The sequence below is a fragment of the Antennarius striatus genome, chromosome 6 (genome assembly GCF_040054535.1).
Source record: "Antennarius striatus isolate MH-2024 chromosome 6, ASM4005453v1, whole genome shotgun sequence".
Taxonomy (NCBI): domain Eukaryota; kingdom Metazoa; phylum Chordata; class Actinopteri; order Lophiiformes; family Antennariidae; genus Antennarius; species Antennarius striatus.
The window spans coordinates 21,693,054-21,970,323 of record NC_090781.1 but is presented as its reverse complement, the minus strand read 5'-3'; the positions used below and the strand labels follow the sequence as shown (position 1 = coordinate 21,970,323).

General features: G+C 41.1%; 27 protein-coding genes and 3 long non-coding RNA genes across 55 annotated transcripts in view; 14 read left to right on the top strand and 16 right to left on the bottom strand.

The window, feature by feature from the left end:
* The first annotated feature begins 40,473 nt into the window (after nt 1-40,473).
* sphkap (SPHK1 interactor, AKAP domain containing) lies at nt 40,474-64,590 on the top strand. Of its 5 annotated transcripts, none has more exons than XM_068317717.1 (12): nt 40,474-40,765; nt 42,721-42,823; nt 44,118-44,228; nt 54,227-54,286; nt 54,638-54,778; nt 55,571-55,838; nt 56,480-59,855; nt 61,254-61,400; nt 62,427-62,510; nt 63,097-63,146; nt 63,585-63,769; nt 63,955-64,590. In XM_068317717.1, exons 1-12 carry the CDS (start codon nt 40,731-40,733, stop codon nt 64,105-64,107), a joined length of 4,713 nt encoding a protein of 1,570 aa, XP_068173818.1. In that variant the 5' UTR covers nt 40,474-40,730; the 3' UTR covers nt 64,108-64,590. The 5 variants fall into 5 exon arrangements, with proteins under 5 accessions (XP_068173818.1, XP_068173817.1, XP_068173816.1 ...); XM_068317716.1 differs by having other exon boundaries at nt 61,251-61,400; XM_068317715.1 differs by having other exon boundaries at nt 61,119-61,400.
* A 443-nt stretch (nt 64,591-65,033) lies between these two features.
* daw1 (dynein assembly factor with WDR repeat domains 1) lies at nt 65,034-71,893 on the bottom strand. Its single transcript, XM_068317720.1, has 13 exons — nt 71,840-71,893; nt 71,598-71,670; nt 70,887-71,031; nt 70,326-70,384; nt 70,110-70,232; nt 69,914-70,013; nt 69,662-69,769; nt 69,018-69,124; nt 68,764-68,866; nt 68,276-68,390; nt 68,076-68,152; nt 66,098-66,260; nt 65,034-65,915 (listed from the first exon to the last, which is right to left on the bottom strand). Exons 1-13 carry the CDS (start codon nt 71,877-71,879, stop codon nt 65,881-65,883), a joined length of 1,248 nt encoding a protein of 415 aa, XP_068173821.1. The 5' UTR covers nt 71,880-71,893; the 3' UTR covers nt 65,034-65,880.
* Nucleotides 71,894-72,167: 274 nt separating this feature from the next.
* Nucleotides 72,168-75,072, top strand: LOC137596210 (thiamine transporter 2-like). Its single transcript, XM_068316521.1, has 8 exons — nt 72,168-72,317; nt 72,475-72,654; nt 72,920-73,085; nt 73,246-73,570; nt 73,708-73,859; nt 74,217-74,409; nt 74,580-74,721; nt 74,929-75,072. The coding sequence occupies exons 1-8, from the start codon at nt 72,168-72,170 to the stop codon at nt 75,070-75,072; spliced, it is 1,452 nt and encodes a 483-aa protein (XP_068172622.1).
* Nucleotides 75,073-75,315: 243 nt separating this feature from the next.
* LOC137596292 (thiamine transporter 1-like) lies at nt 75,316-79,884 on the top strand. The gene is made up of 8 exons (XM_068316664.1): nt 75,316-76,796; nt 76,945-77,124; nt 77,386-77,551; nt 77,712-78,036; nt 78,174-78,325; nt 78,675-78,867; nt 79,037-79,178; nt 79,390-79,884. The coding sequence occupies exons 1-8, from the start codon at nt 76,647-76,649 to the stop codon at nt 79,531-79,533; spliced, it is 1,452 nt and encodes a 483-aa protein (XP_068172765.1). The 5' UTR covers nt 75,316-76,646; the 3' UTR covers nt 79,534-79,884.
* Nucleotides 79,885-80,002: 118 nt separating this feature from the next.
* slc19a3a (solute carrier family 19 member 3a) lies at nt 80,003-88,302 on the top strand. Of its 2 annotated transcripts, none has more exons than XM_068316662.1 (6): nt 80,003-80,222; nt 80,505-80,740; nt 80,819-81,374; nt 87,477-87,555; nt 87,652-87,844; nt 87,934-88,302. In XM_068316662.1, exons 1-6 carry the CDS (start codon nt 80,076-80,078, stop codon nt 88,286-88,288), a joined length of 1,566 nt encoding a protein of 521 aa, XP_068172763.1. In that variant the 5' UTR covers nt 80,003-80,075; the 3' UTR covers nt 88,289-88,302. The 2 variants fall into 2 exon arrangements, with proteins under 2 accessions (XP_068172763.1, XP_068172764.1); XM_068316663.1 differs by having other exon boundaries at nt 80,004-80,222; nt 87,477-87,528.
* On the bottom strand, nt 88,182-100,801 carry agfg1a (ArfGAP with FG repeats 1a). 8 transcript variants are annotated; one of them, XM_068316654.1, is made up of 14 exons: nt 100,462-100,801; nt 97,023-97,116; nt 95,590-95,705; nt 94,673-94,838; nt 94,438-94,591; nt 93,764-93,880; nt 92,640-92,711; nt 91,469-91,678; nt 90,699-90,870; nt 90,452-90,531; nt 90,129-90,239; nt 89,568-89,720; nt 89,390-89,484; nt 88,182-89,266 (listed from the first exon to the last, which is right to left on the bottom strand). In XM_068316654.1, exons 1-14 carry the CDS (start codon nt 100,626-100,628, stop codon nt 89,207-89,209), a joined length of 1,767 nt encoding a protein of 588 aa, XP_068172755.1. In that variant the 5' UTR covers nt 100,629-100,801; the 3' UTR covers nt 88,182-89,206. The 8 variants fall into 8 exon arrangements, with proteins under 8 accessions (XP_068172755.1, XP_068172756.1, XP_068172757.1 ...); XM_068316655.1 differs by having other exon boundaries at nt 90,129-90,236; XM_068316656.1 differs by having other exon boundaries at nt 92,679-92,711.
* Nucleotides 100,802-102,353: 1,552 nt separating this feature from the next.
* Nucleotides 102,354-104,503, bottom strand: mrpl44 (mitochondrial ribosomal protein L44). The gene is made up of 4 exons (XM_068318254.1): nt 104,193-104,503; nt 103,162-103,630; nt 102,838-103,016; nt 102,354-102,615 (listed from the first exon to the last, which is right to left on the bottom strand). Exons 1-4 carry the CDS (start codon nt 104,366-104,368, stop codon nt 102,441-102,443), a joined length of 999 nt encoding a protein of 332 aa, XP_068174355.1. The 5' UTR covers nt 104,369-104,503; the 3' UTR covers nt 102,354-102,440.
* Nucleotides 104,504-104,606: 103 nt separating this feature from the next.
* Nucleotides 104,607-106,523, top strand: dnaaf1 (dynein axonemal assembly factor 1). The gene has a single exon (XM_068318253.1). It carries the CDS (start codon nt 104,618-104,620, stop codon nt 106,325-106,327), a length of 1,710 nt encoding a protein of 569 aa, XP_068174354.1. The 5' UTR covers nt 104,607-104,617; the 3' UTR covers nt 106,328-106,523.
* Nucleotides 106,524-110,005: 3,482 nt separating this feature from the next.
* On the top strand, nt 110,006-114,813 carry LOC137597224 (transient receptor potential cation channel subfamily V member 1-like). The gene is made up of 15 exons (XM_068318252.1): nt 110,006-110,196; nt 110,637-110,791; nt 110,992-111,144; nt 111,505-111,642; nt 111,735-112,036; nt 112,199-112,375; nt 112,532-112,687; nt 112,761-112,856; nt 112,956-113,026; nt 113,105-113,270; nt 113,343-113,409; nt 113,505-113,839; nt 114,013-114,137; nt 114,346-114,452; nt 114,550-114,813. The coding sequence occupies exons 1-15, from the start codon at nt 110,033-110,035 to the stop codon at nt 114,639-114,641; spliced, it is 2,304 nt and encodes a 767-aa protein (XP_068174353.1). The 5' UTR covers nt 110,006-110,032; the 3' UTR covers nt 114,642-114,813.
* A 1,549-nt stretch (nt 114,814-116,362) lies between these two features.
* LOC137596537 (protein FAM222B-like) lies at nt 116,363-124,638 on the bottom strand. Its single transcript, XM_068317176.1, has 3 exons — nt 124,524-124,638; nt 122,435-122,562; nt 116,363-121,565 (listed from the first exon to the last, which is right to left on the bottom strand). The coding sequence occupies exons 2-3, from the start codon at nt 122,514-122,516 to the stop codon at nt 119,575-119,577; spliced, it is 2,073 nt and encodes a 690-aa protein (XP_068173277.1). The 5' UTR covers nt 122,517-122,562; nt 124,524-124,638; the 3' UTR covers nt 116,363-119,574.
* A 432-nt stretch (nt 124,639-125,070) lies between these two features.
* Nucleotides 125,071-132,147, bottom strand: LOC137596574 (flotillin-2). Of its 2 annotated transcripts, XM_068317228.1 has the most exons (11): nt 131,968-132,147; nt 131,108-131,189; nt 130,444-130,534; nt 130,023-130,146; nt 129,676-129,794; nt 128,874-128,987; nt 128,674-128,793; nt 128,357-128,571; nt 127,925-128,108; nt 127,524-127,673; nt 125,071-127,309 (listed from the first exon to the last, which is right to left on the bottom strand). In XM_068317228.1, the coding sequence occupies exons 1-11, from the start codon at nt 132,014-132,016 to the stop codon at nt 127,271-127,273; spliced, it is 1,287 nt and encodes a 428-aa protein (XP_068173329.1). In that variant the 5' UTR covers nt 132,017-132,147; the 3' UTR covers nt 125,071-127,270. The 2 variants fall into 2 exon arrangements, with proteins under 2 accessions (XP_068173329.1, XP_068173330.1); XM_068317229.1 differs by lacking the exon at nt 131,108-131,189 and having other exon boundaries at nt 131,968-132,091.
* Nucleotides 132,148-132,925: 778 nt separating this feature from the next.
* On the bottom strand, nt 132,926-139,433 carry LOC137596298 (von Willebrand factor A domain-containing protein 5A-like). Its single transcript, XM_068316671.1, has 19 exons — nt 139,296-139,433; nt 138,573-138,620; nt 138,265-138,467; nt 137,958-138,180; nt 137,695-137,861; nt 137,505-137,619; nt 137,237-137,412; nt 137,066-137,154; nt 136,334-136,478; nt 135,967-136,046; nt 135,734-135,848; nt 135,482-135,640; nt 135,282-135,385; nt 134,878-135,107; nt 134,641-134,703; nt 134,266-134,325; nt 133,922-134,106; nt 133,247-133,370; nt 132,926-133,148 (listed from the first exon to the last, which is right to left on the bottom strand). Exons 2-19 carry the CDS (start codon nt 138,610-138,612, stop codon nt 133,069-133,071), a joined length of 2,358 nt encoding a protein of 785 aa, XP_068172772.1. The 5' UTR covers nt 138,613-138,620; nt 139,296-139,433; the 3' UTR covers nt 132,926-133,068.
* Nucleotides 139,434-139,705: 272 nt separating this feature from the next.
* On the bottom strand, nt 139,706-150,082 carry LOC137596297 (von Willebrand factor A domain-containing protein 5A-like). The gene is made up of 20 exons (XM_068316670.1): nt 149,946-150,082; nt 149,323-149,370; nt 149,015-149,217; nt 148,708-148,930; nt 147,816-148,000; nt 147,626-147,740; nt 147,352-147,533; nt 147,180-147,268; nt 146,729-146,873; nt 145,916-145,995; nt 145,722-145,836; nt 145,458-145,616; nt 145,251-145,354; nt 144,718-144,926; nt 144,476-144,553; nt 144,124-144,201; nt 143,784-143,825; nt 140,433-140,578; nt 140,116-140,239; nt 139,706-139,999 (listed from the first exon to the last, which is right to left on the bottom strand). Exons 2-20 carry the CDS (start codon nt 149,360-149,362, stop codon nt 139,920-139,922), a joined length of 2,397 nt encoding a protein of 798 aa, XP_068172771.1. The 5' UTR covers nt 149,363-149,370; nt 149,946-150,082; the 3' UTR covers nt 139,706-139,919.
* A 76-nt stretch (nt 150,083-150,158) lies between these two features.
* On the bottom strand, nt 150,159-157,301 carry LOC137596299 (von Willebrand factor A domain-containing protein 5A-like). 3 transcript variants are annotated; one of them, XM_068316674.1, is made up of 19 exons: nt 156,973-157,301; nt 156,496-156,575; nt 155,995-156,197; nt 155,688-155,910; nt 155,427-155,593; nt 155,237-155,351; nt 154,963-155,144; nt 154,792-154,880; nt 154,285-154,429; nt 153,552-153,631; nt 153,358-153,472; nt 153,094-153,252; nt 152,887-152,990; nt 152,354-152,562; nt 152,114-152,188; nt 151,790-151,876; nt 151,073-151,218; nt 150,745-150,868; nt 150,159-150,629 (listed from the first exon to the last, which is right to left on the bottom strand). In XM_068316674.1, the coding sequence occupies exons 2-19, from the start codon at nt 156,539-156,541 to the stop codon at nt 150,550-150,552; spliced, it is 2,349 nt and encodes a 782-aa protein (XP_068172775.1). In that variant the 5' UTR covers nt 156,542-156,575; nt 156,973-157,301; the 3' UTR covers nt 150,159-150,549. The 3 variants fall into 3 exon arrangements, with proteins under 3 accessions (XP_068172775.1, XP_068172773.1, XP_068172774.1); XM_068316672.1 differs by having other exon boundaries at nt 151,073-151,221; nt 156,973-157,300; XM_068316673.1 differs by having other exon boundaries at nt 151,073-151,221; nt 156,496-156,563; nt 156,973-157,300.
* A 1,511-nt stretch (nt 157,302-158,812) lies between these two features.
* Nucleotides 158,813-167,823, top strand: vwa7 (von Willebrand factor A domain containing 7). Of its 2 annotated transcripts, XM_068316738.1 has the most exons (18): nt 158,813-159,114; nt 159,900-160,185; nt 160,309-160,542; nt 160,857-160,953; nt 161,995-162,129; nt 162,216-162,411; nt 162,488-162,657; nt 162,803-162,915; nt 163,012-163,128; nt 163,505-163,714; nt 163,947-164,076; nt 164,171-164,323; nt 164,450-164,542; nt 164,625-164,908; nt 164,990-165,126; nt 165,207-165,366; nt 165,472-165,978; nt 167,686-167,823. In XM_068316738.1, exons 2-18 carry the CDS (start codon nt 159,934-159,936, stop codon nt 167,704-167,706), a joined length of 3,009 nt encoding a protein of 1,002 aa, XP_068172839.1. In that variant the 5' UTR covers nt 158,813-159,114; nt 159,900-159,933; the 3' UTR covers nt 167,707-167,823. The 2 variants fall into 2 exon arrangements, with proteins under 2 accessions (XP_068172839.1, XP_068172838.1); XM_068316737.1 differs by lacking the exon at nt 167,686-167,823 and having other exon boundaries at nt 165,472-166,618.
* On the top strand, nt 167,794-172,353 carry LOC137596335 (sodium- and chloride-dependent GABA transporter 2-like). The gene is made up of 14 exons (XM_068316740.1): nt 167,794-168,003; nt 168,083-168,217; nt 168,586-168,726; nt 168,852-168,939; nt 169,025-169,157; nt 169,233-169,367; nt 169,446-169,549; nt 169,635-169,759; nt 170,608-170,720; nt 170,792-170,929; nt 171,041-171,143; nt 171,243-171,343; nt 171,464-171,634; nt 171,819-172,353. Exons 1-14 carry the CDS (start codon nt 167,844-167,846, stop codon nt 171,909-171,911), a joined length of 1,740 nt encoding a protein of 579 aa, XP_068172841.1. The 5' UTR covers nt 167,794-167,843; the 3' UTR covers nt 171,912-172,353.
* A 67-nt stretch (nt 172,354-172,420) lies between these two features.
* si:ch211-132b12.7 (uncharacterized protein LOC564531 homolog) lies at nt 172,421-178,952 on the bottom strand. Of its 2 annotated transcripts, none has more exons than XM_068316741.1 (4): nt 178,715-178,952; nt 175,987-176,169; nt 175,047-175,216; nt 172,421-174,919 (listed from the first exon to the last, which is right to left on the bottom strand). In XM_068316741.1, exons 2-4 carry the CDS (start codon nt 176,159-176,161, stop codon nt 173,984-173,986), a joined length of 1,281 nt encoding a protein of 426 aa, XP_068172842.1. In that variant the 5' UTR covers nt 176,162-176,169; nt 178,715-178,952; the 3' UTR covers nt 172,421-173,983. The 2 variants fall into 2 exon arrangements, with proteins under 2 accessions (XP_068172842.1, XP_068172843.1); XM_068316742.1 differs by having other exon boundaries at nt 178,839-178,937.
* A 711-nt stretch (nt 178,953-179,663) lies between these two features.
* Nucleotides 179,664-183,380, bottom strand: ccnp (cyclin P). Its single transcript, XM_068318158.1, has 9 exons — nt 183,266-183,380; nt 182,300-182,425; nt 182,068-182,143; nt 181,749-181,918; nt 181,510-181,608; nt 181,105-181,260; nt 180,769-180,927; nt 180,402-180,580; nt 179,664-180,189 (listed from the first exon to the last, which is right to left on the bottom strand). The coding sequence occupies exons 1-9, from the start codon at nt 183,317-183,319 to the stop codon at nt 180,021-180,023; spliced, it is 1,188 nt and encodes a 395-aa protein (XP_068174259.1). The 5' UTR covers nt 183,320-183,380; the 3' UTR covers nt 179,664-180,020.
* A 1,928-nt stretch (nt 183,381-185,308) lies between these two features.
* Nucleotides 185,309-195,774, bottom strand: akt2 (v-akt murine thymoma viral oncogene homolog 2). 2 transcript variants are annotated; one of them, XM_068316910.1, is made up of 14 exons: nt 195,280-195,774; nt 192,983-193,103; nt 192,506-192,637; nt 192,306-192,417; nt 191,065-191,218; nt 190,557-190,688; nt 190,402-190,467; nt 190,231-190,299; nt 189,836-189,958; nt 189,597-189,725; nt 188,844-189,058; nt 188,125-188,212; nt 187,947-188,049; nt 185,309-187,441 (listed from the first exon to the last, which is right to left on the bottom strand). In XM_068316910.1, the coding sequence occupies exons 2-14, from the start codon at nt 193,026-193,028 to the stop codon at nt 187,362-187,364; spliced, it is 1,449 nt and encodes a 482-aa protein (XP_068173011.1). In that variant the 5' UTR covers nt 193,029-193,103; nt 195,280-195,774; the 3' UTR covers nt 185,309-187,361. The 2 variants fall into 2 exon arrangements, with proteins under 2 accessions (XP_068173011.1, XP_068173010.1); XM_068316909.1 differs by having other exon boundaries at nt 192,983-193,132; nt 195,280-195,773.
* Nucleotides 195,775-195,978: 204 nt separating this feature from the next.
* On the bottom strand, nt 195,979-200,963 carry dhx40 (DEAH (Asp-Glu-Ala-His) box polypeptide 40). 2 transcript variants are annotated; one of them, XM_068317252.1, is made up of 17 exons: nt 200,593-200,963; nt 200,349-200,494; nt 200,143-200,262; nt 199,804-200,040; nt 199,610-199,676; nt 199,395-199,526; nt 198,863-198,962; nt 198,651-198,737; nt 198,341-198,523; nt 198,182-198,262; nt 197,943-198,100; nt 197,573-197,687; nt 197,363-197,471; nt 197,095-197,189; nt 196,917-196,986; nt 196,544-196,772; nt 195,979-196,192 (listed from the first exon to the last, which is right to left on the bottom strand). In XM_068317252.1, exons 1-17 carry the CDS (start codon nt 200,762-200,764, stop codon nt 196,071-196,073), a joined length of 2,223 nt encoding a protein of 740 aa, XP_068173353.1. In that variant the 5' UTR covers nt 200,765-200,963; the 3' UTR covers nt 195,979-196,070. The 2 variants fall into 2 exon arrangements, with proteins under 2 accessions (XP_068173353.1, XP_068173354.1); XM_068317253.1 differs by having other exon boundaries at nt 200,570-200,735.
* An 854-nt stretch (nt 200,964-201,817) lies between these two features.
* On the bottom strand, nt 201,818-202,305 carry LOC137596342 (uncharacterized). Its single transcript, XR_011035532.1, has 3 exons — nt 202,195-202,305; nt 202,050-202,113; nt 201,818-201,949 (listed from the first exon to the last, which is right to left on the bottom strand). It is a non-coding gene; the product is annotated as an uncharacterized lncRNA (long non-coding RNA).
* Nucleotides 202,306-204,251: 1,946 nt separating this feature from the next.
* On the bottom strand, nt 204,252-206,959 carry LOC137597059 (uncharacterized). The gene is made up of 8 exons (XM_068317977.1): nt 206,900-206,959; nt 206,069-206,410; nt 205,788-205,886; nt 204,998-205,180; nt 204,857-204,901; nt 204,737-204,784; nt 204,588-204,614; nt 204,252-204,503 (listed from the first exon to the last, which is right to left on the bottom strand). Exons 1-8 carry the CDS (start codon nt 206,916-206,918, stop codon nt 204,445-204,447), a joined length of 822 nt encoding a protein of 273 aa, XP_068174078.1. The 5' UTR covers nt 206,919-206,959; the 3' UTR covers nt 204,252-204,444.
* A 1,287-nt stretch (nt 206,960-208,246) lies between these two features.
* Nucleotides 208,247-212,413, top strand: LOC137596953 (P2X purinoceptor 5-like). Of its 2 annotated transcripts, XM_068317793.1 has the most exons (12): nt 208,247-208,280; nt 208,703-208,853; nt 209,229-209,300; nt 210,362-210,437; nt 210,549-210,645; nt 210,797-210,877; nt 210,975-211,116; nt 211,375-211,511; nt 211,621-211,714; nt 211,899-211,964; nt 212,069-212,151; nt 212,285-212,413. In XM_068317793.1, exons 1-12 carry the CDS (start codon nt 208,258-208,260, stop codon nt 212,337-212,339), a joined length of 1,077 nt encoding a protein of 358 aa, XP_068173894.1. In that variant the 5' UTR covers nt 208,247-208,257; the 3' UTR covers nt 212,340-212,413. The 2 variants fall into 2 exon arrangements, with proteins under 2 accessions (XP_068173894.1, XP_068173895.1); XM_068317794.1 differs by lacking the exon at nt 208,247-208,280 and having other exon boundaries at nt 208,713-209,121.
* A 3,121-nt stretch (nt 212,414-215,534) lies between these two features.
* LOC137597138 (uncharacterized) lies at nt 215,535-216,627 on the top strand. Its single transcript, XR_011035613.1, has 3 exons — nt 215,535-215,664; nt 215,850-215,954; nt 216,083-216,627. It is a non-coding gene; the product is annotated as an uncharacterized lncRNA (long non-coding RNA).
* A 2,136-nt stretch (nt 216,628-218,763) lies between these two features.
* Nucleotides 218,764-231,076, top strand: samsn1a (SAM domain, SH3 domain and nuclear localisation signals 1a). Of its 2 annotated transcripts, XM_068318299.1 has the most exons (15): nt 218,764-218,877; nt 220,132-220,299; nt 220,565-220,611; nt 221,508-221,548; nt 222,047-222,130; nt 222,395-222,489; nt 223,680-223,800; nt 224,021-224,451; nt 226,913-226,990; nt 227,108-227,236; nt 227,702-227,819; nt 227,905-228,059; nt 228,158-228,367; nt 228,674-228,821; nt 230,355-231,076. In XM_068318299.1, exons 1-15 carry the CDS (start codon nt 218,854-218,856, stop codon nt 230,507-230,509), a joined length of 2,004 nt encoding a protein of 667 aa, XP_068174400.1. In that variant the 5' UTR covers nt 218,764-218,853; the 3' UTR covers nt 230,510-231,076. The 2 variants fall into 2 exon arrangements, with proteins under 2 accessions (XP_068174400.1, XP_068174401.1); XM_068318300.1 differs by lacking the exons at nt 218,764-218,877; nt 220,132-220,299; nt 220,565-220,611; ... (3 more) ...; nt 223,680-223,800; nt 224,021-224,451 and adding an exon at nt 225,835-226,070.
* An 861-nt stretch (nt 231,077-231,937) lies between these two features.
* hspa13 (heat shock protein 70 family, member 13) lies at nt 231,938-235,960 on the top strand. The gene is made up of 5 exons (XM_068317198.1): nt 231,938-232,067; nt 232,159-232,499; nt 233,260-233,473; nt 233,570-233,737; nt 234,005-235,960. The coding sequence occupies exons 1-5, from the start codon at nt 232,043-232,045 to the stop codon at nt 234,583-234,585; spliced, it is 1,329 nt and encodes a 442-aa protein (XP_068173299.1). The 5' UTR covers nt 231,938-232,042; the 3' UTR covers nt 234,586-235,960.
* A 132-nt stretch (nt 235,961-236,092) lies between these two features.
* On the bottom strand, nt 236,093-266,023 carry gdpd5b (glycerophosphodiester phosphodiesterase domain containing 5b). 3 transcript variants are annotated; one of them, XR_011035555.1, is made up of 17 exons: nt 265,640-266,023; nt 256,341-256,514; nt 249,244-249,347; nt 247,406-247,499; nt 247,180-247,239; nt 246,657-246,755; nt 246,328-246,421; nt 245,258-245,403; nt 244,117-244,199; nt 242,756-242,906; nt 241,591-241,812; nt 241,210-241,367; nt 240,970-241,117; nt 239,687-239,769; nt 238,145-238,257; nt 237,640-237,900; nt 236,093-237,458 (listed from the first exon to the last, which is right to left on the bottom strand). XR_011035555.1 is itself a non-coding variant. In XM_068317196.1 (17 exons), exons 3-17 carry the CDS (start codon nt 256,455-256,457, stop codon nt 237,373-237,375), a joined length of 1,758 nt encoding a protein of 585 aa, XP_068173297.1. In that variant the 5' UTR covers nt 256,458-256,514; nt 262,510-262,687; nt 265,640-266,023; the 3' UTR covers nt 236,093-237,372. The 3 variants fall into 3 exon arrangements, 2 of the variants coding, with proteins under 2 accessions (XP_068173297.1, XP_068173296.1); XM_068317196.1 differs by lacking the exon at nt 237,640-237,900 and adding an exon at nt 262,510-262,687; XM_068317195.1 differs by lacking the exon at nt 237,640-237,900.
* LOC137596556 (uncharacterized) lies at nt 246,778-249,356 on the top strand. The gene is made up of 3 exons (XR_011035556.1): nt 246,778-247,037; nt 248,847-248,917; nt 249,247-249,356. It is a non-coding gene; the product is annotated as an uncharacterized lncRNA (long non-coding RNA).
* Nucleotides 266,024-270,687: 4,664 nt separating the features above from the next.
* On the top strand, nt 270,688-274,339 carry serpinh1b (serpin peptidase inhibitor, clade H (heat shock protein 47), member 1b). 2 transcript variants are annotated; one of them, XM_068317088.1, is made up of 8 exons: nt 270,688-270,803; nt 271,367-271,398; nt 271,999-272,148; nt 272,244-272,436; nt 272,567-272,837; nt 272,937-273,035; nt 273,135-273,367; nt 273,448-274,339. In XM_068317088.1, exons 3-8 carry the CDS (start codon nt 272,030-272,032, stop codon nt 273,748-273,750), a joined length of 1,218 nt encoding a protein of 405 aa, XP_068173189.1. In that variant the 5' UTR covers nt 270,688-270,803; nt 271,367-271,398; nt 271,999-272,029; the 3' UTR covers nt 273,751-274,339. The 2 variants fall into 2 exon arrangements, with proteins under 2 accessions (XP_068173189.1, XP_068173190.1); XM_068317089.1 differs by lacking the exon at nt 271,367-271,398 and having other exon boundaries at nt 270,707-270,803.
* A 604-nt stretch (nt 274,340-274,943) lies between these two features.
* gucy2f (guanylate cyclase 2F, retinal) overlaps nt 274,944-277,270 on the bottom strand; it is a 9,596-nt gene continuing 7,269 nt past the window's right edge. For both annotated transcript variants that reach the window (XM_068317086.1, XM_068317087.1), the window contains 5 exons: nt 277,263-277,270; nt 277,055-277,153; nt 276,865-276,959; nt 276,692-276,777; nt 274,944-276,052 (listed from right to left, as the gene is read on the bottom strand). The exon at nt 277,263-277,270 is cut by the window's right edge and continues 167 nt beyond it. In XM_068317086.1, coding sequence (XP_068173187.1) covers nt 275,971-276,052; nt 276,692-276,777; nt 276,865-276,959; nt 277,055-277,153; nt 277,263-277,270 — 370 coding nt within the window. In that variant the 3' untranslated portion in view covers nt 274,944-275,970. The remainder of the gene's footprint in view (nt 276,053-276,691; nt 276,778-276,864; nt 276,960-277,054; nt 277,154-277,262) is intronic.

Genomic DNA, 277,270 nt, shown 5'->3' with positions numbered 1-277,270 from the left:
TTCCAGTCTGATTAGACTTGTGCTACACCGCCCTACAGCATGTGCTGCTGATTATTTATATTCACTCTGGAGCTATGTGACAAAAGGCCATAGCCGAGGCAATTTCATTTTCTCAGCAAGGCCTCTGGGGAGTTCATTTCATTTGTTGAGAGAAAACGGCGTGATTGAGGGGGGAAAAAAAGACATATTGCAAACTTACCACCAGTTAAGAGTCAAAAATGGGCAGAGAGGAGCTGAAGATATAAAATACTCTGAATATATGGTTTCCCTTCCGTTGTGCATTCAGTCTGTCAGTTACGACTCAGTGGTTTCTTCCGATGGAGAAGATCACGTAACATCTGGCGACGGTCATGAGGGTCAGAACAAGGGCTTCACGACTTTCGCGCCACTTGTTGGATTGTTTGTGAAACAGGGTTCGGGTCGGGAAGCAGCAGAGACTGTTCTGCGAACTTTACAATGAGTTGGTCCTTTAAAATGTGCAAATAAAGGAAACTGGACATTTTTGGGAATTACATCTTTTATGTTCTGATCAGAAAGTCACATCATTCCATGTATGTCCAGTAAATCTGACCGATAACTTCAGGATGTTAACTGGTAATCCAACATAAATAGAACAGAATGGGACATGGATGCGAATGCAGGAGGGTGTAGCTCTTGCACCTCCTCCCCCCTATTAGACCACTTCCGACGGTCCGACCCACTTTAGAAGATTTAATGGACTTTGCTAAAGCCACCTTCCTCCTTAAATCAATGCAACCAACCAAACCCCAGACACTCTGGGGGTGAGAAGCTTCTACATCATTTGCCGAAGTAGGTGACATTTGAATGCTCTGCTGGTTCAGCAGGGAGCAGAGCACAATGGGCAGCCACCGGGAGCGAGTCCATGTCTTTAATTAAATTGATATGCTGCTGATCAGCCAACTGGCCAGCAACATGGGTCAAGAGCCGAGGTTGACTTACGGTTGATTTATGTGGTCTTAATCCATCACAAACAGACACAGTCAGGTCTTATCACTGTCCTAATGCGGATTTATGGCTTTTTTGCGCTAAATGATCTTTGCACTTTGCAAGATACTCTGTAGAAACAGCTGAGAAGAGGAAGAATGAAGTCTTGAAGGGCAGAAATCTGGTACAGGCTCAAGTTAGGACAGTTGGGAGTCACTTTCATCCGAAGTGTGAAATCTTTGGCTTTTATGTTTGGTCCTAATGATTTGATTGGGATTCCTGTGTCATTTTAATGTGAAGCTAAGAAAATGGCATCAGTCATCAAGAAAAGATGTTTCTTTAACCTTTAATCAGATTTAATTTTTATTTTTTTCGTCGAAGGAAGAGAAGGGCACTGAAATCAGGCTATTTTGCCTCTGTAGCTACAACAGAGATAAAAGAAATGCCTTTTTAGTTATAGGTCAGGGTTGGCTTTTCTTGTTCCCAGCGGACAGCGTTTCTCTCTCTGGGATAAAGAAAACAACAAGCACTCTTGCTGGCATGACTCACTAGGCTTTAAAAGGAGATTAAAATTCTGTTCCTCCCCTCCCTTCTCCCAGTAGGCTAGTAATGGTGCTATCTCCCTGTAGATTGGGAATATTGTCTTGAATGTCCTAAGGTGAAACCATCTATTGTTGAAGGAGGGATCTCAGGATGAATCACTAAAATGCACCCTGAGATAAAAGTGAGATTGCATCATATTCCTGAGCATTGGAGAAATCATTTTATCATTAATTCTGAGAGGGACCCATGCTGGGAAGTTAATGGGGTGATGTCACATAGACCGAAACCACTCTGGTATCTAGGGCAGGCAATACATAACACCAGTGGTCGTTTGCGTCGGTCTTCGCTTTGGGTCCAAAAGTGATGACCGGAGCTTCTAGACGGAGCCTCTTTGGAAGCTTGAAGCTTCCAAAGGTCCCCCGCGGATTTCCTATTTCACGGCCAATGTGCATGATTTTGCCGATGTCCTGAGGAACCGAGGATGGTACGTTAACATCCGACTGGCTCCTCCATCCCATCCCTTGACACAACCCAGAGACACACACTATTAATAGCTCCCACAGCTAACGGCTGTGGAATCAAAAGCATTAGATCCATGTTGAAAAAGGCATCAGAGGAAATTCAAAGCTCCCACCTTCTCATAAGTGCTGAGCCTGTGCATCTTTGAGGGTGGTGGTGGGGGTGGTGGGGGTGGTGAAGGAATAAAGCATCTATGAAGTTATTTCAAGCTCGTCTTTGTCTGCTCAGATGAAAAGTTTAATGAGAAACGACACACCAGAAATTAAGTCAAATAATTTTCTGCAGATCCACTGAGGATGTTGTGTTTTTACACGTTTTGGGTTCGTTTGCTTCTCCTCTCTGGCTTCTGCTTTTCACCGTGATGCCAGAACTGGCAGATGACGTTTGTGTACATTCATACCGCATAGCCACTAATTAAATATGTGTACAATTTACAATTTCATGTGATCGTGACTAAAATCTGAACTGAAAAGATCATATTTTTGTGTTCAATAATCTGATTTTTGTCACTTTAAGGCGAAAGATTCTAATCCACCTGGTGGAGTGAGTACCGCCAGGTTTTTGTCACCAGGACTTCCTGAATGAAAGAAAAGATAAATACTTCTAAAACATCGTGAAAATTACTTTGGGGATCTTGTTGCTACAAGCAAAATGTGTGAATTGCTCGCAGCGCTGTTTGGGAAACACAAGTACTAACCTGGAAACACAACTACTCAAAGAATGTGGTTGGAAGACCACTCAGTTTGCACATACATGACAAATACAGTGACAAAAAAAAGGAAAGAATAAAAGATGAGAGAGGACAATAGTGTCGATGACAGATACAAGAGGAAGTTGTTGAGGAAATTCTTCAAAATTCAAGATGTGGATCAATTTTCTCCCATTGAGGAGTCTCTGGAGTGACTAAGATGGATGTAACATGACAATAAAACCTCGATTTCTCCCTTAAATGTATGTTTTCTTTTCTTGACTTTCTCCTGTAATTAACCTTTCCCACCAAAACAACCTTTTTTGCCGACTTAAAGGTCGGCGCTGTTGTATCTGCTGGTCACAGCCGTGCTTGTCAGTCCCTCATCAGCAGCTCTTTCAGCACTAAACGTCTCTCTTGATTGTCATTGTTTGCGCTGCTCTTTCAACCTCGTCCAGACTCTTGTTGGACAGCTCATTATGACAAATTACAGGCCGAGGAGTTGAGAGTCTGTCGAAACATCTGAGTCGCTGTGACTCGGTGTCAGATGAAGGCGGGCTGCTTCTCAAAACGTCGTACTGTCATGAATTTGACTTTTTTGTTTTTTTAAATCCAAATTATAGTTTGAACATTGTCTGGTCTTGATCAGTTCAGATGACCAGATTTTAATAATGAGATGAGTGAAATACATCTTATCCTCCCTTGTAAAATCTGTTGGTCTCACTTCTGGGCAAGTGGTTGCAAATAACACGTGTAAATATTGATAAGTGCATATTTAATTGCTCATAGATGTATAATCAAATGTGTTCATTTTAATAAAGCAACAAATAAAGTTTTTTAAAGGGCAAACAAGAGATGAGCACGAGTTCATCTGAATAATTGTGATCCTTTTATAAACTTTATATAAACCCCAAAAGAAATATTCAATTTAAACACATTAATGATGATGTTGTTAGCTCTTATATTGACTTATTCATGTAATATAGAAAATATCTCAATGGCCTTATTGCCTGTTAAGTAACTTTTATTATGAAAAGATTTCCACCTCTATTTTCTTAGCTTTTGTCCTCTGAGATCATTTTTATCCACAAAATATTTTGTAAATGTCAGAAATCTTGAATTTGAAGTAACCATCAGCGCCAGTCCTTATTAAAGTGGCATGTCTTAAAATATAATCCAGTACTGGGAAAAACATGTATTAAATGTCCAAACTCTTCTGTCTGCATGTCAACCTGGGTGCTCCAAACGTTTTTCGACCCCTTACATACTATATGTCTTTTTTTGGTCGTCTTTTTTATTTCAATTAATGTCTCTCCAGCACTTTGTAATGGATGTAGTCTGCGTGTTGTAAAGAAACTGATCAACTCTCATCATTTCTTCATTCCAATAATTCTTTCGTGCTCAAAGCAAACAATCATCAGGAATTACACGGCCCAACTTTGACAAATAAATGAATGAACTTTAATGAGGGAAAAAGTTGGACTCCAACCATAACAAATGTCCTGAGTTCTGCCGTGCAGTTAAACAAATCAATAGATTTAATCAATGTTCCCTCTTTTAGGCTATGAGAGTTAATTATGCTTCACGGTTTAAACTGATGGGTACTTTTCAGCAGCGGACTTAGTGACCTGTGTAGTTTAGGCAAACTTTCAGAGGAAGTCGTCCGTGGATGGATGAGGTGCGCTGTGAAATCATCCTGTCCTTGAGGGAACCATCGGACCGGCGTGACCTAAACATATGTTTAGTTGTATCATTAACTGTAATTGGCTCTTAGTTTCATTTTGAGCAGCTTGTGGTGACAAACATAGTCCTGCCTCGGAGCGAAGCAGACAGATGCTCTCCATCTCTCTCTCTCCTGTACATCTGCCATTCTCTGCAGTCTGTCATCCCTTTCTCTCTGTCCCTGCTTCCATTGGTATCTCTCTCCACGTTAATTCTGGAGAAACTCATTATTCTTTGGAACCTGATGAAAACGAATGGGCCAGATTATACACTGAGCTGTAGCCAGTGAAGATAATTGAAACTGAGAGGCAAAACATTTGTCAGACGGAGGGATTTGAATACGATGAGGTCCTCTGAGTCACGATACCAGTGTCATGTTGATTCTGTAAACATATTCATCACAGATGAATGTGGTTTGAGAAACAGTAACTGACTATTTCATTACTAAACAATGATTCTACTTTTCTGTTGTAAAATTTTTCTACAATCGATTATTAATAAGTCTAGCACCAAAAACATGGTGGCTGAGGAATCAGTTGTCTTTTTCCCATACACAATGAAAAACCTTGAACTTTACCTAAATCTCAAGATTTGATTGATATCACCCATGTGGGCATTTAATGTGAAGATTAGAATTAAAGACTCTTAATCACATGTGGGGGAAATTATTTTTCCGCTTTTGTTAGTAATCATTATTACACACACGTATATATTTGGTTCAGGCCAAAATGCGCACGCACGCACACACACGAACTAACACACACACATACATCGTCACGGAGTCGTGTTATTATTGTACACTCTCCTTCAGCAGCGCTGCACGGAGTCTGCAGATCAGACGAGAAACATGACCACACTGTTCCTAGAAATAATACAACAAATTCGAGTCCCCGTTGGAAAAAGAAATTCCCTCAGGATCTCACTGACAGCGGCTAAATGCTCACACAATTGATGAGTCAGCTCCAATTCATAAATAGAGCATTCTCACATCTTCATTTCGTCTCCCTTTGTGTCACACTTTTTGGACGCACGCTGTGAAAGCTGAACGCAAATCTGAGCCATCGTCATCACAAAGGAGAATTGTGAGGTTACATTGACCCAAATACATATTTCACTCCGTGGAACATGACTACCTGGTTTAATAGCTTCATCGGGCCTCTACGATTCTCACCTGCACAGAGGAGGCTCCTGGAGAGAACGAGGACGATCGTTTCAACCCTCTTACATTTTCCTGGAATTTACGAAAAGGAAAAGTTATTCCATCCTAACGATAGAGAATCACAAACAGATATATTTCAGTCTGGACTGAAGCAGCAAACCAGCGGTATTGCGGACATTATCAACATTCTAATCGCCCATTTGCACTGCCGTCATTTTTTTCATTGTTTGTAACAAGAGCCTATCATGCTAGGGTACTTTGTATTAGTGTAATGCAATGATGCAAAATCTAATAAAAGATTGATCTAAATTTGGTTTAATGGCTCATAAAGGAAACTGATTCACAGTAATCTGATATCATGAGTGTAAATTTTATTATGATGATGACAAATCCTGAAATGAATAGAAAAACTCTTCAAAAAAGATGCTCTAATCCTCCCCAAAATCATATTTTCTTAGAACCCTTGCTAGTTCTTTTCATTTCTAGTTTATTAAGTTAGTCCTCTCTTTTGCATAACTCAGTTGTTCTCACAAAAGTAATAAAAAAAGGGGGGGGGGGGGATTCCACAGAGGTCACTTCAGACATCAATCATGATGGACAGATAGAAGAAATTGCATTATGGAGTCAAATGCATCTCATGAGTGTTTGATTTTCTATTGGGGTCACTTTTCATGCATCACCTAGCTTATATGGATGGGACTCAAATAAGAGCTGAGGAGTAAAGAAACAGAGCAAAAGGCTAGTAAAAGTAAGACGACCAAATGTGTTAGTTTGCTTTTTTTCGTGTGTTGAAGTCAGAAAAAGCATGAATTATAAACGTCCGATCAAAGATGCATGGATTTAGCATTTAACTAAATGCACTTTGTCTGCAGGAGTATGGATGCTGCACCACTGTTATTAGCAGATGACACGACAACTCAGATGTCTGTCTCAGTTTCTGTCTCTGTTGCTACTGAGCCGTTTTTTTATCTTGTGGTTCTTGGTGTCTTTTTTCCCATCTTCCATCACAATTCCCTCTTTTCAACTTAAAACCTGTCATCTGTGTCATCCCTGATAATAGTGGTTAATTACACAGTATTACCAGAGACGAGTGCATTCAGTTTACATCGACCTTGCACCATTTGTGTCCAAAGACAGGAGTTGAAGATCTGTTGTCTCTGCAGCTTTCCTGCCCTTTCCGCTCTCAGACTCGTGCATTTCTCGTGCATTTAAACGTACAGCTTTGGCATTATGCACAGCGCTGTGAGCAGACGCTAAAATGTACATTCATAATGCAGCACTGGGGTAAATATAGCCATATCTGTTTGCCATGTTCAATTGCAGTCGGGCATAATGCAAACTGACATTTACTGCTATCTGCATACAGCATGTGAGGCTGGAGCATCAATACAGATGCAATCAACCAACAACGTGCGCCGCATATAGCATCTCTGTATACAGAACGTGTGTGTGTGTGTGTGTGTGTGTGTGTGTGTGTGTGTGTGTGTGTGTGTGTGTGTGTTTGATTTAGACATTGAGAAACAACCTATTTATATTTTCAAACCAACAAATAAATTCCATAGCAACAAAGACAGTTTACTGAGTATAAGTGAGTATAAGTTGGGGTTTTTGCACTCGACATCATAAATAAAACAGTTCTGATTTGAATAGTAAATGTTTGTCTGTGAATATGTGTATGGGTGTGTGTGTGTGTGTGTTTTATCCACATTACATTAGTGTTACCCACAAATCAATAGGCCTCTGTCGTCTGCTTTAAGGCGACTGCAGTCCTGATATTGCTGATCGTGAGGTTTTCTTTTTTGACCGCATTGACCTGTGAGACTTTGTGCATCAGATAATATCCACAAACAGAGAAACTAGTTGTGTGTCTGTTTTTGTCCCTGCATGACTATAATGTGAGCATGTGTTTGGCTAGGGTTTCTGCAGAGGGATGAAGCATATGTTCTGTATACATAGATGCTCGGAGGGGGTCTTTATCAGGCTGATGATTCTGTATTGACGCTCCAGCCTCACAAGCTGCTTGCAGGTAGCAGCAAATGTCAGCTTCACACACAACGATTGTGTTGTACACCGAAAAGAATTGTGTATCTGGAGCAAGATGGCGATCATGTGGTGCATTTCAGCCTACAGCCACTTTAACCTTGAATGTCATCACAAAGACGTAACTGACTCGCTTGCAAATGACAATTACAACCAGCTTTGAAATGTTTTGGTGCAGCAGAATGTGATGTGGCTTCGGGCCGCTCACCGGCTGCAGGTGGATGAACTTCGGGATTCAGAGTCTTGGTTGTGCTAACGTGAACCTTTCTTTTGAGCACGTGGACCCAAGCAGCAAATTTCCCTATTTGACTTGCAGGAACTCTTTTAACATGTTTGTTTGATCACAGAACTGATCCATAGATTATCCAGTGGTTACACATTTGTTTGAAAATTTTCTTATCACCAGACACAAATGCTACACAGTGCACACAGCATTGACCTCAATGTTTCACTGCATTGTTCTATAAGGCAAAATTAATCACACTTGCAATGTTCAAATTTTTCTTGATCTTACATTTACATACCAAGTGTGGTAAAAGGAAAAGGATGTATTGATTGAAAAGGGATCATTTGTGATTTGCATTCATTTTGTTTTTAATCAATACTGTTCAACTCTACCAGGTACATTATTGAGTGTAGTTGAGCTTTTATGCATTAGATATATAATTTTAATTCTGTATAGAAACCAGTGTCGGATCTTGTTCATGTGATCCATTTTTACTCTTTTGTTGTTGTTGTTGTTGTTTTTTTACAAGACATGGATGTCTTTTACAAGCTTTAAATTTCACCAGCTTGTGTACCTTGGAGTTATATTTATTGACGTGTTCATCCATGGTGCGTAATAATTTAAAACATAAGTCCTTGATGGTACCGTTAATAAATTTCCTCTGTGACCTCAGTTTCCCAGTGAATTCTCAAAGATTGCCCCGCAAAGAAATTCAGCAGCAAAGTTTAAAAAAGGGCCTGCAGCATTAGGAAGATTTGTCAGCCTGGTGTGACCTTCAGCTCTTCCTTTATAGGCCTTCGAGCAGAAGTTCAGACATTTCATGGTAAATCTGTAAATCTGCTGACTTATTATGAAAGTTGGAAGTGCAAGGACTGAAAAACTTTAGAACCAGAATCGCTGTTAATCAGAAATGCGTTGTTCTTGTGTGATGAATGAAAGGATAACCTCCTGTCTCTTCCTGGCTTTTAGTCCTCTGGCCTTGATGTTGAAGGATACACGAGATTTAAGGAGTTACTCCATCATGTGCCTCGTCGTGTTAACCGGACAATTAAACCACCATCTGATCGAGACATTCTCTGCTAATTACTCTGAAAAGGTCCCTCATTAGGTAAACTGTCATTTAATTCATCTTGTTAAAAGGTTTACATGTGGTGTGTTGCGGAGGCAGTTTTTTTTTTTTTAGACAATTAAAATGTCTTTAAAGTCATGACATGTTAACCTCAAAAACAATCTGTCATTTTAATTGTTTTTAATGTCTTTTTTTTTTTTAATATGAATTCAAATAATAGAGTTCTTTAATGTCCAGTGTGAAGAATTGACTGGCTTTTAGTGATGTGTATTAAAAAAAATTAAAAGATCCTCTTTGGAGGCTGGATTTAGTTTATCCTCACTAGGCTTCTGTAGAATAAAGCAGGATCTGCTTCCTTCAGATTTAACAAGCTAAATCAAACCTAAACACTCTTAATTGCTGCATAATCAATACTAATGAAAGTATAAATATTGATGTTTGCTTTAATGAACAATTACATTTGTTTAATGTGCTATTTTTTGCATGAATAATTGAGTATGGTGCGTCAATAAAACACCACATGAATGTGGAAAATATGCCTCTTGGAATTTCTCATCGCTCAAACTGACTTCTTTGGATTGTTTTCTTTATCAAACCAAACATAAAAAAAACTCGTCGTTCACTAAATGATGAAAAACATCAAATTTCAATGAGTGGAACCAGAACCTTATAAAAAAAATTTTTGCATCAATATACTTATCAAAATTCTAGTTTTCAAATAAATTAATGGACAGAAGGGACTTGATGCTTGTTCATTGATCCTCATTAATATTTACAGTCTCTAATCAGCGAGTACTTGACTCACACCCTCTATTCCATGTTTAATCAAAGAAAAAGGTAAAAAAAAAAAGAGTTACATTTGAATAAAAATGTGCTTTTGTGTAATATATGGGATGCTTTTGTTGTTGCTCTGCAACTCCACCAAACTTCTCCTGGAGACCCCCAGATATCCAGCCGGCCCAGATGAGGGCATCCCATCAGTTTCAGGCAGGAAACACCAGGTGAATGGCGTGACGCTGCGTTCCGGTGCGACACCCGACCCCTCCGCTGCTCCGCCTTTGGAGTTCATCCTCCCACTCTCGGCCTGCTGCTCGTGGTGTATGTGTGCTTCAGTCACGCCGTGTCTGTCTGGTCCAAGTGTTTACACTAGGCATGTGATTTGTGTTCAGCGATACTGTCAGCAGCTCCTCTGTTTCCTGACACCCATGTAAGAGACTGTGACTGACTAATGGCTTTTGACAGGGCAGAAAAAATTGATCAAGTGGCAGATCAAAAGCTCAGAGCCAGAAAGGCTGGTAAGTGACAACACTGGGTGACAGTGAGTGTGCTCTATCAGATTAGAGCTCTGGTAGCGAGGCTAAGGCGATCTGAAGCACATTACCGGAGCTGCACCCCAAAATGTAATTAGGTACAGACAAGTTTGTAGTGAGTGGAGACAAACTGGCTTTAAGAGCATTAAACCCACTTCCAAAGGTAGCGGGATGTGACTCAGTCAAGCTCTGACCTCTGTTTGAAGACGGCAAATCGGATGTCAACAATATTTTCCAGGGGTCATATTTTTTTCTTTTTGAAAAATGTGAATTTTCCCACCCTTACATGTAACGCAGACCAGTATGCAATATGTCTACATCTCTATCTGCCATTGAGAATCAGCCTTAAAATCAGAGACTTTATTCCTATTGTACAAAATTATAGATTTAATCATTTGTCAGTAAAGTGACGTAAATGTGATATTTTAGCAATTTCAGCACATCTTAAAGATATTAAACCCAGCATGTCATGACTGATGAGACTGATAAGATTCTACAACTAACAAATGACCTCAGGCAAATTGCAGTTTCTGCAATTTTTGCTCTCAAACAAAGAAGCTGCATCTTTTATTCATTTTATTTATTGAGCTGTTGTTTTACTGCTGTAGCTTCTGGAGATGTTGGTTATATATTATCTCTTTTTGATATTTAATCTTATCGAAAGCAAAACACAAAATGCTGGCATTTTTGCAGTTACTGTGCTTTAGTTTGGTAGGACAAAACATTTATTGCTGGATCTTCACTGGTGACATGAACCATAGATTTTACATCAGTTTAATGGATTGACACAGGCCCCAGGACCCACTTGTTATGTAGTTGCTTTATGTACATAACATGAACCTGTAAATGTAAGGATTTAGAGGGTTTATCACAGAATCTTGGTTCTGTTCCAGCTGCCTTTTTTTTTCTAAAGCTTTAATTTCACGATCTTTATCCCCCCGTGCATTTTTCTCCTTCCTGCAGAGCCCTGCTCTTTTTACACTTTAATATACTTTTTACCCTTGCAATAATTTCCATCCGATACAGCAATTAAATGTCCTTTATTTTCTTGCTTGTATGTCATAAAGAGTGAGCTCCAAAGCCTTTTCTTTCACAAAATTACTCCTGCATGTCCTTTCAAAGTTCTTCACATGACATTTTGTCATTTGGTTCAGGCAGCTGAGGGCAAAATAGCTGCGCTTGCTGTGATTCACCCGATCTGCTTGTTTATGCAAATGAACCAGAATCACCATGTATTGAGATTGCTGACAGGCATGACTCAAAATCACAACTTTAATGTGATTAATTCTGTAGCCCTGCAGCAGCCAGTTACTGGGAGCGAGACGACTGTCAGGTTGATGTCCTCTGCTAACAGGGAGCATCGTGCTTTGGGTATCCTCACTGACCTGCTCTTGATTAAGTGATCAGAGTCTGAGAGGATCTAACGCCTAATCAAACCTCCAGTGGCACAGTTTGTCCAGCTGATAATAGCAATGGCAAACATTCACTGATGGTATTTCATCTCCCCATGGTGGGTTGTCATCTTTGATTTTTTTTTTTCCCACTTCTTGATTGTTATATTTATTTCCTCAAGGGGAAATAACAAAGGCCAGGAGCTGGATGGTAGCCGAGGCTAACAGCCAAGCATATAGATTTAGGAGGGGGTCATTTCTATCTGTGGCCACCACTTTGCTCGTTGATGTTTTTTGGGTTCAACCTTTCAAACTAGAATGAGTCAACCCCTGCGAGGCTCAGTGAGTCATACGCTTTAAAGGAAGTCATTTCCTTTTAGAATTTGGTTATGAGGACTCCAGCCATGCTTGACATTATCTCTTCGTCCCTGGTGCCAACGTGCCGAACCGGTCTTTCCTTCACTAACGTTTTGGCACGGCGGTCCGTGGGAGGAGAAAATGACAGATGAGAAGTTGCCTGAACACGAGTGAAAGAGGCGATCAATGACCATCATCATAGTTAATAAAATGTAAGGTAAAAATAGAGCTGTTTTATACAGGAGGCATAAAGCAGATGTAATAAGGTGCATTCTCTCTATGTGAAACACATTCAACTGCTAGAGAATCAAATAAGCAGTGCAGCATCAATACACTTAGAAATATTTGTAGTGTAAACTTGTAAACTCTTCTTCCTCTTTCAGCAGCACGAGCTCTACTTCTTTCTTCCTTGGGCGTGCAGGAGTCTTTAAAAATGATTCATTCATGGTCTCATATTTAGGGAAAAAAATCACCTCTATTTCATAATTAAAATCCTTAACCAAATTATACATTCTGTACATTTTCAAAGGTGTCAATGTACACAGCAGTAATACCAATCAGTGGTCTAAATATGATCTTTTTATTCCTTTTATATCCTTTTATTATGTAATGAAACTTCTTTTAAATTGTCATAAATGTGTATAAGTTTTAACTTTACTGTTTTTGTAACAACCGACCGATACTTATACAGATACTTGTACTTGTACTTGTCAGATTTCTCCTAAAATCAGTGTTAGAAGTTATGATTAATGAACAAGAAATACTTAAAAAATGATGACCCATATGTGGTTTCCAAGTATGCTTTGCTCTCTGTGCTGATGAATATAAGTGTGTACATATGGAGTGGATTTGAACAGAGAGAGTTATGGATACCTGTTGGGGATGATGAAGCAGCGTCGCCATGGAGACCAGATAAACATCATGATGCCACAATTAAGACCGGCCTCTACTAACTATAACAAGCTCTGGGCCGAGATCCCGCCCACCACACACACACACACACACACACACACACACACACACACACTGCAGTGCTTATTAAACCTCATATGTGTGGGCACATTGCCTGCTAATGAGCCACATCTTCTGTATGTAATCAATTAATCTCTTTGACAAGTGTTCAGAAATAGACGGAGCAATTCAGCGAGTTGAAAGACGGAAACCAGATCAAGGACTTGGCTGGTTCTGTTATTCGTGTGACATTCTGTTTGACTGAGACTGAGCTTTATTTATTGATTGTTTGTTTGCTCAGACACTATAAAGACCAGTCACATGTTTAGCATCACGTCTCATCCAATGTCCTATCGTTTCACGTTCAAACATCTCGGGAAATTCATCAGTTTGGTTCGCTGCATTTTGATGAAGTCACGCCGTCACCATCATCTGTCACTAACACTTTTCTCAGAAGGAGAAATCATGTTAATTTATTAGCGGGACACAGAAACTAGATTAATCATTGCATATCTTTTCTGACACGTAGGTTGGACCATCTTGAGCCTTGATATTCCCTCCTCTGCTCCCATTCCTATCCTTATTTGTCTGCTTTTCTGTCCTCAACAGACTGTGACATAAAACATTAGCACAGATTAGTTTTATCTTGGTGAGCTGTATGTCGGCACGCAGGCAATAAAAGGCAGTCAGTCATTCCGTCTGTCTTGCCTACTATCTGTCATTATCAAAACACATTCATGCAGGACACTTCTCATTTTTGCTACTCAACCAATTTAATGCATCATGATTTTATGAGATCCGGTCATCATATTCACCTCATTGAAGCTCAAGAGACTTGGAGTGTGCAGAAGTGTAACTGCAACACAAGGAGAGTGGGATCAGGTTAATTTCACTTCTTCACAAGAAGCAATCCATCGTGTTTTAGTTCTCTAGAGCTCCGAAAAGGAGGAAGGCTGTTCTAACTCAACTAACTCAGGAAAATACAGAGATATGATTCAACTAGCACAATAAATGTACTTGGAGTCTTTGTTTTACTCTTACAGAAACAAATCTCTTGTGCATTGCACGTGGTTAAGCCTGAACAAGCTACAGATGCACCACATACATACTGGAGCTTTTTTAACAGACTAAACGGCAGTGGAGAGGGAGTTTTTTAATGAGTGTGAGGGTGCAAAGCTCAGAAATGGATATGTGTGCTATGATACAAAATGTACCGTGGGTGAGGAAGGGGTGAAACAGAAGGGAGGGAGAGAGAGACAAAGGGGCAGACGGGATTAAATGGATGAGAGCTCATGCCATGCTAGGTTGCTATCCTACTGGCATTATCTCAATGCTTTTCCCACAGGGTCAAACCGCTTCGCTAATGGGAAAGGATACAATTGATCTCTACAGTATTACTGGAATGTATGGCTCTCACACACACACACACATAAATGTAGATATACTCACACAGCGTATAAAAATACACTTTGAGTCACTCTATATTCATGTATTCACACATCTGTCCGGAGACGGAGCAAAAGGAAAAAAAAATACACTGTGTTCGTCAGCTAATGTCCTCTGTGGAAATCAACACAACACGAAGGGGGATCGGTAAAACTATCAAACACCTCCCGCCTGCCAGCGGGCTTCATTTAAATGCTGTATGTACATTATTTAGGTGTGTCTGAAAATAGCCCCGAGATCTAAATAATGCAGAGGGGCTATTAACGGAGGCTAAAACAAATCCATGTTAGGAGGGGAGGGGGCGAGGAGGTGAATGAAAATTGGAAATGTTTGTGTGAGTACCTTTTTGTTTGTGTCGTACATATTATTAAAAGGTAAAAGACGTGAAAAGTTGTTTCTAACGATGCAAGAATGACTTTAAATTATTTGTTACGAGCTTGGAAAGAGAAATTTAAAACTCCTTACTAAATACATTGTAGGATACATAGATTTAGGACATAACGGCTCCTTTTCTCGCCACTGGGATAATTTTAGTCTTGCCTGATGATGCTGATGATTCCTGGCAGACATGACGGCTCAGACCTGCTGAGGCTCCTTTTTTAACAGCTGCTGTTTGCTGAGCTCAGGAAGAACCATAAAAAGGACAAACTGTTGGACCTTCTACTCCATCTGGGAATTGTCATTCTATAAAAAATAATTTAACTTGGCTCTCGGTTGAGACATTGGTACCACGCTGAGACGCCGACATTTGCTCTGTTCCGTGACGATGCATATTTGACAATGAAGCATCAGATGGTTCGCACTCAGTGCCCAGGTGTTAACACCTGTCTGTCCACGCAAACACACAGGTGAAGTTCTATACACTGAAGTTCTCACACTCAAAGGCCAAACCACACCAGTACTGTAAAGAGCTTTGGCTAGCCATGGCTCGTTTGCATTTTAAGCCACACCCAAAAAAGAGTCTAAAACGGGCTTCCTGGACTAATTCAGGAACATATACGTCAAGGACTTCATATAAAGTTGTTAATAGGAGTCTAATGGTGGACCTTTAACATATTTACCTGAAGAAAAAGATTAGTGAGGTGACTGAGGCTGAACAAAGGGGAACAACATTAATATGTACTGGATCCCTCTTTCACAGATACAGGTGAGACCAGGCTTCGCACATCGAGTATAAAGGTAACGGGTTAAATATAGAGTCTCTCATTTATCTATTATGTGTGAGAGAAAACGTGCAGCAGAAAAACACATCTTGGAGGATGAAGGTGTAGTAAGAGGAGAAGCACTTAGAGATATGTCCAATCAGTGTCTTTTGTTTTTTTGATTGCTCACCTGATTATAGAATTGTACAGAGGCTGTGTTTAAACTGCCCTGGTCTGGACCTGTTCTGCTCGAGGCTTGTGAACATCACCTGCAGTTATATTCATCATCAGGTTGTGCTATAATTAGACTAACTGCAGCACATCATGTCACACGCCACAGAAACACGTGTCCAAGTATGACTTCTGTTCTGCGCACAAATCCGACATGCAAATGGAAGAAACACAATAATTAGACTTGATCGAAGGCCAGGGGAGTTCTTTGAGTGCGATGATGGAGGAGCTCCGCCCCTAAGTCTCAATTAGATTTCTGTCACGTTCACACGCTCTGCCCTTTATCAGCAGTCGGTATAAGACGACTGAGTCATCTCCCACCTCTCCCACTGGACGCCGCAGAGACACACCTGACAGGCCACAACACACACACACACACACATAGAGACAAATGTTCTAATGACTTTTGTTGAGCGGTACTGAGGCTATGATAATTTAATAGCACAAGTAAATTTTTTTAATTTATGTTGTGGCTTTTATCTCAGACTTTCCCTCCAGTGATGGTGTCTTTCAGAAGCTGCAGGATGATTGGTTCATAGCAGGGCGACACCAGCAGCAATCTGTTGTGCCTCAGTGGAAGAGATGTAGGTTATAGCTGAAGTGGCCTTTAGAGAATGCATTCTGTTTCAGGTGTGTGAAAATAAAATCATATTTGTGATCGCGCTTGTCTACTCATGACATCTTGTTTGTGTTTGAAAATGCTGTATTAGCAGAAACCATACATTTGTGGGTTTTATGTTTTTAATAATTATTTCCACTTTGGATATACTGCAGACAAGTTTGCTCAGACATGAGTAAGCATAATTTATTTATGATATTAACCACACGACTAACTACATAAAATGTTATACATTTTCAATATTTGCTGACATGACCTATGTGTGCATATGTGATCACAGTGAAGATTATTATGCCTGCTTAACATCAGTTTGTTGGCATTATTAGTGTAAGCCTGTTATTAGCTCAAAGCAGCTTCAGGGAGCCACTTTCCTCAATTCAATTATAGCCCCTCAAGCACCAATAAAATCCTGAGCGGCTCCCGGAGGGCCACATATTTGTTCTTTGCTCATAATGTAATGAGAAATAAGATGGAATTTATTTTTTGTGATTGCTCACAGTATCTGTAAATGCTTTTTTTTTTTTTTGAAAGTTGCACATCGGATAAAGGCTAGCGTGTGGGTTTATCCATATCCTCTCATGCTGTCAGCTCTTTTCACACATAGTGGAGAAGTGACAAAATGCACACAAGGACAGAGATGTGCAAATACTGCCTACACATTCTGTCTGACAGCAGACTCAAGTCAAACATCGGTAGGTAATTCAGGCCTACTGTGAAGAGTAAGACTTCAAGGCAGAAAAGGATTTTCAAATGCTTTTTGACAAGTGAATACATGGAATATTTTGCAACACTGCACACATTGTGCATTATACTGTGTTTCTTCCTCCGTCTTTTATTTCTTTAACAAATAAGTTATTTTCAGTTGTGAAAAATTCATGCTAAATCTGTTTTCTGTTGCCTTAACTTGTGGGATGTGTAATTTCAGAAAGACGGGATCAGAAATCAAATAGACGAGTTGATTTGTTTTTTTTATTTTTAATATGAAACACCTTTGACTTGTTTGTGCGACAAATGCAACTTCTCACGAGCATGAAAATTCTCCATGATTGTTTCATGACGATGAATCCCAATCTGCGTGGTCCTTTTTGGAGCAGCTGATTAAATCCAACGCGTCAAGTACTCCTGACACCCTACAGTGAGACAGAGATGTGCGGAGATCTGGTTGCGTCTTCAATAGTGGCCATTGTTCATTGACTTGCAGCGATAATTAAACATTGACAATGCAACTAACATTGAGCCAGCAGGAACAGTAGCTAAGCAGCGTCTGTCCCGCCTCCCCGCTGAGTGAGTGGGCTGTGAACGAGACACAAGTGGGAGAGGAGATAAAGATGTAAAGGAGCACAGAGGAACAGACAAAAAGGGACCGAAGACGAGGCTCGTGTGAGTCAGAAGGATTTGTGGGTATAGTCAGAAGTTTGTCACACAGAAGCTGAAGGGATACCTTCTTTCATAGAGGATATATTGTCACTGAAGTGATGCATTCCTCATGGAAAAGCTCCGACATTCCCAGCCACACATTTGTGAGTCCAAACTGAAATTATAGAAATAAACTAGGGAACAGCCTGGTGTCTTTTCAACATCTCATCTGCACCAGTGATGGAACACACAGCGTGGAAATACAATGCAGAGGGAGTCTAACATTCTGGGTGTATTTCATCTGATGGAACTGCTATAACGGGACACGGAAATGCAGCTAAAATCAATAACATTTAAAATGTCTTTGTTCGATACAGTACTCGCTGAGGCAGACAGGGCCGGCTTGGCACGTGGAATCAAACACACACCAGGCCATCAAATATGCAGTGTGTGTATAGGGATACTTGAGGGGGAGGAAGCAGAGGAGGAGAAACTGAGATTTAAATGGAAATTCAATCGCAGTCTGGAAGGAAATAACAGTTTGAAGCATGTCGCCATTCAATTCATAACATACCGGCTGTATGGCTCACATCAGTGTCACGTACTGTACAGATAGATATGTTTGGTTTAAATAGGGCACTGAGCGATGATGTGGTGGTTATACACGGCAAAAACTCTTTATTTGTTCTTCCTGATTAAATGTCTCAGTGCAAAAGTGATGCAGCATCCTCTGGACTTCATTCAACCGCTGCTTCATTACGTGATCAAAATCCTTGTTCGACTTTTTGAGATGTTGCAAACAAAAACTAAGTAAAAAAAAAAACAATTGTCGATGACTAGAATGTAAAACTTTTGATCTGAAAATTTTCAGATTTACTTTATATTCAGGGGTGATTCTCTGGCAGATCTGGGTACAGGCGTGGACTCTGGAAAACTTCATTTCTTCAACATTTCAAGATGGGCGAGTTTTTTTTTTAAATCATCGTGCCCACATCAAGCTATAAACCATAGACGACTTATTGTTCCTCGTTGCTACAACCACCTGCTCGAAGCTGAAGTGTGTCTGGACCGTGATGATCTATGGAAAATGTCAGGAAGTCTGTCTGTGTTTACTCCTCCTGTCCTATCCTCTGGTGCCATCCTTCCTCCTCTTCATTTTCTTACCTCAAGTTTTTGTTGGAATGGCAAAGATCCTCAGGGATTATCATGATTGTTTCTTAGTGTGAAGCAGCAATAAGAATCAACTCCATCAGTGGTAAAAAGACAGTAAACCACTTTGAGGGGGAGTAGCATGCATGTTTTACAGAATAAGCAGAAACTCAGTCTCTTTTTTTGTGATGACGCACATCAGCGACGCCATGTAGGGAATTCCTCTTAATGATTTGCCTGACATCCACCCCCCCACCCCCCACCCCCCTTCTCCAATCCTGGAGCCAGTTTGTCACTTATTGACAAGAAGATGGATTTGATGCTGCCGTTGACAAAGTTGCTGAGCGAGTAGTGAGAGTACGGTTGCTACTCAAGCACCCAGGAGGTCAAAGAGATAAAAGTGTGAATCAGATGCTCTTTTTTTTTTTCCTTCAAACTGCTTTAAATGAGCAACAAACACACCTTTATATTTAATTGAGTCATTTTTTGAAGAAAAAAAAAATTGTGTGTAACAATTCATTCTTTTTTCTTCTTCCACCTTCTGTTCTTGTTTCTCAGGAGTAAAAAGGGAGAACTGCTTTGTTCTGGGAGATTTTATTCTGGAAAGACTATTTTTGGCTGTTAGTGGAGAGAGACCTGGAACCATGCCAAAGCCCAGCGAACACACAAACTGCCAGAAGGCCTGGGTGGCTCACTCTGGGATGTCTAGCTGCCATTCTGATTCTCCAGCGTCTAATGAAAATGCAGAACAAGTGATGCTCGAAAAAATTCACAGTGACCCCCTTTGGCTCCTCTCCTCCACACTCAGACCTGACTGAAGGATTGCTCGGACGTAAATCTAAGCTTTGAATTTTTCTGACAGCATGAAATTTTGAAATCATTTTTTTTGATGCTGCCAGAATTAAATTTTCTCTTAATCTATAATCACTTTTAAATGTCAATTTACTGAAAACTTCACTGCAGGCGTCCCTTGGGTCATGCCGTTCTCCAGGGGAAGTGTTATTGACAATTCCTTCTCCCCTCGGCGTGATCTGCTTGTCCTGTTGCGTGGTTGCGGTTTAACACCTGAGACTCCGTCACAGCTGTGATGTGTGGAGATGCGTGGCGTTCTTGTCAATAGTGAGGAAGATGGTTTCAGATGCTAAGTCGGCTCATTAACCTTCTTTCTCCTTGACATTTGGTTTGCTGTATGATAGACATACACCTTAGGGAATACAGCAAGTGGAATCTATAATATGTTGCATAATAGTTTTATGTTTTTATCGCTGATTATGAATTCAGGAACATGATGGATGATATGTTCGCAAGAAATAAGAGGAAATATATTTTTTTACAGTCTTGAAAAGTCAAACCTTGATCAAGCACAGGGATGTCCATAAGTGCACATGGCACTGGACACCTTCGGCCGGAGGTCAATGATCGATCAATGATCAAGGATGATCAATGATCATATCAATGAGACGTATCAATATGGGCATCCCTGCTCAGATTGTTGCCTCCGCAACCCAGTTCTGGATCAGCGGATGTATGAAGAGTCACATATACAATAAAAACACACATAATCACTGTCATATTAACATTTGATGTGCGTTAATGTTTCATGGTATCAATGGGTTTTAAGATTCCACCTCCAAGTAGCTTGAAACTGGTGCTACTCTTCAAGAAAAACACAGTGAATTAAATTAATCCCTCTCCAGTCTGGGAATAAAATAATCAGAGCCTTTCAAGTAATTTAAAATTAGGCGGGTGGAAAAATGCTCTTGAGGGCCCCAGGAATTCAGTTAGATCACTAAAGTATTTATGGGTCACAAGATCCAAAATGCAACAACAGATTGAATTTCAACAATTTATTGGATTGGTGATGGGAAGACCACCACCAGAAGGCCAGCCTGCGAGAGGAATAGCAAGCAATAAAAGTCAGGTGCTGTGTGGAAGAACAATAAATAAACGTTTGTTGCTTCAGGAAGATTACCAATGCTGCTCTACAGCCACCTTATCCTACAAGAAACCATAAAGATAAATTCAATCCATGTCCACGTCTGAAAAATAAAGATGCAGTCGCACAGCAGATGACAGTAGGAGAAGATATCGGCAGGGACACAAGACTGATAAAGGAAGAGGGATTAAGCGGTAGTTAGGCCAAAGACTGGTGGCAAACCAAGGGCAGGAAAGACGTCAAATAAATGGAAACCCAATGTTGATTCGGCACTCCATGCCGTCTGATTAGGGAGCCGGAGAGGACTCACCCTGCTGACCAGAAATGTCTTTAAAAGTTGAAAATACTTTAAATAAGCAAAAGTAAGTAAAGCAGCCAGAATTATGACTCCAGATGAATGCTAATGGCGGACAATGTCTGCTGGAGGTGTAAAAATCAGCAGCTGCTTCCAAACAAATAAACAAATCAAAGTTTTCGTCTGTGAGAAATCAAATATTGGGTTGAGCTTTTTCTACAAGAAGGCAGGGATTTGAACAAATTGGTAGTGTGACATATAGTACAACAAAATGAGAGGAGGCCCACAGGGATCAATAGAGCAGCGCTGATCAATTTTCACTCTATCAGCGCAAGAATGTCCCAATCAAAACCGTTTTTGTCTGTGTTCTTTCGACTGGAGGCACCAAGTCAAAGCTGTCGATCAGCTGCTGATTGTTTTTCTCTGATGAGGCCGAGATGTCCGTTGGGTGTAGCTGCATTATAACGCATTATAACGCATCATATCATGACTGATGGTTTTCACGAGTTGTAGTCGTCTGTGTGTTCATTTCTGGTCTCTGTGCGCGGTCAAGGCTTCAAAACATCTTGTCCTACTGAAGATTGACCATTTGACCTAAGGGTCTCTGCATCTCTCATTAAATCCTGTTCACCCCAGTCTCTGAGTTTAATTGTCTGTTATTACCTGAATCATTGTGTATTAATATAAACACAAATTTTTAGGCCTCTTTAAAATGTATTTAAAAAACTTGCCTCTGCATCCTTCTGATGGATGATGCAACAGTCACATGGAGATTGGCAGTGACTTATTATCAGTTGAAAACCTGAGCCCAATCTGGAGCGACGCACCCGGTTCTCCTTGTCCACACTCCTCATCTCTTACAAGTATGTTATTCAGAACTGTTATAATGGCACCACAGGAAACTTCTCCTCATCCAAATCCATCCAAAACCTTTAACAAAACCCGTGTGACCTCCTCCCATCTCACCCAGCTGCTCCTGTCCCAGCCATGGCGAATTTTTGACACTTTTCAGCACTTCATCATCCCGTGCTCTTGTCGGCTTTTCAAGCGAACGAAATACTCTGCCCCCTCACTGGTTAGTGGCAGATGACTCAGAGCTATTATATACCACATGCCAGGCACATAGGGAGAAGGCACAATGGATCCCCGGTATAGATGAAACCAGAAGACAAGCTGTCACCATGCTGTCTTCTCTTCGCCTTTCTGCTGGTCTCACCTTTCTTTGTTGCTAAGCTACCACTGGACGATGAGGCTGATGGCTCTGGTTCAGTGATGCCATTTTGGAGCTTTTCTATGCGGAAGTTAGTGCACATCCAATCAAGCCTCACACGCAAATGAGAGTGGTAGCCAGTCATGTGACACCCTGGTTGAGCAGGATGGGGGTCACAACATGCGAGAGACCCTTTAAGCGCCAACCAGTGGCAGAGCTGGGAGGGTCTCTGCAATCCCATAAGGAAGTTGTACATTTTGCTTGATCCATAATAAAGTCACATGAAGTTTGGGGGAAATATCAAAATACTGAAGGGTTTTAAAAAACATTTCCCCCAAAATAAAACATTCCACGTACACTTATTTCCATTTCCTTGTCTTCAGAGTGAGTTACTCCACTATAAACTTAAGTGAGATGGAAATATACATTGATAAACATGTTTATATGTATGAATTAAAATGTAAAAACACAGGTCAAAAAGTTTCTGGTGGCAGGAAACAGGCAGTTCAAATCTCGGCTTGTATTATTGTAATGAACTTTTAATGAACTGAGGCATAAACTCCATCAATGAGAATTAATCAAGTTTGCATCTAACTCCAGCCATCACCAAGAGGATGTGACCCGGCTGCGTTACAGGAACCAATTAATATGTGCACAAGATTAATTTAAGCATCAACGCTTAGTCATATGCCTTCATCATTGTGTGCTCTGACCTCATTATAATGCCCAATAACTTCATTAATGTGTGCAGCAAGCTCATTACAAATTGCCGTGGCCTCATCATAGCACTGGGACGACGGTGTTGCGTGACATTTCCATTTGATACACTAAAGTAGAGATGTTGCTGTACCTACATCTCCAACACTGTATCTTTAGGGGTGTTCAAAGCATAAGAAGCGTTCATGTGTGTGTTTTCAGAGTGGGCCTCTCCAAATTAATACGATAAATATTCTGTATTTGTATGTTCCATTTCTTTCCATTTAAAAATAAACTGTTTTTACAGTTTGTGTTGCAGGCGTGACACAAGCTTAGAAAGTATTGTTCTAACTTCTAACCCGCTCTGAGGAACGCGTGCTACATGAGGATGGCAAACGGATATGTTTAATCATTCTAAATTATTAGTGCGTATAAAAGACAACAGGCAGAATCTGTCCTCGTCGCATTACATTTCGTGCATGTTTGTATGCAGGAACACACTCACTTATGTGTGTGTGGGAGGAACAAAGACAAGCAGATGTGCTTGTAGTGGCCTACATCTGGCTATCTAATGATGTGGAGGAGAACTGCTGGACAGAGGCCGCCCCTAAGAAAAGCAACCATCTGTTCAGTCCTCGTGACAATAATTGTGTGTGTGTGTGTGTGTGTGTGTTGTATAAACTCCTGTATAGTTATTTTTCTTTGTGTATTACAGGCTTAAAGGAACCTTGACTAGAAGCACCGACGGTGAATCACGCTGAAGATGCTGTCGAAGTTGCTCTCAGCTCTGCGGATCTTCACTGAACTGTAAGAACTGCACTCTTTTAATGTCACGCCACACATCGATGCTACCGCGTGTGTGTGTATAAAACCTGCACATCAACTATCACCGCAGATATTGAGAGGTAGCTTGTGGAGAGGATGGACTACAAAGTGTCAAATATCCATATTTTTTCTCATCAAGTTTCACCCAACGAGTGTCAGCCAGGTGTGCGACAGGCATCTTCCCTTTTTACTAAAATAATTTACCAATAGATGTTTGAACAAGACCGCAACTCATCTTTTCTAAGCTGTTGAGTTTTATATCTGTAGTCCGATGCAGAATCACCTGAGTATACCTGGTTGTATTTCAGCATCATTTAATAAAATAATGAAATAGTAACAGGAATCACTTGAAGCCACACATTTTGATTTTAAACAGGGGTGAAAAGAGTCTATGATGATGTCACCTAAGCCTAGTTTCATTCACTGTTATAACCCTTTAATGTCATGTACTTTAAACAGCTAAATGTACCTCGTGAATCTAGTAAAAGTACTTTGACAGCCTTTAATGATATAAACGCATATAATTGTTGCGCCTCCCATTATTCTAGTGTTTGTAAAATCCCATCTATGCTCCTTTTTCATTTTCCTGCACAACCCTCGCTCCACAGGGATCATTAGGTTTTGTGATTAGATTTTCTGAACCCGTTAGAACATCACCATCCCATCATCAATGAAGCATTTTTCCTCCCCACCACATGGGGGCATACTTTGGCCCCCCACCACCACCACCACCACCTCTGACATCTTTTTCCAGTCTCGGGGTGATTGCAGCACTTAATAGCTGCAATATATCATCATCGCCTGAGGCGGAGCCCCACAGCGACCCAGGTTAGGGAGAAACGGGGAAATGAAAAGGCAAACACTGTGCATGCAGTGGAACTGCTGAGGCAGAGATCTGGTCATAAAGCCCTAATGGATGGCAGGATGCTGAGAGAGCACAGGTCTCCCTGAGACACCTCATCATCAGCGGCTGCATCCATGTCACAGCAGCACAGTTCGAATAAGAGGTGCCACCAGCCTGACGTCAGGCAGAAAAAACAAGATGGGACAGATTGCGAGGGGAGTGGGAGCAATTTGTTTCTTATAATAAAAGGGAAGGTGGAGGTGTTTTGTTGTTAATTTAACATTTGCAGTCGCTGGGGTTGAAATAATGTGCTGCGGGTTGTGCTGTTGCAGGTGATTTGTTTTCACTCTCTGGGTAAAAAAGTTCATTCTTCCAGGTTTTTTGTGTTATGTATGTTGGCCAGCTGTCAGAGAGGAAAAGTTAGAAGAAGACTATAATGCAGAATGTGGAGCTGCAGGAAGCAAGAGGCCTAAATAAATTTCTTAAATTAACATCAGAACTGTTTTCACCTGAATGCGTCTGCGCTCATTCAATGATTAATGCATCAGTGGATATATCCAGACATGAAATAATATACCGATCTCTCCATTACTGTGATGGATCACTGCTCACGCTGAGTCCTGCTTAATATGGGAGTAAAGTTGATTTCAGGAAAAAAAAGTTCCTGACATCACGAGCCTCCACCTCCTCTACGAACAGACATCGGTGCGAGTGAATGATGCTGTTGTGTGGCCGTGCAGATCAGGGTTGATGGGACTGATTAATGGAGATGATGACCGCGTTAACCTGGGATGGACTGAAGTAGAGCGGAAGATAATTGTGGGTCAAACAGTAAATGTGTGCAGGTGCATGAATGTGGCTCAGTTATCATTATTGGTCTGTCTATCTGCACACAAATGTTGGGAACCTGGTTTTATGTGGTCGTGTAAAAATCTGCCTTCATAACTTATGTATTAATATTATATACTGATACATTTACAGTACAGTGTATATTCTTTCAGCTGATTAGGGGCTAAATGAGACTAAACTTGCCCTGTGGACAGTAAAACTTCACCTTGCATTAGTACAGGGGGTTCAAACTCATTTTCACCGGGGGGCCAGCATAATGGCTGTTCTCAAAGGGCCAAATATAACTTATAAATACAACTAAATGTAACTCAATATAATGTAAAATAAATGTAAAATAAACGTAAATACTCCTTAATGTTGAATAATACTGAATTTAATACTTATTCAGGTTACAAATATTACAGTTGCACAGAAAAAATGTTTGTTTCTCTGTTATAACATAAATCCTTTTAATTTGTCAGGTTATGAAACCCACAGAACTCCATCAATCAAGGATCAAACTATCCAAGACAATTAAAAAAAAAAAAACATTAAACACCATTTAGGACATTAACTGTGTTCAAAATGGTTTTGTCAAAGTTAAAATGGGCTGAAGTACAGCATTGTGGGAAATGTAGTTTTGGTCAAAGCACACTTTTGACCTATGAGTATTTATTTTTAGACACTGTTACCTTATTTAGACACTCTATGCTCTCGTGGGCCACATAAAATGATGTGGTGGGCCACATTTGGCCCCCGGGCCTTTAGTTTGACACGTGGATTAGTAGATCTAGTCTTATTCACAGGCCTGTCTCGTCATTTCATATTTACTCCAAACTCACGCCTTCCCTAATTCTCTGAACACCAGCTGAGATTCCCCTGGCTGGAACAAAGGCCAGTTGTCCACGAGACATCATTAAGGTCATGGTTGACCTTTTGTATTGAAATAAGTCAACTGGACCTCTAAAAAAAAAAAAGCTTGAAAATGTTTCGCCTCTAATCGACTGTTCCGGTGGTGATCCCGTGTGAGGTGACATTCCAGCTCGTCTTACTGTAGAAGCTGTCATCGTTCCTATCATCCCACCAAAGGCGGTGTTCAAATTTCATCTCGCGAGAACACAAGACTGTCTCAAATCAAGAGCTCTTCATTCAAGAACGTTAAGCAGGTCAGTGGATCGTGCTTGTTGTACAGGTGTCTGGTGCTTTCAAGCAAAATAATCACAACACATGGGGGCTATTTCTGAAGCAGGGTAATCAGAGGGAGGATGACGCTCCTGAAGCAGGTGTGAATCAGTCTTCCTCTCTTTCACAGCCTCTGTGTTTGTCTCTTCACATGATTGAGCTCACTACTTAACACAACAATGCAAACAGACCCGGTTTTATCTACTTCCTCTACTCTCAGATACCATGTCCTTCCTCCCTCTCCAGTGTTTCCCATGTTTCAGGTTTATAATCCATCTGCCACACTGAATGAAACTGGGATCTCTTGTGAACTCTTATAGCTTGTTTAAAGCGTTAAAGCTTATCAGTTTTCTATTCCTTCACCACTAACGCTGGAGTTTAAGTAACTATTTGGAAACTGGAGCAGCAGATTAGAAATGCTGTGATGTGTTTGTCTGTAGAAGTTTTTGAAAACGCATCATTTTCAGAATCAAAATCAGAATCAGTTTATTGCCAGGTATAGTAAAGTTTACCAAACGAGGAACTTGACGTGGTGTCGGTGCATTACAAGAGAAGCATTAAGGAATAATAAGGAATAAAAAAACTATTTACAATTTACATTAAGGTGAGGTAAAGTTGAATTCAGAAAAGGTAAAGAGGGTTAAAAGAGCTGGGTTACATTTTTTTGTCAACATTTTTTGTGTTTTTCTGAACCATCAGATCTAAGAACACATGTATATATACGCATGTAAATATCCCCCACACATACACCAACACGGGCCAGAAGGCTTCAGCAGATGCTGTGTGGTTGTTCAGATCAGATGGACCGTGTTGTGTTTGTGTTGATGTAGGCAGCGTCACATGCAGAGTCAACAAAGTCTGGATGTTCAGGCTTTATTGGACTTTATATGGTGTCATACGGGGATACGTATCAGCAGCTGAACTTGAAAACATGTGATCAATTGGCTTCATAGGTACAGAAAACATTTTAACCAATAGCATCAAATACTTTTAACTAAGAACATTAATAATGACTCTGATAAAGTAAAAGTTTCCAGGTAGGATGCAGCAACACCAGAATCTCGACAACAGAAGATGCAAAAAGGCATCCAGCGATTTATAATTTATTATTTACACTTTTTATTTTCCTGGAGTGTTAAAAATATATGGGAGAATTTCAATGATGCTATTCCCAACTTGATTTTAGAATAGAAGCTTCTAGGGTGAAAGGTATCATGAGACAATTTAGCTAAACAGCTGAGGTGGCGCCGGATCAGGGCTCCAGCTGACTGAAGCAAACTGTTAGCTTCCAGCCCACAGCCTCTCCCACAGTCGTCTCTTTCTTGACCTTTATAATGATTGCTGATTAGGAGCACTCAGTCGCCTCCAGGGAGGCAAAAAGGGAAGCGTGGAGAGCAGAGGTGGGGCGGTGGGGTGGCAGGAGGGCCATCCTATCTAAACAACAGCGCGCTCGCTGCACAGCGAGTAGTTTTGTTCACAGTTTGCAGTTTTTCCACTTGGTTGAACAGACAATGCTGGGAGAAAAGCATCCATCACTCTGTTGAGGTGTTTCCTCAGCAAACCGTTCAGTCACCAGTTGTCCCACTGATTTATGATAAATAATGACCCTCAGACATGGCTGTGGCTGTGGGTGGAGGTTTGGGTCATGACACAACTTCAATGCAACTGTAGTACAGCTGAAAGTCAAACTGGCTCACATATAGAATGAACTTTTCTTTAATTAGATTAATTTGTCTTTCAACACATCTCATGTGAGAAAAATATTTATAATCTTCATAGAAAAACACAAATTTGAAATAACGACACGGATCAAAACACAGCAACTCAACCTTATCTATAATCTGCAGTGTTTTCAAGAAACCTGTCGGAATCTGGCTAATCTTAATTTAATCAGACTTTCACTGTCATCTCACATCAGTGGTTACACAATGTGTTCAGACATCTGTTTATATTAGTGTCCAAGTAGGTCACGTGTTCATAAATGCCGAGATCATTCAGACATAAAGAAAACATTGAATGAAATATGTCAGATTGCATTCAATTACCTTTGCATGTCTTTTTTAAACTGTCTTTAAGGTAAATAAAGGCTCTAATTATAGATTTTTCTGTCAACTATTTAGGATTTACTCCTCAAAAAACCTGTAGCAGAACAAAATAACATGAAGGTCAAAGTTTTATTCTTGTCCCACTTCTTTGGGGGGGGGGGGGGGGGGCTGAAGAACACTACAACCGGTATACGTGAATCCACTTGAGCAGGACGACTGAACCAAATGGAGCTGAAGGGATGGCATGGATGGGTGATGAAGCAGAAGGAAGAGGGGCAATGAGGAAGTGAGTCAGCAGCAGCACCCTTTGTAAGGACAGATGTTTACCCAAGATTAATACCCCCCCCCCGCCCTCGGAGTTTATTCATCCGCGTTATCCCCACCCTCACCAGGTAATTTCACGCCTTCTGTGCAGCCAGACAACAGCTTTCGCTGTAGCTGCGACGTCCGACCTGCCACCGGTTTGACAAATGACCCCTGCAGACCCGGGATCGTGGGATGGATTGAAAGGCCGCGCTAAATTTATCTCAAAGAGCGAGCATTGATCATACTTTTTATGCCCCTCCACTTCCAGCTATTCCTGAAATCTGTACGGCTAATGCTTCTCCTACACCAGTAATCATTCACTCATAGCCACTTGTTGGCACGTTGTTCTGCTCTGGAGGCAGCAGAGGCCCGTCGTTTGCGGCTGCCGCCGTCCACCGGGAGCGCTCATGTGATAGGTAGCGATGAATTATGAATCGGAGTTTCCACCGATGCCTGAAGGTGGAGTATTGTGTCCTCTGTTCTCAACGAGACGGATGGGTTCATGTTATCGATATGCCGGAGGTCATTTCCTCGCCTCAGAATGGTTGGTTGCAATGTTTAGGTCCATGATGCACACGTGGAAACGATGGAGCGATTGCGGTTTTAACATCCAGCCATTGTTCTTTGAGGCTGGACCGTGAAATCCCATAATAAGACTGGATTACCTTACATCTGATAGATACCTTGCGGATCAGATCCAGTTCCTGCTCTCACCTTCACACTGACTCCACCTACAAATCATTTGGGACGACGTGCGATGCTTCATTTAATCCCCCTAAACTTGGTTTATTCCACCTCTGCATCTTCTACTCTTCTGTGAAAACATCTGACGTCAGCTTGTTGGGTAGTTTAAGTTTTTACCTACAATTTATTTTCAGATTACAAAATTTTTTTGTTTTCTTGTACACTATCGTGTATGATTGAGGCCAGAATAAATATTCCTTCAAATCTTTTTTTACATGAATAACCTGATGGTGTTTTTTATGTCACACACTGTTTGACATCTTTGTGAATCTGTAAGTGAACACCGCTCTAATTTCTAACTAAATGCTAATGTCACTGGGCTAATAATAAATTGCTTTACATGCTGTTAACATGTGGTAACCGTCATGTGTTGTTAAATGGTGCGGATGACGTAAGGGTCGGTTATTTCCAGATCTCTAAAACACTTTTAGGTTAAAACAAAATAAATTTGCGTGTGAATGAAGGGTAATTAGTGACATCTGAGAGCTTCTGAGTGTCAGGATTACAGCGTCACCAGCTCTTTTGTTTCCTGTGCTGTGGGCTCGGAGATTCATTACTGCACAGTAATTATCTCTATCATTTCCTCCATGTTTAGTGGCTGACTTTTTACGGTCTCCTAATTAGACAAAAGCTGCCTTCTCTTACTATCCTTATTAAACTCTGCTGCCGACGGCACAGTTAGCCTTCCAGAGAAAACCTTAATCCGCAGTGCTGTTGTACTCCGGCCTGTAATTAGGGCACAGCCTTAACCTTCACTGTACCAGAAAAAAACATTAATAGAATTGCCCTCATCTGTTTTTTGGTCATGTTAAATGTGAATATTAAGTTTTCTCTTTTGCCTGATTGGCTTTATGGATATAAACACAAGAGACAATGTGTTTCGGCACACGTGACTCACAAGGAAGGCCAGGAAAGACCAAACAGCTTTGCACCCTCAGAGGTTGCGTCATGCTGACTGAAAGCAAGAGCCAAAAGGAGATGGAACATCCGGCCCCCAGCCCCTGCAAAATTTCCACCAAGAGTAAGGATACAAGTGCTTTCAGCTTAGAAGTCATTTTGATAGAAGAATTTAAACAATATTGATGAAAACTGGTGAAATCACACAATACAGAGATGCACTCAACCCTGGTACGCTTCCATTAAAATATATATTTAAAAAAATGGACATTAAACTTTCACACTTTGAAAGCAAAAACCTTGAGCTAAGTGGTTAACATGGAAGTTATAAAAATTATAAATCATAATAATAATAATCTGTAATTCTCAAAGTATTTTGCATCTTTCCTGGTATTCATGGAAAATCTGTCAGAAAGAATCTAGTATATAACATTAAAAATCTAGCTCAAGAAATGATCAATAAGACGACGTTAACTGGCAGATGATTGGCTGAATGGGAATCAATATACTGTATGAACCAAATGAAATGTCGATTGTACATATTTGCTTGTCTCTCTTTCAACGTTAAAAAAGCAGAAGGTCATCGCTCCATTTCTCATATCGCATCATGTTTCAAACATTCTTAATACTAGTCATTTTTTCCATGTACTTTTATTATGTATTACTGATTTCTTCACCTTTAAATAGATAACTGATTATTTTACAACCGGGCAGGTTTGTTGCTGACTTGGCTCGAGCGAGGCCACTGGCTGCGTCAGGCCCCGATCAGCCAACATCCTCCCAGCAGCGGAGCCCAATCTGTCACTATCTACTCCTACTGTAGTAGAGGGCAGCTCTGCGCTGCTATCACCACCTCTCCTGATGGCAGAGCTCATCAAACCCTCCTATAGCATTCTATGTGCCAACTCCACCACTCTGTCCATCCATCTTATGAAATGCAACGCTCTCCGCTTCCATAAACTTTCTAATCCGGGATGTCTTTTCAGCATTAAGTGTGAGATTTAAATTAGAATACAGAAAAATTAACATTAAACCGACTCAGAGAGCATCCATCGAGGCTGTTGCAGTACTGCCTTCATAGCGACTCCTTGATAATGAAAACCCACTCCTCCAATTTGGTATCTCACTGACGGTTTTCTTCAGGATCCACCTTCAGAAATCTAAAACTGAAAATGTCCAATTCCCATTTTGCAGCTTCGAATAAAATGTAGAAAACAATCCAGATTTTGTCCTTCCATGAGTATCCTCTCCTAAATTAATATTTCTTTTTTTTTTCTTGCATGCCCAGTTCTACAGTATATCTCATCAATACCTGAGATGATGAAAAAAGTCTTGTCATACAATGATAAAAAAAAAAAAAGATGGTAGAGATTATCATCATAAGGAACGAGCAAGAAAAAGAATATACAGTTTACGTATTTTATTTTTTAGGTTTACATCATCAGTCAAATGAAGAATTCACTAAAATTACAACATGACCAGTCGAGCACAGAAACTATTTCCACCAACCTTTTTATTTTGTTTTTGCTCCGTACATACAAACGAAAATGAAATCAAAACAGCCGTTTGATAATTGATGTCACAGCGAAGCTAAATGGACGACTCTGTCCGTCGTTAACCTTCTCATGTGATTATAATGACCTGGTCCCTTAATCAGACGCTTCCATTATGAGGAGAGCACAAGTGGAAAGGAGGATAGACGGAAAGGTTGAACAAAAATAAATCTGGAATAACAGAGGTGAGCGGGGGCTGTGATTACTCTGATTAACAAGGCCATTACCTCTAATTGCTTCCAAGAACTTAGTCAGTTAGTAAACAGTGTGTTTCCTGTTCACAGCTACTGTTCACTCCCCAGTTATGTTTGTGAGAAAAACTCCACTAGATATTTATAGCAGAATAGCCTTAATCCTCGCTAAAATCACATTGGCACCGATCTGGTGCTGGTTTGCTGCAGGGTCGTTTTTTATTCTGACCTGGTCCAGATAGCTGGAATGCTTCCGAGGCCTGTTTGCTATCCTGACCCGGCCTCATGATTCTGCTAAGAGGCTTAATATCCATCAGTGCTGCGCTGAGCTGCAGCCTCTTGATATAATGACTAAGAGGAGCTATGCAATATGTCCCCATCAGATGTGTCCCCCCCCCCCTGTCTCTGTTTGCGGATGCTCATGCAGCCACATAGCTGCTTGTCATCCTGCAGGAGTTGCATTACTTTGAAATGGTTGCGTTTGTCCGTTTAATTCATTTAACTTTTCAAAAAAACGTTTCAGAGGAGACACCTGCCTTTTTTTCTACTTGGAACACCTTTAAAAATGAAGAATCAACCTACTTGGTGCTGGTTAAGTGAAATACGTCTGGTGCTTTTCCTTTACTCCGCTCTGCTCCACATTCTTCACTGGAAACAAGAGTGGCTTAGCATCTAACCACTTCACCTAATGCCAGCCCAGAGGCAGGATTGTTTTTGCCATCCCATAAAGTAATACTCATGCAGAGAACTTTTCAGATGACAGGAACTTTTGTAAAGCTGTTGTTTATCTGGCCTCAAGCAGGCTTTTTTTCAGAGTACATCTTATATTGGGACATCTGTTTATCCGATCTCCCCCACACATGATGGGTGTATGGGGACCAAAATGACCTGCAGTTGAGGCATATTTGAGATTATTCAAATCTGGTAACCAAGCAAACAGCAGAGGCTATAAAGCTCAACGTAAAAACATTGATAAAAATAAGAATTTGAGAAAAGTCATTCTGCAGGAAAAACAAAGCTCACAGTAGAAGGTGGTCACCTTGCCCCAGTTTGCTCCACAGAAACGGCAGGAGAACCGATACGGGAAGCAGAATAAATGTTAGACCAGTGGGCAAAGAAAAATAGTGAAGCCATCTACGGTCAGAAAAAAATGTGCATCAGTTTAAATGTAGAACACATCGCTCTTTCCAAAGCTCAGTCCCTTATTATGAATATGTACTTATCACCCATAGTATCAGTATTTAGTATTATCTTTTAAAAATATTGTTAAAAATTATTATTAAAGCTATTTGATGTTAAAAAATAAATTCTTTAGAATAAACCCTGCATTTTGCCTTAAATTTGTAATCTGTATTTTTATACTATTACAACTACATTTTAATATAAATTAAGAAATTATCAATGAAATACCATCACATGACATAATGTGTCTGAACAGCAGAGGTTCTGCGTTGACTTGATTTTAATTTTGATATGACCTGTATACTTATTTATTGACCTTCTCTTTTTACATCACAACTACTACTTTACCATCATCATATAATTTCCTCATGTTTCTGTTTGCAGTCAGTAACCACATTAAAAAATTACCCCGGTGACACCTGGTTTGTGCTCCAGCCTTTCCTTCAGATGTCTCTCCTCCGCTGACGAGAGCCATCTGCACTTTCATCTCCACCTATGCAAGCTTCCATCTTTTATTTTGAGAGTGTGAGCAATGGATTAGTTCCCTCCTCCCTAAAAAGCCTCTAGATTAAATGTATGTAGTGTGACAGAGGGGGGGGGGGTGACAGGATGAAAGAAAAGACAGAAGAAGAGAAAAGGAGGAGAAAGAGACCAAGCAAAATAAGATGTGTTTGCAAAGAGCAAAAGCAGACTAACACGGAAGGAACACAACATCTTCTATGTTTGTGACATTGGGGAAGTTTGACATCTGTTTTTGCTATTTCATTTTCTGGGTTAGCTTTTCTTATTATTTTGTATGTTTCTCTTGGTTCCAAATACTGCTTTCCTGTTGCTATGGGACTGTTTCTAAGCAAAAGGAAGCAATAATATCATGTTAGAAACTTCCGGCCCATCGGTATTGTCCACGCTGAGCCTGTGTTCTAAACACATGGACCCTACGCAGAGCTGTGACGTCACATGTTGACCTCATTCTGATGCTATCTGCAACTGTATGGACAGATTTTAATAGCAGGTGTGAATGCATTGGAATTCAGTCTTATTAGCCACTGACAGAGGGTTTCCCTTCCCAATAATAACCTAAATAGAGGTCTTTTATATATTTAGTGTTTACAATAGGTCAAATCTTTCCTTACAGAGGTAGTAATGACACACTGTTTTCTCCAGATTGTGGGGTGGAAGTTTTTTCTGTCTTTTTCATCATGAAACATGGGGAAAGTGCTGCAATCCAAAATGTTAATTTTCCATTTTCAATGAACTGAATGAATGAATGAAGAGAGATTAATAGAATTTAGATGCTGTTGTTTTAAGAATGTATTCTTTTCTGATTAGTAATTCAGACTGAATTTGGTTTGGGTTGTTGTTACTTTCAAGAGATTATGAAGAGTTACATAAATTAAATTCAGTATTATTATTTGTCATAGGATTTCATTATTCTATCCAGGCAAAACATAGATGGCACAAACATTTATTGAAGCAAAAATGTGTGCGTGAGGTTATTTTGTCCACTTAATGCAAAATAAGAAAAAAGATCAGATGAAACTACTGGAGTGTAAAGACAAATACAACAGGCCTGCATTCAAAGACGCTGCTACCAGCGTGCTGTTATAGAGAGCAGCGAGACAAAGAGTCCTAAAAATGAGGACACACATTTTCCCCTTGAAGGCATTCGTGACATTGCATTTGGTTGTGTACACACACACACACAAACACACAAAGTTGTGCAGAGAATGACAAAGAAGAGTTCAGACCCTGACTGCTTTCTCTGCTCGGCGTACCAGATCGACAATCTAATCTGAGCGGGTCTGAAACCGCTGGATGATTAAATGATTAAAACAGCCTCTTAGTTTGAAGCATGCTGGCTGAGATACGTCTTCCAGTCCCATCCATGAATGCCATTTTTGCACTCAAAACACGCTCCGAGCTCTAAATGCTGTGTCTCAGTGGTGTCAAATAATTACCCATGAATAGCGCTGATCATTCATCACATTTAGAAGTGAAGTACTCTGTGTACGCCAGGCTGCAGACTTACAAATCTGTGCAACAGCATACGCTCATCTTCTTCCACTAAAATGAAGTCTTTGAGCAGATGCTGACCTATTTCATGCACTTAACTCCGACTCTGTCTATATTTAGAGCGTGCAGGTGATAAAGGGGATTGTGTTGATATTCTGGTTGGCTCACCTTTTTAAGGTCACTCATGCTCACCATCAAACAGAGAAAATCAGAGACGGCGTCAGTGTTTCTATCTGGCTGAAATTACTTTACTGTAAGATATTCCTTTCTGTTCACGACGTCGAAATACAAGAGTTGACAAACTAACGTTCAGATTATTCTGACATGTTGAAGACATAAAGGTACATCGTGTATTCTTTTAATATAGAACATTTTCGGTCATTATTCAAAACACAATATTTTCCTATACAGAAAGGAAAAAACTGCATGCCTTTATGGATGTGGTAAAGATAATGCGTCGTTGCTGCATAAAATGTGCACACAGACGTACCTTGTGATATTCACATGTTTTCTGCTGTTGTGGTTTAAATTATGTCTCTCACACAGAATAAAGGGAGGTGATGACTCTGGTCGGTTCCTATGAAAAGGTTTCCAGACGTTATTGTGGCTTCTGATAAGCTAAGGATTAAAAAAAAAAATTCATCCTTGCAGTCGTGCTTCTTGTTTGTGAATCTTACATCTCTAAATTATTCAAAATTCTCTCACTGATGAAAATGGGAAAGTTTTGCTTGAATAGTGTGTTGTTGTTTTTTTTTTGTGGCTAGGCCTTCATACACATCTATTACTGCGAGTTCGTTCTGTACCACACTGGCCGCTTTCACAGAAATTGGGCTTGGAGATTGTTGAATGGAACCAAATGGCATCTAGAGTGAGAGAAATAACACGGTAGCCGAGAACAGCATGTGAAAATCTATCTCCTCTGAGGAACGCCAAGAACGTTTTTTGACAGAAATGGTCCTTTCAGCAGATTGAAGACATTTTACCTCCATACAAATCCCAGAAATGTTTTTCCTCTCACTCGCTCTCGTCAGGACCCTTGATTTCCTCTGTACTCTAATGAATATCCACCGTTTCCTAACGCTGCCGACCACTTCACTGCCCCAGTGAAGTGTAGGATAATAGAGAACTCAAGGTCACGGTTGCTTTTATTCCCTGCTGATTATTTGGTGACCCCCCTAATGGAGAAATGAAGGATATCTCACCGCAACAATCAGATAGAAAGGACGCGTTGCGCTCAGTGCCTCCGATAAGGTAATAGAGATGATGGATGTCTAAAGTGGCCATTTGAAATCTGATATACAGTATATGTGACTTAGGCCGGGGCTTTTTTGCATTAATTATATTTTGCTAGTTTACAAACCTCAGCAAAATGCCACATAAATATTAAGATACCAAATACATGGTATGGGACCTCTATATTCCTTAGATGTGAGCTGATACCTTACTTTTTAATTAACATAACTTTAACAACAAAAAAATTATACAATTACATTTTATGGCTAGAACTAAAGTTCTATACATGCCCACAAGAGTAGCAGCTATTCTGTTTGAATCAAATGCCACAAAAAACACAGCAACAAAAAAAGAAAAAGCCGTTTTGCTATTGACAGTTTACAGACTGTCAAAAGATAAAAAAGATGAGTAAATGAATCAGTACAGTCGAAGCAGTTGAGCATTTCTAATCAGCGAATCCTCAAAGACCTTATCACATTTGTCATCAGTGTCGCAACAGATCCAACAAACGTTCAGTCATAAATTTGTGCTGATACACAAAACATTTTGTCATCATGCGAACAGGGGTGTCCTCGTCACTTCTTTCTCCACCAAACACGACCAGCATGTTTTTTTTGACTGGTTCTTCGCTAAATCATTAGGACCACAGTCGAGTTAAGATGAGGTTTTCTTCCTCTTAGTGTCCCCGAACAAACAAAGCTTTGCAGGATGTCTCACTCAAACTGAGGCAGAATGTCAGCACATTTAAATACAACCTGTACATTTGAATTAAAATGTTTTTGTTTTCATTGCTCTGAAGAAAGGCCTCAGCATCTTTAAGACCATCTAGTGAGCTCTTATCGGTCTTTTCTGGTCCAGACAGCTTTGATAAGTTGCCCAACACTGAAACACAAAGCGCACACAATGTCAGATATTTTCCTTAGAAGTTGGAGATCTGAAATGGAACAGAAAACACACAATAATGAATGCTAATGTTGCTCCACTAAATGTTATCGAGTCCTGTGCTTTTTTTTTTTTTGGCATGACTGCCACCGTTCCTGATTCTCTGTACCGTGACCCCAATTGGTTAATTCAGCACCCAATGGTTTGGAGAGGATCATGTCTTGTAGTTAATGTAAGCCTTCAGAAAATTACCCATAATTCATGATGTTCCCATGAAAATGGTTTCCAAGCATAGATAAAAATATAAAAAGATGCCCTATTATGACAAATCTTATTCTTCTTCTTTTCCTTTCGGCTTTTCCCTTCAGGGGTCGCCACAGCAAATCAATTGCCTCCATCTAGCCCTGTCCTTTGCATCCTCTTCTCTCACACCAACTACCTTCATGTCCTCTTTCACTACATCCATTAACCTCCTCTTTGGTCTTCCTCTAGGCCTCCTGCCTGGCAGTTCAGAACTCAGCATCCTTCTACCAATATATTCACTATCTCTCCTCTGGACATGTCCAAACCATCTCAGTCTGGCCTCTCTGACTTTATCTCCAAGACCTCTAACATGTGCTGTCCCTCTGATGTACTCAATCCTGATCCTATCCTTCCTGGTCACTCCCAAAGAGAACCTCAGCATCTTCATCTCTGCTACCTCCAGCTCTGTCTCCTGTCTTTTCTTCAGTGACACTGTCTCTAGACCAAACAACATCGCTGGTCTCACCACAGTTTTGTACACCTTTCCTTTCATTTTAGCTGAAACTCTTCTATCACACATCACACCTGACACTTTCCTCCACCCGTTCCATCCTGCCTGGACACGCTTCTTCACCTCTTTTCCACACTCTCCATTGCTCTGGCCTGTTGACACTAAGTATTTAAAATCCTCCACCTTCTTGATCTCTTCTCCCTGTAGCCTCACTCTTCCACTTGGGTCCCTCTCATTCACACACATGTACTCTGTCTTACTGCAGCTAACCTTCATTCCTCTCCTTTCCAGGACAAACCTCCACCTCTCTAGCTTCTCCTCCACCTGTTCCCTGCTCTCACTGCAGATCACAATGTCATCTGCAAACATCATAGTCCATGGAGATTCCTGTCTAACCTCGTCTGTCAGCCTGTCCATCACCATAGCGAACAAGAAGGGGCTCAGAGCTGATCCCTGATGCAGTCCCACTTCCACCTTGAACTCCTCTGTCACACCTACAGCACACCTCACCACTGTCTTACAGTCCTCACACATGTCCTGCACCGCTCTAACATACTTCTCTGCCACTCCAGACTTCCTCATACAATACCACAGTTCCTCTCTGGGCACCCTGTCATAAGCTTTCTCCAGATCTACAAAAACACAATGCAGCTCCCTCTGGCCTTCTCTGTACTTCTCTATCAACATCCTCAAAGCAAATACTGCATCTGTAGTACTCTTTTTTGGCATGAAACCATACTGCTGCTCACAAATGTTCACTACTGCCCTTAGTCTAGCTTCCATTACTCTCTCCTATAACTTCATTGTATGGCTCATCAGCTTTATTCCTCTGTAGTTGCCACAACTCTGCACATCTCCCTTGTTCTTAAAAATGGGCACCGGCACACTTCTCCTCCATTCCTCAGGCATCTCCTCACTATCTAAGATCCTGTTGAACAACCCAGTCAGAAACTCTACTGCCACCTCTCCTAGACACTTCCATACCTCTACAGGTATATCATCAGGACCGACTGCCTTTCCACTCTTCATCCTCTTCAGTGCCCTCCTCACTTCATCCTGACTAATCTTTGCTACATCCTGGTCCACAACAGTCACCTCTTCTAGTCTTTGTTCTCTCTCATTTTCCACGTTCATCAACTCTTCAAAGTACTCTTTCCATCTTCCCATCACACTACTGGCACCTGTCAATAGACTTCTGTCCCTATCCTTAATCCCCCTAACCTGCTGCACCCTAACCTGGTTGTCCAGGTTTCTACTTGACAAAAGGAGCATCATGATATAATGGAGAAGGTGTAAAACTGTGGACATAACTGGACCATAAACTACTGAAAAACTGTTTTGGGAAACAAAAAATGAGATTAGAAGTGGGTCCATTTCCTCCGAGCTTCTCTACTCAGTGGATTGCCACCGCTAGACTTAACAAAGCAGACTAAAGGGGGTTTGGGGCTTTACTTCTCAGACTTGGAGGCTTCATTCACTCTTATTATTCAGTGGGAGTCAACCATAATTTTTTTTGTTCTGACCTTATGTGGTAACAAGCTGAACACCTGCTTGAACAGAAACAATGGAAGTGGAATCACGTGGAGCTGAAAGCTGCTGTGTATCCAATCACAGCCCGAGAGCCATCGTTTCCTTCAGTCGCAAGGGGCACTTATTTTCTATTTAAAGCCTGTTTTCACTGCTCTTACTGCCTGTTTCCTTCGAATCCTGCGCATTTCCGTCCTCCATAATCAGCCATCAGTTAACATTAACACCAATTAATGACTCCGGTCTTAACATCTCACCCTGGAATCAAACTTGGGTTTTATTTACGAGCTGCGTAAATAAAACAACTGCGCAAATTTGCGCGTGAATCTGTTTTTTGCCCCAGCGTGTGCGTCAATACGCACGCACACCGTCCGTGTTCCTGCCAAGTGCGTGCGTCGTGCAGCGCGTTACGTTTGCTCCATGCGGAGCTCCTTCCTCCTGCCCTCAGCACTTGGCGGACAGACGCGCAGGGCAAGCAGTGGTGTGCGGCTGCTGCTGCTGCTGCTGCCGCTCGTACCGCGGGGCTCATCTCATCAGTCCTCCAGCTGCAGTGAAGCGAGCAGGGATTCCTTCGGTGCTCGGTGGGGGGGGGGATGTGCTTCTGGACCGGACAGTGTCCCGGGGAACATTACGCGTCGACGCGCTCCGCTGTATCTCATCTTGTCCCCTTGTCCGCACAGAGGAAATAATCAGACTGCTTTGACATTGGATAATTTTTGACAGAATGGCAGGCGCAAAGTGCCTTCAGAAGACGACAAGGTAATGGACTACTTTTTTTATCCAAAAAGATGAGAAACAAACAAATTAAAGGTCGATTACATTAACCAATATTAGCAGATAAATGATATTTATGAATAAACATGTGTTTCATAGTGATTTGGTTAATCTGGGGTGGAATTTCATTATGTTCTGTTTTCTTTATATCTCATCTGTACTACCTTTTAAAATACACTATTATAAATGATAAAATGGTCAGTTGACGTTTATTGGGTTCATTGTATTGAATCCAGGCGTGATGTTTGTTTTTGTTCTTTATTTATTTTAACATTTATTTATATAATGCAAAGTGTGTCCGTTTGTGTTTGGCCTTGGAAGAGTGCACCAATGATGCAGGCAGTAGTGGGATGCGGTAAAGCCTTTTGCACAGCTGACCGCCAGTGACGCGCAGTAAACAAGGTGTTGCAGTTTGCCTGGAGAGAAAACTGTGTGTGTGTGTGTGTGTGTGTGTGTGTGTGTGTGTGTGTGTGTGTGTGTGTGTGTGTGTGTGTGTGTGTGTGTGTGTGTGTGTGTGTGTGTGTGTGTGTGTGTGTGTGTGTGTGTGTGTTGAGGAGGTGGGGTTGAAATTCACGTTTCAGACAGAAATGCTGGTTTTTCAACATGACTCAGAAATTATGGGGTCTAACCACATCAGGTTGATGACTGCTGGGTTCCTGGACCCCCAGGGGCTCCAGCTGCCAATCATCACTGTATCGTGATGGAAAGAGGGCAATAGGATTAGAAAGGAGGTTCCTGCATGAAAAGTGAAACCTGCTGCCCTTCTAAAACATTTCAGTGAAATGACCCAACATAGCCATGAACATTAACACAACACACACACACACACACGCACACACGCACACACACACACACACACACACACACACACACACTGAAGTTTGTTTCACTGCAGGCATTTAGTTTCTGCATGAAATTCATGCATAAAAAAATGAACAGAGTAAAATTCACTGCAGAGTGTGTGCGTGTGCGTGTGTGTGTGTGTGTGTGTGTGTGTGTATTGGCTTTTTGATGAGTGCCAACAGCACATTGAAAGCACATCATACCCAGTGCTTTTTTTTTTAATCTCATGGTGTCCAGCCCTTCACCGTGAACTCTTTCTTCATGTGACACAATTATTTACATCCAGAATGTTCATTAACTGCAGATAAATGGAGTGGTGTCATCCCTCAGGGCTTTTTTTTTTTTTTTTTGTAATTGAAATGCTTTCAGTTTGCATTCGAAATATGTGGATTACTGGGAAAACCAGATTCTCTTATTTAAATATGCATTTCCATCCCCTTTATTTTCCAAATTGATCCTCATTAAAAACCATCCTCAGATAAGCTTTGACTTGGCTTATCTCATTGAAAGCATTCACTGAGGATAATGATGCCTTCCTGGGATTTGGAGTTTTCTGTGCTGCATTCAGGCTCACCACAGTCTGACTGACATCGCCATTGGATTTTATCTTGCACCCGATGAAGGTCACATGTGTTCTTGTATCCCAACTCTGAACGTCTCTCACCATCACTATCTAAATGTGTGTGTTGCATTTCCTCATGTAGAAACAGGTTACAGGGTTTTTTTTAAGCTCACTGATAACTTGATACCCAAAAAGAAGCGTTTTACTTATTTCTCATCATGGGATTTAAAAAAGAAGTCCCCTCAGTTGTCCATAAACCTTGCAAAGTAGCTACTTGACCTCATCCTGCTCGAGTATGAATGGTGCAAGTGAAGGATTTAAATATTCATCTCTGACTGTTAAATGATTCTCCTGTCTGACAAGAGCTGTCTCCTTTAAGGAAAAGAGCCCAAGTTGTTCTGACAAGACAAGGACCGCTCCAGTCGGATTGTCCTTTCTGATTCTCATGATTTATTCCAATGCAGAGGTGTGGAGGAAGTTGACAAGAACTTGCTCCGCTAAAGTTGACTCTGTGCCCCTTTTTTTTTCCTTGCAGTAACTTTCAGTCGTCTGCCATGTTTGAAAGCTCCGAATCTGTTGAGGTGGAGAGAGGCAGCGCCGAGAGCACCGTGGCCTCGTCCATCAGCGCCTGCAAGAAGGTAAAAAAAAAGGGGGGGTGGGGGGGATGCATCTTTTGTGTTTTTGTTTGAATGTCTGTTTCTGGCTGCGCCTCCCCATCTGGTATTTTCCTCAGATGCTGTTTGTGCACCTGTCCATCACTCCTGTCTCCTCCGTTATCAGTTTGTGTGCATTCCCAGCAATGCAAGACAATTTCATTTCCTCCTAGAAGTTCCTGTGACCCCTCGGGGCTGTGTAATAAAAGCAGCAGCCGGGCCCTCGGGTCAGCCCAGTAGATTCATCATCTCCCAGTGAAAGAGGGAGACAGGGGTGGGGTGGGGGGGTTCTGATTAGAGTGCTGAGGTGGAGGCTAGATTGAATTTCCTTTTCAAAATGTGTGTAGGACTTTTTTTGTGTGTGTGTCCTTCAGCTCTATGTGGACATGCAGGTGTACTTGCTGGTGTGTGTTTCCTAATTGCCCTGCTGTTAGCGATCTTAACTGACTACCACTTGAATGTTCAGGATTATCATGAGGGGCGGGGGGTCGTATAACTGGACTTGGAGCCTCGCTGATCTGCAGCAACAGAATTTGATTTGCTGAGTCTACGTCACAATTACCTGGCTAGCGGCCCGCACAGATGGCCTGTTCCTGGGGGGCGTGAGCATAAGGGCCGATTATATGTCACTAAAAACACACAGTGAGGATGAACTTGTATAATATCTGACATATACAGTCAGAAAATAATTACATAAGGGTCATTTTGTTCTGAGTTTGTGATTTAAATGTTTTCCGCTGTGATTCACAAACGAATGGAAACGCAGTGTTGATCCGAACCTCTGTGCTGTGATGAACACCGAGACGATCTTTAAGTGCAGCAGCTTTGTTAACTAAAAGCCACTTTAATTACATTGTGTGGCTTTTAAATCCTCAGGGTCAATATTTACCACAAATGAAATATCGGTCAGTGGGACAAAGACTCCGGTGTGTCATTGAAAAAAGACAAGTCTATGACTGTAACTTTCACCTTAAAGCGTCATTAAAGTGTACCCCCCCAGGGATGGTACAGTAACTGCTGTGTGTATACTGAGCGGCGTCTGCTTAGCTGAGAGGTTATTGATCGTGTGCCACACACACTTATCCTAAAGGTCACAGAGGAAGTCCAATTGATTCCTACAACTATAGGGGAAAGCCTGATAGATGGAAGCTGTATGTGTGTGTGTGTGTGTGTGTGTGTGTGTGTGTGTGTGTGTGTGTGTGTGTGTGGAGTCGTGTGCTCCAGGTGTATCCTGGTAAGATTTCACGTCACCTGAGAAGAGTTTATCCGTGTGCTGCAGGTGCTGGGCGGCAACAGCGTGTTAGACTCGTTGGACTACTGGCTGAGGAACGAGAAAGCCCTGTGCAGACTGGGCCTGCTGGACGACGACACGGAGGGAAACTGCGCCCTGGTGAGTTGCGTGCGAAGGATGATAAATGTGTGTGTTCACTTTTGGCAAGGAAGATAGATGAAATCATGGTTAATGTGTTTTAATAGCCGCAGGAGACAGCTAGGTGATGGTGGAAGTCATGTTGGATGACATCTAAAATAATACGCCCCCTTCAACGTGTTTCGTTTGAGTGGCTCATTGACATGCGGATGGTGCAGACGGTGTCTTCTCGTCAGGTTGTTGGTGCTCCGTTGCTCCTGTTCAGTAGACTGTTATTGTCTTTATAGCTGGATGTGTCGCCTCCTGTGTGTCGTGAACGGAGGTGCAGTTTTTGACTGCTACAAATATGTACTTGATAGTAGTGCAACTGTCAGATATTCTCCTTTACCTAGAGTTCTAACAGCCGCTTCTTTCTGTCATTTTTGTAGGAGTGAGACAACAGAAAACAGTTTCTTCGATAACCTTTGCTTAAAAAAAGATGTGTTCAAATTTGTCGTTGAATATTGAGTACTATAAAAGGAGAGACTTCCACATTTTTATCTTTGACATAACATAAAAACCCAAAAGGAAAGAGAAACCAGAGCTCTGTGTGAAGTTATTCTGTGACGGGAATGATCCAGTCACAGCTGAGCTAAATGGAAATCAACTGCTCCCCAATGAACGTCAGGAATGATGGGGCTCGTTTGAATTTCCCAGTCGGAAGTCGTGACATCCTCTTTCAGGATTTCATACATCTACAATCTCAAATGAACAAAAACTGACAAATGCTGCAAAATGACTTTTACAAAAGTTACAAATGCTGAATAAAAGCATCATATTTCTCCTCCGAGCATACATTTTCTATGTTAACCATGGAGTTTCTGTGTGTGCGTTTTGAGGGAGGATTTCGCCCGTAGCTAGGTGGGAGTTTCTATCTTAAAATCTAAGCAAAGGACATCGTCAGCATTTTCATTCTGCTGTGAAATTGTTAAATGGTGTGTTTAGTCTGAGTAAGCAATTCATTAAAGTAGGGTGTTTTGAAGAGTGAATGCATCTGTTGTATTGATTTTATCACACCCTCTGACTGCAAATGAAAAGCTTTCATCAAGTGATCATCTCATCAGGTTCCTTCTGTGAGGCTCAGATGTAAATGCAAGCATTGTGTTAGTACTAAACGACTTTGTTTATTGCTTTGCATCCTGCCAGATAAAGCTCAGGCTTTCAATGACTTGTTATAAATTATCCCCTTTAGACTTTGGGTTTGCGTTGTTTATTCAGCTTTTCATACACTGATGCACAGTACACAGTAATAGCAAGGCTCAAATGTGAGAAATCCAGTACTTTCTTGGACGAGGATCATCAAACCCTGTTTAACATGTGCTAATAAGTCCACAAAAAAGGAGAATAGAGGTTGAGACTTCTGATTTTTATCTTGGAATCGGAAACCTGCACTTAAAAATCTTCATTTAAGTTAATGCCACTGATTTAAGTTTGGCTGAACACGGGAAAAACTACACTGCTGTGCGTGCTTGCTTGTTTTGTATGTCTTAAGCAGTTTTTAATGAACCAATTGCTGGCTCTCTTCGTCTTCTGTCTGGTGCATGCTGGGATAAATTTAGTAGAAATGGAAAGCTTTAATCCACAGCAAATTTATGATTGTTATTTGAGCTTGCACCAAGAGGCACAATGTTTCACGTCCTCTGATGAAATTTTATGGCTTCAACTATTGAACTGAAACGAAACCATTAAATGATGTATGTAGTTATCACCATGATGGCGTTTGCAGCCTTTTTGAAAGTTCGTTTACACAATTCTATAACCTTGCAGCAACTTTCTGCTAATTTACAGGTTTTTAGATGCATGCACTTCAAAAATGAAAATAAGGATGATAGTCCTCAACATGTAACTTATCTACATTTCTCCTAAGCCTTTCCTGAGACACGGAGTTGGTCAATTTGGAAAGAGAGAAAGCAAAAAAAGAGAGAGAAAGCCTTTTAGCTGTAGAGGACAAACACGTAATCCTTTCTGTCACCCAATAGTGATCTGTCGCCTTTGATCACTCGTTGGTTTGCAAGTTGAGTTCCATTTAGGATTTTCATTTTTCAGTGGCTCAAAGGCATTCTTTGGTTGGAAGGGACAGCTGACAAAAAGATTTTTCAAGTGCATCAATGCAGTTTTACTACATTGGGGAACTTCTGTAAACTGCTGAACCAAAATAACGCATTGTGAGCCACATAAGGCTCGATGATTTGATATCGTATGTGGTTCTCATTGACGGAAGAACCAGGAAATGTTAATGACATCTGAAATGTAGTAAAAACTATATTTAAATCCATACCCTGTAATAATAATATGCACAAGTTTCACCTTTCCAGGTGTAATTTTTTCACTTCTAGCTGCAAAATATCTTTTTATGCACTGCCTTGTTGCAATGAGTTCTTTTTTTTTTTTTTAATCGCCTCCAATACATCACGGATCGAAATCTCTTTTTTTAGTGAATCAGATTTAGTTGTGCATGTGGTGAAGATCTAGATGTTCCTGATGAATAACCATGCATACCAAAAAGGGTAATGAAACACCTTCCTCCATCATTGACTATAAAGAAATGCAGTTAACACAATATGTTTTGGCATTTTTCCCTGCTAAAATATTCCCAGCAGAGCAGCGCTTGATCAGTCATTACCACGGTAACGGGGTAGCAGTAATTTAGCAAAGAGCACCATTGTCACACACTCATGTCACACTCCGTGAATGTGAGAAGCCATGTGCTGAATTGAATGTTCCTGAAACCCCCAGATACCAGCTGTTGTATGTCAGCCGAGAGCCTTCATCAGTTTTATATAAGATTCTTCCTGACCCGTTTATTCTGTATATTTATTGTGGGGAAAAAAACAACAGGTGTTTATGAATGTTTAAAACCATCCCAATCATCATTACTGCTCATTTTATTTCTGAGGTAGATCCTCAGATCATCCTCGCCCTCCGTGTGTCTTCAGTTGCTGTTTGTGAGGAGTTGAAAACATCCCGCTTCTGGTCTCCTCATCAAACTCTGGAACTCTCACACAGACTTCATCTTTCTTTTTTTTAGCAAAATGCAACCGCAAAGCAGCTTCGTCTTCATCTGTTTTGTTTAACGAGACGCTGCCTCTGGTTTCCTCTACTTTGTGTTTGTTTTGTTGAGAATCAGAGGGAACTTTAATGCGACTGCAAACAGATGTTGCTCATCCTCCAGCAGCATCGCCGTCGGACCTCGATGTGACGGATCGCTCCTGACTCTCAGTTCTCCACTGGGCTTCTTCTCTGTGGTTTACGCCCAGCTAATCTATCAAACGGGAGCTTCGATAGATGAAAACATGTGAGGCATAAATTCACCTGTCCCAGTCTGAAGTGAACCAGGAGAGTAAAAAGTGAGAGAAGAGGTTTAGTGGAACACACAAAACATTAAGTTTGTGTGTGTGCAAAACCTGCAGGTTTGGGTGAAAATTTAAGAGCATTCGGTGATTTTTATTGGAAGCTGAACATCAAGCGAATTTTGTTAATTCTGCAAAGAAAGCAGTTTGAGTTTACAGAAATAGTAGCCAAAAACTGAGCCAGAAGAAAAATAAAATCTTTCCTGATTACCCACCTCTGGATGCACGGCGGAGCCGCTTTGATGACTCAGTGGTGTTTTAATGCATGGGGTGTCATGTTGCTGTGATAGTCACGCTGAATTTCATCAAACCCTTGAGGGACTTGACAGGAAGAGCATTTTTGATGTGGAAAATGGCACACTGCTGTTTTTTTTTTTTCTTCCCAATGCAAATAGTTCATTCTCAGTGCATTTGATTTACACCTATTCATTGGATGTTGTGTTTAATAAATGAGAATGCAGAAAGCATAATGATCGAGTTGAGAAAAACAAGACAGAAATCGAGAACTTCAATATCGAATGAAAATCAAAAGGTCTGACATTCCATCTGTCAAGAAGGAAACCTCTGCCTTATAAGAACGTCTGCCAAATTATTCAAATGCAGAAAAAGACTGCCTGTTCCTCTGGCTTCCATCTGTCTTCCTGCTTCAGTGTCCGTTCTGGTGGAGAAGAGTGATCCATTCATCACTGAATTCAAACACTTCACACCGGGGTTGTGTGTAGTGTCCTGGCCTCTCTCCTCCCGGGGCGAGGAGAGAGGGAGAGCAGAATAAATATGCCGTCAGTCGGGGAAGGACCGCTGACTTACAGCAGGATCAGAGCAGGAAGACAAAGCTTTTTACTCCTAAAACCTCTCTTTTTCTATTTAGACTGTCCGTCTGAGGATCATCCATCCTGTCTGATGATGGGAAACTACAGTCTGTGGTCAAGGATCAGCAACTAAAAATGACACCTAAAACATTAGGAGCCCTCATACAGTATGTATGGAGCTGGTTCCACTATTTCTGTGTTCAACAGTCAACATCTGGGATTTGAAGCAAGAGATATAAAAAAATCAAGTCTGTTTATTGCTGGGAATGTGAGATGGAGGGAAAATGTTTCGCAGATTTCAGTCATCATTTGCTAACTTTATTGTTCATTGATCTTAACAAAGAGGTTTTATTTCATACAAAACATGTTCTGGTTTTAATTTTCAGAAGAACACATTGAAATTTCCAGACCACAGACGCTGCTCAGCACCAGCTTCCACATTCGTAATCTGACCTCCGACATTTTTCTTTTGGATTCGTTTGAATGTTTTGTTCTCTTTTATGAACTTGTTAAAACATTTCTCATATTTGGGGATAAATTTATGAAACCTCTGGGAAATGTACACACGGTGATATTAAACAGGCTTTTCCCCCTCAGCATACCTATATTTTTCATGTGTCAAAAACCAGGACGGCATCAGGTTCTTGATGTTCTGCTTAGCTTGGGGTGCAAAGCTGTGTCTGTTTGATATTCACCACTGACAGTACAGCATATATCGTGTTTCGTTCGGCAGTGGAGATGTACCGCCGCTGATAAAGTATTCAAGGATGGTGCGCCCTACAATCTCCCTCTTGTCACGTCGAAACATCCAGCTTGATAAAAAAGAAGCAGCTCAGTCGGAGGCAGAAGTGTGGGAAAACTCCAATGCATAGCAGGTGGAATTTCATTTCCGCTTCAAGAAGAGTTGAGTTTTTTTGAATGATCATTCAAGCAGCAAGAGGCAGCCACTGAGCATCGATGCTATTTTACTCCCAAACTTCATTTGAACTAAATTAAACTTGAATTTGATGATAATTAAAGTTCCCAGCTACTGAGATGAGTCAGAATGCCTACAATTGAGGCTGTTTATTTTCATTACCTCGGAGTCAAATTAAACCACGTTTGTCCCCGCTTTAGGGAAATTACAAACGCAGTGCCGGTAGACTTTCACTCAGGCTTTGGGTAACGCCGACTGACCTAAAAATGTGTTTGTCTAATTCTTTCAAGGACTAGATATGCAGCATAAAAACATTCCACTGTGTTTTAAAGTCATGGAAAAGAGCAAAAGAGAGTTGAAGAAGAAGAAAAAAAACGTGTGACAGAAGGACTGAGAGCAGCAGATGTGTGTGGGAGGACCAGAGTAGTGAGCAGAGGAGGACGAATGAAGCTTTGATGGACAACAGAGACCGAAACACTTTGTTGTATTGGCCGTATTTGTGCTCATTAAATTGTACGGAATGCGGCAAAGTGTCTTTCATAAACTCTCTGGTATGTCCAAGTCCAAACTGGGTTCCACGTTAAAAATATCAGAACAATAAATGAATAAACCCAATAAATTGGGTTTGTGGATTAACCTCCATTAGAATAAAGTTCCCTGCTGTGAAATGATTCAATACCTGACACTTATTATGGTTTGTTCACTAGCACTCTACCTTCTTTCTAAGTTCCTGCTCTTTTTATCCAGTTTCGTTGCACTTGTGAGTTGGTATCGAACAATCCCCGGAGTTCTTGTCAATCTGTCCCACATCACTGTGTCACTGCTTCCGGAGGTGTCGTGTTCCGGATCCAACCTGCAAATTCAATCTCTAACATTTTCCTGAAGGTGAAAGTCAAACTCGCTCTTTCCCACTGCTGCCCCTGAGGCTGCCTCAAGGTTACCATCTTGTGAGGGGTTTTATTGTCCAGGTCAGTCCAAGAGGGGCCATCATCCACTCCAAGTCGTTCTGAATTCAGCAACGGTCGGATGAACTGAGAGCACAACTGCAGCTTTATGACGACTTGTGCACCTTTCGGATTTTCGTGCAGGAAGTGGGGTGGTCACTGTAGCTGCCAGTCTGGTGAACGCTCACCATGTTCGAACCAGACGCTTCCAGCGTGGCATATAGTGATCACAGATCCATCACTTTTAAAAAAAAGTGATTCTCAATATATGCTCTGTGTCTGCCAAATGTGTTGAATGTCACCTGACAAGTTTGCCACAACATCTTTGAAGCAAGATGTGTTACTGTCAGAATCAGTCGTCAGTTTTAACACACAAACACAAAAATAGAGAATTGTAGATCGACATCACTCCTGACAACTCTCTCTGAATATTCCTTAACTTGACACTTCATCAGTTCTTCACACGCTCCGATTTGAACTCATGTTGACTTTTTTTTTTTTTAAATGGATAGATTCGGAGTGACACTGGGCGCCACTTCCTAGATTTGTAAGAACTTCCTCTCAGATGCCGTCATTTGATGGGTTGAAGTTATTTTATCCTTTCCCAAGGTCAAAATCATGACTGACTCGCGTCACTCTTCCTGAAACTGAGTGCAATTTGCAGTCAAGGTGTTGGCAGGAAGAGAAAATGCAGTAAATGTGAACATTTACCACAAAGTACAAGTGAACACCACACAGGTGTTCCTGAACAGGGCACAAAAACCTTTTCTATAAAGCTAAAGACAATACCATAATAAATTAGAACCTCTCAGGCTGCATGTGTGGAGTCTGTGGACAATGTATGTTCATGCTTAATAAAAGTGGAAAAAGTCTATTTTTGCTAATAGTACAGTACTACTTAAAGGGCAAATAAGGTGGTTGGTATGTACCTGAATCTCCATGTATTAACTGTAAAAGACATAATTATGTGTTAGTGATCTACAGGATGAATGAAACTAAATGAAAGTCAGCATTTTTTTTAATTACTTGAGTCGAGAAGTGGACAAAACACGCTATTATTTCTGGCCTTAGTAAATGGTGCAGTGATGTGTGAATCTCATTGACATTTATCATTTACTCCGACACTAAAGGTTCTCATCACACTGACATTAAAAAGACGTGAACCTCAAGCAAGCAAATGAGCAAACACTCTTTTCTCCTTGGTCGGGCAGACTGCTTTTATTTTGGAAAGGTAACAAAAGGAGAGTTTTGTTTTTGTTTTTTACATTCACAAAAATGCTAAAGGTCACAGACTGATTCCATTAGGTGTAGCGGAGAGAGAAAGAGAGTCCACTCACTTGGTTTGAGAAAGGAAAATATTTTCCAATGTTCTGTCGATGTCAGCTGTCATTGACTTCACTTTTTTTTTTGTACTCAACTGACCCCATTTTTATCCGGCAATTTTCATCACATTAGACTTAATAGTTTGGAAAATATTATGTTTGACTGGAGGATACCGAATTAGAGGTGAGGGGAGAAATGGGCCCATTCTGAATGCTCTTAATGGAGCTGAGGGACATTTCAGCTCATCTGACCAGACTGGGCAGACAGTTTTGTTGTTCTCTTGTGTTGTTCCTTCTAATTGTTTGTTACTCGTAGCAGAATTTATGCTTCATTCTCAAAACCAGATTAAATCAGCGTTTTGACCTAGTTATTGCAGCTGTTTTTGCTTCACTTTATCGTCTATACCCTGATATGGCTTTCTAAGAATAAATCTTGTTAAATACGGCACAGATAAATTAAAGAAACATTAAAAAAAAGGTGCCATCTCAAAGCACTAAGGTTTTTTGGATGCCTGGCAGAATGAGTCACGCACCTCAGGTAGTTCAACGGAAGCTATTTCAAACCGTGATGTGTGCCAAGAAGTGATTATTTGAAACTACATGGGGTTTTTTTTGGGGGGGGGGGGGGGGTTTGCAGGAATAGAAGTAAAGGTAGGAAATAGCAGCAGGCAGAGCGGAGTTTGAGATTCAGAGAACCTGCGAGATGCCACCTGTATGTGTTTTGCATTGAAAAGCTCCTGACAGCCTCAGAGATGCTGATTGTGACGGGATGTGACAAGAAATGACATTTGGAAGTTTGACATGTATAAAAGTGTGTGCGCTCCTGATTCTGATGCTGCCTTCTTCCTCTGGGACCATACAGTCTACACAGTACACACACACACACACACACACACACACACACACACACACACACACACACACACACACACACACACACACACACACACATTGTTGAAGTGCTTTATCCATTTAGCCACACAAGACTAAGTTGGCCGTGCCAACTCGGATCAGAGGCTGTGTGCTGTAGAATCAAACAACAGCCGGCAGTCGGTCCCAGACTCCCAGCAGTGACATGAGGACTCCATCACACGCCATTAAACCTGCAACCAGAGATGGAGGCAAGTGAGACAGGAAGACCAAGAGCCAGAGAGAGACGGAGGCGCAGGGAAAGATAGGAGACGGAGGAAGAGAAGAACGGAAAGGAGGGGAAGTCGTTACTGATTTGTGCCTCCTGCTAGAAGCCCGGGAGAGACTTCTAATTGTGCTTTCAGTGAGAGATATGGTGTTACAGTGGGTACCCACAGACAACGGCTTAGTTTAACTAAAGGTTTGTTGTTTTGCGTAAATGAAAAATACGCAGTGACCTAAAATGAAATGTATCTCCAGGCTTATACTTAATTAGCTGAAATTTCAATTTTAAAAATGTATATCGGCATCATTTAATGTCAAGAACAAAAACTGCTCGCTATCATCTGTGACCTGAGGGAATTGCAATACTTGGAACAATTCACAGATCCAGTTATTATATCAAATTAAATGTTTTGAGGCATTTTTGCCAGCGAACGGCACTACATGTCTGCTATCTAAACAACTTATTAACTAGTAGTAACTTATTAATCAGTTCCTAAAGAAGCTGTACCTATGTAGTAATATGTGACTGTACATTATAATTTGTTACACAGGTCTAGTAGAGCCTGAACGCAGTTCATCTTTTCAGTGTGGCGCTCCCCTCCTCCAGGTACCGGGTGACTGCCAGCCCGGGGCCGACGGTGATTCCAGCTGGAATGTCAGCGCTGAAAATAAACTCACGGAAATCATCTGTTGCAGTGTCAGGATTGTTAAACTCGCCAGTTTTAGTCTGGCAGGAGATATAACGTGGTGAAATCTTCATCAGAGCAGATCCTCCAGTCGTTCACGAGAAGTATTTTCAGCGTATAACGCCGTTTGGTTTGAGATGCAGCTTTGAAATTGAACCGAATTTGACCCGTGATGCCCATTCTTTGCCATCCTTGGCCTAAATGCTCAGTGTCTCCTTTCGATATGAAAGCGCCGAATGCATCCTCTTGGTTTTTTTTTTTTTCCTTCAGGCTCAACTTTCAAGATGCTCACATTTTGTTTTCCCAACCGTTTCTGCTTTTGCAGCGTTTGGTTCTAAATCTGAAGTTCTAATCCTGAGAATTTCTTTTCAGTGTTTACAGAGTTTATTCAAGTTGAACTTGGAATTTTCGGACATCTTCGTTTATTTAATCCACTCACAATGATGGCTTCCTCTGTGTGTCAGGATCCACTTTGAAATTTTATTTCTTGTTACCACTCATGTATTTAAAAAAATATATGAGGTGAGATGTGAAAAATTGTGTTTTGTGGAATGGAACAACTCTTTCGCCAGTCAGATGCCGTCTTTTCAGGACCTACTAAAACTTATTGCATGGTGAGTCACTTAGAGGAAAGTGATCCACCTGATTTTTAGGGTTTGTGACAAATGAATGATGGTGGGAAAAGCATTGCAGGAACTTTACCATTACAGCACTCTTCTGCCAGCTGGGACACTTTTCCTTCTGCTCTTACTTAACTTTGGTCATATTATCATCCTGGTTATTCTTATATTGTCTTTTTTTTTTCCCTCTCTCACTCAGATGTGTTTTGTAAATTTGGACCCCCAGAAAACCGACTGTCGTGACGACAAAAGCATCAAGGTGAGCAGAAGTCATGCTCCACAAACGTTGCTTCTTGTATGACCCCCTTTTTTCTTTCTCGCCCTCTTTTTATCTGCCAGGAACTCTGCTTATTGTCTTCACACATAAATTTGGGCTCAGTTGCCATGGATTCAAAATCATTACCCAAAATTAGACGTCTGTTTTGTTTGAATAATTTCAGTCGTTTGCAGCTGGTGGTTGCAGCAAAGGGGGAGCAGTAATCATTCCACATGGCTCAATAAGTCTTATGGGAAGGAGTTCATTATTATGTGTCAGAGTTGGAACAACAGAGAGAGCGTGTTCTGTTTTGAAAATCTTTTCCTTTGTCTGTGCTCGGCGTGTATCCTGCAGAAATTGGCGTCCGTGTCTCCAGACCTGCCAAAGCTTGTTGAATTACTGACTGTCCACCAGCCGAAAGAAAATGAGATCCTATTGCTCGGTGGCCTGGATGCTTCCGACACTTGCCAAACACACCCACACTCCCCTTCTCAGGTGAGCTTGCAGGGGTGTCTTCAAAGTATTTTCGGCCTTTGAATAAACTAGCTTGTACTACGAGAGTGCAAGCTGTTCTCTCATAGCACAAGTCTGTGCAATTGGTTTTGAATCTTTTGTCCTGGGAACAAAAGTGAACTCGTTTTTATCTTGTAAGTCTGCGGTGTTCACTCCAATGGAAATATTTCTTCATCTTCCAGGGCATAGAATTACATTTTTAAGCAGAAATCCAACATATTTGCATGTGATTCAAACACAAACGGGTACAGGACCATGCATGAGTTCACATGAAAAAAAACAATACTTCAAAATCTGCTCAAACTTAAACCAGCTCTTGACAATACACACACACAGACTGAACCAAACAAGCCCTTCTGTAATGTGTTGGTATTTTTAAGTATGTAGTTCCCTTTACATCTAATGATCATAGATTTTTGAATCAAATATGTCATCGTTTTAAACCACAGTTGTAATCAATATTGCCTGAAGAGTCTGCTCAGACGATAAAGCTTGCATTAAAAGGTCCAGTGGTTTAATATATTAATATATTGAATAAAAGCATCTGAGCTACTTGAACTCACTGGGCCAGAGGTTTTAAGATGTTAATATTCTATCTTACAATCTATGACTCCATGTATGTTGTCCAATGTTTGTTTGTGTGTGATTTTTTTTTGCTATTGTGTAAGCCCAGTATTTGTGTGTGAAAGGCATGCAGAACTGTATACAGGCATGATTTGTGTTAAGGTGTCTCTGTGTGTGCATGCATAATAGGTATGTACATGTTCCATTCAGGGTGGGCAGCAGCACAGAAGCACAGGAGTATGCCTGGTTCCGTGTTCAAGGCAAAAACGCTTCACCCAACCAAGCAGCATCATCTTCGATATCAACAAGTTCCTCATTGGGCTGCAGTGGGGGAAGGAGCGGCAGCTTCACCAGGGACGAGCGTCTGGGCAGCGGGTCGACGATGACACCAATCGGTCCATTTCTTCCATTGAAGAGGATTTCCTGACGGCCTCAGAACACCTTGGTGATGACAGCGAAGATGATGGCCTCAGGACTGGTGAGTTAATTATCTCAATGATGGAGGTTGGTTTTGGCTGCGGTGTGTGTTATTTGGCAAGAGAGCTCATATCTTGCTAGAGTTGGATAAGATGTTGATTTGATGTGGATCCAAAAGGGTTTCTCAGTATTTATTACCATATCAAGTCTAATGCGATTTTCTCCTGAATGGTCGTGCTTAGACAAATAAACACATTCTATAACTATTTTGTATTGTGATATAAATATTCATTTTCAAAAATCTTGCTGCAACAAAATTCACTTTACATTGTTAAATGAGTATATGGGGTTTAAGAGAAAAAAAACCCAATTACAGCATATTGCGTAGAATTTAACATTAATATTTAATCCTTGGCATATAACAACTCTATGAAAAGTTGCAATTAAAAGTGTCTAATGACTGAGAAGTATGCACTTACAGTATTTTTATTGTGTTACTACGGTTATGCATTTAATTTTATAGATGGAATTAATTCTCTGGATTTTTGTCCTTGAGGAAATTAGGACAAACCAGCTTTAATATTCAATGAAGGGTAAAACATTGTATTCCGTTGCTCCTTAGAAACTGAATACTTTGAAAACTGATGATGTACTTTTACTAATTGTGTATATTTGTCATTCCTTATCTTTGTTCGTTCACAGAAGTAGAGAGTGGTGTCGTGGCAGGAGGCTTGGTAGAAACATCGCAGAAACACCATTTTAGACTTTCATGTCAGAGGGGACAGCTGGCCCATCATCAGAAAAGGGATGAGGCTGAGGTGAAAAAGGACGAGCATCAGCAGGCGAACCTCCACAGTAAGGAATCAGCTGGTCATTACGCCACCAATCTGGCTGAATCGGTTCTGCAAGATGCCTTCATACGTCTCTCTCAGGATGAGAGCTCCTTCGTCTCTGAGGCAGCTGTCAGCGTGTCCCTCTCCAGCTGCCCTTCCAACTCCACTAGACTCCCAAGGACCAGAGAGCCTTCCCAACAGCGCACCTGCTCTTTTGAACTTCCCAAGATTGTTATAGTCCAAAGTCCAGACAGTTCTGATGGGGCTGTAGAATGGCCCGAGACTCAGGTTTCTCATGTCCCTGACCATGATATCAATGCTAATACCAGAGAGATGCCAGAAGATGGGACGCAGGCCCATGTTCCTCAAAACAATGGAGTACACCCAGCCAAACATGTAGAGGTGGCATTGGCTTGTGCTGCCAATGTCATTGGTACCATTACTGCTCCACAGCTAACAGAACAGATCGCCATGGAGTCGGCGTCAGAAGAAGAAACAGAGGAGGAGATGCGAGACTCAGAGGAGAGGGGCGACTACTCTTTCTCCTCGGCCATGTGCGGTATGGCCCAGGTAGCCGGTGCTGTAGCAGCTGTGGAGCTAACAGAGGAGTCAGGGGAGTGCTGTGATTCTGACATAGATTCTTCAGAAGTCTACACAGCATCCCGTGGTTTGATGTCTGCTGCTGAGGCGTCAGCAGCTTTTACGTTGCACTGCAGCGTAGCAGAGGGTACCAGCGTGGAAGCGTTTTGTGCTAACATCGCCGAGGTCCTGCACCAGAAAGCAGCAGAGGTGCTGACTCAGCCACAAGGCTACAAGAGCGTAGCCCAACTGCTAGAGGCCACGCATAACAAGATTGTCGATGGTATCACTTGCTCGAAAAAATCTTACATGGATGAGAGAGAGGTGGACGACTTGATAAATGAGGTGGCAGACAGCTTGTTCAAGCATGCTTTAGTAAAAGCCAAAAAGAAAAAAGAACTGGAGGGCACAGGAAAAGAGGCACCTAATCTGCAGGACTTCCTGCAAGACAGTGTCAACAATTTACTGTTTGATATCCTTTGCTTGACACAGAAGAAAATCAGTCACATCTCTGAATGTGATCAGGAGTCATTTGAAACACAAGAGGGTGACATTTGTGCTACAGAGCCTGCTACAACCAATGAGCGCAGGAATCAATCAAGTCAATTACACTACTTAGTCGGCCATAGCCAGTCCACAAAAAATGAGAACAACGGCAGCATGCCGTACTGCACAGATAAGGTTCCTCTAGTTCCAGGGCTAAAGGAGAGACCTGAGGAAAATGATGTCATTGCACCCTCCTATATAGCACACAGTAAAGAGCAACAGCAGCTCTCATCTTGTAGACAAACTCAGTCTAAATTCATCTCGTCTACCAAGGATTTCTCTGAGCAGCAACAGATCACCGGTGCCATGAAAGATCACTGGAATGAAAACCCAGTTCATAGCACTGAGAAGAGGGGGCGACTAGTGACAGGCGGCGACAGCAGACAGGCTTCCCTCACACCCCAATCCTCACTCAACTCTTGCAGTTCACTACTCTATTGGAGAATGGACTCAGAGTCCAGGACACCTATTACATGTTATGCTGATGATCTGGCTGCCACAGTGGTGTCTATGGCGACAGAGCTAGCAGCCATCTGTCTGGAAAACTCAACCGGGAAACAACCCTGGTTCTGTGCCCTCAAAGGAATGTCCAATGAAGGGCCAGAAACCTACTTGATCCCAGCTTGCCGATCAGTTCTTAGGAGAAAAGAGGGGCAGAACAGCAATTCTGCCTCCAAGAAACATCGGGCACCGCGTCTCAGTGAGATCAAGAGGAAAACAGAGGAGCAGCCAGAGCTGATGGAGAGGCTGGTGAACCGGGTAGTGGATGAATCAGTCAACCTCGATGAACCGCAGGACCCGTTTGCTCTCTTTGCGTCTGAAGTCACTGCCCGCATCATGAACTGTCCCGAGCTTAATGTGGTGGATACTTCCAAAACAGGCCAGACGCGCAGCAGCAGGTTGCAGTGTGAGAGGTGGAGTCGTGGGAAGGCATCTAGTTACGAGAGCATTCCGGAGGAAGATGCGGATCCGTCGGGCACTCCCAACACCCTGGGTCCTGGAAGTCGTTTAGGGCAGAACTTGAGCCGTGGTAGCTCCATCTCAAAACAGTCGAGCTGTGAGAGCATCACAGATGAGTTCTCCCGGTTCATGGTGAACCAGATGGAGACTGAGGGCAGAGGCTTTGACCTGCTGTTGGACTACTATGCAGGAAAAAATGCCAGCAGCATTCTGGCTGCAGCTATGCAACAGGCTGCAACTAAGAAAAATGGTCATCTTAATGTCAGGACTTCATCCTGCCTGTCTAAACAGTCCAGCACAGAGAGCATCACAGAGGAGTTCTATAGGTTTATGCTTCGGGACATGGATAAGGAAAACAAAGAGTATGGCATTGCCAAGACTAAAGAGTGGAGCAACAGCCTCTTCCCTCCTTCTCCCAGAACACCCTTCTGTATACGACAGTCGTCTGTCCCAGACCGTCGCTCCTCGGACTCGCGATTAACCGTTAACTCACCCATTAAAGCCAACTCGTTTGATGGATTTGCTCGCGGCGTGCATGGAGACGTGCTGAATATCTTCCCCACCAACTCAGTGTCAGCGACGGGACTGTGTAAGTCTGACTCCTGCCTCTATCAAAGGGGTAAGACGGATCAGATTACTGATATGCTAATTCATGAAACCTGGTCAAGTTCCATTGAGTCCTTGATGAGAAAGAATAAGATCATCGCTGATCCAGAGGACAGTATTGATCTGGAGGCCGCCGGAGACTCCCAGCCTCATGTGCAACAGTTTGCTAATCGCTTGGCTGCTGACATCGTAGATATTGGCAAATCTGCACTGGGAGGCCAACAAGATCTAGTTGGGGGTCCATCTTGGCCACTCCCTCAGCCACGTATGCCTGTCGGTGAACGAAGAAGGGGGTTCAAACAATCTCACTTGAGTTGTGGTCGAACAAGGTCCAGCCAGGAGCAAACTGGCGCTGGAGTAGGATCCAGGACAAGCGATAGCAGCACACCTTGCGTGAGCGGCCCCAGAGATGTGCCGCTAATCCACATTGAGGGAGATCAGAAGGACGATGAGGCCACTTCAAACCCCGACAGGAAAGGAGGAGGACCTCAGGAGATACCGTCACACATGTCAACTTCCAAGCGTACAGAAAGAGCTGTAGCCAACTGCAGCAGGTATTTCATTGCTCACAGTCCTTTCTGCACAGACCCTTTCCTTTAGCCCGAATGGTGCTTGTAATCAAGCAGCAAAATAATGAGGATGTAGCTGTAAAAGGTAGGGAATCGTCCATCTGACGAGACTGAGAGTTGACAAATAAAGAAGGAAATGATTATTTTAAAGTAAAATTATAAAAGTTGTCAAAAAAGATAAGGACATGATGTTCAGGCCCTGTCCAAGCGTACAAAGTTATTTTTAGAGTTTGATCAGAGAGTGGCAGACACACTGAGGATCCGTTTGCTGGGAAAACTAATCTGTTTTAGCAGTGTGTGAGGCTTGACAAACCTTTGATGGGGCCGTGACTCATTGTCTGGGTGATGTACCGTGTGTGCAGAAAGCTTTTAGTGGCTTAATTTTTTTTTACCTACCATGGGGCTGTTTTACTCACCTTGAATAAATTTCGCTAAAAATAAAACCCAAAGACCATTATAGAATTTATATGGCAGAAAGTTAGCCCAAGACTGTTTCATTTAAAAAAGCTTTATAGCATGAGTGGTCATTTATTTCTTTTTTTTTTCCCCAATTGAGATTGTCATTCTAGAAAGACAAGGGCTATAATTTCAAGTGTCTGATTGGCCTTTCAGAGCAGACAGAAATGAACTCTCCAAGACATTTTAGTGACTCATCTGTGCGTAATGAAGACTGGGGCAGTTTGCAGCGCATCTCATTGTCAAACCAAACGAATGCTATGGAAATACAGAAGTGGAAAGGGCTGCTGGTGTGCAACAGTTATAGAGGGATGGGAAAATATAGTTACCAGATGTTGGGGGATCAGGTGCAACACGCTTGGCTTTTGTTGAACAATATAGATCTTTTTAACGAAGACTTAATAATGAATGAAAGGAAGAAAGCTGAATGCACAGGCCACAACTGAGCCCACAAGACAACACATGTAATCCAGGAACAAGTGAAGTGTATCTGCTCGTCCCCGGTTGAAGAGTGAAACTCAATTGCTTGCCTAGTCACTAAATCCTGATTTCCCTCTGGAATTGTGGAGGATGGCAGCTCTCAGTCATCTGGTTGTGACTTAATTTAATCAGGCTCCTTTGGGAATTGAGTTTGCTGATGCATTAAAAGCATTGAAACGAATTAGCTTTATTTCTATGCGGTGCGTATTTATTGCAAGACGCAAAAGCTTGATGTTTGTGTGATATTATTGTAGCTGTGTAGTTTTTAGAGCATGAACTGTCCTGATTCTTTGTGTTCTCAACAAAACCCAGTGTATCCATGAATGGCATATACGGATTGTGGAGACAATACCCAGAAAGCAAGACAAACCACACACTGCAGCAGACATTGTGCGCAAGTAGCCGATGGTCTTTCCCACCATCTTGCAATTTGCTCTCCCCCAGCAGTGAGAGGGACAGGCCAGCTTCGGCGGTGGCTGCAGTAGTGAAGAGGGACAAGCGTTCTATGAGTGCTAGCAGTGAAGAGAGCATGGGGAGCTGGTCCCATATAACCCCCGAGGAGGAGACCAGTAGTTTTATCCAGCTGAGTGAGGGGTCAGTAACCGTTGCTCCTTGATACTGCTCCAAACACTGCTACTCCCACCCTCACCCCACTCCCATTGGCCCATTGCTAACACTTGTTCTCTCCTGTGCCGATGCTAATTTACTTCCTGCTGCTGCAATATCCATGTTTGCTGAGGCAGTATATGAAAGAACTCGCTCCAAGATGCCCTCTCCATGCATTGCATACATGGTTAGGGCTTGCAACCCATGCACTACATGAAAGATTGTAGTTGTACAGCAATGTGACCTCATCAGAAACCTTTAGTTTGGAGCATTTGTTACACCATTGCCAGCTTCATCAGATATGCATTCATTTTAGCCGCACCACACCATCTCTACCACAGAACCTGGAGCTCCTGCTCCCTGCTTAAATAAGCCTGCAGTGGAATATAGCCTTCAGATTTGTCTTAAGAATGAGTTTTACTGTGATTACAGACCAAATTGTTTTGCAATCACTGAAGTAAGCATGACAAAACTGCACACTTAGAAATATTTTGAAAGACACTGGCACATGTGGATTAAATACGAAAAGGGAAGCTTAAAGCCTAAATAGGATCAGAGTGGAAATGACTTAAATTACTAATATTTTTTTTATTTGCTTAATTAACTGCAAGAGAGTTTGTCTGTGCCACCGTAACACTTGCTGTTCTTTGCAATCCCTCCATCTACTTGCTTAACGCCACCTCATTTTACAATCCATGTCGTGATACAAGGCCAAGTCCGCCACCCAGCCTGTCCACACTATACCTGCCTCAACTACCTTCAGATCTCCTCATCTTCATACTCAGACAGGCTTGCTGCTGGACCAAAAAAAAAAAAAAATTATTACTCGCTCCCTCACCTTGAGTGTCCGACTCTGCTGCAGCTGCTATTTATATGTTAATCACCAGCTAATGAGCAACATGACCTGCATCGCTGCGCCTGGTTATTGTACTCTTCACAAGTCAGCGATCATGTTGGACGCCTTGAGACGACATGCGGGTGACACTATCTCTTGTTTTATTTATTGGTTAACAGGAATGGGACCAGCAGTGCATCCAGCCTAGGCCTGGCAGACCTAGATGCATTTTATGATGTGCCTACTCAGAGCACAATAATTAGGTAACTGTCAATGTCTCAGGCCGGTTCTGAAATATTTCTCATGTTTAAATCTTGACACTCATAATGACCTTTTTTTTTTTTTTATTCACATGGCAGAAAAGTCTGCAGATGATCTGTTACTTTTTTTTTTCTCATTTTCTCACCCAGTTAGCCGTCAGGTGATAAGTGTCTGTGACTGGCTGCCGGTCGCATGCGCATCACATCATAGCTAATCACATGTTCCATTGTCAGTCCAGCACAGACAGTTCTGCTCTTTTTTCAAAGGGATAAAAGTCTCTGCCTGCAGCACCTGTTCTATCATTACATCTCTCTCAACTGGAAACACTTAAAGCACAGGATAACTGATATCTACATTTTCGTCAAAGGAATGACAAGTAATAACAGACATTTTGGATAATATGCGTCAATTTCTTGATGTAAATTATGCATAATCATCAGGCACATAATACACTAGTATTTTTTTTTATTATTGCCTAGAGACACAAGCTGGCTCTGGCATAAATTTTCTCATCTAAAACCTGGCAAAATATGATTGAGTAAATTTAACAAACCTGTGTTTTTGAAACTTTTATTCCCCTCTTCACAGCGAGGAGACAGAAAAAAGCCATCTGGCAGGAACCAAGGAGAATGTCTTTGGTAAGTGTAGTAATTTATTCCCGTGTCATCTGAATGTTATCAGCTTCTTAATAATTTACCTCCTCTGTCAGCTGTAGCGTGTCTTTGCTCACCAAGAGCTCTTGAGTGACTGGAGGTACAGCCTGTGCCGGGTCTGGATGATTAATCCCTCAAATGGAGGTGCTCGAATAGAATTCTGTTCACTGAAATAAGGACAGTCATAAATACTTGAAAAGGGCCGTATAGTTCCAGGACCACATCCACACAAAGTCGATTTTTAATGAGTTGCACACTAATAGAAATGATCCCAAAGCAGAACTCAGCACAGGGTAGTTTTATTTTGCAGAAGTGTTGACTAAAACGAATGTCTAGTTGGATTAGGCTAACATAGTTAACCTTTAAGGTGTACTGAAGTGTTGCCTTCTTCCTAAGTGACTTCAGTCACCCTTGATTTTTCAGAGAGCATTTCAGTGAGGACGTCAGGTGGCAGCAGCAACCTCAGGGTGTTACTGGTGGTGAACTGCGACCTCGAGCCGGAGTGTGTGAACTCTGAGCTGAGGGTGGTCCTCCAGTGGATTGCTGCTTCCGAACTGGGCCTTCCTGCCCTCTACTTCAGGAAATCCAAGCAGAAGAGGATCGCAAAGGTAGGCACAGATTTTAAAAAAATAAAAATCCAAAAGCAAGGTGGACTTTTCAAAATGCATGAAGACTCAATCCTATAGCAAGCATTCTATGGTTGTAAAAAAGTATTTAGCATTTATTATACTGGGAATTTTCTTGGAAAACTACCTACAAATTTCATGGATTCATTGCTTGTGTCTTCCTTCAGTTCCAGAGGGTGGTCCACATGATGTCCCAGAAGGCATGGAGGATTGGGGATTTGTTCAGCGCCGTGGTTCAGTTCTGCAAGCTACATGAGGAGGAAGAGGAGGAGGGCCGGTCGCCGTCCAGTCTGTTTGATTGGCTGTTGGAGACGCTGTGAGGCGGAATGGTTTCCTTCATACCACAAACAGACACTCACACCTTCACTCGCACTCCCGTTTGCCCCATCCTGTTTCGTCGAACCAGATGTCTCCGGTTGGAAGCTGAAAGCACAAACATGATCAGTATACTTGAGATATGGAGTCATCGGTCTGTCCATGGATGTCTTGTTTGTTTTATTTTCCATTCGCAGCCCTCCCTTTAACAACAGCATGTTTTCCTTTTCAGATAAAACTTCTACGGAAATGCACACGAACACAGAATCAACTTTAGGCGTGTGGGTTGGACGTTCCTGATGGGAATGAACTAGCCTTCAAGAGATTAAGTCAGCAGGTTTTAACTGCTCCAGATATACCGCACATGGTTAATGTAAGGAAATGTAAACCCACTTTCTTACAAAAGCTACTTAAAAGTGCACATTTGCTTTAAGTGAGTGAAATGCCCGTTTCTTTGTTGTGTTTTCTTTGTTTTTTAGCCAACACACCACCTTCGTTGTGACCTTGACATTCAGTTCTAAGTGTTTTATCTTGTTAATGTTACTTGAGAACTGATTATCTGGGGTGGCAGTGGTGTTTATACTGTAGATTTGGAACTGCTGCACCTTGGAGTAGTGAACTGCTCTCTTTAGCTTTTACTATATCAGGAAGACAGATTCTGGTTTGTCATGTTGAATTTGTATGTGAATTTAGTCTGTTTATTTAGTGGTATTTAGTGTTACATGAGCATCAGGGGGGGAAAGCAGACGTTTCAGCTGTAAAACCTGTCAGTAGAACTGAATGTATTCATCTTTTGACATCAATAAATTTCCGTGAAGTGAAATGCAGGCGGTGTTAATCATTTGTGACATTCAGCTAAAAATCAAGTAAACATGTTTAAGTAGAGCATTTTTCAAATCAGCGTTACACAGCATTGTCACAAATCTGAGAGACGGGTGGAGAGGAGTTTGGAGTTCATCTCATCTTGAAACGTTCTTCTTTGTGCTTTCAGGAAATTCTTCTTGGCAGAAGTCACAGAAAGGCAGTGGAAGTAAAAGTTCTAGGATGTCAGATTAACATAGGCGAACATTCACACTGATGTTTATGCTAACATTATTCACTACAGTTTTCATATTCCTGCATGTCGTACTGCACGGGAACAAAGATTGAGCAAATTTTGTGTCATTTGTTCTTCATGCACAGCCTCCGTCAGACCCAGTTATATTTATATTGAGATGGTATTTTAATTACATGCCTCAAATAATTGATCTGACAGTTCAGGAAATGAGCCTAGCTGTGATCATACAGACGGTTAATAAGAGAGATCAGTCAACGCTTTATCAGGAAAGTTACAACTTTTAAGTTTGTACGTTACAATGATACATTTTTAAAAATGTTACAACAAAAATAAAGTTATGTTCTCTATAATAACACTCTAAGATAGAATTTAAGAATTTCAAAGTATTTGAGCGCCCAACAAAATGTTAAGATGAAGTCAGAGACAACTGTTACAACAGCGTAGAATTCAAACTAACTGAGATGGCAAGTTATGAGCTAAAAAAAAAAAAGAAGCTAATTCTACCATTTAGGATACTTTTAGTACAGCCAGGAAACAAGTGATGTTTGAAAGAGAACAGCAGCATGTACAGACACAAATTGCATAATCAAACAACAATGATTTACTCTGCTGAAAACCACACTTTTGTCAAAACATGACCGAAGGGTTTTCAATCGCTAATCTGCACATATGGTGGGTCATACGTGACCAGCACAGATGGGTTGCTTTCTCCGTGTATGAGTCAGGACCAGATCCGGCATGTATTATCCTTACTGCCTGCAAGAGAGCACAAGCATGAACAGGTGGCTGCACATAAGGACACAGCTCAACTCCTCCATTGAAATATGCAATTAAACATTTGTGTCTGCTACCCGGGAGCCGCTCAAGGCTACATTTTAATCAGCGTACGGTCATCAGATGGGTGTGTGTGTGTGTGTGTGTGTATGGATGCTGCATACCAGTAATGATGGTGTCGCCCTCGTAGTTGAAGACACAGGAGAAGATCTCGTCGGTGTGACCCCCCAGAATTTGTAGGCAGGCTCCAGACTTGACGTCCCAAAGACGAGCTGTCTTGTCGGAGCTGGCGGTCAGGATCCTGCTGCCTTGGGGGCTGAAGCAGATCTACCAGGAGTGTCAAGAAAGCAATTCTTCAGAGGTGTGTGTGTGAGAAAGCGGGATGTGTGTGTGTGTGTGCGTGTGTGTGTGTGTGTGTGTGCCACATGAGTGATAGTGTGCAAGAGAAACTGCTGAATAAGTTATTATTCCAGAAGTGGATGAAATGAACGGATTAAGAGCACTTTCACCACGTCAGCTGCAGTATTCCACACAGGTTATTCAAATTTCAATGCTTGAGGAGGATAAAGGCATCAGTGAGGGTCTGTTGTGAACATCAGGGCTGAAGCTGATTGTTTGAGATTTCTCTGTTGGGGTTTTGTCTCCCTATACTAAAAGGTAAAAGAAAAGATTAAATGAAGCTTCCTCTAGATGGCCATAAGAGTAAAGTATGTTTTTATAAAACTATAAACTGAGCACCGAGGAGCAATCCTGAGCAGGAAATGGAAACAAACTAGAAAAGCTGACAGAGATAGACGACTGGAGAAAGAAGATGACAGTGGAAATTATGACCGGTGGAAAAATTGAATAAAAACAGATGCAAATGGAACGGAGATGTGAAAACATCAGGAAAAGGGTATAAATAAGACTGAAGAGCCCCAGTGCATTCAAATTCTAACCTCATTTCTTAAATGCAGGGTTCAAGTGTGAATTAATGTCCTCTTTTCATCTGTTTAGCCAAATTAAGAATTAAGAATTAACAGATTTAAACTGCTTTTCCATTTTCTGCTTGAAAACAGATGAACTCGTGTGCTAATAGAAGTGTTTTTGTAATTTTATCCATCTGGGTTTTCAGCAAATTTCACAACATCTGGATTTTGAGAAACTGTCGTGGTGACAATCAGTACGAATATAAAGCTGATAGATAATCCCATATGGGGGGGGGGGTGTAAACCTTGTGAATCCCTGACTTTTATACTGTTTATACAGCAGGGGGAAAAAAAAGTCCATTCATGTCTTTAAAATGATTCCATCACAACTCCATCATGTTCCAGATTTTAAATGGGAAAAGGCAGCGTGGTGAAAAAATTAAAGGGGGAGCCCGATGGAGGAAAAACGGAGAAGATGGTCGTGGTTAAGGAGCATGGAGGGGAAGAGGAGAGGTGTCCTGCTAGGGGGAGATTAGTGTCATAATCCTCTGGAATGATCCTTCATCCATCCTATTTATTACTGGCTGCCTGATGTGTGTCGGTAAACAGACTCCTCCACCCCTCACGCTTTTCACAAACAGACAGAAACCTCTAAAATGGGGCCAATCGTAGTTATTTAGACCAGACTGGGTGATTGATAGCGTGTAGAATGTGTTCTCTCACAGAAAAAACAGAAAAACACTGATGGTCTCGTTTGGAGCCGAGACACTGAATTAGTCTAAAATCAACTGAAGCGTCACAATAGTCATGTGTCCTACTTCAACAAAGGATGCTGTAAAGGCGAAACAGCCAGAGGCTCGGCCTCCTGTCCCCCCACTTCAGCGTCACATTTTATCCCGAATTAACTCCAAATAGAGGACCTATCACGTCTGAAGAGTTTCCCAACAGATGTGTCGCTAGGGTGAATTAAATGAACTCCTGCCTGCCACATATGACATAACGTATTTGTGTTCTCCTTGTCCGATGATGGTACCTTCAGCCAAGGAGAACAGGGAGGGGATTTTCTAATTACAGCTTCAAACAAGGAGTGTAACCGTGATTAAATCGTCCGGCGTCCTAACTCGCTCCTTTCTGTCGTCACTGAATCTGGCTGTGAAGACTGAAACACGAGCACAGACTTTGTTCCTGACATCCCTGGAGAAACACACACACACACACACACACACTAACTCACCTTGGAGATTTCTCCATCGTGGCCTTGAAGAGTCAGGAGACACTGATGTGTGTTTGCACTGAACACCTGCGCTGTACCTGACGAGTGACAAACGAATGTTGATTTTGTTGCAATCAGGCCTCAGGAAACGGAAACACGGCGTCCATGTAAATGTTCACCACTGGTGACGAAACCTTCAGGAAAGGAAATGTCGGCCTCACCGTCGGCAGACGCAGTGGCGATGAGCTGACCGCTTAAATCGAAACACACATCGAGAACCTCTTCTGTGTGTCCCACCAGGGTGGACACACACTTTCCAGTCACTGTATCCCACAACTGTGATTACACACACACACACACACACACATATCATTCTGGATGACACACAAGTGAATATAGACAGTCTCATTAAATTTGCTGGCTGTTGGCTGTCTTATGTGGCCTTATGTTCACCAACCCCCAGAGAGAAATTGCAGTGTGGAGGATAATTCCTACTCGTGAGCGTGACTCATCTCGGCATGATTAAAGAATTAGGATTTATTTTTTCTCCTCAAAATGATGGAGAATAAACCGGAGGAGGGTGGATTTGAGTGATAAGAGCCATCCGTCTCCATTAAGAAACGAGGAGTGACAAATAAGACAGAGTATGTACTGTATGTATTTGAATGGGTCAGTAAAGAACACACGCAAACACAATTCGATCGATCACCTTGCAGGTTTTGTCCATGGAGCCTGAGAGGATGAGGGAGCAATCCCAGTTAAACTGAACGCTGCTGATTTCCCCCCGGTGACCACTTAGAATATGGACACATCTGACGAAAGCAGAATAGGAAGCAGCGTGTCAGTCGTGGATTCCCGCACATGTACAGTCTACAGAGGAGGGGGTTACCTGTGGACTGAACTGTACAAGATGACTTCTACAAATCAATCCTAACGCTACAAGAACAATTGCCACCGTCTGACCTTCCTGAAGCGACATCCCATACAGCAACAGTGTGGTCGAAGGAGCCAGTGAGGAGCTGACTTCCCACCGTGTTAAAGCAAAGAGTGAGCACCTCCGCAGTGTGACCCTGAAGGAAAGCAAATGGAAGGTATTATTCTTCCTCTGATTCTCTCATCCTTTCCTCCTTTCGTCTCCATCTCCATCTATATCCCTGCACGGATGAAAATTGACAATACAATTTCACGTAAAATAATCCAAACAGGCTTCGGTTTTAAAGGTGGATCCTTAGATTGTCGAGTTTGAAACTCTGCACTCGATTGTCTCTTGCTAGCGTGATTGATTTTTAACAGTGTGAAGTACAAAAAGAAAAAGAGAGCAGCAGGGAGTGAGTTCACACTGAAACACAGCCGGCTAACCAACCAGTCACACCGCAGACCCACGTGCAGTCTGCACTCTAAGAGAGGGTTATTAGTGACACACACTGGGGGTATGAGGGGCAGGAAGGCTCTGGCCATCAGCTGGAGAAACATTACATCATTTTGGAACAGTTACACTTGGAAATTAAGTAAATTTCATTAATACATTTATAATAAATGGAACACTTTACCAGGGGAAAAAAAAGAGCAAGAGACGCACTCGGATGTAGTAAGTAAAGATATCTCACTGTCAGAGTGGCCACCTCCTCCCCGCTCTCCACACTCCACAGTTTGGCGGTGAAATCCATGCTGCCCGTGGCCACCAGCGTACTCTGGGGATTGAACGCCAGGCACACCTACACGACGTAAAAACAAACTCTTTTACACTCATTAGTGTTGCTTCTGATACGGCGCCAGAAGACATTTGGCAAATCTATTTTGTATGAAATCATCTTTACAAATTTTGAAAGCCATTTATGTCATTTAAATGCCAAACTTACTACTTCTAACACATGTCCACGAAAGGTGTGGAAACATTTGCCCGTCTCGGTGCACCAGAGTTTGCAGGTTTTATCGAAGGAGCCCGTGGCGATCTTGTCCCTGAGTTCAAGAAAGATCAAATAAAAACAAAAGTGTCAATTGAAGGATGAACAGAGTTCCCTGTGGTTATAAAAGTTTTGTGATGCTGCCCGTTACCCGTAGGGATTGTTGAAGGCTACTGCATACACCACGTTTCTGTGTCCCTCTAGCGTGTGCAGCTCTGTGCCTGAGGCTGTGTCCCAAACTCTACATGTCCTGTCGTAGCTCCCAGTTATAAACCTGCAGAGGAACAGAACACAGTGGCATTACACAACAAACACCTTTCCTTATTGTTAAAGTGTGTGAGATCTGTGCTTCACGGAAAAAACCTACCTTGACCCCGATTTGTCAAAGGCAACATTTGTCAGCGGCAGGATGTGTGCCTTTAGCTCCTGCAAAAAAAAAAAAGGCCAGACACGTTGGAAAACATAATCTCAAAGGCAAAGTAGTTTTTCAATATATTCATCTGTAACATTCTTTGTGCACTACTGTATTATTCAGATTATGTTATGTGAAAACAAGTCCAACACAGGTGGAAGGATGTTCTCTTCTTCTACAGGACGTTCTCTAACATGTTTAAAGCCAAAAATATCACAATCCTCCAGCCACCCTCTTAAAAGATATTTCTCAAGACATGAAGATATCCAGTAAATACAGTACTTGTTATTATCATGTCAATAGCCTGTTTCCTTTCTTCTAATTCTAAATCTTAACCACTACTGCACTCTAGTGCCTTCTTTGGAGTACTCTCTAGTTTCACCAGTTAAACTCCAAACATTCCACAGATTCCAAAAAAATTCAAAATGCACAAAAATAATGCAGGTAAATTATATCCATGTGACTTTTCATTCTGTTGGTTTATTCATCACGGGTCGTGAATGTCCGGAGTCTGACCTTGGAGAAGGAGAACCTGTGATGGTTCTGCTGGCCTTGTTTCTGCTGAAGCTGAACGATCAGCTTTCTGACCTGATCGACCCGGGACTCTGTGATCAGACGTTCTGATCTCCGGATCTCTTCCAGCAACTCATCTGGATTTGTTCTGCATGGCGGGAAAATGCATTTTGTAAATCTCTTATCACCGATGTTGTTTTTCATTAAACACTGTTAACCTGAAGAGAACATCTGATGCTCCCGACGCTCTGGGACAGGTCAAATCTGAACCCATCAGATCACATGACAGTTACTTATTATAGTAGTACTACCACTTCTACTATTACTATTACTGTTACTAGTACGACTAGTACAATAACATCTACTACTCTTATAGGTTTCAATGATGCTTTTTTTTCTGATCCTTTAATTTTCTAACCAGTCTAGCATGACATTGACAACATTCTATTCTTTCATAATTTTATTTTATTGTTGGTGACAAACAATAATACTATAATTAGGATGATTACGACACAACACTTAGCTAAGATGTTGTTTGCTTAACCCCATCCATCCCATTTTCTTAAAGAGGAGACTTTGACCCCGAATTGCGGGTCAAGGGTCAGCTGGGTCCTATCCCAGCTGACGGCCGAGGCGGGAATCTTGGCGCTGTGGAACACCACCCAGTGCGTCACCGTGACGCGCAGCTTAACTCCACTGAACGACAAAACTCACGTCGGAGTCAAATCCAGAAGATCGATTGATTTGGTCCTCAAACATCCTCCTTTTTCATACTCCAAGATGATCCCTGAAAAAAAAAAAAAAGAATGAACCCACAACCACTCATGACGGCGGAATAGAATAAACCGAACAGACGCTACGACGCGCTCCAGTCATGTCAGTCCGAAGCACGTTATAACGCTCCTCCTGCAGCGACATATCACTATGTATTTTTAAAAAGTCACAAACGATATTACCTGGTGGATAATATCTGAGAAGGAACCGCTTGAGTTTCATTGTCGGTACAAGTACTCGAGTGATTTCACATCAGCTGCAACAAACCGTTGCTATGGCGACGTACGCAGTCAGTACGCATGCGTGCTGTAGTACCGACGGCGCTTTAAAAACATAAGTGACGCGGTTTTACTGTTTAATATTAGACCAAAGTCTGTCGATCATAAAACAGTAGTAAAAGCACACGGACGTTTTAATAGAAGACACCATTATTTTAACCAGATTTCAGAGACTCTCAGTAAATTACGCAGCGCTGCTTGAAGCCAAAGACGATCCAGCTGAGGTTAAATCATGATCAGCTGGGCCCACATTAGATCCTCCAGCTGGGCTTACCCCACCGCGGTTCTGTCACTCTATGGATTCTTTGCAAACAGCAGAGTAGCGGAACCATTCATCACAGCCTACCTGATTGGACCGCACAAGAACATCTCTGAGGAAGTGGTATGATTCATGGCATACTATTAACTTTACAGTCTCCCTGTATTAGTTCCCCATCTTTAATTACAAGGACTTGTGTGAGACCGACTCCACCTCAACTGTGATTAACCCTTAATCTGTCAGGATTAGAAACTTGTTCTGTGGTGCTTGATTCCCACAGGTGACCAACTATGTGTTACCCATCTGGACCTACTCCTACCTGGCTTTCCTCTTCCCAGTCTTCCTCCTGACTGATCTCCTCCGACATAAACCCCTCATTATGGTGCAGGGACTCTTTCTGATCCTCGAATACATCCTGTTGTGCTTTGTGCCGGGTCTGCCTGCTATGACCGTCGTCCAGGTCCACAAAAACACTGACATGAACTTGAAAATCATTTGAATAATAGCTATTCTACTAACTTAGAAATGCAATTTGTTTGTATTGTGTGACCACATAATAATAGACCATAGGTATCTACTGTAGATCACCCAAAAGACTGGAAGCATCATATGATTTTGCTGCACTGCAATTTACTTGAAGGCAAAATTTAAGACATAGTATTATGCCGGTGCTATAAATTCAGCATACAATCTGAAATCTCTTAACTGTTTTTTCCTGTTAACAGATTAATTATGCTGTGGTGACAGCCACAGAGGTAGCATACCTGTCCTACATTTACAGTGTGATTCCACTTGAACATTTCCAAAGAGCCACTGGTTATGTGCGTGGTGCCATGCTGAGTGGATATACTTTTGGTGCCGGAATGGGACAGATCCTTATTTCCTTAGCAGGTAGGGCTTCCTAGCCTATGAATACATTATTAGTTTACAATCATTTCTTTGCATGAAGGTAAATGAATATTTCCCAGTCTGCTTAACAATATGACATATATTTATGACGGCTCTGCACTCACCTACGTTTCAAAATTTGAGAGTGAACTCTAATCAACAGGAGTGGACTACTATTTCATCAATGTTGTCACTCTGGGGGTTGTAAGCGTGGCTTTTCTCATCTCCTTCTGGTTGCCCATGCCCCAGAAGAGTCTCTTCTTCAAAGGGAAAAGGACTACACTCCCTCTAAAAGTGCAGGTCCAGGTCGGGGGTCCACTGGGACAGGAAGGGCCCAAGGAACCAGTGATGTATGAGGATGAAGCTGGCTCAGGGACGGCAAAGATGGAGAATGACAGCGCAGGATGTGCTGCTTGGTGCAGCAGGGAAAATGTGGTGACTGCCGGTCATCTGCTGTGGCAAAGCTTCAGGGAATCCTATTCCTCAAGGTATTTATTTATTCAGTATCCATCACACTTTCAATTTTGAGCAAACGTGAAATATTGTGGTTTTCATAAAACAACATAAATTTATGAAAGTTTTCATTTTGGTGTTGCTTTGTGTCTGAAATACGTCCACCTTTCAGGCGCTTAATCTACTGGTCCCTGTGGTGGGCTCTGGCCACAGCGGGCTACATGCAGGTTTTCAACTACATCCAGCTGATGTGGGACCACATAGAACCATCTGCCGTATCATCCATCTACAACGGAGGTGTAGAGGCAGCATGCTGTGTCGTGGGTAAGGCTGGTTTGGAATATTTGTGTGGATGAGGAAAAACAACTTTCAGTGATTCCTGCTTTTAGCAGCATCTAAACACAGCCGAGTCAGTTTAATATGCTGCTGTTCAGTAATTTCAATATAAATCTAGTGATATTCTATCTATCCATACCATCCAATACCATAAAATCAAAAAATTTAAAATCAAAAATAAATAAAGTTAAAACCAAGCAGACTAGTGTCGGTTTGATGTGACAGCTGATTAAAAGGAATATATATATGAATTTGAAACAATGGGGAGCATAAAGAAGAATTACTTGAGTTAAATAGAAGGCCTGGAGGTAAAAACTTGATGAATGACTGGATGATCCACGGCAGGCGCTGCTGCCGCCTTCTCCGTGGGTCACGTCAGGGTGACCTGGGCCGTGTGGGGAGAGTTGGCGTTGGGGATGTTCTCAGCCGTGGCCACGGGTGCCGTGTTTGTGATGGCGCTCACCAGCAGCATCTGGGTGTGCTATGCCTGTTACGTCTTATTCAAGTCCTGCTACATGCTTCTCATCACCATCACTGCGTAAGTTCACCGCACGCAGGGTTTTGGGGTTTTTTTTTTTCAAATTTATATTTTATGCATTCTAAGATGATGATATTTTATCAATCAGTGAATAAAACCGTGTTTTGATGGTAAATATCTGTGTGTAGTTTATTATATTCGCAGAGAATCTAAACTTTCGGTCGTTCTAGGTTCCAGATCGCCACTAACCTCTCCATGGAATGTTACGCATTAACATTCGGGATCAACACTTTCGTGGCTCTGGCGCTGCAGACCGTCATAACGTTCATAGTTGTGGATGAGGCCGTGCTGGGACTAGACATCGTGACACAGGTTTGTGCAGAACACGCAAAGAGACTTTATTTGTGAAAGCTTGCGGCGCTCCAGAAAGCCCGCAACACGTGAATAAAAGCGCAACTGTGGGGATGTGGCGCCACCTAGTGGAGATTAATCACTGGCGCATGCCCACAACTTGAACATCTTGTTTTTAATTAGACATGATTACATGAATTTCGAGATGACGTAAGGCTCTTTTTGCAGTTCCTCATCTACGGTGGCTACTATGGCGTCATCTCAGTGTTGTTTCTGGTTCGAGGGATTTACAGCGCCTGTGCGAATTACCGCAACCATGAGCGCAAGGAGCAAGAGGGCGGTGCGGAGGTGACGTTTGTTGAAAGATTCTGACCCAGTTGATCTGATTCGCTCGTTTACGACTAATAAAATAAACATGAAACCGTTTCATTTCCTGTTTGCATGAGTGTAAAAATGAGAAAAGCCGGAGTGAACCCACTTCGCAAAGAAAGGATTCGAAGCCGTAGCCTTACAGCTGTGACGCACAGCGCTACCCATTGCGCCACCGTCATCCTGCAAAAGAAATATTTTATTTTTCTGTACAACTTGTACAACATCACGTATGGGTCAGACAAAACAAGTAAAGCCACAGCTGCCTCTGATCGGACGGAAAAGTTCGAGACAAAGTCCTGCGATTTGTTTGACCCCGTTTCATGACGTGATTATCTTCACTTGACCTGGACCGTCACCAGGAGTCCGGTCCTCTTTGGTTCTTTGGTTATTGATTGATGAGAGGACTCCACGTGTTTCTCACAAACCGAAAGGAGGACTACACAAACACACACACACACACACACACACACACACACACACACACACACACACACACACCTAAACGGAGCAGAGGAACGGCAGAATGCAGGCGCTCAGGAGGTGGAGGGCGGACTGGAGGTATCCCACCACTCTGCTGTGCGTCAGCGGCTTCTTCAGCACCGTCAAACCGCTGGAACCTTTCCTCATCCCGTATCTGACCGGACCGGACAAGAACCTGACCACAGAACAGGTTTGTGACAGAACAACGGAATGAAGCGGACGGACAGAGCAGCAGACATGATCGATTTTTTTCGCAGTGTTCCAATTTGTCCTAATCATCAGTTTAATGACTTACAGACAATTAATTGGTAATACTGTAGTATGATCCTTATTGATTCAAACCTAAAGAAATCGCATTAATGTCAGCGTCCAGCTCCTTGGATACACAGTGGGTTCTGTTCTGGGCCAGCTGCTCGTGAGCTTCGACCTCATGTCCTACAGCAACATCCTGATATTCACTCTCCTTCTCATCACCGTCGCCATCTGCGCCTCCTGCCTCCTCCCGATGCCCCAGCGGAGCATGTTCTTCCACCGGAACGATGGATGGAGAGCAGCGACAGACGGAAACGAGACCCCAGCACATGGGAGCAGGGATGCGATAGGAGACACAGGTGCGTCACCTGTGCGCCGACAAGCGACGGGTAACAACCTGGAGGGAGGAGCAGACGTGGAGGAGAGCGCAGGGAATGGATTGGATGTAAAAGGGAGTAGAATCGAGCATGGGGAGTCGGTTGGTGCGGACACCTGCGGGAAAGTTCTACTGAAGCTGTGGAAGGACTTCCGTCTATATATTATGTATTTTTAAAATGTCACACATTGTCGGTACAAGTACTCGAGTGATTTCCCATCACCTTCAACAAACCGTTGCTATGGCGACATACGCAGTCAGTACGCATGCGTATATCAATGCTGACGGAGCTTTAAAAACGTAAACGACGCGTTTTTACTGCTTCATATTAGACCAAAGTCTGTTGATCGTAAACAGTTGCAAAATCACATGGAGATCATAAAAAGAAAATTAAAGGATTTCAGAGACTCTCAGTAAATTACGCAGCGCTGCTTGAAGCCAAAGACGATCCAGCTGAGGTTAAATCATGATCAGCTGGGCCCACATTAGATCCTCCAGCTGGGCTTACCCCACCGCGGTTCTGTCACTCTATGGATTCTTTGCAAACAGCAGAGTAGCGGAACCATTCATCACACCCTACCTGATTGGACCGCACAAGAACATCTCTGAGGAAGTGGTATGATTCATTCCATACTGTATCCCTGTATTATTTCCGAATCTTTAATCACAAGGACTTGTGTGAGACCGACTCCGCCTCAGCTGTAATTAACCCTTCATGAACGGTCAGATCTTACAGGACCAGAAACTTGTTTTGTTTCCCACAGGTGACCAACTACCTGTTCCCCATCTGGACCTACTCCTACCTGGCTTTCCTCTTCCCAGTCTTCCTCCTGACTGACTTCCTCCGACATAAACCCCTCATTATAATGCAGGGACTCTTTCTGATCCACGAATACATCCTGTTGTGTTTTGTGCCGGGTCTGCCTGCTATGACCGTCCTCCAGGTTCACAAAAACACTGACATGAACTTTGAATCGTTGGAATAATAGCTATTCTACTAACTTACAAGTGCAATTTTTTTTGTATTGTGTGACCACATTATCATAGATCACAGATGTCTAGATAACCCAAAAGACTGGAAGCATCATATGATTTTGCTGCACTGCAATTTACTTGAAGGCAAAATTTAAGACATAGTATTATGCCGGTGCTGTAAAGTCAACCTATTCTGAAATCTCTTTAAAGTTGCTTTTTCCTGTTAACAGATTAATTATGCTGTGGTGACAGCCACAGAGGTAGCATACCTGTCCTACATTTACAGTGTGATTCCACTTGAACATTTCCAAAGAGCCACTGGTTATGTGCGTGGTGCCATGCTGAGTGGATATACTTTTGGTGCCGGAATGGGACAGATCCTTATTTCCTTAGCAGGTAGGGCTTCCTAGCCTATGAATACATTATTAGTTTACAATCATTTCTTTGCATGAAGGTAAAGGAATATTTCCCAGTCTGCTTAACAATATGACATATATTTATGACGGCTCTGCACTCACCTACGTTTCAAAATTTGAGAGTGAACTCTAATCAACAGGAGTGGACTACTATTTCATCAATGTTGTCACTCTGGGGGTTGTAAGCATGGCTTTTCTCATCTCCTTCTGGTTGCCCATGCCCCAGAAGAGTCTCTTCTTCAAAGGGAAAAGGACTACACTCCCTCTAAAGGTGCAGGTCCAGGTCGGGGGTCCACTGGGACAGGAAGGGCCCAAGGAACCAGTGATGTATGAGGATGAAGCTGGCTCAGGGACGGCAAAGATGGAGAATGACAGCGCAGGATGTGCTGCTTGGTGCAGCAGGGAAAATGTGGTGACTGCCGGTCATCTGCTGTGGCAAAGCTTCAGGGAATCCTATTCCTCAAGGTATTTATTTATTCAGTATCCATCACACTTTCAATTCTGAGCAAACGTGAAATATTGTGGTTTTCATAAAGCACTATAAATTTATGAAAGTTTTCATTTTGGTGTTGCTTTGTGTCTGAAATACGTCCACCTTTCAGGCACTTAATCTACTGGTCCCTGTGGTGGGCTCTGGCCACAGCGGGCTACATGCAGGTTTTCAACTACATCCAGCTGATGTGGGACCACATAGAACCATCTGCCGTATCATCCATCTACAACGGAGGTGTAGAGGCAGCATGCTGTGTCGTGGGTAAGGCTGGTTTGGAATATTTGTGTGGATGAGGAAAAACAACTTTCAGTGATTCCTGCTTTTAGCAGCATCTAAACACAGCCGAGTCAGTTTAATATGCTGCTGTTCAGTAATTTCAATGTAAATCTAGTGATATTCTATCAATCCATACCATCCAATACCATAAAATCAAAAAATTTAAAATCAAAAATAAATAAAGTTAAAACCAAGCAGACTAGTGTTGGTTTGATGTGACAGCTGATTAAAATGAATATATATATATATATGAATTTGAAACAATGGGGAGCATAAAGAAGAATTACTTGCCTGGAGGTATAAACTTGATGAATGACTGGATGATCCACGGCAGGCGCTGCTGCCGCCTTCTCCGTGGGTCACGTCAGGGTGACCTGGGCCGTGTGGGGAGAGTTGGCGTTGGGGATGTTCTCAGCCGTGGCCACGGGTGCTGTGTTTGTGATGGCGCTCACCAGCAGCATCTGGGTGTGCTATGCCTGTTACGTCTTATTCAAGTCCTGCTACATGCTTCTCATCACCATCACTGCGTAAGTTCACCGCACGCAGGGTTTTGGGTTTTTTTTTTTCAAATTTATATTTTATGCATTCTAAGATGATGATATTTTATCAATCAGTGAATAAAAACGTGTTTTGATGGTAAATATCTGTGTGTAGTTTATTATATTCGCAGAGAATCTAAACTTTCGGTCGTTGTAGGTTCCAGATCGCCACTAACCTCTCCATGGAATGTTACGCATTAACATTCGGGATCAACACTTTCGTGGCTCTGGCGCTGCAGACCGTCATAACGTTCATAGTTGTGGATGAGGCCGTGCTGGGACTGGACATCGTGACACAGGTTTGTACAGAACACGCAGAGAGACTTTTTTTATTTGTGAAAGCTTGCGGCGCTCCAGAAAGCCCGCAACACGTGAATAAAAGCGCAACTGTGGGGATGTGGCGCCACCTAGTGGAGATTAATCACTGGCGCATGCCCAAAACTTGAACATCTTGTTTTTAATTAGACATGATTACATGAATTTCGAGATGACGTAAGGCTCTTTTTGCAGTTCCTCATCTACGGTGGCTACTATGGCGTCATCTCAGTGTTGTTTCTGGTTCGAGGGATTTACAGCGCCTGTGCGAATTACCGCAACCATGAGCGCAAGGAGCAAGAGGGCGGTGCGGAGGTGACGTTTGTTGAAAGATTCTGACCCAGTTGATCTGATTCGCTCGTTTACGACTAATAAAATAAACATGACACCGTTTCATTTCCTGTTTGCATGAGTGTAAAAATGAGAAAAGCCGGAGTGAACCCACTTCGCAAAGAAAGGATTCGAACCCGTAGCCTTACAGCTGTGACGCACAGCGCTACCCATTGCGCCACCATCATCCTGCAAAAAGTGTTTTATTTTTCTGTACAACTTGTACAACATCACGTATGGGTCAGACAAAAGAACAAGTAAAGCCACAGCTGCCTCTGATCGGACGGAAAAGTTCGAGACAAAGTCCTGCGATTTGTTTGACCCCGTTTCATGACGTGATTATCTTCACTTGACCTGGACCGTCACCAGGAGTCCGGTCCTCTTTGGTTCTTTGGTTATTGATTGATGAGAGGACTCCACGTGTTTCCCACAAACCGAAAGGAGGACTACACACACACACACACACACACACACACACACACACACACACACACACACACACACACACACACACACACACACACACCTAAAGGGAGCAGAGGAACGGCAGAATGCAGGCGCTCAGGAGGTGGAGGGCGGACTGGAGGTATCCCACCACTCTGCTGTGCGTCAGCGGCTTCTTCAGCACCGTCAAACCGCTGGAACCTTTCCTCATCCCGTATCTGACCGGACCGGACAAGAACCTGACGACAGAACAGGTTTGTGACAGAACAACGGAATGAAGCGGACGGACAGAACAGCAGACATGATCGATTTTCGCGCGGTGCTCCAGTTTGTCTTCATTGTCTATTTTGTGACTTATAGACAATTAATTGGTGAGAGAACCTACTCATTGTCTTACACCTAAAGTAATTGCATTAATACGTTCATTACAAAGTCCATCTTCATTACCTTAGTGGTTAAAGTCCAATTGAGATCAATAAACCTTTTTGTAGCTTTTGTAGCTATAAATTACGCGCGTCCTGATGTGACATCACCAGGTAAACAACGAGGTGTTCCCGGTGTGGACCTACTCCTACCTGTCGGTGCTGGTGCCGGTGTTCCTGCTCACCGACTGGCTGCGCTACAAACCCGTGGTGGTGTTCCAGTGCGCCTCCCTCTTCGCCACCACCGCGATGATCTGCTGGGTGGAGGGCGTCCCGGCCATGCAGGCCATGGAGTTCGTTTACGGGGTGGCGACGGCCTGCGAGGTGGCCTACTTCTCCTACATCTACAGGTCCTGCTGTTCCAAAGCTCTCAGCGAGGCTCCGGTCCAGTCAGGACCGATATGACACGACTCTGGTTGTGATTACAGTGTGGTGGATCTGAAGAGGTACCGGATGGCCACCTCTTACGCGCGCAGCGTCCAGCTCCTTGGATACACAGTGGGTTCTGTTCTGGGCCAGCTGCTCGTGAGCTTCGACCTCATGTCCTACAACAACATCCTGATATTCACTCTCGTTCTCATCACCGTCGCCATCTGCGCCTCCTGCCTCCTCCCGATGCCCCAGCGGAGCATGTTCTTCCACCGGAACGATGGATGGAGAGCAGCGACAGACGGAAACGAGACCCCAGCACATGGGAGCAGGGATGCGATAGGAGACACAGGTGCGTCACCTGTGCGCCGACAAGCGACGGGTAACAACCTGGAGGGAGGAGCAGACGTGGAGGAGAGCGCAGGGAATGGATTGGATGTAAAAGGGAGTAGAATCGAGCATGGGGAGTCGGTTGGTGCGGACACCTGCGGGAAAGTTCTACTGAAGCTGTGGAAGGACTTCCGGCGGTGCTATTCCTCCAGAGAGCTGCTGTACTGGTCGTTATGGTGGGCGCTGGCTACCTGCGGCTACAACCAAACCGTCAACTACGTGCAGGTGAGTTGTAAACGTGACAGAAACGAGGTGAAACTCTCGTGTCCACACGTGGCCAGGTAAAAACTCATTTATATCTCTTCGGTCAGGCCCGTCGTCCACACCACATCTCATATATTTGTCACAAAAACGATGGTTTTTGAAAACTCCCGTTACGCGTCTGCGTGTGGACGGATGAAACCGGGGGTTTTACACTTTCATACGTCTTGACTGCGTGACGTCATATATGTGTGTGTGATCCGTGTTTACATTTAGAAAGAGCATTTCTTGTTACTGCAATCCCCAAGTGCTTCCGCTGCTCATGGAGCATAGACAAAGGTCGGCTGTCTTCCGACACGTAAACGTTCCACGCCGACGCCAGTTCTGCGTCAGACCGGGACGTACTGCTTGCCGGTGGGAGGACTCGAAGAAGGAAGTCATCCTCCAACAGGAATGGCGTTAGAATTTCAACATGTGAGGGTCTGACCCACCGAAAAAAAATTATTTGTAGAATATCCAACCGAAAAAAAATTTTTTTGGACTGACGGACCGAAAAAAAATTTGTTTGGCAGACTGACCGAAAAAAGATTTTTTTTAAAAAGACCGACCAAAAAAAAATTTTTTTAGACCGACCATTGGTTGGTCGGTCTAAAAAAATTTTTTTGGTCTCACCGAATAAAATTACTTGAGACCAATCAAAAAAAATTTTCTTTAGAAAGACTGACGAATACAGAATTTGTAGAATAGCTGGCCAAGAAAAATTTTTAGAGCAACTGACCGAAAAAAATGTATTTTCGAAAGACTGATCGAAAAAAGAAATTTTTTAGAATTTCCATCAAAAAAAAATTAAATATTTTGGACTGACGACCGAAAAGGACCGAAAAAAAATTTGTTTGGCAGACTGACCGAAAAAAAAAAAGTTTTTGGACCGACCGACCAAAAAAATTTTTTAGACCAACTGACCGAAAAAAATTTATTTTCAAAAGACTGATCGAAAAAAGAAATTTGTAGAATTTCCAACCAAAAAAAATATATTTTGGACTGACGACCGAAAAAAAAATTTTTTGGCAGACTGACTGAAAAAAAATGTTTTTTAGAAAGACTGACAGAAAAAAAAAATTCTTGGACAAACCAAAAACAAAAAAATGTTTCAGATCAACCAACCAAAAAAACACTTTTTTAGATGAACCGACTGACCAGCTGGTTGAAAAAAAGAATTCGACCGACCACTATCAAAAATATATTTTTTTATACCACCCAACGGTAAAAAAAAATTTTTTAGACCGACCAACTGACCAAAAAAACATTTTTTTGGACCGACCGACCAAAAAACTTCTTTAGACCAACTGACCGAAAAAAAAAATTATTTTCGAAAGACCGATGGAAAAAAATAATTTGTAGAATATCCAACCGATATTTGTTTGTTTAGAAAGACTGACAGAAAAAATAAAATTCTTGGCCCGACCAGTTGACCAACCGAAAAAAAAAATTTTTTGGACTGATGACCGAAAAAAAAATTTTTTAGACCGACCAACCAACTGAGCAAAAAAAATTGTTTGGGCCCACCGAAAAAAATTTTTGGAGACCAATCAAAAAACATGTTTTTAAGAAAGACCGACGATTATAGAATTTGTAAAATAGCCTGCCAAAAAAAATTTTTTTTTGATCCGACCAATCGACCGACCGAAAATAAAAACGCTTTTGGACCAATGAACCAAATAATAATTTCTTATACCACCCAACGGAAAAAAAAAATTTTTTAGACTGACCGAACAACTAACCAAAATAACATTTTTTTGGACCGACCGACCCAAAAAAATTTTTTGACCAACTGACCGAAAAAAAAATTATTTTCGAAAGACCGATGGAAAAAAATAATTTGTAGAATATCCAACCGAAAAAACATTTTTTTGGACTGACCGACCAAAGAAAATTTTTAGACCAACTGACCAAAAAAAAATGTATTTTCGAAAAATCGATGGAAAAAAATAATTTGTAGAATATCCAACCGAAAAAAAAATTTTTTGAACTGATGGACTGAAAAAAAATTTGTTTGGCAGACTGACCGAAAAAAAATTTTTTTTAGAAAGACTGACAGAAAAAAAAAAAAATTCTTGGACGAACCGAAAACAAAAAATGTTTCAAATCAACCAACCAAAGAAACATTTTTTTAGATGAACCGACCGACCAACTGGTTGAAAAAAAAAATTCGACCGACCAATCAAAATATAATTTCTTATACCACCCAACAGAAAAAAAAAATTTTTTAGGCTGACCGACCAACTAACCAAAAAAACATTGTTTTGGACCGACCGACCAAAAAAATTTTTTAGAGCAACTGACTGAAAATTTTTTATTTTCAATAGACTGATTGAAAAAAGAAATTTGTAGAATTTCCAACCAAACAAAAAAATATTTTGGACTGACGACCGAAAAAAAATTTTTTTTGGCAGACTGACCGAAAAAATGTTTTTTAGAAAGACTGACAGAAAAAAAAAATTCTTGGACGAACCAAAAACAAAAAAATGTTTCAGATCAACCAACCAAAAAAACATTTTTTTAGATGAACCGACTGACCAGCTGGTTGAAAAAAAGAATTCGACCGACAACAATCAAAAATATAATTTTTTATACCACCCAACGGTAAAAAAAAATTTTTTAGACTGAACGACCAACTGACCAAAAAAACAGTTTTTTGGACTGAACGACCAAAGAAAATTTTTAGACCAACTGACCAAAAAAAATTTTAAGACTGACCGAATAAAAATGTATTTTCGAAAGACCGATCGAAAAAAATAATTTGTAGAATATCCAACCGAAAAAATAATACTTTGGACTGAAGGACCGAAAAAAAATTTGTTTGGCAGACTGACCGAAAAAAACATTTTTTTTAGAAAGACTGACAGAAAAAAAAAAATTCTTGGACGAACCAAAAACAAAAAATGTTTCAGATCAACCAACCAAAGAAACATTTTTTTAGATGAACCGACCGACCAACTGGTTGAAAAAGAAAATTCAACCGACCAATCAAAAAAATAATTTTTTATACCACCCAACGGTAAAAAAAAAAATTTTTTAGACTGACCGACCACCTGACCAAAAGAACATTTTTTGGACCGACCGACCAAAAACTTCTTTAGACCAACTGACCGAAAAAAAATTATTTTCGAAAGACCGATGGAAAAAAATAATTTGTAGAATATCCAACCGATATTTGTTTGTTTAGAAAGACTGACAGAAAAAAAAAATTTCTTGGCCCGACCAGTTGACCAACCGAAAAAAAAATTTTTTGGACTGATGACCGAAAAAAAAATTTTTTAGACCGACCAACCAACTGAGCAAAAAAATTTGTCTGGGCCCACCGAAAAAATTTTTTGGAGACCAATCAAAAAAAATGTTTTTAAGAAGACCGACGATTATAGAATTTGTAGAATAGCCTGCAAAAAAAATTTTTTTTTGGATCCGACCAATCGACCGACCGAAAATAAAAACGCTTTTGGACCAATGAACCAAATAATAATTTCTTATACCACCCAACAGAAAAAAATTTTTTGTTAGACTGACCGACCAACTAACCAAAAAAACATTTTTTTGGACTGACCGACCAAAGAAAATTTGTAGACCAACTGACCAAAAAAAAAAGTATTTTCGAAAGATCGATGGAAAAAAATAATTTGTAGAATATACAACCGAAAAAAAAATTTTTTGGACTGATGGACCGAAAAAAAATTTGTTTGGCAGACTGACCGAAAAAAACATTTTTTTAGAAAGACTGACAGAAAAAAAATTTTTTTTAGAAAGACTGACAGAAAAAAAAAATTTTCTTGGCCCGACCAGTTGACCAACCGAAAAAAAATGTTTTTGGACTGATGACTGAAAAAAATGTCTTTGGCTGACTGACCAAAAAAAAAAAATTTTTAAACCGACCAACCAACTGACCAAAAAAAATTTCTTTGGGCCCACCAAAAAAATTTTTTGGAGACCAATCAAAAAAAATGTTTTTAAGAAAGACCGACGATTATGGAATTTGTAGAATAGCCTGCCAAAAAAAATTTTTTTTTGACCCGACCAATCGACCGACCGAAATTAAAAACGTTTTTGGACCAATGAACCAAAAACACAATTTTTTAGATTGACCGATCAACCGACCAAAAAAAATTTTAAGACTGACTGACCGAAAAAAAAAAGTATTTTCGAAAGACCGATTGAAAAAAAAAATTTGTAGAATTTCCAACCGGAAAAAAAAAATTTGTAGACTGAAGGCCGAAAAAAATTTTTTTGGCAGACTGACCGAAAACAATTTTTTTTTAGAAAGACAGAAAAAAAAATTTTTTTGGCCCGACCAATCGTCCAACCGAAAACAAAAAATGTTGCAGATCAACAAACCGAAAAACAATTGTTTTAGATTGAACCGACTGACCAACTAGTTAAAAAAAAAAATTCGACCCACCTATCAAAAAATAATTTTTTATACCAACTGACCAAAAAAAAAATTTTTGGACAGACCAACCGAAAAAAATTTTTAGACCCACTTACTGAAAAACAAATTTTTTAGGTCAACTGACCGAAAAAGATTTTTTTAAAAAGACCAACAGAAAAAAAAAAATCTGTTGGATTGACCGACAGACCGACCAAAAAAAATTTTTTTAGACTGAGCAACCAACTGACCAAAAAAAAATTTTTTGGTCTCAACGAAAAAAATTACTTGAGACCAATCAAAAAAAAATTTCTTTAGAAAGACTGACGAATACAGAATTTGTAGAATAGCCGGCCAAAAAAAATTTTTTAGAGCAACTGACCGAAAAAAAATGTATTTTCAAAAGACTGATCAAAAAAAAAATTGTAGAATTTCCAACCGAAAAAAAAATAATTTTTGGACTGACGACCAAAAAAAATGTTTTTGGCAGACTGACCGAAAAAAAAAATTTTTTTAGAAAGACAGAAAAAATGTTTTTTGGCCCGACCAGTCGACCGACCGAAAAAAATTTTTAGACCCTCTGGCTCTGACGGAAAAACAAATTTTTTAGGCCATCTGACCGAAAAAAGATTTTTTTGGTCTCACCGAAAAAAAATATTTGAGACCTATGAAATAAAAATTTTTTTGGAAAGAATGACGATTATAGAATTTGTAGAATAGCCGGCAAAATAAAATGTTTTTTTGACCCGACCATTCAACCGACCGAAAATAAAAACGTTTTTGGACCAAAGAACCAAAAAAACAATTTTTTAGACTGACCGACCAACTGACCAAAAAAATTTTTTTGGACCGACCGACCAAAAAAATTTTTTAGACTGACCAAAAAAAAACTTTTTAGACCAACTGACAGAAAATAATTTTTTTAGAAAACCAACCAAAATTTCTTTTATAGAATATAAAACCGAAAAAAAAAATTTTTCAGACCGACCAAACCAAAAAAAATATTTTTTTTTTACGCTGACCAGTAAAAAACTACTTTGGCCCGACCAATCGACCAACCGAAAATAAAAAAAATTTAGACCGACCAACCAAAAAAAATTTTTTTTTAGACAAACCAGTCGACCAACTGGTTGAAAAAGTAAATTTCAACTGACCGACAAAAAAATGTTTTAGGACCTACCGACCGACTGACCAAAAAAAAATTTTTTTTGGACTGACAGAAAAGAATTTTTTTTAGAAAACCGACCGAAATTTTCTTTTATAGAATATACAACTGAAAAAAATTTTTTTTTCAGACCGACCAACCAAAAAAAATTTTTTTTTACGCTGACCAGTAAAAAACTATTTTTTGCCCAACCAATCGACCGACCGAAAATAAAAAATATTTAGACCATTTTTTTTTTTAGATCAACTGACAAACCGACTGGTCAAAAAAAAAAAAATTCGACTGACCGACCGAAAAAAAATTAAAGGTTTGGGTTAGGGTTGGGTTTATGGTTAGTCAGTCAGTCATTTTCTTAACCCGCTTAATCCGCTTACGCAGGTCGCGGGGGAGCCAGTGCCTATCCCGTCAGTCTCAGGGCGTGAGGTGGGGGACAGCCCCGGCCACGACGCCAGTGTACCGCAGGTTTATGGTTAGGTTTGATCAAATATATGATGAAAAATGTTTTTATGTACAATGTGACCACCGATGCCATGTCAACCTGCAGGTGTTGTGGGAGCACGTGCAGCCATCTCAGAATTTCACCATCTACAACGGAGGTGTGGAGGCAGTGTCCAACCTGTTGGGTCTGCAGCACCATTTAAACGCTTCCACTGCAACATATAGAATATTAGTCCCAATGTCTTTGTGGTAAACTGATCCTAAATGAATGTGTCACTCAGGCGCAGCTACGGCCTACGGCATCGGCTTCACCGAGGTCCGGTGGGAGCAGTGGGGTGAGCTGGCTCTGGGTGGCTTCTCCGGACTTGGATCGGCCGCACTCTTCCTCATGACTTTTGTCGGGAACATCTGGGTGTGCTACACCGGTTACGTCATTTTTAAGTCCCTGTACATGCTGCTAATTACAATAGCCATGTAAGAAGGTTGTGTTTACCCATGATTCAGACCTCATTTTATTGCAGGTAAAATAGGAAACATTCAAATGAACAAAACACTCGTTTCAGGTACCAGATCGCAGCTGACCTGACAATGGAAAGATATGCACTGGTGTTTGGAGCGAATAACTTTGGGGCCTTGGCCCTGCAGACGGTCCTGACCTCCGTCGTGGTCGACAGCAGAGGGTTGGGTCTGGGCATCATCCCTCAGGTGAGCAGCAGGATTGTGGAAAAAAAAAAGCAGTCAAGGTTCATGGAAATGTTTCAACATCCACTTATCGCTTCATTCTGTTCATTTTTTTTTTCATTTCAGTTCATCGTGTATGCCAGCTACTTCTCAGTCATCGCCATTGTTTTTTTGCTCAGGGGAATATTCACTGTTTGGAAATTACGAAGAAGCGGCGACTCCTACCAGCTGACATGATCACTTGTGCTTTTAGTTCACTTCTTGCCCCCCAAAAGCAAAAAGAAAAAAGCTTCAAATTACAGACTGCAACAACATGAATATAGTTTTATACAAAACCAATATATAAGATTTTCATAGATACATATGAATGGTTTGGCCATTTCCATTTTAGTTAAAGTTCCTTTTAATATATATATATTGTATATATGTACACATTAACTTAAAATTCTCTAATAGCAATGCGAGTGGTTTTCAGCTCATCCGACATTTCTTTAAAGACATAATTCAGAGGCAATGCCTGGGTCTCTCATCAGGCAGAAGAAACAAGCCCCTGCCCGTCCCTGAGGCAGCGGCAACTCCTTTTCTCATCGACAACTTGACAGAATTGTGTATTTTTGTTTTTCTTTTCGTGAGAACAGCTTTGCCTAAAAAGGATCCTGCATAAATAAACATTTTGGTTCACAAATACAGCAAGTGGCAGTACCCATTAGCTTTCCCAAGCAACAGTTCCGTCTTGATAAATCTTGCGTGTTAAGATACAAATACTGATATGAACAAAGGGCTAACGTCCTAACAGAAAAATCATATGTACAGAATTGCAGCATATAATGAATGGGACACCACGTATGCAATAACTTAGTTATCAACCAGTCTGATTCTACATTGTGGTTCAGTAGCGGCCGTTTCACAGGTTAAGTACAGAAGAGGGGATCGGCCTCTCCCTTTATTTATTTTTTTACACGCCATCACTTAGTTCTGCAGACGTAGACGGCAGCGTTGCGACTCGTCCGTGTGGTTTTCTCCATCTGTGACAAACTGCGATATAAAATATCCTTACAAACGTGTTCTTTTAAAGCTACTCTTGAAACATAAACAGTGCAATAGGTGCAAGCGCGCCGGTTGTTGACCCTGTAGTGGAGCTGATTGGATGGATCGCTATAAGAAGGGATTCGTCGAGGAGCCCCCTGCTGAGTATTGTGCAGATGGACCGGCACCCTGGATGGAAAAGAAGATATAAAAACACAATTTAGTGAATCACAACAGATTCCTCTTGTTAAATAAACCAACCGTATTTATCTTTAACTGAACTATTTGTGTCTGATGAAGCCTCTTACTGACCAGGAAAGGGTTGCTGGAGACCATCGGTCCAGCCATCGCCTGTCCGAAAGGAGTCACAACAGGCTTGGCTTGGACAAAGTTTGGATATCCCCCACCTGAGAGAAAAACAAATCAAGGTCTTCATCACTTCATCACAGCTGCACATTCACGGTCAAAAAACCGAGGCGAATATACACACCGTTTGGCTGCTGAGGATACGCAGGAGGCTGCGGGAAGGGAGTCTGGCCAGGAAAGGGTTGCTGGAAGGTTCCACTGAAGCTGGTGGGGATGTTGTACGCTGAAGCGTTCCCAAATCCAGCCGGCATACTCATTGAGCCAGTGCCAAAGGACACTAACACAGCAGGACAGCAGCTGGATTAAGACACCTATCCAAGGCATTTCTACATGACAATATTACCAGCTACTCCTTTTTTTAATTTTCAAATTGTAACAAGTTTAGAGCACAAATATGGCTGTGGAGTTAAATAAAATCTGTTTTTCATAAGTTCAAATGAACTTGTTGACAAAAGTTACTTGAGTTCACTGGACTTAGCTGCTATAGAGCCATAAAACAATTATGGCTATTATATTACATAACTTATCATTGTCTTCTTAGGAATATTGAAATTAATTAAATCTGTAATCATTTCTAATTGCAGCCGTTAAGCTGGCAAGATCGTGTCACACGAAAAGAGCGTTCATCAAGCCCATCCAGCGTAGCAGACGCATCAAACTGTAACCAGTTTTCAGGCAAACACACCTGCTATAGCAGCCATATTTGCTGCTCTACCGTTGCTCTGGAAGGGGTTGGTGGGAGGGGCTGCCGGTGGGGCGACTCCAGGAGCGACAAACGGGTTCGTCGACTGAGCTGCTGAGAGAGACGGAAAGGTGTCAGGTCAGCAAACACGAGTCGCAGAGGAACGTTTTCAAACCATACTGGAAATAGAACAAACAGATCCGACAGGATTTCATCCGTAGTGTTAGTTGGAAGTTGTTTGACAGGATGTTTTTTTGTTGTTGTTGGTGTGTATTTCTAATTGCACTGAAAGTGTTCAAACAAGAGTCACTTGGGGTTTCACTCACCTCCAAACCCCTGTGGCATACAAGGCAGGGCGTGTTGTGCTTGTGCTGTTGACACCCCAGTCTCTGTGCCAAACATTCTCCTGGACATGAAACAGAAACAGCAGAAACAACCCAGAGGATCAGAGAACAAATCAACCCGGGCGACAGTACAGATCGCCGCCGTTGCTTTGGATCAATGCACCAATCAACTGCCGACTTTCGGAACAACCCGCTGAAGCAGGCGTGTGTGTGTGTGTGTGGGTCTCACCCCTGTGAGGTGCTGGTGGTGTTGTAAACACTGGTGGCGGGGGCCGAGGAGCTGAAGACTGTGTCGAGCTCAGCCAGAGCGGCGTAGCGATCCCCCCCGGCTCCCTGCCTCTGATGCACACCACCCACTGATGCTGGTGGTGCAGCTGGGGCTGAGCTCACAACACCACCTCCTGCAACACAAGTACGTTACAGCAGGGCGGCGCTCAGTCCACCTTAATTCCATTCATCCAGGGGGGAAAAAAAATCATGTTCAAAGACACAAACAAAAGGTCCGGCGATAGCTGCCATGTTCAACCTATGAAAAATGATGTGTGGATGGGGGTAAATGTTCAGTCATTAGGAAATTAGCATTTTCTAGCACCAAATACTGTTTGTAACACCCAGACAGTAATCTAGTGCCAACACAGCACGATTCAGATGCTGGAATGCCAGAATTCAGGTCATGTAACATAAAATCCAGTATGCAAAACCATTCTTTGAGGTCAGGAGGTATTCTCATCACGTGCATTTTTATACAGGATGGTTCAGGAGCATTGGGGTCAAGGAGCTAATATGGATAACAAAATAAGGGAATGTGAAATACATCCAAGCCTCACCTAAGCCAAAAGTCTGGCACAGAATTATGAGTTTGGTGGTGAAGGTAAATCAGTCCTGTTTTAAGAGATTAAATCTGTTCCCGAATAGGAAGAGAACTCAAACTTAAATTTTGGTAGATCCTTTTTTTTTTGTCTACTTCTAAAATTCTATGGCTAGGCAGGAAAAGTTTACCTTGCTCTGTTTTGGCAGAGCTAAACACGTTATCCAGGTCAGCCAGGGCTGCGTATCTATCAGCAGGGACGCTAGTATTCTGTGCAGCGTCTTTGCCAGCTGCTGTGGAGTTACTCTGCGAGGAGGAACTGAAGGATCCAAAGTCAGCACTACACGATTTGGGGAAGTTGTCAAAATTTGCAAAATTTGCTATTCCCCCTGACGTGCTACCTGCATGAAAGAGAGAGATTAAAAAGTCATGAGGGGGGGGCCTCGACTTTTTTTTTTGGTTTTAAGTGACAACATTAACAGCTTGGAGAGGAAATAAATGCTGCACGGAGGATAAAGCCAGGGTGGAATCAGGCTGGGTATAGAACACTAGCATACAGGAGAGAGCATGACCTCTGACACACCACACTGCTCCTCCACCAGCCTAAGGCAAGAAGAAATGCATAAACTTTGCAATTATCTGTGTTTATTTGAGACACATGTACCAAACAGACCTGTCTTGTGTGTCTACGTGACACAAAAGAGTGTGTAACATGTGATCGGCATCATACTGGGGATTAAAGGAGTTAAAACCAACACAAAATGTATTAAGAGTGACATGGGAATCAATAATTAATTGAAGCTATTTTCAATCTGCCAATCACCCAACTCCAGCAAGATCATCACTACAGAAAATATTTGTTATTCATCACATATTTGAATAACAAGCAGAACAAAGACTTTGGATAAAAGATGAGATTGTCTTAAAGCTATTGACAAGAAGTTTGTATGTGCATGTAGTGTTTGCATAATTTAGGTGTTGGATAGGAATAAAAGCTGCAGAGGGTTCGAGGTTGGGTTAAAGGAACTGAGCCCAAGTCACAAACTCATCTTCTGACAGAACTCTCAGGCACCACGCTCTTGTCCTCCTGATCATTTTCTAAAATGAAAGGCTGTGCTCATCATATCGCTGTTACATTTCCTTCCATTTGATTTATTCTTTTTAGTGGTTAATGATAATGGCAGCAACAATCAAAGCATGTTATCCTAATTGTGACCAGTACGACCACAGAAGGAAAAAGAGCTACATGCTGTAATCACACTATCACACACAGGGAGCGCAAAAGGATCAGAGCGATTAAACGTTAGAGATGACAGGACGGGTTGAAAGCTGTTATGAGGACAAACCCAAAGACAGACTTACTGTGCGCACACCGGAGAGGCAGAGCAGTCGCAAACTCACCCATACTGCGGCTGGATGAGAGAACAGTAAATGCTGGCAGCCAAAAATCAAAAAGGGAGCAAAGAAAAGGTGAAGAAACAAAAGAAAATATTAAACTACGCAAAATGCAAAAAAACAAAACAAAACATGAGGTCAAAGCAAATTAACTGCTGCTGAAGCAAAGCATCAAATACTCATCAGATGGAATGAACAGTTTAAATCAGTGTATTTGAGATGATCGTTCAGCAAAGATGGAAAAGAGGAGAGCTTCATTCAGCAATAGGACGACACTGAAATCACTGAGCAGCTCCACGTGATGAGTCAATGACACACACCCCCAGCAGAGAGCGCTGTAGCACCACATGTTCCTGTGGTAATTAGAAAAAATCTTTTCTGTCCCAATTTATGATGAACTTCAGGTGGAAACAACTGAGCCATATAATAGGAGTCTTTCCTCATTTTTTTTCAAACTTCCTTCTACAGTAATTTTTGCTTTTTCGGATATCCAAAGTAGTCTGTCGTCCCTGACTTTACTTAGTGGATGGAGATCAGTGATATCCACCTCTCATATCCCTGCTCAGTGCGTCCGAGGCACTGTTACACCGACGGACAGGCAGCTGAGGAATTGAGGAGATTCTCCTCTTTTAAAGGAAAAAACACAAATCAAGGTTTATGCCAAGGCATAGCATAAAACTGGTAATCGCTGCAACCACGGTAACAATAATATGTCGAGTCACCCCAGTATCAAATATTTAACAGACCAACCTTTATCCTTATCATGACCTGCCCAGTGCTCTGGAACCTTTACTCATTTACGGTTAATTTTAAACCAAGTAAGCGTGCGCTACTCTGATGTATAAAAGTAATTTTTTATAAAAAGCAAGTTTATTATCCATTTTTCAATGGCTAACCTGTAAGAAATTCAGTTATCTTGAAAGAATGACATTCTAGAAGCAACACATGGAGCCAATGATTGTTGTGAGTTTGCACTGACATGTACAAGAACTGAGTGTTTGGCCTGCGGCACATACCAAAAGTATTCAACCTCAGATGTGTTAATGTGAATGAGATGTGGACTTTGTCCAATGGATGGGGGATTGCTCTACCTGTATTTGGGGGAGGGAATGGGACTTGCGGTGCGGGGAAACCACCTGCCGACCCAGACGTGCCACCGAAAGCATCGAAATTTGCAAAGTCAGCATTTGTGTTGGAATTCTGTGCCGCTGGAGACGGTTGTCAGGATGGGATTCAGACATGCAGATGAGCGAGCAAAAAAAAAAAAAAAAAAAAAAAGCAACACAGAAACACAAACAATGAGAAAAATAAAGCATGGATCAGATAAAAAAAACATTTACACTTTACATCATAAAAGGTATGAATAGCAACAAAACAATACAATGGATTATGTAGTAAATAAAAACAGTATGGCAAAATATGAAATAATATGGAGGCTTCATCTGTGCTCATGTTTGCTGGGTGGATGTGTGGAAATCAGTCTCTGCATTACGGGCGTGTCTTGTTGGCTCTTTTGAGGCGGAAATTATTCTCCACAGGAAGCAAACACCAATATTCCTATGCTAAAGACATTAGTAACCATGGAGACATGTCTGTCTATTGTACATAATATGTGGTAATGTGTTGCAGTCATGGAGGGACACGGCCGCTGATATTTTTTCCTGTCCTGTCACAGTTAAAAAGCATTAACGTAAATTAAAAACACGACGGCTCCATTTTCTCGTGCCTGAGATTTATCACCCATCATCTTTTGTCCAGTTCTTACTTGTGTGGCTGTTGAAATGTGCAAAGTTGGCAAAACTGGAGCTGGCGCCTGCATTCACGTTGGGCGGGGCGGCGAAGATGTCTCCACCCAAGTCGCCGAGGAGGTCGAATCTCTTGTCGTGGAACGGCTGCTGCCCGCGGCTCGCCACTGGGGACTGGTGGAGGAAAGAGACGGTTTAGAGTAACTGTAGGCAGCTTCACAAACGACTCATTAGTATGCACTAGGCTAGGCTCACCTGATTAGGCGGGGTGTTCTTGTTAAAGTGTAAGGAGGGGGCTGACTCCCCCAGCAGGGATTTGAGCGGTCTGACCTCAGGTGTGCTGCTGGTGCTGCTGTTTGAAGAGCCGGAGATGGAAGCGTGGACGGATGCCACTACCTTGGCCTGCTCAGGAGGAATGTACCTAGCAAACAGGCATCAGATGCATTACAACCAGTCACTGCTATTTACAGTAAACGTGAGGACATGATGTTAAACAGGGAGCAAAGCTGAGTCATAGCTCACACACACACACACACACACACACACACACACACACACACACACACATTCTTAACTCGACTGTTGTGCATATTTGTGAGATACAGGAGAGGACTGAGTGAGTGGGAGTGTATGTCTGAAGTAAAACTTGCGTGTAGAGACGTGTGTCGTTCCTAGCTCTCATTCATTCAAATGCTAATGTTGCTACCTAGACTCTACTGCCCAAAATATTAAGACTAACAATCTATCATCACTGATGTGTTCATGGAAATAAACCACAAACCTGCACACACCAACAGTATTCACGTATATTTACTTTTGCCAAGCATTCAATAATTACAACAAGAAATTGCTTCGGTCTGTCACAATTACATCTTTAATACGTCCTCGCACACAACAGTAAAATGAAATGAAACAAACTACGCTAACCCTTACAAACAGAACCTCTGATCATCCTGGAACAACTAGGTCTTGAATGTAAAGCAGCTTGTCTGTCGTGACCTACATTCTGTGCATTTACAGAGGCTATCTGGTGGCTCGCTCCAGGCCGACTGCTACGAGCCGCCTGTGAGACATTCCAAGCCAAAAGAGGGGAAAGAAGTCAAAAACAAACATGTTGACTCAGTGAACACGGTCGCAGGATTGTTCACTTTTTTTTTTTTAAACTGAATTACCATCTCTTCTTCTCGTATTTATCTTGGAGGAACTCCTTGACTTTCTGTGGTTCTCTGAAGTCTGGTATCGAGGAAGTTCTGTCATCGTAGAGGCCGAGCCAAATCCGCTTACATGCCTGAAAAACAGCGTAAGAAAACTATGCATTGTCTATGGAACCTTTCTGTGACCCAGACACCTTCATAGCTCATCATTAAATTGTATTGGATTTAGATTTATCCATTGCAGTCATTTAGTTTACATTTACAGTACTATATGTTCTAATCAGTGGAATCTGGTGAAACTGCATCTGGTGAAAATATCAAGTGCACCATGTTTAATCAGTGTTTTTTCTTTCATATCATGTGCTCTTTGTAGAAATGCAAACATTAACTGGAGGGCAGCCATTTTTATACGGCAACCTTGACGACGACATACTTCATGGCCACCCTTGACTCTTCTCTACATCTGCCCTTCCTGATGCTTTTCATCAGCTTTAAATGAGCTCTGCTCCCCACGAGGTTCTTTTCTCCGTCATACTGTTGACCAGAAATAGTTCTTCAAGCTTGATCCAATTTGCTTCGTCAGCGATGAACTAATATTTGCAACCCCTAAAGATGTTTCCTAAAAACTTCTACTCATTCATTCATTGTCATTATTTCTATGCCTTTTATTTAATTCCAGTTGAAAGTGTGAGATCATAGTATACCTATGATCGAACAAATTTTTAGTATACATATAAATGTTCTTTCATGAATGAAATATTTGTGTACAAGAAAAAGGAACTCACTGAATCTTAAACACAAAACACATCCCTCTAATATAATTATCTCATTAAACTGTAATGACTCACAGGTTAGCAAACAGTTCCTGCTTCCATATCAGGCAGACACACACTGATGTAATGATCTGTCTGGAAAGTGGTCACACATAATTCAAAGACCTGCCAACGTCTCAACCAGCTAACTGAGGAAATTTCTGGTTTTCTTTCAGCTTTCTCCGCCAAACTGTTGCTAATTGTTTCTCTGCCATCATATTTGGGAGGAAGCTGAGGATGATTTGATTAGTTTATTGGTAAAATTGGTATCCGATGACTGTCAGGACAAGATTGATGAGAGCTGAGCAGCTTTATGAAGCAGTGGAATGACTGAGCAGAATAAACCAAAGCTGCTAATGCAGTCAGAAAAGCTGCATTTGGGATAATCATTACATTTTAACACACAACACTGATCAAGGGAGTATATTTTAAAACGTAACTTTTCATGTGTGTATGTCGCATTTTTGCACCATATATTCAGGCTAAATATATTCACAATATCGAAAGTTTTAAAAACAAAAGCTGAATTAGCCCAAATATCACGAACATGTTCTCTATATGAAATACCATTATACCCCAGTCGAGTGACAGTAGGCCTCAAACTTGATGGGGAAACATGCAGAAGATCTCCATGCCTACCTCGTTGCCGTGTTTCTGTAGAAACTCGATTTCCTGTTGCGTGAAGGTTGTCATGGAGATGGATTTGACTCTGTGCGGTGGGTTCAGTCCTCGTCTGTAGGTCGATAAACAGAAACAGAGATTGAAACAATTAATATAAAAGGTGGTAACCTCAACTGCACAGACTCCAGGTGCAGAACTTGGGGGTGGGGGTGAGCAGCAAGTAGAGCGTGAGAAAGGAAATGTGTAAAGCACTTTCCAAACTGCAACTGACTGATTTGAAGTCATCAGCGCTGTACAGAAATTGAGCGATCTTGCTTAATATAGAAACATCCATTAAGAGGTTTTAATAACTGGCCCGAAGTAGCCTCGCTAATTTGGAGAAGGTCACAGCTCACGCCCAAATTAATGCCTGCTTACAGTAATAGTTGAAAAGATCCATCATTTAGTTTTTATATTAAGCTCCAGGCCGGCTTCCCACGCAGTAGTTCTCTCTGGAGTTGAATTACCTTCACCTTCCTTCCTACCATAATGAAGTTTCATGCTGATAATCATGGACTGATAGCAAGCTAATATGAGTCTATATATTGATCGAGCAGTCACCCTAACCTTAAACCTTCTCAACACCCCCATAAACCCTTCCTCAACACCCTTGGCCTGTCCTAAAACATCCCAAGATGCTGTGGCAGGACCCCGGTTTGGGAACTCTGAAATGAGATCCAGTGTGTCACAATTACAAACACAATGCTGTACTCATAGAGGAATCAGATCCGACAAGCAATGTAACACTAGACCAGACTGTTGAATTATTTCACGCTTTAAGAGTCATCTCCACCCATTCTATATATCCCCCCCTAATCAGATGAAACCAATGACAACCATTACAAACAGATATATTTAGAACAATTAGAACTAATACCACAATACCACAGCCCCAACAGGAAAGACATTAATGCAACCAATACAGTAAATTAAAAATTGACTGGATCCAGAGTGGCAATTAAAAGCTGCTGTATGACAAATAAAAACTGAAAAAACATGGTCACATTCTCTCCAGTGTTAGAATTTAATATCTGTTTGAAGAAACTGCCGTCTTTGGGGTCTGAGGTTATTGAGGGCATTAGGATTAATTACAGAACCCAAAAATAATGTAACAAGAAAACTTCTATCGTCAGTGTTTAAGGATAATCAGTACGCTAAAAATTTGATTCCAACCCTAGTTAAACTGACTTAAACCTCCATCAAATCAGTGAAAAGTAAACTCAAAAAACTAAAAAACAAACTCATCAGAGTCAAAGGTATTTTTAGGAAAACACAAGTTGGGAGTGTGTTTGTTACGCTTTCATTGTCTGTTCCAGCACCCTGAGGTAGAAGATGGATCAGTTGCTTGTTTCATGAGGATGAAACTAGGTTAGACGGAGAGTGTTCCATAAAGCTGAAGGCCTAAATACGAGGGCAGCATCTCTGCCCCACACATCCGTTAAGGAACATTGGGTATTGTGTTTCTAAAAGGTTATGCATTTTTAAAATCATTTGGGTTTCATCACCAATTCATCTCTTTTAACACCAGGTCTAATGGGTGGGCAAGGGTATGAAAAAATACCTTCACATATTGCATAGTAAAATAATTATGACCTAGTCATCAGAGCAGGAAAACTGGGAAAACTCAGCTCGTTTGCATACTGTAAACGCTACAGGGTGAGAAAACCTGGCAAGGTCACTTCTCAGAAGAGCAAAGAGGCAATGCTCCATGTCCCACTTTGCAGTGTCGACATTAAACTTGTCTTTTATACTTCCTCTTACAATTTTGTAAAGTACCTTTAATCACCTGAATGTCAGCTCTAAATTTCCCTGACTCACCATCAAATCCATCTACGGTGCATTAGATCTATGAATTAACACTGATTAATACTACATAGGTCATTTGGTGTCTGTGACACCTCCTTACTTCAGTCACGCTCCACTCTGTTGCAGTCCTGCTTACTCAGGAACAATTTTCAGGAACGCGGAGGCTAAGTGGGGTTATTTCCTGCCACGAGCAAATCTGCAGGACTGAGTGGTGTATGTTCCTCCTGAGAATGCCTCCACCTTCGTACGGAATGTGTTTACGTTACGGATTCCAACTCCACCCACTGAGCAACCCCAACTATGGGGGGAGAGAGAAGCTTTTCATGTGGTATGTACTTGTGCCCCCTAAACAATTACTGTAAATACTATCAATCACCAAACTGGAGATGAAGAAAGAAAAGGACAAACAACTCCATAAATTAAAAACACATCGCTGTATAAGTCACAACTATGTCTATCAGACAAATGTGGACTTTAAGACTATATACTGAACCTGTAAGTAAATGTAAAATTTAGGCAGGGCAGGGGTTGTTTTTAGTATGGACAGGTTATAGTGGGTCTTCTTTGAGGAAAATAAAATTAGCAGTAAGACAGGAGATATCTAATCTCCAGATTAATCCCTACATTAATCACAATGCCAACATCTTGGAAATTAAAGATAGAGAGTCACAATGACCTTTGACACTTCCTCTGGCACGTTTTTGCATATACTGCTGATGTAGCAGCAACAAGGAGCCACAACACTTCCTGAGCCTACAGTCACACCACACTTCCCATATACATCAGACGAACATCAACCTTTACAAACACACTGGTAGTTACTGACACTAAGATTCGACATAACGTGCCTCATTGCTGACATGGAAGACATTGTGATCCTGAGCTATTAAAGGGATGTCATTAACTGACATATATTTACTACCACAGGGTGAGCAGATGGGAGATTCACTGTAATCTCTGCAGGAATTTGATTCACTTTTCTCATTCCTGAAGTAAAATGCTATGATGTTCAGTGAGGAGATGAGCATAATTTGGACAGATTAATTAAGGTCACAAACCCTGCAAGTTTTAAGGAACAAAATGTCTGAAATTATACCAAAGAAAGGGGGAAAAAAAAGTTGACTAATAAAAGTAAAAACCTATTGAAGGGGATTTACTGATTGACAAAAAAAACTTTCCATTTCCACTGCAACATCACTGAACAAATGTACAAATGGAATATTTCAGTCTATGGGTTAGTGCTGACAGCCCTTGCCTGCAGCAACTAGTCGTAGCCGCTAGCTAACCGGCTAAAGGACCTTGCTCACAAGTGTCAGATGAAGCCTTCACGGCTAGCATCGGGAGCTAAAGTCTGCTAGCTTCTCCGCTCCGTTAGCTAGCATTGCGGAACACGGACACCCCCATGAAGCTAACGCCACCCCGCCCAACACAACCGAACGAGACAAAGTCAGACCCGATTAACTCTCACTGGAACAACTGCGCCCCCATTAAACATTAGCTAGCGTCCATTCAACAAACTGGCTTAGGTGGCCGAACGACGCTGAAGCGTTATGAAGTGTTGCATAGTGTGCGTCATATCTACCCTAATGTCACCAAGTCACTTCAAACTTACAAGATCCCGGAGCATGAGGTGCACACGAAGGAGCCCACGGTCATGTTGGCATAGGTAGGGCCGCGCTGGTCGCAGTCAAAGCACTTTCTGTTGAGAGGTAAACTCGTCATTTCTCTCAGCATCTTCAGGTGTTTCTCCTCTTGCTTTCGCTTTGCACTCGCCGCCATGGTGAGGGATATCCAGCAGGAATAAAACAGGGCAGAATGGAGGGTCAGCTACCACTAAAACAAAAGGTTGTGCTTTTTTACGACTACCGACCAGACACAGGGAGTGGGTAGGTGGGTCTGTTGTCAGTGGGGCCTCGCTTCTCATCGAACAAGGGGTTTGAGCGTTGCGCTGGCTTTACTGCCAGCACAAGATGGTTCACGCCACACATTTCCGCCTTCGTTTAAATACCGTTATGTAGCCGCATATTAGGGTCAAGGTAAAATATAAGCGTCGTGATTCAAATATATTTACACTTAATTACTCACGACGGGGTTGTTGTACCAATTATAGCAAATATGTAATTGCTACTATGTTTGGTTATAATTAATTTCCTGTTTAGATGATATTTGTGTACTATGGCTATTGTATGCTTGAGATGCAGTTTTAACCAGCTGTGACGGTGAAATACGCGTGTTTCCACACTTTTAAGTTAATCTACTTCGTTAGTCTGTCGTTGTCCATTCATAGAGAACGGATAATTTGGACTGAAAGTGCAAGAAGAGAAATATGTGTGGAATTTCCTGTGTGGTCCAGCGGGTTCCTCGGATTAGTGGAGGACGTGTACTATCTTGTCTCATGTACAACATCTTCTGGGTTGACCTCATGTCAACGCGTGAGATATGGGCGAGTTGCACACATCAGCGCCACCGGGCGGATTCTCATTGTCACTGCAACACAACACAGTGGGCAGTACAAAAAAATAAAACTGATCCCGGTGGTCATGTTTTAATTCGATTTAAAAAAAAGTCTCCACCGAAATAAGGAAAGTCTACCGAAAGAAGCTGAACATTTTTATTTACACAATAATTCTCATCTTTTTTTTTTTGGAAAATCGATAAATTCTCAACACAAACCATGATGGCAGATCACAAAAAAAACAAAACTAAACCATGATGTTTAGATGCGTGGTTGATACTAAACTGCAGTCTTTAAATTCCAAAAATATATAGGCTGAAACATTAGTAAAGAAATGAATGTATTGATGGCTAATTCTGGAAAATAAAGTCTGCTTGATTTGCAATCCATCTTCCAACATACAAGTTTGAAATTAAGACAGCCCCAAAAACATAAGTCAAGACAACCTCCCACATTAAAGATCTGCTCCTTTCATGTGAACGTTCTGAAATGTGGGTGTAATTTTTGGATAACATACTTTTTAGTGCTGAGTAGAGATAGAAGGGTCAAGTTTTACCTTATGCGAATAAGCATCTCATAATATGACAATAATGTTTTCACAAAGTGAAAACTGTAGATGTTCAGAGGATGTTACTCAACATTTGCATTTCAATTAAAAATATTTTAGAAATATTTATTTTAAAATTTAAAGATTTTTCTTCATAACTCAAGTGCCAGCCCATTGTACTGTAACCATCATACATCTTAGAATGTTTTAAACTACTGTATCTAAATTATATGATCACAATCATTTTTTTCATTTGACCATTAACAATATTACGGAACTTATGACAAACACAGATGAACAAAATTCTTGATGTAGTACACACTGACTTTATTGCAGGTGAACAACAAAGTTAACTCAAACTAAACAGAAATTATATTATTTACAAGGGCAAAGATATTGGTTTGTGCCAAGGCCAACACAGTCTATTATTTTTCGTTGAAACTCTTCACTGAAGAACAAGTTTCACAAAATACACATTTTTTAAAAATTTGGACAGTAAGGCTTACTTTTTGGTTGCTTTTATTGAAAAACTGACATTCAACCACCCAACAGAAAAATATCCCAAAACTGGAGTGGGGTTTTAAATTCATTAATTGTTGCTGAGGGACTGAATTAATGGCTGCTGATGCTGCTGTGGCGGAGAGAAGTCAAAAGGTCTGCGGTTCTCCGTGTAGTCGTATATTTTCCGGAGGGCCACACGAGCCGCTTCTTCCTCGGCTGCTACAAGTGTTTCTCCTGGACCCTGAGCCAGAAGCTTCTTTTCACTGAAACAACATAGAAGTAAACAGAAAGTGAAGTGACTATTAATTATTGACAATCCGACATTTATTTGAATTTGTTAAGACAGACAGCCCTGTGATTAGCTGTCATCATAGCCAGCTAGCATAAGCTCCAGAAGACCCGTGACCAGCAAGGCAAAAAAAGAAAACGGATGGATGTTTCATAGCAAATCACTATTTGGTTAAGAATGCCAACAAAACACATACCTGTATAAGCCAACAAAGTATAGTGGCAAGACGGTGCTGGCTCCAGCAGACCTGATCAGACGAGGCTCTGGTAAAGCCATGTTCCTCTTTGTCAGCTCCTCCACTAGTAGTCCCATAGGGTTGACGACGCTCCACATATCAAACAAGTCCTTACCAATCAGTTGTGCAATCAGGAAATCCTATAGAAAGGGGACAAGATGGAGGGCAAGGAGATGAATGGAATGTTCATAATTCTGTAGAAACACAATAAATCCAGTCTAGAAAGGTACAAATGGTAAGAACTAAATATTGAGCACTCATGATACCCTGCAGCAACTCTCTTACCCTCAGGAAAAATCGCGTTCGCCCTGCGCCACTACTGTCTCGCAGAGCTCCGATCACTGCCATTAATGTAGAATAAAGCACTTCATCAGGAACAGGGTAGTCTGCATTCAGAGTTAAGTCTTCCATGCCGAGATTTCTTGCCACATGGGCAAAGAGTGATTTACTGGTGAGATGCCCAACAATACTTTCCACGCCGTCACTTGGGAGGTTCGGGAAGCTGGCCCTACACCAGTCACTCAGGAAGTTTTTGGTGAAAATTTCTCCCTTTTCACTCAACTGAATATTATCTTCCAGAGCCAGAGCTGTGGTCTCTGTGCCTTCATCTAACTCAAGCCTCCTCTTCTGCTCTGCCTGCAGGTAACAGGGATTAACGAAGGCTGTTTTCAGTTGACACAGGGAGATGTTCTCTTGGATGCGGTTGCTGAAAGCCTGAACCTCAGCGTGGTAATCCCAGTTAGGTTGTTGAGAGCTGAAAAGAAAGAGTCGTTACTAACAATTCAAGAAACTCTTGACTTCATCCATCATGACTTCAAACACAGTTCTTACCTACAAGTGAAAAAAAACTTGACTTAAATTCTGATCAGCGCTGCTGGGATTTTGCAATAAATTTATCTCTTTCAATTGATATGTCAGCAGAGCATGCAAATCTTACATACCATACACAAGAGAGCATACTTCTCGTGCCATGAGGAATACATTCGTGTTCAAATTTATCATCATCATCATCGATGACATTGACATATTAACAGTAGAGGCTGATTTCCTGTCTCCGGTGTAACTTTTAGCCACTAAATCCACTGGGATTCACGGTAAGAACTGAAACAGCTACACAAAAACACGTTTGCACTAACCGTGCGTAGAATTTATGGATGCTATTTTCTATAACAGACCCATTGGATAACCTCAACTCGAACACACACACACACACACACACACATACACAGACACACACACTGACTCCCACGGTAAAGGCATTAATGGCCTTGAGGCGCTCTCCGTGGGGCTGGTGTGTTAGCTAGCATTAGCCTCACCGTGGGGTCGGTGGAGGGGGTCCTTCCAGCTTTAACTTCCTTTCCATGACGGCCATGTACGCTCTCATCCATCGCTTTTTCCCTCTAACCTGCGACACGGATACATTTCTGCAAAGTCGCTGGCAATGAACTCCTAATGATGCCGCTCCGCGGCTTAAGATGAACCCGGACGCCATGTCTTTCACGGACACCGGAGTGCAACAGCTAAAGATGCTCGTGCAGAAACTAGGAACTAGGAACCATTTGCAACTAGACTAATCAAACGTTGCCAGGGAAACAAATACACAAACTGGCTGGTTTCAGCAAACAAAGCCAACTGCTGATCGGAAATCTATGCGTTTTTCGCAAACGACAATAGAATATATTAAAAATAATTTTATGTAATATCTATTTATCCAGTTTGTTGATTTGAATTTTTTGTTGCTATGTCGACTGCCGAAGTCCAAGAAAAGGTTGGTGACAAAGTCTTTCCAGCTACTGAAACGGAGTGTGAGGATAAAAACAATATCAAGAAAGTGCAAAGTGTACTTCAAGAGAAAAAGGAAAATCATTCAGGACCACGAATGACAAAGAGATTTCTGAAGGACCACTGCAAGGTGAACAAACTTTACATAACACCTTGCTTGAATGACACGTTGTATTTGCATTTCAAAGGCTTCGCTATCATTGAGAACCTAGAGGAATACACGGGACTAAAGTGTCTGTGGCTGGAAAGCAATGGTCTTCAACGAATTGAGAACCTGGATGCCCAGACTGAGCTGCGCTGCTTGTTCCTGCAGCAGAACCTCATCAACAAGATGGAAAACCTTGAGCCTCTGCAAAAACTTTGCACCCTGAATGTTTCCAATAACTACATTAACACCATAGAGTGCATCTCCTGCCTTCCAATCCTGAGCACCTTTCAGATTGCTCATAATAAACTGGAGTCTGTAGGAGACGTAGAGCATTTGAGTCAATGTCCAGCAATCAGTGTGCTGGACCTATCTTACAATCTCTTATGTGACCCTGAGGTCCTCCAAATACTTGAGGCCATGCCGGAGTTGCGGGTGCTAAATCTAATGGGAAATGAGGTAGTGAAAAAAATCCCAAACTACAGGAAGACAATGATTGTACGCCTTAAACAGCTCACCTTCCTTGATGAACGCCCTGTGTTTCCCAAAGAGAGGGCATGTGCAGAGGCATGGGCAGTGGGGGGGCTGGAAGCAGAGCGTAAAGAGAGGGAGCAATGGGAAACGCGAGAAAGGAGGAAAATTCAAGACAGCATAGTGGCATTTACAAAGAAAGCCCAGGAGAAACGAAGACTGCGAGAACTACAGGAAAGAGGTGGGCATTTTTCAGAGTTTACAGAATTAAATGTTTGCATCATATTTACATCTTTAAACATTATCATCTGTTCCATCTTAGGGGTGACTGAGGATTCCACCCGGCCAAACAGTCCTTGTGTGGAAAATGACATTCAAATTGAGATTCCATCACAAGGAGAGAAGTCCAGCCTGGATACTCATGAGGATATCTTTAAGAGTGCATCAACAGATGATAACTCATCAGAGGAGGAAACACATATTGCAGGACAGACATTAGAGACAGAAGATGAAGGAGATTGTGAACAAATTTTGTTCATGAGGACAGAGGAGAATGATCAGGCAGAATTCAGCCATCAGGTTAAAGAGAAGAAGCCGTCTCTGGTAAGAGCAGCTCCAGTCGAAGAAGATGAATTTGCACCAGCACATGGACCGGGACCGCTGGTTACAGAGTTAGAGGATGGAGAGCAGCTGGAAACTATTCACCTGCACATGGATGACCTGCCTGATCTAGAGGAGGTGGACACAGAAGACTTCACAGCAGTGTTTTCTACTCAGCATGTATTCAAACCAAAAATAGAAGTCATTTCAGGAAGCCCTGACAGTGGTGAGCCCACTAAGAATCCAAGTGAGGGAAACCTTAGCTTTGATCAAGATAAACATCTATTTTTAATGAGTGGCTGTGACCAATCACCTAAGGTCTGTGACAAGTCCTCACTGGTGTATCCAGAAGATGGAGATGCCCTTGAACCACTTCTTTTTGAACCTGTGGGAAAGTATAAAACAATGCGAACCTCCCCCGCATCAACCAACCTGATAGAGGAGCTGGAATGAGTTTTGAGTGTGCAAAAAAATTAAATGTCATAATTCTAAACAACAGCATTAAATCAATGGTAAATTTAGCTCCTCAGCTCATTAAATCAATAATAAATCATTTAGCTCTTTGGACAATAAGTCACTGTCACAGGTATTTTTATCAAACAAGGTAAAAGGAATATTTTTGATTACTTTTCTTTCATGTGTTTTCTTAGTGTACACTGTTAAGGCCAGAGCCGTTTTTGTATGCTTCTTTTCCTCGGTCCTGACTGCAGAAGCAAAGGGAGGAACAGGAAGTAAGTAGCCAGCTCTGTGTATCTAAACGCACCTGAGCGACCCCCAGATGAGCAGCTACCAGCGTCAGGTTGGAGGCTCAGTCTCCAGACCATGTTGATCCTCCTTGTTTTTGAGATTTTCCTTGTTTCATATTTTCTAAGTTTTCATTAAAAATTGTTCATTTGTCTAATTTACATGAGTGTATCACCATTTCTTGTTACGGCCACATTTTTTTTAATTGTCGTTTTTAAGGTTAATCCAAAGGGTCGTCATTTTCAAACCACATTTAGTCGAACCAAATGTAGTTACACGATTTACCCTTATTACCGTTGCAGGGTATTGATACAGGGAGACAATCAGTCAATTTACTTTTCATCACGTACTGATCACCTGGTCTGTTCTAGATGATGTCAACAGTCAAGCTAGGAGTTCAACAGTCTTTTTTTTTTTTAACCAGTCTCATGTGATGTTCTAGGTTTTCCAGAAGTTTGCTGGTTTTGTGCATGGACACACCTGTGGAGAGAGTGTCCTGTCTGGTATGGGGTCTCCAGGTGTTACACGCACTCTAGTCAGATTCAACAGTTTCATTTTTCAAGGGGTTGGTTTGACAACATGATGAGTTAGAATGCTTTTGGTTAGCTATTCAGGGGTCTGGGCATTAATTACATTCACAATGAACTTTGAGTAGGTTTGTATAATAAATCACAATATCAGGTACATAATATCCAAAGCTGTTTAAATCAATCCACTGGACTTTAAGAAAGTTTCTTGATGATGTTTCACCTCTCATCCAAGAGGCGTCTTCAGTTCTGATGGTGGCTGGTCTTGTCCCAGCTTATTAACCCTGTGGGGTGCAGTCAGTGCTATTCATATTCCAATGTCCATAGTCATTCTTTTAGGGAGTTTCGAAAGAACATGATTGTAAATAGGCGAAAGGTGATGTCGCGGACCCCCCACCCCCACCCCTTGTTCAGAGATTATATGAATAACCATGACCTAGATAACTGAGAACCTACACAGATACCATGTACATAATAATAATATGTACACTTAACTGTTTTTTCCCCCCCCCAAACAGATAGCATCAAATATCCAGTGAAGTGTGTGTGTAAAAACAGCAATGGTCTGTTTTTAATAATGGCATGAAAGAAACTAATTCTTATGTATTTACACATGCAGGTACATCTCATGTTCAGCTTTGGTGTGTTTTCTTCCCAAATTCCTTAAAACAACTCATCTTCATGACTATTATTATTCCCTACAATAGAAAAACTTCTTTTGGAAAAGTAACATATCTGACCACTAAAGAAAGGGAGGAGCATGATCAAGGTAACAAACAGCATTTGCACCCTGGTGCCGCTCTTAACCATTTGAATCCTACGCATGTGCATAGCAGCTGATCAGCTGCTTGTTGGAGCAAAGGAGACACTGAGTTCTTTTCAAAAACTGTAGCTCAACCTTCGATAATTTACTATTACTATACATGATCGAGACATGGATGATTTGAACAAGAAAAAGAAAAAGTCATCAAAGAAAAGGGATCCAAGCAAATGTCAAGATGAAGAGAAACACTGGCATCTCGGAGAAGACAACACAGACCTGCTTCTTGTGCCTATGGATACCGATGAGTCACTGTCCAGGTGAGAAGTCCAGCTGGGTGACAAATAATGTTTGATTTGATTCTCACAAATTATGTTTGTGCCTTGTAATTACTGTATTAACCGAAGCAAAAAGGTTAAACATGTCAAGAAAGACCAGAGTGGTTCTACACTTGTTAAAATCATTTTTGCCTTTCAGACTGATGGGTATCAATTGACATGATGGTATATTTCTAATAAATAAGACCCTCGAATCATGCAGCTAGTCAGGAACGTGTCTGAGTAACTTTCATAAGAGACTTGCAATTATAGTGTTTGCAAAGTGCCATTTGCACAATGATGTCACATCAGTATGATGTAGATTTAAAGAATAAATATTCAACATAACATCTTCACACTGCATTTGTACTGTCTTTAGTAAAATAAGTTATGGGTACAGATCTGTAGTTCTTTCCAAAGCTCTGAGTTACATGAAGAAATATTTACAACATGTTATGCTCAATTTATATACGTAATATATGTTATGGATGAAGGAGGAATGGATGGGCATCTTTTCAACAAAGTAAATGGCAGGTACCACAGAAACAATAATCTGCAAGTGGATTCACAGGGGTCCTCTAAACAGGCCTGTGTCTTCTGGGAGGTTAGGAGACCGTTCCCCCCACCTTTGCCCAACCGCACCCCACACTGACTGGAGGCTAATGAGTTCTGTGAGCGCCAGCTGTCATGGTTCTCTTTTGTGCCGTGAACACGTTTACATACCATCAAACTCAAGCTGTTTGGGGCTTTGACCAAACAGGAAATAAACACAAAGTGAGGTTCTAATAATAAAACATGCAAACTATGCTATATTATTTACAGGAAATATCATATTACACATAACCACACAAAAATAAAGAAACACGCGGAAATATGACAGGATGGAGAAATCCCGCTGGACAATGAACCAGTGGTGTCTTGTGAGCACCGTTTCCTCCAAAAGAAGATGACACATCTTCACTGCCTATTCTGATGAGGTATGTTTTTGATGGCTTTTTATCTGATTTTAAAAGTCTTTCATATTTTCAAATTCAACACTGAACAAATCTCACCAGTAGAAAAATCCTGTGGTAGCAAAGATAACAAGAGCTTCAAAAAAGGCCATAAAGTCTTTCTCCTATACAAACTCATCCACTTTCTCACAAGTTGTGGAGACTACTCTCCTGATGCTAGTTAGCTGGAGGCTAAAGATATTTTTTTAAGTACACCAAATAAAAACATAGTTTAAAAAATGAAATAAATAACCCTCTTCTACCCAATCATTAATTCATTCTTGTGTACTATTCATATTTCACTCTGAAATCATACTAAAAGTGGAAGATAACTGCAGTGACATTTAAAGCTTTTTTCAGGTGAACTGAGGTAAGTAGAGCAACAGAAGCCGAGAGACTGTAAGAGGAAATATGTCTAGGTCCTCTAGAACGAACCAGTAAATACCACCTGCAAGTGTGAAAGGCTGTAAAATATGACACCATATGATTTAACAAGCATTTAACAACAAAAGAGCACCACACAGTAAAGCAATATTCAGCAGGTTAAGTATGGTTTTTTTGAATGCTATTGTTTTCTACAATAGAAAAACTGCTTTAGGGCAAATAGCAACCCGTACCTCTGGAGGAAGGGAGGAGCATAACCAAGGTAACAAACTGTATTTGAACCGTGGTGCCGCCCTTGAGCGTAACTCTACACCTGTGCATAGCAGCCGATCAGGTGCCGATGAGCTGCTTGTTGACAGAAACAAGACGCACCTTTTCTTTAAAAACTGAACCTTAATCTTCAATAATTTACTCTTCGCTTAAAAGGTCGAGATATGGACAGTTTAAACCAAAAAGCAATCGATGAACAGTCATCAGAAGAAACGGATCCAAGCAAAGACCAAGATGCAGATGAAGGAACTAATCTGCAATGGCTTCTCAGAAAAGACACCACAGAGGATCTTCCTGTACCTATGGATTCTAATGTCTTATTATCCAGGTAACAAGGCCAGTGGGACAAGAAATAACGTCTGATTTCACTTTCACGGGTTAAGTTTGTGGCACGTAATTATTAGCTGACGAAGAGAAAGAAGACATGCAAAGGCAAACCACCGTGGTTCGACTGCTGCTAAGATAAATAGTCATTTTTGCCTTTAGGACTCATGAGTGTCAGGTGATATGATGGTGAATTTAATGAAAACAAGACTTGTTTGGAGGCTAGTTTTAGTCAGAAACTCCTCAGGATGACCTTCACAAGACATTCACTTATTTATTCCAAACTGGGAAATGTTGATGCTACAACAGCATGTGAAAGAAGTCCAACCCATGTGTGTTAAGTGTCCTTGGCACAAGGACACACAAAATGAACATCGATGATGATGTGAAATATTGTTTGTTTTTTGGACATTGCCTCATTATAAATCTTGTTTTTTAATTCAGAAAACCTTCCGTCAGTCCTGAGAATCCTTACAGCGACACATACACCAGGCAGAGAATATTTGAAGCAGCGTCCCAAGGAGACGCGTCTCAGCTTATCAACCTCCTTCATTACCTACGAGTTAACAAGAAGAAACTCACAAGTCCTGAGTTCACAGGCAAGTAGGAGCACGCGGTGTTACCTGCTTCATTTACAACTGGAAATGTGCCACTGTTATCCATGACTTCTAATTTGAAAATTTTCTGTGTGTTGAGACATATCAGAACATATCCAAGGGTTCTTCAAATACAGTACTTCAACACACAACGTTTGTGTGCAATGAGATACAAACTGATGTTATGTCTACACAACTTTCAGATGAAACAAATGGGAAAACTGCCCTCCTGAAAGCTATGCTGAACCTAAAAAATGGCAAAAACGACACCGTTGAAGTCTTCCTCGACATAGCAGAGAAAACAGGAGATTTAGAAAACTTCATCAACGCATCTTATACAGACCCTTTTTATAAAGGTAGGTGAAATAAAATCCTAATCACTGTGCTTCTTCATCTGAGAGTTCAAGAATGAAGTGTGCATTGTTTTGCATAGACTGTAAAGTCATTTGAAGCAAAATTGTGATTTTGGACTGAGTGACTAAAAAAAAAATTTGATTTTTGTGATGAAAAGAGGAGATACTATGTGCAGCCCAGTTTTATGATTGACATTCACTTGAATGAACATTGTGTAAAAATGTAGACACAAACGCAAAATCCAGTTTTCCTCAAATCTCTTGGCTTTGTGGAAACATGGGAGACAATGCTTCATTCTGAGAGAAAAAAACATTGTGCAGTAAATATCCACAGTCTATTTCCTCTAACAAAACACCCCACAGGTCAGACAGCCCTACACATCGCCATTGAAAGAAGAAGCTTTGACCACGTGAAACTGCTTGTCCAGAAAGGTGCAGATGTGCAAGCTAAAGCTAATGGAAAGTTCTTCCAGCGCAGAGCAGGGCTGGGATTTTATTTTGGTGAATAAAACACACCCTCAAAATACCAAAAAGATTACTCTTTTGTATCCCAGTTATTAATAGCGACATTTACTTTTGTGTGGCAACACTAGGAGAGCTTCCTCTATCACTCGCTGCCTGCACGAACCAGCTGAATATTGTGTCCTACCTCATGGAGAACCCTTTTAGTCAAGCTGACATAACCTGGAAAGACTCACTAGGAAACACTGTCCTGCACACCTTGATGGTCATAGCAGACAATACAACTGAAAACACTGAGATGATTGCTAAGATGTACGATGAGATCCTCATTCAGCACAACAAATATGACAACAAGAAAGTCCGTTTGGAAGACATTACAAACAACCAAGGCTTGACTCCGCTGAAGATAGCGGCCAAACTAGGCAAGATTGGGGTAGGTGTGTTTTCTTTCTCAGGTCTTTGTGTGTGCATGATTAGGATGTTTAAGTTACCATTTAGATTAACAGCAGTGGGTGCAGAAATCTGTTCAATGTGTTCAAGGCATGAGAGAATTCACACCAGTTAATAATCGCTTCTCTGATCTCTTCTTCATCAGCTGTTCAAACATATACTGCACCGAGAATTTGAGGAAGAAAGGATGAGACCACTGTCCAGGAAGTTTACGGAATGGGTTTACGGCCCTGTTCACTCCTCGCTTTATGACATCAGCTCCATTGACACAGATGAAGAAAACTCCGTGTTGGAGTTAGTCGTCTTTGGGACGGAAATTTCAGTAAGCTTGAACTAATGAGTGTGTCTGGTGGTGAAAACATGAATTATGTTCTTTGATGGATGTTTATTGACTGCCTGAGATACTTTCATACAAGTTTAAGTCATGCTGTTTTGAAAATAATGACTTGTTTTAATTCTCCTGTGAACATTTCCCCAGAATCGTCCTGAGATGCTCCAAATTGAGCCTCTACGCAGTCTCCTCAAGGATAAGTGGGACAGATATGCTTCTAAATTATTCTTGTTGAACTTCTTGGGTTACCTGACATACCTGATCATCTTTACCACAGTGGCCTTCTACAGAAAAGAAGGACAGGTAAGGTTTGAGATGATCAAATGAAAATCAGAGCAAAACAATGTTTTAACAACCCTGACCTCCTGACCTGCAGCCTCCGTTTCCCTTTGAAGAGGTCCCACTGGATTACTGGCGTTGCGTTGGGGAGATCATCAGTGTCCTTGGAGCAGTGTGGTTCTTCTATAAAGCGGTGAGAATGTATACTTTAGTCCAGTATTTCAAACAAAGACTCAAATTGAATTACAAACTGAAGCCGTGTTTCTTACATGCGTGACTCTTAAATCAACAGATAGTCCTTTTCAAGAGGAACCCCCCGAACTTCAAGGCACTATACACCGAAGGATTTTGTGACTTTATATTGTAAGTTGTCACCTTACATTATTATTGTTTCATCCACAAGCACTGATTTCTTACTAGTTCACATTATTTTTGGTCCAGTTTCCTGCAGGCAATACTCCTTCTGGTCTGTGCTGTTTTGTACGTCTCTGGGAGGAAAGAATACGTTGGACTTCTTGTGATCTCACTGGCTTTGGCTTGGATTAATGTTCTTTACTACACAAGAGGTTCAAGACAACTGGGGATGTATGGAGTCATGATGCAAAGAGTAAGAATTAAGATTTTAGAATTAAAAATCTCAAAAGGGATCGTGTGATATAAGGTCTGTTTCTATTTTTAGGTTATCCTGGGTGACCTCATAAACTTTTTATGTGTCTATGGTGTCTTGCTTTTTGGATTTTCTGCTGGTAAGACACTCATGGATGCAAAAATGCAAAGATTTATCTGAAACAAAGATGATGCTTTTGAAAATTAACAATATCACCTTTCTCCTTATCCATAGCTATTGTTGCTCTCATAGAAGACCCCTCTTCATCTGCACAAAACAACTCTAATGACTCAACTGCACGCGGGAGGAGCTTTGGCGACGAACCATTTGAATGCAAAAAGCCAACTTATGATGACATCAGTTTTACAACACTGGAATTATTCAAGTTTACTATTGGAATGGGTGATCTGGAGTTCACTGACCATGTTCAATACAAGGAAGTTTTCTACATCCTGCTCATATCATACATAGTTCTCACCTACATCCTGCTGCTTAACATGCTCATCGCCCTTATGGGACACACAGTCGAAACAATCTCAAACGAAAGCGAAAACATCTGGAACCTGCAGGTAAGAAACCTCTATAGTCTGTAAACCTGCGCTCAGCAAATGGAACCCAATTTTCATATGAGAAAAATGAATACTAATCTGAGAAAATTCTCAAATATATGCAATTTTAACCGTGATGGAACGAACACTATTCCATGGAGAAAAAAAAACTGATATTTGTTGCACATCCTCAGAGGGCTTTTACAATTTTGGACATGGAGAGGACTCTGCCAAAGCGCCTGAAGAGTAAGCTGTTGGGTGGAGCATCAAATATGGTGTGTTTCAGAAGTGCCCACGATGAGAAACGAAGATGTTTCAGGTAAATCCTTGCTTGGATGTGATTTTAAAAAATACACAAAACTTTAATCTAAAAAAAAAAATTCTGCACATGTTGAATTGTTTAGAGCAAATTACTTTGGTGTAAACAATGGAAATGATTTTTTGATTTTACAAGCAATGTTGTTTGGGATGGAAAACAACAAAAATTAGATGCAAATACTTCTCATGATCTTATTTTTCAAATTCAGGGTTGAGGAAATGAACTGGAAGAAATGGAGGTCTGATCTGGGCTATATCCAGGATGAAGACCCTGGAGATAGCATGATGAAGACAAAACCCGAAGAACCGTCTGCTGGTAGAGAAACACATCACACATACACCACTCGGGTTTTGTTTTTTTGTTTTTTTAACCACAGCAAGTCACTAACCAAACGTTCCATTCAATCTTTCAGGGAGTCTCTGGAATCCACTGTGGAAGAGGATTCGTGCAAGACGTCAGGAAACACAGAGGGCGACTAATCACGTTCGGTCGCAGGTCGTCTGAGCACAAAAACGTTTTCTTGGACTTGTTTTGATCGATGGACTAGAAAATAAGATCCAGACCCTCTCCTCATTCTTCACAGGTGTTCTATGGATCCGCTAACGTTAGAGTAGCGTAGCTCTCCGGGAATGGAAACGTGCGTAAAAGTTGCGCACCTACACGTCCGCGCACGCACACACACACTTTTTTTTTATTTTTTTTTATTTCAATTTAAAAAAAAAAATCTGTGTGTGCACACACTCATACACAAGCACAAATCAGTTAATAAACACTGCGGATTTTCAAGGTCAAAAAATTTCTTCAACTACTTAATGTTTGCTACATTTATGGATAGTCACGTTAACGTTCTTAATTTCCCATAGGAGATTATAACAGTGTATAAAATTAAAAAAATTAATGATATTACTATCTAATATATATATATATATATATATATATATATATATATATATATATATATATATATATATATATTTCCGTTAAACTAGTTGGTTTGAGAGAGAAATTAATTAAACCATGTTTGAGTTAAGGTTAGTTACATGTAATGAAGTTATCAAAGAAAATTCAACGGTGTCCTGATTCCTCATTAACGCTCATGGACTGAGCGTCCACCCCGTTATTTATTCTGTATACTGTATTTATAGCTGGAGTAGAACGCAGTCTGATGACGTCACTTGAGTGCGACTCATCGTCAGAGATATTGAAGTAATCAGGGCGCAAACCCAGCGCCTTTTAAATGTGCTTTTGAATTTTAGTGAACAAATGTTAATTACACGATGTAAATAAATATTGTGTACTTAATGAATAAACTCTTAAGAACTTATAAAACAGACAAGAGATTAAAGAGGCAGGTTAGTAGGTTGTGTAGTGCTTGGTTATGAGCAAGGAGAAAACTTTAGTTCAGAAAATGTTAAGCAAATAAATGGTTAATAAATTTGTGTTGTATTACCTTTCATAATGTGAATGTCTACAGAGAAATTTAAAAAACCTGTTAATATACTAGGAAAACAGAAATAACCCTGTTTAGCATCCTTTTGGATGAAACATCCTATACAGCATGTGTCAAACGCAAGGCCCTGGGGCCAAATGTGGCCCGCCACATCATTTTATGTGGCCCGTTAGAGCATTGAAGGTCAGTGTCTAGAACTCAATAGGTCAAAACCATGCTTTGACCTGAACCAACATTTCCCACAATGCAGTAATTAAGCCCAGTTTAACTTCGACAAACATTTTTAACCAAGTTAATTTCCTAACTTGTGTTTGATGCCGTTTTTCTTTCTTCACTTGGATAGTTTCATCCGTGATGGAGAGACTTATGCAGGATTCATAAACTGACAAATTAAAAGGATTTATGTTACAACAGAAACAAAGTTTTTCTATGCAACTGTAATGTTTTCAACTTGACTAATAAATTATTTAACATTAAGGTGTAGTTACATTTATATGACATTACACAGAGTTACATTTATAAGTTACATCTGGCCCTTTGAAGACATCCATTATGCTGATGTGGCCTTTACCTCTCGTCCATGTGGCTTCTGATGAGAGGTGAAAGGTCTTCAAGAAACTGTCTTAAAATCCAGTGGATTGATTTTATCAACTTTGGATAACCATGACCTGGATGAATGGCAACCCACACAAATATTTGCACTTCAATAATGTCCACCATCATTCCATGTATATAAAAAGTCACTGATCAAACTTTTATTTTTGAAACCTTTATTTTGGTTAGGGGAATGTTTGTGCAAGACATTTTATTCCTGAAGCTTAGGCAAAACTGGAATATCACATTTTCACAAAGTAGATAAAGTAAGCCCCCCTCTACCACCGTTCACAACATGATTGGTCTTTGATCACCAGACAATCATGTTAATTCGAGTAAAAATAAATCCTGGAGGGTTGGTACATACTTGTGCACAAATAAATATTGTCATTAGAGTAAAATGACAAGGTGACAGGCCAAGTGCTGCAGTAAATTAGGTTCTTGCTGTGCATATGATTGACCGACTGCATGTTAATACTGTGAAATCAAACCACAAAACATACAACATTCTGGTTAGAGCTGCTGTATCTTGCTTGGGAAGATTTTTGGGAGTACTGTGCAGACAGGGAACACTAGATTTCTGTTTTTATGCTTGGTTCACATCTTTTCAGTATCACTTCACAAAGATTTTCTTTAACTGTCCAAATGAGGGCAGCAGCTCTTATGTCACAAGTTCCGAGTAGAAGCTCACAAAGGCTTTTTGCTGAGGGTGGTTACAAGAGAGGGACGCTTAGTCACTTTGGTCAGTGAGTCAGCAGCAAACAGTTCACACATCTCAACAGTGTCTAGGAATCGTGGCACACTTCAGGACTTCAGTCCATGACACAGTATCAGTAGTTACACTAGCTTGGTCCCCCACCAGAGATTACCTTTGTGCAAGTATCCAAGCCAAACATACATTTACGCAAGCATCCATTCACACACTTCTACATACTAAGCCCAGTGGAGGCACTTCATATGAAACTGTAGAACCTGACTATGTCGGGCCATAACGAGGCAGTAACAAAAAATAAGTTGAAGGGCATGCCTGTCAAATTGTGTTGATTTAACATTAAGAAACTGGCCTGGAAGATGTACAGTTTGTCCTCAGAGTCACCAGTCAGACTCCTGGAAAAGAACTTTGGAATATGAAGAAGACTCTCCAAATATGCTTTAAATAATTTTACCAGCGTACAAGATGTCATTATTTCTGGCCTGTGCCCGTCTTGCAAGTAGGAACACATTTTCATTGATACAGCCCATACATCACTATTCACACACAAAAAACATACTTGTGTGTTAAGATTAATATTAATAGCAGCTTTATGGGGCAGGCACATCAAAAAGGAGAGCCAGAAAATAAAACCAAAACTGCCATCAAGTACAAAGACCAAAATCAGGAAAAGCTACGTCTTGCATGTCTATTATCTCCTCATTCTTTCTCCCTTTTGACCTGTACTGTATTCAGAGAATAAATAATGCTCAGCAGTGACACGAAAGACAGCAAATTAAAGCACAACCTCAAACCTGTTTTGTCTCAGAGTGCATACAATGGAGTTTACACTGTGTGTGTCACTGTGAATCATCTATGGCACCTACTGTGGAAACACCTATGGCTTCAAGATGTAGTGGTCCAAAATAAATTAAATGATAATTAATAAGTATACCAGCTAAAACACAGTTAAAAAGAACTGCTACAGCCCTGTTCTACACATCTATTAATTCGACTAAGTACTATTCATATTTTACTCTGAAAAACATCTCGATAGGCAACATTTGAGACAGTAAGTGATTTATCAAAAAAAGGTGAGTAGCATTATTTCTTACTATAAATTTAAGGCAACATCACCTGTTCCCAGTGACTGTACATATTAATTCTGCCCAATGATCAGACAGTAAGCGCATCAACAGATTTAAAATTAACCCAAGAAAGAACTGACTTTATCTGAAAATAAGACCATATCTAAGATGCAAACCTGGCTTAAAAAGCAAAAAATGTAAAAGTCTAGGATAATCGCTATGACATTTAAGGCCTTTTCCAGGTGGATTGAGGTGAGCAGAGCAACATATACCCAGAAAATATCAATCCTTAAAAATGTCTAAGACGAAATATGTTCAGGTCCTCATGGTAGAAAGAATTCATAAATATAACCTGCATTGAATGTTTTTAGTCTTTTTCTTACTTTTTCATAGGTTGTAGAAACACAACACAGATTACGGCTAATTATCAGCAGAGCCCACCACAAGCCATCAGTTTACAGTAGTTACGTGGTGAGGAAATGTGTTTGAGGGGAAACAATCATTTTCCCAGGTTGCATTATTAGAAGTACTTGCACACTTGTATATGATCAACTTTCTATTCACACACTAACATTAAACACCATTTTGATATCAATAGGATTCCATTCTGTTTCTCATTAGCTACAGACAAATAGGGGCAAAGGAAGTTTCCTCCTTTGCAAAATGTCTTGCCTGTTTAATATTTAAAATTATTCCCTATAGTTCAAGTAAGACCATCTACAGAATTACGGGGGGGGGGGGAGTACTTCAAAAGTATTTCTGAAAATGCTACAAAGGAGGGCACTTCAGACTTTCAAGAAAACCACTTGCAACTTGAGAAAAGTACATGAATCTCAGAAATGGAGAATGTTGCCATTTTTGTTTTTACTAGTGCTGGTTTGTCTTTAACTGAAAGCAAAAAAAGTTTTTGCACATAACCTAGGCCCTTCAGGGTGCAGTTCAAAAGCCTTGTTGTATTTCTAAGAAATCATAGCTCTTACTTAAATGTGCACCTAAAACAATAAGCTGGAGCTCTCAGGGCTAAAAAAAAAAAAACCCTTTCAACAGTCTGAATAATTGCATATACATGTAACCTTCTCATTTAACTTGACACAAACTTGTAAAGGAGATAAATAATTCTGAATAAAAACATCACATGAAGACATCCTAAGTCTTGCCTTTGGGCAGTTGTAAGGCCACAGATGCTGAAAAGAGTTGAGTTGTTCCTTGTCAACTTAGGAAAAGCACTGTGACAATCAAATGGCAAGGCTATTTAAGCTAGAAATGGATGCTCTACATCACTATCTCTATGTGTATATTATATTACACACACACACACACACACACACACACACACACACACACACACACACACACACACACACAAACCCATCATCCATGCCACTTGACAATGAACAACAGTCTAAAAAACCCTTCATCTGCAACAATGGTATGACATGGCTTAAGACCTGAGGAATACTTTGAGACATCACAAACTGGTGGGTCTACAAATCAAGCTCTGAAGCAATAACATGTAATCGACTCCCTGCGAAATCTTAAAGAATAAATCACAGAAGCTAAAAGTAGCTATCGAGAAAAGCTCAAATCACACCAGAGAGAGATAAGGACACACTTTTAACGATAGCCTGGGTGATGAGGGTGGCCACCTCTGCCATTCTTGGGGTCCGGAACTTGACCCATGGCTGATCTGTGCATCTTCTCCATCACATCCACGTTTTGCTCCTGAAAACCAGACATCTGGAAACCCCCACCTAAGAAATCCGCATTCTGCATCAACTTGGCCTGGCCGGAAGGACCGTCTTTTCCTGGTCGGTACTTTGCTCCTGGGATGCGGTCTGTGGAAGCAGCTGCCTGCCCCCCCTGGAAAGCAACTGGGTGGTCCTGATGGCTGGATCCAGTGTTACCTGCTGTGGCTGGGACGCCGCCCCACGATTGCTGTATGTAGTGGCCATTAACGTAAGGCATAGAACCTACTGGGCAGTTCACTGGGGATGAGGGTCGTTTTTCTGTGGGGTGCTTCAGTGGGAAGGACTGTGCAGTGTTAGGTAGCTTGTGGGGGTAGTTGAGGTTTTGAGAGGGGTAAGCACACTCCGCTGGAGGCTCCATCCTCGGGTTCTTGCAGGGATGGGCCCCTTCAGGTGGCTGCTGCATGTGCGCCAGCTGATGCTGAGCCCAAGAACGCTGTTGCTGCTGTAGCTGCTGTAATTGTAAATGCTGCTGCTGTAACTGTTGTTGCTTCTGCTGATGTATGTGGTGCTGAAGCTGCTGCTGTTGATGTTGTCGTTGGTGCAGGAGCACCTTCTCTGGGTCCGGATGAAAGGCAGGTACACTGTTAGTATCAGCCATGTTGGGCTGTGAATGCAGAGCAGCGATGGGAGTTTGAGTTGTAGCTTTGTCTGTGGCTCCTCCCATGAGACAGCTGGGCACAGAGCTTAAAGCCATGTGGTGAGAGGACACTCTTGAGCTGGCATTGATCAGCAGATTACGGCTGATGGGGCTGGGGTTTGCAATTTGACCCTCACAAACTGAGGTGGCGCCCATGCCAGCACGCGCCTGGCACAACTGGTTGATTTGGTGCACAATTGTGCTCAGGTCGCCATGTCGATTCTGATGCAGACTGGCTGCCATGGACAGTGGGATGGTGGAGGTAGATACAGTTACATTTGGTGGGGCATCAGCGTCAGGGAGCTTCCGAGGTCCGTAAGCCCCCGGTGGATGTTGCTGGAGGCTACTAGTCATGGTAGGAGGTCCTGCATCTACAGTTTGGGACAGTGGTTGTGAACCAACGAGCCCCTGGGTGTGCTGCAGGCTGGGGTGCTGAGCTCCATCAGACATGTGACGCAGATCCTGAGTCACCCCTTGTTGTGTATGTAAAGCCTGTGGAGGAGCCGGCTGATGCTTTAGTGTCTGCAGATGAGAAAGATGCTGCTGCTGCTGCAGTGGACACGACTGGCTCTGCTGTTGCTGCAGAGCCTGGGTGTGCAGGAGAGCCTGCTGCCTCTGTATGCCTTGGGGTTGAGTCAATCTTTGCTGATGCGAAGTCTGAACCTGGGACAAAGTCTGCTGCCGCGGCAGAGAGTGCGAATGAGCCACGCTCCTTTGCTGTAACGCCTGTGGGTGAGGCTGCTGTAAAGTCATTGGATGAGTCACGGTTTGTTGTTGTTGTATTGTTTGCGGATGAACCATGGCCTGCTTCTGAGCAGCCTGGGCCACAGGCTGAGACGGGCCCTGTAGGTGAGCAGGTTGAGGAAGATTTAAAGTGCTTTGAGTGGAGTACGCCCCACTGTGAGGGTTCATGACGGCTTTGTAAATCACTCGGGATCGGCTACTGTCTGACCCTCTGAAGGGGCTTTTGATAGGTCCACGGAGGACAGCCAGCAGGCCCCTACTGGAGCTGACCTGAGAGGGGTATGGACTGTGGCGCTGGCCTGATGTTGATGTGTCTAGCCCGTTGACTGTGCGACGAATGTGCTTCCGTTGAGGTACTTTGACACTATTGGGGAAGATCTGGATGGTCAGAGGGTTGTTGGCAACTTTCTTAGCATAGGCATCCAACTCTGCTGGGGTTGGATAGCTGGCAGATCTCATCTTCTGTGTAGTTTCCCCTGAAAAGTAAAAACATATGATGACACTGAAATGTATTATACATTAACATTTACTGTACAACATTAAAGAACACTAATTAAGCTAACAATAAAGCACATGACAAAGTACTTTTCATTCCTGCACTGCTTACTCAGAGTTCTCAAGTCATTGAAGCTGGCATGGTATTTTATAGATGACAAAAATTCACTTTGGCTCCATTAGTGTTTGCATCAAATGCACAGTGCCTTTAATGGGGGCCTGGAGTGAAACGCGAACACACCAGCCATTTCCGAGTATTCATTGCATAAACCCAGGATCTGATACACTTTTAAACTGTAATTTAACCAGCCTCACAGAAGATGTTCAAACCAGAACTGTGGAGTATTGCTGCCGGAGAATGTGATGTGGGTTAGCGTGCTGGCATTCCTCTAGTTAACGAGGCATGACAGGTAACAAAAGTCTAGGCGTCTAGTGTGAAGTTTTACATACAATCCCAACAGCACTTTGAAAACAATGAAATAACATTGCAGCAAAGGTCATTTACAAGGTGGCAAGACAGACAGTAAAGTCTCGGTTTCGATTTTGCAGAAATTATACGGTTGTTTTTCTTCTTTGATATTGGATGTTTTTTCAAATACCCCGGATGTTGGATGCACAAGAAATATAACAACATTTCATAGACTCACTTCTGACTCAGGTGAAATAGCAATGAGTCCTTATTCCTCGTCAATGTTTGAGTACCACTTCTTTGTCATTTGAATCACAGACAAATTATATTTTTGAAAACCTGAAACTGTTTATAAAATTTCACACCAACACCTTATCTTATCCTTGAAGCTCAGCAATGAGGAAATGACTGACTTCAAAGTATATGGAAAAAATGTCTTACATTTCTGAAGTCCAGTGTTCATCTGCGTGCGGGAGAGAAGTCTGATGGTAGGGTCACCTGATGCTGGCAGACAGACCAGCATGTCACTGTTCCACTATTGCAGCATGGGACGGCTTCTCCTCACCATACTGAGGGGAAACAAAGCACAAGTCAGCTGCTGACAGAGACTACATTCGGTGCAAAATCTATTTTCAAATCCAGTACAAAATGCAAAATGCTGTTTATAACAAAGAAAAATTACAATTCAGTACGAACTGAGTGTGAACACCAAGCAAGTAGGCAAATGCTGAGATTAAAACAAAAATAGAATACCATTGCTTGATGTTTTAGAAGGTTGTATTTGAAAAACTAGATTCCTGAATGATCATGATAAGTTCTACTTGCCAAATACCTTCTAAAGAAAAGAATAGTTGTGCGCTTTCAACACAAAACAAATTCACAAACTAGCTTTGTCCAAAAACTGCTGCTCCATAATAATGAGTCAATGTTTAGCCTCATAACAGTAATAATGAATAGTGATGACTTATACACCACCCCTAAATTAATGAGTCTGCAAAATGACGCGAGTAAACAAACAAAATGTAATTACTGGCCAGACCTGGAGTCAGGTCAGCAAGGGCACTGCAATTGTCTGCCCTGCACTGGAAAAAAACAGACAGCATTTTCTAAATCCTTCCTCCTAAGGAAGCTATCAGCGTACAATTAGTTTCATTAACATTATATCCAACACTTTTCTCTCTGTCCCACACTAGCACACACACTATATTGATATATTATGATGTGTATCAAATGCCAAGAAAAAGTGAAAGGTGAATGACAAATAGTACAGAATTTAAAAACAATATACAATTTACTACCTTGCAAGTCAAGATTTAATCACAGCTAGACTGGGAAATATTTTTGATTAAATATAAAATGATTGCAGCAAATCAATTTACTGCAGTATTCTACAGCTTCTTCTTCTTCTTCTTTTCCTTTCGGCTTTTCCCTTCAGGGGTCGCCACAGCGAATCAATTGCCTCTATCTAACCCTGTCCTTTGCATCCTCTTCTCTTACGCTAACTACCTTCATGTCCTCCCTCACTACATCCATAAACCTCCTCTTTGGTCTTCCTCTTGCCCTCCTGCCTGGCAGTTCAAAACTCAAAAACTGCAGTATTCTACAGCTAAAACTTGCTATTTTGTGAGATCGGTGTTCTGTATGACAAAAAAAAAAAGTATCGATGACGACATATGTATGAGTTTAAGCGAACAACCTTTCAATGAAAAGTCATAATTGCAAATTTTATTGCCCATCCCTTTTATACGATCATTTTGAAACGTATTCATGAGTAAATGCACTTACAGTGTAACAATTTTCCAGACTCACCACAGATATGATTCATAGGTCATTCATTTCCAATGTTCAAATACTTCTGTTTTATGATAGTTCTGTATATTTCTAGGTATTTCCTACATTAAATACGACCCTGGGCAATTTTATGTAATCTAAATTTAAACGCATTTGGATACAATTCCTTCTATGCTAATGAAAGTCTACCTCGTCATTCCAATCCCACAGGATGACGCAGTGAAGTGAGTGATGTTAAAAAGAGGATCTTCATTAATGCAGAGTGGATAACGTGACAAAAGTCACACTTCCCGTGTGGAGCTATGGCAACGTCCTCAGCTAACGCCTAAATTAACCTTTCCGACACTTTTGACGCGTCAAATATTTTGAGAATCCCCGTAGCGTGCTACGTTAACTTTCAGACACCCCGTCTGTAGCTAGGTAACGCTAGCTATCTGTCCAGCAATCCAATCATAATGTGCTCTAGTTTAAAGAAACCTAGTAACGTTAGTAATGGTCTATTTATACAGCTGAACTATTTTAGAAAAAAAAACGCGAACTGAACTCACTAGACACCACAGAAATTTTAATGTTAACCAAAAATAGTAAATTAATTCGTTCAATAGGTTACCTCGAGTCAAGCACAATAAATAAGGAGCTTCTTTGTGCTTATTGTGACCAGGCCAGCTGGTTAGCAAACTTTCGCTCATCGATGGCCAAAAATGCCGACGCGACAAGAGTTGAAGACGACCATACTTACTCCTCATGAATCTATGAGAAAGGAAACTTCATTTTGCGGCGGTATAAGGTGGATATTATATTTAAAAACGAGATGTAACCATGCCCGGTGCCAATTCTCCGTGCTGCTGTCCGGCTACGGCAGCAACATTTATTGAGCATGCGCAATAGAAAGGACCTCGGTGTGCAGATGTTCATGACGCGCCTGTTCAGAAATATCCATTTATTAGATTTATGATTATGATATGACGAATATGATATGACGAAAGCTCTGGTCCTTTGATCATTTCATAAGCAGAATTCTGTTTAACATCACTATAAAAATATAACACTAATTAATTTAAATGAAAGCTAAAGCAAGTAATATGGATTTTTGGTGTCAGAACTTTAGTGTCCAGCTATCTCAGCGTCGGTCACAAAAACGACACCGCGATAACAGCCCGAACCAAAGTCTGGTTTTATTTCAGCTACAAGCGATAACTTTATTTATCTGCGTGTCATTCAACTCTGAACAGAGATTAAGAAACCGAGTCAGGAGTCAACTAAATCAAGAAAAGGGTTTTCCAATATTAAATGATGAAATTTTTTGTTTTATTAGAATGACAACTAGCTACGAGTGAACAGGTTATTCTGAGTACAGTTGGTTGACATGCAGCAAGAGCATACAGGATTTCATGGCTGTCTGAGATCCAGTGCACATGTTGTAAATAACATTTTGAATATAAACACAAATATGTCATATATACAGAGCAGACAACATCAGAATCTAAACAAGTCCATATGGTCACAGTATTCATCAGTATGGCAGCAAATAATGGTGCAACCAAAACAAATGACAATCAAGATGAGCAAAAAAATTAACAGTCATCTGTGAATTCTGTCACAATGCTATTATTAGTGGTTTATTCATAAAAGTACTACCAGATTAAAACAAAGCAACATCATTCCAGCTTTAGTCCAAAAAGTGCAAGCTCTACTGTAAGTCAGTTCTGGAGAATGTTTGTTAAGCCGAATAATAAAGTGTCACTGCCATCTTCTTCAAAAGCCATTGACAGTAATTTATGCATCACATCTACAGTAGCTTACTTTCATACAGGAGGTTAACATTTGGTGACCCCCAAACCACAAAGCATTGTGACCATTTGCAAAACAGAAACAGCATTTATTAAAATTAATAAAATACACACAAAAAACTCCTTCAACATTAAACTTCAGTAATTACAACAAATCAATGCAGGTAGACCCCGAGCAGAAAGTGTGTTTTTCTGAAAAGTATAAATGTTTGGTTCGCTGATACTCCTTGTCAAATATGGCTTCAAATCTACAGATGTTGGTATGAAATTGAAACGGAATATAGCTGATGCACTATCCCAAATCCTTCTGTACAACATAAAATAAAAGTCAATCTATTCTATTTGGTATCACTTTTGGTATTTCTTTGTCAGAACCTATCAACATGAAGCTTTTTCCACAATATAAACACATTTCACATAACCCCAATTCAATCATTTTACATTTTACCCATTAAATCTTTTTCCTCTTCTGATTCTTTTTTTTTTTTTCAACACCAAACACATTTTTCAAACTTAACCAAAACTACACATTTACAGTAAAGCTCACAGTATATATTTACGGACCACATTACAAGCCAATGTTTCCTGGCAAGTTCAGAAACCGCCAGTATATAAATAATAACTATAGATACCATGCCTTATATCAATAAGTTCTGGAGAATTAAAGATTTTTCAGAGGAATAGATTAATTTTCCACTATGAAAGAGGTTTGTTTTAAGATTGTAAGCACCTGTTTTATTGTAAAAAACAATCAAGACCTAAAAGAACTTAGATGTATAAAATACCTACAATAAAAAATAACAAAGTCTGAGAGTATTCCCAAACAAACAAGAACTAATTCATATTATCTAGGGAATACAGATGTGTCGAACAATAAATTAGAGTACATAAAACAAAACAAGTCCACAACCTTGGAAAACAGAGGCCTCATTTGCTGAAATGCAGAACCTCAAAGCAGGAACACCAAAGAACGGGTGTTAATGGCAGCTGTTGAATCACACGGCAATATACACTCAGGAGATTTAAAAACGCACCACTCATTTTCTTTATGGCCAATTTTGAGAGAACTTCATGTTTTATGGCTTCATCTAAATACAAACAAATGACCTTCTGTTGTTAAACTATAAAAAGGTTGGTGAGAATATGTCATCTGTTAGAATGAGCAGTTTGTGAACAAGACCAGGATTCAGGAGGATTCAGGCTTCCATCTGAAGTCACCAGGGTGGTGAAAACTCAGAATTCCATAATAATGTCCAGTATTTATGCAGCCTGGCTGTCTACAAATATAAAAGAACTAATTTTATAACTACAGTTATGAATAAACAAAGTCTTGCATTTTTAAATCCCAGGGGTGTAAATCTGACCTAGATGGCAGACAACATGTACAGTAGATTAACCAACAGTAATATATTAGCTAGTCACTTCAATGAAATTTCACAAAAATGAACCAAAATATTATTGAAATAGAATAAATAATAAATAATGTTTCCATTCAAAACTACCTAAAAAAAAAAATCATCCAATGAGCAGCAGTGCATGCAAATGTTCTGGTCCTGTATAAAGTAAGGCACCAGAGGTTTCCAAAATTCACTTGGTATGCAGTATATACGTATAAAACAACAAATTCTTCAAGTGTATTAAAGGCAGTCTATCAGAGTGCATACAACAGGTACTGGAGTTGTGGAATCATCACTTTTCAGGCTTGAGCGCCTGTCATCTTCTGCAGTAATGGCACCTAGTGAGAAAGGGATGGATTTGTAAGCTGTACTGAAAATTTGAGGCAATCGGACTTTTATGGATTGTGATGATCCATAGCATTGCTTCTTCAGTCAATTGCAAATGCGTGATATTCACAACTCTCTATATATGAATGAAAAATTGATATCTCACAAACATTCACATTATTATTATTATTTTTTTACAAACGTGCACAAAAAAAGCAAGTTTACCTTGGTCAAATCCACACCAGTGAGCGCATTGACAGAAACAGGAAGTTCCGCCAAGAGACGGTTCACTTCGCCTGTCACACGGTTGCCTTCCCCGCTGAGGATGACTATTTCATTAGTCTTGGATAATGGCGCTGCCACCTTGGAAGCAATCTACAATATGATTCAAATGTTTCAAGTAAGTAGGACACAATAACACCACACTTTATACAGTCAGTGTCATGAAATGTGAGTCATGAACATAAATTATGAAGATCCTGATGTTAAACAGTCTTTTTCCACTACTGGACATAGGTTCCAGAAACAAAAACTACTGCAGACTTTTTTAATCAGTGAATTTTGTCATACTTCCTATGAAATGACGATGTGTTAGGAAAGCTGTGGAACTTTATTGGATGTTTTACCTTGGGTAAAGCCTCCAGGACCAGGGCAGTCTTAGCTGCGTCTCCATACTTTTGGTACGCCTCAGCCTTCAGTCTCATCTTCTCAGCCTCCGCCTTGCCAACTGCTTCTAAGGAGAAAGCCTGCGCTTCTCCAACCTTCCTGATCTTCTCTGCCTCAGCTTGGGCTATCAGCACCCGTTTCACCCTAATGCAGGGAAACACACAAGTTCAGGCAGGAGATATGTTAATCATACAAAGCTCGCTAAGATTAAAAACTACCATATTTTATGCACTACAACGCACAGCTCTACGTGATGTTTTATTAGGTACAATATTTCTAAAACTTGAGTGTCCAAAAACAAGTTTAAAAACTGCGAGACAGATAATCATCCACTATTTAACTAACTAGGTCATCTCTCTTACTGAATGTATGATTAACTTATACCCACTCACTTTTGCCCCTCAGCCAGCTGCTGCATTTTGTAGGCTTCAGCCTCAGCTGGCCTCTTCACAGTGGCGATTAGGTCCTTGTCAGTCCGGTCGATCTCTTTCTCCTCAATGGTAATCTGTTTCTTCCTCTGCACCACTTGGATCTCAATCTCCTCAAGACGAATCTTTTGCTGTTCCTTAGCTGCCTGCAGCTCGTACGCTAGCTGCGCCTCAGCTTTCTGAAAGCATCAGCAGACACAGTAACATTTCTATATTGTACAAACACACACATTTTGTTCAGAACAAACTTTCAAAATCATTTCAAAACTAATGGTGCCCACCATAGTGTTGACTTCCTGGTTGAAAGAGGCTTTCTGCAACTCCAGTTCTCGTTTGGAGTTGGCCATCTTGGTGTCAGCCTGGAATTTGACGTCCATCATCTCCTTCTTACATTCTGCTTCCTTTGAGCAACAAAGCAGAAGTCAGTTGGATGCACAACAGAATTTGCTTCGGCGTCTCCCATCTGCTAGAGTTTCCGTACCCTTATCCCAGCATCCTTTTCTGCCACAGCCACGCCGATGTCTGCATCCCTCTGAACAGCAGCAGTCTGGGTCTTACCAAGGGAGCTCAGATAATCAAGTTTGTCATAAACGTCCTGCGGGTACAAACAAACACATTAGTGATGTCATAATACTAAATATGTTCTTTTTGATTTTGGAACATGTCTTTAGGTTGATTTTATTTACCTTTTAAGTGTTACTAAAGTATTTACTCATATTTGGCATTCTGTCCATCACTAGAAAATACATTCTTCTCCTTATGAGTCTTGAGTGAGACAGAACATCCTGTTTGGTCGACACACCAACACTCCCTGCATCTCTTTATCAACTCTCTCTCTCTCATATATCCATGTTGGGAGGAGTTTAGATGTGATGAAGAGCCAGACAAGAAGTCAAATGGAAAATAAGGAGGGGATCCTGACCGGCTGTGTGGCATCAGCCTCCCTTTGTGGTTTAACATGACACAACTACTAATGTAGGCTGGAACGCTGTGTGAGTCTGCTGAAAATGATTGTGGTCTTACTAATGATGGCTGCATAAAACACTCATGGACGCTGCCATCCAGGAAAACTGGTGTGGCATGAGGATCTTTCTCTGTTGATCATGGTATTGATTCAAATTATACGAATAAATCCTACCTTATAAATAAATAAAAGGTGTTTGAATAGAAAAATATTAAAACCCTGAGTTGGAATTAAAACTGTTGCAGACCTTACTCGGTTCTTGTGTCCTACAGATCACGGCTGTTGTTTTTATTTAGCATCAATTTCCTTTTCAACTCACCTTAATGGTAAAGCTCAGAATCTCGATGCCCATCCTGCCTACATCTGGAGCAGCTACCTCCCTCACCAGTTTAGCAAACTGGTCCCTGTCCTGATAGATCTGCTCTACAGTTAAAGTACCTGTCAAAGAGAGACACTGTCAATACCTCCACAGCACAGGACCACAACACATTTCAAAGAAAAACACAAAACAGAAGCTGCCTATGGATTTTTTTTTTTTCAGATTTGATCAATAATTTCAATTATTCAATAAATGTAGTATGGGTACGTGAGGTTGAAAAAAATCAATTCTGTGTTTGCATGTTGGTATAATACTGGCACAAATACAATTAAAATGAATGTTCATACCTAGAATTGAGCGAAGATGCCCCTCCAAAGTCTGCAGGACCACAGCTTTTATTTCCATGACTGATTTACCCAAAAACTGCTCACAAGCCACAGCCAGCAAGTCCAGCTCTGTCATGACTTTAATCTGAGGAACAAGAGTGAGGTCTATATATGTTCTGAGCTCTCTAAACATGTCACTAATATCGTTTTTAATATTTCAGACATAAAAATTGGCCACAGGGCCTTTACACACAAAATGATTTTTTTAATGAACAAAAGTAAAATAGTCCCAAATATTGCATCTCATCTCATAACGAGCAGTCGTGCACAAACTTTGTCCAATTAAAAGAGTACCTTAGTAACAGTACTGATAATGTATTAAGTCTTCCTGGCCCATGAAGGTGAGGGGGTTCACAGGGAACACTTTAGGATGAGGTCTTACCTGAGCCACTCCAGTGACGGTGATGGCCACCCCCTCCGCTGTCTCCACATCCTCACATCTGGGCTGTAGAGTCATGATCTCGAGGGTAATCCTACAGCGAGGAACAAAAGTACATTTATTAGGCCTTGAAGAGAAGACACTCAGGCAATAAGAGTGGACTGATACAGGAAGTTTGACTGACTCTGTTGCAGCAACTTTAACGACATAAACAACAAGCATGATAAAGAATGGATTATTACCCTACATGACATGTGACAGCTCTGTTGACAGTCACATGAAAAATATAAACTCATCTATGTGATGAAATGTTATCCAGTAAACAGCAGCAAAAAATTAACCACAGAAATGTGCTCTTGTGAAACAGCAACGCTGAGATTTATAGCGTAAATTTATGTGAGAAAAATACCTCTAAACTTGAGTGCATTAGAAATACACTGTATGTAATAGGCGACTCTGTATGACAGCCTTGTTTTCATATCCTGCAGACATGCGGAGTGACAACAACCATCCCATTCAACTCCATCCCATTTTTAAAAAAAACTCTGGTCCTAATGAACAGAAGGCTTTTAATGGCATAATCCGCTTTCACGTCGATGCTATGAGGCCATCTCCATTCATATATGAAACGCAACTTAAATGGACCATATGTATATAATGCTGTCACCTTTGGGTGTCTGAGAGGAGCCACCAGGCCCACGACCATCCTCCAACCACATAAGTCTTAGTATCAGATCCACAACAACCACCTGAGGGAAGAGGTACAGGTTTGTTAAGACACTAAATTAAAGCTGGGAGTGGAATACAATATAATAACCCTGCATATGCAAATGATTCATGAGCACAATTCCGTTAGGTACACCTTTATTGGTTATTTATTACATAATCATCTACAATCCCAGTATAAACGGGGTTGCAAATCGACAAGAATATTTAATATTCCACACATTATCCCTAAAATTAATTTTTTTTTAAAAATGAATAAAAGTAACAGTCAATTAAATAGAAGGTTCCATATGATGTAAAAATAAAGAAATACCAGAGACAAGTTGGGATTACTTTTCTGTCGCGATCAGAAGGAGTTTTAAGCTTTGTACAAATTAAATCGAATTTATCCTACTTACAAAATTGTAACCTTTCACTAAACTGACTTATTTTACTTGACTATTTTTCCAGTAATTATTTACACCAGTGCCGATCACCATTAAGCAGCGCTAACATTCCGTTTCAAGCGCTAACATTAGCGCGATGGCTCTCAGTAAGTCGTGATTAACGCACCATTACCAAATACAGGGGAGTCTCAGGCTCTCATACTGCATTTTGTTGACTTAAACACAATCATATAGAGTCTTTTTTGCGTTAGCGTGCATTTGAGTGTTACCCTGAGGCAAAAACGAGCAAGAAATGTGACTAATTAGGTAACTTGGTTCGCCAGCTAGCACCTGCCATTACTAGCTAGCAGCGGGTACCGTTAGCTCACAATATGACAGCTGAAGGGCTCCGATCGGAGAGGGGATGAGAACCTACCGGAGACGACCAGAGCTTCGTTTGGCCCCACAGTTAGGCAGTTCCCCATGTTCACACAAGACAACAAAAGAACGGGTGCACACGATGAAATCCGTCACGGAGCGACCTTATCCGCTGCTTAATTGAATTGCGATGGTGTAAGAATAGCTCGGTCTTCCAAGACAACAGCGAACGCGACGCTTACGCCCCACCTAACCACTTGGTACAGGTGGTGACGTCACGAGTCTCAACATGAGAGAGAAAAAGACACTGACTTTAGAGATATTATTTATTGAAATGGACATAAATATGACGAGGATTATAAGTAAAGAACATAACCCTAATGCAAGCTCGATTTTCCTGGTGATTGCAGAGTAATTAACCGAAACGTAGAGGTTGACCTAAATGTATAGTCATCTTATTTTGAAATTATTTACCGGATACAGCAGTATCTGCGCTATAGATGTAATGATGTCACACGACGAACTCGAGTCAGTTCCTAAATTTGACCACTAGAGGGAAGTAATACACCGTTGTCAGTACATAACTGCTCATAAATACAACGAAAATCAGACTATAAAAAATGAAGACAAAGCAACAGAAATTACTGCTTTCAGGCTTTAAAATACTTTCTCAGGTTAAGCAAAGGCTCAATTGGTGTTTTGTGGAACCTCAGGGGGAAATCACATGACACAGGACTTGCCAGCGATGCAAATATTCTTGACCAAGATAGATGTTAGTCATCTAGTGGCCACAGCTACAAACTGCACCACATTGAATTCGAAACGACAGTCTACAAGAATTTCTGCTTATTTTATGACCGATCTGATTAAAAATGTTTGTTTTAATTCACGACACTTTTTAATGTATGCAAACTATTAAAAGCAATGCATGGGTAAACATATCAGCATATCATTTGTAATACTGTCAAAACCTACGATACATGCATGGAAACATTAAAGCAATTCGTTGTCATGTTTCATGGTTTATTTAGGACGGATGGAACAACAGTGCAAGTATGGAGAGGTATACAATATTTCAAAGGTGACATAAGACGTAAATGTTGTTTGATGGCGTCAAACTGCTTTTCTTTTTCAATCTCAAAGTTGTTTACTGAACTCCTCAGGGACCCAGGGCCTCTTCCTGCACCTTGCAACCAAATAGTGCATTCCCAGCTTCAACACACTCTGTCAGACATGGCCCTGAAAAAAACACACACCAAAAAAGTCAACCATACAACTAATTTTAACCAATTTTTTTAAAAATAAAACATCAGATCAGAATGTACCATAGTTATTACCTTTCTGAGCACGGAGCCATAACATTGCTTTCATAGCCAGAAGGTCCCACTCGTCTTTTGCGTCCGTCTTGAAACCATGAAGCCAGATTAGAGCAAGAGTGGTGGCCCATACTTCCTCCGTTACCTATCAAATCAATTATTATTATTAATAATAATAATAATAATAATAATAATAATAATGTGGTACAGGAAGAAAAATCACAAATAATAAATAAAAATTCAGGGAGAATAATAACAATATACACTACATTAGTAAGACAAAAGGCACTGTAAATTGTGGACAAAGAAATTACTGGATGTGCACCTTTATGCATTACAGCAGAAAATTAAATAGATTCTTTCCAAGGCCATTCTTTCTTTCCCTTTTGCACAATATTGCTAATAATAACACAAATCAGCAATATGGTGGGCAGAAACATAACCTGTGGCAGTAAATTTATCCACAGATGTTTTTACAACTTTTCTTAAATAAGTGATCAAAATAGTGAGTTTCACTCTGGTCCTGTTTGTCTCTGTAGTCCAACCTGACATCCTGAATAAATCTACATGGTCATCCTTTGGCACTATCCTCTAATTTTCCTTCAAATGAATTTTCTGCTGGACTCCATAGGTAATACAGTGCTTTCAGTACAGCTATTATTATAAACAATGAGTTACATAAAAATATGTCCTTACTGCTGCGGGCTTTGAATTCTCAAGCTCAATACTTGTCTTTCCCAGGGCAGCAGCAAGATCTGGACTTAACAACCAGCAACCAGATGCCTTCTGGAGGGAGACCAGCTGCAGAAAAGGGTCTCTGGGGGGCGGAATGGCAACAGGAACTTCTTCGGGTTCTTGAGGAGCTTTAGGGCACAAGTAGTCTAAGAATGAACAAAGTTAAAATCATGTGTTATTATACTAAATCTCTGGTCCATATTTCATATAATCTATTCATGGATGAACCATGAACAGATTATACTTCAATTTTTCAGACTAGATGTTGTCAGAACCAAAAATGGTGTTAAAAAAAAAGCAGATACCGTCTTCACTGGACGCATTGTCTTCGTCAACCACACGCAAAACTTCAGTGTCTGATATCACTGAAAAAAAAGTAAAACCACAGAAGAATAAGTTTGGATCTCATCTCGTGTGTTTCTTAATTTCACTGTCATTTAAGCAAAGCCTTAAACCAGCGTTGGATTGTGTTTTCCTGCTCGTCATTCAGGCCTGGATGACTGGAGATCCATTTAAATTTAAAAATGTCTCCCCTCTCCTCATCTGTGATCATTTGTGCTAATCTAGTTGCTCTCCAGCTCACACCGGTTTTTATTTATCTCTTTGATTTGTTTGGTTTCTCCAGACCAGTGTGTCTTTGTAATGATTGATCACAAAGTAAAGTAGAAGTTTGTTCATACCATCCTCATAGCAGCATGCCATCATCTTAATGGGCGAGGGAGGTGAGGCTGTGTCATAACACTCTGTAAAATATAAAAAGGAGTGGGATATTAAAAGAAGGTTAACCGCTTGGATGCAGGAAATCTGGAACTAAGTTATTGTCTTGACTCATGAAGCGCGATGTCGCTTAATTGTTGGATGTGTCTGGTGTCAGGTGATTCCTTATGTCACCCGTAAATTCCTCCCCAAATACTTACGGTAAAAAGAACCGTAACAAGGAACTGGAACGTTTCTGCGCACCAGAGGTCCTTGAATTGTCTCGCCGTCCACTTTGTTGACGGCGATGAAGGCGGTGAAGGCGCTGCTCACTCCTGACTGAACACTGACCTCCACCACCTTCTCCTTAACTCCTCCATCCTCCTCTTCTTCCTCCTCCATCTCCAAGGAGCGAATCAGAGTCCGGGCAGCCAGCCTGTGGACCGTTAATCTAGAAACAAGGGAGCCAATTTTTAAAATGTGGTAAGGACAATTATTATTCTGCCACAAACTCTTAAGCTCCAAATTTAGACATATCACCATATAGAGTAAAGTCAGTTTTGTTTGGTCACTATCGGACCAACAATACATGGTAATTCTTTTTTCTGTCCAAAAAGACTTTTACCCGGTGTCTTCTGCCGGTTTGAGACTGAAGTGGAGCTGGGTTTGAGAAGGACGACCTGCCAGGCTGTACTTGACCGTCACACAACCCTCTGCTGCCTCCGGACTCTGTCAACACATGAAAGTTTTGCAAAATTCATCTTAAATTTACATAAACTTAACATTTTCTTTACGTCAGTCAGAATGTGCGGTTTGTGCTTCTACCTCTCCTGTGAGCTGGGCATAAATCAGAGACCTTTGACCCTGAAAGATGGTTGTGATTGGTGGAGAGAGGACGTTAATGGAGACACCCTGTGGCACCTCCCACCCGACAGAGATGTCCACCACGGCCGGCTGCAGAGCGAATCGAAGTGACTGCATTGCCTGATGGGAAATATACGTGATAAATGATTAAAAATGAGCCTGAATTCTGTCAAAAGCGGTTTTAAATGAATTTTTCTATGACTAACGTCTTACTTTGGGTTGCATCCTGTCAGCACCTGTGATGAACTGAGCGTGACCCCCCCCCTCTTTGGCCAACCCGTTGATGAGAGCGGTGCTGGCTCCTTCCCCAATGCCAAAAGAGAAACACCTGCGATACAGTATTCTCATTTAAAACACACAACTACAGAATGACACACATCCAGGGAATGTTGTTGGGTCTGTTTTTGTTTATTTTGAGAGGGGTTGGGGTTGGGGGGTAGTTTCACCTGTGGGAACCTGAATTCTTCTTCACCAGACTGATCACTTCTTTGGTGTTCTCCACCTCTCCGTCAGTGAAAACAAACAGCTGGGGAGGGAAAGTTTGCATTTCTTTGCAAGTCACACCGAATCACACCCAGAAATGTGCAGCCACTTTTACAAGACGTCCGCAAGCCGTTCTTTGTTTCGCAGTTGTGTTAAGAACAACAAAGGTGTGTGACTGTAAGCCTTCAATGAACTGGTCTATTCAGGGTTTCATAAAGAAAAGGGGCACCTGTGTGTGTGTGTGTGTGTGTGTGTGTGTGTGTGTGTGTGTGTGTGTGTGTGTGTGTGTGTGTGTGTGTGTGTGTGCGTGTGTGTGTACACTTGTATTACCTGTCGAGGTTGACTGGGAATGCAGGGTTGGTTGTAAATGTGAACGAGGGGTTGAAGGATCTCCGTTCCTCCCAGGTCAGCATTCATCTCAGCAACTTTCTTCAGGGCTTCTTCCATGGTCTTCTCATTGTACTCCACACTCTTACTGGATCATAAACACACAAGCGAAGGAGATCAATAGTTAAGCGCAAATTTCTTCAACACAGTTCAGAGTTCACGTCCAGCTTCTCTTTCGATTAAGATTTGCAAATTACTGCATTGTGGGAAATGTAGTTTTGGTCAAAGCACACTTTTAACCAATTTTTTTAAAGAAACTCTTTAGACCTTTTATGCTCTAGCAGGCCACATAAAATGACGTGGCGAACCACATTTGGCCCCCGGCCTTGAGTTTGACACATGTTTTAGAGGTAACCTCTGCAGACCTCATTCCGTCTCTTGTACTTTGTGTGTATTTACAATATGAGCACCCAAGTCTCAGCACGAAAAGCAGATAAAAACACACAAAATGCGTTTAGCTTAGACACTAGAGTGATGAGTTCATCGGAAAGACAGATTATAAATAAAGTCTTTTGGGTGGGTCAAGATCGGAGTCTCATTTCTGGAGGAACCACTCCTGTCTGTCAGAAATGCTTTCATGAAACTCAGTCCATCCATCAGCGGATAGAGCTAATGTAACAACAGTTCTGACAAGAATCACATCCACGTATTGTGTGACACAAAAGGACGACTGACGGGAAGATGTGTTCGTAGCTGGACCCAAAGCTGTAGATGTTGAAATAGCAGCCCATTGGTAAACTCTTCACCAGGAGCAGCAGAGTGTCCTGAAAGGTAAAGACAACTAGTGAAGGTCTCAGAGAGAGGGACACTATGACAGATGTTGTGACAGTAACACATAATACATACCCTGGCACTGCTAATTCGAGAGTCTTGTGGACTGCTGTCATTTGTTTCACAATCCATACTTCCAGATCGATCCAATAAGAACACAAACTCTCCGCACGAGGCGACAGAGGACATCGCATCCTTGGGGAACTCGGGGTACAGACTCAGCATCAGTGCTGGATCACCCATCAGAGACCCTGAAATACACAGGAGCAGAAACATTTGACCTTTAATGCCGACATGTGCAGCTCATCAGCTGGAGGATCACTTCTAAAGTCCACCAACCCACCGGGCTTCGCAGAGGTCTGTCCTGCCTCCACCAGAGCACTGGGCTGGTGGGCGTCTTTGTAATAAATCAGCAGTTCCACATCTCTGTCAAACTTGTGTCCTGCGGCCAACTTGACCTGTGGTTCCATCAGAACTCTGATAAATAATCAAACAACAGTCACAGTCAGGAGGAACGTCAGAGATCCACCTACCGTGGCCTGGGTTTTCTCTGCGTTGAGGTACTGGAGAGGATCCAGGGAACAGTTGGACTCTACTTTAGAGACGGGACGGGGAGAGGACACCCGGGCAGAGAAAGACAGACTGTAGGGCACCAGGGAGGATGGAACAGACGTCACCTGGACACTTGGACCTTCACTACCTGTAAACAACATGAGGCAAGAAACAGAAAAAAAAAAAATTTAGCATGACAAAACAATTATAAATTACTGGAGGACGTTCTGGCTGGTTTTACTACCTCGTGGTTCGTAGCGAGGGTTGAGCACAGCAGGAAGACAAAACCTCAGCCCGTCGTCGGCCTGCACAGCCAGCTCAGTGACGTACTCCAGCCTGATGGAGGCGCTCTCTTCAGGACGCAGACTTCCCACATTCATAGAGAATATATCTGGACTCTGGTCACTCTCCTCCAACAGGAAGGCCTGCTGACCGGAGCTCAGAGCATCATCATACTCCTCACGAGCCTGGACGACGGACGACACGTGTGGGTGACTTCCACTGGACTGACTGGGGTTTAGATGTTTGCTACGTTTCACCGTCCAGCTCACCTTCTGCTTCTCCTTCACCTCCGCTACGATCTGTTTCTGACCAATGGTAGCGCTGAAATGACAGACAGCAGCATCTCCTGGCATAGGGAAGACAAAGACGGCCTCCAGCGGTTTGTCCTCTTTGTTCTCATAGGTCAGGGTGGAGATCACCGTCGCAACATGATCCCTCACCTCCACCTCCACCTCCACACTCTTCAGAGGCACTGGATGATAAATAAGAGGAGACAAAAACTTTGGTCCAGTGGGTAAAAGTCGTTTTTAAAATGACTTTGGACACAAATCAAGCCTCTTCTTCTGATAAACATTACCTGGATGTCTCAGGTCAGTCAGCAGACCGCAGCATTTCATCTTTATACCTGCCCAACAAATAACAATTCACTTACTTCATCATTACTGACAATTTTAGTCCAGCGATCAAAACGTGATGACGTCAGTCCCGACCTTTTTGGCCGCTCTGAGCACCCGTACTGACAATCACAACGCGAGCAGAAGCGCAACTAACAGCCAGCCGGCTCGTTCAGTGTCAAAATAGACGCAAAATGATCCAAATAGATAAATAAAAGGTATAAATAAATAATAAACAGCAGTCCTGCAAACCAAAAATAACATGCGACCAGAGTGACACGTTCAAATACCGAAACGGTTTGGAGGAAGCAAAAAGAAATCAGAATAATCGGAAACTTACTGAAAATTCTTTCTGACAAACTAGATATTAGAAATAGCAAATAGTCATATCTGAAATGGGAGTTTCATTTGCACCATTCTATAACAACGAATCTGAAACCCGCAATTTTACTGGCGAATAAAGAGTGACTTTTATATGCATATGAATTAAACATATCTCTAATCTATATTACAGATATATTTTATGTAAATTCTATGTGTGCAAATATGTAACAAACATAAACAAGTATCTTAAACATTTTCACTAATGAAAATTGCACCGTTGCTTAAATAATTAAATAGTTCCATAAATAGTTCATCATCATTTTTAATAAGGTACATGTTGCACGTTTGCGGTAGGATATTACCTTAGATGATGATTTGTCCTGGACGAAAGGTTTAGGTGATGCAGCTTCCAGAACTGAAAAGCAGGAAGAGATTCACAACAACCGTTTACCAAGTCATTCCTGCTGTGTGCGCTCGATTTAGAACACAGGACACCCGGCTGGGTGGAGCTCTACTCCAAAAACTCAAAAGATCTTGAAGAGCTATGTTCTAAAGATTTATAACTAAGTTGTGAAAAATGGTATTCATAAATACAGAAATATATAAATTCATATTTTATAAGACGACCAAAGATAAGGTATCAAATCCACCTATTAATATTGTACACTTATTATTTCACACTTTATCAGGACAGAGATCCATTAAGACGGGCTTTTCTAATGCAGATTTGCTAAGAAAATCTTTAGGCATCTTTTTTTTTGTCAACACAAGTTCCAGTTTAAAGGAGACCAGATGTTTAATAAATCCTTTAATGAGTCAGTTTTCACTTTTTCTTCCATGTGTTGTAGGGATGCCTCACACACTCAAACAGAAGAACAGCACAGGCCAAATTACAGATGAAATAGAAGAACATATCCAATATTGAGAGATAATAGTATGGTGGAGTACTGATAAAACATAAAGGTTTGTGGGTGGACTAAATCTTCTTAGAGCCCCAGCTCTTCTTTCTTCACGCTGCAACCCATCAGTGCATTTCCAGCGTCCACACACTCCGTTCCACATGGAGCTATGAAAAAAGAAGCACAAATCATCAGCAGGAGGTGACAATGTGGGCAAAACCGTCCAATATTTATCAGAAGACACTGATATTGACAAAATACCAATAATAATTATGATCATTACCTTTCTGAGCACGAAGCCACTGCACGGCTTTCATAGCCAGAAGCTCCCACTCATCCTTAGCACCCATCTTGAAACCATGAAGCCACACCAGAGCCAGAATGGTAGCCCACACATCTTTGTCCACCTAAGTCTCAAAGAAAATCAAATGAATACAAATGCATTGTGCAGTCAGGAGATTACTGTATAAAAACAGATACTGGTGTTATGAAGAAGCCTGATTAACGCCACTGTTAGAGTTCATGATTCTAGATGTTTTAATTCCTGTTTAACAATGCCATTAAAATATTTCTACGATTCCTGGGTTATTATTTTCTGACCGGTGCAGGCTTTGAGTTTTCCATCTCCTGGCTGGTCTTTCCCAGAACGGTAGCCAGAGAATTATCCAGCTTCCAGCATCCACACGCCTGCTGAAGGCGAACCAGCTGCAGCAAAGGGTTTCTGGGTTCCTCTTTGGTCAAGACGTCTAGAAGCAAAACCAAATGGATTAATCTTTCAAGAAAAGGAGCAGCAGAGGGGCACAGAATTCAAGTTTCATTCATCCATCCATTTTCATCAGCTCATTCGTAGTTTGGTTTTCAATAGGGAAAACCAAACTTCCCTTTCTCTGGCCACATCAATCAGCTCTGACTGGGGGATCCCAAAGTGTTCCCAAGCCATTCTTGAGATATAATCCCTCCAACTGGTCCTGGATCTGCCCAGAGGTCTATTCCCAGCTGGACGTGCCACGAACACCTCCTTAGGGAGGCGCCTTGTGGCATCCACACCAGATGCCAAACTACCTCAGCTGACTCCTTTGTACTCGAAGGTGCAGTGGCTCTACTCAGACTCTCGTGAATAGTAGTGTTTCTCACTCTATCCCTAAGGGAGACACCAGCTACCTAAGAAAACCTATTCTGGCTGCTTGTATCCGCAATTTCTTTCAGTCATAGCCATAGGTGAGGGTAGGAACAAAAATTGAACCGTAGATGGAGAGCTTTGCCTCTTGGTTTTGCTCCCGCTTTGTTGCAACAGTGTGGTAAAGCAACTGCAATACCGCTCCTGCTGCCCCAATTCTCCGTCCAATCTCACAATCCATTGTTCCCTCACTCGTGAAGAAGACGCCCAAATACTTAAACTCCTTTACTTGGGGAAGAACCTTAGTCCCCACTCAGAGAAGGCAATCCACTGGTTTTTGGCTGAGAACCATGGCCTCAGATTTGGAGGTGCTGATCCTCATCCCCACAGATTCAGACTCGCCTGAAAACCGGACCACTGAGTACTGCAAGTCACAGGCCAATTATGCAAATAGGACCACCTCATCTGCAAAAAGTAGCGATGCAATCCTCAGCCAACCAAACTGTAAACCCTCCTCACAAAGACTAGGTCTCAATATTCTGTCCATGAAAATCACAAATAGAATTGGTGACAAAGCATAGCCCTGGCGAAGGTCAACACCTGCATTGGAACAAGTCCAACTTAATGCCGAGATCTTGAACGTAACTCTCACTTTGGTCGTACAGGGATTGGATGGCCCTGAGAAGTGGCTCTCTCACCCCATACCTCCCACAGTATATCCCTGGGGACCCGATCGTATGCCTTCTCCAAGTCCGCAAAACACATATAGACTGAATAGGTGTACTCCCAAGCCCCCTTCAGGATCCCAGTATGAGTAAAGAGCTGGTCCGTTGTTCCACAACCAGGACGGAATCCACATTGCTCCTCCTCAATCTGAGGTTCAACAATCGGCTGGACTGTCCTTTCCAGCACCTTGGAGAAAACTTTCCCAGGGAGGCTGAGGAGTGTGACGCCCCTGTAGTTGGCACACACCATCTGGTCCCCCTTTTTAAAAAGAGGAAATACCACTCCAGTCTGCACACTTTTGGTACTGTCCCAGACTTCCACACAGTGTTGAAGAGGCGCCTCATCCATGACAGCGCCTCAACACCCAGAGCCTCCAGCATTTCTCATCAACACCTGGGGGTTTGCCACTGTGAAGTTGCTTAACCACCTCAGTGACTTCGCCGAGAGAGATTGATTCGAGTCCCCCATCATCCTCCAGCTCTGCCTCTGAAACGGAGGACGCGTCCGATATGAGTTCTTGAAAGTGCTCCTTTTACCAACCAACAACCTTCTCAGTCGCTGTCAACAGTGTTCCATCCTTGCTGTACACAGCTTGGACGGTACCCCATTTCCCCCTCCTAAGGTGTCGGACAGTCTTCCAGAACAACTTTGGTATTGTCCGAAAGTACTACTCCATGGTTTGTTCTAACCTCTCCAACACCCTCTGTTTTGCCTACATCACTGCAGAAGCTTCAGCTCTTCTTGCCCATTGGTACCCTGCAACTGCCTCAGGAGTCCCTGGGGACAACATGCCCTTAAAGGCCTCCTTTTTCAGTCAGACGGCTTCCCTGACCTCCAGGGTCCACTACAGTGTTCAAGGGTGTTGAGGACAGAGTCTTCTTCCAGATGTTCCCAGTTCACCCCCAATACTTGTTTGGGCTTACCAGGACTATCCAGAGGTTTCACCTGCCAAAAGACCCAAATCATCACCAGGTGGTGATCAGTTGACAGTTCTGCCCCTCTATTCACCAGAGTGTCCAAAATACACGGTCGGAGGTCAGATGATACGATCACAAGATCAATCATTGACCTCTACCGCAGAGTGCTCTGGTACCACGTACACTTGTGGGCAACCTTGTGCTGGAATATGGCGTTAGTTATGGACAATCCATGACTATCACAGAAGTCCAACAACTTAACGCCACTAGGGCTTTGGCCAGTCCTCCCAATCACGCTCTTCCAGGTGTCTCTGTCGTTGCGGACATGTGCATTGAAGTCCTTCAGGAGAACAATGGAGTTCACTACAGGGGTTCCGCTAAGGACCCTATTTGAGGACCCCAAAAAGGACAAATACTCTGAGCTGTTATGTGGTGCATACGCACAGTCAGTTCTACCCCCCACAGCCTTAAGGAGTAGGGAGGCGACCCTCTCCTCCACCGGGGTAAACTCCAACACAGCGGCGCTCAGCTGGGGGCTTGTCAGTATCCCCACACCCACCCTGCGCCGCACTCCTGATGCAACTCCAGAGAAAAACAAGGTCCAACTCCTGTCCAGGAGTTTGGATCCAGAACCGAGGCTTTGCATGGAGGTTAGCCTCACCAGATCCAACTGGTATTGTTCCACCTTCAACAAAAGCTTCCCGGCCAGTGATGTGACATTAAACGTCACCAAAGCCAGCTTCTGCCACCTGGGTCTGGCAGACCTGGCCACCAGGTGCTTGCTGACGGGCCCTCCGTCCAGGCCTGGCTCCAGACGTGGGCTCCAGATGTGGGTTCCTCCTGCCAGTTAACAGTCAGCTGTTTCCCACCTCTATTTGTCATTTGTCTTCTGAACCATTCTTTTTCTGGCCCTTCAACTAAGACCCTTTTGCCTTGGTTGACCCTACCAGGAGTACAAGACTCCCAACAACATAGCCCTCAGGATCCTTAGGGCACATAAACCTCTGACCATGATAAGGTGATCATCCCTTTGAGAGAATTCAAGTTGTAAAGTTCAAATGTGGTGTTCATTAGAAATAGATCTCAGTAGTTTTCCTGTTATCTGGTCAAAAACTTAAGTGCTGGACTGATTAAATGTTCAAGGGGGGAAAGAAATGTATTTGGGCATTCAAAAGCCTCTACCGTACTTACCACAGACCTCTTCTTCATCACATTCTGCTGCAGCATCCATAACTTTAAATGAAAAAACAAAAATTACATTATAAGATTATTATAATCCATGCAATATATTATTATTATTAAAAATATATATTATTATTACATGTGTTATGTTGAGATTAGAAATGAGATAAGGACAATGGTGGAGAATTTAACTGTGGAGAATTTAATGGTGGAGAATGGTGGAGACATTTGTGTACCACCACCTTCCTGTAATAATTAAAGTTTATGAAAATCATACAAAATCAATGAATAACTAAACAGATTATTCATTTACTAAAGGGAAACTGATGAGGTGCGTTTATCTACTTACAACAATCTCCTATAATGTTCATCTTTTTCTTGGCGAAAAGCTTGTTTGGGATTTTTGCTGAAGATTTGAACATAGCACCTGGTGAGAGAGCAGAGAAAAAAAAGCCTTACATGATGTATGGGTCATCACCAGAGAATGTCTTCACCAAGACTTGAATAATTTTCATTAAAAATACACAGAAGAGTCAAATTTGGAATTTTGGTACAAAACTCCATTATGATGAACAACCCCAGTCTTTTATCCTCCCCCCTTGGTCCAGCAACTATCCCTGTGTTTCAAAAAAAAAACCTGTGAACTACCAGCAATTCATTTCTCATTTGTGTGTTACATTTTAATTTGGGTTTTCAATTACCTCCAGACATTCTTGGCTTAGGAGCGGAACGGCACTTCGCCATACTCGGCGGCGGAGGACAACAGGCCATCATCATCACTGATCATAAGCACACCAACAAAAAGCAATTAAACTTCTGAGTTTATGACGATGCTCTCAATAAAATTATAGTTTAAATATTTAGACTTTCAAATACTCCAATGAGAGAAACGTTTTCCACACTATGAGTACAGTGACTTTTATTGCACTAGAATAACACTCACTGGGTGCTGGAACGTTTCTGCGCACCAGAGGTCCTTGAATCGCCTCGCCGTCTGCTTTGTTGACGGCAATGAAGGCGGTGTAGGCGCTGCTCACTCCTGACTGAACACTGACCTCCACCACCTTCTGTTTGACTGCTTCATCCTTCACTCCTTCCTCCATCTCCAAGGAGCGAATCAGAGATCGAGCAGCCAGCCTGTGGACGGTTAATCTGGAGACGGGAGAGATGTTTTAACACGTAGTCACACGGTGTTGTCATATCGTACGACCCGCCCCATCTAATGGAGCCCATGACTACACATGTGAGCAGAAAATATTCAATATTTGGATCATTTGGTACAATACAACACTTAATGCATCACTAAATTATGGAGAAGTAGCTTGAAGTATTCGTCATCGTCAGTTTTCTTGCTTCTACATTCTTGTAGTTTACTTTATACTGTTGTTTAGAACCTCAGATGTTGTGAGAAGTTTCAAACTTGATCTACAAACTCCACAGATATACTCTGATGACTCTGATTAAATGCTTTTTTACCCAGAGTCCTCTGTGGGTCTGAGGCTGAAGTGAAGCTTGTTTTCAGAGGGACGTCCTGCCAGGCTGTACTTCACTGTCACGCAGCCCTCTGCTGCGTCTGGACACTGAGACGGCATTAGAAGACAAGCTGATTCATGTGAGCACACAACCAAATGCAGAGTGAAAATGAAACAGATTCTGTCCAAAGTGGGCTTGAACCACTCCTACCTCTCCTGTGAGCTGGGCATAAATCAGAGACCTTTGACCCTGGAAAAGTGATGTGATTGGTGGAGAGAGAACGTTAACAGAGACTTTCTTAGGCAAATCCCATTTGACTGAGATGTCCACCACGGCTGGCTGCAGAGCAAATCGAAGTGACTGCATTGCCTGATGAAGAATAGACATGTAATAGTGTTACAAACAGGGTGAAATTCTTTAAAAATATCCTTTCTTTTTATATTTTTTGATTGCCAGTGTGTGAGAACGTCTTACTTTGGGTTGCATCCTGTCAGCACCTGTGATGAACTGAGCATGACCTCCTCCTTCCTTAGCCAACCCATTGATCAGAGCGGTGCTGGCTCCTTCCCCAATCCCAAAAGAGAAACACCTGCAACGCAGTTACAACACAACATTAGAACCACAATAACACCAGACATATTCGGGGAATCAAGTTTTTGTGGTTTTACCTGTGGGATGTTGAATTTTTCTTCACCAGATTAAGTAACTCTTTAGTGTTCCCCACCTCTCCGTCAGTAAAGACAAATAGCTGGGGGGAAGGGGGATTGACATTACACTTTAAAACATGCAGGGATTTGAAAATCATGCACCCAATTGTTGCTATTTGTTGTTTACAAAATGCACAAGACTAAAAAAACCTGTACTTTTTGAAATGTAATGCAAAGTTTAACCCTTTAATGTGACTACTTTTGGTAATTCCATTATTGTAAATTATATTTAACAATATCCATCAATGAGGTTGATTTTTTAAAATTCCAAGCATCTTAATGAGAGCCCAATGAAGTCTTAAAAATAAATCTTTTCCTGCAATGACAAATGCATTTGTCATTGCAGGAATGATAAATGCTTTTCTAGGACTTTTGTGCAACCTGTTTAACATGTACTGTGTATCTGGCTGTGCACCAAACTTGACTGAGCAGTTTAAAAAGAACCTGTCTTGTCTGATCACTCAAACTGCTTCTCTGCATGTGTTAGCATTCACCAACTACCAAACTGCTAGCGGTGGCTAAGCTGCAGCTGTTAACCCTAACACACAGCAGCATCACCTCTTGATTCAACCGGGAACCTTCTGATGAGGGTATTTTCTTTGGAATCATTGTAATCAATTCAAGAGGGACAAAATTCTTGCCTGACTGATAAAATAAGGGTTCGGTCATGTTAACGATTAACGATGTGTGTGTGTGTGTGTGTGTGTGTGTGTGTGTGTGTGTGTGTGTGTGTGTGTGTGTGTGTGTGTGTGTGTGTGTGTCAGTGTTTATTACTTGTCTGGGTTGATTGGGAATGCAGGACTGCTTGTAAATATGCTTGAGGGGTGCCAGGATCTCAGTTCCTCCCATATTAGCCTTCATTCCCTCAACTGTCTTCAGAGCCGTTTCAATGGTCTTCTGGCTGTACTCAACACTTTTACTGCACTCACACAAAAATATGAAGTTATCAAACCCCACATTTTCAGACAAATATGAAATTTAACAATAATACAGCAGCCAGCTCTTTATAGAGGAGTAGTGGTGCTCTGTGAAGATGAGGATATCACAGCTGGTTCATTTCAGGTATTGCGTGTGCAGAATCTTCATTCCTGTTTAATCAGCAGCTTCTACTTTGACAGTCTGATGTTTTTTTAACAGATAAGGTTGTGTTGCTCATATATTTAACCTTCGTAAAAAAGTCTGGAACAAATCAGACGATGAACTGCAGGACGAGGGCGTTACTTACGGGAAGATGTGTTCGTAGCTGGACCCAAAGCTGTAGATGTTGAAATAGCAGCCTATTGGTAAACTCTTCACCAGGAGCAGCAGAGTGTCCTGAAAGGTAACGACAACTAGTGAAGGTCTCAGAGAGAGGGACACTATGACAGATGTTGTGACAGTAAATATATAATACATACCCTGGCACTGCTAATGCGAGTTTCTTTCTTCTGTTTGCCCAAGTTGTTGGTGGCACAATCCATACTTCCAGATCGATCCAATAAGAACACAAACTCTCCGCACGAGGCGACAGAGGACATCGCATCCTTGGGGAACTCGGGGTACAGACTCAGCATCAGTGCTGGATCACCCATCAGAGACCCTGAAATACACAGGAGCAGAAACATTTGACCTTTAATGCCGACATGTGCAGCTCATCAGCTGGAGGATCACTTTTAAAGTCCACCAACCCACCAGGCTTCGCAGAGGTCTGTCCTGCCTCCACCAGAGCACTGGGCTGGTGGGCGTCTTTGTAATAAATCAGCAGTTCCACATCTCTGTCAAACTTGTGTCCTGCGGCCAACTTGACCTGTGGTTCCATCAGAACTCTGATAAATAATCGAACAACAGTCACAGTCAGGAGGAATGTCAGAGATCCACCTACCGTGGCCTGGGTTTTCTCCGCGTTGAGGTACTGGAGAGGATCCAGGGAACAGTTGGACTCTACTTTAGAGACGGGACGGGGAGAGGACACCCGGGCAGAGAAAGACAGACTGTAGGGCACCAGGGAGGATGGAACAGACGTCACCTGGACCCTGGCTGCTGGAGGACCTCCACTTTCTGTGGAGTCTTTACAAATGACAGTACAATTTAGAAACAAACAAAACAGTTATTTGTTATTTGAAAAAAGGTGGCTTAAATATATGTGAACTATATTTTAGCACAGTCAGGAAAACAGTCAGAAATTTGAGTATCATGCCACAGTCCCCAGCTTTCTTCTTCCACCTGACAGAATTCCAAAGACTAAAACCTCTGCAACGGAAGGCAAAATTCAATCAATCAATCAATCAATCAATCAATCAATCAATCAATCAATCAATCAATCAATCAATCAATCAATCACTCGATCAATCGATCGATCAACCAAACAACCAACCAACCAATCAATCAATCGACAGCAGACATTTCAAAGCACTTTAACACAAAGAAACACGACAGGACCCTCCGAAGTAAGCATAAGTGATTTTCAATGAGGAAGACATTCTGGGCAGGACCCAGACTCTCAACTGCCCTCAGTGGCTGTAGGTGTGAGAACAAGATTGGGTGAGGGTGGTTTTGGGTTAACAGAAGAGGCTCCAGGTCTGGATTTAACCCCAGAATGTTTCTGGTGACAAGCAGTAACCGAAAAGCCGCACCATTTCTAAAACTTTTTTCTTAAAGAGATTCTTAATTATTTTATATTTCTTATGCCCTTTATGAGTGTGTCCTTCTTGTGATAAAATGCTTTAATATATTCATCGTTAATTAACAGAGGACGTTCTGGCTGGTTTTACTACCTAGTGGTTCGTAGCGAGGGTTGAGCACAGCAGGAAGACAAAACCTCAGCCCGTCGTCGGCCTGCACAGCCAGCTCAGTGACGTACTCCAGCCTGATGGAGGCGCTCTCTTCAGGACGCAGACTGCCCACACTCATAGAGAATATATCTGGACTCTGGTCACTCTCCTCCAACAGGAAGGCCTGCTGACCGGAGCTCAGAGCATCATCATACTCCTCACGAGCCTGGACGACGGACGACACGTGTGAGTGACTTCAACTGGACTGACTGGGGTTTAGATGTTTGCTACGTTTCACCGTCCAGCTCACCTTCTGCTTCTCCTTCACCTCCGCTACGATCTGTTTCTGACCAATGGTAGCGCTGAAATGACAGACAGCAGCATCTCCTGGCATAGGGAAGACAAAGACGGCCTCCAGCGGTTTGTCCTCTTTGTTCTCATAGGTCAGGGTGGAGATCACCGTCGCAACATGATCCCTCACCTCCACCTCCACCTCCACACTCTTCAGAGGCACTGGATGATAAATAAGAGGAGACAAAAACTTTGGTCCAGTGGGTAAAAGTCGTTTTTAAAATGACTTTGGACACAAATCAAGCCTCTTCTTCTGATTAACATTACCTGGATGTCTCAGGTCAGTCAGCAGACCGCAGCATTTCATCTTTATACCTGCCCAACAAATAACAATTCACTTACTTCATCATTACTGACAATTTTAGTCCAGCGATCAAAACGTGATGACGTCATCCCGACCTTTTTGGCCCCTCGGAGCACCCGTACTGACAATCACAACGTGAGCACACCAAATAACATGCGACCAGAGTGACGCGGTCAAATACCCGAGGGGGTTCGGAGGAAGCGAAAGGAAATCAGAATAATCGGAAACTTGTTCAAAATACTTTTTTACATACCAGATATTAGAAATAGCAAGTAGAAAGATTTGAAATGGGAGTCACATTTGCACCATTCTGTAACAACAAAATCTGAAAGACTTAATTTTACTGGCGAATAAAGAATGATTTTTTATCTGCAATTGAATTAAATATACCTCTAACTTTTGTTAGAGATATAAATTCTACATATGTAAATATGTAACAACCATAAACAAGTGTCTTAAACATTTTCACTAATGAAAATTAAATCGTTGCTTGAAAAAATTAACGATTAAATGGACAGTACTCCATAAATCGTTTGTCAGTCATTTTTAATGACGTACACTTTGCACGTTTGCGGTAGGATATTACCTTAGATGATGAAAATTTGTCGTGGACGATGAGTTCAAGTTAATGCAACTTTCAGAACTGAAAAGCAGGAAGAGATTCACACCAACAGTTTACAGAGGTAAGTCGTTCCTGCTGTGTGCGCTCGATTTGGAACACAGGACACCCGGATGGGTGGAGCTCTACTCCAAAAACTGAAGATGTACAACTTAGTCATAAAACATATGGAAATTCATAAACACATGAATTCATATTTTATAACACGAATAATGAAAACAAAATAATTCAAATACAAAAATCAAATCCACACTCCAATTTAGGCAAAATACACAGAGATCCATCAAGACAGGCATGAATAGCAATGTAGATTTGCTGGGTGAGAAAATCTTGGGGCGTCTTTATTTTGTCAGCACAAATTACAGATTAACAGAGACCAGATGTTTAATAAATCCTTTAATGAGTCAGTTTTCACTTTTTCTTTCATGTGTTGTATGGATGCCTCGCACACTCAAACAGAAGAACAGCACAGGCCAAATTACAGATGAAATAGAAGAACGAATCAAATACTGAGATATAGTATTGTGGAGTACTGATAAAACATGAAGGTTTGTGGGTGGACTAAATCTTCTTAGAGCCCCAGCTCTTCTTTCTTCACGCTGCAACCCATCAGTGCATTTCCAGCGTCCACACACTCCGTTCCACATGGAGCTATAAAAAAGAAACACAAATCATCAGCAGGAGGTGACAATGTGGGCAAAACTGTCCAATATTTATCAGAAGACACTGATATTTACAAAATATCAATAATAATTATGATCATTACCTTTCTGAGCACGAAGCCACTGCACGGCTTTCATAGCCAGAAGCTCCCACTCATCCTTAGCACCCATCTTGAAACCATGAAGCCACACCAGAGCCAGAATGGTAGCCCACACATCTTTGTCCACCTAAGTCTCAAAAGAAAATCAAATGAGTACAAATGCATTGTGCAGTCAGGAGATTACTGTATAAAAAACAGATATCAGTTTTATGAAGAAGCCTGATTAACACCACTGTTATATTTCCTGATTCTAGTTTTTTACTTCCTGTTTCATATGTTTAACAATGCCATTAAAATAATTCTACAATTCTTTGGGTTATTATTTTCTGACCAGTGCAGGCTTTGAGTTTTCCATCTCCTGGCTGGTCTTTCCCAGAACTGTAGCCAGGGCATGATCCAGCTTCCAGCATCCACACGCCTGCTGAAGGCGAACCAGCTGCAGCAAAGGGTTTCTGGGTTCCTCTTTGGGCAAGACATCTTCTGAGGAGAGGATAGAAGCAAGACCTAATGGATTAATCTTTCAAGTAGAGGAACAGTAGATGGGCACAGAATTCAGGTTGCAAAGTCCAAATCTAATGTTCAGTACAGGCAGATCTCACTAGTTTTTCTGTTATTTGGTCATATATTTAAGTGCTGAACTGAAAAAAATTTCTGAAGAGGGAAAGACATAAATATGGGCAATTAAAACCTCTGCCTTAGTTACCACGACATTCTGATGCCGCTTCCACACCTTTAAACGAAAAAACAAAGATTACATTATGAGATTGTTACATTATTATTGTAATATTATATTCATATATACATATTATCTATGTAATAGTCTTATTATTATTATTTTTATTATAAATAAAATTATTACATACATTATCATTACAAGATGACAGAAGGACAATGGTGGAGAATTTAAGTGTGGCATTTATTGATTTAGTGTACCCACATCTTTCAGTGAAATAATGAAAGTTTATGTAAATCAAAACAAATCTATCAATAAATAAACAGATTATTCAATAACTAAAGGGAAATTGATGATGTGGGTGTATCTACTTACTAAATTGATCTTGCATGGTCGGCTCCATAGTCCTTCTCATGCCAAGCAGCTTGTTTGGGATTTTTGCTGAAGATTTGAACATATCACCTGGTCAGAGAGCAGAGAAAAAAAGCCTTACATGATGTATAGTTCATCACCAGAGAATGTCTTCACCAAAAACATTTAATCATTATTATCAAAAATTCACAGAAGAGCCAAATTTAAAATTCTGGTGCAAAACTTCATTATGATAAACAACCCCGGTGTTTCAGAAGAAATCACTATGAACTGCCAACGATTCATTTCTTATTTGTGTGTTCCGGTCACATTCAGGTTTTCACTTACCTCCAGACATTCTTGGTTTAAGAGCACGAAAACACGACGATGTAGGCCCCGGCCCATAACAGCCCACAAATAGCCCTGATCATGAGCACACCAACAAAAAGCAATTAAACTTCTGAATTTGTCATGATGCTTTCAAATGAAAGTATAGTTTAAATATTTAGGCTTTCAAATATTCAAATGAGAGAAACGTTTTACACACTATGAGTACAGTGACTTTTATTGCACTAGAATAACACTCACTGGGTGCTGGAACGTTTCTGCGCACCAGAGGTCCTTGAATCGCCTCGCCGTCTGCTTTGTTGACGGCAATGAAGGCGGTGTAGGCGCTGCTCACTCCTGACTGAACACTGACCTCCACCACCTTCTGTTTGACTGCTTCATCCTTCACTCCTTCCTCCATCTCCAAGGAGCGAATCAGAGATCGAGCAGCCAGCCTGTGGACGGTTAATCTGGAGACGGGAGAGATGTTTTAACACGTAGTCACACGGTGTTGTCATATCGTACGACCCGCCCCATCTAATGGAGCCCATGACTACACATGTGAGCAGAAAATATTCAATATTTGGATCATTTGGTACAATACAACACTTAATGCATCACTAAATTATGGAGAAGTAGCTTGAAGTATTCGTCATCGTCAGTTTTCTTGCTTCTACATTCTTGTACTTTACTTTATACTGTTGTTTAGAACCTCAGATGTTGTGAGAAGTTTCAAACTTGATCTACAAACTCCACATATATACTCTGATGACTCTGATTAAATGCTTTTTTACCCAGAGTCCTCTGTGGGTCTGAGGCTGAAGTGAAGCTTGTTTTCAGAGGGACGTCCTGCCAGGCTGTACTTCACTGTCACGCAGCCCTCTGCTGCGTCTGGACACTGAGACGGCATTAGAAGACAAGCTGATTCATGTGAGCACACAACCAAATGCAGAGTGAAAATGAAACAGATTCTGTCCAAAGAGGGCTTGAACCACTCCTACCTCTCCTGTGAGCTGGGCATAAATCAGAGACCTTTGACCCTGGAAAAGTGATGTGATTGGTGGAGAGAGAACGTTAACAGAGACTTTCTTAGGCAAATCCCATTTGACTGAGATGTCCACCACGGCTGGCTGCAGAGCAAATCGAAGTGACTGCATTGCCTGATGAAGAATAGACATGTAATAGTGTTACAAACAGGGTGAAATTCTTTAAAAATATCCTTTCTTTTTATATTTTTTGATTGCCAGTGTGTGAGAACGTCTTACTTTGGGTTGCATCCTGTCAGCACCTGTGATGAACTGAGCATGACCTCCTCCTTCCTTAGCCAACCCATTGATCAGAGCGGTGCTGGCTCCTTCCCCAATCCCAAAAGAGAAACACCTGCAACGCAGTTACAACACAACATTAGAACCACAATAACACCAGACATATTCGGGGAATCATGTTTTTGTGGTTTTACCTGTGGGATGTTGAATTTTTCTTCACCAGATTAAGTAACTCTTTAGTGTTCCCCACCTCTCCGTCAGTAAAGACAAATAGCTGGGGGGAAGGGGGATTAACATTGGAGTGTTACATCACCCTAAAAATATGCAGGGATTTCAAATTCATGCACCTTTTGTTGTTTACAAAATGCACATGAGACTAAAAACACCCGTTCATTCAGAAATGTAATGGAAAGTTTAACCTTTATCAGGCAAGCGACACGTTTTGGTAATTCTATTTTCGTAACTGAAATAATTTTTTAAACGATATCTCTCAAAAACACTCCACGGTTGAGTTTTTTTTAAATCTCCAAGTGTTTCAACCAGAGGCCAATAAATAGTTGAGAGTAGAGCACTAGCATATCCTGCAATGATAAACACACTTGTTACCAATAGCACTTTTGTGCAACCTGTTTAACATATACTGAGTATCTGGGAAAGCACCAAACTTTGCTCCCGCTGCATCACCAGCGGGAATGATTGGGATTCAGTATTTTGTCCACAAACACTTCAGAATGCAGGCAGTAAAGCTCTGCGATCAACCGGGAGCCTTCTGATGGGGGTAATATACCGTATAGTAGGGGGTAATCGATTCAAAATTCTTGCCTGACTGATTAAACAAGGGGTAGGTTACGTTAACGATTAGGACTTTACAGGATATTCATTAAATTCTAGTGACAGTGTGTGTGTGTGTGTGTCAGTGTTTATTACTTGTCTAGGTTGATTGGGAATGCAGGGCTGCTTGTAAATATGCTTGAGGGGTGCCAGGATCTCAGTTCCTCCCATATTAGCCTCCATTCCCTCAACTGTCTTCAGAGCCGTTTCAATGGTCTTCTGGCTGTACTCAACACTTTTACTGCACTCACACAAAAATATAAAATTGACAAAACTCAAATTTTCAAACAAATATGAAATTTCACAGTAAGCCAGCTCTTTATAGGGGAGTAGTGGTGCTCTGTGAAGAGAACGAGGATGGCACAGCTGGTTCATTTCTTTCATAGGTATTGCAATATTTATTCCTGAAGATTGATAGATCTTCAAAAAAGAAGATCTATTAATCTTCATTCCTTTTTAATCAGTAGCTTCTACTTTGACAGTCTGATGTGGGGTTTTTTAACCAAGAAACTCAGACACACTTGTGTTGCTCATATATTTAACCTTCGTAAAAAAGTCTGGAACAAATCAGTTGATGAACTGCAGGACGAGGGCGTTACTTACGGGAAGATGTGTTCGTAGCTGGACCCAAAGCTGTAGACGTTGAAATAGCAGCCCATTGGTAAACTCTTCACCAGGAGCAGCAGAGTGTCCTGAAAGGTAACGACAACTAGTGAAGGTCTCAGAGAGAGGGACACTATGACAGATGTTGTGACAGTAACACATAATACATACCCTGGCGCTGCTAATGCGAGTTTCTTTCTTCTGTTTGCCCAAGTTGTTGGTGGCACAATCCATACTTCCAGATCGATCCAATAAGAACACAAACTCTCCGCACGAGGCGACAGAGGACATCGCATCCTTGGGGAACTCGGGGTACAGACTCAGCATCAGTGCTGGATCACCCATCAGAGACCCTGAAATACACAGGAGCAGAAACATTTGACCTTTAATGCCGACATGTGCAGCTCATCAGCTGGAGGATCACTTTTAAAGTCCACCAACCCACCAGGCTTCACAGAGGTCTGTCCTGCCTCCACCAGAGCACTGGGCTGGTGGGCGTCTTTGTAATAAATCAGCAGTTCCACATCTCTGTCAAACTTGTGTACTGCGGCCAACTTGACCTGTGGTTCCATCAGAACTCTGATAAATAATCGAACAACAGTCACAGTCAGGAGGAACGTCAGAGCTCCACCTACCGTGGCCTGGGTTTTCTCCGCGTTGAGGTACTGGAGAGGATCCAGGGAACAGTTGGACTCTACTTTAGAGACGGGACGGGGAGAGGACACCCGGGCAGAGAAAGACAGACTGTAGGGCACCAGGGAGGATGGAACAGACGTCACCTGGACACTTGGACCTTCACTACCTGTAAACAACATGAGGCAAGAAACAGAAAAAGAACCTTTAGCATGACAAAACAATTATAAATTACTGGAGGACGTTCTGGCTGGTTTTACTACCTCGTGGTTCGTAGCGAGGGTTGAGCACAGCAGGAAGACAAAACCTCAGCCCGTCGTCGGCCTGCACAGCCAGCTCAGTGACGTACTCCAGCCTGATGGAGGCGCTCTCTTCAGGACGCAGACTGCCCACACTCATAGAGAATATATCTGGACTCTGGTCACTCTCCTCCAACAGGAAGGCCTGCTGACCGGAGCTCAGAGCATCATCATACTCCTCACGAGCCTGGACGACAGACGACACGTGTGAGTGACTTCAACTGGACTGACTGGGGTTTAGATGTTTGCTACGTTTCACCGTCCAGCTCACCTTCTGCTTCTCCTTCACCTCCGCTACGATCTGTTTCTGACCAATGGTAGCGCTGAAATGACAGACAGCAGCATCTCCTGGCATAGGGAAGACAAAGACGGCCTCCAGCGGTTTGTCCTCTTTGTTCTCATAGGTCAGGGTGGAGATCACCGTCGCAACATGATCCCTCACCTCCACCTCCACCTCCACACTCTTCAGAGGCACTGGATGATAAATAAGTGAAAATAAATAATTTAAAAAAACCAGGAATTTACAGCTACAGATTCTCTTTTATTCGAATTTTATTAGCTTTTTTACATGTGTGGCACTGGCTTGCAAAAATTAAATCTTCAGGACAAATAATGATAATTAGAAAAAAAGCTGTTAATGTTGTTACTGTACTCATGTGGTACAGTAATCAATCAATAAAATCAATAAAATAAAAAAAGATCAGTTCTTTGTGAGGGACTATTGATGTGACTTAATCACAGAGTAGAAATGAAAAGGGTGGGATTGCTCTACCTGGATCCTTGGTGGCAGTGAGCAGACCCCAGTGACAGTTCACCATCCTTCCAGTTTCAGAGTTAACGCTGTAAAATAAACTAGTAATAAAAGGTAAAATAAAATACACCACGAAACAAGTCAGGTTTAATCCTCCTGAAATTGTTTTCAATTCTCATATAATGTAGAAGAAGAAGAAGCATACTTTATTAATCCCCACAAGGGGAAAGTACATAGATACATAAATACAAATAACATCTATTAAGGAAAGTTACGTGTGCTGCATTCAATTGCAATCAGAACTACGGAATTTAAAATCCCTGGGTGTACACCCAGGGAATACGCAGTCAGTAGAGTTGTTGTCGGACAGTCACACAGTAATAAAATACTGCAAAATAAAATAAAATAAAATAAAATGAAAGAAGACATCACTAAAGCCACACAGTCAATAGATTTATCTAAAATTATCCTGATTAAGCAGATTTTTTTTTTTTTTACCTTAACGAGGAAGTGACCAGAGAGAGAATGACGAGGTTTATTTCTTCTGGTTAAAGAGATCTTTAAATATTAAGCCCCAGGCCACGCCCACTGCCTTAGGCTTTACAGGTGCAATTTACAGCTGTAGCCGCTAAATGACAGCTGTGCGTCATCCTTTCTACGCAGTCTTGTTTTGCAGTCGGGAAGTTTCGCTTCCAGCTGTCAAGGGGCGCGTCTGTCACCGTGAATGCGCCTGGGAACAGCTTTTAATTTCTATTTTTTTTAATCTACTATTTTCAATTTATGTCAGTGCGATCATTTGAATACATGTGCAAATCACATACTGTGTCGATTAGGTAAAAATGGACAGTGATAACTTTTAACAGCGTCACAACAAGACACAGACATAGGTCATTTCCTGTCGATGAACTGAATTATTTCAAAATAAAAGTCAACTGTTGCATTTTCATTCGAATAAATGACACACACATGCATACATGCTGGTTGACAGCAGGCTGGTATTCTGTTATGTCTTTATTGTCGTGTTATTATGGCATTGTTCTCGTAGTATTATTTTATTTTTGTAATATTCAAATTTTATTGTAATAAAGTTGTGGCTTTTTTTGTTATTTTCCTGCGCAAGTGCATGAATCATTTTTTTCTTTTCTGATGTTGTTGATGTTGTAAATGTGATCAAGGTGAAGTCTGCTGTAATAAAATGTCCGTAAAGAAAAAATAAACTAATGGAAAATTAAAATAAAATGTATATATATATCTATATATCTATATATCTATATCTATATCTATATCTATATATATATATATATATAATTTTATTTTAATATAATTAAATATATTATTTTAATATATTCTGGCTTCTTTAAAGTTGCAAAAGTTTTGAGCCAGATGTTGGTACCCCTATCTGTCTGGATTGACTGCAGCCCCCCCTCAAACATCCTCACTTGTTGAATATCTGCTATCCCACAGAATTTGCACAAAAGTCACCCTTTGGACTTTCACATTTATTGTAATTATCAATGTTAAAAATGTTCCATAAATGCACATTTAACTTGTCACATGAAGAGGCACACCACATTCTGCACACTGTCCTTGTGTTAAACTGAATATGTGACTTCATCACCGTCTTCTTATTCTACAGTACGACAAATCACAACATGATTTCATCTGCATAGAATGCATAGAATTGCAACACAAACTAATTCTATGAGATTAAGTCTCCTTTTGATCTATTTCCACTCTTTGAATCCCTCATCAGACGAGCTCACACAAAAATCATGCACAGTTGAATTGTGGCTTGTGGTAGGCCGAGCGGTTGTGATGAAATATTGCAAACAGTGTTTGCAACAAAACCTCCCACTTCATTACTGCTCAGGTCTTTCCAGGACTCAATAATTTTATGTGGGCAATAAGAATTTATTCTATCTGATAGCTGATGGAACCAGACGGAGACAACAGAAGTCTAAAGCAGAAAATACCCCAATAATGCACCCTCTTCTTTTACGACCCTCAGTTCAACAAGCTGAAGTTCAACACCATCGCTCACATTGGCTACCAACTGATGCTTTGCATTTTTGCTGGAAATGTGGGTAACTAAGGAGAAGGGAAGGGGTTAAAGTTGCTTTTTCTTTCTTTCTTTTTTCAGTTTGTGAGGAAAAGCAAGAGTGATGGATGGAGGGCAGGGGGGGTTGGGGATGGCATTGGTTGGACACCCTGGTTGGTAATATATGCGGCCCTATTGTGGGGATTCAATGCACCATTCAATAATGGGGAATAAGGAGGGGTGCAAGCCTTTAGGGGAGCTGTCTTCAGCCTCATGGTACTGCCCTACTTGGTAAAAAACTCAACTCTCTCATTTGATGTTCTTCTTCCACCCAAATCAGCCGTTTGTTTGTTTTTTCTTGCAAAGGAGCTAACAGGAGAGAAGAAGGCAGAGACAGAAAAATGAGAAGATGGATCTTAAACAGAGGAATGCTGTGACACTGTGAACACTTGTTCCACTGCTGACATGTCATAGTGAAGGTCTACGTTGTCAAATGAGCGCACACAGGCAGTGATCTCCTCTGCATGTACAGGACTGCCATGTCTGTGCTAAAAGCAAAAGTTTCTGAACACAATCGGAAAAGTTGACTGCGATGAAGTGAGGTGAGAATGTTTTCATTTATGTGATCCAGTAATATAATAGCAAGTGCATGCACCAATATGTGCAATTAAATCTAAAATCTAAGAGTTTGCACACAGATGACATTATTGCACAGTGGAGAAAGGAGGAAATTTACTGTATACACGTTTAAAAATGTTAAAAACTAAAATAAGAATCACTTTGGCATTGTTCCTGCAGACTTACAGGTAGTTAAAGGAGGCATCATTGTGCTCTCCACTTTTGAGTCCATACCACCCACTTAAAACTGATCTGATGAATGGAAGCTGGCAGAGTGGAGGGAACAGTTAGTTCCCAGTGAGCCTTCATGCTTTGTTTCTGTCTCACCCCTGTGAAAGCGCAGACGATGAGAACAAAACCAAAGTATTGTATTTAAATGAAGATGACAAAAAACAATGGGAGCTTCTGTACAGACAAGTGAAGGCTGGAAAAAATAAGTGTTTGTGTGTGTGTGTGTGGGGGGGGGGGTGTTACAGGAATAGACACATGGATGACTGGCAAAAACTGACCCAATTAAGTCAAAACATGAGTTAAATGAGTTACCAGCAGGAAGTGGGTCAAGTCTTAGTGTCTCATCTCATCAAAGATCTCTGCATGACAAACTCATTCATCAAACCCTATTATTTGAAGTGTCCTCTTTGCCTCCTTGCAGTATTGTAGCATACATCTAAAACACAGACATGCACACACAAACACACACACACACACACACACACACACAATGAAAACAGCAAAATGCTGTAGAAACCTTCTTTTTTTCCCGATGCAGGTAGGATGTGATATCCTCATCACATCTCCATAAAATGACGTCACAGAACAGAGAGAGAATTTGGGATGCGAGTGGGAAGACATTGCACTGGATTGTTCTAGTTCATCTTCTCATTCTGCCTTTACCCTGCGAGGGTTTCCTCCCCAACTTTTGGTCTCGGGTTCTGACGCTGTCCTGGAACTCTCACACACACCAGCACATGACAGAGCAATCTATTGTCAATGTCACCCTGGAAACTCTGAAGACCATCAAAAAACATCATCATGGGAACCACGCAGAAGAACAGGTGAGATGGTTTCTGTGGTTGGGATATGTATTGTAAATGTTCACAGCTCGTTGTGATATTCAATCACAGAACTGTCTCTTTCCTATGATGGTAAAAAAAAAAATCCGCCTGCGTCCTTCCCAGACCAGACTGGGCCGCGGATTCTGGAGAGCTGTGGGAGAGGTGGTGAAATCAAATGCAGCCATGGACTTTCTGAGTTCTACCAGGTCCGACCCAGTGTACCACTTTGACTCAGAGCGGGTGGACGGCGCCATGGTGATGTTACGGCAGCTCTGGGGTCAGACCCTGCTGTCAGTGCAAGCAAAAGAATACCAAAGCGCCCGTCACAGCCTGGGACAACTATTTCACTCCCTGCAGGTAAACAAAGATGCTGTAAGGAGGATTTCTTTTTAACAATTACAGAGAGATGGGAAGAGAGGGGAGAGGAAACAGCAACAGAATGCCCCACCTGGATCATTAGAAACAAAACCGCCTACGTAAAACACAAAGTCGGAATTAGTTAAAGGCTCAGAAGACACTTTATTATATGATTTGTTATTATATTATTATATAAATATTATCAATTGTAAATTATAAGATGATGCTTAGTTTCAGTGGCTAAAATGCAAACAAGAAAATGGAATCCCTTATGCTGGAAATACCCAAAGTGAAACCCTCACTTTTAACCTTAGGACTTCTACAGCCACAGTAACTGGGTGGAGATGGGTCAGCGCTTCATTTACCTCCACCTGCTGCATCCAGATGAGCCATCCATCCCTGTGGCTAAAGGTAACACGACCTGCAGTGCACAACCACTGGCGTCAGCACGTTAAACCGAGAACCGAAAGGAAGGTGTGCTGGTGCAACAGTTTGCTGTTTTTAGTTCTGTTTTGGCCATAACATCTATTTGTCTTCATTTTGTTCTCTGTCCAAATTTTATTCTTTTTAGTTTTATTCTTCTTCTTAAGTTTATTCTTATGCTTATCTATCTATCTATCTATCTATCTATCTATCTATCTATCTATCTATCTATCTATCTATCTATCTATCTATCTATCTATCTATCTATCTATCTATCTATCTATCTATCTATCTATCTATCTATCTATCTATCTATCTATCTATCTATTTAACTATCTATCTATCTATCTATCTATCTATCTATCTATCTATCTATCTATCTATCTATCTATCTATCTATTTAACTATCTATCTATCTATCTATCTATCTATCTATCTATCTATCTATCTATCTATCTATCTATCTATCTATCTATCTATCTATCTATCTATCTATCTATCTATCTATCTATCTATCTATCTATCTATCTATCTATCTATCTATCTATCTATCTATCTATCTATCTATCATCATTATGTTTCTTTTGTAATGAGGCTTAGTGGAAAGGCAGGTTACTCACTAACATGAGGTGCCTTTTGGCGTCTGTGACTACACCATAAGGTTTTCCTGCCATAAAGCCTTTCTATTGAAAATGAAACTACATTTTGGTTTAGAAAAAAACAACGTGGTTTGGTTTCGGATAAAGATCAGTGAGGAGTGTACACTTTCACACGGAACAAATCTTGTTTGCAAACTCAAAATTTCCACCCTTATGAGGACTTTCTCACTATGTACAGTAAAACATTTCCTGTTGAAGTCCTTGCAAAAGCCTTGCATAATCAGCACACACCCATATCAAAAAGTAGTGAACTCTTTGAAGAAATAAAATCCATTCTCACACAAAATTCCATCAAAATGTATTGACAGCTTTTTGCAATACCTTGCAACACCCCCGCCCCCCTCCAAACCCCTTTTCTGTCTGTCTGCAGAAGACATTCCTACATGCATGGAGTGCTTCAGCCACACCTGTCGTGACAACCTGCTGCCACTAATGACGACTACAGAAAAGGACGCCAAACTGCTCACCACTGGCTACTTCAGCACTGTTCCTTCAAAACCTTCGGGTACGTCAGCAAAACTTCAGCCAACAGCAGCGGAAATACAAGAACGTTTTCCTGACTCTTTACTAAATATACAATTAATTCTTTAGGCAAATGTAGTCATGGAGGAATTCTGGACAGTAGTCGCTACGCAGGTGCCAAAGGGGGCATCAACAAGGACAGCACCTCACCTCTCTTCTCCCCTCACCATTACCTACACGTGGAAGCAGCCACTTTGGCGACCCAGGCCACCCTGAGTGTACTGAGAGATCTCAGAGACACTGTGGGCCACAAAAGTTTCCTCAGGTAATCTTTGGTTTGATTCCCCGAGGAGAAGCCTGTGGGTCGCCTAATTTTCATCCCAGCTGAAAATTTCCAACAGGCTCTTCAGCGTGAAGCAGGTCCCTGCTTTAGTGTTTGTCATGGACACCACAGGCAGCATGTTTGAGGAGATCACCGCCGCTCGCCTCCGGGCCCTCTCCATCATTCAGAACCGAGCCGGCGGCCCAGAGGAGCCCAGCACCTACCTGCTCGTGCCCTTTCATGACCCAGGTATTCACCAACATATAAGTGAAAACAGTGCTGCACAGAGCTAAACCCATTCTGACTTTTTGGACCTAATTTATTTTATGATGTTTAAATATCAGACACGTGTTGTAGCTCATTATCTGACATTCGTGCTCTCTTTAATCTGCAGAAGTGGGACCAGTGCATGAGACCGATGACCCAAACCAGTTTATGCAGCACATGGAGAACCTGATGGCACTGGGAGGAGGAGATGAACCAGAGATGTGTTTCTCTGCTATTCAAGTAACTGTACAGCCTGTTTCTACTGCGATAGAAGAGAAGGACATCAGACAATGAGCTCATCTTTGGAAGCTAACTTCCCATCTTGCTGTGTTTCAGCTGGCCCTCACTCACAGTCCGCCGTTGTCAGAGATCTTCGTTTTCACCGACGCTTCTCCTAAAGACGCCCATTTATTCGATGCTGTGAAGGCGCTCGCACTCGAGAAACAAAGCAAGGTGAGTTTTTACTTTAAATATAAATCCTCTGTAATGAAAGCAACATCATGTTGCTATGTATGTTCATATGCATCCCATCATAATATAATTCAAGCAGTTAGATGGATTCTAATACACTGAAATTTTTTTTTTTTAAAAAGCTGATGAAATTTTGTGTAGGGGTGGATCTTCGGCAAAGAACCCTAATGATTATATTTACAGTACATGAAAAAATGAATTTGAAACCAACATTATGGAAAATTGTATATTTTTGTTGAGGTGTCATAAATTATTGATGATAAACCAATAATTGAAAATGCAAGGAGAAAGTTTCTGGGGTGAAACTTTTCTTTCAATTCCGCCATAGCTGCTCTTATTGGGCTGGTTTTTCTTCCAGGTAACATTCCTTCTAACTGAAGACCCCAACTACACCACAGAGACCCCAACAAAGAGGAAGAGGAAAAGGAGGAAGGAACCTTTGTCCCCTGATCGTTTTGCTCTCTACTCATCCCTGTCCTCCCTGTCAGGAGGACTGACGATATTCACCACAAACTCTGACATCCACGCTGTCTCTACCATAGTGGAGGATAATATAGCCACTGATAAAGTACGGAATCAAGATGGTGATCAATTTTTTACAGTAATACTGTATTTTACTTTCAAGACCATATTTAACTGTATAAACTTGTTTGGCCACTTGGGGGCAGTATAGAATATCATCTGGCTCTGTTTTTGTTCTCGGGTTGAAAGAGAAAATGCTATCCATGATCCGGTTTTATTATTCAAATCAAAATATTTGCATTGATTGTTCAGGTGTTACTTTTTACCTTCGTCCCCAGGTGATGCTCCTCCATGTGGAAACCAAAGAGTTGATGTCCTCTCATTCTTTCAGAGTTGACGGTTCCATCAGGAATGTGACGCTACATGTCAGTGGCGACCTGATGGAGTGTACCCTCACCAGTCCATCAGGCAATAGTTGCTGGAAGCCTATTATAACCACTACTACTGTATATCCATGTGATAAAATGAGTTCATTTCTTCTTACTGTTCTTCTGTTTGTCAGGTCAAAGCCAGTCTCTGTTGACTGAACCTCGCCCGTTGGCAGATTTGGAGCGTTTCAAGGGTCTGTATCGCATCAGCCTTTTCTCTCCTACTCAACCAGGCCTGTGGAAACTCCAAGCCAAGAGTCACAGTCACCTCACGTTCAACATAATAGGTAAAAGAGAATATAAAAACAAGTAAGACTTTGTCAAAGTCCGCTGGCAAATATTAACCTTCACATGAGTTAAGATTTGTTTGACCTTGAACTAAGAAGGACTTGCCTTTTGATAAACACCCACAGGTGACAGCAATGTGGATTTCCTCTATTATTTTGCCATTATAACAAATGAGACACACCCAGGGCTGGCCAGAATGGAGGGTAGTCCAATAGCAGGTGAGACTTCATGTGTGTGTCAGTCTAATGATTATTTGTCTAGTATTTAGAAATAAATCTCAATCCTGGTTTAATGTCCCAGGCATCCCTGCCTTCCTGGTGCTGGCTGTGACGGGCCTGGCTCCAGATGAGAATGCATCTTTCAGTCATGCCACGCTAGTGGCAGCTGATGGTGAGAGTCTTCAGCAGGTCAAGTTGAACTCGTCTTCCTCTTCAGCATCCCAGTCTGTGATGGAGCTGGTGGGCAGGGTGGAGTTTGTTCCCAGAGTCCCCTTCTGTGTTCGACTAACAGGCCGAGACGGCATCGGAGACAAGCTGGAGAGGGTTTCCTCCGAGGTGGTTCAGCCCACTCATGTCCAAATACAGGTAATCCCAGCCAGATTCATACAACCACAATCTGCTAAGTGTGTTGTGCTTCTACTTCAAAGTTTGTGTCCATGTTTTCAGGTGTTGTCAGTCCCTCGCCTGGTGCCTGGTCACAGCACAATGGTGGACTTTGACATCCTGAACCACGGCCCGGCCCGACTCTTCACCCTTATGGCTGATGACGACTGTGGTTACCTTCAGAAGAGGGGACCTCACAGGTACAGGGTACACGAGAAAATGAGTGAGAACAGGAGGACTCACGTTAAATCACGTTCAACTTTGACTGTCTGTCCATCAGGTTCTATGTTGCAGAACAAGGATCTTTCCATGGTCAGGTGGACCTTCACGCTCCTGCTACAGCTCAGCCAGGACTGACTGTCACCCTTACTCTTAATGTGCACGACCTGGACTCCCCCGACTCAAATTATGCAGTGGCCTACTTGACCGTGGTTCCTCCGGTGAGCATGAAACTAATGGAATACCATCCATTGGAGTCTCTTTTCATTGGATGTATTTGATTGTATGATGTTTGATTCAAATGACTTTCCCATCGTCTCCTGTAGGATCCTGACATGTTCCCTCCATCCTGCTCCATTGCACGAGTACAGTCTTCCTGCATTTCCAGGTGCAATGAGTCCATCTGGAGTGTGTCCCTGGCTGTTACAGACAGGGGGCGCTCTGGTCTTGCTGCCCTCCAGTTACAGGAGGGTGAAGGTATTCTTACCTTATATGACAGCCCTCCACCTATGGAGGATGGCTTGACAAAGCTCCAGGCTGGTCCTGACCAGCACAGGACAACTGATGGAGGCCCCAGCCATGGTCATCAACAACACAAGGCCAGACTGGAGAATGGAGACCCCCCTTTGAATGTGTCTGAGTGGGTGCTGGACTCATCTCAGCCACTGTGGGTCAGGTACACTTCCAGCTGTTGTTCAGTTCAAGCAGAGCTGCTAGTGTGGGACACAGCAGGAAACATGAAGCGCTGCCATCTAACGTCCGGCCAGCAGAGGCTTCTAAGTGACAAGAGTGCAGAAACTAATGGCTCTGGAAGGATTGCCCACACAGCAGGGGTTTGTCTTCTCACTCTCTCGCTGTGGTCTTCTTTGCTTTAAGTCAATGTGATTGAAAATGTTTTGCAGGTCAAACAAATCTGGACTGCTTTCTGGATTCCAGCAGCTTGGACAAAGACATACAGAAAATATAATAAATACAGAGATTTTTTTAGTTTTATAGGACAAGCAGAATTTGTTTTTATTATAGTGCAAAAGATGTTGTTCTTAATTTCTGATTATGTGTTCATAACTGTAATTTCAAAGCTGGTGCACCAAATAAATAATGGATTACTTTTTTTTAACATTTGCATTTAATCTTCCCTATGTGATTATCTGATGCCACAGTAACACAATCTAATTGGAACTAAAGGAAATAATGCTGAGAACAAAGCGTTTTTCATGCATCAATAGCTTAATCTACTTAAAATAACAAAATAGGTGGATCTTGTTCTTACTTTATTGTATATCTGAACAATGAGAAAACTAACTACTGACATATGATATCAATAAAGATTGGAGTAACACACTGAAGGGACTTATTAACACGCCGCGGTGCGCCCATTGTCAGCTGGGATAGGCTCCAGCACAAATCGTGACCCGCAAGGCAGAAAAGCGTCTAAAGACAAGATGATTAAGGTCATGTCAATGAATGGATGGATGGATGGATTTTTTCCATTTAACCAGTAACAAAGTGACATTAGACAAATTTACCGGAACCATAAGACCCTGCCCTTCATTACGGCAGTTTGCAGGAAATGCTTTTAGCAGCAAAGTTTTGCTCATGATATTCGATTCCAGGTTAAAATGCTTGAAACCGAACAGAGCTCAGGTTAGCTCCTGTTAGCTGTCCTCAGGTTAACATTTAATATTTAATATCATCTTATTATGATCAGAGCAGACATTACCAAACGATGCATTCATATTTCTTTAACCTTGGCCTTTTAAACAAGATATTAGCTTCATACTGATGTTAAGCCAAAAGGCCAGGAATGGGTTGGTCCAAAATTTACCCAACATGTGGTTAAGAAACCAGACTTGTATCATTTTAGTTTAACTCCTACTTACATTCATTAATAATTGTCAGGTTTTTACATGTGTCAAGGTTCATTATCTAACATGTTCACCAGCACCACTGTGTCATCGTATCACAATCTCCAGTGAGCGTCATGACACTGCAAAATGTGACACGCACACAGGGGCGAAAAGAAGTGAAACATTGGGTGATATAGTTGACTGAATTTTTAAAAAATAAACAATTATTTTCCCGTCATTGTCTGCTTAGCCAATGCACAACATATGACTTTGTTAATACTCGAAAGTGGAAATGAATACATGTAAAAGAAGGACATGTTGTAACTTCATGTGACATATGACATAAGAACATGTTGAGAAATTAAACGAATGCCCTCCAGGTGTACTTCAGGATTTCCCATTACAAATGGTTGAACATCAATATTGTCATGATGTGACCTCTTTCAAATTTCGGCTGTTGGTGCAATGACCCACAAACCTAGTTTGGTGAGCATTGTTTTAAACCAGTTGTGAAACAGAATATGGAATGTCACGTTCACTTAAATTAACTTCATTTTGCTCCTTTGGCAGAAACAGAATGGTAGCATAAATAGAAGACTTTCTTTATAAATTCCCTGACCCATATTCCATCACCCCACCGAGTGTTAAATAAATTCCATTTTTGGAAAATCACTATGCACTTGTTTCTTGTAGGTGACATTTTCATCCTGGTGATCATTTCCAATTACAACTGATTAACCGCTGAGGCAGTTGCTCATTACCAGACCCCAGATCAGCAATGTGTATAAATTCAGAGCTGGATACATGGCAGCGCTGGCTGAGAGGACTGGCTTCAGACTGACCTTCTAAGCATGGTGTCTAAAAAATGCCTTAGATTAGACAAGGACACAAAGCTGGAGGAAAGAGGACATTGGGGCAGTAAGGTGGAGTTTCTTCTGGCTGTGGCAGGAAACGTTGTTGGCCTGGGAAATGTATGGAGGTTTCCTTACCTGTGCTACAAAAATGGAGGGGGTAAGCTACATGACGCTCACTACTTTCTACTCAAGAATCTATGCTACAGGTATGGATTATTGTTCACTTTGCAATTCAGGTGCATTCCTGGTGCCATATTTGGTATTTCTGATGACCAGCGGTGTACCTTTGTTTCTGTTGGAGTCGTTCATGGGCCAGTACACCCAGGAAGGCTGCATCACCTGCTGGAAGAAGCTGTGCCCTCTGGCAGAAGGTGGAAAGAAATCATGGAAACCTAATATTTAATTGTGATGATCTTATGAAGAGGAAGAACATGAAGTGTCAGTAGAACATAAGCTTTGTTGACAGCATTACAGTGACGATTCAAAGCATGATTAAATTGACTTTTTGGATTATAATATACAAGTTTGCTTTCCAGACGCCTTGAGAACTAGAAATTTAATAGTTTGTTAGGTTATCTAAAATGTAGCAAATTAAATAATCTTTTAATTTATTATATCTTTAGGGACATTTAAGGTCTCAGGGTGAAAAAGCTGGGGGGTTTTTTTGAACAGTTAGATTTATGGACAACATAATGGTTACATTTGTCAATAAGACAAAAAAGCGTGTTTTGCTCCACAGGTATCGGCTATGGTGGGCAGGTGATTTTGTTCTACGGCTGTATGACATACGTAATTATTGAGGCGTGGTGTCTGCTGTACATCACGTTCTCCTTCAGCCCCACTCTGCCGTGGACCACCTGCAACAACGAGTGGAATACTGGTAAAATAAAACTGTGTCCATCCAAAAATGAAGCATTGGCTCCTCCCTGACTGATGACAAAACTGAATAGCAATTTATAATATACAAGATTTATTCTTATTGTTTAATTCTTACTTTTACTTCAGACAAGTGTTTTGATGCTTCAATGCAAAATGAAAGCTCTGCAAGGACCAACTGGACAAACACAACTTCTCCTTCCATAGAATTTTGGGAGTATGTTTATGTGGATTTTTAAAAAGCCAGAATGAGTCCAAATAAGTACAGATTTATTACTATTACACATCCTTTTTCCTTCTAGACGACGAGTGCTGGCAATCTCTGGGGGCATTGAGGAGCTTGGCAGCATCAGGTGGGAGGTGATGTTGTGCCTAATTGTAGTGTGGGTCATTTGCTACTTCTGTATCTGGAAAGGGGTGAAGTCTACAGGAAAGGTATTTACATAAGTCTGAAAACTATGGCAAATTTCTATGTTTTCAAATGGCTGAAAGGTGTTGGTTATTTCCCAGGCGGTGTATTTCACTGCTACCTTCCCCTACGTGATGCTGTTTGCTATTCTGGTCCGTGGACTCTCTCTCCCTGGGTCTCGGGAAGGAGTGGTATTTTATCTTCTACCTGATCCTTCAAGACTTTCAGATCCTCAGGTAGGAGAACCATCACCTGTTGTGTTGGTGTAGCATTCAGCCAGACAAAGATATTCACTCTTGTTTTGTTTTAAAAAGGTTTGGATGGAGGCCGGTACTCAGATCTTGTACTCATACAGTTTGGGTGTCGGCTCCTTAATTGTTCTTAGCAGCTACAACAGCCCCAGCAACAACTGCTATTAGTAAGTACTTATAGCCTGACAGAAACTTCATGAATGATTGCTGTGAATTCAGAAATTATATTTGTTTTTTGTTTTTTTTTCGTAGCGACAGTCTGTGGCTATGTTTCCTGAATGGTTGCACCAGTTTTGTGGCTGGATTTGCTGTCTTCTCAGTGCTGGGATTCATGGCTCATGAGCAGGGCGTTCCCATTGCAGATGTGGCCGAGTCGGGTAATCAAGACATGCTTTCAGGGAAAAAAAAAAAAGAAAGTTTATATTTTCATGCTAAAAGACAAACAAAAAGGGATTCAAAATGGCGTCACTTTTTGTCCAGTTTAAGAAAACCTTTCTCGATATCACCATCGGCTGCGCGTCTACACAAAGGCCAAAACAGTATTTGTTCTGATGGGGTGACATCACCAGGCCCTTATGTGTGTCCTGTCTCTAGAGAACAATGACATTACAGCTCTAGAATAATTTTTTTAAACATTTTTTTAAAATTTTGGGGTCAGTTCAAAGAGCGAGCATGATAGCATGAACATCCCCCACAGACTCAGCACCAACTCCAGGCAGCTGACTGAAAAGTGGGTCGACTTCTCACTGGATGACATCGTCAGGAGGTTGTAATCTCCCAGTGCAAAGTCACTCATGATACATGTCAGAGAGGATTTTATAAAAATTCACACCTCCAACACTACAGGTGAGGCTAGCTAGTCCATAGCCATGCTGGAAAAGCAACTAATCTGAATAGCAATAGAGTATAAACCTCTACATCTACCATTTATAAAACAGTTCAATGTTACAACAGTTTGACTGTGATTGTAGTATTGTTGGGGCTGTGGAGACGATCATGAGCTGCTTCCCCTCCAGAACCATTAAACAAATATAAAGGATTCAAAAATTTCACCAAAAAAGAAATTCATCTGCAATTGAAATATTTTAGATATTGCCCCACCAAAAATCTTCATCCGACTCTGACACAGCGGTGAGATGCTGGCATAGTTTTTGGTGCATAATTGTCTTGACAACAAGTCGATTGCAGACGGAGGTGAGTCACGCATCTCTCTGATGTTTCCCAGGTCCAGGTTTGGCATTCATTGCGTACCCCAAGGCTGTAGCCCTGATGCCTCTGCCCCAACTGTGGGCCATCTGTTTCTTTGTCATGTTCATTCTCCTGGGTGTGGACACACAAGTAAGATCTAATTATTCTAAAGATGGAATTTCTCATTAGGAAACACACTCATTCTGTTTTTCTCTGTTCAGTTTGTTGCCATGGAAGTAGTGATAACAACCATCATAGATCTTTTCCCCAATGAAATGCGTAAGGCAGGCCGTCGGGAACGTTTGCTGCTTTGCTTCTGCATCTTGTGCTTCTTCTGTCAACTCATCATGATCACTGAGGTGAATATTGGAGTTGTGTGTAAATGTGTTGACCTTATGGCCCTATTGTGACAGTGTACTGTATATTATACAGGAAACAACATCACGTCAAGTGTCTGCTTTTTTCTTCAGGGAGGGATGTATGTGTTCCAGCTGTTTGACTACTATGCTACTTATGGAGCCTGCATCCTCTTTCTGGTTGTGTTTGAATCGTTGGCACTGGGATGGTCATTTGGTAGGTACTTTAATACAGGTATAATTTATCTATACAGATCATAAACCTCTCACCGGATCAGGTTTTAATATCATTTATCCTATTTCATCTCTTTTTAAGGGCCTGATCGGGTCTATGAAATTATGTACGACATGACAGGCGTGCGCATGAACCCGATATTTAAAATCTGTTGGCGTTACGTTACCCCCCTGGTGTCACTGGTGAGACTGGTTTTTCATACATTTCCATGTCTTCCCACATTTGTGTCACATTTACATTTTTTTTTTTTTGTGTGAAAACGTTTTAAATGTATTTAATCTCTTTTCTTATTTTATTCCTAGGTCTCTTTGGTATGTTCTTTAGTTTGGTACAAGCCTCTGACCTATAATCGCACATATGTATACCCAGACTGGGCATACATGCTAGGATGGGGACTGTCTCTCTCCTCCATGCTGCTCGTACCAGGATGGGCTCTGTATAAACTAGTAACCACGCCTGGAACTCTACGTCAGGTGGGACACCTGTGTGACCGATAGTAATGATTCAAGAGAGGAAATGAGACAAGATGAGCTGTCATTTTTCTTGTGTTAATCAAATAATGATTGGACTGATGTTTTTATAAGGGTAAAAGGTACAGGTACAACTACATACAAGTATGACAAAAAAAATAAGGTTTGGCTCTCTTAATCCTTTCAGCGCCTCCATCTCCTGTGTCAACCTGACCCTGCGTACTGTCTGACCCCAATGAAGGAAGTGGAACTGCAGCAAATCTCTGTGAAGGATCACTAGTCTGTTACAAATTGATGGGAAAAATTAACTTAATCCATCACTTTGTCAGCTGTTATGTGTCTAACAAGCAACATTTAGCATCGCTCGGGGCTTTTGCTTTCTCTGCTTCTTGTCTTCAGTCTACTTTTCAAAGTTCAAAACACTTTGCTGATTCCTTTTAGTCATATTTTGCTGATTGTGGACACACACACACACACACACACACACACACAAAAGAATTAGAAGGACGTTACTTCTTTAACATCGATTACAACTATTATTTCATTGTTTCACACTTTGATCAAAAAACTGGGTAAACAATTTTTTTGTTTTTCATCAGACAATGAAACCCCTAGTTGCCTCTCTCACAAGTGTGTCATAACCCTGGCAACTCTTCAGTTTCCATGGTACCAGGATTACATAACGGTGATGTAAACTCATTGTTAAACTAGAATTACCTCATAGCTGTATTTTGTCACCTCAAAATTATTTTTTTGGATATATAATACAACCATCAGTGTGCACAAGTCCATTGTTGATGTATTGCTTTATTTAAATACATTAAATCATGACAAATACATTTTATAAAGCACTTTAAATTTCAGAAATACATGAAATGCTGGCAGTCTTTCATAGGCACAAATACATAATGAATAAAACCACATGCATATAACCGTTTCGTCATCAGACCCGAAACACTGTCGATTTCTCTCAAGCTCACAAAGAAACCTGCTCTCCATCTTTGAACCCTTTAACCCGTGTAAAACAGAACATTACACCAGTTTAGGGGCTTGGTGCAAATTTAAGATTATGAAAAAAAGTGAAAGCTGACGAGGAAACAGCAGATGCTGTGTTGAATCAACTGTAATTGCTGTATTAGTAGGGAGTGTGACAACCCATGATAATGAACCCTGTTGGTGAAAAAAACATCAGGTGAAAAAGACCTTGGTAGGTCTCCAAGACTGTACTCGTCAAATTTTCTTTTCAGAAACAAAGACAAGTTTTGATTCTAGCATCATTTTTGATGGTCTTCAGCTCCATCCATCTCTTTGAGGGCAGCAATCTGGTTTACTGCCGGTTGGATTTCTGGGTCTCTCTTAAGCCGATTATCCTTAATGTTTACCTGATGGACGGATTTATTCGTCTTTCACCTGAAACAAGTTGGTCCAACAGTCATTTTCCCACTGCATCAGGAAGAAAATGCTTTATTTTCACATAATCCTTTAAGTAGCTCATAGGAAGAGGCCTTTTAACTCAGCTGTATGGTTCAAGTCTGCAGGACGGACATCAGATGGAGCCTCAGGATTAAATTGCCCTTTAGTGTATGAATTAGCCATCAGATTAGATATGAAAATGAATGGTAGACAGGTGGAAACAAAACATGCAGTGCAACATGTACATTAAGGCCCAATCCCAATTCCCACTATGCCCTACCCTTGTTCGTTTGGTGCAGTCCCATGTAGGGCAGGCTGTTCCACTTCTTCCGGGGATGGAGGTAACCCTCCAGATAACCCATCAAACAACACAGAAGATCATACATATTTTTGTATGTAGCTTTCCCTGATTCTTTTGTTTCATCCTGTCACTGAGGTCAGATTTGTCATTGGTTAACGGCAGCAGCACCAAGTGTGTACAGAACTAGAATACGTTCATGTTTTCAAAGGATGCCTGAATAAACCAAACATCTAAACTGAGATGTAATCCACCAGAAAAGAAATTCACGTGCCAATGTAGAAATGTCAATTAGACAATTATCTTTATCACAATGTTACTTATCTACTGATGACACAAGTTACAACCCATTTCCTAGATAAACATTTTCATCCGCTACCCATCGTACCGCTGTTTTAAGGGGCAAGTCAAAATCTAGGAGTAATGGGGAAAAAGTGTCAGATTTAAAAAGGAACAATTGGGATTGGGCCAAAGCACAAAATAATTTGATTTCCATCGACCAGCAGAGAGAAACCAATGAAAAATGGTTCCAATAATCAGGATGAACCATTAAATTATACATAATATGAAAAGTTGAACATCTGGTTCTTTACTGGGCAGCCCTGAGTACTAGCTCTCCACTAAAGGCACTGCAGATTGTGCTAACCAGTAGAACTATCAGGAGGCATGAAGGTGACTTTGTCTGAAGATTCACAGCCTTGATCCCTGCCTGGTACTGAGTGAGACTGCGACACCTCTGATTTATCAGTAGCTGGTGATCCATTGGTGTCGTCAACAGAACTATTCTTTGTTTGACTGGCGGAATCCACGCAATACAACATCTGTAAATTCTGAAGGTTGGGGTAGCTGCCAGATTCTGCCATGGATCGATGTAGATGTTCCCAGGCGTTGACATCGCTGGCGGCCCGACACAGCAGTTCCGTGTGCTGGCGGAGTTGGGCAATGTCTCGCTCAGTGGCGTTGCTTTGGCGCAGAAGCTCTTTTGTGCGAAGCGTAATGTCCATCAGCCCCGACTGTCTCAGGATTTCTGCAGTGTTGAGGAAACGGCGGTGGCGGGCACTTGTGGTGCCGTTTCGGTGAAGTCCTCTGGTTAAGAGGAAGGGGGAGGTGGCACACGGACTGGATCTGGACGAGACCTGGCTGGAGGAGACTGTAGTTGGACTGGAGGAGGCCGGACTAACTCTGGCTGAAGAGGACATTGGTGTCGAGACATCTAATTTGGGCTGTTTATGCAGGTGCTGCTCAGGTAGACTACTTGTCACAGCTGTGCTATCGCTCTTGTGTTCTGTGCACACCCGCTTGCTGAGATTCTGGATTTTATCATTGAGTGTAGGTTCATCAGGTGGTTTCTTGCTGGGGTGGGGAGCAATACGGGGGTAGGACTTGAGAATTGGAAGGTAGGCGCCTGTAGCCACCTTCCCTGTGGTGCTGCACTTCCGGGATGTAGGCTTGTGGAGCTGAAGATTGGTCAGGAACAAGTTAGGCTGCTGTAAAAGGATCACATGGGCAGCACCAGAACTACTGGTGCCCCTGTTAATACTTCTTCGGGGTAGCTGGCGTTTCTTTTGGATGTCCGGCTGGTAGGACAGGGAAGAATAGGGCGTATTTAAAAAACGACTTGTGATAGAGGTGTAGAAACAAATGTAATCCATAATAAGATAACAGATATTTTATTCTCTTCTAAAAAGTTAACGCCTATCCTACCTGTTTCAGCGCCATCTTATCGATGATGCCAATGGACGATGGCGGATTCACAGCATTCTCTTGCCTGTGCTCTTTGGTTTGGCATGGTTGTGAAGGTTCTGGATGCTCACTAGCTCTGGTTTGACTTTTGTTGCGGTCCTCTGCATCGGTCTGCTGCCAGTCTGAGACATCTACAGACAGACCGCAACAAAAATTAGATTTAAAAAAAAAAGACTACCGGTATTTAAAATCCTGATGCTTATATTGCTTGACAAATTAAGCAGAATATATTCAGGCATTATGAGAGAATTAGGTGAACTCTGAACCCCCTCTTTCTTTACGTGTACTGACTGTGTTATGTTGCAAATCCGATTGACGCTTTCTGATCCGAGTGTGGATAAAGCACGGGTGTGACAGAGAAACATTTTGACTTCTCACTATACGGAGACGGACACGGTTCACCTCCTTGACCTCCTTCAGATGCCATCTCACTCCCTCTTCCTCCTATAGCAATACATTACAGGATGAAAGTCATCTTAGGGGAGGAGCAAAGTTACCTTCACCGATGATATCGGTTGTGGGAAGCGCCCTTCAAGCCCCGTGACGGGTGGGACAGGCACTGCAGCATTTTTCTAGATGAAAACATTATCAACAGCCTGATTCAAAATGCAGACATCTAAGTTATATTCTGATGTCACGGCTTATCACTTCGCTTTTCAATGAGGGAGGAGGTCATGTCTGTTATTTGTTATTCCTGTCAATAAGTACGGTAATGACATGTGTACTGACATGTTGGTGTTATAAACTGTCATCTTTTTTCTAATCCAAGAAAACCCCCCACCCATTTTTAACAACAGCTTGGCTGCTTTGCAAATTAAAGTCAACATAGAAGTGAAAGCAAATAGAGAATACAAGTAATGAAAAGTCTGTCTCTGGTTGCTTTTTGGACACTTTTACTCACCTGAGTAGCCTGAGTCTTTTTCCGAACTGTGGCAAGAGCCCTGTCCACTGGAGTCTGCCGTGTTCTCAGTATTTCTTATTGCTAGTAGGGTGGTATTGTTGCTCTTATCTTTAGCATTCTTGCTGGAGGAAGCACAAAGACCAAGTTTGCCCAAGCAAGGCTGATCCTTCGGCATAGTGGCCCCTAATGACAATAAATGGGATTTAGATGCTACGGACTGCAAATATTGGGAATAATCTCAAAACATGCTTTTAGATTAAAGACGATAGAACCTCCCAAAAATTTTCATGGAAATCTATCAAACGGTTTGTGTGTAATCCTGCAGAGAATTGAACAAGCTGTCACACGCAGGCGAAAACAGAAATTAATAGACAAATAATTTGATTCCATTAATATTGTATTTATTAAAGCCCACCACTGTTTTTGTACATGTGTGTATATGCGTGTAACCACAGGCAACTTCTGGAATGCAAGAGTAATGTGTTGAGTCAACACAGACATCAAACCCATAACATGATTGTTTAATAAAACGCTGTAATTTGAGCCAAACATGGAGCACAGAATCGCTTTGTGTTCATGTAACACAAATCCTTTCCTTCCTGCACAGATTACCGGTTATGTGTAACATGTAAAAAAGACTGTTGCCAAATGATGCATACAGGTCAGTACCTTCAATTTGACCTTGCTTTGAGCCAAGAGATTAGCGGATTTTAACAGTTTGTTATTTCACATGGGAGACCTATTTATCAGTTGACCCTGAATGATAAGATACTTCTCGACATTCTGTACAACATGAAACATCCTGAAGTATTTTTCACATTTGTGAGCATTTGACCAGTGCTTTGGATTTTAATTTTCGGAAGCAATTTCAAAAACATTCTGATGTGCATCAGTCAGGCATATCTGAAACAGTCAAAACACCTTTAACTAACAGATCCCAGCGGACAACTGGCTTGTAAAATAACTCTTTTGGAACGGTACAAAAAAATGCGGGGGGGATGACAAATAAAAGTATGCAACAGTTGGGACTTCATAATCGGGGTCATGCTTTTGGTATGTTGGAGGCATAGCAGTTCATCCAGACGAGATGCCGTCTTGTAAGCAGATGAATGCTCGCCATTCCACAGCGCTGTGTCTATCTGGCGTTGTATCACCAGAGGAACAGACAGATCCACCATATCCACCCATCATAGCCTGTGCATGTCAAAACAAGTTGTCAGCCCCCTTTCACAGTTTGTTCAGGGCAGGAATTCCAAGAGATACACATTAACAGTAAAAATGCACAGCAGGTGGTCAACACTGCTCCAAGAGCAGATCTGTATAAATGCACAAGCCAACAATGTGTTAGGGTCACCAAAAACAAAAAAACTTCCTCTTCAGCCATTTCTCCGCCTTACAGGTCATGGGATACCCTGGCCCCTATCCCAGCTGGCTACAGGCAAGAGGTGGGGTACATCCTGGACACGTCGCCAGCGAATCACGGGGCCTTCAACAAACATTATGTGACCATTTTTTGTTGTATCTTGTGAATATTCACTGCCCTCTTATACCATAATAAAACGGTCAAAGGATGGATGGAAAAAGCAGTCAGGCTAGGCTTCTTCACTACATCTCGCTTCAAAGCGGTGATGTATTGTAATTGTCAGCGTTTGTATGTTCGTCCATTAGTCCACCAAATATCTTCGCAACTGTTGCAGATAGAAAAATGACACAAAAAGCACATTACTCGGGCAACAAAGGGGATGAAAATTAGATGACAACCTTGAGAAAACTAGGTCAAGGTCAAATTTTAACTTTTGTATATTCAGGAACTGGATAAGATAGAAGATCTACTGCTTTGATCTATGATCTGATCTATGATCTTTAACCAACGCAAGTAGGTCAAGGTAAAATTTTGAATTCAGGGTTTCGCAGGATGTTGCAGTCTCTAACTGCATTGGTTCTTGTTATCAATTATTTTTGTAAACAGATGAAGTCTAAATAACCCTGAAGTTCAAATTTTTTAAAAAGCAAAACTTGAGAAATGACTTGAATTGCGCTCATTTATGTCATCAACTTAGTTAATGTAGGAACAAAATAAGGATTTATATTTTCAAACCCAAAAACAACCCTAGCAAATAGACACAGGGATGCATCTTTAAATCTCCTGGGGGAGGCTGGGGTTCAGCTCAGGCAACACATGTCGCTCTCCTCCCCCGATTATGTAACTTTAAATCCAACCCTCAGACTTCCTCCCACTGTCCCTTAACGCACCCGAAACTACATCACGCAACCAAAGTGGTCAAATTGTATAAAACTGATGAACATAAACACGACCAGTAAAAAAATAAAGTTTTTTTAATAGAATATTTAGAAATATCACGTATTTTTCCACAGGCAATCGGCAGTGTCTGAAGTGGGGGAAAAACAGCCTCAAATGTAAAACAGACTTTATAACATTCGGGGTCGGCCACTTCCGCCCTCGCGCTCGGCTTCAGTTCACACAACAACGCTAAATTAACCATATTTAAACTATTACATTCATTTTCCTCTCATAAAAACAAACCCTGTGACTCAGGGCTACAGATAAAACGGTCTAGGGTAGTCAGGACGACGGGCAACATATCCGGTTTGTTCCAAACTAAAGTGCACATGTTGATAAATGTGACATTTTGTAACCTGCGTTAAATAATTCGCTCACATTCAGTAAAATTCAATCATCTTCCTTTTTTTCTTGCGCAGTATTTACCTTAACGATTTTCCGAGAGAGGCCACTTTGACGCTTTTGTGTCGAAATCCTGATGACTTCTAATAAACAATACCGTGAAGTAACTCGCTTGATGCCTCGTTTTATGTAACGAAAACAAACTTACAACGAAAAGGAGACAAAATCCTTCATGTAGGAACAAGGCAGGCAAATTGTAGGCCACCCATGACACCATTCAACACGGGTCGACCGATATGAGCGTTACCTTAAATGAACCCACGGCCGCCTGTTGGCGAGACAAAGAAATGAGATCCGTCCGCCACCTTAACCTTGATTGGTCAATCGGATAATGACGTCAGCCAATCAGAAATAGTTCCACGTTCACCAAGGAACTTGTGACAAAAAGTAATATAGATCTCTTAAATAATTTTTAATTGGTGAAGTCATTTTTATAGAAAAATATTTCCCCGATAAGGATAACTAATCATCTTAATCCAAGAAGCAGAATTATAGTCATCAGTCATGTTTACTTTTAACCCACAATTTAGATGACCGCGGATTCGCCCACATTTTGCCTTGAATAATCTGCTGCCTGCAAGGAGTGAAAGGTTGCATGGATGTTGTAGTACTTCTCGATTGTCATAAAAATATGGTATACAGTAAAAGAAAGAATCATCGTATTATGGCATATCTGACCCCTAAAAAAATGGCAGAATAAATGCATCAGAAGCAAAATTATTAAGCCCCCCCAAATGTTAAGTTTGATTGAAAGTGCACTTTTTCATCAACTGTTTGCAGTAACCAAAATGTAAGTTTTATTCCCACATCCAACACAAAATAATACTTTCCCAGTCTCATAATTTTTCAACCCCTCTTGATGGCATTGTTCGTTTAGAGGACACAATTTTAAATCATATCAAGAGTGTCAGCTTGTCTTGGTCGTGAAATGTAGAGAGAAACTGAACAGCTGTATATCAAGACGTTGCAGCAGACACTTTATTTTTACATTAAAACTTTAGAAATAACTTCAAAGATTTCCTCTTCATGAACAACAAGACAAGGACAGCAATACAATTCTAATATTTTCTAAATCGGCTGCAGAATAAGATAATAAAACAGGTGTTACTCTGGATAGGCTAAATCACATACATGCAAAAAAGCATGCAATTATTTGTCAAATAATGTTTGGCATCAAAATCCCTTCTTCCTCACCCATTTGAAAGATAGCACCCCAGGAGCCATAAGAGCGAATATGCAGCCTTACAGGAATCGAGGCCTCTGGCGATAAATGTCTAGCATTTTGACCTTGAAGCTTTAGGTACAATTTAGTTTCTGGGAGTTAAGAACTTCAACTGCAAATGCTTAGCAAACTAGAGGCAGTCTTTAGACCCGGGTGTTTGCTGACATGCATGGTCTCTGGAGAGGAGAATTTAATAAAACTAGCACAGGTACTGCTGGTGTGGGCCTTGGCCGCAGCATTGGCCAGAATGTGCATAATATTCATCAGGACAGTCTCACTGGAAAAAAAACAAAACAGATGTTAGGCCAACAGTTGATATGGATCAAAACTAATTAAAACACGCTTGGAAAGTAAAGTCAGGACCACAAGGAAAAGCTGCAAATCAGTGACAGTGTTGATGAGTTCAGGTAAAAAGCCTTTCCGAAAGGGGAATGCAAGGAATGCATGGAATGATGAATGCATCCATGTAGTTTTGTGCTACCCACGCACCTTCCAACATGAACGCTGGAGGCCAGGCACCAGGCAGCCTCCCCTTCTGGTGTTGTGGGCTCCTGCAGAACTTTGCGGGCCAAGCAGAGAGCCGCTCCTGCCAGCTGCATGGGCAGAAACGTCAAACACTGACCCTCCAGGAGAGACAGTTCCAGCAGGTAGTGAGCCATCCACACCACCTAGCAAACAGAATCAGAAAAAAGTTCATTGCCAGGTACAGTCAAGTTGACCACACGAGGAACTTGACGCGGTGTTGGTGCATTAAAAGGTGGAAGAGAAGCAATAAGGAATAAGATAACACTTCAGATCTCTACCGACTGAAAAATAACTTAACAAAAAGTGGACCAAGAACACAATGTGCATGAACCTTAGCATTGCAACGAGCAATGGAGGCGAAGAGAACAAGAAAATGCAAGGGGGGACTGTAGGACAAATCGAACTTGAGCCCACAAAGGACTTTGCGTTCCATTCGCAGCAGCTGATGTTTCGTGTAGGTGTGGTCCATCAAATAGCACAGCCCAGACACCTGAGGGACGGACAGACGAGGTTAAAACACACACCATCAACACTGGTGCATTTTATTAAAGACATCTAACTTTCAAGAAAAAGAAAAGACTTTTGTGATTTGTGAGCAGACACCACGCACTTAGAAGCCAGCCAACATACTATGCCAGCTTTATAGTTGAGCATTGAACCGGCATACCTCAGGTAGGAGACATTCTTCCTTCTTTGCAGCAATGAAAAGGCACACCATGCCAAGAAGCTGCAGGTTGGCTGTGGACACCTTGATCTGACACAGGGAGCGGTTTAGGAGGTGTATAGCCAGGTAGAGGGTCTCCGCCTGAAAATGCATCATGTCCTGGTGGGCAAATAAAAAGTGCATCCAAGGTCTCAAATTGTTCCACGAAAAATGTGCTTGGATGTAAGTGTGAATGAACAGTTCATCTTTTATCTAGACATTTGGTTGGTGTAGGAAAGAGTAATAACGGTTTTGTGCCACTTCCATGCATAATGCTATGCTAAGCACCTGGCTTGTGTTATCAAGCTTTAAATGATGAATATTTAGACACTGAAAGAGAAAAAACCTTCCATCTCTAGCAAGACTTACATGAACTTGAATTAACCAGTCAACCAGGATAGCACGAGTGGAATCAGTGAAATTCTGGGGCAGGTCACCACCAGAAAAAGAGCTTTGCATCTGAGTCCTCTGCAAGGTGAAACCAGAAAAACAGGGAGGCACATATTAAATATGTAGACAGAGAGAGATAAATAAGGATAATGTTCCTTAAAAAGAGAAGATTAAAAGAAAACAATCATATGAAGCTGTTTAGCAAAAACTGTTCTCACCATCATATCCAGGAACAGGTCCCAGGCGTATGTCCGGTCCCAGATGAGGCCCAGCTTCTCCAGTGCGGTCTCCACTTCATGGCGCAGTAAGTTCGGCAACAGCACCTGCAGAATGTGTAGCCCCTTCAGTCCGAGAGGGTGAAGGAGCACGGGGGTGTCCGCACACTCATCTGCCATACAGGATGGAGAGGAGGACAAGGATGAATAAAATGCAGGCAAAACGTTGTCTACTGAGCAGCAGCTTGTGTCCTGGTTATACAACATATTGTTGAAATAGAGAACAGACAGACTGGGAAGCAGCAGAGGGTGATTAAACTACCAGGTGAGCATGTTTGACTGTCTACATGGAACCCCATGATGATGTCTTCGCTTGTTTGCGTCGATAACCGCCTTTCCTGAAAGCAGATGTGGAATTGTTTTGATAACAGAAAAGGGAACTGCCAAATTCTTAAATATTCAAACGCAGGTCCTTCACATCAAACGGTTCCTCTAGCCAGAGGCTACAATAGGTAATAAATTAAGAAATTATTGGGACGGAAAAAAAGACATACCCATCGACTCTCTGTTTCCATCTTGACAGGGGCCTTCTTAGATTCATCTATTTCTATCGGCTGCCAGCGATCCAGCGGCCCACAGCCATTAGTCCACATCTTTAATGGGGCTCGCCTTTCATCCGCCTGGTGGGACGATGGGACAGGTGGTTAGGCGACTGATGTTTTCTACCTATATTTGTTAATTCGTCTGATCAAAAATTACTTCTGGTACAAAAGAAGACCAGATGGATAACAGGCTGTGTTCCTCAAAGCCAACAATGGTTTGAGATACACAGACAGAGCTCTGTCGCAGTAGGATGAATTCAAAATGACTGCAGAAACTATTTGTACTGCAATTATGGCTCTTGTTTTAGACTTTTACACTTAACTCATCTGTGACTTGTTCAAACTGAACAATAATATGCTAAATCTTTCCCCTCAGATAAATCTAGGAATGCTTTAAAGTAAGAACAAAATGGCACATTGAAACATAAAACATGGCAAAAAATGATATTAAAGTGCAATGCATCATCCTTGGAAGGAACATCCTTAGTTTGGCAACATTTCTTAGTTGATAAAAGTTGTTCTGGTCGCATCTCACTGCTTCAGTGCTGACTTAACATTTCCAATCACACTTTTTACAGCTCATAGGTACAATTCATTCATGAAGTCTCCTAAATGTATGCAAATAAGTTTGTATGTTGTCAGTTTCTCCTTGTTCCTATTTTTATGTTCATGTTTAGCTTTCATCTTTTTCTACTTTTTTTTCCCTAGTCTGATTGTGGTCGTGAAAACTCTCTTTTGTTGACAAATGCAATTAATTATCTGCACCAATCAGGTCTTGAAACTATTTTTTTTTTTTTGCGCACTTCCTTTGAAATATGCAGAAACTAAAGGCAAAAATGCGCTGAAAAACTCAGAGAATCTCCTCTAAATCAGATTATTTGCTCGGTTTTGTGCAGCCCACAGTGATGGGACGCCAACCTTCTTCTGTAAGTCCAGCAGGGCTTGGGAGTCGCAGAAACCGGTCCTGGCCATGATCACAGCCGGAGACAGAGTTCCTGTGTCGGGCCGCTGCAGCTACTTATCCACGGAGGTCGGCGGAGGACTGACGCTGGGAGAGACGCCATGGAGCCCAGACACAGGGGCTGATAAAGACAGGTGTGTCCCGCTGATTGGGGTGGGGACACCGCTGTCAAGGTGGACAGGTCGCAATCACGACTTCCGGTCCAGCTCTGAGAATTAAAACTCCTAACATAAATGACGTCAATCGCTTTATTTGAAGGTAGACAATCACGCGTCATGACTAAAAATATATCATAAATATTCTTGTAGCTTGGTTTTACACTAGATGCTCTCTGTAAATTATGCATGTTCTGTCTTTAACTGATTTTATTTTTCTTTTTAATTCACAGGTGATAAAACATGAATCTGAATATCATGGGATATTTATAGGGTGGATTTCTATGAGTGATGGCATCTAGATGATGTACCAGATTTAAGTGGTTTCACGTAGTCCTTTCTGCACTATAATAAAGATAGTGGTCTGTGAATATTTCAGAATTCTTCAGAAATTGGAAAGTGTGCCAAGTTAGACCACATATGGCATTAGAAACTAATGATGCTGAAGAATTGTGACTTAAATACTATCAAACTGGGCTTCAACTTAAGTGAATGTAACACTTGGTATGCAATATGATCTGATATTGTCTAAATGGTGGTTATAGCCCCGAATTAAATACAAAAACTTCTGTATTGTAAACATAACACGTAGAAAAACACATTTAAAAAAAGAAACAGACAGCTTTTTTCAGTAAAAATGTTTACTGGCACATTAGAGTTGCAAATGTCATAAGCTACGATATTGTAGCAGGTATCACCCATTACATTGTAAAGTCTTGCAAAAGGGGCTGGAACTGTCTACCAGGACAATGCACTCCCCTTTAAGATTGCTTTTTTTTTTTTTTCCTCATTGCCCTCTGAGCCTCAACTAACAGCAAAACAAAAAAGAAAAAGAAAAACCTCCGGTTACACCAGCATCAGGTGTGACATTCGTGACTTCTGATCACATTCAAATATACATAGAAGCAAGGTAACCATTGTAAAGCTGCAAATCAAATACTACAAAGCTGCAGGCCTCCCCTTCGACTAATGCTGCATTCACCATGATTTTAAATTTTTTTTGTTTTTTTTTGGTATTTACACAACAGTGAGGAGGCACTTGTTGTGCCCGTGTATGCCTACAGGAGAGGTCAGGGGTATCAACTTGCATCTTTAGCTGTGAAGCATTGCTTGAATCGTGGCCAGCAGTGAGGTTCAGGGTATGGCTTAACAACCAGTATTAAAAAAGTTCAGCAGCAACCCCTTATGGCCATGATAGCAATGAAGGCAAATCCACAGTGGAGTCCATCAGTGCAGTGGTTCTGATATCCGATTCTGCCGTTTCCAAAGCAGAACCCTAGGCTAGAGAATGATGGCTACGCCTGAGCCCGTGAGGAGAGGTGCTCGAGTTGTGAGCTGTAAATAAAAGCCATTTGATCACATCATCACCTGCAGGAAACTGAGGCCATCTGCTGCCCAGCAATGAGAGTTTAAAAAGAAACCCCGCTGCTGCTGTTGTGTCCTCATCACCGCTTTCACTCAAACAACTCACGGACACCCTCCGCCACTCACACAAACTTAAAAAACACATTAATGTGTGACACAAGGGGCGGATGCTGATAGATGATTTGGCAAAACTTCTAAACATAGAACTGATTTTCTGCAGAGAAGAAAACATGGGTTAAAATGCATTAATCTGATGTTTTGTCATGTTTAAAGTGTCACTGATTTCCCTCTAGTAAAATAATGATCAATCTGATGCTAATTTGTCTCATCTAAACTCATGTATGATAATTATGACAATTATGTCAATTTAATTAATTTAAGGGATGCATTAATTGTTCATTTAGAATCAAACTTACCACTTTAGCATAATCAAAAACAATATGTAAACCCACTGAAATGAAGAACTTAATCAAAAAGAAAGACATTTAAAAACTTTTAATATATATCTTATATATGTATACTTAAACAAGACAATGCGTCTTCCAAAATTTGAGAAAGATGGACAAAAAAAAAGTAAAATCAACAAACAAGAACAGAACAATATTGAACAGAAAGATCTTGATGTTAATTTCATGACGCTCAAAGAGCAACCAGCATCTCTTTTAGCAATATGGAATATAAAAATGATTGCTTCAATGTGAGCATGTTTCAAAATGCTGTCCAGAACCACTCTCAATCATGTGCCGCCGTAAGTCAAAATATACACAGCTTAAATATCCAGCTGCTGTTTTGATTGGTTGCCCTTCTGCAGGTTGGAGGGTGGTCTACCAGCTCATGAAGCGTTTAGCTGAATTGTAAGCCTGCAGACTGCAGCTCCAGATGCACATATATGTAGATTTCAGTGTCTTGATACAGCATTGGAGAAAACACACATCAAAAGGTTCCTTACATGAGATGTGGAATCATTCGAAGCGTTAAAACGTTCACAGATTCAGTCAATTTTGGCCTCATTCAGACTTTATAATGATTGAACTCTCAATTTTTTTTTAAAAAAAGGGACCACTCAAAGGCTTATTTAAAAATACTTTTTAAACTTACACAAATATTACAAATGGGAAATGAATGAGAGATTGGTGCCCAACTCTTCAACGAGGGGGTGAGAATTACTCAATTAAGGATGTGTTTTTCTACTCTGGTCTTTGTAGACGAGGTGGGGAAACAACTGCAGTCAGACATTTAATTCTTACTCTCCTCTTTCCTTCTATTGTCTCTTGAACACACAGCACGACTGGCTTTAATGAAAATTTAGCCTCACACCTCCAACCAGCAGCTGGTTGACTGATAAGTCAGGCTGGAACCAGCGGACATGGACTCTACGAGGTCAACTGCATCGTGACTTTGAGTTGAGCTAATGCAGCTTTTAAAGCAAAAGTTAACCATGCAAGAGATCCTTGTTTCCACTCCCGACTGAGTCGTTTTTATCGCCAAGCTGGTGACAGCAATCATAAATGACACGCTTGTTCCCTTTTTTTTTTTTAAGAAAAAAAAAAAAAAGGCCATCGAGTGCGCTGTGTAGTGTCCTCTCGTCGATATTTCAGCGATAGTTCAGAATTTAAAAAATAAGCTTAAAAACAGACACAAATGGATGGTTGAAAATCAAAATGGTTGTTCATACATTCTGCGGCACTCATATGCGCACACACAGCCATGCAAACCAGTCGTCCACTCACCGACACACACACACACACACACAAACACACACACACACACATGCAGTGCAAACACAGAAATGGCAACTCTGCTCCCCTCTCCGTCGTTCCCATTTCCTCCCCCCCCCACTACTGTAGGAACAGTCCCACACTTGATTTGTAACAGCAAGTTCCAGAAAGAGCACTTGTTTGAAAAAAAGAAAAAAGAAAAAAAAATCACAGATATATGGCTTTACATTTAAAACCGTAACAATCAATGAAATAAAAATGTCTTTTTTCCCAAATCTTTTTTTTTCCTAATTTTGATTATACACTTTAAATTCTATCAAGTATGTTGGTATATATGCAGTCAATGCATGGTGCATGGGTTGGTTGGTGGTTGAGTATGTGTGTGCGTGTGTGTGTGTAGTATAGCTGGTAAAGAGTTGGTATTTGCTGGCATAACCTGGTTTTCAAAGTGTCAAGGCTTTGCTGTGGCACCCAGTGTAGAGCAGCAGAGGTCCTGCAGGGAAGCTTTACGTCGACCCTGAGAGGATGCCCCGAGACAAAAACTGCCAGTCCATCCATACAAACCTGCTGAGGTCAGTCATTCACAGCCTGTGTGTTCACTCCATACTCTATGACCCCTGTCTTGTCTGATTTGCCAGTGCATATGTGTGTGGCTGTTTGTGAGTGTGTTGAAGATCGAATAGAAATGTGTCTTGTGCCAGTTTTTTTTTTTTTTTTTAAGTTTGTGTCATTCAATTTTCCCCCAGCAGTGCGAGTGTGTAATGTGGGACTGTGACTGTGTGTAAGCCTGCCTGCTTGCTCAACACTCTCAGCGATCATTCTCGTATGCTGGCAGAGTAGGAGAACTGAGGGAAGTGTGTGCGCTGATCTGAATCCTCTGGATCTAAACTGTCATCTGTGTGTGGAAAGAGAAAGAAAAATACACCCAGCAGTTGAAAACAGACATAAATCCATGGTTAAATGTGTTCACAGATGGAAGCAAAAGGAATCAACCCCCAGTGTGAACGGACTTCTCATTTAAAATATTCTGCATACTATCTGCCTATTTCAATCATATATATTGTAAAGAATAAAAAAAAAAAATCAGCAATGATTATTTCAAGCAATTTCTTGATTCTCTTATCTCACAGCAGCAGGAAACTTATTGGACTTAATAGAAAACGTTGGAACGCGACAGCTAAAGTTTATGGAGAATTTGTAACTGTGACTCTGATGAAGGATTCTATTTGAAAAGCTTTGAGACAGCAATAGTCAGAAGTTGCACTTCACATTGAACATGTGTTTTTTAAAATATTTTTTAATAATAATTTTTTTATCTCCACATTACAGAGGTTGAATAACTTTGCTGCCACCTGTACATCCAGTATTAAAGCGAGACTGACAGCCGAGGAGCTACTTACACTTGTCGGGGGGAGTTATTGTTATGGTTTGTGCTGTGAATTCATCATCGAAGTAACGAGTGTCCGTCTCTGATGTGACCTGGGGCTTGAAGGGTGGAATAAGCTGATGGGGAAAAAGCAGCACATCAGTAAATTTATAAATCTCATTTCAAACATGCCATCTTTTTTGCATTCTCACCTTTTTCTCAAGAACATCCTGCCAGTTGATGGAGGTGAAAAACCTGTGGGTCATCACATCTTTGGCATCGTCGGGTCCACCTCCGAGCCTGTCGACCAAACAAACAGTGTCATCCTCAACCAGCCAGCAGCTTTACATTATTGTGCAAACACATTCGCTGGACATGTACCACTTTACGAATAAGATTTATCCTTCATTTCCTTAGCTCTTACAAGTCTGTGTGTGTGTGTGTGTGTGAGCCTGCAGGCTACCCTTTGCGTTCTAATATTAGCAGTTATTTGAGTGTTCCAAGAAACACTGTTGTTTGACCAAAGACAACAATCAATTACATCCTTGTTTTTGGCTATTACCCCGGAGCAAAACTAATCTACAGGGAGCCACCGCTTAATAATATGTTTACTTAATTTACAGCCAAGTAAACATCACCTCCAGGCACAGAGAACGAGTGCAACGAAAATGTTTTTTCTCGCTGTACAGCTGCATCTTCAGGAGTCGGTTAGTCAGCCATGTTTTCACACTCACACTGCAGAGTAAGCATCTCTTATAATTACGTTTTATTTATTTTAATATTACCACACATCATACCAGACTAAGCCTCATTACAGATGTGATAGCATTTGATTAGATTTATAGCTATCTGAATTGATTTGCATTTCTGTACACATATTTACGAAATAAGCGTTTGATTATTGAGATCTCATCAACTGTGACCCACAAACCTCTGTTTGGGATCCTTTTTAAGCAGACCGGCCAACAGGGCTTTGGCTTCGGGAGCCAGGTTCTTGGGGAAGCGGATTTCCTCCATAAGGATCAACTCAAAGAGACGCTCGTGGTCCTGGTTGTAGAAGGGCAACCGGCCACACATCATCTCATACATGACCACACCCAGCCCCCACCAGTCGACTGCCCGTCCATAGTCATTGTCCTCTAGCACCTGATGGGGCAACAATGAAAGAGAGCTGAGGCATTAGAGAGATGTAGGTAAAAATCCATGTCTGACTGTGACAGAAGTATTAAAAGTGAAGTATTAGAGCAAGTTTACTGAAATGGAATGGATTCATTTAGGTTCTCTGTGGTCCACACAACAGAACAGAAAGACTTTCAAGTTCATTTCAACAGGAAGAAATGTAAAGCTGATCGATCTAAGGTTAGCGTATCGCAGTACCTGACCAACTCAGTACCTGACCAACTCAGGACTACGGTAATTTAAATATTTATGAACCCTCCCCATACTGATACCAAATCACCTTTTATCTGTATGACCTTTTTCCACACTCTTATAGATGGTTTAAAACGCGTTTACATGTTTCTTTAACACACAGAAGTGCCGTGCGTTCTGTGAGTCTTCTAACATAGCGTTTTCCTGTCAGTCAAATGAATGCACGTACGGTATTATGTGACTACAGACTAAAAATCTGCGATGAGCTGAAGCTGGATTACTGCATATCTTAATGATGTCTTTGTGGCGTTACCTCTGGTGCCAGGTACTCTGGGGTTCCACAGAAGGTTTTCATGGTGGCACCGTCTGTGATCCCCTCTTTACAAAGCCCAAAGTCTGTTATTTTTATGTGGCCGTCCTTGTCTAGCATAAGATTTTCCAGCTGTGCGGGAACAAATTGAAATTATTCAACAGCAATAATCCTAGATTGTATTTAACAACATCCCTTGCCTTATTTTCTATGACTAAAAGCTGTGCCGTCAAAGGCCTTACCTTTAAATCCCTGTAAACTACATTGCGTGAGTGTAGGTACTCCAGTGCTGACACTATTTCTGCACCATAGAATCTGGCTCTGTCTTCTGTGAACACTCTGTCTCGCGATAAGTGAAAAAAGAGCTGTGAAAGAATAAAGAAACAGACAGATGATTCCACAGGGTGTGTGGGACACTTGGAAACACTTCATTTGAATACAGCCCTGGATTTCTACCCCAATAATCGGCAGCATAATGGTGTTGGCTTCTTTTGAGCTCCATCTCCTTAAAGTTCATATACATATATGTTAACATATCAGACAATGAATCCAGGAGAAGAGAACTAAGGTCTCTATGGGACCTTCCGCGATGAAGAAAAAGTGAATAAAAAAACAAAATGTGACAGAGAAAACTTACTTCTCCTCCATTTGCATATTCCATCACAAAGCATAGCCGATCATGCGTTTGAAATGCATATTTTAGTGTCTGTGCAAGAGAAAAATCAAAATTACTGACTGCATTATGCTGAGTAAATGGTCTATTCATTGTTGGTAAGAGCAAGCAACAACACAGACACTTGTAACGCACCGTTAGAAAAGGATGCCGTGTGTTTTGGAGCACTCTGCTTTCGGTAACTGTATGTGCGACCTCATCCTGGAAGGAGACAAGCAGGTTTGCAATGACAGCCGGTCCACATGTAAATAAATAGCAGTACTGTTCCAAACAATCAGATTAGCACTAACTTTAGCAATAATGACTTCTTTGCGAAGGATTTTCATGGCGTAGTACATTCCTGTGGCCTTCTCCTTCACCAGGATCACTTTACCAAACGTTCCTTTTCCCAACAGCTTCAGGTAGTCAAAATCACTCATGGTCTGTGGGGACAGTGGTTAAATGAGCCGTGACAAAGTTGAGCACAGGTGCTGATGCTCAAGACCCTGCTTATACCTGGTTTATCTTACAGATAGCATGAATGTTTTGTCTGTGGGTTTTAATGGGCCTTCTAAAGAACTGATGAAATGTTTAATTTTCAAAATAAAAAAAAGTACAAGAGTCACTTAAAATTGGGTGACATCCAACAGCACAAGACAAAAACATATGGAAACATCATAATCCACTCGTTTGAAGGTTGCTTCACCGAAAAGCTCTGAGAAAGAGGCTTAAAGTTTACAACAACTTGCTTAATATAGATGAGCTTAGCCGAACAAATGCATACATTTCTGCCAAGCGCTGCTTGGTGCAAAAACTGACCACTTTTGTGCGGGATTTGGATATAGCAATCTCCATCTCTTCTGTACCGCTGCTGTCACTCGGCGAGCCAAATTTGATCTCCATAGGCTCCTCATCCTGCTGCTGACTCTTCAAGCTGTTGGCCACCGCCTGGATCGATCGCATCCAATCTTTCCTGAGCAAGAAGAAAACACACATTGCCTTCACCAGGCCTGTATACATCTCAATAATTCTGATAATTCTAATAAAAAATTGACAGGCAGAACTTTTGCCTTGACACAGAAACTGAAGTTAGCAAGGACTGTTTTGTAAAATTCTTTGTATTAACACAAATGGCCCAGACTGTGTCCCAGAAGTATCTTCAAGCTAAAACAGTAGCACAGCAAGATCAGAATGTGGGGGATAATCTGGGGGGCTGCTGGGATTTGGTACTTGACTGAGCTGGTGTAAACAAAATTCAATAACCACTGCTTGGGTTAGGGAAGAAATAAATCAGGTTTAATCTTGCACTGACTTCTGTCTAAAGCATGATGGACCTTGAAAACGCTCAAAAACTGAAAGTCACTACCTGAGAAATCGTCCATTCAGGCTTCATTCATTTTAATGTGGGGAAAAAAAGAATGTACCGGTACTATCTGTCCTGAATAGAAAGTCTTGTCTAAGCCAACAACACACGAAAACCCATTTTATATAAAAAACAATTCCATTTTGCCAAACTTTAGTTGTTCCCTATACAACATCAACATCAGTACTTCTGCCACACCCACTCCAATTTACTTTGGAGACACAGGACAAGAATTTCACGTTCAAGCTACACTGACTAAATCTGAAAAATACAATAAGCTTTTGCTTGACATGACCACGGATAGGTACGTTGGAACAACACTGCTGTTGTTTTTATCTTGCATTAATGTGATTGTCTCTGCAAATATGACTCATGTGATGTGACAGATTTTTAGAGCAAAAAAATAACAGTACAGTATATTGAAAATACAGTTATATAGACTCATAAGATAATACCTAATAAATCATAATAAATAGTGGTGAGAGTAACTAAAGAGGCCATAACAAAACCATTTACTAACTGATAACCTCCCCAAGAAAAAATTCAGCTTATTTCATTTTTTTAAATTTCCAGTTCAGACCAAAAACTTTTCAGAAATGTCTGACTTGTAGTTTTGAAATGCAGCGGAAAAAATTAGTTTGAAAAAAAAAAAAACAGTTGGAAAGACTGCTTTTTTTGTAGTTTTTTTTTTTTTTACCTCTCCTCTGAGCTGTCTACGTGGAAGGTACGCTCGATAACAGAGGTCCATTGCAGGCAACGAATGACAAATGTGTTGGGCCTGGGACGCTCAGTCTTCATCAGCTGGCATTCTGCAAAGCAGGGACACATGAGCTATTACTGAAAACCAAAGGCTTGAACACACAACTCAGGAGTTCAATCAATTACTTGAAAACTGACCTGCAACAGAGAAATTGTTGAGTGGTGGGAGGTTGTGGTCGCTGGACACCTCCGGCTTCTCTTTGTAACCGATGAAGGAGCCATTGCTCTTAAGGATGAAGTAACGAGGCCGCCATGTTTTAATGTATTCACCTGGAGGATAAGCAGGTTCAAACTTTTGATTCAACTTACATTCAAAATATGTGTGTGTGTGTGTGTGTGTGTGTGTGTGTGTGTGTGTGTGTGTGTGTGTGTGTGTGTGCGCATGCGCACATGTGTGATTGGCTGTCATGCAGCTAAATACAATAACCTGAAATACAAGAACAACACAATGGGAAAATATTGAAAGTAAGCACATTAACCTAAACACGATCGTTCAAACTCTGTGAGCGGTGACATTTAATTGTTATTATCTGAAACAAAATATAGATTATGGCATCGATAATGGATTTGATTCTAAATTGGAAGATGGACAATAAGCATAGGCTGTCTCTTTACCTCTTTTTTGGAGCCATCCCTCTCTCACAACGCTGACTTCATTCATGCTGGGGCAAAAGACTCTCTGAACTGGGAGGGGGTGCAGACAAACTGGTGGAAACAGTGCTTATCGGCCAAATGCCTGTCAGCAGCGTGGATAAAAAAAGTCAACTATAACATACATCCAGGGGGGAAAAAACAGAATGAAATATTATTAATACATAGTACACGATTCTGCAATGACAAGCTGCCCATGAAACACACACACAAAATAACATGATTATTGACACCTGACAGTTCTAACATGCAACTCAGAGTCTATTAACGGTTTCAGTCACATGAGAATCGCTATGAACCTGCGTGTCCTGAGAAACATCACAAACAGAAGCTAAACTGAAGACTTAATGAGCGCAGTGTCTGACTCTCAGTCAAAATGTTTTGGAAACCTCAGCTGAATTCTTAGACTGAATAAAAGTACAGCCTTGGGTATTGTTTAACTGAAGTTTCCCTTCTGGATGGAGAGCAATATTGATGCACATGCATGGACACACACACACACACACACACACACACACACACACGCGCACACACACCTATATATATAGACAGAGGGAGAGAGAAACATTAAAAGCTTTAAGGAAATAACAGAGCAGCCAGGAAGGTAGAGGCGAGGTGAAGCTGATTAATCAAAACAAATGTCTGTGCATTGCTATGGACGATTATCTAAGTGCCGTCACTGCAGCGCTGTCCTTCTGAGGCTTTTCGTTGCCTTGAAACACAACTTCACAACAATGACAACAGCTGATCAATCTGCCCACCACCTCTTATCTAACCATCTGACACTTATGACAGTAATACAAAACAATGGGACTTGGTTAGGACTATCACAATGAGCTAGATATTATAACATCAGGCACCTCAACCTTAATTCAACAACACTCAGCGGGCAAAAACATCCATTAAGGAAGTTCTGTTTCTCCATGATGTTAAAGCCTCTGAAAGCAACAGTCCATGATAGTTTGACCCCCTTAATGTGACTCCTTCCACATGACAATGTACACCTTAAATTTGATAAATCATGATTACTTTGACAGTTATTAATGAATAATACTTGACTAATGTCTGTTTGTGTAACAATCTAGTAACCAACAAGGATTGAACTAGATTCTAGTTCAATACTTTTTAAGGATACATACAACTTGCACCGAACTAAATCGGCCCTATGTCAGCAATAACTTAGTTTTAATTTAAGTCAGTGACATAATGATTTGTTGTCTTACAGATGTGAAGTCACCACAAGCTGAATATACTGTTTCTCTGTAATTTTTAAGATATAGATGATGACCTGAATCAACACCAAAATCTCAAGAAGTTTCTTGGCTCATAACCTACCTCTCTGAAACAAAATCCAGTCGGAATTTTTTTTAGTTTTTTGTGTGCCACTACTAACAGACACCTCGGTGAAGGTAAATTTATTAAATATTGCTACTCTCATAATTGTGGGTAGAAATAAAACATGGCATCGATCTTACAATTTGTGAAATGGTTGAAAATCTCTGAATTGCCTCTCACAGGTCTTGCTGAATGTTTGTAGAGAGGCCTTGGTGATCCAGGGTCAGCCCTGAATCAACAGCTTAGGTTAGATAATAGGTTTACCAGAATTTCACAGTATTTCAGGGAAAGTGATGAGGTTGAATATTACAAGGGACACACTCACTAGTACGCAAAACTCTTTTAAAATGCTTGTTAAGATAAACAGGTTTTTATTGCTGTCAGAGGCTGCACCAGCTGATAATAATGCAGCAGTGAAAGCTCTTTGAGATCACAACAACTTCACTGTAAATTGCACAACACTAACTCTAAAGTTCAATGGTCCTTACAAAGAGGACATTTATAATTTAATGTTATTCAGGCACTAAACCAACGATGCTATGTTTATATATAGCTACCAAATTATACTTGCTTTTGGGGGAAATTATAAACTAGTGCAACCACAAATTGCCGAACGTAAACATTAGCGTAACATTTACGCATCCTCGCCGTCAATGTTGTATCTAGATAACAGTGCTCTAACACCGCATGACGAAGCCCCAGGCGTCTGCTTTTCTACCCCAACTTAACACATAATTCGTGCGGTATTTTATTTTTATTTGACGGTCATTCTGACCAGGTGGCGCCTGACACAAGAAAGAGAGAGGACACGGTCCCTGAACGCATCACGACTAAACAAGGCTACTAGCCAAAATAGCTACCAAGCTAACGGCTAGTTAGCTTGTTGGTTAGCCACTAATTTACCCTCACTACCCGGCTTTGCTTACCTTTCAGTCGGCTATAAACCACACCAGGTGTCGGTTATTAAAGAGATTAGAGTGTACGCAGCGCGAAGCTCCCGCTAGGCCTCACTTGGAGCTGGTGTGTACTGAACTCTGTCAATGATCACACAGCTTGGCGGATTGAGCTTGTTTTCTTCTCTCACAACAACAGCGGCGGCGGCGTCGGCGTGCTTGCTCTGTTGCTTCTGCAGTGGTTCACTGAAGCGTGTGAGAGCCAGCGACAGAATAAAGTCCACTCGGCTAATACTTGATGAATAGTTTTGTTGAAATAAATAATTTCCAAATCGTGAGGAGATACAACCACCCTTTTTTTTTTTTAGGGGGGATTTATTGTGGTTAGTCGACTGCTTAGCGTGGAAATTCCGTCCCAGCCAGACAGTACGGCAGCCTCGAAGACTCACACAAACGGAAGTGACGTAGGAGGACAGCGAGGGTCCACTGCACCTGAACAGTCTGTGTGAAAGTACATCAAGTACTATACTGTAACCTTAACCCCACCCCGACAGCATAGAGCCGCTGACCAGATTGTCTAGCCGCAGAAAAAAAAAAACTTCGAGGATCACATGTCCCAGAATGTCTCTGAACTCTGTGCACCCACCTCCTCTTTAAACCAATAGTTTTACTTCAATCTACAGTTAAAGAATAATCAATAACTGTGGAAAGAGACAGAATTAAAACGTCACATGAATGTAAAATGTTTATTTAAAAATTGGTTTGGAAAAAAAACAAAAACTTTTCATGATATGACCGTGAATTATGTCCCAAAATGTTTTCTGTCAAACAGCTTTACTTTGTTGCCTCTGTTGTTTTCGTTGCAGGTAGCGAGCGCGAGCATCACTGACAGCTGCTTCATCATTTCGCTTCTCCAGTTTCTTCATGACACTCTCAGTAGAATCCTCTGGAAAAAGAAAGGACTCTATTAGTTTGTTAGGAATTTAGTGTAAAATACTTCAGATTTTCTTTCCCACCAGGTAAATAACCTTGTTATTTCCAAGCATGGTCAAAGCAGACCTCAAACATTTAAAGTGCTTAAGATGAACAAGAGTTGATTCATTCAAAATTGCAAGAAGTCCAATTAGTCAATTCTCTTTCCAACTGGGATTTGACCTTGAATAATAATAATACAAACTGATATTTACAAAAAAAAAACCTTTAAAATAACATATATGTGATTTGCTCTAAGAGAAATTGGTGACACCTGCTGTACAACAGCACAATGTCCAAAAGAATCTGTAATTATTCTGAAAACCTGGTTGTCTTTTGGCTGCTTCCCTTTTCTCCCACTTCAGCATCTCCTCATCAGTCACTTCTTCTCGTGCCACGCTGCTCAGTTCATAGGCGTCCACCTCATGGAGTTTAGGTAATAAGTTCTTTACCCACTCATAACGAATGGGACACACAGTCCTGATATATACCCGGGACGTCACCATCATATCGTGGAAGATGACCCAGTTCATCTCTGCCTCCTGTTCAAACAGCTTGGAGCAACGAAGGAATTGTCAGGGGAGAAGGATTGGAGAAGATGTATGAATATTTCAGTCTGCCATTGAAGCTAATTAATTTTTTTTAATCATTATTTAAGATACGCTTGAACCATTTTTTTTTTTCAAAAACAGATCTACCGATGATGATGGATGAATTTGAACCATGGATCCATTGCCATCCATTGTGCAGAAAGCTGTTCCTACAGATCTATGTGGGATAGAAAACAATGAGCAACATTTGTCACAACCAGCAAAACAGACCACCACACTGAAAATGAGTGAAATATGCATAATGTAAAATCAACAATGACGATACCTTCTGGCGACATTGGTGAAATATCCTGTGCAAAGGCATCTCCTAAAAAGCTCATTCTTATTGCCATCAAATGTTTCTACTGGGAAATCTCTTTTCTGAAATAAAAAAAAGTTCAAATTCCATTTAATTATCTATTTACAAAGGAACACATAGAGCTAAGCTGATAACTTACAGCGCTGAAACTATGACAATGGATATCTGCATAGTAAAAGCTGGGTGCAAGGAACACACTCGATCTATCACATCAGTTCTGCTTAAACCACTGGACCTGCTGGAGGTGTAAGAGAATCTCCCGTAGCTGCGTCTCCACGCTAAAGGCTGACTTCAGCGCCCTCCAGTGGATCCAATTGTCTCTACACCACGCCGAGGGTTGGTTGCTGTAAAAGGTAAATGTTAAATGATGTACTTTTTTTTTTTAACTGCAGAGAAAGATGTAGTCTGGTTGTGGCTTGCAGCAGCAATCAGTGATGGAGTTTACCTTGATTTGCATGTCTCAAACACAGTGAGGAGTGTGGCAAAGTCATTCCTTGAGCCAGTCTTGGTGGCCAGCGCTCTGTGTGTTTTGTCTGCCTCTTTTTGCTGCTCAGGTTTACCTGCAGAAAGGGAGACATCATAAAAAAACAAACATTAAACATGTACATCTGCAATTGTATGGGAATTATAGGAAATTGAAGTTGTATTGTCATAATAAGAAAGGATATATTCAGCAAGGTCAAAGAAATTGGAAAAATATTGTTGGATTGGTTACATCTTTTCAAAAACTTCCATCACAAAAAAATGAACAATAAAGGTAAAAATATTCCTCATTGTGCTCTGTCTCTATTCTCATTACAAGCTAAAGTGCTGACCTGGCCTGATGAAAATGTTCTCTACAGACAGCATGGCAGCCACAGGAAGCAGCAGGTCCTGACAACCAAGTGCGGCAGATTTGAGCACAGCCCTGGTTAGCCCTGGTTGCAAGGGGAATTCAACCATCAACTTTCCCAGGTGGGTAACATGACCTCTCCTGTAGCCAAAACACCAGAGGGATTAGGTCATAAACCCATTTCTGTTAAGGTTGAATTAAGTCCACAGGTATACCACAAACCTGTCAATGGCATCAAACTGGTAGAGTTGCTTTAATGCTTCAAGAATAAACCGTTCCTCTGGGCAGTCCAAATATGGGAACCTTAAAGGAAACAACTCATTAAATATGGAGTTCAAGAATAAAACTATAAGTATAGCCATAAGATGATTATAAGTGTACCTAATGACATCATGTATGCCCAAGCACTTAAGTGTAAGTATCACTGCAGTCAGACTTGTCCTCTGGATTTCTGGAACTGTATATTCAGGCATATTCTTCTCCCAGAATTCTTTGCTGTAGATTCGAAAGCATTTTCCAGCTGAGGTTCTCCCTGCGCGGCCGGCTCTCTGTTGAGCTTCACTCCTAATCACAGAAAATCCCCCAAAAGAATCCAAATCTGTTGGTGAACTCTCTCAACGACATACAAGTGTTGGCAGGAAAAACAATTGACCAAACCTTTTGCAGAAATGTTAATTATTCAAGAACTCACTTTGAAATAGGCACAACCTCCAAGATATCCATGCCAACTCTTGAGTTGTGGATGAGTTGCTTCACAAACCCGCTGTCTACGATATACCTTCATGGGAAAATTAATATGTTGGTGCACTCAGTGGGAAAAGTCCATGAAATATTTGAATGTTTATGACACACATGAGTAACTGTTTTTGTTATTGGAAGCCAACGATCAAAGGCTTCACTCACTTTATGCCATCTATGGTAAGAGATGTTGCTGCAATGTTGGTGGCCACAACACACTTCCTGATTCCTGAGGGGGGAGGCTGAAAGATCTGACGCTGCTGATCTGAAAGAAGAAAAAAAGGATGTTTCTTTACTCCCAGTACGCATTTAATTAAAGTATAACCATAGTAACATGAAAAAGAAAGTTATTTACTTATCATCTACTCATCTCTAGTTGGGTGAAGGTTCTTATTCTGCAAATATCTTTGGACTGTCACAATAAATGTGTTTCAGCATTTTACAAAACAACCAGGTAGATGTGGACTTGCAACACACACAAAAAACAAACACAAATGACTCCGTGCAATCTATGGAAGCACCGAGACAACAAGTTGACTGGAAAATATGATTTTGTAACCCTTTAAAAATCTGAAATATTCACTGCAACCTATAAGCATTGTAAATCTGTCTTCCTGTGACACTCCAAAAATATTTTATGGAATAAGAATAAGGTAAATAATGATTGGATTTGTATTTCAATGTTCCAAACATTTACCGGTGGGCATGGATCCATAAAGGGGCAAAATCAGTAGGCCCTCCACCGTCTGGTCTTGTACATCATAGTTGTAGTCGATCAACTCGGCTTTCTCATACAGCAGGTCACAGGCACGCTCAATCTCTACCTGACCTGTCAAACATGGAGAATCAACGTTGTAGATGTTGTCAAGGCTGAGATAAAGCTTCGAAACAGGGCTTATAATTGTGATTTACCTGTCAGAAATACAAGGATATCCCCAGCCATTTCACTGGTGTGTATATCAAGAGCCACTTTCACAACCTATTGAGCAAACATGAATTACAAAATGATTAATTAATAAATATGGTACAGTTTTGAAAACAAGTTGAAGTAAAATTACCCCCATAACCACAAATCAAACATGTGACACAAAGCTGACTCTCAGTACCTCAGTTACGTAACCAACACTCTCTGTGTCTTTAGGTCCCACAGCGGAACCAAATGTGCAGGTTACAGGAAAAGTCCTCCCAGGAATAGTAAAGACCGGACAGTCACCAAGAAAGGTTGACAGTTTTTCAGTTTCCAAGGTGGCGGACATCACCACCACCTTCAAAGGGAGGGACCGCCCATTGGTGGCCTTAGTGGGTTTGGAGAAGAACTTCTTCAATAAGCCCAGGAGAATGTCCTGCAACAAATAAATGTGCACTGAAAGGCTGAAGGAGATAGAAGCATGATTTAACCTAAAACTCTGGTGCAGAAACCTCTGTCATGTATCCAGATGACTCACTGTGTTGAGGCTGCGTTCGTGAACTTCATCCAGGATGATGACACTGTACTGTGACAGTGCAGGATCTGTCAGGATCTCTCTGAGCAAACAGCCGTCTGTCAGGTACTTCACCACCGTATCCTGGTTCGACAACAGAGACATTTACAGGGGGTATCACAATTCAACAGGGTATTTTTCCCAGAGGATGAGACCACCGTGCCTCTCACCTGTGACGTGCAGTCATCAAAGCGGACCTGGTAGCCCACCTCCCTCCCCAGTGAACACTGCATCTCGTCCGCCACCCTCTGGGCCACTGTTATGGCAGCCACTCGACGGGGCTGGGTGATGCCAATTTTGCCATCTTTACAAACACCTTGAAAAAAGTGCTTCACGTTAGAATTCAATGGTCAGACAGTATCTGTATCCCAAATTAAAAGTTCACTCTTACCAATTCACAGCCGAATACCGTACCTGCTTGATAAAGGTACTGTGGAAGTTGCGTGGTCTTCCCGCTGCCAGTCTCACCGGTGACAAGGAGAAAATTGCTGTCCTTGACAGCCTGAACCAACCTGGCTTTGTGTTGATAGATCGGAAGTCGTTTGGACTCATTTTTCTTTGAATCCAGCCTTGTTGATTTAGACATCACGCATAAGGTTGACTAGCTTACCCAGCACAACTCGACGTGAGAACAGAAAATGTGAAAGAAGAACAAGAAATACTGAGGTTAATCACACAGGACACTATTTACGTAGAGTTTTTGTCTCGTACGGACATTAAAATTAAACAAATCGTCAACATCCTTCAAATTTGTCGCTCCTATTTCAAACACAACACCTTCGATCAAATGCTTCCGCAAACTATCGCTTCCTGCGTTTCTATTGGTTAATCTGTAGTCACATGACCACACTGCTCCTTCACAATAAGAGTCAGTGAAAATTTTTAAATGAATTGGTACCAAAATAATTTAACCAAAAATAAAATCAGTTAAATTCTTACTAACGGGGTATAGAATTTTTCCAAATGTGACGTAATGTATATAATTTATATGAATTAGCAAATACTTAGTTTTAGCAGATACTGAATGTATTCATTTGTAAAACCACCTGTTACCGTATGGATATTCAGCATTAATTCACAGAGAATTAAATCTAAGTGTAATGCATTTAGATGTCCCATCATATCCAGACAGTTATCCTTATGATTGTTACCGGTTCATGGTACCGATGGACTACAATAGGTTAACTACTGTTTCCACATGTTAAAGACTGCATCATAGATCAACTAACATCTGTCTAGAATCTAGATCATATGTGACGCTGCAGACTACATTTCTGACGTGGAGACAGTGTTCTGGGTCGGTTCATGACTCACGGATGTATGGTCTTACCTCAGCAACAGATTGCACTATTAGAGAACAACACTCTACCCTACAAATTGAAGACCCCAACGATGACTTTGTCCACCTGCCTGCTATCCAAGATGGCACAGCAGTGAGACACCATCTGCTAGAATCATTTTACAGTCCAAGTCACATCATCATGGCTATTATTTTTTATTATACAGTGACAGTTGTGTGTATACCTTGTGGTGCATAATTGAAAATCAGTCCATTGAATTTGGAAAGTTGACTTTCACACTGGCAGTTTTCACAAGATTACAGTCATTTGAAAAAAAACCAAACATGTTATTTGAGAGTGAAATTAGGACTGGCTATGTAAAGTTATGTTAAGTTAAAATTATGTAAAGAAGATGATAGGTCTGCTAGAGACAACACTTTGATGAATTCTTTGTTCCAACGCTGAAGTGATTGTTCTTAGTTTCCGCCTCCCTGAGAGACACAAAGAAACCATAGATTTACATGCAAACACATATGTAACCAATAACCAAGGTAGATTCATAAAGAATAGACTGATTAAAATTCCTCTCACCATTGGTGCAGGGCTGCGAGCAATCTGGCCCTGAGCAGAGCTCTATGTTGCAGTGAAAATATACCTAAAAAATCATGTTCTATTAGAGGAGGATTAAAGGCAACAAAAAAAAGAAATTAATGTGAAAGAAAAAAATCATACATACAAGCTTTTCATCTTCTTTGGGCCTCACAAATGAGAACATCTTGACCTCAAACCACTTATGAAGAGAGGGGAACCTCAGCTCCTTACTGGAGGCAACTGGGAGCACAACAGTTTTGTGGCTATCACCACTAAAAGGACATCTGGATTGGATAAAAAGAAGAGCTTTAGGCGAGTGAAGAAGGTAATGATGTTCATGTGTATACAAGTGTGTGTGTGTGTATGTGTGTGTTTTATCCATATACAAAGTCATGCAACCATTTTTATGTCATTTCACCCTTTAACAATCAGGTTCCATCTTTGGAGATCATTTGGGTTTTCAGTCGGCGTCGCCCAGCAGTCTTCCAGCAGCAGCATCAAATCTTTATCCTCATGTTTGACGACAAATACCTCCACATAGACAGACTGGCCAAGCTCAGTCATTAATGGAGGTCCATGAGTTGAATAAAAGGTCTTGTAACTGCTGTCTACAAATTTATAAAATGAGAAAAAAAACAACAACAATCTGAGGGCTTCAATCTGCTCACGATGGTACTTTGCTATGGATATTGAGTAAATGAAAACGTGATGGCAAGTCAACTTTTTAATCAGGAAGCGTAATTTATAAATACAAGACTTATAAACTGGACCTTTGGCAAACCTCATTTCGATCCTCAGTGGTCCTTCACTCCTGAGAGTCGGTGGGGGTGTCTCCCTGTGGAGCTCTATTTCCAGATGAGCAGTTTGAGCAAGTGCAAAACTACAATGAACAGTAAGACTAAAAAAAAAAATGTAAATGAGAATCCATTCCATTACCTTTAAAAAAATGACCCAAGTTTAATTTCTTACGGAAATGGTGGGTCACGAAGTGTAGTATCTCTCTGTGGATGATGTTTCTCCTCAACATTGACCCAATACGTTAGAATTCCATCTTCAATCTGCAAAACAAAACCCTATTACGTTTTTTTCTCAAGTCCATGTAAGCTTTCAGAGGAATGTGACACGGTGGTAATTTCTTTATATTTACCTTAAACTGAGTGCCACAGGAATTAAATGGAAAGGTGAACATTATGGCCTCTTTTGATCGCTTTTGGGGTTTGCACTGGCTTTGGTTTGAAGGGATCCATATTGCATCCAGACTCAAAGGTGGAGTCGTAGCATGTCGATTGATGGTGATGTTGAACCCGTCCTTGCTGCAGGAAGTATGCCTTGTGACCAGTGGATTATTGTTTCTGCTCAGCTCTGCAGAACATTTATTAATGGTCATGTAATGGTCAACTAGATGTTATTTTTCACCTGTGGATAAAGATCATAAATACCTTTAGTTTTCATTTCACAGATGAGACGTATATCCTTGACAATTTCAACTCGTCCTTTGTCCGTAACAGCCATGATGATGACAGTTAGATTTGTGAGATATTTCTGTTGAACAAGATGAAGACAGATTAGCGGATGGAAAAAAGTCATCTGCCCTCCAGAGGATTACCTCAACTCACCTGTCTCCTCACAAAACATCCATGCGAAGGAACTGTCAAAACAGCATAGGTGTCAGTTTCTCCCAGGAAATAGTGGCACTGTTTTGCCAAAGCGACGGCTTGATAATATCCACTGCGTTGATCTGTGTGTAGATTAGACAAACGCTTTGCATCCACAGCATTCAATATATTGATCTTGTCTAGCGTCTGACTTACCGTCGACATAAATGCTGAAAGGAAGATCAGCAAATTGCGCCTTTGATATATGAAGAGACATGAACCCATCATGACAAACGGATGTATTTTCACTCATAGGGTGAGAGATTGCTGCTTGAAGTGGTTTTGAAGCAGCGAGAACGTTACATCTCAGGAGAAATAATAACGCGACTGCTGATGGTGTGAAGTGTGCACAGCGGGCCATCTCTGGATACCTGACAGGTGGGGCAGCTGCTTCTCATTTCATTTAATTGAGAGGAGGGAAAGTAACTTAAAATCTTGAGACGGTTATTACAGGTGAAAAGTACACCCATGTTTGCGTCCCTTTGGAGACAATTTGTAATTTTATTTATAATTGGACTAAAACTCACATAGTTTTTGACTTGTTTGTGAATATTTTTATTTGATCAACTTCATCAGCAAAAACAATTTGATAACAGATGCAGAGGAATACAGCGCAGTTGTAATGCAAGCAAATCTAAGGAGACATGGATTTAATACAAAAAGGAAAAGTAATAAATGAAGCACATATTTCCACCAAGGCTGCATATTGTGTGTATGGTCTGACGTTTCTGGCCGGGTCTCTACAGACGGCTGAGCTGGTCTGTGCTTCTGTTGTAAATTGGGTTTTTGTATTCACAATCTGAGAAGGAAAGGACAGATGTGTCAGATGTTCAGCGCCCATATAACCATTAAAACAATGCTCACAGACGACATCAGCACTGACTTTCTCTGACTTTCTTCCTCCCCAAACCTAGAAAAAGTGAAGAAAATGAAACAGTCTTTTAATCTTTGCGTGTATTTATTATTTTAAGCCCATAAATAATTCTGACATATGATGCAGGAAAAAAAAATAATCAAAGATTAGCTGAATACCCCTGTGATGATTCCGTGCATGCTGCTTGCTGATGTCACCCTGATTGACTGCATGGTAGAATCAAAGTGAGATTCCAGACGGGAATGAAGTCACAATATAATAAAAGGTTCTGATCCTACCGTAATAATGCTGACTAAGACTTGCTTGTGGTAATCTGAAGAGTTCTGGAGAAGTGAGGAGAAAAAACATTGAGTGACTCCAGATTTTCATGATAAAGTGTCACCAGGAATGCTGCAGTGATTCTAGCGGATTTGAAGCACCTGTGTGAAATCTGGATTCTCCTCTCAGATTATCCGTCTGCTCAAAATTAATCTGGTTCAAATCTGGATAAATCCCATTTCTGCTTGACCTGGGTTGAGTTTCCATTACAGCACTCGTTGGGTTGCAGTGAGTCCTGGTGGGAATGCTCTGCTGGTTGGCTTGGTTTTGATTGTTGTTTCTTACTGTTAAAAAAACCAAAACATATTACTTAATGCGTCAATTCACTTTTGTGAACATGTCTTCTTGTTTGCGGGTGAAGGACTAAGCCTTTCGATATCAACCTTTCACACGCAATCATGACACAATCACTCGAGCTTGTTCAGCAGTAGAAATATACCATCGGGTGTTTTTTGGAATACTAACAACTTTCAAAAGATATTTTTTGTTTTGCAAATGTGCCAAATTAGTTGACATATTTCCAGCATAATATTCAAGACAAAAAATATACAAAAATAAACAAGTTGATAAGGTATAACTTCAGGTATATTGTACCATTTTCAACTGAATGTAGAAAAAAATAATGAGGAAATTATCACCTTCAATTGTATTTATTTATTTTATACTATTTTTAGAATCAACATCTTGAAATATTTCCCTGTTGCAAATTATCCGTACATATAATTTCCAGGAGGGGACATATGACAGATTTTTTTCCTATTTCTCATAGGAAAGCTGAAAAACAAATTTCTTTAAGTAATCCAAACCATCCAACCATCCATCCATCCATACATCCATCCATCCATCCATCCATCCATCCATCCATCCATCCATTCGTGCTTTCATACTTACATGTGTGTTTTACGCAGCAGTAGGTGAAGGTGATCAGCAGAGTCAAAGCTACACTAGCACAGGTGTAAACCAACATCAGCATTATTGTGCTCCAGGTACCTGCAAGATCAAGTTGTGGGTTTTAACACACAAATCTCACAGGAAGCTCTAAGTAGTTGTTAACTCATTTACTGACATACTGTATGTTTGGCTTGGCAAATTTTGTGGTAATGGAGAGGAAGACGCCACATCCCTGCAAAGGCTAACGCTTCACTTTCGATTTAAAACAGACATTCTCTTACCTTCAGCAACCAATTCAACTTGAAGACAGTCTTCTCCCTGTGTGCACAGGTAACAACCCAAGTCAGAGCTTACGAGCTCACTGATGCAGATTGAGTAGTTCCCCTCTGAGCCCTGGTTTGGAAAGACCTTCACCCGACCATTTCTGGGATCCGTGAACTTCACAAGACCTTTTGGTGTAAGATGGACCAGGTCCATCTCAGGGATGTGGACCCATGACACCCAATCCTTAGGACTTATTGAAAATTTGCAAGGGAGGAACACAGAGGAGCCAAGTGGAGCTCTGAGTGTGTTTGTCTCACAAACGTCTGAATCCTCACAAAAACGTCTGGTATACTCTTCAGCTTATTGGAGAAACACAAAAGTTTCAAGTTTAGCGTTGGTACATTTTCATAATATTTATTTGGTCATTTTTAAATGCCCAAATAAATATATTAAAAGTAATGAAAATTATATCTGCAAATTAACAAGGAAATATAAAATGAAACAACAAAAATTAATTAACATGTCACACATTCTTAATAAAAATCATAATAATTATAAATAAAATAGGGGGGAAAATGATACAACATTTAGTACAGACGACATTAAATGTCGTCTAATATTACATTAGAAAGTAATTATCAAGAATTTTGTCTTCTAAAATACCTGCAAAACATTCCCTGTAAAGTCATAAATTCACCAAAGTATTTTAAATAAACCCAGAAGAATGAATAAATAAACTGTTGAGGTACAAATGTATTAAAACATTTAAATATTGTGTTTTATTCATGATCCATTTCATAAAAGCAAGATTAGATTTTCTATTTCTCATTTAAAATAATGCGACTTGCCTTTTGCAGAAGAGAACATGAAACACAGAGCTATAAGAAAAATGGACCCGTCAGCAGTCATTGTTGCTAGAGTGTTGTTTGGTTTGACCAGCTCTGCGGAGATGATCTAAGTCAGTGCCTCTAAGCATCATGGGACAAAAACACAAGACCACCATAACTCCTTCATCTGATTACAGAGATGAATTACTGCCTTCCAGTTTCTTTAAGAAACCGGCATTTTTTGACACAACTCATTTTAAACAAATATTAAACACAAGATTAAGTGCATTGCTCTTTGTTTTTTACATTTTGAAATGACAAAAGCTCAGAATTGGCTGTTTCTTCCAGACCACTTCCTGTTATAACTGGTTGATGTTTTCCGGAAATGGGGGCCTTCCTGTAAACAAGTGAGTTAAATATAGATTTAGTATCACCTCTGTTTTAAAGGACAAGACAATAGAGTTTGGATTTTAATTTTTCAATACTTTATGTTGATGTTGATTCACATTTACAATTGTATAATATTAAATAAACAATGAAATGTATCTTTTGGATTGCGAGTGTGAACAACATTGTGTGTAGGACAATGGGGGCCATATCGACTACAAGTTCTACACTTAAGTTGACCTATAAAATTCAAATTTTTTAGTCATGGAACTTCCCTTATCTGCAGATACAAATTGATTGACATATTGTTTTTCCATAGATACAGAACAGTATCTTAATTTCTAGGCCTCACATCATCTGCAGATTGCAATGATTTTATTATGGTATCTGCCAGGTATACTTGAGTACAGTTTAAACACAATACTTTAAAGCAATGAGAATTTAAAAAAAAGTTTTTTATGAAATAGCTTTCTTTAAATATTTGCAATGTCAAGCATGAAAAGCATTATTACAGCATTCTTGTTTGTGCCTTTAATAGATAGAATATTAGAAAATTTCAGCCAGACTATTAGCCAGATTTTAATATTAAATGTGAAGGTCCTTCTGGTCCTGGATTTGATTAAAAAAAGAAAGAAGAGTTCTTGAGACTTTGGGGAACTTAGGGGAAAAAGTATCCTCTCACACATAAAGTCATAACTAATATCCTAAATACTAATAACATACAATTAAGTGAAACAACAATTAAACTAAATTGGGCTTTTTTCGCCCAGAAACAACTCAAAATAAAATTATTTGAAGTATTTATATTCACATTCATTCACTGTTACCTCTCGAGCGCCTTCTAGATAAATTGCACCTGATTTTGGCCCGATGGCGTTCTGACTTAACTTTATTTTGAAAGAGTTGACCGGATATTGTTCTTGCTCGTGATGCACGCTAACTTCACGCTGATCTCTGTGACCGCTGACATCCAGACGTCTGGCAATTGCAGGATGTCCCGGGACGTCTGTAAAAGGTTCTGCCTCGGATTATTCGACTATAAAACGGAGAAATATATTGTCGCAAAAAATAAGATAGTTGGAGTTTTGTACAGACTAATTCAGTTATCTATCTTTGGTTATATTATAGGGTAAGTGTCTTTTTTTTTAACATTGGTTACATAGGTCAGATGGAAAACTATGAATTACTGTATTGATAAAAACAAAACTCCTGTCGCTGCGTTTTTATTTAAAATTTTAAATAGTTCTTTTTTATTATATTTATATTTTATATATTTATATATTTTATATATATTTTATATATATAATATTTTTAATATATTTAGTATATTTTTCTCTGCCTTGTATGTCCTTCATCAGGCACCAAGTCACGTTTTGTCTAATTGAAAACTTGCTTTGCAATAATACGTTTTTTCTTCTGAATTATTTTCATCCACAGGTGGGTTTTCATAAGTAAGAAGGGCTACCAGGAGATGGATGAGGTCATCCAGAGTTCTGTGGTCACTAAGCTGAAGGGGGTGTCTGTGACTAACACCACTGAGTCTGGTCTGCTGGTGTGGGGGCCGGAGGACTACGTCATCCCACCTCAGGTGAAATGAGAATTGAAAAGAGCTTGACAAATATTATATGAACTATTTGTAATTTCATTCAGTGGCAATTGACCCCGTTCAAATCTCAGGCTAGACAACGGATGTATGTGTTCGTAGATAAACTTTTTAAGGTTATTTTGATTTCAAAGAGTGTCATTATGTGCATGTGAGAATCCAGCCCTGGTGGAAGAATGCAGCAAAGACGGCATCTGCCAATGAAGCTGAGTTCAAAATGGTGAAAGTTTACATCTGTAATGAAACCCATTCAGTAAGTGAGCTCGGGGACACTGGCTGGTCCACTTTGCAGAAAAAGGGTCAGAGCATTACCTTCTATTGTTCACATAAAATCAATTTAACATGTTTCCTTTGTTTTAGGGTGAAGCTGTTCTGTTCATAATTACCAATTTCATTGAAACTCCAAACCAGAGGCTGGGATACTGCGCTGAGGTAAGAGTGTCCACGGCCTGCAGGTTGAACACCGTTCTCTCGTCTGGCTTTGCATCTGCCCAGCAGCCATTCAACACAAACACACAATATTTTTTGAACACAAGGACACAACTGGCTGTCCTGTCGTGAGTCTCGACTCACTGAAGGGCCTGATCGTGCCTGTAGTTTGAATGACTCAGTGCTAACTTGTGTTTAAATGTTAAACTTACTGGCCATATTTGAAAAACACTGTAGACAGTGTATAACTAAGTGTTCTGTACTTGAGATGAGTAAAAAACAAAAACGATCTTATCTGATGTTATAAAATATTAATCATAGATAAAGGTTTACTTGAGCTCAGATTACTGAAACTGTAAGTAAATCAGGCAATTGCGAGCAAATTTACATGTAATCTGAGTATTTGTTGGACTAACATTTACACATCTCAGCAAACCCCTAAAGTCACTGAGAAAAACTGGGAGTCATCATGTGATGAGAAACAGTGTGTGCCAGTCGTCACAGCCAGGAGCTCAGTGCTCAGCTATGTGTTAACAAAGACACTGAACTTTTAAGGAAGGCCACATCGTCTACCCCCCCCATCACCCCCTTTCTGTCTGTGTGAGTGTTTAACTTACACTGCTCATCTATTTCACAGTACCTTTATAGCTGTACCTTCAGCTATAAATTTCCAGAGGGTTCCTGGTATGTAAACACTGCCTTTCTTGGCGTCACAGCAGTGGCGAACCTGGACAATCACACACGCATAAAAACTCTCTTCACATACTTATTTCTGCTGTCGCCAACAGCAACGGCAAGATTTGAGAATCTAAAACTTCCCCTATACTTGGAACATATTTATTGCGGAAGCCCGTAGTGTTTATTTGAACACCCATATCTCCCCCTGCCATTAGAAAAAAACTGCATTAAAAAGAATTTTGTCTCACAGACGTATTTATATCATGCCTCACCTTTTATATATTGTGTTTTTTTTGGGGGGGGCAGTGGCAAACTAGCTCATGTCTCGAGAATTTTACCATTAGTCTACTGGTCACAATGCGTCATCTCCTGTGTTGTGTTTATAGAGCCCTTCGGTGCTGAATGGAAACTGCCAAAATGATGAGGACTGTGAAGAAGGAAGGATGGTAGTGGCCGGTCATGGTACAGAGGAAGAAACATATAATATATAAGCACAAATAAAATGGATAAATTGATGATAAGGAATATTCTTATTAAATCTGATGTCAGTGTGACTGTTTTGCTATTTTGCAGGAATTATGTCTGGGCGATGTTTGAGAGAAAATGAAAACGCCACAGGCAGCTGTGAAATCTTAAGCTGGTGTCCCGTTGAAAGAAAATCCAAAACACAGTAAGGAGCAACAGACTGTTGCAGACACAATATTTCTAGTAATAAATGCAGAACTCTGGATTTTTGCCTGGTCAGTTCAGGTAAAATCGAAAAAATAAATAAACATAAATTAACAAATGAATTTTTTTTCCTGTTCGTTTTATTTTGACAGCGGATCTGTGCTCACGAATGCTGAAAACTTTACCATGTACGTCAAAAATTTCATCCAGTTTGCCAAATTTGCATTTTCAAAGTAAGTCTCCATCTGAACTGGACGCACTGGAGCGTTTTACGGTTTACAGGAAGCGGCACTCGCTCATATTTCTTGTGCACTGCTGTGTTTCTGCAAGGTCCAATGTCCTTGAAACGTCTGATAAGTCCTATTTGAAGAAATGCCGATATGACCAGGAGCTCCACCCGTACTGCCCCATCTTTCGCCTGGGAGACATCACCAGGCAAGCAGGATACAACTTCCAGGACATGAACACATTTGTTAGTATGAGGCTCGGTTTTCATTGGAGGGATCATTGATTTTTTTTTTTTTTTAAAAGATGGACATTCTAACTGACTGGTACGGACCTGATATGTGACCTCCATCAACATGGAGGTCACACATGTTGACAACAAATAGGTGTATGCACTGAAAACAGATTATCAGGTTGCTTAGTTTTTAGTTTTTGTATGCATATGGGTTTTTTTTTTTAAATAAACATCATTAAAAAGTCATACTTTATTAAAATTGTTTTCCAGGGTGGCTCCATTGGTATAATGATTGAGTGGGACTGTGACCTTGACAAAGGCTACGCTAACTGCCATCCACGGTATCACTTCACTCGCATGGATGTCGGTGTGTCCAACCACAGCATCGCATCCGGATACAACTTCAGGTAAGACTTAATATACAAATACATATGTATCTAATTTTGAAATGTCTTTGTTCTTTGCAAAAAGAAATGCCCCCTTATTGTCCCCCGCCCAATGTTGTCCCCTTCACAGACACACTCGGTATTTTAACAATGCTGCTGGTGAGAGGTGTCGATCTCTATTCAAAGTCCATGGGATCCGATTTACTGTCATGGTACATGGAAAGGTAGGAAACGTGTGTTTTATGTGAATATGCTTCATGAAGCAACGTGATTTAATTTAATTGGGTAATTCAGGGATATTGTTATTTCTAATTCAAAACAGAAAAAACCCTCTAATTCTATGCATGTAATAAAATTTTTATGACTTTTTAATAACATTATTTCTTGTATTTCTGCTGCTATTCATAGGCAGGAATGTTCAGCATCATACCAACAGCAATCAGTGTTGCTTCAGGACTTGCTCTGATGGGTGCTGTAAGTAAAGCTCACTTTTTATATTGTAGCTGCACACATTTTTTTTCATGTACTTTTACTGTGTTATATTTTGCCACATCACTGAATGAAGCCTCATTTACCAGGGAGCTTTCGTCTGTGACATGATCCTTCTCTATTTAATGAAAAAGAGGGATTCTTATCGAGAAAGGAAGTTCGAAGGATGCAGGTATTAAAAAGCAGCCCAGATGCAGAAGAAATTGAAAATCTGACAGTGGCACTCTGGACGTAAAGATGTATTTTACATATTCTGGTATGACATGAAAAATTTCAAATTTTCTACTTCTTTTTTTGCACCACAGAAGTAAACATAAATCAACATCTAAAGATGTCAGTGAAGAAGACGACAGGATATAGGACCAGGAAGCATCAGGGTTGCAATCTGTTGTGGCAAAGTTACCTGCCCCAGTTTTCTCACGGGAAGTCGGGACTCAATTTATGTGATTTTATAAATCAAATTTGTATTTGTAATGTGTAAATAAAGATTTTGATACAAAACACATTGTGTTGTTCTGCACTTTAACACTAGACTATGGTTTCACTTTTGTGGTACATTATTTGCAGCATGTGAAACTGATGTGACAAAGCTCATTCTGGACAAAACGTGAAAAACATGTTGACACAAAAGTCTTCATGTGATCACCATCAATTCTTGAGTGACAGATTGTTTGTAGATTTTTCTCACCTGAAAATTCTTTATTTTACTGGAACAAATGTTGAAAACAAGTCAAACTTGTTCTTTGTTAAATTTCTTCCTGCGCAGAAAGGGGTTGGATAGCCCTAAGTCAACATCCATCTGTACTTTTCATACTATTTCCTCAATGACTTGATGGTGACTTTGTACATTTTATTATACCTGGACGTGCATGCAGTGTTGGACGTTTGGCTGTTCCCATTCAGTGGAGGTGAATGAGATCTATTTACGGGATAAGAACATTCAAAAAATACTTTTAAGTGATAACTTCTATGAAAATTCAACCGATCTTGCTGTTGGTAGTTTTTCTTGGTTTAGTTATGTCCAGAAAAATTTGTTTATCTTGTCATTGGGTTCAGTGTAATGCTGCTGTTATCCAGCAGAGGTCAGACTATGTATTTTCAAACATCACCCTAACCCTTTGTCATGATGGTGAGGTTTTTCCACCAAGGATATGAGAGGACTTTAGTGATTACTGCCTTTAACGAAGATGTGATGTGATGTGTTCAGGTAAAAGTTAATATGTGGTGTTCTTAGCAGCAGCGGCACTGAAGCTCTGGAGATAGGTACAGGGTTCAAAGGCCAAGGCATGGCTCAACTATCTAAACTGGATTAGTCTTTTCAGATGATTCACAGTCAGTCTTTTTTTATTTGACATTTGTCGAACAGATTATACAAACTAGATACTCCCACACAGATGTTCCTCTTCCTTGATAAACATAGAGCTGTAACTCAAATACTTAAAGCAACACTGGTTAAGTTAAATGATCATGCCCAAGCCAGGTTGCTTCTTACCACTACTGCTCATAGATGTCACAAAAATACAGCTTTGCTCTGTAATTTACCATACTACCACCTTGCTACATACAAAAAAATAAGGAAACACAACAAGGAAGTAACCTTCAGCTTTTATTAATCATATTAAAAACATTTATCAGTAGACAAAATGAATATTGATCAAACTCTGTAAGTATAAGTCAATTGCTTTCAAGATAAGGTATAGCATACAAAAGTTCGTCTTTTAAATTTCATTTTTCACAATTCTGTCAGGTTGTGTGACGCAAGCATTTCATCCACACCCTCTCTATTGTTTTGTATTTTTAATGTCTGAATGATCGTGGATTTGTTTTTTAAACGGGCCAGTGTGCTACATTTTGGGTTAAACTATCTCGACTGGTACAATAAAAGACTGTGAAAGTTGTTATTATTGGAAATGTTATCATCAAATGGCACTTGTAAGGATATGTTGAAACAGGGAACATCAGACTATTTTTCTTTTTCTGGATATATATATATATATATATATATATATATATATATATATATATATATGTAAATGCTGAACAGAAAGTTTGCACCAATGATTGTCCTTATTTCTGTAACTTTTCAAATACAAAATATTTTTGTAACTCATGTTTAAATAAAGATTTTACCAAGAAACATGCTGCGGAATAATGTGTGTCCTGAACTTGACTGATTCTCTTGTCTGTGTAGGTTCTCAGTTATCCAGGTCATTGTTATCCAAAGCTGTTTAAATCAATCGTTTTTCTTGCACTAAAACGAAAGAAGTGTTTTTTCACCTGAGACTGCCGTAAAACATTTAACATATGTTAAAACAAAATAAAACCTTGGGCTTTGTGATGACGTGTAATCACCCCGTCACAGTTCATTATTTGGTTGCTCTACAAAATTGTTTTTATTGGAAAGCACTGTGAAGACAAGTATGAAGTTTTCCTTGTTGGAGGCTTTGTGTGCAGAGCAGTGTTGAGCGATCCAAATTAAACAATCACGTGGTGAATTTACTTTGTCATTCCTGTGATTGTATTCTGCTCTGTTGTCCTTATTTGACTTTTGTTTTGTTTGCTGGTGGTGAAGGAGTCACGGTGGAGGTGAATGTGATTTGTCGTAGGAACAGACCTTTATTGACCTATAAATCTTTATTTAAATACTCTTCAAGGAGAGGCGATTCTAGGGTTCACCTTTGGCTCAGTCCTATTAAATGCTATTTTTCACATCTATTTTCTATCTAAGGACCTTCTCTCTTAATAAGTTCTCTTATTATCATTGAATGGTACTACAAGTTTTATTTTGTATTTGCCATAATTAGGTCCTTTTTAATCTCTTCTCTGGGTTAGGGTTAGGTTTAGGGTTAGAAACAGATTGAAACAAACTGTTTTATAATTCTTGACAGTAAGATATTCACAAATTCCTCCTGTGTGAGATTTGTACCAAACACTCTGCATAAAAAAAAAAAGAGAAAGCAACTTTTACTGTGGGTGAGTACTGTAGATAGATTTTCGTGGGAAGAAATAGTAACTAAAGAGATAGATAGATAGATAGATAGATAGATAGATAGATAGATAGATAGATAGATAGATAGATAATTTTCCAATGAAGTCTCTTCAAAAGATGCACAATTGAACGGATTTACTCCAAGACAAATTTTGACACAAAAGCAAATAATCTAAAAATCTACTGCATGTTTCTTTTGTTCGGAAGCCTCATAACATTCCATTCATATGAGCTCTCCTGCAGCAGGACATTTTTATTGTTAGGGTTACATTAAATGACATAAATTCCAAGATTTATTTATAACCTTTTTCTACTGAGAGACACTCCTGTAATTATATTTTATCGTCCTCATTTCAGGGCATTTCTGGAGAGTCCTGATATCCCATTAGCATTACCAAATTAATTTTTCTTTCTCAACAATGATAAAATCTAAGACAATGTCTGGGTGTGTCAGAACATTTTATTAAGTTATTCATTCTGCAGAGCCAAATCCTTTGTTTGGTGGATGTAATTTTAGACAATAGAGCTGCTGACAAACTTCTTCCTGACTCATCAAACACAAGGACCTACCTGAGTCTGGATCATGTGACCTGTGACTATAAAAGTGAATGTGTCCGAAGTTCGCCCACAAACCTGCCGCCAACATGAAGGTCCTGCTTCTCACGTTCCTGCTGCTGCTGCTGTGCTGCAGTCAAGGTGAGTAAAAGTCGCTTTGCATTAATTATACTATTAAAATGAAGACAAAAATATTTTGATGAGAATTTTTTTTATTTACAGACTTTGTTTTCTCAATGACATTGAGGGAAAATGTGTCCTCTTGATGAATTACAGGATAATATTGATGAAAATAAAACTAATTTCGGATATTATCTTTTCATCAGTGCTGACCCTCCAATGTTATGCGTGTGCAAATGACACGGACACCCTCTGTAAGTCAGTGGTGACATGCGATGTATCTGGTGATGTATGCATGACTGTTCTGGACGGTATGTAAAACTTGTGCTTTAACTTTTTTTTGCTTATGTCTACATTTTTAATAATTACGATAAATATTTTGACAAAATCCAAGAGTGATAAAAATAATTGTCTCATTTCACGTTCTTTTGTTTTTCAGCGGGTGTTATCAGGTCTCGCGGTTGTGTAGAGAGAGTCTCTTGTAAGCCGTCAGTTACTGTAAAGTGCTGCAACTATGACCTCTGCGAAGTATGAGCAGCGTGCACTCATGAAAAATACACAACATCACCCAACATCTCAATGTCACTATTCTGTCTTTCATTTGACTCAGTGGAATCTACCAATGTTGGCTTGTTTATCCTCATTCATCACCTTTAAATCTGTAGCTTCATGCCGGCAGCCACAGCCAAATATTTCTTTTTTCTTATTTCTGAATGGGAAGAGTTCTATTGTTATTACAATATTTTTTTTTTGCTTTATGCAAATAACAAAAGATGTAAAAATACAAACAAAATGTCCTTTAAAGTGCTGTGCTATTCATATGTCATCCCATGGCATCACAGACTTACTTTATCTGTTCTTGCTGTAATTTTCTGGGTCATTCCAACAGCCTACTGCTCTGTGGGTCGCTGTTTGGAAATATTTGTGTCAAAAATCATTAAATGAATAAAAAAGACAGAATGAAGCCTCGATATATCAATTTGTTCTAGTGGTCTTTTTTCTAGAAGGGCAGATGCCCATGAATGTTCCTGATCAGCAGACATGCGTACGCTGCAGCATATAAACACAGTTGTAACAGCTCTTGGTACTCAAACTGTAATCAATGAGGTAAATGATGCAAGCCTTGGTGCTTAAATCCAAAATGACGATTGGCCTGTGTGTCACATCACCACACGTCACATCTGTATTCCATTCAATTCAGTTAAATAAAAATGTCTTGGTGGAAAAAGGCAGCTTGAAGGCGTAAACCATTTGTGGGCAGCACCTTCTATTAGACTGGGAATCCAGATCTTAATACATCTCTAACTTTGGTGTAAAGAAAGATGGACCTTATGAAACTATAAAAATAAATAAATTTGTTATGAAAAAGAATGTGTAGTCCAAGTGTTTATTAGACATCACAGATAATTTTAGGGAGAAACAGAAACTGGGTTTGTTGGAAATGGAGCAGTAGCAAGTTGCTTATGATAAAAAATATTCATCAAGAGGACAGTTAAAAAGATTTCATTTTCATAATAAGCCAACGATTCAGTTTAACGTCCTTTTTTGGATGCATTTGATTCATTTAGAACGCAAACAGACAATATGAGCTAAAGACACTGTGTGACCTGTTGGTTTAGTCTATTCTAATCCAAACACTGTGGATCATGTCATCTTTGGATTCTGAAGACTTGATATTGAGACAAAAATGGTGCATAATTTCTATTTAAAGGAGAAGATGTGTGGAAGTAAAAATGAGCTATTATTAAAAGAAACTCAGGAAAACACCAAAAACGTCTGTGAGGAGATTATTCAGCGTTACTTCTCTGGCTATAAAAAAATAAATAAATTAGTTCCTACTGCTCAAAGAACATAAAGATGATTCAATGACCTGACTAAAACTTCACAAATCATTCCACCTATAACAACTCATACATCAGCATGAAAATATAGGTCATACATGTTAATCTTTCCAGCTGCTTCTTCTTTACATTAGAGCAGCTCAGACAGCGGAGGTGGATGACTGGTGGATTAATAGATCACCGTCTACTTAATGTTTACTGGGTAACGTGTGTGAGCACACACACACACACACACACACACACACACACACACACACACACGCACGCACAAAATACATAGGATTTGTCAAAATGCTTTATGACAAAATGACTTCTAGCAACAACAAAAAAATCTTTCCAGGTACAACTTGAAAATTTTAGTCTTTTTCTACGTCACTAAAAATTCAACGTTTTCCATCACAGGACTTTCTGTGATTTCTGGAGAAGATGGTGTGTCGTTGGCCACATCTAGAGCACGAGGAAAAATATTCACATGTTGCCCCAACAGAAAAAGGCTGCGGTTGATGCTGGTTGTTTGTGTTTCAGTGCCTAAATGATGACATCACAGGGGGTGTGGTTACCATAAATGAAGTTACAGTCATGTCCTCCACCTTGATGCTATTTTTATAATTTGTTTCATAAAACTATTATATGATGCATCTAACAAAAAAGGAATGTGGATAAAGTTTGCAACCCCACCTCAACCGAATGAAACTCTTTCGCCATAATTTAAGCTTACTTCAAGGATAAAATCTGGTAGATGCAGATTTTTATTTAGATCTGCCCCCAATCACCCACTTAAAAGCCAAACCCCTAAATATAAGTGATGTCCTTCTAGGCTAATACATTATTTAAAATGAAAAAGTAATGCAAAAACACTATCTTTATTACTTAAATAAAATGGAAAAGAAACCAGTACCAATATTTAATGGCAAATAATTTCCTGTTTAAGTTTCAAGGAAATCCCCTCAGCTGATCTGACTCACAAGTCAAACAAACAATGAGATTTAAAAAAAGCCTTTCTTCCAGAACAAGGGTTTATCTTTTAACTGACAATAATTTGAGAGACAAACGTGTTTTTCACCTCTGAATGCAGCTTTAAAGAAGCAAAGCTTCCCTTTAAAATAAAAGATTTTTAAAAAACCACTAAGACTCCTCCTGTTGCTGCCCCAGTGATGTGCTTGTTGATGAGAGTGCGCACTGCTTCAGCTGGGAGAGTAATGGTGGTCCATCTATTGGATTAGTGAAGGGATTTCACTGTGGCATTAATCTGAGAAGACAGCAGGCGGTCCAGGCCGGGCTAACGCTGAGCTGTTTTGTGTCTCTGTCTCTGGCTGTCACTCACCACACCGTTTCACCTCCATCAGACGCCACTAACAGGACACCAACAATGAACCTTTTCTGCTTCTCTCTGGTAAGAAACAATTTCTGATTTCTGCATTTGCTGAGCTAGCTGCACCTTAGTTTGGGTCCCCGACCCACATACGAACTTGTTCTACAAACAATATTCCCAATATCTCCAGATCAGAACAAGCTGTGTGTATACTTGAAAGTCTGGGGAAATTTTATCATAACAATAATCATCACTGCTGTCTGTCACGAATTGTCTATGCACTCCGGATAACATCTCAGTTCCCTCAAAAATTCAAAGAAATTCCCTCCATTTGTGCTTCATCAGGATTTCATGGGTTCTACCCATTAGCTACTTTAAACTGTGATGCAGTCATGCTGTATTTGTGGACTACAGTCGTAATACACAGGAGAACATAGAACAAAATAATCAGAGACAAGCGTATGTAGGCGCCCACACACTAATAATTGATGCAGCTGCAGGGTGTGAATGCAGAGACTCATCTTTAGACAGATGTTCACCAAAAGTCAGGGATTAATTATTAATTAACTTATTGTCACAGATGATTGAATTGTGATTCAATCCTTTATTGAATCACAATTCAATAGTGGATTGAATTGTAATTGCAAAGATTGTCCGATACAGCGACTGATTTTTGTTGCAGAAACTCGACCTCCACAAGTCAAAAGCGAGAAGAAATAATACAATCGACAGGGAAAATTTGCACATTGGTATAAAAAGCCAATTGTGCATCGGACCTTTCGGTGTCTAAATATTCAAAGAATAAAGAACCTCATACATTATGAGAGTTCAAACCTCCAGAAGCTGAACCTATAAATAGATAGTCAATAGAAACCACAACTTGTAACCTTTTTGTCTGTCCAGTCCACAAATATCAGCGCTTAGATAAGACAAGCTGGATGAAGACAGAAATGGGTTATTCCTTCCTAGACAGACTCCAAGCAAGCCAAACGTTTAATCCACGATAAAATCAGCTGTGAGGAATTTCCCAATCCTCCCTTACATCTCTGGTTGACAAGCAAATTTAATAGAACTTGAGAACAGCATAAACAGCATTTGTCTGCAGTGGTATCCAAGGAGGATACATGTTTTGTTGATGAAAAATCATCAATGTGCGGTGTCTTGGATTTTTAGTTTTACGGGTTTTCCCATAATTAAACTTGAACTTACAATTTTAAATATGTGGATGCTTAATACATGCAGAAGTGCTCATCAGGCTGTTGCCATGAGAATAAATGAAATCCATTCATAAATTGCCACCCATATTCAACTGACAGCTCCGTCTGTTTACATCAGGAGGGATCCATGGACAGCCTGTACGAGGTGGTGCAGAGCTCCACCGATGGTCCGCCACCTCCCATCCCCAGCCGCTCCTCCAGCCGCGCCTGCAGCCGCTCCTGCAGCCCAGCGACCCTTCTGGATGACAACGCAAAGTGGAAAGGTTCTGGAAGATCTATTTCTATGGTGAGATGGATGCAAATATCATGACTGGTGGAGAAATTTTGAGAGTTTATGAGGTCAATTCTCAGAGGAGTCAGGAGTTTTTGATTCCTGCCCACTAGATTGTTCCTAAAATAACAAGGTGATTACGAAATGATGAACACAACCCATGGACAGCTGCTCTGGAAAGCAGATTTTTAATTCAATTCTGTGAAATTAAAAGTCACCACTTTGTAGAAAACTGTTGGTATGTGATGGGAAAAATCTGAGAGAAAATGTTTTCTTTCAGGAGATGCCTCACATGCAGGGGACCAACTATCATAAAAAGAAAAGAAGGTGAGTTTGGAGAATTTGATTGGAAGAATTAGCTGCACCAAGTCACATTAGTACTTGGCAAACAAGTTCATCTAAATTATTTGTATTATTATACTTAAATTTATATGTTATATTAACAGTTATGTGAAATTTTTGTCCTGTACTTGACTTTTGGCAGCTGCAAATGACACTGAAATGTTATTAAAAATATGAAAACCAACCTAGAATTCAGGCTTCTTCTATTGTGCACCCTACTTGTGCTTCTTTCATTAGGTGTGCATGTAAACTCGCTGCTAAACTCTGTTGTGAAAGTGAGAAGGCTTTCCCATAAAGTAATAATACGACTTAAAAGGCTCTCGGTTTATTTCCGTTGAGGGTTAATTCTATAAATCCTTCCTGCAACAGTGCAGATGAGGAGCAGGGCTGCACTACTCATCCTCATCTTAAGGTTATTTGGTCCGGGCATTGGACTATATTCTAAAACAAGATGCAATAAGACCCAATTAAAAACAAAGCTTTGCATTTTGGTTGGTGATGAATGTGAAGCAGGGCCCTCAGGACTGTCAGGCAGGCAGAAGGCAGATTAGGACTGTGGGCTAGTTGGACTAAGAGGATTCAAAGCCCACCTACTTAGAATCAGCAGTCGTCTCAACACCTCCACACCCATGGCTTTACTTTGAAAGAAACACAAGTCAAAATGTTATTTCTCAGTCCACAGAGAGAGGTGATCATGCTCTGGACTTCTGTGTTATCTCAAAATGTGATGCCATCTTTTAAAAAAAAAATTTTTTTAATGAAAAAAAATATCTTCATGTTCCATGATTTATGTGTCCTTTGTGGCCAAAAGTCTCCAGACACATCAACACAAACTCTAAAGTACAATGTCATAATTCCTTTTTAAATTTTTTTTATTTCAGGACACATATATCCAAATCAGCATCAGATAACGAAGCACTGGGTGAGTACAAACAATTTTATCTGATTTTTATTAATGTTAGATCGTAATGAAGACCTGTGTTGTTTAGCTGTCTGCCTGTCTACCCGCATGCATGTCAATCTGTATACATGGAAAGAGCGTCTGGATGTTTGATTAAATTCATTCACATTTACATGCATGAGATGTTTTTGGGATGTGATTATGGTCACTCCTGTTCTGCTGCATATTCTCCAACATAACTGGAAACAGCTTGAATCGAGAGACACTGAACACATCATTCCAGATGTTGCTGTCTATATCCTCAGGAAGACTAAAGTAAAATAATTAACCTTTTCTGTAAGCTCCTCAGGAAATTTTACCATCCGTAACTTAGTTTAAAAGCTCCACTATCCCACGAGGCGGCTGGTCCATCACTCAGAAAATCCTTTCATTCAGTCTGATGTGTCCCTGTGACCTCTGTTCAACCCGACGTTACACATAAAATCCTCAATGTCTGTGATTTGTCTCCCTTCACGACAGATAACCCCGGCTGTAATACCGCAGTGTGGCAGCCTGCCAAGAGCCAAGAAGATTTAGTCCACATCACCAACAATCACAATGAAGGTAAATAGGAAATAAATAGGTTAAGCTCATCTATATGCCAATGTTCATTTGGACTTTCAGCATGTAGTCTCCAACCAATTCAAGCACCAAAAAAAGGATATGAAGTCACACAGGTTTTATGGTAAACACAAAATATGGGACTAGATAGCAGAGCTACGTGAATAAAGCTGCTTCTTGATTAAACTTTTACTACTTAGTTCAGGGTTTCCTTTTGTTCCATTCCAGTGTTTCTCCAATGTATCGTAATATCTTGTATCTCTGCAGAGATGAGGAAGAATAAACACAGAACAGAAACCAAAGAAGGGAAAGGAGCTCATCACTCTGGCACAAAGAAAAAGGAGAAATCCCAATCAAGCCAGGTGAGAATGAAAATCTATTAAAGATTAAATTTACAAGAGTTAAGTAATTTGCACAATGCAGAATTTTTGTTTCTGCCAATAAATGGATCTGATGTGTCAAATCACCTGTAAATTAATACTGCACGGATTTATCTGTCACAACTAGTGTTTCAGTAACTTCACCATCACCCTGTTCCTGCACCAGCAGATGGAATGTAAGGGTATTTTGTGCCAACTTCTAAGTTTCAAGCTGGCACCTGCTTGTGGCACCCAGAGAGCTTCTGGTGTCCTGCACGGAGCAATCATTTAAAACAAATGCTGATTGGGTTTTAATACAGTGCAGATGGTACTGTGTAATCTCTGGACCACATGGCAGAGGGAGATGTACCAACGAGAGATGAGCTGCCTGTGTGTATTTTGGGGTGGGGTGGGTTTAGAGAGGATGCCAGGTTACCCAGTGCCCACTGAAACTAATGCCCATCATAGGGAGAAGCAAACACAACAGTTTGCCAATGATGTGATGACGATGGTCCAAAATGGAATTTGGTAGAAGATATTTTGTCATTTTCATATTTTAATTACATAAATCAGAATCAGAATCACAGTAGTCTGTTGATCCCTGAGGGGTAAATGTTACACTGCTTCAGAAAGTACAAGAGCAAATACCAGAACAAGAGAAATGATCAAAAAAAGAACAATATTTGAACAAATAGTCAATAAATAACAATAATAAATAATAATAAATAACTAATAATGACCAACATCACAGCCAGGCTATATAGTATATTAGCTCAAAACAAAAATGCTTACTTCAGGCACACAAACAAAACGGGATAATACAGCTCTTATGGAAGATCAGTGACCTTATTCGCCTGACTTGATGTCATTATTGTTGCGTCGTCCATTGTGACTGAAGCTTACTGATTTTTAATTGATTTTAAATGTAACAAATAAATACAATCATATGTGATATTTTTACATTTTATAAATATTAGTTAAGCTACCAATGTTACGGTAACCAAGCAGTTAACTCTTGCTTTCCTCATGTTTAACTAAATATCATCGAATGTCTAAGATTATCAAAATGAGGTCAGAAATTCCCCAGTCAGAGGTTATTGAGTTTACCGTCACCTTGAACACAGATTAAATGAGGCGTCTTATGATAAGAGATAAAATGATAAAAAAAAGTTTCATGTGTTGCATCCTCCCAGAATCAGGCCAGCGCTGCAGCGACGGAGTCTAAACCCGTCGTTAAAAGAAGCCAAAAGTCTGGAAAGAAACCAGCTGGAAAAAGTGGGAAGGAGGGTTCAAAGAAAATTCACAGCTCCACAGGTGAGACGTTCTGCAACAGCAGCATCAGTAGAGTCCTGTCCCAGTGTGTGACCTCCTGACCCAGCGTGACTAAACTACACATGTGACATTTATGAACATGAAGGAACTCTAGATTTTTGTTTGAACTATGAAGTTTAAAAGTTCATTGTAGGTCTCTGCTGTGTTCTTGCAGTAGGCTGCAAAATTAAATTAATTAATTCTATTTTCTATCTATCTCCAGCAATTCACTGCCCACAAATCACTATGGGCCCCTACCTAGGACCCCACTATCTGGATGTACCCTACAGGTCAGACAGGAGCCACTACCAGGGAAAGTTTTCCACCTTGCCAACTCAGGAGAACACAATCCCAGGTCGATGTGTAGAAACTGCCCTACCTGGTGGAGCCACACCAACCCACATTCACCACCAGCGCTGGAGCAACCCAGGCGACGGGAGTCCAGCCTGGGGGGCTGCCCTGCACACATGCCGCAGGCCGCTCACAGAATATCGTGTATACTCCCATGACTTTATCACGCCCCAAGGGAAAGAATGGGAAGGAAACCATCAACAGGTGACGACTCGGGACGACAGTTTGAAACAAGATCGTAAAGCCCAGACATCCCCAAAGGTACCGCGGTCTATCACCGATGTGGATCTCTTAGAACCGAACGTAAGTTACAGCTTGTGGATGTGCGTCTTTGAAAAATCTGAATCAGTTCTATTTATTTAGTTGTTAACTACTCAGGGTCATAATAATGGAGGCTTGTTCTTTAGTATGAAACAACAAATTGCAGTAAAGTCAATTCAATCCAGTTCTGTTTAGTCTGATCAGCACAAAGGTCACTCTGCCTAATACCACACAACAGCACAGGCTGACCTTGAGGGCGGTGCCTTGACATCAGCCAGCATAAAACCTCTGCTGCTACCCAGTGAACACGTGCAGCGCTCAGATCATGTGACACAAGGCAGTTGTTAAAGCTTAGCATGACTCGGGTGGAAATTGTCTACGATGCAAAGGATGATCCAGTGAAGAGATCAGAAGATCCCCTGGTGTCAGTGGTTCTTAGCGATAAAAAGTCATTTCAATGGACATGAAGCCTTTTAAGGGTCAGACGAGAGATGATGTCGGTTAAGATGCTTCTATTTACTTCCACGATGAATTCCTCTTCTCCAGTTCTGATGGAAAACTTTTCTGACAAATAATATTCCCGTAAACATAAATTCCTTAATAAATTTTAGATTACTTTTTTTGAATTAGAACTCTTCAGAAGAACAACTGATTCTCCAGGGAACTTCTGAAGTCATAGATTAAAAGCCTTAATCTGGATTGACAAGAGTTTATTCTTGATTGCAAGGCATGGGATTAAGCAAATGGTTTTGTTGGTAGAATTCCTTTTCTTCAAACCATCTGTAATGTAAAGACAGTGGAACCTCTCCACATTGTGACCTCAGAGCAGTGACTCCTGATGGACGGTCAGATGCAGTGTGGATGATGTATTGTATAACTTCACAGGTTGTCATTTAGTCATATTTTTAGCCATTATGAAAAACAAAAACTACAGACGACACACCTCGATTGACGTCAAAGGGTTTCTTTCATTAAATGAAATGCAGATATAAACCGGAAAATGTTGCAACACGGTGAAGTTGCTGCTTTCAGATGTTCTTCTTTCATGCTTTAGAGCTTCCTCAAAGTTTTCACCCATGTTAAGAAATAGACTAATTACTTCAGCACCACCAAAACCAAGTTCCTCTTTTCTATTCAGGAGATTTGAGGAATATTGGACAGAAAAATAATTTTAATTAACATCTTTGGAACCATATATTATCTTTTAATTTCATCTTGAAGTTTAAGTAAAGCAACCCAACAATGGCTATTTTTGATGAAATTACAGTCCACCACAGTAACACAACACCAGGTTATGTCATGTCTTCTACAAAAAGTTACTGCAGTTCTTAAACCTGAATGCAGCCATTCCTGGAAGTGTTGTCAGTGTCATCGCCGAGCAGGCCACAAAATGCTCACTCAAGCACTTGTATTTTCCCCTTTCAAAGCGACGCTGCTACACAATACTAATTGCCTCACATCCTGTGTGGTGTAAGGAAGTGGGCCAGTCAGCCTATCAGACAACCAGGCCTGGGGTGTTAGTTCACACTTTACTGTCAGGAGAGTCAGGCAGAAGGCGAGAAAGGACAGAGGATAGAAATTTGAAATTAAACTGAAGAGAAAAAATGTTACAGCGGACGGCCTCCAATGTTTCAGACAAAGGAAAGAACAGTAAACCGAAGGTAGGTGAAAATTTGAAGGACAGCTATGAGGGGGGATGTTCAGCATTCTGAAAGATGATGAGTCAGTTACACCTTATACTTAATCACTTAATAAATGATTGACAGCTTCAAGAAAGATTCAGTAAACTACAGAACCTTCAAAAAACAATGTGTACCTGTACAATGTTGATGTACAGGTAAATATAATATATTTAAAATGAAGTGATTATTTTTTAAGGGTGAATAGTAGTTGATCTTCAGTGTTATTCATATACCAGTGATGATGAATTGCAAATATTACAATGATGCAAAAATGAAGATAAATAAATAAATAAAGGGGTAAAATCTTGTTTTATAATGAAAGCTTTTTATTTTGCTGCAGTATTTGTGGACAATGGGACTAAACGCGGGCCTGACGGACACCGTCGCATTAAAACAATCCTCAGAGAAGCCGTCGAGGATCATGGGGCCCATATTTAACTAGGATTTTCAGGGATTATTCATTTATGTAATAATTTAGCTGTTCTGCTACGGAAATGATGAGAGAGATTATAATGACTTTTAGTTTCATGAAAAATTTGAAAAAAAAAAAAGAAAGAATTAAAATAGAGCCATTATGAGGGTGTTTCACCAGAATTATTAGGAGACTGGTCTGCTCCCAAATCGACTGTTACATAATAAAACACATGAAATGTACCATGGATTTTACGAACCGTCATTTCAAAATTTGAAACAGATTGACACAGGTTTTAAGGATGCTTGAGTCTTGGGACAGCTGAGACGAAGACTCACAAATATAACCACTTTATGTGATGTAATTCTCCCCCTAACCATGTCTTCATACCTGTCAATGCTTTCCACAGCGCTCCACAAGTTTTGGCAGGTTTGAGGGTCTCAGACATCAATCCCAATCCAAACCAGAAGAAAAGGGACAAACAGTGGTTTGTAAATGTTATTGTTTTGATACAATTGCCTATTTTAATGACGACTATTGCTATTGTTGTTTTCAGTAAAATAAAAGTTCCTAACTTGTGCTGAACCAACTTTCTTTTACACAGCTGACAGAGGAATGTGAAAGTGTGGACCCGAGCAAATCAGCTGGAATCGGGAAGAAGATGAAATTCATTTCACTGACCATGCGCAGAAAAATGTGCAAAAAACATGCCAAGTCTTTCTCTGAGGATGCAGTGAGTCACTTCTACTTTTTATGAAACTACTATCAGCTGTGTGGGTAAAGACTTTCATCATTCATTGGCATTAGTTAATCCAATGTGCAGATCATAGGAATAAATCTAGAATAGTTTTGTTTGCAGTGAACCTGTGCTGTTTTCTTAGGTTCTATCACGTTCATCTCCACATTCTCACATGTAACGCAACTTCATGACCACATTTAAAAGAAATTTTCTTCCAAAAAGTGGTTTCTTCTCAGTTTTACTGCAAGGTAGATGGAGGGATAAGATAACCTTCTCAAGTCTCACAATCTAAATCAACCCCCTCAAGTTTCATGTTTGTCTTTTACCTTACTCTGACCTACTTGAACACTTTTCTGAAATTCAGCACTTTTGGTACATTTTATTTGAGACTTACAGAGGGCTAGAAGTTCTGTATTCTATGACAAGACTGTGTATCTTTTTAATTTTTTTTCCTCCTAGGGTGATGATGAAGACAAAGATCCAGAGACACAAACAGAGAGCGGTCCTCCACGTGAGAAAAACTCTGCAAACCCAAGCAACTCTTTGGAGAGTCTTTACAGCGGACAGAGCTCCTCCAGTGGGTATCCACACATAGACTTGTTTCAAAAACAGGTTTATGCTGTCATTGGGTAATGACTCTGTGTGGTGTTGTGTGTGTTTAGGTGGTGTGACCAGTGAATCCAATGGTTCCAGTGGTCAGAGAGACAGTCTGAAGCTGGAGGAGGATGGCTCCTATCAGGGACAGTTTTGTGGCAGAGCTCGCGTCCACACGGACTTTGTTCCCAGCCCATATGACACAGATTCCCTCAAACTCAAGGTAAGATTGGACTCAATTAGTACAAAACTCTGCTGCATGTTGGAAAATGCTGCAGTCACTGAGACATACAACCCTCACCTTTATAAATTTTTGCTTAGGTTGGTGACGTCATCAACATAATCAGCAAGCCTCCAATGGGCATCTGGACAGGGATGCTAAACAACAAAGTGGGCAACTTTAAGTTCATCTACGTGGACATTTTGGTGGAGAAAGAAGAAGAAGAAGCTCCCAAGATCAGACAACAGAAGCTGTGCAAAAGACCCCGGCCCAAAACATTGCTGGAGTTGCTGGAGCGTCTGCATCTCGAGGTGAGATCGGTTGTTTTGGTTTTCAGTCTGTTACGATTAAGGAGAATTCTAAAATGAGGTAAAGAACAGTTTCTAGTTGCACAAACAAATCATAAAAATGCAGTTGCTGCATTCTACTCAACAACTTTTGGCTTAATAATCAACTGAAACAAATACAGAATGACTCTAAACATCTCTAACAGTGGCAAACTGACTCTTTCTGTCCTCTATCACACTTCACTCTCATCTATGTAGGTAAAACTTTTTCTTCCTTCACCTTTTCTTTAATTGGAAACCATTTTCAGAATGTTTATGTGTCGATTGCAGGAATACGCCTCCGCCTTACTGCTCAATGGCTACCAGACGGTGGACGACCTGCTGCACCTGCAGGAGAAACACCTGATTGAGCTGAACGTTAAAGACGCCGAGCACAGACGCAGGCTTCTCGCTGCTGCAGAATGTCGTTACACAGAAGGTTAGCAACCTGCCAGCCTGTGGAGATGTGGGAGGCTGGGTTCTCCCACGGTCCACTCTAATTCTAGTTGTTACTCAAACATGGCAGCTGCCAGTCAAAGAAAGTGCTCAGTTTCATCTGATCAAGCAGTCATTTTCATGATCCACAACATATAACTACACAAATCTATTTGTCTATAACCAAACCAGCAAAATAGAATTCAGTTATAATTAATTATTTTCCTGAGTTTCCTACCCAAACTAACAATATTTATCATTTTAGACAAAATATCATAACTAAAATTTCTAGTTGAGTAGTGTCATGTTGGCCTTGAAAATATTTGCTTCCTTCATTTGCCTTCATACAGAAGTAAAGATTCAGACAAAAAGAAATCAACATTCACGCACTCCCTGTAACAAGGTCTTTACCAACAACGATTAGAGTAGAGAGTAGAGTGGAACTTTATTGATCCCTTAAGGAGGTTCCGTCAGGGAAATTAATTTTAAAAAAAATCTGATTGAACCTATATATCTGATTGAAAAAAAGATCTAAATGAACCCATATAAAAGTCTACACTGCAAAGCTGAACATAAATTTAAGTGGATTTAAGTGTATTTTTCTCACTCAGTCCTACATATCATGGTTTCAAGTTATTTATCGCTTAAGATCTGCAAGATAATAAAAAGCTGTTTGTTTTTTTAAGTGTAAAATAGCTGTTTGAAACAGAGACTTTAGTTCCACACAAAGTAGAAATACTTAATGTGCCCTGTGAGGAGCTTATCAGTGATTTCCTGTTACTCAGATTGAAAGTGCTTAATGGGGCAGAAGGTGTCTGTGTAATCTCATGTCTTGAAACAGAAGGCCGATTATTGCAGGTCCTGTAGCTACTTCCCAGAATGAAAAGGAACTGATATCTGCTACACAGATTTCTGCTGTGTTTTCATGTTTTATTATAGAAGCGTGGAGAGGAAATTAAATGCCATTTTAATTCTTTGTTTGGGTGACAATTTGAGGAAAGCAGATGGCAGCAGCTGCAGCATAACTCCACCAAGCCTGCTGTCTCACAAGAGAGGCCAGTGATTTAATCAAGCTGAACTCCATTATGTTACATTACTATGGGTATTAGTAGCTTAATTTCAAATATATGTTATTCTCCAATGACTGAAAAATGTGCTTTTAGTATCTCTGACATAACCTGGAAACAGACAATTGTAATACAGGTAGTCCTCAACAAACAAAAACAATTGGTTCAGAGAGGTTGTTTGTAAGTTGAAATGTTCATAAGTCGTTATTCCACCGCACTTACGTGAATGACTTGCTGATGCACTTCCTAGTCATCAAAAGTCCAATATGCCTCTCCTTGTTTGATCACTCTGTTTTACTGTATTTCCATTAACTTTCTAAGCTGAAATGTAGTGCAGAGGTTGTGGTAGAAAAGCAAACTGCAGAACAATAGTCAGATATGGTGGCTTGCGTTTGTTTGTATCTCTGAATGTTTGTAAGTTGAATGTTTGTAACTTGAGGACTACATGAATTCCATTTTGTTTTTCCCAGGTGATGATGTCAGGGAGGCAGACGAGCACAAATCCTCCCACAGTGCACTGGAAGAAGACAGCGACTGTCCCAGAGACTCCGGCTGTTTCATCCCATCTGAATGTTCAGACAGCAAGGAGGACACAGAGCTGCTCACAGACGCTGTGGATTCTTAATGTGGTCACTTTGATGGGTATATCTTGAAATATTTTCTCACAACGTTTTGTTATAAAACCTTATTCCAACAAGGTAGACACAAACTTGGATAATGTGAATGCTTTGTAGGAAGAACAAACAATATTTTTTTTATTCATTTGTCATTTCACTGAGATGATAATGAAGATTCGAGGTTTTGTGTGACTTTTATTTTCACTATATGTTGTTGAATAGGTGGTATTTCATTGATTAAAGGCCATTTGTATTTATTGCATTCTAAATAACTTAGTGTTTTTCCATATGAAGCATTTATTTACCTCACCCACATTGTTTAAACCTTTCTCATTCACTCCAGTCTCAGTCCAGCATCTTGAGTTCTCTTTTTCTCCTGAACTATTATTGATATTTGTGAAGGTACACTGAACTCATACTCAGACCTTGATTATGTTGTATACTGTAAACGTGTACTGTATACTATTTGCTGAATGTGTGTGATGACGTGAGAATGTGAGCAACGAAGCCTGTATATGCAATTATATGGAAGTCATAATTCACAACGTTTTGTAAATAAAGTTGAGGAAATATAATTGAATGTTATATTTTCTTGTTTGTCAGAATAAATAATTTAACATTCTAGTTCAGTACCTACTATGAATGTTTGAAAAATAGACGATACAAAAAATTCAATTATTTTCATTCAACTGCTAAGAATTTTCATTTGGTAACTTTCATCTAAATTTTCGACTTTAATTGTAGCAGTACTTTAGAAAAAAAACTGTAGTAATCAACTTTTTCTGGACCATAACCCTGCTAACCCTAACCCTACTTACCCTAAACAGTAATTGCACTAACCTTAACCTCAAGACTATTATTCATATATTATTTTAGATATTTCATTACATATCTTTATTTTTGCCTTTTTGAAATTCAGCTCTGCTAACGTTAATTTTTTTAAATACATTTTTTCACGTACAATTGTACATAAATTTTAGATTTACACAAATGCGCCATCTAGTGGAAAATAAAAGTACATCACAGTGTCAATACGGATCTGATCAATCTGATTGTTGGTTTTTGAGTAAAAAAACATACAGAAGAAAAGAGAAAAGGAAAGAAAAAATTTAAATAAGTAATAAAGATGAAAAATAGGAATATATAATTCCTATTTTACAAGAGCTTATAGTTTAATGGTAATCAGTGCCAGCGCGCTCACACGGTATGTTCCTTAAAGTACAGTGAGGGAACTGCCTGGCTTTCCCTGATTGGCTGAGCGCAGAGACGTCACCGAACAGGTTTCATATTGATGACGTATCCGTTGGCAGGAAGTGTAGTACAAATGAAGCTTTCACTGCGCCGATCACTTCGGCCATGTTTCACAAACTAAACTACATTACCCAGCGTTCCCCGGGCGCAAAGAAAGGTTGACGTGTTTTTGTTAAAAAGTCCCACTTCTGATCATCCGGTTGCCAACGCCGGACACAATTTAACCACGAAGTGAACATTTTGACGACACGTTGTGGATTTTAAGTGACGACCAGCTACGAATTGTGAACATGTCGGGAGAAATTACAATGATAGGTAAGTTATCTGACATTTTTTCGGGCGACTTGATGCTAACTCGGGCATTAGCCGGCTGTACCCACCTTTAACATGCGTGTTATTACCACAGGCTCGGTGATCCTGGCCCTGCTCCTGGCTGGCTACCTGGGACAGCAGTACCTACCGCCTCCCAGACCGAAGGTGATCGGCCTGGATCTGGGTACCACCTTCTGCTCTGTCGGTGTCTTCCACCCGGGCAGCGGGGAAGTGGAGGTGATAGCAGACGAAGAGGGGAGGCTGAGCATCCCTAGCGCCGTCTCATTCACCACCACCGCGGTCCTGGTCGGACACGAAGCGGTGAACCTGGCCGACAGTAACCCCCAGAACACCGTTTATGACGCCAAGAGGTTCATCGGGAAGACATTTGAACCGGAAGTCCTCGAGCAGGAGAGTGCTCGGTACCCGTTTAAGGTGAATATGCTACCAGATGTGCACTTACTGCAGACACCAAGAACCGTAAATGCACATGCACATATCCATGAATAAAAGGAGTGTATGGAAATATTTTACTTTTGTATTCAGATTGTATGAATACAAGAGCACATGCCTCCAAGACTCAACAGTTCCCTTAAAATCAATAAAGCCTGATCCAAAATAGAGCCCATTGCCCTTAGACCATACTTTAAGGTTACTGGATTTGTAATAACCAAACATTTAAATCTGGTGCAACAGGATTTTCATTTTGATCTGCACCGAATTGAACACCTTTTATAGATACTGATGGTATAAATGTGCCACTCCCTTCCTAATACCCTCTGGTACCCCTCTGTGTGTGTGTGTGTGTGTGTGTGTGTGTGTGTGTGTGTGTGTGTGTGTGTGTGTGTCATCTATGTCTGTGACTGTGCCAGTTTTATCCATCAGCCAGAAGAGGTCTTTTGTCTTTTAGAATTTTGAGGGGAATGAATTAAAATCCTTGTATTTATTCATTTATGTTCCAAGTTTGAGTTTCACACAGATGATGAAGCAGATAATTGAATCCCATGTAATTTTGCTGAGTAGAGCATCTGCTACGTGAAACACTGTCATCAATCATCATTATATTTACATTTAACACCATTAAATGATAAAAAATCTGAAAATGTCAGTTTATGTCTAACAACAAGATGACGTTACCGTGTACCCTCAGTTAATCTCAAACCGCTCCATCCTCTGCTCTTTACCCTGTTTCCAGGTTATCAACAACAAGGGGAGCGCTGAGTTCCTGCTCTTTACCAACCATTCCTTTTCTGTAAGCCCGGAGTTCATCGGATCCAGGCTGCTGCTGAAGATGAGGAAGATGGCGGAACGGCATCTAGGTGTGCCAATACAAAAAGCTGTCATCTCAGTACCAGCAGAGTTTGACGAGAGACAGAGGAACTACACCATCAGGGCTGCAGACCTCGCTGGTAGGCTCATCCTTTTTGAATTATTGTTCTTCTTCTGTGTTTTTGTCTCCTGAACATGTTTGATTAATTAAAATTTCTCTTGAACCCATCTTGCAGGTCTGGAAGTCCTGCGTGTGATCAATGAGCCCACAGCTGCAGCCATGGCCTACGGCCTTCACAAAGTGGATGTGCTGAATGTGATGGTGGTTGACCTTGGTGGAGGAACCCTGGATGTTTCTCTGCTCAACAAACAGGGAGGCATGTTCCTTACCAGAGCCATGGCAGGTAATGAGTTTCACTTCTCCTGGAAGAAGAGATGGGGTCTGATGTGACCCTGCTGTTCAATGTAAAAGTGTTGTTCTTTACATCTCAGAAAAATGGGTTAAAATAATTTATGCTGTTTTCCTATTCCTGATTGAAGAGGATAGTTGTTATTATATAATGGAATCAGAACTTGTTTTTCTAGTATCTGCTCAAATGTTAATCTGGTTTAATTTTTTACATTGCTAGAGGAATGTAAAAATCTAAAGTGGATGGTCTTTTTTTCTGTAGGGAATAACAAGCTGGGAGGTCAAGACTTCAGCCAGAGGTTGCTCCAGTATACCATGGAGCGAGTCCGACAAGAGTTTGGAGTCGCACCCACTCTCAAAGAGGACATCCACCGACTCCGGCAGGTTGTGGAAGCCGCGAAGCTTAACCTCACTGTCCAACCCAGCGTCACCATCAAGATTCCCCTTCACCTTTATGAAGACAATGGCTCAGAGTCTCCTGACGGCACCGCTCCTGCTCCCGTTGTCCTCGAGGCCGTGGTCACCCGCAAGCTGTTTGAGCAGCTCAACGAGGACCTTTTCCAGAAAATCCTGACTCCCATCGAGACAGTGTTAGCCGAGGGTCACCTGGACAAACAGGACGTGGATGTGATCGTCCTGGTTGGAGGATCCACCAGGATACCGCGGATCAGGAAACTGATCAGCGAGTACTTTGGGAAGGAGCCCAATACGTCTGTAGATCCTGACATGGCTGTGGTTACAGGTGTGGCCATTCAAGCCGGCATCATGGGCGGCTCTTGGCCTTTGCAAGTGAGCGCCATAGAAATCCCCAACAGACACCTGCACAAAACGAACTTCAGCTAATGTTTGCACAGGCTATGGATAGGTTTTAATGATAAAAATGTCTCGCTGCTGATTTCCACTATTTTCTTTTAAATAACGAAAACGTGCGGTGAGGCAACAGTTTTCCACAGAGGGAAATCTGAAAGAACACAGGGAGGATCATCACATCGCATCAGCTCAACTCGCGCTTTGACATCTGTGGAAAACTCATGATTGATTCTGTAATTAAATGTACCAACATTGATGTTTAATGCAGAGTGAGAACCTCACCCACAGATTCTGTTGCCTCAACAGAAATAAGACAAGAAACTGATGAAATATGAATGAGAAGCCTATCAAAAGGGGATCACCTTGTATCTCCTGATCCAGTCAGTGTCATGTATGACGTTGATTAACAGTAGATACTACCATGGTGTTCAAATCAGGGAACAGCAACTCTTAACTTAAAAGACTGTCCAGCTATTTATTTATTTATGCCCATGAACTGTCCGGCTGTGTGTGTCTGTGTGCGTTTTATGTCCGTTTACGTCTTTCTAGCAAAGGTCTATTTATATACATTATGTTTGTACCTACTCAGAAATCTGCTGTTTGCAGTGAAGTCAAGTGAAGCGCTGCTCCCCTGTGGTTCAGCCATCCTGCGCCAGGGCGCTGGATGGCTGGAAGCCATGCAAATGGAGGGAAGGATGTAAACATGGACTTCATGTCTAATTACAGTAATTCAAAATAATTGTATGTGTGATGAGGTGGAGGCTGATAGATGAAGAGCATGCTGGGGGACGCCTTAATGTTCACACAGTGCTATGAATCTTAAATCAACGGTATCGCCCTTCTGTATAAGACACAGACTGCATTACTGAACCTCGAGGATTTACTTTTTGGTTTTCCAGAAAAGTACAAAGGCCTCCTTTAACTGCAGGAGGTAAAGGTCAACTCTGGTCATCCCACAGGAAAACTGAAGCATTGCTCAATGGTGCCTTGTGTATTTGTTGCTGTCAGTGTGTAAAAAGTGTCAAGAGAGATGAGACTGCTATTGGATTTTAGTATAAAGGAAACATTCTCACTTCAGTTTGAGTATTTCTGTCAAAAAATAGTTCAACTGAGCACTAAATGCACCTTGATACATTCCTTTCACGTCTTTTTGAAAAATTTTTTTTTTTAAAAAATAAGTAGGTTTATTTACTTTCTAATAGTTTTTTTCCCCCCAAAAAAAATGTTTCCATGATGGATGAGATGATGTGAATACAGCCTTTGGTCAATTTGAGGTTGCTTGTTTGCCTTTTGGAATCATAAAAGCCCCAACCACAAGACTATTTTTCTATATATGAGTCCAGCCACCTGAAAATAAAGGAAGTAAAACGGTCACTTTTCAGCCCAATAAAATTCAGATTCAACATCTTCCCTGTTTGCTTTATTTTGAGAAATCCAGCCATGTCTAGTTTATCAGCTCATGCTCTCACAAAGACATGTTTATATGAATCAACACTCCTTCAGTTACTTGAATTTGATGCTCCTGACATGTAAGCAACAACAGTTTGGAACGGCTTCTTTAAGATTCCTTAAGATAAAAAAACAACAACTCTTGAACTCAAGTTTTTTTTTGTTTTTTTAAATGTTTACTTCAGAGGCACAGTAATACTCAAAGTAAACACAAAAGGCAATCCTCTTATGATACATGCAACGTCCCTTCAGTTAGCTCTGAGCTTTATTTTCACATTTCACTTCATTTGCTTTACAGCAATCAGTTTTACACTAGTTTTACACCAGCCCCCAATGTTCAGAAGCATCGTGTTCATCAGCACTGATATAAAAGGTTTAACGCCTTTAAATGGGAGACTATTGCAATTCATTTAGCAGTTGGATGTCGCATTGTTCAAATTAATCCCATTTGTTCGAAGCATCTCACGCCACAATTCATCTTTTATGTACAATAACACTCGACGTAGCACTGCACACAGGGTAAAAAATATGTAGCCAGGCAGAACAATACCCACAAAACACCATAGTCATCTTTAAAAAAAAAAATTAAAATTAAAAAACACAATCACATTAACCATAAAAATTCAGCATGAACGGTTTTTTTTTTTACCAGTTCCCCTGGGAGCACAGCTCACACATCAGGTGACGTGATCATGACGGCTTTAACGCACTGGTCCATAGATGAGTGAGGCGAGTGGATTTCAGCCACTAACAAAATACTAACAAAAATACTTATCTTACATACAACATGTGAATATTTCACTCAGAGGAGAAGGCAGGATGTCTGTAAACAGCTTGTTTGTGTTTTTCAGTAATAAATATTAAAATAAGTATATTCGATGAACAACAGCACATCGGAATGCTGACGTAAGGCAGGAGCATGGTGAGGTGTTCGTGTTTAGTCTCATGCTGCAGTAAAGCCTTGTGTGTCAGAAGATTTCCTGTACAGTGGTTAAAAATGAGCGACAACTCTGGAATATTTGCTTAAAATAGGAACTTGGAGGCGAATCTTTAAAGGAAGCAGGCATCTGTAACTCATGGCGGCCTCTTGGACTGGTGTGTTTGGCGAGTTCTGTTGATACAAAGTGCGTGTAGTCCTATGTGGTATACAGTATCTTTGATGAGCAAAAAATAATATTAAAAGAATGTTCACAAAGCAAGCGGGTATGTTTTTTCAGAAGTCTCTCAGCTAATCGGCAGGACAAGAGGACAGACGGACTGAAACAGGACCGCTGTGTGTGTGTGTGTGTGTGTGTGTGTGTGTGTGTGTGTGTGTGTGTGTGTGTGTGGTCGCCTTTGCTGTATGACTGGTTTCACACAGGCTGATCCTGATCACTGGCTGATGCCCTGATTGGTGTAGTAATTGTAGCCATTGTCTCCATATAACTCCTCAGCACTGCCAGCTCCATTCCCCACCTCTAGAGGGAGCCAGAGAGTTAAAAAATAAAATAAAATAAAATCAGCGTCCTGCATGATGGCGTTTCACAATCATCACTTTCACAAGAAGAAAAAAAACAACAAAAAGCTAAAAGAGTGAATGAGTAAAGGATGAATGGGAAAATAACAGAGTCTCAAACGTCTGGTTCTGATGTGACTCACCTTTGCACCCCAGTACTAGAGGCCTTCTAGACACATTGGGGAGTAAACGCCCCTATATACGACGTTGACCCCAGTGGGAGTATATGGATGGTTTGGTGCATGAAGGGTTGGATGGATGGATGAATGGATGTAGGAGAAGGATGGCAGAGGAGCTGGAGAAATGGCAGTAACGAGGGATGCATGGAATAAAGGAAGAAGTCACGCTGGTGGTAGCATGGACAGAGGGTGGTGCACATCACGCAGGCCGCTACTGGGGTTGACCTTCAATGAGGAAGAGAGGAAGAGGAGGAGCGACAGCATTCACAGACAGACAGATGCATGCTGGGGATTGGTGACATGCCAGTTTGGCATCAGAGACTCAAAATTCCCATCTTTACGTTCATGGTTACAGAAATTGAGGTTATTTTTGTGTAAAGAGAGGAATTTTTTTCAGAGGCCAAACAACCAAAAGCAACAAGAAGACATCCAAACATGTCCGTATCTCGTCACAGAGCGAGCGTCTCACCAGAGAAGATGAGTTTCTCCTTCATCACGTTGAGATCTCTGGTAGATCTGGTGACGGCGGCGCTCAGCATGATCTGTTCTGGGTTGTAGCTGCGCATGCCGCTCATTCGATATCTGCAGGAGTCACATGTGAGGTCAGAGGGGATTCATTATAAGACAGCTAAACAAAACACAAAAAAAAGTGCTAATATGCAAATAACAGACTTTTTAATTAAACTGAGAAAACAAAAAAAAATATTTTTGCCCTCCTGTTATACATTTATATTTAATTTAATAAAGAACATCCAAGCAGCTGTTATTAAACATGCAGATTTTAGATTAAGCAATATTTTTGTATCAGAGGAATTTATTTCCTGCATGTTAAAATTGCATCTTAGAATCAACCAAAAAACAAAACAAAAAAGAAAATCTTTCCTTTCAAATTTCAGCTAGTGTAACAGGACAGCATTAATCACAGGGAACTGTGAGTGATGCACAGGGGCTTTAAAAAAAGAAATGCAAACAAGCCAACTTTAAGTTCATCAGCATTGATAGAGGCTAATGCTGAAGCACTTCCCTTAATGAATGCAGGTCTGTAGTTCACTTTGGTTTGACGTCATTCAGCTTTATTAAAGGGATAATAAATTTAAAATCTCATTGGCTGCTAAATGCTTGGTGGGTGGAAAGCATTCATTTTACTTAGCCCACATGAATAAAGATGGGAGCTCTGAGTTTGAGGGAAGTGGCAGCAGCGCAGTTCAACCATTCAGGTAGAGAAGAAATACAGAAAGACAGTTGAAATGATGTGAAGAGGAGAATCTGACACATCCATAATGATAAAACAGAGGAAAAAGTGATAGAGAGAAAAAAGTAAAAAGAAAGATCCTATCAAGAAGAGTGGATAACGAGAGTGAAAGAGAGAAATAGAGTGAAAGGAGAGAAGACTTCGGGCCACAAGAGGTGACCCAGTTACCTGATCATGTGATAGCTGAGAGAAGATGCCAGAATGCAGCAGAGGACAAGAGCATGCACATCAGGCAGAGGAGAGAGAGAACGAGGAAGAGGACAAAAAAGGTGGGAGACAAGAGAGGTCAGTTTAGAAGCTAGCAGCAGCCACTGGAGCGCTGGGCTACGCAGAGCTAAGCTGCGCCCGGAGCTAACAACCAAAGATCAGTTTCCTCCATCCCATAGACAACAGCAGGGCTTCTGTCTCCGGCGTTACCACGGAAACAATGGACCGAAGTCTCCAATGGATGATAAGAAATACTGGCTGAAGAGATTACATACTGTCTTTAGCTCATTCAGAATGCATCTTCTCTGTCAACATATACATGTTCTGAAAAGAATTGGTTTTTTCCCCCCAGCATTTCCTTCAAAATAGGCGATCAAATCATCAATAAATTCATTTACACACAAGAAAGTGCATCTTAACACATGAGCTGTTATTTAATGATGTTCTACAGAGTGGGATCTGTGTGTGTGTGTGTGTATAACAAAGCTGCTTCACAGGAATTAGCTAGTGACTGACTGACTGCGTCGGATCAATGGCTCTACTTATACTTACTTCTGCAAAACGAATATTCCTAAAACGACAGCGAAGGAGAAGAGGTCTGCAGACACCCACAACAGGCAGTATACATCTGGTCTCTGGAAACACACACACACACACACACACACACACACACACACACACACACACACACACACACACACACACACACACACACACACACACACACACACACACACACACACACACACACACACACACACACACACACAAAGGAATAGGTTCAATCAGTAGAGGCGTCCACCACTGGGTGGTGCTATACATCAGCATGCAACAAATCATTCATTCATTCATTCATCCATTCATCTTCTTGATTTCCTATTTATAATCTGGGTTGACCCTCTGAAAACTACGGACAATTTAGTGTAACCAGTTAACCTAAACGCCATGTTGTTGTTTTTTTTTGTAGAGGGAGAAATCCAATATTAATAAACCTATAAAACAGCGTATTTTAATAAACTTCCACCAATGACAGTCAGAGGTTATGATTGTTGTTGTGATCGACATCCAGATTATAATCCAGATCTGAGGGAGGGAGATCGTTTTGAAGGAACAACACTGACAGCAATACGCTGCAGAGATTATGCATATTTAGAGTTATTCAATTACCGATTTAAACACTTCTGTTGATAACTGCATAAACCGCTGATGATAAACACATGACTCAAAATACTAGGAAGAGGTTTCCAGTATTGAGGAATGAGATAGCATCACTTCATTTGTAATGAGTCACACTGAAGGAAAAGGAACGTCCTGTCAACATCATCATCATCATGGTGGTGAAATCACCGTGACGTGTGCTCACAATGACATAACATCAGAGTGTTTTCTAGCTATTTCCCTGATACTGAACTTCTAAACCACAGCAGGGGTCGGGGGGGGGGGGTAGTTGCCAGAGGGGCGGAGTCGACTGAACTAAGAAGCCCTGAGTCAGGCTCCGATGGCGATGATGTGTGTCTTTGTACCGCGCTAGGATCTCCGGTGGGGGTCGAAAATGAGAGGATATCGCGTTCGATGCAGGAAATAAACAGATTAGATGAGCTGGGTTTAAAGCTGGGGTCCCTCAGTAATATCAATACAGAGAAGATGAAGATAAAGCAGAGGAGGAGAGGTTCTCTTTTAATATTGGCCGTTATTCAACATGGGGTTACTTTATGAAGCTACTTTTTTTTTTAATGAGAAAAGGGAAAAAATGGATTAAAAACTTTGTTCAAAAAGAAGGTTCGAGCTTAACTACTCAGTGGGAGCTTAGAGCAAAGCAGAAGAAACGTCCTCACCATGAGCCAGATGGGGTAAGGCACCTTACTGAGGATATGTGGGGCCTCCGAGGAGACTGACGACACCCCGCTGCACCACAGCACCGAGTACAGCCAGGGTTCGTTGACGGTGTAAAGGGTGAGGTTGATGTTACTCTGGGAGAGGTTTCTGAAAGCAGCCATGCATTCAGAATACACACGTTTGCGTGTTACGGTGCCAATCTGATAACATATCAGCATTCATTGCGTGAGTGTTTCTACCCGATTTCCTGCATGCTGGCTTGGTTGTATCGGAGCAGCAGACGGCTGACGCCGTCCTGATGGAGGCTTTCAGGACTCCGTTTGTCCACGGAGGTCTGGATCAGACCGGGCGCCAGCTGTCTCACCTGAGCTCTCTGTTCATCTGGAGTCCACATCACCTACACACGAGGATACTGTTACTGCTGACCCCATTTACACCCAGGATTAAAACACGATCTGTATGACGACACCCAATCCAGATAAGGAAACACACATGGTGTAAACGCGTCATGTAGTTTCCATCACCCAACCTAACTTAAAATATAAAATATTAGATTCATTTCTATTTGAAACCAGTACATTTGATTACATAGCAATGATTAGATGTTGCTATACACTTACCAGGCTCTGAGGGACACCAGATTGCTGCACAGCCTGTAGCGTATCATTAATCCAGCTGTGGTAGCAGGGGTGGTCCATTGGAGGTCTCCTCAGCCTGAAAACCACTGTGATGTTGTGATAGGACGCCAGCTTCAGAAGCTGCTCCAGGCTGCACACACTCTGGTTGGCAATCGCATCCTTCTCGTGCGGCGACAGCATGTGCAACATCCAAAAGGGGTCATCCTGAAACACAGACGCCACGAAAACAGCACAAGGATGAAGATCACAAGAGATCACGACTGGTTTCGCCAGAATATAACTCATTGGATGGTGTTAACATCTCTGCTGCAAGAAAATCCATTGCCTGTTTTTTTGGACATTTATGGACAATAATTCAGTCGTAATAAAGTTGCTATGGATAAAAGAATCCATCCATGTATTCTTTGGAGAATGCCCACGGGAAATAAAAATAGTTTTCTCATTTCCTTCACATTACTTATTGCTACACTGCTTCCACGCTCCTTGTGAAAACACACAGAAGAAGCAGATCTGATGCTTTCTCTTCAGTGCCTCATTTTACCACTTTAAAACACTTAAGCTTTGCAAGTTTAATGACCTTTTGATTTAACTATCAGTCTCAAATACTTACATTTTACAGCCAAGAATTTTTTTTAAATTTGTACTGCAATTTGTTCTCTTTAGAGTTAAGGTATTCAAAAACAACGTAAAAATCTTAATTTAGAGTTAGGATATGAAGTTAGACTCAATTACACAATGAATACAGCAGTGAAATGTGTAATTTATCCTCCTCTTGTATGCTGTGCTGTATAATTATGCACGAATGAATGATAATAGGGCACCAGAACAGGAGGTAGGTACTTCTACATGACTCTCATGGCCTTTCATCACTGTGTTTTCCTTCTGCAAGGCCAAACAGTTTCGCACTTGACACAAAGAATTATTCTGAATCGCTGGCTGACTCTGATCCAGACACAGGAGAGTGTCTCTGACGCTTTAATGGATCTCAGTATTCAGATGAAACAAGAAGACGTCATGAAGGATCAGAGAATGAGGACTCATGCTGTCAAGTGTTGATGACTGAATGGGTGCATGCTCCTTATCACACATCGCTGCACAACACTGTCAAATGCCAATGAAGTGTTCTGCATCAGCAGCCAGGAAGTACCTTCAGGAACCACTGTCCGGCGTTGAGCCGCTGCAAATCCGTCCAGTTGAAGCGTGAGGCGTCGTCCGTCTGCCTGTCCGGAAAGACGTTCTCCACGTCTGTGGTCCTCTGCAGCGTGCGGTCGTGCATCAGGAAGGGAACGCCATCCAAACTAAACATCAGACAAAGGTGCACGTCAGATATTTTACAATATTCAACATTATACATTTGTGCAATAGACAGAATCCCTGATTTTTAAGTGTGTGCTCCAGCAGTCGCGTTCATCTGCCTGATTACAGTATTTAATGCCAAAGTGCAGAACAGGCAGGAGTTGAAATCATGTCAACTGAGAGCAAACGAGAAAGGGAGAGGGGGAAAAATGTTTTGCCCAATTGTATGCTGCTTAGTATATTCTTCGTTAACCCTAGCATCTAGTAAACACAAAAGACGAAGATCAGGGGAAAAAAACCCTAATCTCAAGATTTGCAATTCAAATTCTGAACAGTGAAACCCCCCCCTGAGTTCATGCCTGCATGGACTATGGTATAAAGCATCTGTTTTTTCTGCTCTGCTGCAGGACTGGAGCCTCACTGTTGCCCTGGCTGTCATCAAAGTCTCATTACTTCACCCAGATATGACCCCACCTGTCAATGACCTGAAGCCAACACACACCCATCCACCTCTTCATACTGGAAAGGAAATGTGCAGCGACTAAAGACTCCTCAACATTTATACAGTACACCCCGCAGCTGCACAGCAATACTCCCCACCTCCAACAATCCATCATGATGCATCACTGCCCATGCATGAGCAGACATGTACACCCACTATCTATCATATACGAGGCCAGTATGGAATCCCCCCTCTGCTCTTCCTTCAGGGCAGGCCTCTCGAAACTCAGCCCACCCACTGTTATTATCGTGGTGGTGTCATACCTTCATCTACTTCCTGTTAAAATGATGGTGCTATGTTATGCTTTGTCCATTTCATGTCGTATACAATCTGTTAAGAGTATGTGAAGTTTATGTTTTATTTCATGTTCTGTTAATGTCATGAAATGCATACATTTTTTTCCTACCTTTTTGTGCGAGACAGAGTTTGTTTTTTTCATCATTTCCATTTATCATGCATGAATAAATGTTGATGACATCTTAAAAGGGATGAACATGAAACACTGAATTTTGCAGTAGATCCAGATTAAGATGTGAATGCAGAAAACAAAACCCTGACGGCAGCCATGCAGATGGAACCTTATTAGAATATGGATTAGGGCGTCATAGAATGGAAAAAGTGCGATGCCGTATTCAGTCCCTTCGTGTTTAGTAAAGGTTTTGTTTAGAACACTAAATAACTGTTTGGCTTGTGTGTGAGTGGGCGTGTACCCGATGACCACGTCAGCCTCCAGCCCGGTGACGTTCATCTGCAGAGCTCGCTGGAAGGACCACAGTGTGTTCTCTGGAGCGAGCTGGAGACACACACACACACACACATACACACATAACGACAAACACATATTGATTAGGAACGCTGCTGTAACATTGACCTAACAGTTGGACCTGACTGTAAGCGACAAATAAACATCAGTGCAGTATACCGGGCATGAAAATAAAATACTTCCTCTGAAGAAAACTGTTTAACTATTAAAGCTTAGGTCATGATCAATCATTTCCAATCATTTATTAGAACAGCATCCGGTGAATAATGCCAGTGACCGCCAGGAGAGGAATTCGATCAATATTCTATATCCTTCTATGAAACTGAGTCCAGTCACGTGACTTTTTTTTCCTTGTGGGAGTTTCTCACAGCCTGGCGGAGCCACTCCTAATTTTAGATTCCACTGCGAGGATCGATCACTTTACACAAATACCGCAAGAGGGAGGGTGTGTTTTGATGCCAGTGAGTTATGAATTACCAGAAATCTACTGTTTTTCCTTCCAAGTGTTGCACAACACTGAGACAGATGTGGTACCAAGCACAAAACCCCCTCCCTCAGACGCCATAAGAGCAAAGAATGAAACACAAAATGTATTTTTGCGTAAATAAATCATGCCTTAATGAGGCTTTTGGAAGCATCCTTGGCTAAAAAGCTTTTTGATGGAATCTAAAATCTGATCTGCAAAAGAGATGTGGTGATAAAAACAACTGCAGAGATGTCAGAATATATGATCAGCAATTTATGCGGTGCTCTTTCGCCATTAAGCGGCGAAATGCATCTCGAAAAAAAAATTCCAGGAGGAAATATATATCCTTGCCACCCATCAGGGCGTGAGAGCTTCAGGCTCCGGGTTCTCACTCGCTTATGTTTGTGGACTATTTTCAGCCGCCCAACCACAAGGTCATTAATAGACGAGAATAGCCTAAGGACGTGCAGAAGAAGAAAACTGAAAAAGGGAACAAATACGAATGAAGCGCCGCTGTCTGTTGAAAGAGTGTCGTTAACACCGCTGAGGTCAGGCGGGGCAAATATCAGGCTGTTTGACAGAGGATGCATATGGGGTGCATGCAAAGTGTCAGCTGTCTCACCATGGGGGCTCCCTGGTGGCCAAAGACATCGGGACGCTGTTTGAGGGTGGAGGGGTCCATGATGCAGGGGGAGGTGATGTAAAGGGGAACCACGTAGAGGCCCAGTAGCACGCTGAGATACAGCAGGATGATCACAACCTGGAATACTGGGAGGAGGCAGACGTTAATACGACTGTCTCTGTGGAATCCTCAAAATGAAGGGAAATTCAGTTGAGGTTGGGATATTAGGAGGAATAACGACAACACCCCCAGAATGTGGCCAGCAGCAGGTGATCTTATAAAGACTAGAAATTACAGAAGCTCCACCTGAAAACCAAACCAGAAAAATTGCCCCCGCTACTAGAGAAAGTCAATTTGTGTTGACGTGGATGGATCACGACCTCCATCGTGGCAGAATAACGACAGGATGACGTTCGACGTCTGGAAGAGTGTAAAAATAATGGAAGTGTAGAAACCAATTCAGAGACGCACACCTTCAGGGCTCCGGCGGAGGACGTGTCAAATTTAATTTAACTCTGTCAGGAGGGTTTTGACAAGTGATGGCTGAATATACCCCAGTTACGTATGGAGGGATGGGGGAAACCATACAAACCATACAGAGGTTGTTGAAGAAGGAAGGATGAAACACGTCTGGATGAAATAAGGCATCAGTAGATGTAAGCTGAACCACTGAAACAAGTTTTGATTTGTACCCAGGAGAACAAATAAATTACAGCTTTACATAATATAGTATTTTTAATTAGAATTACTGGCATTTGGTTGTCATTTCTTTCCGAGGAGACAGTTTTAGTTCTAATTTACACTCCATCAGAACCAAGAAGAAGCTGGATTAGCTGCTTTTCCCCGGAAAGCGTCCTCCACTTGGGGGGAAAAAAAACCTTGTCCCCGCTGCAAAACATCACATGAGCCTGTAGGAATGTCCGTTATCTCCGACACCCACCAGTGAGGTCCTGACCTCTGTCTACATAGTGTTAATCATTTACCACTCTTCTTGTGTGCGCATGCATGTGTGACGGATGGTCATGGCAGGTAAGTGTAAATTCAATTGTGTGCTGCAAAAGTGAACATACTGGTTTTTTCTGCACGGGCAACTTGTCCAGCCACGATCCACGACAGCGCTGTGACGGCAGTCAGGGCCCCGATGTGCAGGAACGGACCCGTGGCCTGGAGAGGAGTGTGAGGCAGAGGAGAGAGGATGAAGGTGGGACAGGTGAGATAAGGAGAGGTGGTAATAAAACGTGAGACGGTTTCAGATTCCTTTGTGCAGATCAGATTTGATTATCTATTTATTGGCGTCATCTTTGTCTCCCCCGATGACATTGTTCAACACATAAGTACATGCAGAAAGCCACGTGCACACAATACAATTCAAGGCTTCCTTCTGTTTGGGTCTCCTGACCTGCAGGGAGATGGGGATGACGTCCCACTCCTGGTCCCACGTCTGATTGACAGATATCACCCCCACAATAGTGGTAAGCAGAGCAGCAAACACTCCAATCTGTGTAGACAGAAGGGGAGAAAAATAGAAAGTCAGCCAGAGAGGCTGTCACTCTGGATAAATACACACATACACACCCACACACACACACACACCCACACAGACACACAACGCACAGTAACCCCCCAAAACAACTCGCGGGCCTTTCCCACCCCAAACCGTGTTTGGTCCTTGTGTTTGGTTTGCTGATATCATTTCAGACGAGGTCGTTCACTCGGCTTTCACAACGCTGCCCGGACAAAGAGATCCCAACTCTAAGTTCAGGACAAGTTCAACTTACTGGTAATGACACACACACACACACACACACACACAATAGAAAAACACAAGAAGGAACAGATGTAATCCATCCTTTTGCACCTCACAGTTTTCAATCAGTCACAAACATCCATCCATCCATCCACATCCAAAAACATGTCATTACCTTATGGAGCCAGTGCAAATTCAGCTGTTGGCCAAGTGCAACGTGACAAAGTGCTAAAACCTGAAAACACAAGAAAAAAACCCCCAAACAATTTACAAAAAAAGAGGGCCAGAAAACTTTAAAAACCAAGTCTCCAGCCGCACAAATGTGAAGCTGATCAACTTCATCACACGTAACATCAATGTGTCTACATCTACATCACTATGATATTTCTTAAAGGTCTGACCATTAAAAATGAAATGTAGGTGAAGCCGGCAGCGGTGGTGGCCAGGATGGGAACGGTGCCATCACTCCACTCCCCAGACCGGTTGTAGAGGAACCTGCAGGGTCAACAAAATGGATTTCACAGAATCAGAGCTCGCCTGCATTCAATCAGCAAAAACTGATCTATAGTATATAAACTTCCCATTCAAACTGCAGTTTACAATATCTTTTTTTCATAATATATGTTGTAATTTAACAACAGAAATCTTGGGATAGCGATGGTGTCGTCTGAAGATTAACCACAGATGGTCGAGTGCAAAAAAATATTGAAAAATTATGAAAAGAAGTGTGAGAGAGAAATCTTTTGTTGCTTCTATGCCCAACCAACAAGTTCAAACAATTTATCTACCATCATAAAAGCCAAATAACCCATGAATTCTTACATTTAAGATACTGGAGCCAGAAAATCTAGCATATTAATCACAATAACGGATCGCTGCAGTTCGAGGACAGCTGCATTAAAAGAAAGAAGGGCACATTAAAAACCTCGAGACTGACTTGCAAATGAATATTGATGGACTGGGAACACGGATACGACAGCGACCTCAGACCACGGCGGTGGGAAGACTCAAGACTAAAGAGATTATGTGATTAATATGAATGGATGGGTGGTAAATGGCAGACAGCTGTTTTCCGTCACGTTTTGCCTTTTTGGCTTGTGCGTCAGGAAGTGAAGAGCGTCACTTGCTTGAGCCACAGTCGGAGTAGGAGTGTCAGTGGGAGTTTGACCCGACAGCTGAGGCCAGGAGCACTAATTGCTTCCGAGCCTTATCAGTGGTTCCAGCAGCGGCGATGCTCCCGGCCCTTTGTGAATGTATTTAATGTAAGGCAGGTGGACCCTGCTATCAAATCAACAGAGCAGAACCACGGAAGGGATGGCATCGCTGTGATGATCTCAGTAAAAAGCAGGAAAGCAGGACATTAGTCCACCCTTAATGAGATTTTTTGATAAAACTAGAGCTGGGAGGCAATTTGAGGGACGGACAGAGGCTTTTTTGAGAGTAGTGGATGCTGAGAAAAGGGGAAGTCAGAAAAAAAAAACACAGAAAGAGGAAAAACGGGACCGTCAACATCATGCCTTTCATCGTCAGGCTGTCATCAAATAATACAAATATTTTGTTTTCAAGTAAAAATGCACAACACCCACTTGTTAGGAAATGAGCTACACTCACCAACTAGCTAACCCGACAGAAGTTTTATGATTAAAATAGAACTGATATTTTACTTTTATTTAATTATTTCTTTAATCTGCTTACAAATTTTTTTATAATGAATATTCTTTAGTGATTTTTTGTTTTGTTTTGTTTTTTGTTTAAGAAAGTTGTGTTGTCAGTTCTCTTCATTGTCATACCAGTGAAGAATTAGTGCACAATCCAAAATGAGAAAGTCTATTTTTATTTCAGCTCAGACTAGGAAGCGAATGTAGGAAGACGGAGGACAATGAATGAAGAAGAAAAGGTGACATGCAAAGAAGGTACATAATTAATATCTGCATAATTAATTTCAGTCAAGGTCTTACTTCTATTTTAAGGAAAATTTAGAGTTTGATTTTGCATGAAATTGTTGAATTATGTTTCCATTCAGGTAAAAGTAACAGCTGATTTATTTCATTCAAGAAATTATTTGGGATTCATCTCATTTATGTAATGGTGTAATCTGTGACCTGCGCTAAGATTAAAGCCTGACGCAGATTAAAATGATTATTTAGGGAATAAACAAGGCAACAAAGAATCTATTTACATCGGTAACAATATGGCGGACAGGTGTCTGACCTGCCCTCTCTTTTGTGTCTCTACTCACCAGTTGAACTCGTTGTAGTCGTTGTGCGCCTCCCACCAGAAGTAAAACCAGACCAGCAGCAGACAGAAGGTGAAGAGGAGGATGAGGGACCACAACAGCTCCCACTGCAAACACACAAACAAACACCATCAATCATCTGACAAAATAAACACAATTTAAGACAATTTGTGATGATAACTAGTGGAGCTGTAACAACTAAAGGAAAAATCAAATGTAAATCCAACAGCTGTGGACAAACAGAGGTCATGATGAAGGTTCTGAGGGATGATTTAGTCCAAATCGGCTTAACAAACACAACTTCCAGTTTTTCATCACTGATCTTCCAACGTCATTAAAAGTGAAACTTTTTCAAACTTCATTGTGGAGGACATGACTCAACCCGCGGCCCACCTTATTCCCTCGTACGCTCCGCTCATTACTGAAGAATTATTTTATTATCTTCACATGCATGCTGACTAATTACAGTCACCCTCTGCCTTGCACTTTTGTTCTGTGGCACCATATTAAACCAGCCTCACCCTTAGACACATCCTGATGCCAAACAGCCTTCAGTCTCAGCTACCTGAGTCAGTTTACACACATACAGTGTAAACTGTATATTTAGTCAATAACAGATCAATAAACAGTCTTATTTGTTTATAATGATTGATTTATGCGTCCCTTTAAGAATCTTGTAATTATCTTTCGCCGCACCACCAATGCTTGAAAGTCCTTTTTAAACTGCTGTACAATGATCTGCTCAATATGTCTGTAACCTTCAAAACTGATGTGACACAACAAACATCTGCTTTTAGTAAATATCGTTTTTGCAATTTGCTCTTCAGACCTTCATCTGGAGGAAAAAAATAGTCATTTTACATAAAAAATATCAGCAGGAATTGTACCAGTGATACAATTCAAGTGTCCGATGTGTCCTTGGAAAATACATGCATGAACGGTAAAGAAGTCCTTACATTGAATTCAAGTTGTTTAATCCCATATTTGTGAAATCGAATTTTTTATTGATGGATGAATAAAAGTAACCGACTCAATGTGGAGCCATAAAAACATAGTGATAGACTTTAAAAAAACGAGTACATTTTGTTCATTGTGTGAACCATAGTGTGAAGATAAAGACAGGCTGAAAGCACCGTTGTTGTGAGCACTGAGGATCAGATGGACCGGGTGATAAGACATACAGGTGAGACATTCCGCCTGACTCGTTTCCCCGCTCTCCTTCGCTGCAAGTTTCTTTTTCCTGACATTTTCTAAAATGCTTTAAATGGAAGTTTTGAGCCACAATTCAATCCACTGCTGAAAATCATCCTGGGATCATGTTTCAAACTCAAGCTTGTTTTTAGAGCTTTCCAAAGCTTCAACATTCAGACCTGGGGTCAGATTTTATGTGGAAATCCTGATGCTATAAATATTCATTGTTAATATCTGGGAATAACCAACATCAGTTGTACAAAAAAGGCAAATAAACTCAGAAGGAATGCTGATTCGATCCCTTTTCATATTTGGATATGGTTTCTTACATCATTATGTAAGAAGGTCCTTCTGCACCAAATCATCTGGGCTGTCATTCCAGGGAAGACATAACCTTAAACTTTTAAACAAAAATCTTTATCTTCATTATTTGTCTTCCGCTGCAAAGAGTTTTAGCCCGCACAAATTAACCTGCATTCTATTACAAAAATCTGTCGTAGACAGCCTGAAGGTAATAAAGAGGTCCCAGCGGTCTCCGGAGGAGGCAGGTGTGCTCATGACAAAGCACCTACCCTGGAACCCAAGGTCGTTTGAAACACGTGGAAGATCAGGCCTTATTCCTGAGAGGAGACATTGTTCACCTCTACCTCCTCCTTCCCCCTTTGATTATGACGGATGCAACCTGAGACTCCCTGAGGGAGAGGCAACGGCGTGGTCAAAAAGGCAAGAACACAGAGGTCTCTTTAGATTATTGGATGTTTTCAGAGATATGACACTAAAAAGGAAATTGTAATCTTAAATCACAGTCATATTGTGGCTTGAATATAGCAATTATACATTTTATGAGAAGCTTAATAAATTATTCTCCTTTTTCTCTCTTCAATTGAATGGGATAAAGGGGGAAACATCTTGTCTTTTCTCCAGCGTATAAATTATTGCTGCTTAGCGGATATTGTATGTTTGACTATAGTCCTACTATTTATTTATTTGATTTAATCACATTAGACAAAGTGCAGAGAAGACAGAAATCCTTTAGTTCTGACGGTGTTATAAAAATGAGAAGGAAAAGCATCCAATTAGGTCTCTTCCCATTCCTTAGATCATTCCCTTCTGACATGACTTGGCTTGCTCCGATGACATCACATTACCATTCTGCATGGCTGGCACTTTATGAGGTCACACACACACACACACACACACACACACACACACACACACACACACACACACACACACACACACACACACACACACACACACTCCTCACACAAGCTGACAGCACGGCAACTTAGAACAGAATACACCACGATCTGTGGGGAGTGTCTGGGCAGAAGCGTAGGCTTACAGTCGTCCCTGGTCTGTTCTAAGAATGAAACTGATTAGCGTAACGATATTCCTTTCTCCCCTGGATAAATCATAGACGATAAGAGAATTCTCCTTGGGAATGTTCACAGCTATCGAATTAGCTTTAATGCAAATCATATTATGGATGTGAGCAGTAATTGAAAAGCCATTCAAAAATATTGGCTTCAATGAGCAGCAAACAGCTGCGACAATTGAGATTATATATATATATATATATATATATATATATATATATACTGTATATGTAAATATATGGAACCTACAATTTACAACTACAAATCTGTTTTTAAGTGTATTAGATATCCTGCTTGGTTGATGAGCATCATTTCAGTTCCCAGGTGGGAGGAGCTTATCTTACATAGACGCCATAATGGATTAGTAGCATAAGAGAGTACTGTATACCTAATCATAGTACATTCTTATGCTCCATACTACTTACTAGTAGGGATGAGCACATGTTTGTTGACTCAAGCAGATACACAAAATGACATATAACATACAAATAATGCAGGATTGTCTAAACAATGCAAATGGCTGTGCCGTCTTCTTGGATTTGCATCCGATTTACAACTCAGCCTCGAGGCAAAAACAGAAGCAGGAAGCAATGATCATGAGAAAGAACATGTAAAATCAATAAATTCACACATGAAAACTATTTCCACATGTGGAAAAGCATTGAGAAGAGGTCAAACGACTACTTGCAGAGAGCCAACGTGATCTCTGCAGCATTAACGAACATATTCCTGCAAGAACTGACATGAGGTGAGTGATTAATCTTGTCATGTGTGTGGGCCGGTTCCATGATGGAGGAGCGCATGAAGAAACTGTCCTCCCATCAGGAACAGCGTGTCGCCATGACGTTGTCAGTTCACCAAGGTGACAACTTTGTGAGCACTTTATAGTACAGTTCACGTTGACATGCGGAGGGATAAATCATAAAAGGTGAAGACAAGCTTACATTGAGATGCATGAAAGTAATTTAACAAAATCTGAATCTGAATTTAATTGTACAATGACATCTAGATATTCTTACAAATGTGCAGCTTTTAAACCCAATAATTTGTTTGATAATTAAAAAACAAAAAAAGAAAAAAAACGTTAAAAAAAAAATTCAAATAGACAACAGCTTGACTCGCCATGCTCTCATCTAATGTGCCAAAACTGTGGAGAGGAAATATGGCGTAGGCTGGCCTTAGATCGGCTTGCTGCAAACGTAGTACAGACCAACACAAACATGAAGAGACGTGTGAACAAGCTTGAGATGTAATGGGGAGTTTATTTTTCAGCTCACGCGCAGCAGCCATCATCGTTTCTTTGATGGCACTTCTTTCCCTGGGAGACGCATGCAGACGCCCCACAGGCCTCCATCTTCACACCTCGGTCCCTCGTCACATTCCTGAGTATATCCAGATAAGTCCCTGGCATTTCACACGCCGCCGCTGTGCACCGCCAGAGCAAAGCATCGAACTGAGACGTACGACTAAACCCGAAATTCTATAAACAAAACATTTCCTAATGTTTAATGGGTCAACAAGAAACATGACTGCCTAACTTTTTAAAGTAAGTCAAGAATCAAATTATTCACATGTTTGATATGTACTTTTTATTGATATTGGGTAAAGGGTTTGTTTTTTTTTAAATGCCAGATGAATAAAGATGACAGATGTCACCAGGAGATCTTTGAAGTCAAAAAGTGAAGTCAAGTCAAGTATTTTCTCACGAGCTCATGAGCAATCTCACCTCTGCTGCCCATTAGAATAACAACTGGTTTAAGGGGCTTACTGGCCCTGACAGCTTGAGGGAATGGGGATGGACAAGAACGATCATGTTCGCAAAACGCAGAAGAAAGCAGACATTCCACAAACTGAAATCATGCCAGATTCAAAAGAACCACAGAAACAAGAACATCTCTACAGCAATGATGAATATTTGTCCTTTTTTTTTGCTGCTATTCCTTGGAGCCACCATCATTCCTGCAAGCCAGTAAAGGTAACTACTATTCCTAGGCAACAGTGCTGTCTTATTGGTCCAATATTTCACAGGCCAAGGCTAATGAAACCCACAAGCTCGCTGACATAAACCTGGAGAGGCTTTACTTCTGTTTGTGAAGTCTTTGTGAAACCGACTGGTCAAGACTGACTAAATGGAAATACTTTCAATTATTACTGAGAGGCCAGATCGGCTTGCACTGCATGACATAAGTCGTTTTCCTACAAAGAACCTTGAACACAGGCAGAAGCAGCCTGGCCGAGACGGCCGGTAAACCTGAACGGCTCATTACGGCGAACGGAGACGAAGAAAGGAGCGAGGTGGCGTGATCCACCTGGATTATGGATGAGCTCACGGTTGTTTCAACATGGTATTCTCACATCTCATGCTTCTGTGATTCGCTCGGGTCCGGTTACATGTAGCCGATACCCGTCCTTGATTGGTCACAAGTTGTTTACTGGGTTCATTAAAGATGCAGCCTTACATAACTTTGTCATCGATGCTTGGGAGTTCTCCAAAAAGGAAAACCCTCATACAGAGAGAATTAAACATCTCAGTTCCATTATTAGCCAAATTTATTGGCAGAATTATTTGTTTATATTGTGAAAATCATCACTTCAGCTCAAATTAATAAAACGTATATTGCAGTGGGAAACAATCACTTCCTGCCTGTGACTGGCAGCAGCCTGCAGAGCGAGGTAGCCTGACTGGCTGCTTCTTACACGTGGGGGTCAAGACGAGAGCAATCCGCCGCCACCCAGTTGAAACAAAGGATGAAAAACGCAAGTAGAGAACGCTGACTCTGCACTATCCTATCAGCTGGCCTGAAAGACAACCAGCAGGAAATAGAACTACACAGTGTCCAGTTTCCTGCAAACAGGAGGGGGGGAAAAAAAATCAATCCCTCGATTTAGTTCATTTTTTTTGTACAATCGGAGATATCAAATATACAAAATCTCATCTCATGTGTGCTTACACACTTAAATAGGCTAAATGCATGTATTGTTTTTTTTGTGCGTCTCTGTATGTGATGACTGACATTAGTTTATTGTGCATGTCCTTGGTTTCTAGTCTGCAGCATGCGGGCATAAATAAATCACCCAATCCGAGTGTGTGCTAGTGCACACACTGGTATGTGGTGTGTGTTTGAGTTTGTTGCAGCAACATAGACTGTGTGTCCTTCCAAAATACAGAGTATGCTGGGAAATAAAGCGAAAGGTCAGAACGACAGACCTTATGCAGGGCGTGATGTTAAAAGATGTAAAATATATTTTATAAACATATAAAGGGATTTCCGTGTTCTGTTGGGGAAAAAAATTTGACGTAAGGAGTTTGTGTGTAGTGATACACCTTTTTTCCCAGAATTATTATGTCTGATTCCTACACAGAATGACTGCCGTGTGAAACAACTGTGTTGTACTAAATCCATGAACGCCAAAAATTACCAAATGGATAAAATGAATTCAAAAATAATGAGACTAAACTGTAAATAAAAATGTGCCGAAAGACAAAAGATGGCGATCGAGGACTGGAATGTAAACTGAACCTCTGTGTAATAGCTCAAGGTTATTGGACGGGGGATAAGCCGGCAAGGACGTACAAAGAACAGATAACTGTTCTTTGTAAATCAATGTTAAGAGAAAACATCTAGAGACCAGGAGGTGTGACAGCCTTACAGACGATCCTGTGGGTTGAATTTCCCAGTAAGGGGGAGCTTCCTATACAGCATCTTGTTATCAGAGCTGTGAAAATGCGTTCATTAATGGGCACAGTGACAATACTATTTAATTCAGCATAACATTTTGATTTTATCCACGCACACTTTCCAAAAATAGACTCAGTGAGTTAATGGAACGTGTGGGGGAGAAGACAACAGTGGTAATCACACGTTCAGAAGGGGAACGTCTCTGAGGACAGCTGCACAGCCATCATGGAAAATGATCCTAATCAGATAAATTACATGATCAGGTCATTCACTCACAGCCTGAAGTCAGCACATGTGCACATGTGAGGTGGTGAACGCCAGTAGCAGCAGCAGCATCCCTGCTTCCCTAACTAATACTGACAATTTAATGCACCTGGCCCTCGACATTACAAGGGTTTTTACACCAAGGGATCTACCAAATGTATTATATCTAAAATAAATGAGCATGAGGGTACAGAGCAGAGCTTTTAGATATTGGAGATAAAACCCAGCATTCTGAGGATACAGGAATAGAGAGAAATGACAGTTTCTTCTTGTCTTGCTCTACCGATCGTTTGACGGTCCTGAACTCGCTTATTGTTTCGTCTTTGTCAGCTTCCTCGCAGACAAAAACGTTATTCTTCGGCTGTCTTGCTGCTTTGTATCATATATTGACAAGGCAACATTGGCACTCTAAGCCAGCTGATCCTGCATGGAAACGAGATCGGTGGACCGTTGAACAACAACACAAGTGATGTGTGTTATCTAGTGACCATCTTGTATGTATAGTGATTGCACATTGTTTGTAAAAACATTTTTAAAAAAGTGTGTTTTTTGATCATTCACAAAAGCCGTTTCGATCACTTCTCACCTTCGTGGTGTCATCATGGGAACGCTGATAGCGTTTCCAGCGGCAACCGTAGATCCCGGTGATACATGACAAACACAGCTGGCGCTCGTAGACCTGGAGGGGTTGGTGCTTCACCATGCTCCTTCAGTCAGTCCCGCTTCCAGAGCTCGAACATCCCACTGACTGCAAAGTATCCTGGGAGAAAAGAACAACAAGAAAAAGTGATTCCCAAATAGAGATTACAATAAATATTTACAGACTAAATACTTGTCAGATAACATGTCTGTCACTTTGATAGAAAACATGTACTAACTTGAAAAGCGCCACGCTTTTGACAAACAGCCCAGCCAAAAATTAAAACCTTATTTCACAGCTCCCGTTTCCAATGACAACCGACTGAGAGAAGCTTTCATCAAAATGATAAGGGGGGGTGGAAAAAAAAGGAACATTAAATTGAAAAGGACATGGTGAACTCACCGTCCATTGAACATTAAATTACAGTGACAATGAATATATCACAGTCACTACATTTCTGGGTCAAAAGGCAGCATGTAGGCCCCATCTTCCTTTTATGTCAGGTGCGGAACAAAAGCCAGGCAAACAAAAAGGCCAACAGGCTCTAATGTAACTGTGACATTTCAGTGAAACACTTCAACTTAGAGAACAAAAATGGCTGCGTGCTGCTTTGTGCAGCCAAATGTGTGCAGGGTCTCTGCCCGTTCCATGCTGCCTTTTCTCAGTCTCTAAAATAAAACTGGAGCTGAAACTACAATATTTCATCCTTTAATTGCCAAAATGTGGACCGTGCTAAGATGTACCAGGGTGTGTTGGGAAAAGTCAGAAACAAAACACCCCACCCCCCCACCTTCAGCAGCTGCTTCTGATTCATTCAGCTCTAACAAGAATACTGATTTTAGAACTAAGTGCTATGGAGCAGGACTTCAGCAGGGCAATAGGAGGAGGACTGTCGGCAGCCAATCGGCGCTGCTTCCCAGATGTTTACTTATTAATGTGAAGATGCTACATATATGATTTGTTGCACTTTTTACATCCACAAAAAACAAATATACACCTGTCATCGGCATCTGAAAAACCCTTCACCGGTGATGATGATGATGGTGATCCAAGAGTCGTGTATATTTTGTGAAAATGACAAACCTCAAGAATTTCCTTAAAATCATATTTCCAACAAAAGTAAAACTTTGTGACTGAGGAAAAACCTAAATATCAGAGGGCATACTGTAAACTTACAAGTACAGTTTAGTGGAGGTTGAACCTTTTCAGATCAGGCCCCGCTGGAGTACTACTGGAGCAAATACGATTTATATGTCCTCTGAATAATTCATGTCTTGAAACAGCTGGAGATTTGGGTATGCTGAGTAGGGAACAATGCAGATATACCTAAAAAGAGATCTTAAATTCTGTCTGTTTTTAACAGCTCTCGACGAGTCAGTGTCAGTCACTCATCACTCATCTCCCTCCAACTAATCACTGGTCAGAAATGCTGAATATAAACAAGTTTTTTATTTTCTTAATTTTTCTCTAAATGTTTCCTTTTGCAAAAGCAATAAAAATAAAGTCAACATGAGCAGCAAATTTTCTTTTTTGATTCAGTTTAAAAATTGGAGCTTCTTCAATCAGAGGTCAGAACTGCAATTATTTCAAGTCATATTGTTTCCATTATTCCTTTTTTTCCCCCTCACAACATAAAGTATGGGAATTACAGACATTCAACTTTCAGTTATTAAGTCCAACAACTCCAAACAAAGAACAAAAAAATCAACACTGACACAGACATCTGTCTGGACTTGCCAACCCAGCCTTTAAGAACACCAGTGTGCAGCCGACACAATAAATTTGGAGCGCTTCACAAAGTTAAGAAAACAAAAACCCCAACACTTTCTGGACTGTCATGTTGTCACTTGTTGACAAATTATAACGTTCCAAACTGTCTCCACGGCGATGTCTCTGTGTTGTTACAGCAGAGGGGGTTCATGAGGTCTGTGCTACAACATGTTTACCTGCTAAAGCTTCCATTCATGCCAAGAAGGCCGTCTCCTCAAAGTCACACATAACACGTCTCGCCGCTTCAGCCGAGAAAGAACATTAAACAGCTGTTTAATTCCAACTATTAAATGTGAGATATCAGTATAATTAAATGGCAGGCTTATCCCTTTTTCCTGCCCTTCTTGGTTAATAAGCGCCATCCCTCCTGCAGGACGTATGAAGATAAGTGGGAATAATTCTGCAATTAATCCCTTTATCATATTTCCTTGAACTCATCAGAAAATTATGACAAATTAAACTGCAATGACTTTGTAAAAGAAGCACAATTCCACAACTGAATAAAAAAAAAAAAGGAGTAACATTAATGGAGGGCTCTTCAGTGTCATATTTTGCCAACATGGATGCGACACTTTGGGCCACAGTGGGAGCAGAGGTGTGATGCTGGAGGCGATGTCACAGTGACTCACCGTGTCACTGACACAACAACTCAGCCGCAAAAAGCTGAAACGGCCGAGCACAAAATTTCACGTCTAAAGGAGTTAATCTACTTTTCTGATCCTTAGAGAGCATTTCTGAATCTCTTTCCTCCATTTCTTCTATGTGTCAGCTGAAAATATGCAACGAAAGGTATCCAAAGAATCCAAATCTTATTAGAGGAGAACGTGAGGGCGGCATCTAAACCTCTAAAAGGCTGTTATCCTCTCCTTTCAGCTGCCTCACTTCCTCCAATGAAAAAAGACACAGTGAGGGAAAACGGTCTGCAAGAGAGGAAATGTTTCAGCAGATTCTCGGCAGAAAACGGTGTCATCTTCTGACCGGAGACACGAAAACTGTTGGACCAAAGGCAACCGATGAGTAAGGATCTTTACTGAAAAAACACTTACATCATGTTCTCATGTTCACTGTGATATAAACCAAAGAAACCCGATGCTGTGAAGTTTAGCAACTGTTTCTGACATTCTATCAATGTTATTTAGCTGAACAGCTAATGAGCTGCTGCAGGTTTAACATTTCTATTCAGAGACAAAACAAAGAGGTGAATATGTTCATCTAAGCAGCTTCTTGAATGGCAGGAAGTTACAATAAGGTTACAACATCATGCTAAAGCTAAACTGGAATCAGAAAAAAGGTATTTTTGCATTTTAGCAGCAATGGAATCCTTGGTGCCCAAGTTTCCTTTAATACAAACATATTTTTCTTAAATTGAAGCCAAACCTTGCTCCACATCATGCAATAGAGTTAGCTTTCTGCAAATGTGCTCCAATTTAATCTTCCTGGCATGTTTATAGGAATTGGTAGAGATGTGAAATGGATCACAAGCAGAGACATGGAGTCTTGACTGAACCGTGTGGCATCAGAAGACGCCTGCGAGGGAGTCGATTAGTGACACATGGGTGATAAAGGCCATTATAACAGGCAGCGAGAACGTCGTGGCATCAGAGCCGCCGAGGCTTCTCAGGAACAACCGTCGAGTGCACTCACTTTAGGGAACACGGAGGGAGTCTTAACGACATTTTAGATTAAGTCATTACCATGAATATTGCTGCCGACCACCTGAAGCACATGCTACTCACCCCGTCTTCTGTTTTTAATCCTGTATTAACCTCACATCCGCGGCGCGCGCTCACTAGAAGACAACACTTGAAACCAAAATAGGGTAGCTGATTATAGTAATGAAAACTGTGAGAGTACAAGAACAACCAGACGGTACTTGATGATCACTTAACCTCCCTGCTTCTGATTGGCTAAAGGAAGTCATTAAAATACAACATTTACAATGTCTTCCCGTTAAGTCTCAAAATCAAATCAACACTTTGCCTCCTCGAGGCCAATGTGGGACCAATCGCAAGTCAGAATGCTTGCTTTTCATTTGAGGACCACTTGGGACCGCATGTCGAGGAAACTAAAACAACCTGCTGTGATAAGATCCGAGCTTTTCCAATCAGTTAAAACCGTTTCTTCATGTCAGCTCATGCAGAGATCAGCTACAAAACCGGCAACAATGTTTGACATGTTCCCATCTAATCTCAAATACAACCATAAATATTGACGGCTCAGCATAACTCTTAACAAAGCCCGTCCTGTGAGTCACTCCCATGAGTCAGTGCACAGTACTGAGCGACGTGATGAAAGTTACAAAAAGTTATCCCAACGTAACATAAAGAGTCGGCAGCTTGTTAAATAGCTCACTATTACAGCCCGATTCAATCTTTTATTCAATTCAAAAAACTTTATTTGTCCCCATGGGGCATTTGAAGGCACACAAAGCAGCAAATTTTAATCGACAGAATTTGCTGCTGTATTATTTTTTTATTTCTGGTCTTCACGGCAGCCTAAACCATCACCAACCTTTGACCCAAGAACAATAAGTTTATATCGTAGGAAACCTGAATTAGTTGATTCAAAAAGTAACATTTTTCTCTTTTGATTCCAGTTCAATGTCTCGACACTCAATCCAAGGCTATAACAGGTAGCGAGCAACGAGGAGCGCTAGTCCGAATCGAGTCGGCTACATGATACAGATACTGAAAACCAGTTTTTCACAACATTAGCTACCTGCAGATGAATTAGTAAAAGTGGTGATGCTTTGGTTGTCGGTCACACTGACATCCTTTCAAAAATATGGGTCAGATATAATCCCTGAAAAATGACTTTAATCACAGTTTCAGAAAAGTCAATAGCAAGAAGAAGAATCATCACCATCATTCATGTAGGTTATTGCAGCAAAAATGAATTGGAATAAAATGAAGGAAATCCACCCAATCGTTTCAGTGTGGATGAAAGGATTAGTTCCACCAATGAGCTGCTGTTAACACAACCCGTTCACCTTGGAGGAGCTTTCACATCGCGTCCCTGCTGTAAGGTGACAGCGAGGAGCCCAAACCCACTGTGTAGGCCTGAGTAATTATCACCCTATAAGAATGGATGACACTAACTGTTGTCTGCTTAATGTACACTTGTGCAAGGCTTTTTTATCCGCTTCAGTACAGCCTGTGATTTCAGACATCTGTGCGGGGAGAGGAAACACACATGCAGGGAGGTGGACCCAAGCTCTGAATAGCTTCAAGGATGGACCGTACCAGAAGCCTTGAGCCGACTGTGTCTTTTGCTAAATGCTAAAGCTAAATGCAGTGATGTCATGTAAAGAACGTCAGCATGCTAATATATTTGCAATGTCGCCACACTCACTCTAAACCTCTGCCATATTTCATCATCTTATTTTAGCATGTTAGAATGGCAGTACAGTAGTTGCTACTTAGCTTTAAAAGCAGCCGATGATCAGGTTGTGCATGCATGTCATCATAAAACAAAGTATGAGACGCTACAATTATATTCCAGTTGAAGAAAATATGAATGTTTTATAACAAGCCATCCAAAATGCACCCTTCTTTTTCAATTAAAACAACAATAAAATTAATAAAAGTACAGATTAAAGGTTTTCCAGAGGGAGGAGGTGAAAACATGAGCACTTTGCCTTTTTGTCAACCCAGAGTGAGTAGGTGTTACAACCAGCAGCAGGTCTCTGACATCTGGAACCCATATTAAAGCCTTTTATGAAGATATTTCCTTTTCTGAAACAAAACAACTTTATAGCCTGCATTTCATCTGGGTTTTATGTACTTTCACGCTGATTATCAAAGCTTTCCCAAAAGAAAGAGAGTTAAGCTTTAAGCTCTCAATTCGCCCACAGTATCAGTAGCTCCCATTAAACGGCCTGTTTGCGCCTATACAAGGAGATAATTGTTATCACCACTCTCCATAAAATGATACATGAATTTGGCAATAAAATAAGAAGAATGCAGGGACATATTTATAGACCCTTTCCTACTTTGGGCTCTTGACACATTTAATGGTCCGCATTAAATCCCAGAAATGTGTGTGAATGATTGTAAAGCCAAATGAAACGCTTACAACTAGTGTTTTTAAAAAAAAAAGTCACCGCATTCACGGCCAAAAATCTGGAAGCAGAGGTGAGGAATCATGTTTCAGTGAAGTACTTTAGAAATATTTATGCTCACTGAATAGACATAACAATCAGTGACTGTACAATTTGGATAGATTGGAGACTTCTTCAGGTTTTGGATGCAGATGAAGTTGATGAAGTTTGATGCAGAATTCCCTGTCGTTTGAAGTATGTTTCAAAGACACAAAGACAATGTTAGATGGGTTTCTATCTGATTACCTCATTCCCATTAGGAGTTATTCCGGGTCTGGTGCTTAATCGTAGGTGATAGCACAGCGCTGATACTGTGGCCTGAAAGGCAAACAGCTGACGCAGACATCCGTGGTCATGGTGGTGACAGGAGTCATTGTTGCAGCGCTGCGGGGGCTTAGTTCACGCTGTGACCTCTTCACTCTGACTGTTCAGGGCCAAGAAGACAGGAAAATAGGTGGACGAGGATTTTTCTTTAATCAAGGTGACATCCTTATTTCTGCATGAGGTCAACAGTCGGAGGGGTGCTGTCTGAGCCTCCAGGTTGCCATGGTAAAACTAACGCCACCAGTGGCTCCTGAGTTCACTTCAACTTGAATACTGGAAAAAATTAACCACATTTCCAGAATCAACTAAAAGAATTAGGACCAAATGATTATTATTTGTAATTTGCTAACTTGGTCCACAATGATTTCTCGGGATTAGCCTTGGAGTCTTCATCTGCACAGCTCAGGTGAGGCAGAGGAAGATAAGTTTGTGCCTCACTTTTATCGCGGGCTCACGGTCCATCAGGCTGTGTTCTCACACAGATTTCACCGTCTGATGGAAATATTGTCGTATTGCAAATATCAAGCATGTCTGACACAGAGGGGACTCTGAGGAACAGTAGGGCTCTGATAAGGCTGGAACGACGCTCTGTTAAAACACTTTGCTGCCTGGTTCTAAAACAGATAGCATCTTTGTCTGCAAGTGCTACCAAATCCTAAACGTTTACATCATTGCAGGAACTTTTTCACCCAGTAAGTCATTTTTCAACTGATGTACCTCTGAGCCGGTAGAAGATTCAAAGCCGTTGCAAAGGCGGGAAAACGTGTAGTGGCAAAATATGCATGCAAGCCCGAAAAGGGGGATTTCAGGGGCAGACAGCAGTGCTCAGCAGGGAATTATTAGAAGATGAAAATCAACTGAAAATGCCTCCGAAATGAGGTAAAGGTTTATGGACCTCTTTGCCCTCTTGGCAGATCAGAGATCAGAAAACATGCAAAGTTACATGACTTCTACCTCGTCATTTATTTGTTTATCTATTTTATTTATATACCACGCTCGGTTTGTTCAGTAGAATTAAACAAAAGTGTCATTTATAAGGCCTATTGTCGCGTTTTTGCATAACCTCTGTCTTAAAACATCAACTGACTGTGTTTCAACACCTGGTTTGAAAAGAAAAAGACAACTGGTATACCTCACCGACTCCCAACCTGTCAGTAAAAACAGACTGTAAAATCTCACCCTGCCACACCCCATGACTAATCCCACCTCAGGTGTTGCTCTATTACTGCTCTATTAACCCTGTTATAACATACCAATGCGTACAGAGAAAACGGACGATAGGCTGCACGACAACAGAGTGACGCAAAATCCTCGACTCGGGGATTGTAACATGCACAACCTTGTACTTACAAGTCTTGTTTGCTCAGACTTTTAACCTGTTTTAAAACTTGCTTTGCATGAACACTTATTGTTGCTTTAGTAACCAGAATCATATGGAATTCACATTTATTCTCATTTGGTTTCTATAAATAAATGAACACTCTGGGAAGCGGGTCGGATCTTTGTAGCTGTTCATTATCCTTACTAGACAGACAAAAGATGAGTACAGGTGTGTGCAGCCACACAAGACAGAATGATAGAATCCATGGCCTGGATTCTGACCTCTCTCCTGCAAGGTAGACACTAAACCAGCTCTAACTCAACTTCTCTTTAGACATATAAAACATCAAAATACCCCATAGGATGCTGCATTTAATGCAAAAGGAGCACTGGTAAGTCTTATCGAAAGCAGCTCTTTAAGGATGCAGTAGATTCATTATGCAGAAGCGAGTTACGTAAGCAAAACAGAATCAATATTACAATCCGCTAGACAATAGGGTCAGCTATTGTCTCTGCAGCACAACGACTTTTCAATTAGCGACAGTATGCGTGCAAATGGATTAACGCTGCAAACACAGCACATTGCATTCCTGCCCATTATGTCTCCCTCTACTCTCTATTTGCTCCTCTGAATTAACACCTTGTGTCAATGCTGAGTTTTAAAGCACGAGCAAGAAGCCAACAGCTTTACATTCTGTCAAAGCACAACACCCACACCTACTGACACCAACAGCTCTAGATAATACCAAAAAGATGGAACAACACACCGAACTTAAAAGTGATTAATAATCAAATCTGGACATGATCAAACTAACCCATATAGATTGAGGTGAGAGCTGCCCTTATTTTCTACTGTTAGTTTTACTCATGCCAATTATCGGTTTACCTCTAAGGTCAAAAGACATTTTTATTTTCTCATGCGTAACATGATTTGTTTTTCAATGTCATGACCTGAGCAGGAGTCCCAAAAGCACGATGTACCAGACAAAAAAGAAACGGCCTGGCTGAGTCACTTCTGAAGTCTTGATTTGTTGAGTCATTCAGTGACTGAAACTAAACAGATACTAACCCCCTTTAGGTCTCATTATTATTCACGGGACATGGGGACGCTATAAATGTCATCTTTTAACTGAAAGTCCTTACAAGAAGTGAGTGTGAAATAAGTAACAGATGGGGAAGTGTTCACAGTCAAGAGGGACGCAACGGAAAGACAAGATGTACAAATGGATCCCATCCAACGGTCCACGTTTAGAGATGATTAAATGGTCACCACATCAGACTCCCTCTGATGAAGTGTTGCATTACATGATCTGCACCAGATCCCATGAGATCCTTCCTGGAATACCAACCTGCCAGCGGTTCTCAACATAGAACAATTACATGTTATGAATTATGCAGCAGAGTAGACGGGGCATGAGTCGAGGAGCATCTTCTCTTCAATCAACATTCACTTATGTCACTTATAAATTTAATTTTTATTCTTACCTGGATTGCACCATATATACAAACAAACAAACATATACAGCTAGGGGGTCCACAACTCTCCCCCAAATTCTACCAAGGACCTCAAAAAGTCTTGATCCGGCTCTGGCTACAAACATTTGTAGGTATTTTTTTAATCAGGTGTGCAATGGCTTCAATACAAACAAATAAATAAATTACAGATTATTTTTTTAAACTTCCCCTGCAGGTAACTGTGATTACCGCCGCACACACCCCGTTCAGCGCTCACCTGTCTGGGGGCTGCTGCCACTTCTCTGAGATCTCGGAGTTAGATTTGCAGAGTTGTTGTTGTTGTCTGGTTTGTTTTTGTTTTTGTTATTTTGTTTTTTCCCCTTTATCCCAGGCAAAAAAACAAACAAACAAACAAACAAACAACAACACAAATCAAAACAAAGAAAAAAAAACCCCTCCCGACAGTCGACAGTAACGTGTTAAAGGTGAGATCCCGGTAAATGCTGACAAAGCCGAAGTTTCACAGCGGAAGGGAAATCACCGGGATGGTGTGGAGAGAGAAAAAAAAAGGTGTCCCGTCCCCAGTTCGGCCGCGTTCGAATCCCCCCCCCTCCGCAGGTAAAGCGAGCCTCCTCGTCCCTTTGTGGGCTGCGATACATTCACCGGCTCCTTAATTCAATGCACTGAACGGTGGGAGGAGTGTTTTTATCTCCAGCCCTGCTGAACACGGAGGGAGCGTCACTGCGCTGACCTTACTGCCTGCCAACGCGTTCAAGTCACATCGGAAATTTTGATTTCCGCGTTTGATGTGCGTTCTGTACACATTAAACGCACTCATGTCGATTTCTCATCAGTATTGACTTGTATTGAAAGATATTTATAATATTTCACACGTCACTATCACTGCTTTCTATAAATATCTACAATGCCATTAGAGAGGGAAATATCTGAACTCCGATTTCACCAGGATACTTGAACGCCACAACGCGCAAATATCATTTTAAGCCAAAGGGCAGTTTCAAGTCGCTGTTTATTATTTTAACAACATAATAATACTCTTAAAGTGTTCTTCTGATGTCTTGTACTTGACCACAATTACGGTCATTAGTGTCCGAGGAGGAGGAGGAGGAAGAAGAGGAGGAGGAGGAGGAGGAGGAGGAAGAGGAAGAGGAGAAGTACTATCAACTGATTCTCAGGAAATTTTGAGTAAGGGTGAATCTGAAATAAGGATTGATTTAATTTTCAGGTAAATTCAGGATCAGGCCTTTTTTTTTTTTTTTCTTTTTTTTTGCCATTCTGGGCCCAGAATCAGTTAATACATCAGACAAAATTAGCAATAATTCATATGTAAGGGGTTGTGAGTGTTGGGGTGGGTTCAGACTCGTTTCCTGTCCCGTGTCGTATACTGTTGTCCTCTTTTATCTCTGGAAGCAAGTGCATCAGGTAAAAGTAATTACTGGTCAAATAAGAGTGAGTAAAACACCATCAAACCCTTGCGGGAGTCAGCAGCCCCTCCACACACACTTTGTCACATTCCATCATGTTGACTCTTCCAGGATGGCCCATCAATAAAAAATATTGATTTCTGTCACCATTACACCATCTCCAATCTTTATCAGAGACAGGAAGTGATGTCAGGCTTCACCTGACATTGACAGATTGAATGAAAATTTAATATTCATCCCAGGTTCTCGTATCACCTCGACAGAAGTGGTGCTGAAATTGCTGGTGTATATTGGTAAATATAGAGGAGTGATAGCAAGGAAATTAAAGGTTTCTTTTTCTCTGTGGAAACCAGACACAACTCAGTACAATAAGAAACACATTTCAGTTCACCTATTTATGAATTTGAGACAACAGTGAACCTCGCTCAGACTTTGAAAAGGTGGCAGCAGGCCTCTGGAGTGTGGAATGATTCATCAGTAGACGCCAGCAGCGTCAAGCAACAACTTTCAGCTCGGTTGCATTTAATTGGTCATTTTAAACTATGAACATTTCTATTTTAAGAGAAAGAGAAGTTGTGGTTTAAAGATCAGATGCATCACCAAGGAAAAAGTCATCATGAAGAAGGGTTTTTATCCCCATACTCACAGGCATGCAGTCAGTCATACACACACCTTGACATTGTCCCTCCATGAACATCTCCAGGTGGGGGAACCAGGGAAACACTCCCCAGGATCATTTCCTGTGGCATATTCCCATTTGATGTTGCTGACCCTGGCTTTCCTGCCCCTCTCTCCGCGGGCTAGCATCAGTCAGCAGCTTCATGCTGATGCTCTTTGTTATGATTATAAAATGCCAACGAGCATCCTCAGGCCGGAAGGGCAGGATAGCCTGCAGGGGTGTCCTCAGCATGTGGGGGGATAATAATAAGTTTGTGAGCGATGTTGCAAGAAAGGGTGCAGAACAGGACAAGTCCATATTGTAATGCAGTTATATTCAGAGGCTAGTTTGCAGAAAGAGTTTATCATGACTTTGAAGGTACAGTGGAATTTCAGAGGAGGGTGTGGTGCGTTCAGAGGCCTTTCTGTAAAAATGAGTAACAGGATTTGAAAAATGGGAGACTGGAAAATTCTGATGTTAAGAGATGTCTCATAAACTTGTGCACGGGTAACTTTATTTTTATTTTTCTGTTGACTTGTTGAGTTCAAAGTGTGTGAGACTTTGAAGAGACTTTTGACATGCCCCTGGTTGTCGTTGGATGCAAACCTTCTCCGTCAGGAGGTGGAGTTCATCAGGATGATGTGCTGCCATCTAGTGGCTGTTAGCTCACAATGCGTGGCAGAGGCAGAGGGGCCGTCTGACAATTTCAGTTTTTATGTACATTAGTGTCTATAGCTAAAGTCGAATTCTACAGAGCTCGAAGTGTTGAAATCTTACTTTTCTGTCCAGATATATTATTTTTTATTTTTTGTATACATTGCAACTGAATTTAAAAAAAAATTCTGAGAAAAAGATCAGTGGAATAAATTTCAACATATGCTTTTAAAAGTTTGCTACCAGAGGAAACATTCAATCAGTAAAATGACTTATAAGTACTTCTGCTTTGTCAACATTAAGTTAGACCCCAAAAAGACAATTAGCATGGTAAAAACAAAAAGTGACGATTAATCCATTAATTATGATTATCCTCAGAACACAAGATCCTAATTGGTGTCTGATTTAAATCTATTTCAGGATCATAAACTGCTGCATACCAGAGTCACACATGTTCAGAGAGTTACATCATACAAAGCCGAAATACTTCTCATGTCTTTCATCATGGTCTTCTGTGTGGCTGTTCCATCAGTGGAGTCTTCTGTCCTGCAGTTATTCGTTGAGGAGTCATAGTAGTTTATGAAAGACATGTGTCAAATATGGCAATATACAATCTGGCCCCGCAGGACACTGGCGACACATCTGGGATGTACCCTGCCTCTCTTTCATAGCCAGTTGAGATAAATTCCAGCATAAACAGTGACTCGCAAGGTGAATAAGCACCTGAAGAGAAGATGACTATGATTGTCTCAACTACAGTTGGGACCTTTAAATCATGAATAAAACATTTTCAACAGAATGTGTCAAACAACTTTCTTCAGTGAGTTCACAGTAGTAGATTTATGAAACGGTGAAATGAATTTTATTTGCTTTAAAAGTATTTACGCTGATGCAGTTTCATATTCTTGAAGGTGATCGTGTTTGCATTCCTCCCCCAAACTGGCAATGGGTAGCGTAACATTACAGAGGTGAGAAAGCCTCTCACTGTCCCATCCTGTTTGAGAAGCTAACACAGATGGTAGGATGTTTATTCCCAGCCCCTGTGTACTCTATAGGTCTGACCTCTTCTTTCCATTCCATGTGAAATTTTCTCAATAAAACTGGCAAAAAAAGTTACAAATTATTTATAAAAGCTCTAAACTTCAGGCAATTCATCACAGAAGTCTAAATATACAGACAGGAAATGAAGATTTACTGACAGTGAACTTACAAATGGTTGTCAACATTTTTTTAGCAACACAAAAAAACCAACAATGCACAACTGACAGTTATTGTGATGGAGATCCAGATGTTAACATCCATCACATTCTGCTTTGTGTATAATTTATAGATGGTGAAACGTTGCATCACTCCGTGCCTTTTAAATACATCCCTCCCATGAAGGAGGTCTTTCTTTAGGATGTGTGTGTGTGTGCTGGTAGTCTTCACGCAGACACACATGGTATACAATGCACACACACTATTTAAGATTCCACTTTTACACTTCTTTAATAAATGAATTAACACCGGCCCATTGTGGGTCTGTGCCGCTGTTCATCCATGGAGACCTGACTAAACTTGTTTGACCCAGAAGTTGCCCTCACTCAAAACGTGCCGGAGGAATTTCACTGTGAACTGTTGCTTCTGGAGCTTTTTAAGAATCACTAATCCCTCCGAAGGGAAGGGAATGAGCTGCAAGTCTGCTCTTGTATCAAACCTGGGGAATGAGGAACTGTTAAGTGTGCTCTGTCCTTTATTCAACCAAGGAGATCCCAATGAGATAGTAGTTTGTGTCATCTGACATGATTTATTAAAACCTGAACTGGTTTAAAATTGTGCATGTATGTTTGTTGTTGTTTTTTTTCCAGTTTGGGTGCCTAGTTCAAATGAAAAAGAAAATGAGGTTCTTCTAAGGACGCTGCAGTTTTTGTTTTACGACAGTCGTCCTCAACACCCCCATCCTGCAACCGCCCTGCAATCAGCAGTAGAGTTGGAGAGACGTGGCACTGTGGGGGTGGGGACTCGGCTGGAGCTGAGGCTCCTTCTGTGAAGCAGAAACTTTGAGTGAAGACTTTAAACTTCTGAAAGTTAACATTTACAAGTAGATGTCAGGAATAAAGAGGTTTAAATGACAAAGAATGTATCAGTTTACTCTGACTTTTGAGCTTTTGTAAACAACGTGCCATTTCATTGATGTCATGGCAACTGAGGGCTGCAGAGGAATGGTGGTATATACCCCTAAATATTAAAAGTATTTTCATGCAGAAGAACAAATCAATTCATGTCAGTGATATAATATTTTTTCTATACTTTAGATGTGATGAAACCGGTGCATTAGATTGAGTCAGCTTTAGGACCAAGTGGATGAAGAATATTTCTGCACATCAGCATCCGAGGCTGACCAGGAATCAGATTTTAGCTCATAGAAGCTGGTGCTAAGAAACCCACAAAGCTGATCCCAGATCAGCCCTGAAGAAGTTCATTTCTGCCACCCCTCATCCCCCCTGCCTGTGGTTTAAAGGGGGGACGTCCTGCTCCTGACTTCCTGAGGAAAGGGAGACACCCTCATTTAAATATCCCATTCCCACTTCTGGAAAGTTCTTTCACAGCATATATAGAGGAGTAGATTTAGGGCCGTAGTGTGAGTCACAGCTCTGCTTTTCAGAAGACAGAAGTCAGGGAGGACGTCCAGTCGCTTCACTCGGGTAAGGATTGGGACACAACTGTCTTTGTGTTCAGGAATGCAGAGGATGAATGGGCTGCTTTGTCTTTAAGTTTAAATTAACAGAACTACTTTTGAAATTTCTGAGATGTTTCCCAACTGTTTGGTCTCCACACAGAACAATAGCTGTAAAGCAGTACCCAGTGCATGCCATCTCAGTCAGTGTTTTAAAAAGGATCACATGTACGAAAGGAAAATACTTCATACGCACTTTTGGATTGAACTGAAAACATTTTAATGATGAGAGGTTTAACCATGCCCTCTGGAACTTTGTGCTATACGTGACACAGCTGATTGGATGAGAGCGTTTTTAATTCCCACTGAGCCAATGAAAAAAAAAAAAAGTTAAAGAATCTGTTTGTGACTGAGTGGGAACTAAATTCTTTGAGAACTTAACAGCAGCTTGAAGTCTAAAAGTTGACATTTAGGAAATGAGATTAAAAGAATACTTAAACGACACAGAATTTGTGTCCAGCAGGGCTGTTTCAATGTTTTACTGCCTGCTCTATCTAGATTACTGTACAGCCTACACTTCTTCTCTTTCAGAATGAAAATCGCAGACAACAAAAGATCTCAAGGTATCAGAACATGATGGCATTTCTATATCAACACAAATATGCAAATTGCAGAGATGCAGACAACATATCTGCACTCAGAATGGTGGTGAGGGATCAAAAATATTTGAAGCCCATTTGGTCCATTGAGCAAGTCAAAGAATGAGTTAGATGTCGCCTGCAGGGACAAAGGGTGTTGCTGCAGGGAGGCAAACCAAGCCTCAAATCACAGCAACTTGAGAAAAAGTCGGTTTTGCATCCATTAAAAGAAATGTAGAGAACAGACAGGGATCATATTTCAGCCTGGATTCGGCCCCGAGCTTCACTCTGACTGGTCGGATGCTCCAGCTGTGCAGCCAGGCCTCGGTTGCTGACGTGGCGAGGAACATGTCTGCCCCAATCTGGGGGCAGTCCCAAGCTACTGAGTGGGCGGCGCTAACCTCACCCCCCACATCTCCTGACAACTAATTCTATTCCAAAAAAATCCACTCTGAGGTTAAACTTTGATGTGTTCCTTCCATCTCTAACTCAATACACATATATGATTTATTAGATTTTAGGAGTCCGACCCTGGGTCATAATGAGAATTATTTTTAATTTTTTCTTTCTGCTTCCTTTTCACAGGCTGCTGCAGCTGCTATTTGACACAGACAGGATGTGGATGACCAACATTGTCGCTCTTTGTTTGCTGGCCGTCGTGGCCTCTGCAGAGAACAAGAAGCTGAGCAGTCACGCCACCACGCTGGCTGACAACAGCGCTAATCTGGCCTTCAGGTACGGAATCTACACGATACTGTGGTTAAAATAAAGCATTCATCACATATTTGTCCCGTGATAATCCTTGTGTGCTATTTGCTATTCTGACGTAGCCTCTACCACAACATGGCGAAGGAGAAAGACACGGAGAACATCCTCATCTCTCCTGTGGTGGTGGCCTCCTCTTTGGGGATGGTGGCTCTGGGAGGAAAGGATTCCACCGCTTCCCAGGTCAAAACCGTCCTGAGTGCGGACAAACTGAAAGACGAGCATCTTCACACGGGTCTGTCTGAGCTGCTCTCTGAGGTATGCATCACAATGTGAAATACTGTAACCGTAGACCCTAGTAATATGTATATGTCATTTTTCGCACCTGTTTCCTTTTTAATTGGCAACACGTTGAATTTATCATGTTTATTGCGTTTGTTCTCCCCAGCTGAGCGATGCCAAGACGCGCAACTCCACCTGGAAGATCAACAACCGCCTTTATGGCCCTAGCTCGGTTTCATTTGCCGATGAGTTTGTGAAAAATAGCAAAAAGCATTACAATTATGACCACTCGAAAATAAACTTCAGGGACAAGAGGAGCGCACTGAACTCCATCAACGAGTGGGCGGCCAAGTCCACTGACGGAAAATTGCCCGAGGTCACCAAGGATGTACAGAACGCAGATGGGGCCATGATCGTCAACGCCATGTTCTTCAAGCGTGAGTATAAGTAGTGTCGTATTTAAAGCCTTGTCATGTTTTCATGAGTCCCATGAAGATGTCTGAGGATCTGTAACGATGCCTCATTTCATCCCACAGCTCACTGGGATGAGAAATTCCATGAAAAAATGGTGGATTCTCGCAGTTTCCTGGTGACACGCTCTTTCACCATTGGTGTTCCCATGATGCATCGCACTGGTGAGTCCCCATCATCTCCATGTCTGACTTAATCATGTCTTCAAAACCGAAAGAGATGAATGCTTGAACAACAAGCTCGATTTTGTCTTCGCTCCACAGGTCTGTACGACTTCCACGAAGACAAGGAGAACCGTATCTTTGTGCTGAGCATGCCTCTGGGCCAGAAGCAGGCCTCCATGATTCTCATCATGCCCTACCACCTGGAGCCCCTAGAACGCCTGGAGAAACTCCTGACCAGGAAGCAGGTGGACACTTGGATCAGCAAGTTGGAGAAGAGGGCTGTGGCCATCTCCCTCCCTAAGATCTCAGTGGATGCCAGCCATAATCTGCAGGTATATGATGGTCATTTCTTAAAAATACATCCATAAACCAACAAAAGAACCTGAGTTGAGCATGTCTCTGCCTGTTCCAGAAACACCTGGCTGATCTGGGCCTGACGGAAGCTGTGGACAAAACAAAGGCCGACTTGTCCAAGATCTCCGGAAAGAAGGACCTCTACCTCTCCAGCGTCTTCCACGCGTCAGCCCTGGAGCTGGATGTGGAAGGAAACCCAGCCGACACCAGCATCTACGGCACGGACAAGCTGAGGAACCCCAAACTCTTCTACGTAGATCACCCCTTCATTTTCCTGGTGAAAGATAACAAGACCAACTCCATCATGTACATCGGCAGAGTGGTTAGACCTAAAGGAGACAAGATGCGCGATGAGCTGTAATGTTGAATCGTGATGGTTAGTTTTATTTTGAAATGATGGCAGGTATGTCCGGTATGCCTGTTACCTCATGAGCACATTCTGATGGATAATCTGTGTACTGAGTTTATCTCAGCATTTAGACATAACAACCCTCTGGGAACAGTTTTTTAAAGCCTTAAACCACAGCAGATTGAACAATGTGAGGTTCTCACCATCGACCAGCAGTTGACACACCAGACAACGTGCTTATATTAAGTATGATCTCTTTTTTCTTTACACACTCTTCTTCGGCTCCAATCCGTGCGTGTGTTTTTTTTGCAATATCTTTAATGTTTAAAGAAAAAAAGATCTATGCACAAGTGTGTTCAACAGTCCAGCTTCACTCATTCCCTTCACCTTACCAGTTTTATTTTTTTATTCGGCCTCCAGTCTGCACTGAATTCTTCTGCACAAGCCGAGCCCGCAGATAATAAGATGGCAGATATCTGGCGTTCCTCTACTTGCCAATGTCGGGGTCATTCATGTTGCTGTATGTATTTTCTACAGACAATTTGTTGGAATTTTGTGACTTCTCTGAATGATTTTTCAATAAAAACACAGGAAAAAAATCCTTGATGGTGCATTCTATTTTTACATAGCATGTTTGACTAGCATTCACTCCTCTGTCGTGATGAACAGAGGAATGTGAGCCCTCTAGAAATGTCTCAAAGCTATGATAACAATCCTTCCAGTTGGCTGGAGGTCAAAGAATCAGGTCTGGAATGCTGGGTTAGACAATGAGGGTCCTTCCCTTATATCACCACAGGAGATTATCCAGAGGATTCTTTCTTTCTCACCACCTTGAGCCTAGATTATTAGGACAGGACAGCCTCCGTTGGGACAAAAAACTGGAGTGCATGGTTCTCATGGTCACAACAATTAAAACATCAGGAGACAGTACGACCCCACTCTTCAGCTGACGAGCGGACATACAGACAAATGGATGTTGAGCTTGTTAAAACCCCCAAGCATTACAAACTGGTGGAGATGAAAGAGTTATTAATAGGAGGCTTGTCAGAAAAAATCTTAAAAGAGTAGTTGCCTTAAGAATTACGTTATCATGCTCTGTCAAATCTGTCAAAGAATGTCAAACCGTAAAGATGCCCTCTGGGTTTCCACATTGGGGCTGCAAAGTAATGATCACACATTAAGGCACAGACAATTATGGTGTTTCAAACAAACATATGACAACATATGTACATATATTTAATAATTGCGTTGCAGTGATAAAATAATAAATAACATGTAACTTACACAATATACAGGTTTCTGACAGTCTCTGCTGTTTTTATGCATAAAGCGTGAATGAATTTGCTTATTTAGTCAGCATTCGTTTGTTGACAAGGGATGGATAGTAATTATAGTATAGTGATTATAAAGGAATTGTTGGCAACAATGTTTGGAATGTGATATTAATATTTTCATAAACAAACCTTTATCAGATAATATTTCAGTATAAATTTCTATTTTTTATGTTAAGGTATTCTGTTATGACTAAAATTTTCAGCAAGAAATAACAGTGTACGTGATTAAATTCCATTTCCCTAAACATGTCTTAACGTAAACACTAGATGGCGCTCTGGAACATTGTTCTCAAACGTAGGGAGAAGCCGCACCTGAACCTTTGGAACACAGAAGTATTCGAACGCACCACACTGGAACGTTCATATGGCAAATCAGCAGCTGTAACTCCATCTCAAAAGTAAAATTCAAATTAATTTAGAAAATCAGAAACAACCCCTTTGCCTCCAGTAAAGCAGAACTAATAAAACATAATATTCAGTCACAGCTATTAGAGCCTCAACCTTATTCTGAGCTTTCACGTCCTCATCACCAGAAGAAATGACATTTCATTTTGAAATAGCTTTCAGTCTTTGAACCGGTGAACCTCTGGTTATCCTGAAATCTTTGGCCACTCAGTGGCCAGCAAGTGCATCCTGCTGCATCCCATGCGGCGGCTAACATGGGCAGATAAACTCTCATTACATTAGCACCATCATGTTCTGCTGTGCTGGCTGAAGGCAGATTAGCCAGTCGATGGACAATCCTCTTAAATAAGTCTTCATTAAGCCACAACGATAGGCTGGCTGATGCTCTCTCTCCTCCGCCGGCCTCCTCCCCCCCAGATCTTTGTCTCTTTCTCTGGAAATGTCCTCTGCTCCTCTGGTTCTGCCTGTTTCACACTTTCCCTTCTTCTCTCATTCAGATCTTTTTGTCCACCTGCCTTTTGGCCTTGCGAAACAGGGTTTTGATCTCCTCTGTCACCATCTCCTGCCAGTTGTCCCTAGTGAACAAAGAAATCTGAGTTATGAACCAATATAGGACTTTATAAATTTCTTTTTCAAGCTGACAAAAACACAGAATGAAAAATACATGAGTGTCAATTGTGAAAATGAGCAGGAAACATAGAGGGTGTTCCGCAGTCTGTTTAAGAAGATGAAGAAAGTGATAAGATCAGGAGATTAATGAGTCCAGAAGGTCACAGAGCAATCACTGATCACTGACACAGGACTGTGCACGAGCAGACTAAGACATGAACATTTCCACCAGACAACAGCCGCCGACATGCCGGTCTCTACCTCCTGGGCTCGGACTACAAAGGTCAAGCCTTTTTCTCAGCTTTCTTTCTCTTGTACGCAGCGACATCCTCCGGACTCAGCCCGTGATTGTCTTCCCTGAAGTAAATTCAAACCGTTGGAATCGAAAATAGCAAGGGGCAAGTTCAAGATACCACACCAAAATATACAGTATCTGGAAAAAACTCAAATAAGCACAAAGTCTTTGTGTCGAGGGTGCCAACTTGAAATCAGTCTTTTGTAATGCTTTTAATCATATATACTGAGTAATTTGTGTCCATTTATTTCTTATTTTTGGATTTAGCCATAGCAGATGTGAGAGGGGAAAGACAAGTTGAAGCTCTTACCCCGGTTTAATCTCTGGAGGTTTAGGCAAAGGCTTTGCAAAGTTTGTTTTTCCCACAAGCCAGTATGTCTCCTCAATACCTTTACCCTGAAATAAAAAAAACAAATTATTAATTAACTAACTCCAAAATAGGTCTTCCTGTTGCTGAGGTAGAATGACTGCAGACGACATTACCTTCAACTCTGTCTTGCCTCTGACTTCTATTTTATAACCTTCGTTCAGAGAATGGAGGATCTTCACGGTGGTCAAGTTGACATGGATTCTATAAGCTGAAGGTCAAAAGAGAAGAAAGGACCAAATGATACAGAGGGAAAACTTGAAATGAAGTCAGGAACTGTGGCGGGTAGGTGCACGGGACGCTCACGCAGCCCAGTGGATTCCATGCGAGAGGCAGTGTTGACGGTGTCTCCAAAAAGGCAGTAGCGAGGCATCGTCAGACCCACCACCCCGGCAACACAGGGCCCTGACAACCAGAAAGAACACCGAAATCTGAACATGTGCAACCATAACGTACTATAAAATAATTTGGACATATGTAAATAAATGCAATATCTGAAATGATCATTTCTGACCTGAGTGG

What these genes read in the sequence shown, in the direction of transcription:
- dnaaf1 (XM_068318253.1), top strand. Translation starts at nt 104,618, where the DNA reads ATGTCGACTGCCGAAGTCCAAGAAAAGGTTGGTGACAAAGTCTTTCCA.
- LOC137596299 (XM_068316672.1), bottom strand. Translation starts at nt 156,541, where the DNA reads ATGGTGAACTGTCACTGGGGTCTGCTCACTGCCACCAAGGATCCAG. An exon ending in CAGAAACGTTCCAGCACCCA is followed by an intron (nt 152,189 to 152,353) that starts GTGAGTGTTATT and finishes GCTCATGATCAG; the next exon opens with GGCTATTTGTGGGCTGTTAT. An exon ending in GACCATGCAAGATCAATTTA is followed by an intron (nt 151,222 to 151,789) that starts GTAAGTAGATAC and finishes TCCTCTCCTCAG; the next exon opens with AAGATGTCTTGCCCAAAGAG.
- daw1 (XM_068317720.1), bottom strand. Translation starts at nt 71,879, where the DNA reads ATGAAACTCAAGCGGTTCCTTCTCAGATATTATCCACCAG. An exon ending in TCTCAGATATTATCCACCAG is followed by an intron (nt 71,671 to 71,839) that starts GTAATATCGTTT and finishes TTTTTTTTTCAG; the next exon opens with GGATCATCTTGGAGTATGAA. An exon ending in CCATGGACAAAACCTGCAAG is followed by an intron (nt 68,391 to 68,763) that starts GTGATCGATCGA and finishes GTGTAATCACAG; the next exon opens with TTGTGGGATACAGTGACTGG.
- mrpl44 (XM_068318254.1), bottom strand. Translation starts at nt 104,368, where the DNA reads ATGGCGTCCGGGTTCATCTTAAGCCGCGGAGCGGCATCATTAGGAGTT. An exon ending in GAACGCGATTTTTCCTGAGG is followed by an intron (nt 103,017 to 103,161) that starts GTAAGAGAGTTG and finishes CCCTTTCTATAG; the next exon opens with GATTTCCTGATTGCACAACT. An exon ending in TACTTTGTTGGCTTATACAG is followed by an intron (nt 102,616 to 102,837) that starts GTATGTGTTTTG and finishes ATGTTGTTTCAG; the next exon opens with TGAAAAGAAGCTTCTGGCTC.
- serpinh1b (XM_068317088.1), top strand. Translation starts at nt 272,030, where the DNA reads ATGTGGATGACCAACATTGTCGCTCTTTGTTTGCTGGCCGTCGTGGCC. An exon ending in CAACGCCATGTTCTTCAAGC is followed by an intron (nt 272,838 to 272,936) that starts GTGAGTATAAGT and finishes TTCATCCCACAG; the next exon opens with CTCACTGGGATGAGAAATTC. An exon ending in ATGCCAGCCATAATCTGCAG is followed by an intron (nt 273,368 to 273,447) that starts GTATATGATGGT and finishes TGCCTGTTCCAG; the next exon opens with AAACACCTGGCTGATCTGGG.
- ccnp (XM_068318158.1), bottom strand. Translation starts at nt 183,319, where the DNA reads ATGGCCAGGACCGGTTTCTGCGACTCCCAAGCCCTGCTGGACTTACAG. An exon ending in ACCTGTTCCTGGATATGATG is followed by an intron (nt 181,609 to 181,748) that starts GTGAGAACAGTT and finishes TTCACCTTGCAG; the next exon opens with AGGACTCAGATGCAAAGCTC. An exon ending in AAGAATGTCTCCTACCTGAG is followed by an intron (nt 180,928 to 181,104) that starts GTATGCCGGTTC and finishes TCCGTCCCTCAG; the next exon opens with GTGTCTGGGCTGTGCTATTT.
- LOC137596335 (XM_068316740.1), top strand. Translation starts at nt 167,844, where the DNA reads ATGGTGTCTAAAAAATGCCTTAGATTAGACAAGGACACAAAGCTGGAG. An exon ending in CCCAGCAACAACTGCTATTA is followed by an intron (nt 169,550 to 169,634) that starts GTAAGTACTTAT and finishes TTTTTTTCGTAG; the next exon opens with CGACAGTCTGTGGCTATGTT. An exon ending in TTACCCCCCTGGTGTCACTG is followed by an intron (nt 171,344 to 171,463) that starts GTGAGACTGGTT and finishes TTTTATTCCTAG; the next exon opens with GTCTCTTTGGTATGTTCTTT.
- gdpd5b (XM_068317196.1), bottom strand. Translation starts at nt 256,457, where the DNA reads ATGGTGAAGCACCAACCCCTCCAGGTCTACGAGCGCCAGCTGTGTTTG. An exon ending in GACTACAACGAGTTCAACTG is followed by an intron (nt 247,500 to 249,243) that starts GTGAGTAGAGAC and finishes TTGACCCTGCAG; the next exon opens with GTTCCTCTACAACCGGTCTG. An exon ending in CTGGTGTCCCTCAGAGCCTG is followed by an intron (nt 241,368 to 241,590) that starts GTAAGTGTATAG and finishes CCTCGTGTGTAG; the next exon opens with GTGATGTGGACTCCAGATGA.
- LOC137596537 (XM_068317176.1), bottom strand. Translation starts at nt 122,516, where the DNA reads ATGCTGGTCTGTCTGCCAGCATCAGGTGACCCTACCATCAGACTTCTC. An exon ending in GAACACTGGACTTCAGAAAT is followed by an intron (nt 121,566 to 122,434) that starts GTAAGACATTTT and finishes TTTACTTTTCAG; the next exon opens with GGGAAACTACACAGAAGATG.
- LOC137597224 (XM_068318252.1), top strand. Translation starts at nt 110,033, where the DNA reads ATGGACAGTTTAAACCAAAAAGCAATCGATGAACAGTCATCAGAAGAA. An exon ending in ATGGAGTCATGATGCAAAGA is followed by an intron (nt 113,271 to 113,342) that starts GTAAGAATTAAG and finishes TTCTATTTTTAG; the next exon opens with GTTATCCTGGGTGACCTCAT. An exon ending in AAAACATCTGGAACCTGCAG is followed by an intron (nt 113,840 to 114,012) that starts GTAAGAAACCTC and finishes GCACATCCTCAG; the next exon opens with AGGGCTTTTACAATTTTGGA.
- sphkap (XM_068317715.1), top strand. Translation starts at nt 40,731, where the DNA reads ATGGCAGGCGCAAAGTGCCTTCAGAAGACGACAAG. An exon ending in TGCCTTCAGAAGACGACAAG is followed by an intron (nt 40,766 to 42,720) that starts GTAATGGACTAC and finishes TTTTCCTTGCAG; the next exon opens with TAACTTTCAGTCGTCTGCCA. An exon ending in AGCAGAAGAGGATCGCAAAG is followed by an intron (nt 63,770 to 63,954) that starts GTAGGCACAGAT and finishes GTCTTCCTTCAG; the next exon opens with TTCCAGAGGGTGGTCCACAT.
- slc19a3a (XM_068316662.1), top strand. Translation starts at nt 80,076, where the DNA reads ATGCAGGCGCTCAGGAGGTGGAGGGCGGACTGGAGGTATCCCACCACT. An exon ending in AGAACCTGACGACAGAACAG is followed by an intron (nt 80,223 to 80,504) that starts GTTTGTGACAGA and finishes TGACATCACCAG; the next exon opens with GTAAACAACGAGGTGTTCCC. An exon ending in CTGCTAATTACAATAGCCAT is followed by an intron (nt 87,845 to 87,933) that starts GTAAGAAGGTTG and finishes CACTCGTTTCAG; the next exon opens with GTACCAGATCGCAGCTGACC.
- vwa7 (XM_068316737.1), top strand. Translation starts at nt 159,934, where the DNA reads ATGACGTCACAGAACAGAGAGAGAATTTGGGATGCGAGTGGGAAGACA. An exon ending in TGTGTTTCTCTGCTATTCAA is followed by an intron (nt 162,916 to 163,011) that starts GTAACTGTACAG and finishes GCTGTGTTTCAG; the next exon opens with CTGGCCCTCACTCACAGTCC. An exon ending in CACTCGAGAAACAAAGCAAG is followed by an intron (nt 163,129 to 163,504) that starts GTGAGTTTTTAC and finishes TTTTTCTTCCAG; the next exon opens with GTAACATTCCTTCTAACTGA.
- LOC137596298 (XM_068316671.1), bottom strand. Translation starts at nt 138,612, where the DNA reads ATGAAATGCTGCGGTCTGCTGACTGACCTGAGACATCCAG. An exon ending in AAGAATTCAGGTTCCCACAG is followed by an intron (nt 135,849 to 135,966) that starts GTGAAACTACCC and finishes ACTGTATCGCAG; the next exon opens with GTGTTTCTCTTTTGGCATTG. An exon ending in TTGTTACGGTTCTTTTTACC is followed by an intron (nt 134,704 to 134,877) that starts GTAAGTATTTGG and finishes TATATTTTACAG; the next exon opens with AGTGTTATGACACAGCCTCA.
- LOC137596297 (XM_068316670.1), bottom strand. Translation starts at nt 149,362, where the DNA reads ATGAAATGCTGCGGTCTGCTGACTGACCTGAGACATCCAG. An exon ending in ATGCCCAGCTCACAGGAGAG is followed by an intron (nt 145,355 to 145,457) that starts GTAGGAGTGGTT and finishes ATGCCGTCTCAG; the next exon opens with TGTCCAGACGCAGCAGAGGG. An exon ending in GTGGCTTCGTGCTCAGAAAG is followed by an intron (nt 140,000 to 140,115) that starts GTAATGATCATA and finishes CTTTTTTCATAG; the next exon opens with CTCCATGTGGAACGGAGTGT.
- si:ch211-132b12.7 (XM_068316741.1), bottom strand. Translation starts at nt 176,161, where the DNA reads ATGCCGAAGGATCAGCCTTGCTTGGGCAAACTTGGTCTTTGTGCTTCC. An exon ending in AAAAGACTCAGGCTACTCAG is followed by an intron (nt 175,217 to 175,986) that starts GTGAGTAAAAGT and finishes GTCTGTCTGTAG; the next exon opens with ATGTCTCAGACTGGCAGCAG. An exon ending in ATAAGATGGCGCTGAAACAG is followed by an intron (nt 174,920 to 175,046) that starts GTAGGATAGGCG and finishes CTGTCCTACCAG; the next exon opens with CCGGACATCCAAAAGAAACG.
- LOC137596210 (XM_068316521.1), top strand. Translation starts at nt 72,168, where the DNA reads ATGATCAGCTGGGCCCACATTAGATCCTCCAGCTGGGCTTACCCCACC. An exon ending in AGAACATCTCTGAGGAAGTG is followed by an intron (nt 72,318 to 72,474) that starts GTATGATTCATG and finishes TGATTCCCACAG; the next exon opens with GTGACCAACTATGTGTTACC. An exon ending in AGGGAATCCTATTCCTCAAG is followed by an intron (nt 73,571 to 73,707) that starts GTATTTATTTAT and finishes TCCACCTTTCAG; the next exon opens with GCGCTTAATCTACTGGTCCC.
- LOC137596292 (XM_068316664.1), top strand. Translation starts at nt 76,647, where the DNA reads ATGATCAGCTGGGCCCACATTAGATCCTCCAGCTGGGCTTACCCCACC. An exon ending in CTGCTATGACCGTCCTCCAG is followed by an intron (nt 77,125 to 77,385) that starts GTTCACAAAAAC and finishes TCCTGTTAACAG; the next exon opens with ATTAATTATGCTGTGGTGAC. An exon ending in CTTCTCATCACCATCACTGC is followed by an intron (nt 78,868 to 79,036) that starts GTAAGTTCACCG and finishes CGGTCGTTGTAG; the next exon opens with GTTCCAGATCGCCACTAACC.
- dhx40 (XM_068317252.1), bottom strand. Translation starts at nt 200,764, where the DNA reads ATGTCTAAATCAACAAGGCTGGATTCAAAGAAAAATGAGTCCAAACGA. An exon ending in TATCCTTGTATTTCTGACAG is followed by an intron (nt 199,527 to 199,609) that starts GTAAATCACAAT and finishes CATGTTTGACAG; the next exon opens with GTCAGGTAGAGATTGAGCGT. An exon ending in TTCACCAATGTCGCCAGAAG is followed by an intron (nt 196,987 to 197,094) that starts GTATCGTCATTG and finishes TATCCCACATAG; the next exon opens with ATCTGTAGGAACAGCTTTCT.
- LOC137596953 (XM_068317793.1), top strand. Translation starts at nt 208,258, where the DNA reads ATGTCCCGGGACGTCTGTAAAAG. An exon ending in GATGGTAGTGGCCGGTCATG is followed by an intron (nt 210,438 to 210,548) that starts GTACAGAGGAAG and finishes GCTATTTTGCAG; the next exon opens with GAATTATGTCTGGGCGATGT. An exon ending in GAAAGAAAATCCAAAACACA is followed by an intron (nt 210,646 to 210,796) that starts GTAAGGAGCAAC and finishes TTATTTTGACAG; the next exon opens with CGGATCTGTGCTCACGAATG.
- LOC137596574 (XM_068317228.1), bottom strand. Translation starts at nt 132,016, where the DNA reads ATGGGGAACTGCCTAACTGTGGGGCCAAACGAAGCTCTGGTCGTCTCC. An exon ending in CGAAGCTCTGGTCGTCTCCG is followed by an intron (nt 131,190 to 131,967) that starts GTAGGTTCTCAT and finishes CTCTTCCCTCAG; the next exon opens with GTGGTTGTTGTGGATCTGAT. An exon ending in ACCAGGAAGTCAACACTATG is followed by an intron (nt 128,572 to 128,673) that starts GTGGGCACCATT and finishes TGATGCTTTCAG; the next exon opens with AAAGCTGAGGCGCAGCTAGC.
- agfg1a (XM_068316654.1), bottom strand. Translation starts at nt 100,628, where the DNA reads ATGGCGGCGAGTGCAAAGCGAAAGCAAGAGGAGAAACACCTGAAGATG. An exon ending in TACAGAAACACGGCAACGAG is followed by an intron (nt 95,706 to 97,022) that starts GTAGGCATGGAG and finishes GCTGTTTTTCAG; the next exon opens with GCATGTAAGCGGATTTGGCT. An exon ending in ACATTTCAACAGCCACACAA is followed by an intron (nt 93,881 to 94,437) that starts GTAAGAACTGGA and finishes AACCGTCTCCAG; the next exon opens with CGGCACAGAATTCCAACACA.
- LOC137597059 (XM_068317977.1), bottom strand. An exon ending in AGTTGAATTGGTTGCTGAAG is followed by an intron (nt 205,887 to 206,068) that starts GTAAGAGAATGT and finishes TTGATCTTGCAG; the next exon opens with GTACCTGGAGCACAATAATG. An exon ending in TGCACGGAATCATCACAGGG is followed by an intron (nt 204,615 to 204,736) that starts GTATTCAGCTAA and finishes CACTTTTTCTAG; the next exon opens with GTTTGGGGAGGAAGAAAGTC.
- samsn1a (XM_068318299.1), top strand. Translation starts at nt 218,854, where the DNA reads ATGAACCTTTTCTGCTTCTCTCTG. An exon ending in ACCTTTTCTGCTTCTCTCTG is followed by an intron (nt 218,878 to 220,131) that starts GTAAGAAACAAT and finishes TGTTTACATCAG; the next exon opens with GAGGGATCCATGGACAGCCT. An exon ending in AAGAAAAGGGACAAACAGTG is followed by an intron (nt 226,991 to 227,107) that starts GTTTGTAAATGT and finishes TCTTTTACACAG; the next exon opens with CTGACAGAGGAATGTGAAAG.
- hspa13 (XM_068317198.1), top strand. Translation starts at nt 232,043, where the DNA reads ATGTCGGGAGAAATTACAATGATAG. An exon ending in GTGCTCGGTACCCGTTTAAG is followed by an intron (nt 232,500 to 233,259) that starts GTGAATATGCTA and finishes CCCTGTTTCCAG; the next exon opens with GTTATCAACAACAAGGGGAG. An exon ending in CCTTACCAGAGCCATGGCAG is followed by an intron (nt 233,738 to 234,004) that starts GTAATGAGTTTC and finishes TTTTTTCTGTAG; the next exon opens with GGAATAACAAGCTGGGAGGT.
- akt2 (XM_068316910.1), bottom strand. Translation starts at nt 193,028, where the DNA reads ATGAATGAAGTCAGCGTTGTGAGAGAGGGATGGCTCCAAAAAAGAG. An exon ending in AAGAAGTCATTATTGCTAAA is followed by an intron (nt 190,468 to 190,556) that starts GTTAGTGCTAAT and finishes GTCTCCTTCCAG; the next exon opens with GATGAGGTCGCACATACAGT. An exon ending in AGGATGTTCTTGAGAAAAAG is followed by an intron (nt 188,050 to 188,124) that starts GTGAGAATGCAA and finishes TTTCCCCATCAG; the next exon opens with CTTATTCCACCCTTCAAGCC.